We start from the raw sequence: 216,763 nt of genomic DNA on the forward strand, positions 1-216,763 counted from the left end.
AGGTTCACACACAGAACGCGAACGTGAACCTCACGTTCACACCATCCCTAGTCAATACACATTAGTAAGCGTGACGCTTGATTTGGAATATTTCCCAGTGCGTCTGCATCGTTCAAGTATCAAACTTGTACAAAAAAATCTATAGGTGTGATGATGGAATACGAGTTCATCGAGTAGAAACATGGACTGGCATCTATACCGTCTGGCAAATTGGAACATTATATCTGTACATTGACTTGTCGAGAACATTCGTGGTCGCAATTCTTCATGCCCCCATTCAGGTCTATGTAATTTTGCGAAAATGGAAGTCCGATACAGTACAGTTTAAATTTACTCGGGACTTCAATTTATTGACATAAAAAGAATTATCTATGCGGGATATTTCCCACTTCTAAATACATTTCAGGGACGACAAAGGACAGGACAAGGAAGGAATTTCCGATCTCAGTGGGATTCCTGAAATCACCTAAAACCTATTCGGGGAATTTCTCGAATACCCTAGTGCGCGCCATCACTCTCGGTTATTATACTTCGGTGATATCAGATTTCGGTTGACAGACTTATCGATGTTGAGGGGTTTGGCTAAGCAGATCTTATCTGAACGAGATGCACGATCATAGTCACGATATATAAGAGGGGAATAAAATTCGCACCCTGGATAGGCAATGGCCTCTCGGCACATAGGCTACATATATATATACCGTACTCAAATCCAGCAAAATTTTTGCGAACAGGATACTCTATGCCTACCTATATCCGTATCCGATCACAACGTTGTCCTGACTATATACTATAATGTTTATATGCTCACCGGCCAGGCATCAATTATACTAAACAGTAAAAACACACAAGACTGTAACGAAACACAAGAATGTCAGTGCTGGCTAGTCATAGCAACATGTGTCTATTTACGACCACTAACAACAGAATTGGTCAGTAACGAAGTACTCATGTAGTTTTTCATTACTTGCAGTACTTAGTCAAGTAAATCTGACACTGAGACGGAGAAAGTTAGGAATTTTCACAAAAATTCAGTAAAGTCCAAGATTTTCGTCATTCTTCGCGCGAAATGGGTATGAAATAAAAATATATTTTCACGATAGTATTGGTCAATATAGTTTAGATAGCGGAGTGCATTGTTCCTTACAGGCGACATGGTCTCCCATATGACATGTTTCACCACCGCAAATATGGGTCAGCAAGTCGTTCGGAACTATCCTATCGTATTCTAACATCCAACTATCTCATCTTAATCTACTAACACATATAGGGTGTCCTAGTGCGGAAAAATTCGTCCTTGACTTTTGAGCGTTAGTCCCTATTTTATGAAGAACTCCGTTGAATTTTTGCAAAAGACATGGGATTTTCGGCCTTTTATAAAATGTATTTACTTCTATATACACGGTATCATTACTTTGAGTGCTTTTAACACTTTTGTTTGGAGCACATACATTGTGAGATTGAAAACTATAAGTAAAGCATTGCCTCTCTTTTTCGGAAATTAAATTATATGTGAATGATATTGTTACGATATATACCGTATATTAGTTAACGCATACTAATTTTGCTAAGTATTGGTCAATATAGTTTAGGTAGCGGATTGCGTTGTTCATTTCGGATAGCATTATCGCCCATATGCCTTGTTTCATCTCGGACCAGATTGCTCGACGTCTCAACTGGGACCTACGTGCCTTATAATGCAGGGCGCCATTCCATGACATTTTCTCAAGCGGGGCGCTGGGGTCAAGAAAGGTTCAGTACCACTGTTTCATAGCAGAACTATCATTTGCATCCCTTGACGCGGCTACATTCTAATGCTGCAGAACCTTCATATCTCATGAGATGCAGGAGCAACAACTCAGATTTCTGTACGTGTCGCATAGTTCAGATTCCAGTTCTTGATGAGAGTCAGCGAGAGCGTACTTACGACTGTTTTTTTTTCGCAACTAGTTACTTACATGAGTAGATTTAGGCGCCGCGCAAGTTTTCTTGTTCGACCACGGGATCGTGCATATGATTTTCCTCGAATGCCCAATGCTAAATAGCCGTCGCCACTTCCCAGCAACGATATCCTCCAATAAATCCGTCTTCACTAACAACACCGAAGGCGGAATGGTGTTGGACATACTCATGACGTTGCAAATACGCTAACAGCATTTTGGTACGCAACCTATGATCAACGTTCCAGTGTATACATGTAAGATCATGCCAATTTCGAGTCACCGCAAATTTTGGGTCGTGTCGCGTCAAGTCATTTTAGTTCGCATATTGACTCAATAATTTTCAAACTAACAGGATATGAATCATCGTAGGATATTTATACAAGTGTCTTTTTCATGGGGTTGCTTACGGCTCCAACCAATGCTAAAGAATACGGGAGATTACAATTGACGTTTATTGAATGAAATGATGCATGACAGTTATGGACACTGGGCAGTGCCGAAATCGTTTGTGCGAAGGAGAAATAATGTCGGTGTCTGATTTGTTTCTGGTAAATTTTGTCGAAATAAGCCGGGAAAGGACCAGCTTCAGTTCTCAGTAAAACACAACTGACTTTGAATGTCTGCGTCGTTGACTGACATCCGAAGCGACCCGTGAAGTTCATTGTTATTGAAAAACTGTCGCCGGTCGGTACGCGCAAATCCTATTCTTTTTGTATCCATACATCCTGAGATGGTTCATTCATCGTGTGACAAACAGCGATGTTCTTGCCGCTAACTCTGATGTGCATCCGGCTTCTGAAACTATACGCGACCCATCACTGGTGAGATGCATATCGCAACAACTCTTGAATTCTAACACAACGGAGCGACTCAGTCACACAGTATAACTCTTTACTGCACGTAAACTTGAAATATACAGAATATAGAAAATCTATTCAAAGGTAAATATTGCTCATCAATTAAAACGCGCCAACGCAATAAATGTTAACGGTGTTAAAATACTGAGTTACTCCAGTAGAGCACACGTAAGTGTCAAGGTTTCCGGAAAGATATTGGTATATACCGAATAAATATGCGGTTAATTTGAAATAAAACCTCAAGCTCACTATCATCAGTTCATGTACTTGAGTTAAGCCTTAGCAACGCCTCACCAGGATGACCCCAATGACCGTAGCCAAAACGAGAATTTCTTTTCAGAAGGGTATTACACTATCAACATTCAGCAATCAGTGACACGCGGGCGTAGTGGCCCATACCGACAATGACATCAGACTTCGGAATAAAGCCAGTGGAGGAATACCTGAGAAAATATTATTGTCAAATGTTAATGTACAGTAAGTTACCATCACGGTGACATCATTTTGGAAGCCATTGCAAAGCACAAACCGCTTGTAAAATATACCCTTGTCCTTATCATTATATGGTCGCTGTGGAATCAAAGTAGCTTTATGTCCGTATTCAAATTTTGAGGAGATCAAGTTTCTGTAAACTTTAAAGTTTTCATCGAATGGGTATGTTTGTCACATTGCGCAGAAGTTAACCATGGCCCAGATATTGCCGTAAGAAAATGGAATTTTACGCAAACTCAACTCTCTCAAAACGTGTAGACTGGGACTAGGTTTCACTGATTCCACGGCTTCGATGTCTTGGATTTACGTTAGTCTATGCAATGAAAGCTTTTTGTGCACGCACAAGAGTAGACACCGATATTAACGTTGACAACTAGCGTATACTGGTGTTACAATGCCAAACATAAAGTTGATTGTATCAAGTTCGCCCTCCATCCATCCATACCGACCATACCAATGATTTCTGAATTTTAGTGCTGGGCTTAATTCACTGGTACGTTTTGAACAGATCGAGCCGAATGCACGACAGTCATCAGCTGTCAAAATTTCGTAATTATGCGATGCATATCGCGATGAGAATAGCATGAATGCAACTGATTTGACAACTTCATTATCCAAAAATCGGTAGCTGTCGAAATTCGAATGAACACGCGACAGATGCACTAATGTAAAAGCAAGGTCCCAATCAGAATGATGGAAACAGCGCGATATAATCATTGGCACACAGCTAACTCCGAAATGCGGGGAAACGAACCGCGTAACTTGCGCAATACCAAACGAAGCACACGGCCCCAAGGTGCGTGTCGTACCGTGATAATGAATTTTTGTGTCATTGCATTTAAAGAAAACCTCTCTTTGCTCGCAGCAGAATGGTGACTATAGTGGGCATTTTGCGATAAGACAATTCCACGTGGGCATGGGCACCCTCGGCAATAGAACTGGACAACTAGCGAATTTTCATATTTTCCAAACTATACATTAAAATTTGAATGATAGCTGCACATTTTTTTTCTAAATTTGACTGGAATTAGAATTGCAGCCACTCAGTTTTTTTAAATCAGAGTTAATTGTCCCTTCTCACAAGCACGCGAAGGCATATCTCTGTACAATCTAGAAATGTGCAGAGGTGATCAAAGTAGTCACCGTCGCTACTCAAGTAGAAGTAGAAGTAACGCCGGAATTTCTACTCAAGTAGAAGTAGAAGTGGCGATTCACAAGTAAGTAAGTAAGTAGGTATTCTACGCGTATTTTCGCCTAAAAAACTGAAAACTGTCAAGTAGAAGTAGTCTAAAATCATAACTACTTGAGAAGTAGTGCTAGTAGGCAAAATCTACTTCAGGTACTACAAAAAGTAGAAGTACTTCGTTACTGACCACCTCTGGAAATGTGCAATCGGTAATAGCCGAAGTGACTCTCGTGACCATACGCTATCCATGTGGTGAAATTGTGACGTTATTAAGTAACATCGATGTCACGTCTGGGCTGAAAGCCTTTGACACAATTTTAATTTCCAAGTCGCCCCCTGTTAACCGTCGATATGTATTGTTGGCCGGAATTTCGGTAGCAATGTACAGTTTCAGTGAAGATAGGGTAGGATATACTGAGACGGCGCACAGCACCAAGAAATCGCGAGAGCATAAAAATTTCAGCGCTCATACAGGAATTGGAGAATCTCTGATGCGACACTTTTATGTTGCACTAGTTTTACGTAATGAGCTGCTTCGCCGTCTCTGAGCGCAGTCAGCGGGTTCCTACAGCTGCCGGTGTATCTCAATGCTTTGATGCCAAGCCGTAAATTGATAGTCCGTTCACTACATAAATCATTGATAACTCTGCATTCCTACGAAGCGAAGCGGTTCACGATTCGGTCCGGAACAGAAAATCATCCGTTGCGCTGCATTTTTCATGACGCGCCGCGGCCGATTTTCGTCATGACAAAATCAATTAAACGGGTCTCAACAGTCTGTTTGATGTACGCGCGTCACACTTCAGTTTCGTTTGATTCCTCCTGAATCGAGTTTTCCCGGCCTAGCCCGCTGCTAATCTCGGGCTGGTCGTTATGATTGATGACGTCGGAACGCCTGGCGCACGTGCGGCTCTGGTCTGGCTGTCGGCATAAAACGGGCGGAGACGAGAAGTACTCGTAGTATATTCCGGAGGTAGTGTCTTGCACGGCGAGGTGTTGGCATTCCGGCGGTCCCCTGGCTCCTATATCGCCTTTGGGATCTCTGCCTTGCGGTTGGAAATGCTCGTATATATCGTCACTGCTACTTTCGCCCGAAATTCTCTTCTCCGTGCTGTTTTTATCGGTCTTGCGAGCTGGCAAAGATTTCAGAAACGGTGTCTTAGTGTCCAGTTCCTTAGTTCTTTTCGGACTCAACGGGCTCATCGTGTCTCGTTTCGGCAATGTCATTTTATAGGTGCCAACCTCCGTGCACCGATTCATATTCGATCCGCACACTTCCTTCACGTTCTTTTTGAAATTGGTGGCCGTAAACGCGTAAATAAACGGGTTGATACAGCTATTAGCGTAGGCCAGACACACAAACGCAGGGTGGAGCTTCCAGTACCAATTTTCATCGAAAGGGAACATGCGCCACCATCCCGCCAGGGCCGAGTACAGCGTCACCAGCTGCAAGGGCACCCAGCACACGAAAAACGCAGTGATGATGATCCCTGCTAGTATAGCTACTCGCTCTTTTTTCACCCGCTTGCTGATCAGCTTTTTGCGGACGGTGCGTACGATGCATAGGTAGCATGCGCATATGATGATCATCGGTATCGCGAATCCGAACGCGGCTTGCATAAACTCAGACAGGCCCATTAGCATCCTCTTGTTAGGCGGTGGCAACATATACCCGCACCTATAAACTATTCTTTCGGGCGGCGGCGGCGATGACATGTTGTAACTAACAGTGGTAGTACTGTTCGTGTCGGACTTTTCTGGGCGAGCGTCAGTGAAGAGCAACCTCGGAATAGACACCAAAAAAGCAAGCATCCACACCACCACGCACATAGTTCTAGCGACAACCGAGCTCCTGGTTGTATTGATGGTGGTGGCGTGAACAACTGCGATCCATCTATCAACGCTCATAGCGGTCAGAAAGAATATGCTCGCGTACATGTTCAACGACGTGACAGTGCCTACAAATTTGCAGAGGAAAACACCAAAGTTCCATTCCATCCGGCTTAGGTAAGTCTGCGCCCACAGCGGAAGCGTGCATACGAAAATAGCGTCCGCCACGGACAAGTTAAAGAGGTACGTGGTTGTTATATTCCATGACCTTCTCTTACGGAATAAGATATAGATCACCACGGAGTTTCCGATAAGTCCGACGATGAATATTCCGATGAAGGTGACCGCGATAGCTTTTTCGTTCAAAGCATCGGACCACTTTGCCGCCGTTATGCCTGTCGCGGTAGTGTTATCCATGTTCAGTGTTCACTGTTCACGTCATTGGCGCTAATCAACGCAGCCGAATATCGCAGACTAAAGGCCTAATACATGAGTACCCGAGACATATCTGTATTAGATTAGAAAAAGGTAATCCTTTAAAATACGCCACAAAAGACACTTGTTTGAAGGATATGCTTCAAGAAATACAAATTTATACTTTAACTATAGACCTGCCATATGTCCTCTATTAGGAGGATTTGTTCTATTTTCTCAGGAAAAAGTAAATGGTCCTCCGAGGATGTCCAGCTACCCTATTTTTTCACATTTCGAATTAGTTGTTGTACGTCCAACACGACTTACAGGCAAGTAAGTATTTCTTTCCCATTAATTACTGTAGCCAACAGATTAGTTGGAAGAATTTCGAGAATCTTGGCGCTTGTATATGATTTCAATGATATTTTGTTAAGATAATTTCATGATCTCGTTATAAATGACCATTACTTACTGGCAAAAGTTGAGGGAATCGTAGATTAATCTTGATCTGAATCTATAAAATATATAAATTAGATTTGTTGTCCTTGTCTGTTTTCCTAACGTTTGCTTGACATCGATTTTGTAGCTTTTGCCTCCACCAAGAAGATGAACCAAGCATATGGAAAAAATCATCAAACTCAAACGTAACAATTTTACTTTCGCTTTACTTACCGGCTAAGAATGCCATCTTTTCTGGTTCTGAAAATATGGTAGGCCTAAATTTGACGAACCGATTTCGGCGCTTCTTCGATATACCACCGAAATCAAAAATATCAAAATTTATAAACGGAAAAATAAATTCTTTTTTCGTGTTGGGTATGGAATATTAGGGTTGTGGGTGAGAGATATTAGGGTTAGGGGATGACAGATATTAGGGTTGTGTGAATGACATATATAAGGGTTAGGGGTGATAAAATCCTCGAACTAGCCCCAACCCCAACCCTAATATATTTTATCCCCCAACCCTAACATCCGTCCTCTAACCCTAATATCCCCCACTCACAACCCTAATATCCCTCCGCCACAACATATTGGGATACCCTAACCATAACCCTAACCCTAACCCACTTCCAACCCCAATGTCCAGCACCCACAACTCCAATTGCATTCCATCCCAATCCTAACGGGGAAAAGAATTTATTTTTCCGTTTATAAATTTTGATCTCGAGGGTATATCGAAGAAGCGGCCTGATTTCTTAGTCTGAACAGTGGGGCATTCAATACAGATTCACACGCAAAGAACTAACAATAAACTGGGGATTAAGATTTTGCCATAATTTTCGAAAACTTGGCTGTACGATCTTCTGATATTTCGCCTATTGTACGGTCAAATTATGTTTCGCGTCAAGGGCGATTTCGAACTGCGTGATCAAGTGCCTATATTACAACCTCTTCATATGAAAGATGCATGAAATCGGGCGTGCAGAACCAGACAGCATGAGCAAGCTGCAATGTTTTGGGATGCTAACCAATAGTATCGTAGAACACAAGAAACAACGAATCTGTTGCGAAATACGCATACTGGGCAAGACATTCTGCGTTAAAAAAACACAACCACGGGCCAGAATCAACAATATTTCGCTACTTGTTGAACAAAATAATCAGAGTGATCTCGATTATATAACAACTGGCCAACATGCTCCGAATATTCCGTTTAAACAAGATAAGTCGTAGCCCGTAAATCGATTTCGAATTTTGCCTCGGAATAGAGATTTCCAAGTTACATTTCTGTCTCTTCAGCCCTCCAAGAATGTGATCAAACCCAAAGATAACAACTTTCGATGGAATTCACGTCACCTCCGGATAGGGACTTGGATACGGACTTGAATCCGGCCACAATATCACAACATAAAAGGTCTTAGTATTTGTGCTATTTTTACTACTTTGTATTTGTTACTGTATATTGAATTAGCGCATCTCCAACTGATACAATATGGCCTATATGCTACTGTGGTTTACAACTCTAAACCCTGGAACGAGTGATGGCCGCACACGATCGATATTTTGCCGCCCGCAAACACTGCTTATTGCGACATCCAAAATTAATCAACCTTCATTAAATGTCTACCCGGTACTCGCGAAATCAAGTTCATTCCATTTCAATTGCACGATTTAGTGTATTATTTCCATTTCCAGCGGTCGCGAATAGAGATGTTACTAGAATAAAGCCGTAATGATCCGTATACTTAGGCAGTCTTGTAACTACAAACCAACAATCCATAGCTGGCGATCAACTAGCTACTGTTTTTTAGTAGTTATAGTTATAGCTATCACTGCGAATTAACAAAAGTGAGCAATTCTAGTTCTGCATTTTAAAATAATTTAGTTGTAGAAAACACGCTTTTTAGTTTGGCGCGATGCGAAAAACCGGTGTTGTGTTGTGTGATGTCCTTGCGTCCATTGCTATAGCTCGGAGTCATCGCCACGAACAATACCGTGGCTAGGGGCGGGATTTAGGAGACCAGACCTTTTCATTTCCAACTCAAAACCACATACTTCTTCACTAGTTTGCAATTCGAATATTCGTATCGCGAGTTTCGAAAAATGAGTATACTTTGTACATGTCGGTGTATTAGGCTTAATAATGAAGCATCTTACCGATCAAACAAATGTATTGATTTGAGGATAAAATGTCCGCTTGACTTAACTGGTCCGGCTCGCAAACGCCCAAATGGTCCGAGTCCGACTCGCGACCCAAATTGAGTTTGATATGCTTAGTAGATAAACTGAAATGGGGCTCTTGAACAGTCCATGCTGGCATACAATCATGTCTGGAGACTTCCAACACAAATATATTTTGTGAACTACAGCCAAATGATATCGACGAGGGAGGTGTTAGAAGTATAACTGACGTTGTCACGTGTTTTCGTTCGGAATGACGTGAACGCGCCCATGACATGAAATCCTATAACAAAGGATTTGCGGAGGATTTACATAACCGCGCTGTAAGAATCGGCTTGGGAACATCTCGTAATAACAATCTTGCACAATCGACCGAGGATTTTCGAGTCATAGCAATCGATACGTGACCTCGACTGCCCTTACTGCATCTCTACTCAATATTTCAGCTGTGTCTAATACTATGTAGGCCAAACAGCAGATATACAACATTACCTTCGCATGGATTACGTCCATAACACTCTTGGTAACGAAAGTGTAAGCAAGTGAGATTCAAAAGTGCGGTGAACGAGGGATTTGTCTTTCAGCTGCGCGTTTGTTGTTCTGGTAAAAGCTGTAGTCTCGTTGAATAAGGGAACGAGAGATATATTGCATTATATATCGGATGCAAAAACTAAAATGTCATTTCAATCCATTCGTCAAATCCATACAAAACTTTCACCGTGTGCAATTGCACGCTTCGACTATTTGTTGAATTCTGCGCAGTTCCTCGTATGGTCATATGCACCAACAGAGTTCAGATGAATGTGCTTTATGCATTGCGACTGTGGTATACAGAATTCATAAAACCAAATCCTTTTTCTACGATGTACGATATTGAGAGTTGTCTGCATATGAATTATGAAATGCACCACCCATATATAGCAAATCGTCATAACAAGTAACATTAGGATACTAGAAACTTCTGCATTTTGCATGTCATCTGCAACCATATAAATACGACGGACTGCGTCGCTACAATATCACATCTAATCACATCTAATCACCACCGCCCTCGGCACCATCCTGCGCTCATGTGAGGCCTGTTCCTATCCGACACGCGCGACGCATTTCGCCGATTCCAGCAGCCGTAAGTGAGTCGCAACACAACAGCATCTGAATCGTCATTAGATTATCGGTTTACGCCGAGTGTGGTAATTGCAGTGGATTTACGACCTATGCATCGCGAAGAGCACGCTCTAAGCACACTAATTGCGACCTCGTAATAAAAGAGGATTAGGAGAAGGGCGATGTATTTAGGTCTCGTAGACATTTCTCTGAAGTATTATTCTCGCATCCGAGAAATGAGAACGAATTGGACTAAATTCACTCGACATAAAAACGAGGCGCTGGAACTAAGCGTTGAAGTTTGAAGCGTTCACATGTGATTACAATTCACCCGTCTTCAGCAAATTGAGTGTATTGATGGGTGCATTAAGTTCAGCTAGCTTTTTGGTGTCCGTGAGATTTGGATAGGGATGGAAAAAATGAGATCAGAGCCGATTCGAATCGATCTTCACCAAAATCGAATCAATATTTCTTTCAAATATACTTTCGGAATATCTGAAATAAACCCCCCGTAATGCTTCGAAATACGGATGTATCGAATGAGTACGCACAGAGGGCATGTAATTGTATTCGCTTGGAATCGACTGATACTATATTTTAAATACATGATTTGATTCGATTCGTATAATACATACATGTATCATCGAAATGAGCTGAATCGATTTGGAACTATTGATTCGTTCGTATTGCCCATCCCTGTAGTAATATCCACTAATGAGATGGTTGTTCGTTAATGGTTGATGCCGGCGTGAAAAAGTAGCAATTCGCATTCTGTTTTATCAACTTTATCAGCCTTCCTTCGGATGAAAAGATGATGATATTGGATATTTTTGTCGTTCTTATGTAGACATCCCTTGACATGCTGAACCCACATTTGATCGCCCCCTAGAATCGGCTTAGTTTCAACAGATTTCAATGATTCATAATATATGTACAAATGTAAAGCAAATGTGAGACAAAAGAACAATTAGTAAGCATTTTTGCCAAATCTTTAGTTCAGGGGTACGCGACCACGTGATCAGCGCTGCTGGAGTGCCTGCGTGCCCCTGACATTGACAGACTTTCTAAGTGCGTCAATTGGTCTTCATATCTGGTTGCGTGTTGCAATTGGGATTCGAATAATTGATAAAATATTTTGAAATTACCCTGTGACTTAAAGGGGCGTATAGCGAATCATTGCTTTCGGCCGTTACGGCGTTCATAACATCTCCTTCTCCATAACATGTTATGATTTGTGTACGCTACGAACCTCGCAGAACAGATACTTGGAAAGACCCCTGCGAATAATGCCGTATGCAATAATATCTAATTTGCGATTTTCACTCAAAGTCGTATATGGATTGAATCGATATGTCTGTATTAGTCATAGAGTTGGCTCCGTAGATCCTTCTCTGATTACAATCTATGCCACGGCCATCATCGATTGTTTGGTGATGGAATTCACGACCAGGAAGTCTTACCCAACCACGCATTCATATCGATTATATTATTGGCTATCAACGCACTGTCAGTTGCCATCATTAGAATAGTGGAAGCTGCTATCGTTATCCTATGACTGGCACGAAACTTGACACTGTCCGGCACCTGTCTGCGGACCGGCATTCGCGAACCTGTGTATTAGACTAGTATTGTATGTTGCTGTCAGCGTCAAGTGCTGCAATACGCCTATGTAACAGTAACACCTAAGTACCAGTTAGGGATAGTGCGAACCCTTGAAAGGTTATGGTTCGTGTGAACGTGAACCGTTTCGAACGCAAACCTATGACGTCATGTGACATCATATTTCTAATTCCAACCCAACATTTTTGTAAAAATATATATTAATGTATAGGGCTACCATACGTACGCTTTTAAGAGGATTCGTCCTCTTTGTTGACTTTTTTTTAAGTGTTCTCGGAGGACGCCCAAATGTCGTCTTTTTTTAGAATTTGTCCTCTCTTTTGAAACTTTTGGTTAAATATAGGGTAAAATTCGACTGATATTTAGGAAATTATCACTGAAGTAACGTTCCGGCGGGCATTTCGGGAGTTGAGCCGGGAAGTTAACATTTATTTTTCAACGGAAAATTCAACAACAGTGTATATTTTTGGAGTCGAATCGGAAAAATGAACCTTTTTTCAAGTCAACCAACCATCAAATCGGGACAAATTTACCGTTAAGTCTGAAAATTTTGAAAAAATGTCCTCTTTTCAGATTTCCAAAATATGGTAACCCTATTAATGTGCATTGTGCAATTTGTGCATGTACAATTGTACATGATAGCAACGACTCAGGCCATATCATGCTACAATGATGAAGTGCATGCTGACTTTTTAACGTCACCTAATGCTATCAATTGGAACAATCATATGCTATATTAATTCCACAGAATCGCTTTGCCAACAATTTCAAAGAAGACTCGACGAGACGGGACAAATTTGTTCTTAAGAGTGAAACACTGGTTTGTTTACTACCGCCAGGTCGGCCCTATTATCTCCAAAACAAGCTATACAGTAGCCAACATCCCAATCGGGTGGATTTGGATTTTATGATACAATAACGATATCAAATCAATAAAGATACCACATGCCTGATAGATATTTTACATTTGAAATCGATGCATTCTTTATATTAATTTCGCTGGTGTAGATAACAGATTGGTTGGCTAAGCACAGTTCACGGACTTTCTACGCGCAGTGCGTTTCGCTCTTGCTATTGTGTGATTGCGGGCAGAGCTCACAGCAGAAAGTCACCGAAGACTAACAAACCGTAAGCTAAAGATTCCGAGCAAACTTTGAAGCAAAAATCTTTTGAAATTGGCAAGGTGCATGCTCGTAGTGCTAAATTTCTTTTCAAGCTGCCAGCGCCATACGGAGAGTGGTCCGAAGTTGAAATACAAGGAATTTCAACCAAAGGCGTTGTAACGACGTGAAAATTTGTATTACATGGAAAAAGTTCACGTTACAGAACCTATACCAACATAATGTCCTATAGGACACTATGCTACCACGGTTCGTTTGTGGTGACGATAAGTGCTTACAAATCTGACGGACCCGATTCGATTCTCGTCGGAGGTTTATCTGGGCTCCTTTTCCCCGTCGTTGCCGTTCTTACGGCGACAAAAAAGCCCAGAAAAAGACCCGGCGAAAGAAAGCACTCACAAGGAATGGAAAGAACTAGTGGAAAGGGCCGCGGTTTCGAAAAGATCAACATCGAAAAGAACTGTGACATCGGGCACTCTAGGCCGAGGTGAATGTTAGATTAAAAGGATCGCTACTGATGCGTGTCGTTCGACATCCTCCTATCTGTTCATGACATTGCATTGTGTCTTATCGCATTGTTCATTGTGTGTGACTTGTTCAGATGAAAAATATAACTGAACGATTATTAAAAAGCGAACCTCAAAATTCCAGAGGTTCACTCACAAAACGCAAACACGAACTTCACGTTCACACTATCCCTGGTACCAGCCACTTATGTATACACTACACATCTATGATAGCTACATCTCATATTGCTGCCGCCTCAAAATTTCGACAGGCTTACACAACCCCAAAACGAAGATTTAAAATGACAACTTTACCAAAAGCACATATACACAAAAAAGAGTAGCTTGCTAACCACTCAATCGATGCTATGCGACCAGCAACGCGACTGAAGTCCTGCAAATAACCTATTGTGATAATAATCATAACCCGCTATCAGCACCTACCCACATAGCCTAGCGATAAATATTGGAGCAAGTCCAACCGGTCCATATTATTTACAGCGTTCTAACTTCTCAACAGATGTTATCCATAAATTCTCAATCTCATCTTTTCCGGGTTGCTGTCTCAGTCACACTCGCAATTACGAACGCAGTGGGAAACCTTCAAATCTCAAGGCATACACGGATTAAATCTTTCTTCGGGCTTGCCGCAGTATTTATTTTGACTTTGCAAAGTACGAGAGCATAATTCCCGAGGCCGATGAATCCATTATATTGACAACAATGACGGAACACTGTCACCGTCAGCTTTGCTACTCATTAGGAGTTAATTAACGTCTTGATAGAATCGATACCGGTTCATTATTGAATGATCTATTGAACTTGATTGACCTTGCAACAATTTCATTGATTAAATTACTACCTAGTGTTACCGGCTTTGGTTCTTCTAAAATCACGGCAACATAGAAGCTTGACACGTACAGAAGTATTCAACGAGGTCCATCTGCTTATTCAGTCGTATTACTTACTCTCAAAACTTATCGAATCCTATCTAGTAAAAAGTATTTATCTGATAATCGCTTTCCAAGTGAAATATACTTCGTAGTATATCAGATTTGTGGCTACGCTACGATGAAAATTAGCTCAGATATATAGTTCATTGCATAATTAATGAATATCAATTTTATAACCCGGAACTTGCCGGATGTCAGCTCGTTTTCTTAGATAGTTTTCACTGCTATATATTTATACTTTTGGAAATTGCTTCTCCTAGTTGGAATAGTGGGTAGCATCACTGTCAGTGTCAGTACTTCGAACACTTCTGGACTTACCAACGTCAAAGCTCAGCCTGCGCAACTCACAATACCGCAAGCCTTATTGTGGGTCATCAATAGATTCCTACAACAATCAGCAGCTCCCCACATAACCGAACCTTCTCCGACATTATCTCGGAGAATTTGCTACGCCGTTGCAGCTATGAGTGTGAATCAGCCTGACAAAGCCGCCACCATACCGCCACCTAACTTTTCAAGTGCAACTAATCCTACGCATCCTGACATCGCTAATTCCACGCATCTCCTATCAGTGAGCAGTTCGTCACCCAGTACATACAACATACTATATAATACAATACAATTGATGGCTATTATTTTCATCTACTTAAGACGCACAATGTAGGCTACAATGCGATACACATACTCAAGACACAATGCCATATAATGAACAGATAGTATATCCAAACTACCATAAGTATGGTCTGTCAATCTAAGATTCACCTCGGCCTATATTGGTATTACTAGCAGGACCGTAAGTGTCGCACCCGAAATCCCCCATTGGGGGGGGGGGGGCGAGCACGAAGGGGCACGAAATTATTTCGTGAATTGTCATAAATTATGGACTATTCTTTTGAAAATTTCTGCAACTTATCAAAAATTTTCGCGCCGTCCACAATTTATTGTGGACTATAGTGTTTTCGTTATTGGGTGCCCTTCCCCCAAGAGGAAATACGCATGATATATAGAAATAGGCATTTCAACGTCGGCCACCGTGCCACGACGCACCAAGATTTATGAAGTTTTAGCCATATAACATGCGACTCCGAGAAGTGTGCCAGGCAATCGGCAGCAAGAAAACCTTGGCCGAAACGGACTGCCCCTATGCTGACCGAAAACTCGATACATATTCATATATGTTTAATTGTCGAACTTTTTTCGACACGCCCCCCTTTATGATAGTGAAGAATTTCGCACCTCCCATATCGTCATATCACAAAATGCATCCAGAATGCTCGCAATCTCAAAGGATAGTTTGATGGCATGCAAGGAGGTTATGAGTGTTGATGAGAGAACTCTCAAATATGAAATCAGGACTATACACCGAGCAACAAGAATGAATTGGAGGTAAATCGTGCGAAGCGCGAAAAATTTATTCAGTCGACCGCAGTTTCGCGCCCCTAGAGATCCACTGTCGTAAACAGTGCAATAAATCTCGCTGATAAGTAGCGGGAAAATGTATAGCGTGATGGGGGGTCTGGGAAGTGTGGTTTATCACCCTGAGACCCAAGACCAACGTTTTTGGAGGGCCTGACGAAGTGCTGTTTCCGTCCTGATTACGAGTATTAATGCCTGACTGTGATCGGTCTTCATCAGTCGGCTGTATTATCTATTTTCCCTTCATCATCGTTCTCATATACATTGTTCATCAGGTCTTACTGTAAGATTGTTTTTTCTTTATGGAAGCCCCAAGTACAACGACGCAGTGGAGGAGAAGCCAAGACAAACCTTCGATAATTCGAAACATGCTAGAGGATATACATTCATTCCGCAAACTCTTTCGCCGTTCGAAGTTAGATTAACCTGCTAACTCCACGCTGAAATTGGTAGGTTCGCTGTAGTTCAGCTAATTCTAAAAGACAAACGGGATCATGTCCAATAACTCAGTAGTTCCCAGCAGTTTTATGGTCGCAACTAGGGATGGTGCGAACCCTTGAAAGGTTCAGGTTCGTGTGAACGCGAACCTTTTTGAAAGGTTCTATGTGAACGCGAACGTGAACCTATGACGCCACGTGACGTTATCTTGCCAATTCCAACCTTTCATTTCAGTGAAGTGATACATTAATGTACTTGTACACCAGTGGTTTCCAAAGTGGGCACCAGCGCGATGAGAATGAATATGGGGGCGGTGTGTCGGTTTAGAAGGCAACTGCTGCGTGCGTTGACACGTTTGATGAGTAAAGGAGCCAAATACGAAGTACATAAATGCAAAATCGATTCAATCCAGACAATTTAGGGTCTATTCAATCAGCTGTACCGGAAAAGTCCATTGTTACTTGATTTTAGTGATGACCCTGCTCTGATCTGGCCCTGATCAATGGACACTGGACAGCATTCGGCAGAATTTCTAAAAAGTGTGGTTCGTTGTGTGCTGTGAGAACTATACGAAGTATTTGAGCAATTATTGCTTCACTGCGAGGTACGATGGCTTTGTGTTTACTCTCTGTTTCAAATGATCGTGGATTTTCCCGGTGCTGCGACCATTGTCTCGGACATGGCGTTCTGATTGCTAGAATAGATATCGCTTATACCTGACGAACATGTTTTCCAAAGTTTATTAGTCGAATGTATCCATTCTTGGTAACGATGAAACCAGTAGTTAAAACTGAAAATGGCACTGTCCGGATTCAGTGATGAACCCGTGATATATCGCCGAAATTTAGCGAGACGTGAACGTTCTCAGTCGTCAAGCCGGCCTGAGCTGTATACCGATCCTGTTCGCATATCCGATTTTTGTAGAAGCAAACACCACAGTCTTAGCGAAAAGATTGTGTATTCACATCAGGGTTGTGATGACTCGAGTCATGACTCGACTCGAGTCCGACTCGAGTCATGATTTTCTGATGACTCGACTTGACTCGAGTCATTTTCTCAAATTACGGAAATGGCTCGACTCGACACGAGTCAGTCTGTGTATTGACTAGACTTGGACTCGAGTCATGCGCGAACCAAGTCATATGACTCGAGACTCAGATGACCGAGACCGACATTTCATTGTATTTTCGAAGAATAGTAAAGTAACTACACTATTGGGATTTCGTCTATTGGTACTGGTACTTGAAAATGCGACCAGAAACTGCTAAAAGTGAGGAAAATTAGTATATTATAAATGCTAACCATTCGATACCACCAAATAGAGCTATAAAAAGTGGGTTTAACAAGACTTAAACTGGAAACTTAGCAGTTAAAACAATGACTTGGACTCGGACTCGAGTCATAATACCATGACTCGGACTCGACACTCTGCTCAATGACTTGAACTCGGACTTGACTCGGCAGTGAATTGAAAATGACTCGACTTGACTCGAGTCAAAATTATAAAAGTGAGATTGACTTGTGACTCGGAGCCTTGTGACTTGGTTACAACCCTGATTCACACCAAAAGGGCAGAAACGGATGGTAGACGAAAGCAGAACCTAACTCAGAATTATACCTCGGTTATAAATCCTACGATACGTCAGTGGCGGCTCGTCCTATAGGGCAACTGGGGCATTGCCCCACCTAAAATTCTGTTCAATAACAATTCTTCACCATTTATAGACGCACACCTATCTATATAAACCGAAATCACAGCGAATATCGTATACTTCTTGTCCTTTCGCTTGTAAATGCCCATATATAGCGAAGTCTCTGCGAAAATCGAATTCTCTTCTGTGTTTTCGCTTTGCGAATGCCTAGCCGGGGCTTGCCCCGGTAGCGCTCATAACAAGCTTTCACTGTCTATTCTCTCAAAGCCGCGCACAATAAAGAAACGGTGATTTACTCTCTCCTATTCATAAAATTACCGAGCAACCGGGGCACGATAGCTCTGTGCCCTTAAGGTGTGATGTAACAATCGTATCTATAGCTGAACTCTGTTACCGTCATCTGCGTTTAGTCGACCTTTGCTGGTATAGGTCGATTTTAATGGGGTTTCACACCATGAAAACTCTTGAAACTTGTTATGTCATGTCGTGATGGTGGTATTTAACACTGCCCCAAGTTTCAGGGTTTCTACTTAAAGTTTAGGGTAGTAATTCCGTTTCCGAAGTTGAGTGTGTGCTGATCCGTCATGTATCGCAAACAGATTTTACTCAAAAGCCGGTATTGGTATCCATTGGTTTTGACGATGTTCAATACCGAGATCGGTTATGACATTAGGCACGGTAAGTCTTAATGTTAGTATCGAACGCTGTACCAAGTTTTAAGTTTGTCACTGAACTGTGTTAGTGGTAATTTGGTTTCCTAATTCGAGTGAGAGCTGACTAGTCATTTATCGCTAACAGATTATACGCAAAGCCGGTATTGGTCTCTATTGATTTTAACGATGCTCCTTGCCTAGATCCGTCATAAGCTTTTGCACGGTATGTCTTGATTTTAGTATCGAACGCTGTGCCAAGTCTCAAGGTTGACACTCAATGATTAGGGCAGTAATTTCGTTATCAAGGTCGAGTGTGGTAAAGATGTGCTTCGATCTGACACTTTAGCCTACAACACATTGCGGATTTCACGCAAAAGCCGACGAGCATGTCCACATTCAAGTCGAAATACAAGCAATTACTACTAAATAAATACAGTCCATCCTCAAGATTACCGGACCACGACTGACCTATCGATCTCGCTTCCCATGACATGCCGCCCTATTTCTTGTCGCTTTCTTTTTCTATACTGTATTCTTTACTTTCATTCAGTGTGCATGCCTCCTCTTTACTACGCCTAGGCCAAGGTGGGTGTCCGATTCCATTGACAAATCCAAGTCGCTTCGACATCTTCCTGTCTATTCATTGTATCGCATTTTTTGTGGTGTATTGAACTGATAAAATTGCTAATAAACCAATGATGATGATGATCTGCGGTAACGTTAACTGAGATGATGATATCATTCTCAGTTTGCATTCAAATATTTACTTTGATATTATATTCTCCAATGTCAATTTCACCTTGAAATTGTGGCCTTCAAGCCATTTGCTTACAACCCCCTGTCAAGCGCGATAGTTATTTCGTTTTCGATGGCGGCTAACAGCTGATCACTTGATCAGCCTATTCCTCAGTAAATTTTACGCAAAATTCGGTGTTGGTCTGTTCGCATTAATTTTGACAGTGTACCATACCGAAAAGGGCCATGAGGCCACTTCTCGATAATGTCATGTAACAGTGTACCAAGTTTAAGGCTTTCATCCACGTATTTATTCGGTAATATATTTTCCAAAGGCGATTTCGCAGCAGACCTATAAGACAGTAATAAAAACGTATGTGTCGTGTTACAGTCTCCAGTTTCAAGACCAAAATCTCTTATGCTGTACCGACTACCGAGACCAAATTTCCGAGGCTGCTATTCTTAGTTCTTTAGAATGATGTTTTGGATTCAATAGGACAGGCCCAATCTATGAGATAGCAATTGCGTATCTGTCCGAATTCGTTGACCTTTCCAATTAGGCTTACGCTATCTCTCGAGTTATAGTCATTTCCATTTCTGCAGATAATTAGTCAGGTCTAATGCGAACATGAACCGTGTTGAATCTTTGTTACGTACGCCGTTTACGCAGTTACCACACTTCAAGTCACAGCTCACCAGCAGACCTCTCGTGGCACATACGTTAAAATCACTGTTGCCGGGAAATTCATGTTACCGTACCATCATTAAGTTACTTGTTTACGTTGGAAAACGCCATTGTGACGTCATCTTGATAAAAGTCGCTTGCAGCCCTTGCCCCACCACCCGATTTGGTCACGAGCCGCCACTGCGATACGTGCATACCTTTCAACGTTCCTGCATGCTTGCATAATTTTGATTAAAATATTGTACTCGATTTATACCACGGTATAAGTCTTAGGGAGGTTCCGGATTCATGGGTCATGGGTACATACTGCATATGCATATCCACACCCGCATATCAGACCTGGTACATGCGTGGAAATATACAATCTATTCGCTAAGAGTGCACGAAAAACTGCACAAGGATATGATAATTTAATTTTAGACTAATCCAATCATTTCAATTAGAAATTCCTTACCGGCCAATCAATCTATTCTTTATGGTTTCCGAGCATGAAATGATTCGTGTGCCGATTAAGTTTTAGAACAATTTTGAATTCAGTCGTTATGGGCACACAATTAAAGCAAACAGAAATACCCGCACTGGAGTCGGGTTGAATCTTTCACCGTTGCCTTTCCCCGCTCAAATTTGATAGAACGTGCTTTCAGTGCCTTGACAAAATTTCTGACTCAGAGCTAACACCGACTTGACATTACGGCACGTGGAGATTTTAGATGAGGTTGTTCTTATCAACTTAAATCAATATAATGAGGATGATGACAATCCTTTTTCGGGAAATTAAAAGTGTTCTCCGTTTTTGCCAATTCGCCCTCCTTTATAGGCTTTACAGCTAGGCTAATAGACAGAGTCAACTGAAAATCGGCATAAATGACACGGAATAGATAATGCGGACGTTCGGGCGGGTCATTCGTAAGAAGATTCATAGTGATCTGATGACCCTTTTTAGTCAACACAGCAAAATTTCCAGTATTTTTTTAAATCAGCAGTTTTTCAATTTCGGAAACGAACTTTTAGGATTTTGCAAAAGTGTCCCCTTTCTGGTTTCCTACATATGGTAACCCTACATTAAGCCACGATCCTGAAGTACATGCTGACCTTGTAAACGTCACCAAATGTATCAACTGTAGCATGCAAATTCTATAATAATCTCATAAAACCATTATCTTCCGTCTCTTTGCCAACAATTTCGACGAGGATTTGCAACGGAATTATAAGCTTACGTCTTAACGGTCTCATTTTTGACCGGAGTCGGGTCGGAGCTGGATCAGTACTTCTTACTAAGAAGAACAGCCTCTACCGCCCTCGAATTAATAGGTAACGTGAAACGTTCATGGAATAAACCACAATGGTAAGTCCAAGTCGGCACATTCACTTCAGATATGGGTTGGGTTTGATCTTTGAGTTTTTAAATTCCTGTTTGCATTGTTTCAATCAATATTACTGTGCTGCGTTTGAAAATTAATTTTCAAATGTCAAAGATGTTTTAATGGATTTTGGATTGATTTTTGCACTGAACTCAAAAATGCAACCAGTTTTTTCCAATCGGGTCAAGTTTTTTTGCCATGACATATTCAATTATGCTAGCTTTCCGTCATTATTGTACACAAATAAACTAATTTTTGTGGTAGCTTAATTCGTCATGCATGTTGTCAATTCTTGCAAGATGGTATTTTTATTTGAATTCAAGGTTTTTGCGATGATATACGTTTAAATACTACTAAAATATAATAACACGGTGGAAATAAAGCACTTACAACTAACCAAGAAATCATAATTTTGCTCAATGGCGCTCAACCTACCTGATGAACGTAGAAGTTAATATGTTACACTACATATACGTAACAATATAAGATACAAATGATTTATGCTGACAATAAATGTCGCTTGAAAGATTCTCTTCCATATTTGAAGTTTTGTGCGGATCTCTCTCTAAGCACCTAACGGCAATCTGCAACATGTTTACGTCCGTGCATCCTTGACACATTTATTCCATCTGGTGAAGGTCTTGGTGGAATCTCTCTCCATTTTCTTCGCTTTTATCACTCCAGTTGACTGGAAAGTAATCCTGATGAGAACTCTGAAAGTGCATTTTCACAGACATCAGGGCTCCAATGGATTGAAAGCTTTCAAGCAGTTCTTTGACCTATGTGCTTCGCAATCAGGGCTTCCACGAAAGTTTAAATTACTACTCGTAAAGCTGTCCAGTGTCCATGGTATTTTTTCTACTGCATGTGTGCAGTGAAACCTTCGTCTTTGATCAGTTCACAGATCTGTTGGTCTATCAAAGACTCCTCTAATCGTAGCTTCACTTCAGAGATACGGGGAAATATATTTTGTAAGGACTTGAAGTTGGTCCATCTTTATCAATCGCCCAGATAAAGTTTGTTTTATGAGACCAAGTTTAATGCCGAGAAGTGTGAAAGAATATTTTGTGGATCAACTAAGTAAGCATGCAGATTTGTTCTGTGTTACCAGCTAATTGTGTGTCGTGGTGATCATCAGCCCTCGAGTTCCACAGACACAAAAATGGATGTTTGGTGCAGCCGGCCTGTGACCCTGTGAAGAAGTATATCGAAATCATTTTTAAGTCACCCAATATTTTCCATTTGTGCTGGCTGTTCTGAAGAGGTTTCGATTGGAATTTCATGTCTTCATAGCATTCAGTGAGCTTCACTGAATGTCGAATTGTCCAACAGCAACAGCAATTATGTAGTAATACTGCCTTATTCAAACTCTTTAGAGGTGAGTCCAAAAACAATCGCCTTTCTGCCGATCTGTAGACTATATGTCCAAAGCTGATATTGATCCTGAAACATCTTTACGGTATACTATAGGGAATGTTCTTCGTCACAATTGAAATATTTTCTAAACTTTTCATCAAAACTTCATTGAGAAATCTGTTTTATGACGTCACAAATCGTAATCGCATTAACGCTGAAATCTGCCGTTTTCGAAATTTCAAATGCAATTTGCCAAAAAACTAGACCTGATTAAAGAAAACGGATAACAGTTTTGGATTCAGCATCAAAAAGTACACTGCGAACCGTCAATACTTTAGTACCTCAAAATTAGCGCGGCACAGTGTAGCCTCTTCAATACCATCCTCTGAGTAGATAATTATTATCCGAGTTTTTCGGACTGGATCACGATCATCTCTAGAATCCGGCCTAGAAGTCGGGCCACAGTCGGACCAGAGCTTTAAAACATAGGATTGAAGTAGGAACTGAGCATTTGTCGATCCGCTCCGCACTAACGCCTATGCTATAGATTTGTTACATTAGACAACGATGTATTCTTTGTATCAATTTCATCGATTGGTTCGTTCTATCTTGTGGTACATTGGCCTACTTGTAAATCAGTTCTTGCCCACATTTTGGTATACCGACCGCACGCTCTAGTCTGTGACGAACCTGGCCTCACAGGCGAAAAGCGTCACTCACCTTTTCATCAACAATAATAAGAATAATAATATTTTGCTGATTGCCCACATGTAATGTATATTTCGTTCTTGATTTTGCGCGATTTGCGGGTCAAGCTCACAGCATAGAGTCACGAAATATTTACAAACGGAACGCTGACTATTTCGAGCAGACTTTTGTAACAAAGCAAGTGAATATTTTGAGATTGGCGAGGTGCATGTTCGTTTAGTGTTGACTTTTGTTATGCTATGCCAGCGCCATGCACAGAGTGGTCCGAAGTTGAAATGAAAGAATTTCAATCTAGCATGTTATCATGATGTGAAAAATTTTGATATGTTAAGGTTCACAGTGCAGAACATACCAAGGTTCGTTTGTGAACGTGAACCTTTTGAGGTTCACACATTGAACGCGAACACGAACCTCCCGTTCACACCATCACCAGTCGCCACTCAACCCTCTAAATTTGGTAAGATTGATTACTAAAAAATAAATAGTGATCAGGAACTTCGCCCGGACCTACTAGCAGCCAATTTGAGAAATTGATTTATTCGTTTACTTATATAGGAACGAGCCGATACAAATTGCATGGTGAACTTGACTCATCACAACTCCCGCTCTGCCCTACAAATAAGAAAAAATTGCTATAAGAGGCATGAGTGTGAAATATCCCACTGAACTATCAAACTAAAGACAGACGATGAAGAGGCACGTCACAGCACTGGGTACAGGCGAAGTCGGCGTATCAAAATCAGACAGGCAATCTCAATACGTATACAATATAGTATTTAACAAGTAGAAACTGCTTGCATTTGAACTTGAAGGTGGTCAGACTCGATGGCGCTCTGATGTCCGTCGACATTCGGGTCCATGCGCTGGGGCTCTTCACCTTGATTGTATGTTCTGTTTATCACACGGGTTTCAAACATACGGCCCGCGGGCCGCACCCGGCCCGTCAGACCGTTTCATCCGGCCCGCAAAGCCATTCTAAGTAATTTCAAAATATAATGTATTATCCAGCGCATTTCTAACAGAAATTAAGATTTTTTGATAACAAATACTTTGACGTAAATAATCCCTCAAGACAGCAAATGTCGAACATCATCATAGCCTAGGCCACATTATAACCATCTGTAAGCAGTGTTGAGTTCTCACTCAAGCAACCTATCGGGAAAAGTCGGTGACCTTGACACTACATTCTGAAAGGCCAAAAAGTATGCACTCAGCAGTTCATATAGTTTTCTGGAAAAATGGACCAAATAGCCTAACAGTTATTCACAGAGACGACAACCTGAAACCGTTGTATGTAAAATGCTTGGAGAATATAATAGCTACACGAAGAATATAATTCAAATTTATCTGGTTCCAAAAGATACCGGCCCCGGCCTACAGAGAAACTAGAACGTTGAATCAATGAACGAAATTTCCACGCCAAGTTTTCAATCTCTTGTAACCCTCACCACGTATACGCTGGGCGAACGACGCATCACGACTAAAACAAGGGTGGCATAGAAGTATTCCTATTTATATTGTCGTCGAAGGCACTGTTTAAGTAGTTTATAACTGTGTTCAATCGACCAATCATCGTATTTTTGCCAATTTCATCGTGTGCAAAAAACGGTGTTGCTTTTACAGAGCATACACGATCCGTGATATAATGTAGTGGTGACGATAAGCGCCTACCAAGCAGGCGGATCCGGTCCGATTCCCGTCGGAGGTTCATTCGGGCTCCTCTTCCCCCGCCGTCGCCGTTCTTACGGCGACAAAAAAAACAAGAAAAAAGACCCGAAGAAAGAAAGCACTCACAAGGAATGGAAAGAACTAGTAGAAAGAGCCGCGGCTTCAAAAAGATCAACATCGAAAAAGAACTGTGACATCGGGCACTCTAGAGTCTAGACTCTAGGCCGAGGTGGATGTTTGAGTAAAGGATCGCTTCTGACGCGTGTCGTTCGACATCCTCCTATATCTGTTCGTTACATTGCATTGTGTCTTATCGCATTGTACATTGTATGTGTAGCTTGTTCAGATGAAAATTATAACCCAATGTATTGTATTGTAATACTATTTTGCACGGCGTTTGATAATAAAGCATTCCAGTGAAGATTAAAGGTATGGATTTGTAACATATTGGAATCATTTGACTGATCCGGCCCGCGAGCGATCAAAGCTTTGGGTTCCGGCCCGCGACCTAAGTTGAGTTTGACACCCCTGGTTTAGTGTAGGCTAATTCGCGCCAGTTCAGTGGTATTGTTGTACTACACGTCTATAATAGCCTACTTATGCTCGACCTATAAATGCACAAGTCGTCAAATGCAGCAGCTCCAACAACAACAGTCAGCCAATTGAATATGCTACCCTTTTAGGTTTATTTCATTTGTAAATCCGACTCGGATTCAGTTCGGATATCAATAATTGTCACTATCCGGATAACGGATATATTCGGATATATAGAATTTATCTAACCGGTTAACCGGATTATAACTGCTAAGTGTGACTATAGATTACTAACCTCCGTAGGTTAGTAATCTATAGTGTGACAATCGATTTCACGAGGTCTGCATGAAAAATGGATCGCAAAATCATTTCACAGTGTTATTGTAGAGTAAACCTATACGTACACGCGCAGTACGAGCGAATACGAGAAAAAACACGGAAATTTAATGTTCACTGCTTCTGCAACGCCCTCCTTACAAAGCACAACGCATCAATTGTGGCATCCTGTAGCCGGGACCGGAATCTTGTAACAAAGAGTCCACGTGCATCGAATTATCTTTCAGCTTCCACAGAAGTGGGCTGAATAGTGAGCAGCGCTTCGTAGAGAGTCTAAAGGTTGGCAGGTCGTTTCCCGAAAATTCAACGACTTTACATTTCATCTGACCATTCTTCTGTTTAGGTTTGGAGTACTAGAAGGACGAGTAGCTGATACTGGAATTGATGCCGACATGATACATCGCTCCAATTCCTCCGTGAGTCAGCCGAAAATTAAGAGGGGTGTTTGAAATAAAATGAGGGGGTTTCGATTTTTTCGAATTACGTATCAGCGGGAATCAATTACGCTTGCACGCACGCACATGTTTGCGAACATTCGATGTCATTCAGTTTCGCGATGTCACTATCACACTCGCTAATCAGAATACACTTAACGGCATATCGTCGCCAAGCCATCGAGAGATAGGAGCCAACGCATGCTAGGCCCGAGACGCGATGGTTAGGCCAGCGATGATATCTTTCGTAGGCCTATTGCAGATGCGATTGTGTAGGTCAGCGATAATATCGTGAGCAATGTTCCCTCTAAGCTGCGCACGTGCGCAAATGCGCAGTACTGACACGGTCTCTGCGCACAGAAAATCTAAGTGTTGCGCACAAAAAAATCCGCAGTGATGACCTTTTTTTCAGTCGTTACGTCCTGTTGTCCAAGGGTCTGCGCAGTAAGTTGTTGAGTGTGCGCAAAATCGTCAAAAATTAGAGGGAACATTGATCGTGAGCACCAAGCCAATGCAGATGCGATTGCGCAGGCCAGCGATGGCGTGCACAGTGCACACTGCACAGTAGGGCTCTTCAAAAATGACTTTTTTTCTCGAATCGTACTGGCTACTTGATAAAATTGTTAGGTTACCAAATTTAAGCCTACACACAGAATTTGGTTCAATTCCAGCCAGTAACCGCTTTGCTACAGGAGAAGAAAGTTTCTATTTATTATATAAAAATAAATAATAAAAAATTTGAAAATTTTCTGTTCACCGCATGAAAGTGTTGGGCTGTCTATAGAAACGATGCTCACCAAATTTGGTTCAATTCCAACCAGTGGAAGCGGAGTTATTGCCGCCGAAAATTTTGGATTTGAATAAAATAGTATTTACGGTGACCGATTCTTTGTTTATTTATTAAACTTGTGCTCACCGTAAATACTATTTTATTCAAATCCCAATTTTTCGACGACAATAACTCCGCTTCCACTGGTTGGAATTGAACCAAATTTTGTGTGTAGGCTTAAATTAGGTAACCTAACAATTTTTTCAAGTAGCCAGTACGATTTGACAAAAAAAAGTCATTTTTGAAGAGCCCTACTGCACAGTGCACAAGGCCTATTGCAGATGCGATTCTTGTATCCAGCGGAACTAGAGGTTGGTAGACGACGCGATAAACCAGGCTAGAGACGATGGCCGAGCCCGCGGCAATCAATGACCTAATTTAACGATCTTCTCAGCGGGAGATCGCGCCGCGTTACATTGTGCACAGACGCATATCCCTTATTGGCAACACGCTTCTCGCTAATCGGCCGCGCACAAAACTGCATACGACTTATTGAAGCTTACTAAAAAGTGTAAAACGCATTAGCAACGATACTCTTTTATCCGGTTAACCGGCAGAATTATATCCGGATATCAGATATTGAAAATACCTGCGGATAACCGGTTAACCGTTATCCGGATAATCCAACCCTAGTCGCTGCTTCACCAACCACGAACCCCACTGCAGAGATGAGCATGGATTAGGATTTGAAAAAACGGGATTTGGGAAATATTTTCGGATTTGGATTGGATTAGGATAAGAGATTTTTTTCTGAACGGATTAGGATTGGATTTGATTTACCGATTTTCTGGGAGATTGATATGTCGTGTGGCGAATGGTGACAAACTTTATTTAGATCATTTAATGATGTACTTATGGTGCACTAGACTATGGTATACTCGTTGCCAATTAGCATGAGAGGTACATGCCTATGCCAAGTTATAAATCAAGAGGATTGTTGGTTGTGGGAGAATAATTTCCTTACATAAATTAGCATTTTTTCTGAATTTCAAGTTGGAATCGGATTAGGATTTGAAGCTTCGGATTTGGATTGGATTAGGACATAGAAATTCCAAATCCGCTCATCTCTGCCCCACTGCACGACAATGGCGACCACTACCGAGAACTTGTTAATGGAGTCGTATTGCAGTAATTATACCCGATCCAATGTAATGAGTGTTAACTTCCAACCACATAAAAACTAGGCATGTGGTCCTTCTGCTGTACCATCCCTGAAGTATATTTACCGTGTCAGTCTCAAACATATTCTCATTTCTCTACCTTTTCAAACTCTCCCTAGCAACTACCGATGTCAGGAACAGTCCAGTAACAAGATTTTTTTCAACAGGTTGTATACGTACATGCAAAATACAGGAGAAAAATCAAAGCATTCCAGTAAAGCGAAGTTTTACTAATTCCGCGTACGATTGAAAAAATAAATGATACATAGCACGCAACCCCGTCTGTCCAACCTTTACAAGGTCTTCTTCTTTATATTGCAATATATCTCAAATAACAATTCTCATTTCGGAATAAATAGATTGCTCAAATCGTGATAAATGGTGAGCGCAGTATACATAAAGACAAGGATGTACATTTACCGAAAAACATCATATTCATAGCACAGAGTGTCAGCATGATAACAGATATTGGTCATTTTACAACGCCAAAAGTAGCAGCATAGCATACCAGTCAACGTCATGTGTACCAGGTTCAATGTGTGTGCACCGTTCACACTTTGGCCGCCTGTCTTTCTTACTGCGTGGCATAGCGAAAGTCAGATTATCAACAGGAGAGACAAAATGATGATCAACTAGTTCAGTGCTTCTCAAACTTTCTCCCATTTGTATTTTACCACACGGCGTACCACTAACTATTTTGTCACGACATGGTGTACCAACTGAATTACTTATATTACCTGACTGTACCGATGTTTATTGGTTATTCCTGTTAGTACTATAACGCAACATCAATGGATAGCAAGATAACACCATTTAATGAGATAATTGCACTCTTTCTTATGCAGAAGCTCGCCAATCTGAGGTATGACATTACTCACAGCACTCTTTGCGTGCCACCTAAAAAGCTCTCGCATATCACAGTTTGAGAACCACCGAACTAGTCGATACAAGGGTACAAGGCAATGAATGGTACGGTAATTAGAATAAGCAGTTTGGTGGCCCTTTTGTGTGTTCACAAAACAAGATATTCGCGTTTGGTGACTGGGCCCTGACTCTAGATCACAAACCCAGGGATTTCAAACCGTGTAGCCCAATGCTGAAGCCTAAGACATTGAGTCAAACCGCGACATGGCAAGAATAGCGATCCTATTTCTATTTGATTGTTATGGTAAGTTAGATTCTCACATGAAATCATTGTCGAGACTTCAGTCAATTGAATCGATCACTAACACGAATGAAAGTGCTTAGTATCATCTCGGTCATATATATGCCCATTGCCCGTGTACACACAGTCGTACCGGTTATCAAAATTTAGAATGAGCAGTGAAAGACTTTGGCGAGAGAGTTTCTCAATACATCTATCTTTAGGTGGCTTTGTCGCTACTCGCCAGGCCTCGGAAGAAAAACTAATCCGCGGCTGCACTATTTTGTACACTATTCGACAACGTCAAACGTAAACTATGTACTGATCAGCAAGTGCTACGCACACGACAGCGTAAATAAGTCTCGTACAGCACAAAAATGGAAGCAGCATATGCTGCGTTTAGAAGCTCACGCCTCCTCTCTCTCTCGAAAAACCGAGACGGCTTTGATTGTGGATGTAGGAGAAGACGCCGGCATAGCTTTCGATGACGATCGGCTGGTCTTCGACGACGGTCGCCCCGGGGAAATTGCCGAGCGCTTGTTTCAGTGACGGCGCGAACGATTCGACCTTCAAAAAAGTTCGGAAATGCTAAAGATCGATTTGCTAATAGGGTGGGGCGGATGATTCGAGTACTTGAATCAGAATAGAGTTTTAATTCCAACTAGGGTGGCTAAAGGGGACGTATAATTTCAGCACCGGAACCCGAACAAATCATCTTTGCCTAACTGACTCGAATCACTTGAACTAATACTCGATTCAGAAGCGAGTACTGTGACCGTGGTGGCCAGCCCTAATAGTAACAAATCGAGTAGAGTAGAGTACAGCAAGAGACAATATTTTTAGTATCAAAATAATATGCCCCTTTGCCGCTATGAGCTATTTTTTTCAACGATATATAATTACAGTTTCGATATTTTCGCAGTGGAACCCTTGAAACCCTCCTGCCCTCCAAACCATGCAACACAAAGTCATGCAACATGGATGTTGATTGTGCATTTCTGTGAAATAGTGATTGACCTGCAGTACTTAACATTCCCCAGCCTGGGTTATATTGTCCTTCAGCAATATGATGTGGGTGATAGGTCATGATGTGTGACAACCCAGCACTCTGAAGCCGAAAGGCGCCATCTCTTAGCAGCGAGGAAATATTCAAAATTAGTAATTTTGACCTTTCCATTGGCGTATGTGGGTAGTGCACAGCTATCACCCCATGAATTTTCCTATTCGAAATACCTATGGCACTTGGAAAAAATACCAGCCTGACATCAATGAGTCAGAATCACATGGAAACCAGAGCAATCATTCACGGGTGAATCACCGCCATGATTCCATTGTCGCCCCGTGACTCGCTTCAATTAGGCCTACTTGCAGAAAAGTGAGGAACGGAAATTTGCCGATGGAAATTTTCAAACCAGCAAACGAGCTACCGTACCAAAACCTCAATTGGATAATAGTCAGCGGGAGCGGTGATTCCTCATGACAGTCCAATTCACAAATTCTATTTCCAGCATCATTAGGCTGCAGAATAATCGATAATTATATCTAAAATAATTAGTATAGTGAAACTGATCAAGTTTTTCAGATAAATCTTCAACAGTGGCTCTCACACACGTACTATACTTTTGAAATATCGTTACCCCGGAGGATAACATGGACGTATTGCAATCAGCTTTTCATGAGGTACCGTATGCAAAATGATGTCCTTACAACGTATAATTGCTTGGAAGGCTTATACTCATATCATATCATATCATATCATATCATATCAGAGTTCATTATCATAAGCAAGCTTGGCTCGTTTCGCACTATACAGTTCTCATGTAATATTTTCAAGAAAACCAGAAATTAGATTAGAATTAAAATTTGGGCATTGAAACATTTCACAAATTAGATTAAAATTATAACTTAGAAACATTATTCAAAGTAGATTATCATCAGACTACCGGCATTTCCGTAAAATCAGTCTAATTATACTCGAATTATTTAGTTGTCCAAGCCCGCTAGGAGCATCGATACACGAGCGAGCTCTGCACGTCATACAAAGGTTACGTTAACTCACGTTATATCTCTCTGTAGGTTCCATGCCGGTCATGCCGTATACAGGGTGCGACGTAAACGTTGCCATCGGGATTTCCGTGTTCAACGGGTTCCATTTTTGATACCAAGGCTGCTCTTCGATGACGCCCCACGTCAGACGGACACCACGGTACAGACGCGCCCTGGAGCGACAAACAGCCGTGAAATAAATCGACATTCACAACTGTTGGCTCCATTGATTTTTTTCATTAATATTTCATAAGACCGCATAGATTTCGATTATAATTGTATGCCCTTCCTACATCGTCACGATGCCACAGTGAAGAAATGCAGAGTGAAAACCTCGCCTGTGCACAGCACTATGATGACAATATGTTCACTCACTGTCATTGCGCGTGGTAGGTCTTTGTTTCATCTAAAAGTGCTGGAGTCTACTATTATTCAGTTGAACAAACTTATTTTATGTAGACAAAATTATTTCCTCTATAACCTACAAATTTCTCATTAGTGCATGTGTTTCGTGCGTGTAACTGTTTATTTACGAATTGTATTGCTACTATAGTACCGTATGTCCGTATACTTCATAGTTTGTTATTGTTGCCATTGGTACAATGCGAATTTCATGGTTTGTGATTTTGATTGTTGCGTCATACTTTGCCTTTTTGGTTTTGCTTTTAAATCTGTTTAAATCCCTTTAGTGTGCCGTTAACTCTTGAAAAGAGGCACCCGAAAAGTCTTTGAGTTAATAAATATTATTATACAATGGATGTTGTATTGAAAGCTATATTCAAGTTCTGTACCACGAACCAGCTATTTAACCCTTTGCGACCGGCGGTCTAGTATACTAGACCGCGACTGTTTAACGCAGAGGAGTCTATATTTAATCCAAGATAGCTAGAGCTGTATTGGTCATAAACGATTGCAATCGGTTGGTATGTATAGCTCTTATAAATACGCATACATCAGACCATGTATAACCTAATGTTGCAATGTATATCATGCTTGAAATGCAGATTGAACATGCATAAAGGTTTCCCGCAAAATTGAATTTGTAATGATGTTTGCGTGAGTGACCGCCTGAAATATAAACCATTTTATCTTCCGTTCTAGACTTCATATAACCGATTACAGTTATCTTCTATGACTTGTTGTTGGTCATACTATTCTATGAAAGTCCTTATATCGAAGATTAGCACGTAGAAGATGTTTCAAATTGACGTGAAAGAAGCATACCTTATTACGTGAAAATCATGGCTGCGTAAGATGACCTGACTCGTTGCGGTTTCAAACAGATGTACAATTGCTTCAGGCAATAGCAAAATATATATATAGTTAGCCATTATCCTGGCATATCCATCAATATCCATATCATGGAGCTTAGTTTTGTATAAGAAAGCCGACACCAGCCCTAACACCGCACAAATAAGCGTGCGAGTTAGGCTATTTTTGTACCCGAGCCTGTGATAACAACATCATAAAGAGGCAGTTATATATCTGTTTTAGATGGCACACGAAGTTACTGTTGGCTTGTATGACTACTGTTGATCATACATGGAGCATTAGCCGTGTAGAATACAGTTCAAATTGATGCGAAATAAAGCAATGTATCACGTGAAATGACTTCCCGAGCGTATATGGGCACTGGGCACTGTGGGCAGTATCGAATAAGGCAATATGTGTATACTTACGGATTCCTTGCAGCTGCAAGTTACATATAACAAGCAATTGGGGTTTATAACACTTCAATAGCATGGAGATGTAGGCCTATACTAACGGCAGCATTGCCAAGGCAGTTCCTATGTTCTGCACAACTGGACGCGCGTTGCCTTCAACGAGAATACGAGATTACGTAATCGATTACTCATCGGCGGCGGCCGCGTGATTGTGCTCATCATCACTACCTTTCCAAGATCGTAGCGCTGGGCTATGAAGCGCTATGGTAGCATGTAATGTCTCGTTGGAACGTAGAGATTCATGCGGAAGGCAATCAGGTGGTCATATACTGAGAGGGGGCCTAAGTATGACGTCAGGAGATATAGAAGAACAAAATTGTAATTTATTTTCAAGAAATCACGAACATTTTCTCGCATAACGCTATTCCGTCTGGCGTCTAAGCGGTGAGAGTATCTCAGACCGCTAGGCGGCTACTTCAGGTTGACGGCAATATATTGGGCGTCGATTTGAGCCATATGGATGACATTTTATCGTTTTCTATGTGGATGCAGTAAAATTTTGGTCAGTAGGCCGGCCGGTTACAAAGGGTTAAGAGATGGAATGGTACAACTCATAAAAATCAGGTGGCTGCATTACGAATACGGTGGCTTTTTGAGAAAAACGGCTGCTGCCAAACGTTTTTTCAATATCTTTCACTGTAATTTAAGACGGCATCGTTTTTAGAGCACAACACCCCTTTACCACTGTTTACGAGAATAATCTCAACAAATAATTAGTCTAAAAATTAAATCCTCTAAGTCTTGGAATCAGTAGCCGTTAATAAATAAACAAACACTAAATTGATTACAAACCATTCATGAAACTTACGCTACGACAGAGTTATCCGGCAGAGTGAACTGACCCTCTTGCATTTGCTTGACCGTCTTCAAGTAAATTCGTTCGACCGACGCAATTTTCATCGCCACAAAGTCATACTTGCAGCTCACAACCGTATTCTCGCATAGCACGACAATCCTCTCTTTGTCACGATTCCAGTATGAGATTCTGAAAAATATGAACACCGTGCAATAAGCCAAGCTAGTTATGATTTTCGTAGGTACAAGTCAAGCTGAGTATACCATGCACTCTGTGCATACGTATATCGTAGCTGTGGAATCTGAGCTCATGGCTATTTTACAAATTTTCAGAAAATTGTCTTCATGTAAAATTTTAATTTCCTTTCGGCGATATCTTGGCAACGATTGACGTTGTTAACAATGCGACAAACAAACATGGCCCAGATAGTGCCGGAAAATACGAAAATTTTACAACAACTCGATTTTCTATCAATTTGAAAAATGGATCTCAAAATTTGAAGAAATGGACAGAAACTATTTTGATTCCACCGTGACGATATGGGCTACAGAAAATGCCTTGCAGGACCAAATATGTACGATATACTGGAAATGAAGTAGTACATTTTGATACAACACTGGTTCACAACCTTTTCCTGGTAGCCTAAAGAGCCATGGACCTGTATCAATGGTACTTTATCAAGCATACAGACCCATAAATTTGCAAGACTTACCCCAACCCTCGGGTGCTTGCAGTTTTGCAGCATGCCGCCAACTTATAAAATACCCGCCACCTGGGACGGAAAGACCTACCCTTGCTTGTCTATTGACAAAAAAAGGAAATTACTATCGTCTTGACAGTGCTTCTCAAAATTCTAAATCAAAAAATGTAAAGTACCGTATGCCACCACTTTCTTGCAAGTATATCGCGCTAGAGAGGGACAATTTGAGGGTTTTGATCGTAATTAATTATGTTCAAGATGGCATCCATGTGATTTTACGGTAGACAGGTCTGTTGAGTCGAGGTAAAATTGCCTTGCCCACAGCAACGTGCTACCGCCGAGAGTCGTTCACGGTCTTTTGTGCCGAAGGCCGTGAATTTAACTGACCACGCTAACTCGAATAATATTCTTCTCTTCGACAGCATCGAGAGAAGAAGCATTTCGGAGACACTAGTGCTATCTTGCTCATTGCCCACTACCACCAGACGAAGGCTACTAAGGCTACTACGAATACAATGCGCCGTACGAAAACACCTGACAACAGCTATACCTGACAAGTGACCATCCACAAAATTGGGGCCGAAAAATCACTTCGTCAGCCCACCCCCCAAACACGTTGGTCGCCAGACATTTCGGCGCCTATGGGCAATCAGACTTATGTATATCGGAGTTATCGGTAAACAAAGGGCAATCCTTTTCGGCCAAGGTTTTTTCGCTGCCTAATTTTTGGCACACTTTTCGGAGTCCCATGTTAGCCTAAACTTCATTATGTGTTGGTGCGTCGTGGCGCCGTAATGGCTGACGCCGAGATGCCTATTTCTTTAAATCATGGGTATTTCTTGGGGGAAGGGCATCCAATAACCAAGGCATTTAGTGACACTAAATCACGCAAAGTGCGAAAAAAATTTGAAAAAAGTCGGATCAAGTTTCAAAAAATACTCCATAATTTTATTCACTCAAGAAATAATTTTGGGCCCCGCCAAGCTCGGCCTACTCCAATTGGGGGTTAGGGGTGCTGCACAAAATGAATGAATCGAATGATCGCGCAGACTGCGCGGTTTAACGATTCAGCTTTTACTTGTCGCAAGCATGTTGTCAAATGACACGACTTAAACTTCAAGTCTAATCGAACATGTTACCTCACGAAGTTCTGAATCAGTTTCAATTTTGATGTTTTGTTTATTTTATCAATGGACAAGCCTTCAACATATTGCATCTTGAAATTAAGGTATAAAATTGTAATATATATATCAGGCGGTTGAGAACCACTGGTCTACGCTACATAATCATCAGAGCAACTGAAGGGTCGCTACATTCAATACCAAACTACAATATCCTGCCAACATGAAATTAATTTCCTTGTATTATTCAATTCTCTCAATTTCCGGTGCAGTCATGAGACTGTTCCAGGACTTTTGGGAGTCATCGCTATGCAACAGCAACTTTATATGAAAAATATTGCTACAACTATTTATGCAAGGGAAAAAACACCCATTATCGCTGAATAGCTGGCAACATCTTCCGGTAACGTTGCGATATTTCACCATCACATCGAAGTGACCTTTATTGAATTTTGTTATTGGTGATTTAACCGGTTTGGTTAAGAAATGAATTAATGAGAATTAGCCTATGGGCCATCCTGAAGGAAAAGATGTAGAATATTTTTGTCCTTGATGATTTTGCGGCATACCGACTCATGATATACATACACACGATCTGCGCATATTGCACATGCATACCATGAGAGCATGATGTGCATATGCCGCTGGACAAGGACGATGCAGATATAGCCTTTACAGCTTTTTAAGTCTTGCACCACCCCTCCATGCTATCCCAGTAGTGCATGAGCGCCAAGCAGGGAAGTCATGGATACCAGTGTTACTAATCAGGTCTTTGGTCTGACCCGGCCGGGGATCGAACCCTCGACCTGCCGATCAAGAAGCCGGACGCTCCACCATTACGCTATCTTGTCGGTTGTTATCTTGCTTGTTCAAGTTTATCTGGGTAACTTATCAAAAATGAAGTTGATATTCAAAATGGATCGTTGCAAGCACATATTGAAAGTAGCCTCTTCGGCAAATAGCCTACATAGAGAATATGAATAAATGTCAAGATATCACATCGGAGTACCCACTGTGTCAGTAACCAACAACCAACGAACGGCCCATCAATCTCCACCTTCAGCTGATGCGCTTTGACATCTTCAACTGCCTTTTCGAAATTATCCCCCTGAAATTACGAACAAGCATGACGCGCCACAATATCTTGTGTGAATTTTGTGGGTAGCCTAAATAACAATATTATTATCACATAACGAAGAAACAAATACTTTTGAGCTAGGATAGCTGTCAATCCTACACAAGTATATGGACACAAGTAGAATTTATGCTGGTTTTGCATCATCATGAATATCCATTGCATTGAATTATATTATTGATTGCAGTATTGATTTTGCTTCAGCATCCGAGCAAGTAGTTGTCGCAGTTTCAAGGCGAGCAGCGGCTCAAACTGCATATGCTGGTAGACATAAAATTCACCCCAAAGCTATTTCCAACTCTCATCAAGGTATGGTAACTAATTCGAATTAGAATTGCAACAATATCTTACACAGGGAACATCTGAAATATATTATATCATGTGTTTAATATTGTTTGTAAGAGATATTTCGTACACTGCTCCTGAGTTGAAATAATTTAGATTTAGAATGACGAATTATAATATTTTCAGAGCGGCTAACAATTTACAGTCTCACAGAAAATGTCGCCTTTTATAGCTTTAATGCTACACACGATAAGATCAATAACAAAAAATTCAACAAGAGACACATAACTTCCGGTGTCAAAATGCATTTTCAGCCCAGCGATACACAAAGATATCGTCCGTGGATGCATGCATGAATGAAGGTTTTCTGAGCGTCCCACTTACACACGAAGTCTAGCAACACGAAAAAATAGCAGGAAGCTCTTCTGAAAATGGATCAATAAGCAATATACTGCTTCAGTGGTAGACAGCACATCGATCAGTAAAATTATTAGGCTGAAATAATACAAATTGGTATCTTACTCGAAGGGCAAAAAACTTGGCTGCCACTTCTTGATTCATAACACCACCTCCGGGCACTTTTTCGCCATTTGGCATCACCGTAGTGAGAACGGAATCATTCCCTGCATCTGGATTCTCCTTCTCCATAACGATAAAGGTGCAAGTACTCAAAGTTAAATAATACCTTTAAATCAATACCACATTCATGAGATATCGACAAGACTGAATCTCTAGTAACACAGGAGCCTAAAATATCAAGACAATTATATTCATTCACACAACATTGACATACTTTTGCGCAACACTAAAACATACAACAAGCAAATTGGTTATTGGCATGTCGCTGGTATAGGCTATATTGCACCTTGAGGGTAAATGTACCATTTTCACAAACATATACAAGCTTAACGTTGCTATAGCATAGGCCTAATCATTGTACATTGTACAAGCAAGAAGTTTTGTATCACTGACTCTCGATAAAATAACGGATGCACTCATAGAAAACAATTGATGACATGATGAGTCAACTACTCAAATATGTGCGACTTAAACTCGAATTTACCTTTGAAGATTTCACAGGAAAAAGAAATTTAAATGCGTATTCCGTCAATCGGTAGAAATCAGCCCCAAAATCCATATGAGAATTTGATAATATAGTTGTAACATTACTAAGCAGTAGGTCTGAATACTTCACACAATTTAGGCAAGTCAATTACTGCCTATAGACATCAAATACAATAACGCATTTGGTGCAATCAAGATGATCCCAAGCAGAAAATCAACAACATATACAAGACAACGTAGGCCACTCAAGTCTCAAACCATAACACAGACAGAACTATCATAGAACTTTTCATAACACCAAATGAAAGATGCAAGCTGGACTTCATGCTTGCCTGTCTAGGCCTCATTTTTGATATTGTATGAGTTGCAACCAAATTCTTCAATTCCAGCCTCAGCCGCACTATAGAAACATAACTGGTGCTTGAGTAATATCAGGACAACAGAACTTTTAGCTAAACTTTCAAATATCTGCACAAAGTGCACAATAGGGTGGAGTGAAAAATGAAAATTTTTGAATTTCAAAAAAGGGTCTTGATATGTGGTGCCAAATAGTAAACAAATAAATTCGATCATAATTTTGGGTCCGTACACCCTCTAGTGGTCGTGCAATTTCACCGAACGAGCCAAAAACAGCTAATTTCGCCATATCTTGATCATCACTTACACTAGAAAGACAGTTTTGGGTTTAAAAGATGCAGAAACAACATGTTTCTATCTCACTTCAATAGAACTTACTCTTAAAAATGAACAGAAAAAAATTTACAAGCAAATTTCTCATTTTATACGTAAAATTAAGCACTGAAGCAGTGGGTAGGATGTCAAAATCGTATAGTGATCTTATGACTGAGCATTGAGCAACATACCCAATCAATTAGAACTACTTTTCAAAACTTGCTCAAACAAATGAAACCCCCTACAAGCATGAATAGAGCTCGGGCATCGAATAGAGACTGCTAAAACTGTATTTAAAACAGCATCCATTGGTAGTGCAGCGTCACGATATCGGTAAGTTTATAACAACGGCCCTCATAAGATTTCTTACCAAAATGCTGTTGTGGGGTTTGTATCATATTTGTCACAAAGCTCCTGAATCAAAGCACAAAAATTGAAAATACACATTCAAAACACAAACATCAATTCTATACTGGAAACAGAAAATTTTTGTAGCAGTATCACATGAGTATCAGTGTGCACGAACATTAAAATCATGTTTAGTATTGAAAGATTTCATCTGTTTTCAAGACTTCAGTTTTTGTCGGATGAGGCTATCTCTACGTTCAAATCCTGAAACATGGGTAGATGCTTCAGTAACCACGTTTTAATGTCTTTCCAGTGCCTGGTTGTGGCAAGGATGACTGAGCCTTAATGGTGATGATCTTAGGTTTTCCACCCCGACATCTGACAAGGTCTTGATTGCATGCGTCTGTTCAATATCTTTGTGGTTTAAGTTGACAATTTGGTGGAAAGATTAAGCCTTGATGGTGATAACTGGAATTTGGAAGAAACTGATGCTCAATGTCGCTGTTTTTAGGTTTGGTGTCATTTATATATCTTCCTTCAAATTCATAATTGGAATTTGGTACGGTGTGGTTGTTCTGCGCATAGCTGTAATCTTGTTAACTGTAAATCTTCGGACGTTTCCCTCCTCGTCACAAAAGCATTCCCAGCAAAACATTTTCTGGATGTTCAAAAGGAGCATTTCTTCGTAGCAAAGATAGTGAATTCGGGTATCAGTCAGCTTTGTGACACGGGAAACTATATTGTGGAAATTTGTGGAAATTTTTAGCACCTTCAACAATGGAATTGTGCATTTTTATTTCAAACCATGACGGAAAATGGACCTCCATGCAGAATTGAGCAAGACAGTTCAGATTTCTCGATGGACGACTTTGTCCCACATAGTACTTTGAAATTTGAGACGCGAGAGTCAACCATATTGAATATTGCAGATCTGGTTCCAATTGACGACTTTGAAGGAGGATATATAAATGAAACCAAACACTAAAGCAGAAACATTGACACCAGCATCAGATTCTTCCAAATTCAAGTTATCAACAACAAGGCTTAATCTTTCCACCAAATTGTCAACTTAAACCTCAAAAATATTGAACAGCCACCTGCATCGCAATCAAGACCTTGTCTGATCACGGGCTGGGAAACCTATGATCATCACCATTAAGGCTCAGTTATCCTTGCCACAACCAGGCAGTGGATAGACATGTGACAGTGGTGACATAAGCATCTGCTCAATGTTTCAGGATTTAAACGTGGAGATGGCCTCATCCGATAAAAACTGCAGTCTTGAAAGCAGATGAAATCTTTAATTACTACTAAACATGACTTTATTGTTTGTGCACATTGATACTCATGTGATACTGCTACAAAAAATCTGTTTCCAGTATAGAATTGATGTTTGTGTTTTGAATGTGTATTTTCAATTTTCGTGCTTTCATTCAGGAGCTTTGTGACAAATATGATACAAACCCTACCACAGCATTTTGGTAAGAAATCTCATGAGGGCCGTTGTTATAAACTTACCGATATCGTGACGCTGCACTACCAATGGCCGCTGTTTTAAATACAGTTTTAGCAGTCTCTATTCGATGCCCGGGCCCGTTTATGCTTGTAAGGAGTTTCATTTGTTTAAGCAAGTTTTGAAACGTAGTTCAAATTGATAGGGTATGTTGCTCAGTCATAAGATCAATCTCTACACACTTTTGACATCCTACCCACTGCTTCAGTGCTCGGTCCGTCTACCAATGGCCGCTGTTTTAAATACAGTTTTAGCAGTCTCTATTCGATGCCCGGGCCCTGTTTATGCTTGTAAGGGGTTTCATTTGTTTGAGCAAGTTTTGAAAAGTAGTTCAAATTGATAGGGTATGTTGCTCAGTCATAAGATCAATCTCTACACGCTTTTGACATCCTACCCACTACTTCAGTGCTTAATTTTACCTATAAAATGAGAAATTTGCTTGTAACTTTTTTTCTGTTCATTTTTAAGAGCAATTTCTATGGAAGTGAGATAGAAACATGTTGCTTCTGCATCTTTTAAGCCCAAAACTGACTTTCTAGTGTAAGTGATGATCCAGATATGGCGAAATTAGCTGTTTTTGGCTCGTTCGGTGAAATTGCACGACCACTAGAGGGTGTACGAACCCAAAATTATGATAGAATTTATTTGTTTACTATTTGGCACCACATATCAAGACCCTTTTTTGAAATTCAAAAATTTTCATTTTTCACTCCACCCTAGTGCACAATGAAACAGATGCAACGATACAGCTGCAGCATAGCCTAACATCATCCAACCATATAAAATAGGCAAATCATCATCAGTGAGACCTCAACATAAGAGTTGAAATATAACTAATGTTTCATTGCTGAAATTCAATAACACCCTGGTGTGTCTGCCGACCATTAGAACCTTCTGTAAGTGCGTATCCGTTGTAATGAAGATTACATCATTCACTATGAGATCATGTGACACTGAGATCAGATAAGATAACAACACGTCACAAAATTTTGAACAAGTGAGAGTTAATTCCTAGCTATAGATCTTATATTGCACCAACCTATCCTCATCTAAAAGCAATGATGCATACAAGATGAATAGGACATAGCTCTAACTATGTAGAACACTAACAAAACATTCACTGAACATACAGAGGCATGCCACATTTGCAGTTATCAGATAATCAAGAACAACGATGTTTTGATTACTTGCAGCCCTTCAACGAAAGCATCAACCCAAATGCAAATACGTTTCTTTCTCAAATCTCAAGTATATTCAGTATTCACATACTCATTGCAACTACATGGGTTATTTTTGTTCTATCTGTTTATTCCCACTCACACTCAATATTCCCTCTAATTTTTGACGAGTCTGCGCACACTCACCAACTCACTGCGCGGTCCCTTGCATAACAGTGAGTAACGACTGAAAAAAAAGTTTATATATATATGACATATATCAGGACTAGGGCCGGGCTAAACGATTCAAGTACTCAAATCAGGATCGGGTATGAATTCAGATAATTGGGGTCGAGTAGTTCTAAGGAGTCAATTTTCTCGAGTATCCTACTGAAATTATAGGCCTAAGCCCCTTGCAATGATTATTTATTATTAATTTTTGATTCTTTATTCCCACAACAAGGCTACGCACGTTCACGTTTCTGCAAAATAGTGATCGACCTACAGCATCGACTCAGAGCGCTCATGAAAATGAGACAGAGATTATTTATGTTGTGGTCATGCAGAATGTAAATTTGTATGTATCTGGACTTGACAGTCGTTCTCATTGTTATGCCATCAAAATGAGAGATCATAATAATGACTTGAGGGGTAGCTTTAAAGAGCACTGCTTTCTAAATATAATGTGATCTCAAATTAAAGATAAAATTGAGAAAGAAGACTCCATGAATGCCAAGTAAGTTTGCTAGTAAGATGACAAATGCGATATCTCTACAACTTCTCCTTAAGCGATACGGCACCACAAACACACAATAATAAAATACTTTCAAGTAAACAGAAGCCAGATCATCATAAAACCTGCGATTCCAAGAAAAACCCTTGACAAAACGACGTCTTGATGATGGTGAGCAGTCCCAGGCTGCGGCGCAGGCGGCCTGCCATCGTTCAAGTTGAAAAACGTCCCAAAAAATCCGAAAGGGAAAGCGCCAATTCCAAACGACATCTGGAATCCGCCGTCTCCAAAATTAAATCCATTACCGCCTCGGTTCTCAGGCGTGGGCCTTTGCGCTTGCGGTCTTTTTGGGGTCTTATTACGAGGGTCATCTTTGCTTGTACTTCCGCGGCCGTACAGTGGTATGACTTTGTCTCGGTCTATGCCGGCCTTACATACTGGGCATTCCTGGCGGTTAGGCCTTGTTTCTAACCATTGCAGTATGCATGGCCAACAAAATAAATGCCCGCACAGACTGACCACTGCATCCTTTGCCTCGTCTAGGCAAATATTACACTCAAACTGTGCACTGTTTTTTTGGGAGTCTTTAGTACTTTCTTCCTCCTTGGGGCCATTTTCTAATGGAGAAGCCTCTGCCATTTAGTAGACTCGACTGTCAGAAGTTATTTTAGTATTAAAGTATCTCTGTTTAGAATAAGCATGATCAGTAATTCAACGATTTCTCTATTTTAGACACTTTTTCGATGCATGCTTTGATGCACAAAGTGCTATGAAATCCAGTCATGGGATAAATAGGGTATGTCTAGAGCAGTATTTCACAGACTTTTTCCGCTTGTGGCACACTAGATAATTACCTGATTGGAATCTCCGTCCTTTTTTTGTAATATATCCTGCGTGATAGAAGCTTTTTTCGCGTGACAGGGTCAACTTAGCGGCGTGACAAGCAAGGTTACTGACTTGAAATGACTGTGTTAAGCCGGTGAGAGGAGATCAGATGCTAATGGTTAGCAACTGGTAAGGTGCAAGTACTTTACCAACAGACAGTAATCAACAGATCCTGGATAGAGGATTAGGTCAAAACATCATATACCACATACTAACTGGAATATAGCATTTGGGGTGGCTGAGAACATTGACTTTTTTTCAATTTTTTTTTTTAATTTCATTTTTTTAATGAAATCAACGACCCGTGACGGCGTGATCGCGTGCAACTGGCGACCAAGTCGGCGTGATCCTGCGTGCCTTGGACACCGATTCCATACTGGGATAATTATAAAACGCTTGTGTAACAACATAGACCAGGGGTCACCAGCCCGGTGCCCGTGGGCCCCAGGTAGCCCGCGAAGACCAGATGAGTAGCCCGCGAGCCCATTCTACAAATAGCATTCACCAATATTCGTCAGATTATTACCAGCGAGCTTTTAAATATACAGATTGATTGATTCCGCAATTCTTGTGTAAAACACACTAACATGTAACCTACAAGTGGCAATAATATATCATATAGATATAAACACTTGAAAAATATCTTCAATTACAATAGTAATATATAGATATATGTGATAGAATCACCAGAAATTGAAGATACGGCGCACTGCCTATTCAAGCGACATGACGGAATGCCATTTTCTTCTTGAAATGGCGGGAGGGGGGTCCGTTATGATAGCTCGACATCCAGGACAATGTCAAGGTAGTAAACAATGTTACTATTTGGAGTCAAATAGCTGTGAAATACTAGCAGATTTTCAATATCTGTATGCCCATTACGTATTGCATATTTTGACACAGCTTGTTCCTCTTACACTCAACGCAGTTTAATACCATGTTTCTAACGTTCTGTAATCGTTGCTGCTGTACTGTATAATGAAATCTTGTCATTTCTGGATGCTGAACAGTCAGAGATTGAAATTGTAACACTGCGAAATGACCTCCAACTCAAACCAATCGAACCAACCCTGTAGCCAGACTGCAGCAAACGTTTGGTGCCTTGTTGATACGGAAAAGTACAGTGGTGTATGCGCAGCTGCTGTCAAGGTTGCAAGAGTGTATGGTTCAACTTATCGTTGTGAATCAGCCTTTTCGGACATGAAATTCATCAAAAACAAACCCAGAACACGCTTGACTAATGAATATCTGGAACGCTCACTCAGAGTTGCAGTGTCAAGTTACATACCAGAGTACAGCGCACTAGTTGATATCATACAATGCCAGGCTTCCCACTGATTGCTATAGAAACAGATAACATGATGTCCATTGTCCACTGTCCAGTCTAAAGTGGAACATGATATATTTTGAAATTTGAGTTGTATAATTTATACAAAAATTGTGCGAAGTAATTCATGATTTCGTAAAAAATATTAGTGGATAGCTAATTGAAATGAGATATATTGATTTAAAAGACTCTATTATAAGTCTTACCACAATGTGATTCCTGCCCAGTGCTATGAATATCAAAGTGGAAATTCAGTGTGGTGCGGGTAAAGGACGGGAGTAAATGGTAGCCCGCCGCTTCAATCAGTACGCTTAAGTAGCCCTCGGTTGCAAAAAGGTTGGTGACCCCTGACATAGACAATCACCATTCACGATTTCACATACTCTAGTCCAGGCCAGCTACACGCCACCGGGCACTAAGGCATCCATCCCACAGACAGACAGACCCCCTCACAAGTTTTAGTTGAAATTCAGCTCTTAAAATTAAAGTGTAATCGTCATTCATCGGTGTTGTACAAATATCAACTGTAGGATATAGAGTAAACTGCAAAAAATTGCGCTTTTCTTGAGAATAACACATTACAATGTGGAGAACCAGAAGAGGATATATCAAATGCTATATAATTGTGTTACCGTATGGCGTATGTTATACTAATTTCGCATATTTCAGCCAACCGAATCTGAACTCATTTCACGACATGTTTGGCTGCGCAGCAACACCTCTTGAATGGGGTAAAAGCGACTAATTCGGGAGTCAAGTCAGAAAGATGAACTTTTTTATTTTGACAACACAATTAGTCAAAAAAAATTCAAAATCACTCAGTTCTCTGTTCTGGTGCTATAGAGCTTTCAGAATTTTTGAAAAGTACCGGTATCCTCTCTTTCGGATCTCAAAGCCCTAGTGTGGACTGCATCGTCAGTACATTTCTTTGGCGCAGACGAACATACACTGAATTCTTTCTGCTGATCAACCATTGAAGTATGTATTGAAAATTGAACAACCACAATTAGTCTCTACAGGGTTGGTTTATAGAATGTACCACCGTACAGCGCGTTGGTAAGTTACCGCCACCATCAATCCCGCGTAACGTCTTTGTTGAACTTTTACAAGCGGCAACTTGCTGCGTGGAATTTAGCTTTAACGAGGTCATGTTTCGCCAAATAGACGGCTTAGCCATGGGAAGTCCCCTGGGACCTATTTTGGCCAACATTTTCGTAGGGTATTACGAGGGCGAGCTTCTGTCCCAGCGTGAGTCCGCCAAACCACTATTGTACCGCCGATACGTAGATGATACATTTGTCATTTTCAGGAATGAATCGGAGTGTGACCAATTTCTCATTCGCTTAAACTCGCTTCACCCGGCCTTGCAATTCACAATAGAAAAAGAACGCAATAACTCATTATCATTTCTGGACGTATTAGTTGAAAAGCGCGATACCAACAAATTTGAAACGTCTGTTTTCAGAAAACCGACATTCACAGGCCAATACCTTCGCTGGAATTCATTTAGTCCTCGGCGCAGAAAAATTAACCTCATAGGCACACTCGTGCATAGAGCGTTGATGATATGTTCGGGTAACAAACTGAGTTTAGAACTTGACTACATCCGAAAAATCTTACTTGATAACGGTTACCCTGAACACGTCATCAGCCGCGGCATGGAGAGGAAATTAACGCAATTCAACGCAGAAAAACGAACAGAGCCCACCGCACGAACAATAAAAGATGTTTATATCCATCTACCTTGGATTGGCCCCATTTCCACCCGCTTTGAAAAACAATTGATTTCTGCTGTCGGTAAATGTTACGATACAGTCAAAACCAATGTGATTTTTACAACAACACAACTGCTCCCTTCAACACGCAAAGACGTGCTTCCTGCACTTCAACAAAGTAATGTAGTGTACGAATATAGGTGCCACTGTGATTGTGGCTACGTGGGAAGAACGTCAAGACGTCTGCAGGACCGCATAAACCAACATGTCCCCAGATTTATCAGAACACGTGCGTCACGCGATGTGAAAAGCTCACCCTTAACTCATCCACTTAAGATTGATGCTGATCGATCAAAGGCAATTAATTCTGCCATCGGCAAACATCTGTTGGATAATCCGATTTGTGCGAATAATTATCGAGACGACCGATTTCGAATCGTAGGATCGAGGCCGTTCACAATTCCATTTGTGTGCCTTGGAATCAACTTTTATCAAAATACACCAACCAAAACTCTGTCAACAAAAGGAGTTCGTGTATCACCTAAAAATAGTACATTGAACGCTCTCTTATTCGAAATTTCATGCTGGTGACGTCATATTTTGTGATACGATTGTTGATATACAATGTTCTTTCTAATTCTCTACTAGTTGCTGACGATTACCCCTGACGAGTGTCAGCCGAAAATATTCGGGTTCATTTCAATATGAATATACTATTTAATTGTATATTGAAGTTCTGTACCTCGAAGAAGCTCTTCAAATACCATTTATAAAAAGCAGAAAATATATTGCATGTCTTTTGTCCATAAAGCTGCAAAGGTGAGCTGCTAAAACAGGTGTAACCTTCAAAAAAGCCGGATTTTCCAAATTAGCAGGACACGTCATGGGCTGACAGATTGCGAAAAGGTAGTTTCAAACGTTATGGTGGGCCATACCGTCATGAAATATTTGATATGGACGACAATGCGGTGTGAGCGGAACCAAGCAATCCGGTATCTAAATTATATTCACTGATACTCTCGTGAAAACATATTTGTCACTCCATAACTACTGTGCGGAAATTCCTCAGGCTATCTTTCGTATTGGGGGATTAAACTACTTCTACTTGACAAACTGAAAACAGCGAAAAGTAATTAAGTAGATCACAAAATAATGCGAAGTAGCAGTAGAAGTAGAGAAAATCAGATCTACTTGAGAAATCACCAGAAGTATAGGAAAACTACTTGAGTACTTCCGAAAAGTACAAGTACTTCGTTATTGACTACCTCTAGAAATCAGTGAGCTGCTTAGTAATACTAGTTACTGTCAATGATTGTTTGTGTATGAACCGGCTGAAAAATGTGACTATTGTGTTGAGGCCCGGCTGACAAAAAATACAATCCGACCGCTGCCTATACAACACGATTAGTATTTGACTTATGGCCGTAACAGAATTTAGTCGAAGGCTATTTCAGGTAGATGTGGAGTTGGGAGGACGCAAGAGCATTGTTCCCTCTAAGCTGCGCGCGTGCGCAATTGCGCAATTTTGACACGGTCTCTGGGCACAGAAAATCTAAGCTCGCACAAGAAAGCCGAAGTGATGACCAGTCATAACGCGCTGTTGTCCAAGGGACCGAGCAGTGAGTTGGTGAGTGTGCGCAGACTCGTGAAAAATTAGAGGAAACATTGCTCGAGAGGTAGGGGAGATGTGGTACCGATGGATCAAAAATCGGAAAATGATCTCTGGCCCCAAATTCTTCCGCCTGTAACAGCAGATCTTTTGCTGGCTCAACACTTTGATACAAGCTCTATACTATACCTATCACGCATATAGATACATGAATTTCCGCCTTTTTAAGAATATATTTATGAACGTTCAAAATTTGTTGCTTTCATTGGTCCCCAGCCGGTGGGTCCAATGGCACACGACCCGGAGACCAATGAGACATTGGCATGTTCCACAACTATTCTTGCCGTGCAGCATAATCTTAAGCTACAGCAGGCCAAAGAATAATGTTTGATCGAAGTATAGAATAAATATTAACTCAAATGTTGCCATAAAATCACGTTTCGATTTAGACTCGAACTTACAAACCTGAGGGTGCACGCATATTGCCCGTAAATCGACATTTTGACTTCTAATTAGCTCGTTATAGCGATAAATCATCACGAGGATTTACATAAAGAGTCTCTGTTTGTAGGCATGTTTCAGTTGTTGCATGATTAGTTAGTGCAACTATATTTTGGTTGATTTGGCTAAAATATCATCGATCTCCACCCTATCCAGAATTCCTACCGAAGTGTCAGAGGTTTATCTAGGCTCCTCGCCATTTCATCCTCGTAAGCGACGCCTAGAAGTGGGCCGTACTACAAGTCGGCAGCTACGGAATAGAAATGACGAAAATTTGGCCTGGTGTAATAAATGACCATAGTAGGGGAGATGTGGTACCGATGGATCAAAAATTGGAAAATGATCGCTGGGCCCAAAATGTTCAGCCGAAAACAGCAGATCTTTTGCTGGCTCAGCACTTTGATACAAGCTCTACCTATCGCGCACATATACATGAATATCCGTCTTTTCAAAAAATATTTATGGAAGTTTAAAATTTGCTGCTCGAGCGTGTCATCGGTCCCCACCCGGTGGGTCCAATGGCACACGACCCGGGGACCTATGACACATATACCCTAAAAAACTCAGATGTGACAACTTTTCTTGCTCAGTATTATAATCTAAGCTACAGCAAGCCAAAGAGGAATTTTCGGTCGCAACCGTCAAAAAATAGATTAAATATTAACTCAAATGTTGACGTAAAATCACGTTTGATTTAGGCTCGGACTTATAAATTTGAGGGTATATACATATTACCCGAAAATCGACAGTGTGACTTCCAAATACCTCGTTATAGCAATAAAACATCATATGCAATTATTACGTAAAGATTTTCTGTACGTAGTCATGTTTCATTTGTTTCATGATTAGTATGCTTGATTATATTGCTTGATTGGGCTATTGTATCGTCGGTCCCCACCCTTCTAATTTTGTAAATGAATCGAAAAAAGTTCCACTCAAGGAAAGTACTGAAAAAAATAATAGGTGCTATTATATAGCCTGATACAAGCCCTACACTTCACAATAAAAATGATTGCTGGTTTGTTCGTGTTGAAGGCTACAAAGAAAAACGTATATGTCGATCTAAATTTAGTTTACACCCCCCAAAACAAAAAACATCTGTGAGAGACCCCATAGCTCGCGCACGTCGAATTTTTTTGTATGTGAGGAAGGATGTTGCCAGCCTGCAATTGTAGACAAGTTCACGGAGTGCAATCATGGAATTATCATAGAGAATTTTCAAAGTATTTTCGGTCCCAGTGATCCATCGGTACCACATCTCCCCTACTCGACGAAAACGATGATTAGCTTATTACCACAAAACAACAACAACCCTATAAATTTTATAAATAAATCGAAAAAGTACAATCGAAGAAAGAGGTATTGAAAAAATGTCACATTATATTGCCTGGTACAAGCCCAACAATTCACATTAAAAATGATTGCTGGTTTTGTCGTGTTGAAGGTTACAAAGAAAAGGTATGTGTCGATCGAAATTTATTTTGTACCCCCAAAAAAGAAAACATCTGTCAGAGACTCGATAACTCGCGCGCGTTGAAGTTTTTTGTATATTCGGAAAGAGAGAGAGAGAGAGAGAGAGAGGGATGACATTCTTTCTCGCCTGCACCATCGAGATGCTTTGGCGACGGAGTTGCGATACGGCCCCATGAGGTCATCTAGTCTGCGCCCCCGTTTTTTTTCTCCTCCATGCTATCCGTGATTGCTGAGCGCCTAGCAGGATAGCTGCGGATACCATTTTTCGAGTCTTTGGTATGACCCGGCCGGGGATCCAACCCACGACCTACCGCTCGAGAAGCCGGACGCATAACCATTACACTACCTCGCTCGGTGGTATATTAGGAAAGATTTTGCCCGCATGCAATTGTATACAAATTCACGGAGTGTAATCATGGGAATATCATAGAGAATTTCTCAAGTATTCGGTTCCAGTGTCTCATCGGTACCACATTTCCCCTACTCACTTAAATAGGCCTATATCGTTTGAAATAGTAGCAGATGGATTTTTGTTTGACAATCGTTGGTGTTGATTTCTACGATTGTTGATATACAATGTTCTTTCCAATTCTCTACTAGTTGCTGACGATTACCCCTGACGAGTGTCAGCCGAAAATATTCGGGTTCATTTCAATATGAGTATACTATTTAATTGTATATTGAAGTTCTGTACCTCCAAGAAGCTCTTCAAATATTTCTAACAGTGCAAGACGCGTCTTCGCGACGAACGCAAAATGACTTATGTCGAGGAAAATCATGGAGCTGTATTCAAAATCAAACCAACCTTATAGTATAGGATAGCTACTGTTTGCTAGTCGTGGCTCAGTAGATGTCGCGAGCTTACTCGACGTCGACAATCGACATTCATCTCGAGTCAAAAGATTCGCACAGCAGCGAGAATTGTGTACTGGAGCGTGCAGCGTACAATATTTACTCACATGCTCGGTATTCCACCGGCTCTGTCTACGCTTACGATAGCGATATTCCATCGTTTGAGTCTGATGCAGTGCAAAGTACATAGGTTAACTGCAGACAATGGTCGTTGAAGTGAGCACTAGATCATTCGGTATCACCGAAAAGGGAGATGAAGTAACTGAATATGTACTAAAATCACAAGCGTTGGAAATTGCTGTTATTGACTATGGGGCTATAATTACTTCGATTAAAACTAGAGATAAATTTGGCGGGGTTGATGATATAGTGACTGGTTTTACAGACATAAAAGGTAAGTATGCGTTTGGTGGTATATAAAAGTTGGAGTTGTATTTCATTTTTCTTCAAGGTTACGAGCAATATCCCAAATACTTTGGTGCTACGGTTGGACGCTGTTGCAATCGAATAAAGAATGGAAAATTTGTATTAAATGGGGCTACCTACCAGTTGCCGATCAACAATGGTCCGAACAGCTTGCATGGTGGAATTATTGGTTTTGATAAGGTTTGCTCTTCTGTTTACTCATTCTGTTAATGAGCTGTATAGGCTACTTTTCAGTTGACGAGTGTGGTAATTGACTGAGCACTGTGTCTGGGAAAGAAGCATGATTGACTATTACTGTGAATATACGTTACAATACTGATTGTAATTCAGGGAATATTGAGAGTATATTGCATCGATTACGCCGAAAAATTACTCCCACGAAAATGCAACGTTGCCAATGCTACAATACTAACTGACATAGCTAAATACGTTTTGAATATAGGGTTACCATATTTTGGAATCCGGAAAGGGTGACATGACACTTATTAAAAATCCTAAAAGTTAGTTTACCGAAATTGAAAACAACTGATTTTGGCATATTTACAAGAAATTCTGTTGTGTTGACTAAAAAAAGGTCATCACTATGATTCGACTTCCGAATGACCCTCTCGAATGTCCGCATTACCTATTTCGCGTCATTTGTGCCGATTTTCCGTTGACCCCGTCGATTAGCCGAACTGTAAAAATTGTAAAGGAGGACTAATTGCCACAAACGAGGACATTTAAGCGTCCTCGGAGGACATTTCCAATTTCCTGAAAATTGAGGACAAATCCTAAAGTGGGACGTAAGGTAACCCTAATTTTGAACGCTCCTCTGACTAATGACGTTGTGGCCCAAAATTTGACTGCTCTTGTTGTATTTATACATTGTTTTCATAGGGTTACCATACGTCCTCCTTTAGGGGGATGTGTCCTCCTTTTTCAGGAAATCGAAAATGTTCACCGAAGACGCCCAAATGTACTCTTTTTTGGCTTTTCGTCGTCCTTTATAGCTTGGACTGCCAGGCGATTGTACTGGCATAACTAAGAAACGCCTTAAATTAGGCGAGGTATTGGAATCTGGACGCTCGAGCTGGTTTTCCATGCGACATTCTTTATTTTTGATTCGGTCATATGCCGACTTATACCACGGCCCACTTCTACGATTTTATAAGACACCACACTTCCGGATCAGATGGCGAGGAGGAGCCTATATAAACCTCCAACACTTGGGTAGGAATTCTTGAGTCGACCTCGGTCGGACTCGAACCAACAACCCATTGGTGTTGCAACAGTGGATCATACCCCTATGCTTTCTCGCCACGGGTTCACCGGAAGTAGAGTTTCAAAAATGCCTTTTTTTAGTCAACACGAGTACTCGGCAGTATTTACCGTAAAAATTTTAAGATTACCAGGTTTCTCGTACGATGATATAGAATATTGTGATTTGTAAAAAATATGGTAGATCTAGTTTTCATCAATATTGTCCCGGTGATGCGAGTATTGTTTTACTTTGCAGAAAATGTGGACTGTGGACATCGAAGGAAGGGATGTGGTCATGCGGTGAGTACTGTAGTATCTTGAGTTATCAGCAAATCAACATGTGTGTATTGAATAATAAATGTGTGGATAATTGGATTCTTTTATAATCGCGGCGAAGCGCGTATGAAAATTTTGGAGGGCAATTTCAAATTAATTATAGAGGGGTAAAGTTTTTGAACAATGACGTGACATAACATGTGTCACAGTGGTGTCAAGTTGTCGATAACATTGAGAATCAGATTTAATTGTTTCCGGGCATTAAGATATATCACACCCAAGTCCTGCATGTTGATCTTCGTTTACGACCAGCCCTGAAAGGTCGAATAAACAAGTTGACTTCGCTTGTTAAACTCCGTGGAAAATGTGATCTATTGGTTTTATGACACCCACATTACCGTCTCCGGTGGCGGAAGAATCCGTACGAAAGTTTGGGAAAATAAAATTTAGGTAAAGGGTTCAAACAGTATTTTTGATATCCCCACCGACGCAACTGACTGACGAACTGTAAAAGCAGCGTCTTTACTTATTTCTTCGTTTACTTTAGCGAGCAATTTCAGTTTTTAGGCTAAACTTTTTGTATCAATCTGTTCTATAGGATGCAATCAATTGTATCCAATTAAAAGCCACTACGAAGCTGGCGCGGCCTTTTACGAGTTCGCTGTCGATTGTCACTACGTGGATCATCATTGTTTCACTTCAATCACTCATATTGTGTTAAAACGAACGAAGTACTGTTTTTTGTACCATAAACTAGCGATAGGAATAGCGAGCCTGTGTCCTAACTAAGCGGAGAATTGCCCGAATTACCCGTTTTTTGTTGTTGTTGTTGTTGTTGTTGTTGTTGTTGTATTTTTACGTGTAATCTTACATTTTGACCAAACAAAGCGGCTGTCAGAAATGTCAGAAATGCTTTACTCTCGGTGACACCGATCGAGTCTATTGACTTGATACATAAAAAAAAATTCCGTTGATAATTCTCGGATTGCGGACGGAACTATAATAGTAACCCGGGGTATCACAAAAAAGTATCAACCACTCATTTCATTTACTGACATATGTCTTTCAGGCTCACTAGCCCGCACGATGATCAAGGATATCCTGGAACATTACAAGCTACTGCAAGATTTGCCCTAAATGAAGACGAAATGTTGATTCAATACTCCGCGACTGCTGATCAAGACACCATCGTGAACATGACCAATCATTCGTACTTCAACCTCGGTGGACATGTAAGTTTGGTTCTATATTTTAAGTCTATAGGCTATGTTCTATAAAAGACTGTGAATTGAATATAGAATAACTGGACCACTTTACAAGATCACCAGATCATGATCAACGCTGATAACGTTACGCCTGTCGATAGCACGCTGATTCCAACAGGTAATTCATATAGTAGGCAGACTATATACTGATGAAAGCATGAGGTGTTGCATCGTTAGGGGAAATACTTGCTGTGGACGGAACGATATTTGATTTACGGGAACCTCAACTGCTTACGAAGCAACGTCTCGATACCGTGCCTGGTGGCTATGATCACAATTTTTGCTTGAGTTCCGATGGAGTCAGACGCATAGCAGCCAAGTAACGGAATATATGTTTGTATGTTGCGTGGGTCCTGACACTGCGACATATCTCATCGGTAAATATAGAGTCGCACATTTGCCAACTGGACGGACGTTAACAGTGGAGACTGACCAACCAGGGATGCAGTTCTATACTGGAAATTTCGTTAATGGAATACCCTCAAAAAATGGCTCAACCTACGAAAAGCAGACGTGCTTTTGTCTGGAGACGCAGAATTGGCCTGACGCGATAAACCATGTAAGGGAGTATATAGTATATGGTAGCCTATTTAAACGTAAAATACTGACCATTGCCATCAATGTTTTAGAGCTCATTTCCGAATGCCATTCTTCGCTCCGGTGAAATCTACGACCGCAAAACGTGGTTCACGTTTTCTGTAGCCAAGTGAAGTGACGGTGTCTTCTGCTGCCTAGATTTCTCTTAAATATGAATAATTCGAATGCATTTTGTGCGTAATAATATCGCGATTTTCATCTGGTGTAATCGGTCAATTGAACATTGTACACTGTGCGTCTTCAATGTAGCCCACATCACGAAGTTAGCGGTAATATGTTGAAAAATTGGTTCACGGTCATGAATTCCCGTGCTGGTTGTAAAATCTGTTGATGCGAGGGGGGATGAGAAACCGAAGTGTAACTGAAGTCAGATTCATGTCGTGAGCTATAGCTTGTGGGCTCTCCTTGTTGGGCAGTTGATCCCCAAAGGTTATGCGTGTTAGACTAGGGTTACTAATACGTCCTCCTCTAGGAGGATTTGTCCTTTTCCAGGTTACCGATAAAGGACTTTCTTCTGGCAACACCTTTGTTCGCAAACAACGAAATTGGCAAGATTACGACAAATTGGCTGGTTGGATTAGTTCAGTATTTCGACAATTTCATCAGATTAATACACCACAAGATTGTGAGACAATGAAAAGATAGGAAGGTTTCGAAACGGCTTGAAGAAGTCTTTGATAGCAGACACCCAACTGGGCGATGTAAATAAGAGGCATGCACTGCACACTGAATGAAAAGTAAAAGAAGACGACATAAATGACGAGTGACAAAATGAGGTGGCATGTGACGGAAGAGGAGATGAATATGTCATATTGAGGTCCCGTAATCTTGCGGGCTGACTAGTATTCATACAGTAGAAGCTGCTTGTATTTCGACTTGAATGTGGACCTGCTCGAAGACTGTCGGTAAGTGGCGTCAGCCCTGCGTATGCATTGTGAGGTAATACAAGAGATTACACTGTAAACTCAAACGTTGGAATAAGATCGCTAATATTATAGCAATGATTATAATTATATCCTCATTTGCAATTCTCTGGAGGTCGCGGATCTTTTGAGTCAGAAGTGATACAGCAGTGAGACCGCAGATAGTTGAATTATATTATTTGCGTAACTATTATATTCTCCATGCAACCTGGATGTAACTACGCAGTGGTTCCCAATCTTCTTCAGCTTCCGGCGTACCAGAAATATTACAAATTAAAACTAGCGGCACACTTACACCACAAACAAGTTGCTATGGAAGAAATAATTTTCTCGTGTTAAGGCGATGAATATGCTTGCTTATATGTATACTCGAATAATCAAACTGATACTATTCTGAGACGAGGTTGTAATATTTAAATGCATATATCCGTATTTCGTCTCAAAGTCAAACGAATTTCTCTCGTTCACGGCTTTTATAGTTTGCCAAAACCGGAAGGGCGTATTCAAATATAGCCATGAGCATGCAAGCAGCATTATAATTTTGATTGCTTTTGCACCGATCATGGAATAAGATTTGGAAGCAGACAGCCAAAACTCATTTGTGGATGGAAAAGTAATTCATGGAGAAACATATTAGCATTCTTACCTTACGATCGGACTAGAAGCAAGGCAAAGGAAAATGAGTGACGAACAATGATCATTGTGCAGAGGTGGTCAAAGTAGCTGTCTCTAGTGGGCCTACTTAGGTAGAAGTAGAATTAACGTCCTAAATTTCTTCTCAAGTACAGTCAGAAGTAGCGATGTCGAAGCAAGTGCAAAGTAGGTATTCTAGGCCCAGTTTTACCGAATAAACTAAACTGCACTTTATGGTCCTTCTGTTCATTTGTAGACAATGACGATGGTATTGTATAGTTTTATATGGCTTGTAAGCAATGTTCCCTCAAATTTAGGACGTCACTTCGGCTTTCTTCTGGCAGCTTAGATTTTCTGTGCGCAGAAACCGTGTCAGCACTGCGTAATTGCGCACGCGCGCAGTTTAGGGGGGACATTGCTTGTAAGATTCCGGCAGAGTGTTATACCGTGCATCACAAATATATAAGATCGAAAATGGTCCGCGGCCCGAAAAGATCCCTTCGTGGGCAGTAGTTGCACCCCCAGTGTTCGATATAACCATATATGGTAAGACTTTCAGCACTCAATTGTGGAAATAGTTCACATAACAGTATAGTAGCTATCAAATACCAACCAAACCCACAGATATTTGGCTGTAGCCCGCATGAAGACATGCAGTGTAATAATTTAGTTGCGAAATGCGAATAACAAATCACAGGAATAAAATATTCATAGGTAGGCACAGCATAGCTCATATTGTCTGTAAAATTTTTACTATGAACCAGTCAGATTAGCCCACCAGATAATAAAATCATGGTATCAGGAAAACAGAATAATTTTTCTTGAACTATACGCTGATTGATCACGATGCGCAATATCCGGCTTATTATTCACTCTCATATCCGTATATTCGTATGTCATCTCGTAGCCTATAATTTGCTTGTGACTCATCGATGCATGTTGAAAGATCATATCCTAGCTAAGTGCAGATTTGAAGGTCTCTACAACAGGGGTTCTTAAACCTGGGGTCTGTGAGCCCCTTGGGGTCCGTGGGATAGTTTCAAGAAGGCCGTGAACGGCTAATTAAAGCAGGGTTAATAAAGCCAGGATTTACGGTAGATCCGTTGATTAATCAGTCAGATATCCTAAGCTGTGGTACACCGGTACTTGAATAATGACTGGTTTCGAAAAATGGCTCACTTGGCATCAACGGCCGTCATAATATGAATGGGTATAGCCGACGTTTGTTCATACTAGTCATCATGAATTTTCTGCTCGGGGGCGTCCGCGAACGCTCAGAAGAACTTAATAAATTCATAGATTTAACAACCTGAAATATTAATGTCATTATATTGCTTGCTTTCAATATGGGTACGCCCTACCGAAAAATGCATATAGAATTGAGTTGGCAATTCACGCAATCGCTATATGCGCAATTGTGAGAGAACGGTATACTTACTATTATCCCCGGAGGCCGTAGGGATGCTTCATTCTACAATTGTGCAGCCTGCCGGTGCGGGGCTATGGGGTGCAAGCAAGACCGTAACAGCACTTCGTCAGCCCCCTCCCTCAAACATTGGTTTAGGGCCTTCATAGGGTAATAAACCGAACTTCTATGGGTATCGCCCCCCAGACCCCCCCCATCAGGCTATACGCTTTTTGCGGCTGCTTATCATCTACATTTCGTGTCCGTATACAATGGGTGAGCTCGCGTATCGCCTAAACGGGCGTAGCGCGAAAATTTCTCTAATTCATGATTGAATCGGGCAATATTATCGAGAATTGCATATTGCTATCAATTTTTATCCTCTCTCGGCTCACGCAATCGGATCTACCGGAAGAGCTGAGTGAGGTGTGTTGGAGAAGTACGCAGGACCCTTAAATAATAATTAAACATTTCCAGGCGTACCCGTTGGTATAATGACTTCGTTACCGTCTATCTGTTATGCCGAAAGATTTTGAAATCGCCCAAACGTACTAAACTAAAAGACTTACACGATTTCGAATTGGTATTTATTTACTGGCAAATAATGTTCCCTGCGGGATTGCATTTGTCTTGTGGAGCTCAGATGGCCAGTTCGGCGCCAGCCATTTAGCCGGCACCTATGGACAATTAAACACATATGTATATCGAGGTTTTCGGTTAGCACAAGGGCAGTCCTTTTCGGCCAAGGTCTTCTCGCTGCTGATCGTTCTGGCACACTTCTCGGAGTCGCATGTTCCATGGCCTATAACTTCATACGTCTTGGTGCGTATCGTGCGTATTTTCTGTTGAAGAAAAGGTACCCAATAATCAAGATATCAAATGTCTTTGGAGAAGTTGCATCAACACATATTGTTTGTCTGTGGTATTTACGGTGTTTGTCGACTACTATGGCCATTTAGCATCATAACATCAGACCAATTTCTTCATATATATTCGGTAGCTGCCGACTTGTAGCACGGCCCACTTCTAGGCTTTTTATAAGACACCGCTTACACGGATGAGATGGCGAGGAGGAGCCTAGATAAACCCCAAACACTTTGGTAGGAATTCTGGAGTCGACCTCGGTCGGACTCGAACCCGCAACCCATTGGTGTTGCAGCTATAACCTCTACGAGATCTCGCCAACACCTACTCATATAAAATATATGGTCAACACGCGACTCCGCGAAGTGCTTTCCCAGAATGATTGATGACGATAAAATCTCGACCCAGTCCAAAGTTACAGTTGCATGCGTAATGCGCATTGCGCCTATGTTGGCCGAAATCTTCGATATTTCAAGTGCCAGTATTATTGACCAAACTCATCCACAAACTTTGAATACTTTTGGCTGTCTTTGGTGCGTAGTAAGCCGATAGATATAAAAAGATAGGTATATGTCGCATAAGTGTAGCAGTTCCCTTGAATTCTTCAAATATTTGGGTCCACATTTTTCCCAGGCTGCGCCTTTCTTATAGTACGAACTGGGAAGGTCACCACTTTCCCCCACTGCCCAGTCCTAACCGTGACCTCATTGACATGGTACCAAGATGATGACTGATATGGTCCGCGCAATCGTTCGGAAACCATATGTGGTCCTTTGACCAAAGAGGCTGGACGCCTTGCTCTACAATAAACCAAAGTCGTGACCAGCTGATATTGACTGTCCATGTCCATCAAGACGACGCAGTATCGATTCGTTAGCATCTAATTTAGGCAATCTCGAAAAACGACGCGACAAAGCAATTATCAAGATCGGAATCATATATTTTGATCGCATCCTTCCTTATACCGTGATTGTCAAGGGCCTCGGTCTACTGTCTGTTCAACGAGATTTTATCCACAGCGACACAGAGTCTACAGGAATTGGAATTAACCCGTAGACTCGAGAGTTGTGCTGGTGAAACTTTAATAGGCTAAATTTAGGTGTACATCGCGCGTAGGCTGTCTTGATCGTTGTAGAACAGAAAGTCAAAACACGATTAGCCGCGCGGAACCGTTACACTGACTTCCTCTATCAGGATTTCACGAAAGGGTTCCCGTTTGCATTTCTCGCTTTATACCGCGTCACATCCAGTGTTGTATTGGTTCTCTGAGCATTTGACACCATGTGCTTCGAGAGTTTGCAGGCAATACATGTACCCATGAGTCTTGTGGTTAGAATTGTCCAGAAATTTCACGTCCATCAGGTCGCGGAACGAAATGGTCGTGGACCTGGATCTGTTAGTTATGCTTGAATTGCGAATTTCCATTTCGATATGCCTTTTTCAAGTATTTGTATACCTAGCATTGTTCAAGTGGATGATGTTAAGTCTTCTCGAATATGAAGTCAGTTGAGTGCCCTTGATACCACAGGAAACTTATTTAGAGCAGATATATTCAGCTTCAGGTCATTTACGCTTCAATTGAGTTCAAAGTTATTTTTACTTGGCTGCTCGTCTGTTGTTGATGTGGTCATGGTCATCACAAGTTATGGATGGACTTTCTAAATCTGGTGCGCCGTTTACTGTATCTTACTACAAGTATTGATTTAATATGTAGGCAAATAGACCGCCTATAATAGACGAATAGTTGACTCGTAGTAGTCTCTAGGTAGCGATTCCAGTCGTTTCGTCAATGGTAGCCGCTCCCGCCTGGCGCCTACCTGCGCTACATCAAATAAAGTGCTTTCGTTGCTGAGGCAACAGCATGCACTATGCAGTAATAACGTTGTGGGGCAATCGGAAGACAGCATGAAATGTCCGATGCGTATGCTATAACCTTCGTTAGCTGCTTTCGTAGAATGAAAATGGTTTCCCTCAGGCTATCTGCGATTAAATTGATGCGGGACCAGAGCGTTCAGTTTTGTTTTCATTTCTGTACGCCGATCGGTAAATTTCTAAAATAAATAAGCCAGCTATTGAGTAGGTCTTTGCTAAACGCACAGTAGTTTATTTTCTTTCGTTAGCTCCGTCTATTTCAAATGCGTCTGTGACGACATATAGTCGTCGTCACACCTATACTTAGCCGAGGTCTTGCGCGTTCATTTGATTTCTATTTCTATACTGCGAAGGACGCATTGTTTACCCGAATTTTCTCAATGACAGTTGGATTGGCTTTGTTTGCGGTAGAGTATATGAGACATGAGTGTTACTCACGGCCAAACCTTTATACAGCCTTGATATCCCATTCATCATATGGAGTCGAAGCTGCTGACTGGCTGTTGTAAATTCTTGTTATTTTGACGGTTCTCTTTAATGCTACGGACTATGACTTACCTGTACGAGTGTGCTATACTGTACTCTGAACATTTTACTTGTATACTCTTGTGACGGCAGTGATATTGTCTGAACAGCCGACTCGTTATTTTGTGTGAAGTGCTGCTTTCACGATAACACAAAGTCAGCGATATCAGAAAGTGTTTATGTTTACCCATTGCAGTCGGTGGTGTATCACGGTGTTGAAATTCTATACGAGGCACATGCTGCTGAGTAACTAAGCACGATTCCTTCGTGTTCACGGCGGAAATTCGCTGTAGCTTACGTAATGCATACATACATGTAAGTTGGGCGTGCGTTCACGAGAATGAGTTATGTAAATATTTGCTATCGCTCAAAGACCCAGTCTGTCGGTTTGATGTAGTAATACATAATGTCAGGCATCGATATAGGCCGTTATACTTCGAAGTGTCTCAAAACGGTTTCATGTCAGATGGATTATTATGCTCCATGGTCACCGAAGCGTTGCAATATGCTCGTACGTTGTTAGAGCAGTAGCGTATGGCACTCTCAATACAGATTACAGATAGTCTGGCGTAGGTAGGCAGTCTACGAAGCAGCCAATTTTCGCGAACTAAACATCTGGCGTTGCGTCGCGACTGACTGAATATCTGAATAAGGTCGCGATAGTTTTTGCGAGTTCGGTGACTTGGCTACCTCATTCATCTGGTTTATAGCTGGGCAAACAGCGGCTCGGGAGTAACCACGTTTGAATAGATGGGTGCGTATCACCGTGCCTTCAATATTATTCTGAGGTACTGTTGGATTATTCTTTAATGTCACATATTGATCAAATATTGATAGTTCGGGCCGTTCTCATTTAACTATGCTTTCCCATACGCAGCTATTTCTGGGTTACTTTGCTAAATTGTTTTTCGGTGATGCCTTCGATGCAGCGCTGTAAACCTTTCGGAACGACTTCGGACGGTCGCAAGGCGACCCTTTATACACTTGTGTCGCCTTCAGTCGAGGTGGAAATAACAGATTATGGTGCTACCATAGTCGCGATACGATGCTTGGACAAGTATGGAAGGATGGACGATATTATCGCGGGATTTCCTAGCGTCGAAGGTAATATCTTCCGAAATACTGGTAGTTCGAACATAACGCAATAAACCGAGCTAGATTGCCTGCATGTATCTCTGCGCAAGTGCGCATACTATGTAGCTTTAAACGGGTGTCTGTATTTCTGTATTGGACGATAATTACTTTGATGTCAACTCTCACCCAATAAGGTTGTTGTTACTGGAAACGGCGTACAGATTCGTCCACGATGCGATGTTGAGATTTTTGAAAGGTTATCATATTTCGCTATTAGCTAGTTTACAGTAGCTTTGTATACGATATTAAGCCGCCGATCAGATCGTCATACTAATTGCATCTCTCAGCGGATGCCCATTACTTTGCGATGTGCAATTTTGCGTGGAGTCCGGTTTAAGACTGAATTTCTGGTGGTTAATTGACGGGAATCCTCACTTGTGGGAGGTGATAGTAATTTTGTTGGCAATTTGACAATTTAGTTGGATTTTAGAGGCGGTGAGTGTGATGGTATCGGATGTAGCGTAGGTTTTAACGTGATTGCTTTCCGTTTTCATGCATTACAGGTCACAGGTCTGTGAGGCAACGGCAAGGCTCGATGAATACGCGCTTGCTCTGAACCTCCCCACTTTTACCATTCATGACGACGAGGTAGTCTGCACAAGACTCATGTTTTCTCACTTGAACCATTTTCCGGTAGCGTAGCCATGGTAGCGTCGTTTCGGTGTGAACCCTTCTGCAAAGTCCAACGCCGAGTATATAACATACCTTGGTCGCTTGGTATTTAACACCCATTGTGTGTAGCTCGTAGAATAGCACTGAAAGGGCTTATTACTGCGTTCATACAAAATCCACAAAACTCCACGTCAGTCATGCGAATAATTGAATGTCGAAATATCCCAAGTCCAACAAAAAGGTGAACTAACTGACTATAGCACCATCATTGTACTGGGATCATCGCTTTCACTTATCAAGGATGCGACTCAATACCCGAAACTTCAGTCGATGTTATGTTTTTTCATCGGGTTCTTATACGTGCATTTCACAGGGTACGAATTGAACGCTACGCATCCTCTACGAAACCACTGCCATTCCACTGATGGAAGCACTTCAAAGCCGTGTTATTTTGACAAGGTGCTTTTCGTACTGAAATTTTCCGTAGTACGTCTGTATATTGGTAGTCGCTTAGTGCAGTCGGATGTACGTTTTGCTACCACCGTATATACCGCGTTGAACATGTATAGGTAAACATTTAGTTACCGCGATACGTTGTTAGTAATTTCCGTACTGGCGTGCGTGAAAAGCGTTTAGTTCCTGGCATTGTATAGGCGTATTGTACTAATGAAATCTGCCGCGGAATTGTATCGACGTTGGGAGTGTTTTAGATAAACATTTGCATTTGGTCGTGTTCAAAGAACTGAATATTTTCTCCGTATGTGCTCACTGCTCAGTGGCTTTAAATTATACGCATACCGCGATTCGACGTTGCGAAATAGCGCCCAGACTGCCAGCGTTTGAACGACTACGTAATGCGAGCGATGATTACCTTGTTTAGTTGACGCAGCCAGTTCACGACTGCCTCAGCGGTATCAAAACAAGACTAGAGAATTTTGCGGTGTGTTTGACTTGTCTGCACGAATGCCGCGAGCGTTTGCATGATACAAGAAACCACATGCAGACCGCGGAAATACCCGCCCGCCTGTCACGCCCACCTATCAATACCTATTAAATAACTCCTAGTTCACAGCATGTAGCCTTTGCACCAGTTATAATTTGATAAGCCTTTATTTACGGCGTGTACGCGGTAGACACGGATGTACATTGTACATTAGGGCTCTTCAAAAATGACTTTTTTTGTCAAATCGTACTGGCTACTTGATAAAATTGTTAGGTTACCTAATTTAAGCCTACACACAAAATTTCGTTCAATTCCATCCAGTAACTGCTTTGCTACAGGAGAAGAAAGTTTCTATTTATTATATAAAAATAAATAATAAAAAAATTGAAAATTTTCTGTTCACCCCATGGAAGTGTTGTGCTATCTATAGAAACGATGCTCACCAAATTTGGTTCAATTCCAACCAGTGGAAGCGGAGTTATTGCCGTCGAAAAATTTGGATTTGAGTAAAATAGTATTTACGGTGACCGATTCTTTGTTTATTTATTATAGTTGTGCTCACCGTAAATACTATTTTATTCAAATCCAAATTTTTCGATGGCAATAACTCCGCTTCCACTGGTTGGAATTGAACCAAATTTGGTGAGGATCGTTTGTATAGACAGCCCAACACTTTCATGAGGTGAACGGAAAATTTTCAAATTTATTATTATTTATTTTTATATAATAAATACAAACTTTCTTCTCCTGTAGCAAAGCGGTTACTGGCTGGAATTGAACCAAATTTTGTGTGTAGGCTTAAATTAGGTAACCTAACAATTTTATCAAGTAGCCAGTACGATTTGAGAAAAAAGTCATTTTTGAAGAGCCCTATTGTACATCTTACTCGTAGGATTTTTGACCATACGTGCGGTGCGTTTGGTAGCTTACGGCGATCGTGACTAGTGGCAACACGCGCTAATGAGTTGATAACTGATAACTGAATCTGCCCTCGTTTTGCATTTCGTGAGTTCACGATTTTTCGTCTCGAGTAGTGCGGGGAAAGGGTTTTGATCACCCGAAAATTAGACTAGAATTAAAATTAGGGCATAAAGACGTTTCGCACAATTGATTCTAATTGGATTGCTGGCATTTCTCTCAAATTAGTCTTATTAGGCATCTAGAATTATCTAGTTGTCCGGGTCTGGTATGTCGTAGTGTTTGTGTTTGGTCGGGCGGGTTCTGCTGTCGGCATTCATTCCGTGACTGCTTCACGTCGGCGGGTGGTCTGACCTTATTGCGGAGCAGCGGCCGGCAAAAATAGGCCGATTTCTGATATGTAAGTCTCGTCTGCGATATATACTGGAAACCGACCCGGTCGCGTGAAACGACGAACAATTTACTACATTCCCTATCCACCGACTATGGGCGAACTGCCGAAACACGCGGATCGCCCGAAGTGCTTGAAAACTGCGCGTTTCCCCGACCTAATTGTACGCTACCAGGAGATAATGTCTTCTCAATTGCTTCTGATAACCAGATCTTGTTATTTTCCAGGTGATGTTCACCGCGGAACCGAATGGCAATAAAAGCATAAAGTTCGAGTGAGTTCATAAAGTTTTCTCGGATATGACGCGCGATCTCGTTACACTGATTTAGCGACACACCACTAATGGAGTTGGGCGCTATCAATCAAACTATGGCGTGCCACGATATTAGCGTATGGACATGTATCGTTTTCTTATGTTATAAAAGCATCACACTTCACTGCTGACTCATCAATCATGGGCTGAACCGTTTTTGTGTCCAGGATCGCGTATTGACGATGTCATATCTTCTTCCCGGGTAGGGTGTGAAAAGTAATTAAAACGACAAGGCACTAAGAATACTTTGACAACTTATTGTAGTACTCTGTGTGGTTTGTTTTTGCAGTGATATTTTAACTGTGCGTCCGACGATTTTAGAGCTACTCTAGTCAGCCCCCCCCAAGATTACCAGACCTCGATCTGAGATATCAACCTCGCCTATCGACACATGCATCATTCATATTACTCACTACTCTTTTTATGTTATCCCATATTATTTTGCATCAAGTGCGCAATGTGCATGCCTCTTCTTTACAGCGCGTAGGCATAGGTGACCTGGCGGGTGTCTGATTTCTAAGTCTTCTCCAAGTCGTTTCGACACCTTCCTATCTTTTCATTGTATCGCAGTCTTGTACTGTTTTAAAAGAATGGAAATTAATAATAAACTGATATTGATACCGTACTGATGCTGCGTTCTATTTCTATGTTGGTATCTTACGAATACTGCGTGACCTCAGTATCCCAACCTCCCCTATTCTGGTGTAATACAGCAGGATGGCTTAGGTTTGGGCATTCGCGGCTGTTGCGCGGCCGCGGGGGCCTACATTTTTACACCGATCGCAGATATATTCAGTGTGCTTTTCACAATAATCGATAGTTTCCTACGAAAAAATAACGCCACTCATCGATGAAACGTCCCCAACGCAACTGGCGTTGCGTAAAGCCAAGGGCCTGGCCCGTGTAAATATTGACGACCTCTCCTTAGCCCAACCCGAATATGCTGTTACACAATACCGTGACGTGAAACTAGCAAACAAACTGAGGCAAAAGTCAAATACTTGAGAGTAGTGCGCATTCATCATACAGCCGATTGGACGAGCCGTTCTGTTCCAAATTGGAGAAAGATTATTTTCGCATTGGTTGTACTGTTACGTGCGTTGTGGTTCTACCGCTACAAAGACGTACTATATATCGCGATTCCAGAGGTGTAGTACTCAATTTTTTTCATAATAAATTCAAAATTTTCAAAGTCCTGTAGCTTCGCATCTACTAGTTGGAATCGAGCTGAATTTGGTGTGCAGCGTTTTTTTTTAACCAAATTGACAATTTTATCAATTGACCTCAAAATTTAAAAAAAAATTGAACAACCCTAATACGCAGTCACATAGTGTATAATATACGGTATGTGCATTTTAATTGCGAGATGGATATTCCGAAGTAGAAGTGCTTTGTTACTGACCAGCTTTTGTTATTTTCGCCATGATTCTACTGCCACAAACGCATACTGTGCATAATTTTCAGCCTGATATTTCTCGTGACTGCGAGTTTCGTAGCGCAATGACAAACTTATTACCGCGCCATGAACAAATCACGCGACTTTCAGCCGCGGTTTCTATGGCGTCTTCGTTTCGAGACTCAAACTTGCTTTCCTTCACAGCGCCGCGGTCACGAGGGGCGACGAAAACCCGGGCAAGGTCTGCGTGGTCGTGAAGTACGACCTCCGCGGCTCGGAACTGCACGTCAAGTACGTGACCACGTCACAAAACGAATCCACAGTCCACGTTAACAACAGAGCCTGCTTCAATTTGTCCGGCAAAGTGAGATACGCATGCGTTTTTGATAGGCCATGGAAACTTTGTACGTTTACGGATTGCCAATGCGGCATTGAGATAACAGTATGGATTTCATTTATATATCTTTCTATCTGCAGAACGACCGGAGGGACTTACGAAATCATATCCTCACTCTACACTCCGACATGTATTTGAAAGACGCCGGTAAGTCGCCGTGTGGCCGGCTCTTCTGTAATTCGCGGGCTTTGCAAACTTGTACTAGATAATTTAAGTCTAATAAGAGCGAAATGCCGATAATATAATTCTAATCTAAATTGCGAAATTCCTGTATACTCTAATTCTAATCTAATTTCTGGTTTTCCTGTTGACGCCGCAGGAGAACAGTAGAGTGCGAAACGAGCCAAGCTTGCCGTACAGACATTTGCTATTCTCAAGGTCATAACATGATTTGACATTGACGAAACTTGATGCAATTTCAAAGTTTTTTCGAATTCAGTAACTCTAATCCAATCTAATTTGGAAGCAACTGAGTAGCTATAATTCTAATCTAATTTGGCAATGTTTCTATGCAAAAATTTTAATTCTAATATAATTTCTGATTTCCTGCAAATGCTACAAAAGAACTGTCGAGTGCGAAACGATCCAGGCTTGCTGTACAGATATTTGCTATTTTCATGCTCATGACATGATTTGACATTGTGGAACTTCATTCCATGTCCAAGTTCTCGCGAATTATATAATTCTAATTCCAATCTAATTTGGAAAGAACTGTGTAGCGATAATTCTAGTTTTAATCCAGTTTGAAAAAATGTAGTTATAATTATTCTCGTTGTCCAGATCTCGGTTATAACGGCCGCGATTCTGTTTCAGACGAGGGCCCGAAACCGGTCAAGAACACCCCGTACGACGTGCGCAAGCCGACTTTACTCACCAGCGGAGTGGCGTCCTCCTTGCGCGACGTGTTCGACGGCGGCACCTGGTATTGCTACGCGAAAGGCAAAGCGCGAAAGCCGGTCGCGAAGTACGTTTTTAGGGCGGCGTTTTCTGATGATACGCGCTGGTTATGATTAGGTGTTAGGTGAAATGAACTCTAACAGTTTGGACAGACACTGCCGGTGATGTCATATTTCGCAGACCGGTTAACTTTTAAAAATCGAGATCGACACGGAATGTAACTACGACAAATGTATGCCACGTCTCGAAACTAACAATCGGGGAATTTATCATATATCTGCCTTCATTTTGATATTACACTGGTAATACGTGGTTGGATTGACGTTTATTCCAGGCAGCATCTTGTTAGAACCACCTTCTCGATTATGACTTCGCGTTCGCAAGATGCTATTGTGCTGACGAATTTCGTCGAAGTTTGTTTAAAAAATCTTCTCAGCCGAGTTATAGGCTTCTTTTTAGCAGTTTTGGTACGTCACTTACAGCGTTGTGACGTAAATAAGTCGAAAGTAGACCATGAATTCTGTATCACGTCAGAAAGCGTTATAATTTCTGAATTATTTTAAATTTGGTGTCTTATTTATCGACTCGAAGGACAAGCCTGCGTATATTTTGCGGATTGATAACAAGATTGATAAATAAATATATATTTGTCGAATGGAGGTTGAGAATCATTTGGGGTATCCTATCCTGTCTCTCTGTCAGCTTTTGAGTATCGGCTAGAGATTGCCGATCTTGCGTCTCGTTTGCGTTCTCGGAAAGTGCACGGTCGGGATTTTCGTCTATAACGGATTTATTACGCGGTCGATATGTCGCGGCCCACACCATGGCAATCGATTATTATGGACTCGCGACGACGGGAAAACTTCTGTAATCAAACCCGTTCAAATCCACGTTTTTTTTATCGAGTTTGTCGTCGGAAATGAATCGGTGAAGTAATCCGAGAGGTTTCCTTCCGGTGAATTGGATCGATTGAAAACTGATTTCGGCTTTCGCGTGTCAGCCATGGAGTTATTGTTTGACTGGCAGTGAAACCAGTTTCATAAGTAATACGGCCGTTGTCGTTGATTGCCTCTGAAGACAGTTTCATGCACCTGGTAATCGTGGGAAGAGCAGAGTCATTTCGCGACACTCCCAGCATCAGAGCTTCAGTACAACTTTCAGGTCATCTTAGTTTTGTATAAATTATGGCTTTAGACTTGGATCAATATCTCAAATCATGCGTGGGATTCGGATTTCAAAATAGCAAAATAGCAAAGTCTATGGTCCTCCCGTAAAATGATTAGCTACTTCAATTATTCCGTGTTGTCGAGAAGCCGCGCTGACACGGCACGTTTGTTTCCCGCGTCTTGTTTACGGGATATCGCTTTACCAACAAAAACCCGGGCGGGCCGGTGTTTCGCATACCGCGAAAGCGAACACAGTCTAATCGCGACGGTGGTCTTGTCTGACGGAAGACCTCAAGCTTGGAAGGGCGGTGTTTTTTCGGGGTCGCGTTAGGTTCATTCTTTTCTGCGTCACCTACGCGAGAATTGAGAAATAGGTAACAAATATCTGAGCTCGTGTCGAATTTTTGTGGCGTGCGCTGAAAGTGTGGAAAATAATTTTGTACTCGACTATATCTTAGTGCTTTGGGTTGATCTCTAGCTCACAAAAATGTGGATTCCGCGAACACGCGTCACTCTGCGCAACATTTATTTTGATGTCACGGCTCCCATGTCTGGAAGAAAGTATATAAATTATATTTTCCGTTAATAACGTAACTCTGACGGTTGAGATCATAAAGTTAGCTTCACCTGGAGAATGCCAATCGTGGCAGCCTGCTTCGCTGCATTGAAAGTTTCACAAAACGGCTCATCCAACTTTAAGCGCTACGATTTTTATCAGGCGATTAGCGGTCTCACGGATAAGCTAACTTTATGATCTCCGCCCTTAGTGTAATTTCTTAAAAGCAGCTACTCTCACTGCAATTAATGCTCGACTAATTATTTGTGGGTGAAGGTCGCTGTCGACGCGCGATATCCTTTTGCTGTCTTACAGTAACGTGCGTCGGCCATTTCAGAATCGAACAAGTGGAAAACGGCCGTATAATGACCATCGAAAGCAGCGAACCCTTCGCGAACGTGAACACCCTCGACAGATGCGATAAGAAACCCGGACAGAACACAGCCAACAACCCGGGCGTCTTCTTCAGTCTCGTGCCAACCTCTCAGACTCGCTTTTCTCCAAAGGTGAGCTGGCAGGGAGATTTTTGTTAAGGGTGAAGGGTTACCAGTGGGCCTACAGTCCTGTTTTAAGAGGATTTGTCCTCGTATCTTGAAATTGAATGGTCATCCGAGGATGCTCAAAAATGCTTTGATGTCCTCTTTATTCGGATTTCGAGATAGCTGCTTATACCTTCCTCAATACTTAGGCGAGACACCCCGTTAGTTGTATCAGTTTCTAACATCCTGAAAGTTGTATATAATTTCGCATGATATTTCATGGAAACAATTTCACGATCTTGTTAAAAATGACCATTCCTTAGTGGCCAAGGTTAGGGGACCGCAAAGTGTTCGTGGACTGAACCTGGAAAATTAATTTGATTTGCTGTTTTTCCGTCTGTTTCTGTAAAGTTTGCCTGCAACTACCATCATCAAACTCAAACGTAACACTCCTAATTTCGCTTAACGAGCCGGCAAAAACTCCTTTTTTGAGTGCTTATTATATGGTATGTTTTTTTTTTTTTTGGGGGGGGGTATTCATGGTGTTTGTCGACTACTATGGTCATTTACACCAGGCCGATATTCTTCTTATTTTCCGTAACTGCCGACTTATAGCACGGCCCACCTCTAGGCTTTTGTAAGACACCGCTGACGCGGATGAGGTGGCGAGGAGGAGCCTAGGTAAACCTCCAACACTTAGGTATCGGAATTCGGAAGTCGACCTCGGTCGGACTCGAACCCGCACCCATTGGTGTGGCAGCCGCGGATTATACCACTGCGCTATCTCGCCACCCATATGGTAGGGTTATTTACCAGTAAATTTGAGGCTTGGTATTAGAAATGTAACAACTTTTATTGTTGTGAAAGCGATTCATCAATATTGTATTATTCAATTCGAAAAGGAATGTTCACTGAATATGAGCGTGAATTTTCATATGCGGCTCTTGGTGAATTCGGCATATTGAACTCGGCACGTTGCGAATTACGTTTTGTAATACCGAATGCTGGGTGAAATAATTAGGCTAACTACAGCGAAATGCCGGTAATGTGATTCTAATCTAATTGGTGAAATATTTTTATGCTCTGATTTTAATTTCAATCTACTTTCCTGTTTTCCTGAAAATACTTCAAGAACACTGAATAGTGCGACACGAGCGTGAAACGCGCCAATCTTGCCGTTCTCGTGCTTATGAGTGAATTATAATTTGATATGGACGGAACATGATCTTTGTTGAATTTCTATCCAGTTCGGAATTAAATTCAATTTCGAGGATTTTGCGAGTTCGGTAATTCTGATCCTGATCTAATGTGAAAGAACAGTGTAGCTATAATTCTAATTATAATCTAGTATTAGTTTGAAAAAGCTGACAATTTTCTAGTTGTCAAACTCAGTTTCTACTTGTGAGTATGATAAATCGGGTGGTAAACACCTATCCGGTGTACTTTTTGCGCAATTACTGCGCGTGAATTCACATTCACATTGCACAGATTGCGCCACAATCGCTACCAAGGCCGTTGGTTAGTTACAGTATTGCAATGATTTATGGTCCAGTGATATTTGTTGTTTTCATTCAGACCCTCGACTATCCCGCCTTTTGCCTGGACAAAGACGACGCTCAGAGCTGCTCGGTCTGGTACTCGTTCACTCACGCGTTGTAATCTGAACCTGTGGAATCGTGTATTTTCCTACACATTTTTGATGTATATTGAAAATATATATTGGATAAAGAAGCGCGTCTCGATGTTGACTTTGGTGGGATGTTTACCGAATGACGCAACGTGAAAGTTTGGTTTCGAAACGTAGGGGGGGGGTGCTCGAGGTCGAGTTCTCAAATGTGATACTCTTGTATCGATATTGCGGTGGCTAGTGTACCCAGTCCGCTGAGGATGATATACGGACGTTAGATTTGCATCAATATTCTTCATGGAACTCTGTAGTTTGAATGTTCTCGTTAGTGTGAGAACCACAGGTGAGCGTTAACATAGATTTGTATGGATGTATGTCTCAAATATGGAGCTGGGTTTGAAAATGTCTGAAGATGAGAGTAAAAATTGGACGCTAACGAACGAAACTTCGAATGTGTTAGGACAAGGGTCTGGAACCAATGGCTCTTATAATATGATTTCACACCTGATTCACATCTTACCTTGCTACAACTTCGTAAAGTTTCATAACGATGAGAAATATTATTCTTGTGGCAGCGGATACAAGTCTATGTGACGTCAGGACAGTGGCGTATCCAAGTCCGCTGTTACGGAAGCGGGACCGCTCCTTGAAAACAGGGTTGTAATTAGGGATGGTGTGAACGTGAGGTTCACGGTCGCGTCCTGTGTGTGAACCTCGGAAATTTAAAGGTTCACGTTCACAAACGAACCTTGGTAGTTTCTGCACTGTGAACCTTTTTCATATATTACCATTTTCACTTTATTATAACATCATTCGTTGAAATTTATTGCTTTTCAACTGCGGGCTACTCTATCAATGGCGCACTAAACGAGCATGCACCTTGACAATCTCAAAAATTTTACTTGGTTTGTGACAAAAGTACGCTCGAAATATCCAGTTTACCGTTTGTGAATATTTAGTTAGTCTCTGCTACGATCTTGACCGGCAATCTCACAACATCAAGAGTGAAATACACTACATGTAGATAGTCAGAGAATGCTGATGCTTATTCCACCAATCAATGAAATTGACATAGTTGTCTGATGTAACAAAATCTAGCAGGCGTACAGAGTCAATCTTAATTTCGTGTGTTTATTGTATCATAAAAACCAAATCCGTGCGATTGGGGTGTTAATGGGGTAATATCGGTAGCAAGTATAGACATCCGCTTTACACTCTGCTCAGTATCAACGTAGCAATACACAGACGCCAAATACATTGTCTGTCTGGCCTAGACCGTTAAGTCGTGAGCTCTGAGCTTATATTCCCTTGCAAGCGACGGAATATATTAGATTTGTGGGCTTATCATATCACTTGGTTGTCCCAGATGATACATCTGACGACGTTTAAATCGTCAATAAGTATTCCAGCATTGTGGCATTATGTGGCCGGAGTGGTCACTAGGTATCGCGTACATTAATATAGGCCAGTGGTTCCCAACGTGGGCGATATCGCCCCCCCAGGGGGCGATTTGGCGGTCCAGGGGGGCGAAAATTGTGAAGGGGGTGATAGGGGGGCGAAAACGGACGAAGAGGGCGATGGCGCGGTAAAATGGCTATATTGGAGTCCAGGACCGTAACTGCCTCACCCCAAACCCCCAATTGGGATGGGGGTTCGAGCTCGAAGGGGGCCCAAAATATTTTCGTGAATTAACATGAAGTATAGAGTATTATTTTGGAAATTTATGCAACTTTTTCAAAAAATTTTCGCGCTGGGCGCGATTTATAGGTGTCGTTATTCTTACTTATTGGATACCCTTAATAATGAGCATGAGTTATAAATATGGGCATCTCGGCGTCAGCCATTATCACGCCATAACGAAGCAAGACATATGAAATTTCAGGCCATGTAACATGCGACTCCGAGAAGTGTGCCAGAACGAGAAAACCTTGGCGAAAAAGGACTGCCTTTCTGCTGACCGACTTCAATATATATACGATATACTTATACATACATGTTTAATTGTCCATAGGCGCCTAAATGGCTGGCGCCAATTTTTCCTGTCCTGGCAATCAGAACCCCACAAGACAATTGTCATCCCGCAGAGAAAAATTAATTGCCAGTGCAGAAATACCAATATGAAATCGTGTGCGTCTTTTAGTTTAGTACGTATGGGCGATTTGAATATCTTTTGACATAGCAGACATGCCACGAAATGCCATCCCGTAACGAAGTCATTATACCCACGGGTCCGCCCGAATATGTTTAGTTATTATTTAACGACCCTACATTTTCCAAGACGCCTCACTCAACTCTATCGGTAAATCTAAATACATGAGCAAAGAGAGGATAAAAAATTGACAGCAATATATATGCAATTCGATCATGAATGATAGAAATTTGTCGCGCATCGCGCACATTAAGCCGACTAACTAAAGAGTCCAACATTTTTTGCTGAGAAGTAACGGTAAAGAGGTATCGGGGGAGGAAGTCTGAGGGGCGAAGCCCCTACCCCCCAGAAATTTGTTTTATCACCATATGCGGGGCCCACGACCAACGTTTTTGGGGGCTGACGAAGTGCTGTTACGGTCCTTTTAGAGTCAAGTCGGAGAAATGACCTTTTTGTTAGTCAAATCGACGGTGATCACAGTTTGTATGCCCATTGTTTGGTTCCCAATATTTGGGGGGCGATGATCGGTGTGAAGCTTGAAAAGGGGGCGATGAGTCGAAAAGGTTGGGAACCACTGATAGAGGCTATCACTTCACTGAAATGTAGGGTTAGAATTGGTAATATGACGTCACGTGACGTCACGAGGCTCACATCATCCCTAGTCTGAGCTATACACCGTTGTAGTGTCTGTTTCTAGGAAAAATTTTGCTACTCGCGGTTAGTAGGCCAATTTCGTGTTACGCGACCCTACTTTCTTCTCCAGCTAGCCCTCCTGAACCGATCGGTAATCATATGATCATCTAGGACAGTGGTTCGTAACCTTGCCCCCAGCGCCCCCCTAGGGGGCGCTGGCGGTTTTGAAGGGGGCGGAAACGCTCAGGGGGCGATATGGGGGGCGCTGGGCTCAGGGGGGCGGTATGGGGGCGCTGGAGAAAAATGGCTTCGCAGTAGATGATGTGGTGATAGGACATATCCTTAATGAGTATTCAGAGCAACACCGAAAACTTCGTTACAAATAGCCTTCAAATACATATAGGTTTAATTGTCCATGGGCGCCTAAATGACTGACACCGAATGTTCCTGTCTTGGCAATCTGAACTCCAGAAGACGTATTCCATCTGGCAGGGAAAAATTATATGTCAGTGAAGAAATACCAATGTGAAATCGTGTGCGTCTTTTAGTTTAGTACGATTGGGCGACAGGGATATTCCTGTTGGGCGATATCCCCGTTGAGCGATTCTATATTTTTTGATATTGCAGACAGGGGGTCACGAAATAACATCATGCAACGAAGTCATACCAACTGGTTCGCCCGCCCGAATATGTTTAAGTATTAGTAACGGGCCCTACAGTTTCCAAGAAACCTCACAATGTTCGCTTTAAGTTTTGATGAGTCTGCGCACACTCAACATCTCACTGCGCTGACCCTCGGACAACAGCGCGTATCGACTAAAAAAAGGTAATAGCTTCGGATTTGTCGTGCGCAACGTAGATTTTCTGTGCGCAGAGACCGTGTCAGCACTGCGCACGTGGGCAGCTTAGAGGGAACATTGCACCTCACTCAGCTCTACCGATAAATGTGTTTACGTGAGCAGAGAGTGGATAAAAATTAATCTCAATTTGCATGCAATTCCCGATGATATTGACCACTTCAATCATTAATTAGTGAAATCTATCGCGCTTCGCGCGACTAGGCGAAAATAGCTGCCTCAGTAAATGGACACCCAATGTAGATACCTAACAGGCTTTCAGCAAATAGAGGACAGCCTAATGGGGGTCTGGGAGTGAAGTCCCCCGGAAGCTTGGTTTATCACCCGATGGGGGCCCAGGGCCAACGATTTTTGTTTGGGGGGGGGGGGGGGCTGACGAAGTGCTGTTACGGCCCTGGTAACGAATAATTGTACCTGCGGGCACGCCCGAATATGTTTAATTAATAATTACGTGCCCTTTATCTTCCTATACAACAGCTCACTCAGTTTATCGCGATTTATATATGTAATTACCACCTATTCATCCATGCATTATAGAAAATTTTGGTACCTAGGGCGACCAGGCCACACAAACTTTGCTGACCATCGAAATCACGATAGGGGGTTCGTGGGGGCGAAGCCCTCAGAAGTTCGGTTTATCACGCTATGGGTACGCAAGGCAATCGTTTTTAGGGGGTTGACGAAGTGCTGTTACGGCCCTCCCTCTTACTCATTGTCTTTATTACATTCCTTACATTATGAAGTTTGGGGGGGCGCTGGAGCACGATAATTTTTGAAAGGGGGCGATGGAGGAAAAAAGGTTAAGAACCACTGATCTAGGACATTTTGCAATGTCGATGTTATTCATGTATAGTGATAAACACTTGAATTGGGGCGGGAATTGATGGCAGCCAGACAAGAAATTAATCTGCAACGTATCGTAGGCTTTCTCAATATGCCCCGCTTTTAGATATGTGAAAACTTTGCATTGCTATGTCTCGTTGCTGCAATCCTATACCAGCTATGTACTGGTAAGTGGTAAGAGGACCATAAAAACGCAAGATAATTATTATCGCACATTTCAGAAAGGTACGGACAGTGGAATTTGCAATTGGAGGCCGCAGTCAAATACCATAGACGACGTCCTAACCCAATATGGTGTATAGCAGACCTGGGCAAAGTGCGGCCCGCGAAGCCATTCTGTGCGGCCCGCGAAAGGTTGCTTGGAATTCTTAACATAAAACCTACTTTTTGAACGTTTACTCGTGGACTAAAACCATAGGCTGTATCAACTAAACAGGAAATTCGTCGACTTTAAATCCTGTTTATTGATATGCCACGATTACGCCGCCAACGTACCTCGCATGCGTAATCCAAATTCAAAATAAAGTCAATGCGGCAAAGTATATGAGTAGCAATAAAAGACACAAGAAATCACTCTTTCCATATAGTTTAGGTCAAACCTTCATTGTTGCCATTGTCGCCTTACACATTATACGGTATTGTTACGTGAGGGGTTTTCAAATCTCTGAAACAAGTCAATTGGTGCTCGCGATTATTATATGACTCATCATATATATCACTCATAAAGGCAGATCGGGCATTTCAAAAAATAAGCCGAAAGCTAAAATTCAAAGAAGGTTAGAGCACTAAATATTTGTATACTGGAGTTAGAGTTAAACTCCTGCTTTCAGTTGTGCCGAGGATGTCGCCGAGATTAAGGATTTTAATTATGACAAAGACACGAAACATTAGGTCAAGGGAGGGCGAATTCCAGAAAAACTGCAAGCTTCGCTCAACACCAAGGCTATTACAGCTGCACACTGCTCGGAAAGCAGCGACCAATACAATAAACATTTTACTATGCCATATACATTTCAGTGCAGTGGTTCTCGAACTGCGTCTGAAGAGGCACGCGAAGCCGATGTTGAAAGATAAAAAATTTCGCGCTTCGCGCGATTTACCCCGATATGATGGTATTATACTTATGGCTCTGTGTATTGTCCGACTTTGATATTACAGAATTCTCTCATCATCAGCCATAAACTTCCATGCCAACAAACCATCCGTTGGGATTGCTAAGAATGTCGTTGCTCTTTTTTAAGATTTTGTGATATCATCATAGGGGGGTCGAAAGTTTTCACTATCACAAAAGGAAGCGTGCCTAAAATAGTTTGAGAACCACTGTCTTGGTGTAATAATAGAAGAACGTGGAGAGACGTTTAAATAGAGGTAAAAATTTATCATGTTCAACAAACCGATGATTTTTTACTTAACCATCACTTTCTCATTTCCCAACATTAACATATTCACTGAGCAGCATTAATAACAATATAATTTAGAAATAAAATTAACATACGCTGGAGAATATAGCTAAAATTTTTCACTCGGCCCGCCAACGTATTTTCTACTGCTCATTTGGCCCGCGGAGTAAAATAATTGCCCACCCCTGGTGTATAGGCTACTGATAGCCATTTCATTTTGTTCTGGCGATTCTAAGCGCACTTGGTGCATATGCTTCCGTCGTGCGTGCTCACCACAATATTTATTTTGTTGTATTGAATGGGGTGCCACTAAATTTTCGAATAACTCATACTTACCTGACGAGGCAGTAAACCACGATCAAAGAGGTGGTTCTGCCCGGGCGAGGCCTAGCCATTGCACTTCGGCTCGGCTGACCTCGGCGATTACCCCAAATGTGGGTAACTCGGTCGTGTAATTTCTGGTAGTGGGGTCTGCGTTCGCGCTAACCCCTTCCATCCGCACCCGTACTACTTATTAGATCCATCACACTATACGGAAAAGAATTCACTTATAATGACACTCTCGTGACGACATTTACTAATGTATCCTCGTATAGCCGCCGATTTTAAATACACCAATTATTTAGTGTATTGATTTATGTTACTCCTCGAAATGAGCGTGGTCATACGACAACTTTTGAGGTGGCCTGTACCACGATTTGTTCTCATATACCTGTGATATAAGATTGGTGTCTGAACTAGGGACGGTGTCAACGTGAGGTTCACATTCGCGTTCTGCTGTGTGTGAACCTCAGAAATTTAAAGGTTCACGTTCACAAACGAACCTGAGTAGGTTCTGCACTGTGAACCTTTTTCATATATTACCATTTTCACTTTATTTTAACATCATTGGTTGAAATTTATTGCATTTCAACTGCGGGCTACTCTATCAATGGCGCACTAAACGAGCATGCACCTTGATAATCTCAAAATTTTTACTTGGTTTGTTACAAAAGTACGCTCGAAATATCCAGTTTACCGTTTGTGAATATTTAGTGAGTCTCTGCTGCGAGCTTGACCGGCAATCACACAACATCAAGAGTGAAATACACCACATGTAGGTAGTCAGAGAATGCTGATGCTTATTCAACCAATCATGAAATTGATATAGTTGTCTGATGTAGCAAAATCTAGCAGGTGTACGGATTCAATCTTAATTTCGTTTGTTTATTGTATCATAAATAGCAAATCAGTGCGATTGGGGTATTAATGGGGTAATATCGGTAGCAAGTATAGAAACCCGTTTTACACTCTGCTCAATATCAACGTAGCAATACACAGACGCCAAATACATTGTCTGTCTGGCCTGAAACGTTAAGGAGTAAGCTTAAATTCCCTTGCAAGCGACGGAAGATATTAGTTTTGTGGGATTATCATATCATGTGGTAGTCCCAGTTGATACATTTGGCGACGTTTATAACGTCAATGAGCACTCCAGCATTGTGGCATTATGTGACCAGAGTCGTCACTGGGTATCGTGTACATTAATATAGGCTATCACTTCACTGAAATATAGGATTGGAATTAGCAATATGACGGCACGTGACGTCACGAGGTTCAGGTTCGTGTGAACACGAACATGAATCTTTCAGAGGTTCACACCATCCCTAGTCTGAACTATACACCGTTGTAGTGTCTGTTTCTGGGAAAAGTTTTGCTACTCACGGTTAGTAAGCCTAATCCGTATATCGCTACCCTACTTTCTTCTCCAGCTAGCCCTCCTGAACCGATAGGTGATCATGATCATCCAGCTAGGACATTTTGCAATATCGATGTTCTTCATGTATTTTGATAAACGCGGGAATTGATGACAGCCAGACAAGAAATTAATCTACAACGTATCGTAGGCTTTCTCTGTAGGCCCCGCTTTTATATATGGAAAACTTTGCATTGCTATGTCTCGCTTCTGTAATCCTATACCAGCTCTTTATTGGCAAACTGGCAGGAGGACCATAAAAACGCAAGATATTGATTATCGCACATTTCAGCAAGGTACGGACAGTGGAATTTGCAATTGGAGGCCGTAATCAAATACCATCGACGACATCTTAATCCCATATGGTGTATACTGAGAGCCATTTCATTTTGTTTTGGCGATTCAAAGCGCACAGGGTGAATACTTCCGTTCTGCGTGCTCACCGCAATATTTATTTTGTTGTATTGAATCGGGTGCCACTAAATTTTCGAATATCTCATACTTACCTGACGAGGCAGTAAACCACGATCAAAAAGGTGGTTCTGCCCGGGCGAGGCCTAGCCATTGCACTTCGGCTCGGCTGACCTCGGCGATTACCCCAAATGTGGGTAACTCGGTCGTGTAATTTCTGGTAGTGGGGTCTGCGTTCGCGCTAACCCCTTTCATCCGCACCCGTACTACTTATTAGATCCATAACACTATACGGAAAAGAATTCACTTATAATGACACTCTCGTGACGACATTTACTAATGTATCCTCGTATAGCCGCCGATTTTAAATACACCAATTATTTAGTGTATTGATTTATGTTACTCCTCGAAATGAGCGTGATCATACGACAACTTTTGAGGTGGCCTGTACCACGATTTGTTCTCATATACCTGTGATATAAGATTGGTGTCTGAACTAGGGACGGTGTCAACGTGAGGTTCACGTTCGCGTTCTGCTGTGTGTGAACCTCAGAAATTTAAAGGTTCACGTTCACAAACGAACCTGAGTAGGTTCTGCACTGTGAACCTTTTTCATATATTACCATTTTCACTTTATTTTAACATCATTGGTTGAAATTTATTGCATTTCAACTGCGGGCTACTCTATCAATGGCGCACTAAACGAGCATGCACCTTGATAATCTCAAAATTTTTACTTGGTTTGTTACAAAAGTACGCTCGAAATATCCAGTTTACCGTTTGTGAATATTTAGTGAGTCTCTGCTGCGAGCTTGACCGGCAATCACACAACATCAAGAGTGAAATACACCACATGTAGGTAGTCAGAGAATGCTGATGCTTATTCAACCAATCATGAAATTGATATAGTTGTCTGATGTAGCAAAATCTAGCAGGTGTACGGATTCAATCTTAATTTCGTTTGTTTATTGTATCATAAATAGCAAATCAGTGCGATTGGGGTATTAATGGGGTAATATCGGTAGCAAGTATAGAAACCCGTTTTACACTCTGCTCAATATCAACGTAGCAATACACAGACGCCAAATACATTGTCTGTCTGGCCTGAAACGTTAAGGAGTAAGCTTAAATTCCCTTGCAAGCGACGGAAGATATTAGTTTTGTGGGATTATCATATCATGTGGTAGTCCCAGTTGATACATTTGGCGACGTTTATAACGTCAATGAGCACTCCAGCATTGTGGCATTATGTGACCAGAGTCGTCACTGGGTATCGTGTACATTAATATAGGCTATCACTTCACTGAAATATAGGATTGGAATTAGCAATATGACGGCACGTGACGTCACGAGGTTCAGGTTCGTGTGAACGCGAACATGAATCTTTCAGAGGTTCACACCATCCCTAGTCTGAACTATACACCGTTGTAGTGTCTGTTTCTGGGAAAAGTTTTGCTACTCACGGTTAGTAAGCCTAATCCGTATATCGCTACCCTACTTTCTTCTCCAGCTAGCCCTCCTGAACCGATAGGTGATCATGATCATCCAGCTAGTACATTTTGCAATATCGATGTTCTTCATGTATTTTGATAAACGCGGGAATTGATGACAGCCAGACAAGAAATTAATCTACAACGTATCGTAGGCTTTCTCTGTAGGCCCCGCTTTTATATATGGAAAACTTTGCATTGCTATGTCTCGCTTCTGTAATCCTATACCAGCTCTCTATTGGCAAACTGGCAGGAGGACCATAAAAACGCAAGATATTGATTATCGCACATTTCAGCAAGGTACGGACAGTGGAATTTGCAATTGGAGGCCGTAATCAAATACCATCGACGACATCTTAATCCCATATGGTGTATACTGAGAGCCATTTCATTTTGTTTTGGCGATTCAAAGCGCACAGGGTGAATACTTCCGTTCTGCGTGCTCACCGCAATATTTATTTTGTTGTATTGAATCGGGTGCCACTAAATTTTCGAATATCTCATACTTACCTGACGAGGCAGTAAACCACGATCAAAAAGGTGGTTCTGCCCGGGCGAGGCCTAGCCATTGCACTTCGGCTCGGCTGACCTCGGCGATTACCCCAAATGTGGGTAACTCGGTCGTGTAATTTCTGGTAGTGGGGTCTGCGTTCGCGCTAACCCCTTTCATCCGCACCCGTACTACTTATTAGATCCATCACACTATACGGAAAAGAATTCACTTATAATGACACTCTCGTGACGACATTTACTAATGTATCCTCGTATAGCCGCCGATTTTAAATACACCAATTATTTAGTGTATTGATTTATGTTACTCCTCGAAATGAGCGTGGTCATACGACAACTTTTGAGGTGGCCTGTACCACGATTTGTTCTCATATACCTGTGATATAAGATTGGTGTCTGAACTAGGGACGGTGTCAACGTGAGGTTCACGTTCGCGTTCTGCTGTGTGTGAACCTCAGAAATTTAAAGGTTCACGTTCACAAACGAACCTGAGTAGGCTCTGCACTGTGAACCTTTTTCATATATTACCATTTTCACTTTATTTTAACATCATTGGTTGAAATTTATTGCATTTCAACTGCGGGCTACTCTATCAATGGCGCACTAAACGAGCATGCACCTTGATAATCTCAAAATTTTTACTTGGTTTGTTACAAAAGTACGCTCGAAATATCCAGTTTACCGTTTGTGAATATTTAGTGAGTCTCTGCTGCGAGCTTGACCGGCAATCACACAACATCAAGAGTGAAATACACCACATGTAGGTAGTCAGAGAATGCTGATGCTTATTCAACCAATCATGAAATTGATATAGTTGTCTGATGTAGCAAAATCTAGCAGGTGTACGGATTCAATCTTAATTTCGTTTGTTTATTGTATCATAAATACCAAATCAGTGCGATTGGGGTATTAATGGGGTAATATCGGTAGCAAGTATAGAAACCCGTTTTACACTCTGCTCAATATCAACGTAGCAATACACAGACGCCAAATACATTGTCTGTCTGGCCTGAAACGTTAAGGAGTAAGCTTAAATTCCCTTGCAAGCGACGGAAGATATTAGTTTTGTGGGATTATCATATCATGTGGTAGTCCCAGTTGATACATTTGGCGACGTTTATAACGTCAATGAGCACTCCAGCATTGTGGCATTATGTGACCAGAGTCGTCACTGGGTATCGTGTACATTAATATAGGCTATCACTTCACTGAAATATAGGATTGGAATTAGCAATATGACGGCACGTGACGTCACGAGGTTCAGGTTCGTGTGAACGCGAACATGAATCTTTCAGAGGTTCACACCATCCCTAGTCTGAACTATACACCGTTGTAGTGTCTGTTTCTGGGAAAAGTTTTGCTACTCACGGTTAGTAAGCCTAATCCGTATATCGCTACGCTACTTTCTTCTCCAGCTAGCCCTCCTGAACCGATAGGTGATCATGATCATCCAGCTAGTACATTTTGCAATATCGATGTTCTTCATGTATTTTGATAAACGCGGGAATTGATGACAGCCAGACAAGAAATTAATCTACAACGTATCGTAGGCTTTCTCTGTAGGCCCCGCTTTTATATATGGAAAACTTTGCATTGCTATGTCTCGCTTCTGTAATCCTATACCAGCTCTCTATTGGCAAACTGGCAGGAGGACCATAAAAACGCAAGATATTGATTATCGCACATTTCAGCAAGGTACGGACAGTGGAATTTGCAATTGGAGGCCGTAATCAAATACCATCGACGACATCTTAATCCCATATGGTGTATACTGAGAGCCATTTCATTTTGTTTTGGCGATTCAAAGCGCACAGGGTGAATACTTCCGTGCTGCGTGCTCACCGCAATATTTATTTTGTTGTATTGAATCGGGTGCCACTAAATTTTCGAATATCTCATACTTACCTGACGAGGCAGTAAACCACGATCAAAGAGGTGGTTCTGCCCGGGCGAGGCCTAGCCATTGCACTTCGGCTCGGCTGACCTCGGCGATTACCCCAAATGTGGGTAACTCGGTCGTGTAATTTCTGGTAGTGGGGTCTGCGTTCGCGCTAACCCCTTTCATCCGCACCCGTACTACTTATTAGATCCATCACACTATACGGAAAAGAATTCACTTATAATGACACTCTCGTGACGACATTTACTAATGTATCCTCGTATAGCCGCCGATTTTAAATACACCAATTATTTAGTGTATTGATTTATGTTACTCCTCGAAATGAGCGTGGTCATACGACAACTTTTGAGGTGGCCTGTACCACGATTTGTTCTCATATACCTGTGATATAAGATTGGTGTCTGAACTAGGGACGGTGTCAACGTGAGGTTCACATTCGCGTTCTGCTGTGTGTGAACCTCAGAAATTTAAAGGTTCACGTTCACAAACGAACCTGAGTAGGTTCTGCACTGTGAACCTTTTTCATATATTACCATTTTCACTTTATTTTAACATCATTGGTTGAAATTTATTGCATTTCAACTGCGGGCTACTCTATCAATGGCGCACTAAACGAGCATGCACCTTGATAATCTCAAAATTTTTACTTGGTTTGTTACAAAAGTACGCTCGAAATATCCAGTTTACCGTTTGTGAATATTTAGTGAGTCTCTGCTGCGAGCTTGACCGGCAATCACACAACATCAAGAGTGAAATACACCACATGTAGGTAGTCAGAGAATGCTGATGCTTATTCAACCAATCATGAAATTGATATAGTTGTCTGATGTAGCAAAATCTAGCAGGTGTACGGATTCAATCTTAATTTCGTTTGTTTATTGTATCATAAATAGCAAATCAGTGCGATTGGGGTATTAATGGGGTAATATCGGTAGCAAGTATAGAAACCCGTTTTACACTCTGCTCAATATCAACGTAGCAATACACAGACGCCAAATACATTGTCTGTCTGGCCTGAAACGTTAAGGAGTAAGCTTAAATTCCCTTGCAAGCGACGGAAGATATTAGTTTTGTGGGATTATCATATCATGTGGTTGTCCCAGTTGATACATTTGGCGACGTTTATAACGTCAATGAGCACTCCAGCATTGTGGCATTATGTGACCAGAGTCGTCACTGGGTATCGTGTACATTAATATAGGCTATCACTTCACTGAAATATAGGATTGGAATTAGCAATATGACGGCACGTGACGTCACGAGGTTCAGGTTCGTGTGAACGCGAACATGAATCTTTCAGAGGTTCACACCATCCCTAGTCTGAACTATACACCGTTGTAGTGTCTGTTTCTGGGAAAAGTTTTGCTACTCACGGTTAGTAAGCCTAATCCGTATATCGCTACCCTACTTTCTTCTCCAGCTAGCCCTCCTGAACCGATAGGTGATCATGATCATCCAGCTAGTACATTTTGCAATATCGATGTTCTTCATGTATTTTGATAAACGCGGGAATTGATGACAGCCAGACAAGAAATTAATCTACAACGTATCGTAGGCTTTCTCTGTAGGCCCCGCTTTTATATATGGAAAACTTTGCATTGCTATGTCTCGCTTCTGTAATCCTATACCAGCTCTCTATTGGCAAACTGGCAGGAGGACCATAAAAACGCAAGATATTGATTATCGCACATTTCAGCAAGGTACGGACAGTGGAATTTGCAATTGGAGGCCGTAATCAAATACCATCGACGACATCTTAATCCCATATGGTGTATACTGAGAGCCATTTCATTTTGTTTTGGCGATTCAAAGCGCACAGGGTGAATACTTCCGTGCTGCGTGCTCACCGCAATATTTATTTTGTTGTATTGAATCGGGTGCCACTAAATTTTCGAATATCTCATACTTACCTGACGAGGCAGTAAACCACGATCAAAGAGGTGGTTCTGCCCGGGCGAGGCCTAGCCATTGCACTTCGGCTCGGCTGACCTCGGCGATTACCCCAAATGTGGGTAACTCGGTCGTGTAATTTCTGGTAGTGGGGTCTGCGTTCGCGCTAACCCCTTTCATCCGCACCCGTACTACTTATTAGATCCATCACACTATACGGAAAAGAATTCACTTATAATGACACTCTCGTGACGACATTTACTAATGTATCCTCGTATAGCCGCCGATTTTAAATACACCAATTATTTAGTGTATTGATTTATGTTACTCCTCGAAATGAGCGTGGTCATACGACAACTTTTGAGGTGGCATGTACCACGATTTGTTCTCATATACCTGTGATATAAGATTGGTGTCTGAACTAGGGACGGTGTCAACGTGAGGTTCACATTCGCGTTCTGCTGTGTGTGAACCTCAGAAATTTAAAGGTTCACGTTCACAAACGAACCTGAGTAGGTTCTGCACTGTGAACCTTTTTCATATATTACCATTTTCACTTTATTTTAACATCATTGGTTGAAATTTATTGCATTTCAACTGCGGGCTACTCTATCAATGGCGCACTAAACGAGCATGCACCTTGATAATCTCAAAATTTTTACTTGGTTTGTTACAAAAGTACGCTCGAAATATCCAGTTTACCGTTTGTGAATATTTAGTGAGTCTCTGCTGCGAGCTTGACCGGCAATCACACAACATCAAGAGTGAAATACACCACATGTAGGTAGTCAGAGAATGCTGATGCTTATTCAACCAATCATGAAATTGATATAGTTGTCTGATGTAGCAAAATCTAGCAGGTGTACGGATTCAATCTTAATTTCGTTTGTTTATTGTATCATAAATAGCAAATCAGTGCGATTGGGGTATTAATGGGGTAATATCGGTAGCAAGTATAGAAACCCGTTTTACACTCTGCTCAATATCAACGTAGCAATACACAGACGCCAAATACATTGTCTGTCTGGCCTGAAACGTTAAGGAGTAAGCTTAAATTCCCTTGCAAGCGACGGAAGATATTAGTTTTGTGGGATTATCATATCATGTGGTAGTCCCAGTTGATACATTTGGCGACGTTTATAACGTCAATGAGCACTCCAGCATTGTGGCATTATGTGACCAGAGTCGTCACTGGGTATCGTGTACATTAATATAGGCTATCACTTCACTGAAATATAGGATTGGAATTAGCAATATGACGGCACGTGACGTCACGAGGTTCAGGTTCGTGTGAACGCGAACATGAATCTTTCAGAGGTTCACACCATCCCTAGTCTGAACTATACACCGTTGTAGTGTCTGTTTCTGGGAAAAGTTTTGCTACTCACGGTTAGTAAGCCTAATCCGTATATCGCTACCCTACTTTCTTCTCCAGCTAGCCCTCCTGAACCGATAGGTGATCATGATCATCCAGCTAGTACATTTTGCAATATCGATGTTCTTCATGTATTTTGATAAACGCGGGAATTGATGACAGCCAGACAAGAAATTAATCTACAACGTATCGTAGGCTTTCTCTGTAGGCCCCGCTTTTATATATGGAAAACTTTGCATTGCTATGTCTCGCTTCTGTAATCCTATACCAGCTCTCTATTGGCAAACTGGCAGGAGGACCATAAAAACGCAAGATATTGATTATCGCACATTTCAGCAAGGTACGGACAGTGGAATTTGCAATTGGAGGCCGTAATCAAATACCATCGACGACATCTTAATCCCATATGGTGTATACTGAGAGCCATTTCATTTTGTTTTGGCGATTCAAAGCGCACAGGGTGAATACTTCCGTGCTGCGTGCTCACCGCAATATTTATTTTGTTGTATTGAATCGGGTGCCACTAAATTTTCGAATATCTCATACTTACCTGACGAGGCAGTAAACCACGATCAAAGAGGTGGTTCTGCCCGGGCGAGGCCTAGCCATTGCACTTCGGCTCGGCTGACCTCGGCGATTACCCCAAATGTGGGTAACTCGGTCGTGTAATTTCTGGTAGTGGGGTCTGCGTTCGCGCTAACCCCTTTCATCCGCACCCGTACTACTTATTAGATCCATCACACTATACGGAAAAGAATTCACTTATAATGACACTCTCGTGACGACATTTACTAATGTATCCTCGTATAGCCGCCGATTTTAAATACACCAATTATTTAGTGTATTGATTTATGTTACTCCTCGAAATGAGCGTGGTCATACGACAACTTTTGAGGTGGCATGTACCACGATTTGTTCTCATATACCTGTGATATAAGATTGGTGTCTGAACTAGGGACGGTGTCAACGTGAGGTTCACATTCGCGTTCTGCTGTGTGTGAACCTCAGAAATTTAAAGGTTCACGTTCACAAACGAACCTGAGTAGGTTCTGCACTGTGAACCTTTTTCATATATTACCATTTTCACTTTATTTTAACATCATTGGTTGAAATTTATTGCATTTCAACTGCGGGCTACTCTATCAATGGCGCACTAAACGAGCATGCACCTTGATAATCTCAAAATTTTTACTTGGTTTGTTACAAAAGTACGCTCGAAATATCCAGTTTACCGTTTGTGAATATTTAGTGAGTCTCTGCTGCGAGCTTGACCGGCAATCACACAACATCAAGAGTGAAATACACCACATGTAGGTAGTCAGAGAATGCTGATGCTTATTCAACCAATCATGAAATTGATATAGTTGTCTGATGTAGCAAAATCTAGCAGGTGTACGGATTCAATCTTAATTTCGTTTGTTTATTGTATCATAAATAGCAAATCAGTGCGATTGGGGTATTAATGGGGTAATATCGGTAGCAAGTATAGAAACCCGTTTTACACTCTGCTCAATATCAACGTAGCAATACACAGACGCCAAATACATTGTCTGTCTGGCCTGAAACGTTAAGGAGTAAGCTTAAATTCCCTTGCAAGCGACGGAAGATATTAGTTTTGTGGGATTATCATATCATGTGGTAGTCCCAGTTGATACATTTGGCGACGTTTATAACGTCAATGAGCACTCCAGCATTGTGGCATTATGTGACCAGAGTCGTCACTGGGTATCGTGTACATTAATATAGGCTATCACTTCACTGAAATATAGGATTGGAATTAGCAATATGACGGCACGTGACGTCACGAGGTTCAGGTTCGTGTGAACGCGAACATGAATCTTTCAGAGGTTCACACCATCCCTAGTCTGAACTATACACCGTTGTAGTGTCTGTTTCTGGGAAAAGTTTTGCTACTCACGGTTAGTAAGCCTAATCCGTATATCGCTACCCTACTTTCTTCTCCAGCTAGCCCTCCTGAACCGATAGGTGATCATGATCATCCAGCTAGTACATTTTGCAATATCGATGTTCTTCATGTATTTTGATAAACGCGGGAATTGATGACAGCCAGACAAGAAATTAATCTACAACGTATCGTAGGCTTTCTCTGTAGGCCCCGCTTTTATATATGGAAAACTTTGCATTGCTATGTCTCGCTTCTGTAATCCTATACCAGCTCTCTATTGGCAAACTGGCAGGAGGACCATAAAAACGCAAGATATTGATTATCGCACATTTCAGCAAGGTACGGACAGTGGAATTTGCAATTGGAGGCCGTAATCAAATACCATCGACGACATCTTAATCCCATATGGTGTATACTGAGAGCCATTTCATTTTGTTTTGGCGATTCAAAGCGCACAGGGTGAATACTTCCGTGCTGCGTGCTCACCGCAATATTTATTTTGTTGTATTGAATCGGGTGCCACTAAATTTTCGAATATCTCATACTTACCTGACGAGGCAGTAAACCACGATCAAAGAGGTGGTTCTGCCCGGGCGAGGCCTAGCCATTGCACTTCGGCTCGGCTGACCTCGGCGATTACCCCAAATGTGGGTAACTCGGTCGTGTAATTTCTGGTAGTGGGGTCTGCGTTCGCGCTAACCCCTTTCATCCGCACCCGTACTACTTATTAGATCCATCACACTATACGGAAAAGAATTCACTTATAATGACACTCTCGTGACGACATTTACTAATGTATCCTCGTATAGCCGCCGATTTTAAATACACCAATTATTTAGTGTATTGATTTATGTTACTCCTCGAAATGAGCGTGGTCATACGACAACTTTTGAGGTGGCATGTACCACGATTTGTTCTCATATACCTGTGATATAAGATTGGTGTCTGAACTAGGGACGGTGTCAACGTGAGGTTCACATTCGCGTTCTGCTGTGTGTGAACCTCAGAAATTTAAAGGTTCACGTTCACAAACGAACCTGAGTAGGTTCTGCACTGTGAACCTTTTTCATATATTACCATTTTCACTTTATTTTAACATCATTGGTTGAAATTTATTGCATTTCAACTGCGGGCTACTCTATCAATGGCGCACTAAACGAGCATGCACCTTGATAATCTCAAAATTTTTACTTGGTTTGTTACAAAAGTACGCTCGAAATATCCAGTTTACCGTTTGTGAATATTTAGTGAGTCTCTGCTGCGAGCTTGACCGGCAATCACACAACATCAAGAGTGAAATACACCACATGTAGGTAGTCAGAGAATGCTGATGCTTATTCAACCAATCATGAAATTGATATAGTTGTCTGATGTAGCAAAATCTAGCAGGTGTACGGATTCAATCTTAATTTCGTTTGTTTATTGTATCATAAATAGCAAATCAGTGCGATTGGGGTATTAATGGGGTAATATCGGTAGCAAGTATAGAAACCCGTTTTACACTCTGCTCAATATCAACGTAGCAATACACAGACGCCAAATACATTGTCTGTCTGGCCTGAAACGTTAAGGAGTAAGCTTAAATTCCCTTGCAAGCGACGGAAGATATTAGTTTTGTGGGATTATCATATCATGTGGTAGTCCCAGTTGATACATTTGGCGACGTTTATAACGTCAATGAGCACTCCAGCATTGTGGCATTATGTGACCAGAGTCGTCACTGGGTATCGTGTACATTAATATAGGCTATCACTTCACTGAAATATAGGATTGGAATTAGCAATATGACGGCACGTGACGTCACGAGGTTCAGGTTCGTGTGAACGCGAACATGAATCTTTCAGAGGTTCACACCATCCCTAGTCTGAACTATACACCGTTGTAGTGTCTGTTTCTGGGAAAAGTTTTGCTACTCACGGTTAGTAAGCCTAATCCGTATATCGCTACCCTACTTTCTTCTCCAGCTAGCCCTCCTGAACCGATAGGTGATCATGATCATCCAGCTAGTACATTTTGCAATATCGATGTTCTTCATGTATTTTGATAAACGCGGGAATTGATGACAGCCAGACAAGAAATTAATCTACAACGTATCGTAGGCTTTCTCTGTAGGCCCCGCTTTTATATATGGAAAACTTTGCATTGCTATGTCTCGCTTCTGTAATCCTATACCAGCTCTCTATTGGCAAACTGGCAGGAGGACCATAAAAACGCAAGATATTGATTATCGCACATTTCAGCAAGGTACGGACAGTGGAATTTGCAATTGGAGGCCGTAATCAAATACCATCGACGACATCTTAATCCCATATGGTGTATACTGAGAGCCATTTCATTTTGTTTTGGCGATTCAAAGCGCACAGGGTGAATACTTCCGTGCTGCGTGCTCACCGCAATATTTATTTTGTTGTATTGAATCGGGTGCCACTAAATTTTCGAATATCTCATACTTACCTGACGAGGCAGTAAACCACGATCAAAGAGGTGGTTCTGCCCGGGCGAGGCCTAGCCATTGCACTTCGGCTCGGCTGACCTCGGCGATTACCCCAAATGTGGGTAACTCGGTCGTGTAATTTCTGGTAGTGGGGTCTGCGTTCGCGCTAACCCCTTTCATCCGCACCCGTACTACTTATTAGATCCATCACACTATACGGAAAAGAATTCACTTATAATGACACTCTCGTGACGACATTTACTAATGTATCCTCGTATAGCCGCCGATTTTAAATACACCAATTATTTAGTGTATTGATTTATGTTACTCCTCGAAATGAGCGTGGTCATACGACAACTTTTGAGGTGGCATGTACCACGATTTGTTCTCATATACCTGTGATATAAGATTGGTGTCTGAACTAGGGACGGTGTCAACGTGAGGTTCACATTCGCGTTCTGCTGTGTGTGAACCTCAGAAATTTAAAGGTTCACGTTCACAAACGAACCTGAGTAGGTTCTGCACTGTGAACCTTTTTCATATATTACCATTTTCACTTTATTTTAACATCATTGGTTGAAATTTATTGCATTTCAACTGCGGGCTACTCTATCAATGGCGCACTAAACGAGCATGCACCTTGATAATCTCAAAATTTTTACTTGGTTTGTTACAAAAGTACGCTCGAAATATCCAGTTTACCGTTTGTGAATATTTAGTGAGTCTCTGCTGCGAGCTTGACCGGCAATCACACAACATCAAGAGTGAAATACACCACATGTAGGTAGTCAGAGAATGCTGATGCTTATTCAACCAATCATGAAATTGATATAGTTGTCTGATGTAGCAAAATCTAGCAGGTGTACGGATTCAATCTTAATTTCGTTTGTTTATTGTATCATAAATAGCAAATCAGTGCGATTGGGGTATTAATGGGGTAATATCGGTAGCAAGTATAGAAACCCGTTTTACACTCTGCTCAATATCAACGTAGCAATACACAGACGCCAAATACATTGTCTGTCTGGCCTGAAACGTTAAGGAGTAAGCTTAAATTCCCTTGCAAGCGACGGAAGATATTAGTTTTGTGGGATTATCATATCATGTGGTAGTCCCAGTTGATACATTTGGCGACGTTTATAACGTCAATGAGCACTCCAGCATTGTGGCATTATGTGACCAGAGTCGTCACTGGGTATCGTGTACATTAATATAGGCTATCACTTCACTGAAATATAGGATTGGAATTAGCAATATGACGGCACGTGACGTCACGAGGTTCAGGTTCGTGTGAACGCGAACATGAATCTTTCAGAGGTTCACACCATCCCTAGTCTGAACTATACACCGTTGTAGTGTCTGTTTCTGGGAAAAGTTTTGCTACTCACGGTTAGTAAGCCTAATCCGTATATCGCTACCCTACTTTCTTCTCCAGCTAGCCCTCCTGAACCGATAGGTGATCATGATCATCCAGCTAGTACATTTTGCAATATCGATGTTCTTCATGTATTTTGATAAACGCGGGAATTGATGACAGCCAGACAAGAAATTAATCTACAACGTATCGTAGGCTTTCTCTGTAGGCCCCGCTTTTATATATGGAAAACTTTGCATTGCTATGTCTCGCTTCTGTAATCCTATACCAGCTCTCTATTGGCAAACTGGCAGGAGGACCATAAAAACGCAAGATATTGATTATCGCACATTTCAGCAAGGTACGGACAGTGGAATTTGCAATTGGAGGCCGTAATCAAATACCATCGACGACATCTTAATCCCATATGGTGTATACTGAGAGCCATTTCATTTTGTTTTGGCGATTCAAAGCGCACAGGGTGAATACTTCCGTGCTGCGTGCTCACCGCAATATTTATTTTGTTGTATTGAATCGGGTGCCACTAAATTTTCGAATATCTCATACTTACCTGACGAGGCAGTAAACCACGATCAAAGAGGTGGTTCTGCCCGGGCGAGGCCTAGCCATTGCACTTCGGCTCGGCTGACCTCGGCGATTACCCCAAATGTGGGTAACTCGGTCGTGTAATTTCTGGTAGTGGGGTCTGCGTTCGCGCTAACCCCTTTCATCCGCACCCGTACTACTTATTAGATCCATCACACTATACGGAAAAGAATTCACTTATAATGACACTCTCGTGACGACATTTACTAATGTATCCTCGTATAGCCGCCGATTTTAAATACACCAATTATTTAGTGTATTGATTTATGTTACTCCTCGAAATGAGCGTGGTCATACAACAACTTTTGAGGTGGCCTGTACCACGATTTGTTCTCATATACCTGTGATATAAGATTGGTGTCTGAACTAGGGACGGTGTCAACGTGAGGTTCACGTTCGCGTTCTGCTGTGTGTGAACCTCAGAAATTTAAAGGTTCACGTTCACAAACGAACCTGAGTAGGTTCTGCACTGTGAACCTTTTTCATATATTACCATTTTCACTTTATTTTAACATCATTGGTTGAAATTTATTGCATTTCAACTGCGGGCTACTCTATCAATGGCGCACTAAACGAGCATGCTCCTTGATAATCTCAAAATTTTTACTTGGTTTGTTACAAAAGTACGCTCGAAATATCCAGTTTACCGTTTGTGAATATTTAGTGAGTCTCTGCTGCGAGCTTGACCGGCAATCACACAACATCAAGAGTGAAATACACCACATGTAGGTAGTCAGAGAATGCTGATGCTTATTCAACCAATCATGAAATTGATATAGTTGTCTGATGTAGCAAAATCTAGCAGGTGTACGGATTCAATCTTAATTTCGTTTGTTTATTGTATCATAAATACCAAATCAGTGCGATTGGGGTATTAATGGGGTAATATCGGTAGCAAGTATAGAAACCCGTTTTACACTCTGCTCAATATCAACGTAGCAATACACAGACGCCAAATACATTGTCTGTCTGGCCTGAAACGTTAAGGAGTAAGCTTAAATTCCCTTGCAAGCGACGGAAGATATTAGTTTTGTGGGATTATCATATCATGTGGTAGTCCCAGTTGATACATTTGGCGACGTTTATAACGTCAATGAGCACTCCAGCATTGTGGCATTATGTGACCAGAGTCGTCACTGGGTATCGTGTACATTAATATAGGCTATCACTTCACTGAAATATAGGATTGGAATTAGCAATATGACGGCACGTGACGTCACGAGGTTCAGGTTCGTGTGAACGCGAACATGAATCTTTCAGAGGTTCACACCATCCCTAGTCTGAACTATACACCGTTGTAGTGTCTGTTTCTGGGAAGAGTTTTGCTACTCACGGTTAGTAAGCCAAATCCGTATATCGCTACCCTACTTTCTTCTCCAGCTAGCCCTCCTGAACCGATAGGTGATCATGATCATCCAGCTAGGACATTTTGCAATATCGATGTTCTTCATGTATTTTGATAAACGCGGGAATTGATGACAGCCAGACAAGAAATTAATCTACAACGTATCGTAGGCTTTCTCTGTAGGCCCCGCTTTTATATATGGAAAACTTTGCATTGCTATGTCTCGCTTCTGTAATCCTATACCAGCTCTCTATTGGCAAACTGGCAGGAGGACCATAAAAACGCAAGATATTGATTATCGCACATTTCAGCAAGGTACGGACAGTGGAATTTGCAATTGGAGGCCGTAATCAAATACCATCGACGACATCTTAATCCCATATGGTGTATACTGAGAGCCATTTCATTTTGTTTTGGCGATTCAAAGCGCACAGGGTGAATACTTCCGTGCTGCGTGCTCACCGCAATATTTATTTTGTTGTATTGAATCGGGTGCCACTAAATTTTCGAATATCTCATACTTACCTGACGAGGCAGTAAACCACGATCAAAGAGGTGGTTCTGCCCGGGCGAGGCCTAGCCATTGCACTTCGGCTCGGCTGACCTCGGCGATTACCCCAAATGTGGGTAACTCGGTCGTGTAATTTCTGGTAGTGGGGTCTGCGTTCGCGCTAACCCCTTTCATCCGCACCCGTACTACTTATTAGATCCATCACACTATACGGAAAAGAATTCACTTATAATGACACTCTCGTGACGACATTTACTAATGTATCCTCGTATAGCCGCCGATTTTAAATACACCAATTATTTAGTGTATTGATTTATGTTACTCCTCGAAATGAGCGTGGTCATACGACAACTTTTGAGGTGACCTGTACCACGATTTGTTCTCATATACCTGTGATATAAGATTGGTGTCTGAACTAGGGACGGTGTCAACGTGAGGTTCACATTCGCGTTCTGCTGTGTGTGAACCTCAGAAATTTAAAGGTTCACGTTCACAAACGAACCTGAGTAGGTTCTGCACTGTGAACCTTTTTCATATATTACCATTTTCACTTTATTTTAACATCATTGGTTGAAATTTATTGCATTTCAACTGCGGGCTACTCTATCAATGGCGCACTAAACGAGCATGCACCTTGATAATCTCAAAATTTTTACTTGGTTTGTTACAAAAGTACGCTCGAAATATCCAGTTTACCGTTTGTGAATATTTAGTGAGTCTCTGCTGCGAGCTTGACCGGCAATCACACAACATCAAGAGTGAAATACACCACATGTAGGTAGTCAGAGAATGCTGATGCTTATTCAACCAATCATGAAATTGATATAGTTGTCTGATGTAGCAAAATCTAGCAGGTGTACGGATTCAATCTTAATTTCGTTTGTTTATTGTATCATAAATAGCAAATCAGTGCGATTGGGGTATTAATGGGGTAATATCGGTAGCAAGTATAGAAACCCGTTTTACACTCTGCTCAATATCAACGTAGCAATACACAGACGCCAAATACATTGTCTGTCTGGCCTGAAACGTTAAGGAGTAAGCTTAAATTCCCTTGCAAGCGACGGAAGATATTAGTTTTGTGGGATTATCATATCATGTGGTAGTCCCAGTTGATACATTTGGCGACGTTTATAACGTCAATGAGCACTCCAGCATTGTGGCATTATGTGACCAGAGTCGCCACTGGGTATCGTGTACATTAATATAGGCTATCACTTCACTGAAATATAGGATTGGAATTAGCAATATGACGGCACGTGACGTCACGAGGTTCAGGTTCGTGTGAACGCGAACATGAATCTTTCAGAGGTTCACACCATCCCTAGTCTGAACTATACACCGTTGTAGTGTCTGTTTCTGGGAAAAGTTTTGCTACTCACGGTTAGTAAGCCTAATCCGTATATCGCTACCCTACTTTCTTCTCCAGCTAGCCCTCCTGAACCGATAGGTGATCATGATCATCCAGCTAGTACATTTTGCAATATCGATGTTCTTCATGTATTTTGATAAACGCGGGAATTGATGACAGCCAGACAAGAAATTAATCTACAACGTATCGTAGGCTTTCTCTGTAGGCCCCGCTTTTATATATGGAAAACTTTGCATTGCTATGTCTCGCTTCTGTAATCCTATACCAGCTCTCTATTGGCAAACTGGCAGGAGGACCATAAAAACGCAAGATATTGATTATCGCACATTTCAGCAAGGTAAGGACAGTGGAATTTGCAATTGGAGGCCGTAATCAAATACCATCGACGACATCTTAATCCCATATGGTGTATACTGAGAGCCATTTCATTTTGTTTTGGCGATTCAAAGCGCACAGGGTGAATACTTCCGTGCTGCGTGCTCACCGCAATATTTATTTTGTTGTATTGAATCGGGTGCCACTAAATTTTCGAATATCTCATACTTACCTGACGAGGCAGTAAACCACGATCAAAGAGGTGGTTCTGCCCGGGCGAGGCCTAGCCATTGCACTTCGGCTCGGCTGACCTCGGCGATTACCCCAAATGTGGGTAACTCGGTCGTGTAATTTCTGGTAGTGGGGTCTGCGTTCGCGCTAACCCCTTTCATCCGCACCCGTACTACTTATTAGATCCATCGCACTATACGGAAAAGAATTCACTTATAATGACACTCTCGTGACGACATTTACTAATGTATCCTCGTATAGCCGCCGATTTTAAATACACCAATTATTTAGTGTATTGATTTATGTTACTCCTCGAAATGAGCGTGGTCATACGACAACTTTTGAGGTGGCCTGTACCACGATTTGTTCTCATATACCTGTGATATAAGATTGGTGTCTGAACTAGGGACGGTGTCAACGTGAGGTTCACATTCGCGTTCTGCTGTGTGTGAACCTCAGAAATTTAAAGGTTCACGTTCACAAACGAACCTGAGTAGGTTCTGCACTGTGAACCTTTTTCATATATTACCATTTTCACTTTATTTTAACATCATTGGTTGAAATTTATTGCATTTCAAGTGCGGGCTACTCTATCAATGGCGCACTAAACGAGCATGCACCTTGATAATCTCAAAATTTTTACTTGGTTTGTTACAAAAGTACGCTCGAAATATCCAGTTTACCGTTTGTGAATATTTAGTGAGTCTCTGCTGCGAGCTTGACCGGCAATCACACAACATCAAGAGTGAAATACACCACATGTAGGTAGTCAGAGAATGCTGATGCTTATTCAACCAATCATGAAATTGATATAGTTGTCTGATGTAGCAAAATCTAGCAGGTGTACGGATTCAATCTTAATTTCGTTTGTTTATTGTATCATAAATAGCAAATCAGTGCGATTGGGGTATTAATGGGGTAATATCGGTAGCAAGTATAGAAACCCGTTTTACACTCTGCTCAATATCAACGTAGCAATACACAGACGCCAAATACATTGTCTGTCTGGCCTGAAACGTTAAGGAGTAAGCTTAAATTCCCTTGCAAGCGACGGAAGATATTAGTTTTGTGGGATTATCATATCATGTGGTAGTCCCAGTTGATACATTTGGCGACGTTTATAACGTCAATGAGCACTCCAGCATTGTGGCATTATGTGACCAGAGTCGTCACTGGGTATCGTGTACATTAATATAGGCTATCACTTCACTGAAATATAGGATTGGAATTAGCAATATGACGGCACGTGACGTCACGAGGTTCAGATTCGTGTGAACGCGAACATGAATCTTTCAGAGGTTCACACCATCCCTAGTCTGAACTATACACCGTTGTAGTGTCTGTTTCTGGGAAAAGTTTTGCTACTCACGGTTAGTAAGCCTAATCCGTATATCGCTACCCTACTTTCTTCTCCAGCTAGCCCTCCTGAACCGATAGGTGATCATGATCATCCAGCTAGGACATTTTGCAATATCGATGTTCTTCATGTATTTTGATAAACGCGGGAATTGATGACAGCCAGACAAGAAATTAATCTACAACGTATCGTAGGCTTTCTCTGTAGGCCCCGCTTTTATATATGGAAAACTTTGCATTGCTATGTCTCGCTTCTGTAATCCTATACCAGCTCTCTATTGGCAAACTGGCAGGAGGACCATAAAAACGCAAGATATTGATTATCGCACATTTCAGCAAGGTACGGACAGTGGAATTTGCAATTGGACGCCGTAATCAAATACCATCGACGACATCTTAATCCCATATGGTGTATACTGAGAGCCATTTCATTTTGTTTTGGCGATTCAAAGCGCATAGGGTGAATACTTCCGTGCTGCGTGCTCACCGCAATATTTATTTTGTTGTATTGAATCGGGTGCCACTAAATTTTCGAATATCTCATACTTACCTGACGAGGCAGTAAACCACGATCAAAAAGGTGGTTCTGCCCGGGCGAGGCCTAGCCATTGCACTTCGGCTCGGCTGACCTCGGCGATTACCCCAAATGTGGGTAACTCGGTTGTGTAATTTCTGGTAGTGGGGTCTGCGTTCGCGCTAACCCCTTTCATCCGCACCCGTACTACTTATTAGATCCATCACACAATACGGAAAAGAATTCACTTATAATGACACTCTCGTGACGACATTTACTAATGTATCCTCGTATAGCCGCCGATTTTAAATACACCAATTATTTAGTGTATTGATTTATGTTACTCCTCGAAATGAGCGTGGTCATACAACAACTTTTGAGGTGGCCTGTACCACGATTTGTTCTCATATACCTGTGATATAAGATTGGTGTCTGAACTAGGGACGGTGTCAACGTGAGGTTCACGTTCGCGTTCTGCTGTGTGTGAACCTCAGAAATTTAAAGGTTCACGTTCACAAACGAACCTGAGTAGGTTCTGCACTGTGAACCTTTTTCATATATTACCATTTTCACTTTATTTTAACATCATTGGTTGAAATTTATTGCATTTCAACTGCGGGCTACTCTATCAATGGCGCACTAAACGAGCATGCTCCTTGATAATCTCAAAATTTTTACTTGGTTTGTTACAAAAGTACGCTCGAAATATCCAGTTTACCGTTTGTGAATATTTAGTGAGTCTCTGCTGCGAGCTTGACCGGCAATCACACAACATCAAGAGTGAAATACACCACATGTAGGTAGTCAGAGAATGCTGATGCTTATTCAACCAATCATGAAATTGATATAGTTGTCTGATGTAGCAAAATCTAGCAGGTGTACGGATTCAATCTTAATTTCGTTTGTTTATTGTATCATAAATACCAAATCAGTGCGATTGGGGTATTAATGGGGTAATATCGGTAGCAAGTATAGAAACCCGTTTTACACTCTGCTCAATATCAACGTAGCAATACACAGACGCCAAATACATTGTCTGTCTGGCCTGAAACGTTAAGGAGTAAGCTTAAATTCCCTTGCAAGCGACGGAAGATATTAGTTTTGTGGGATTATCATATCATGTGGTAGTCCCAGTTGATACATTTGGCGACGTTTATAACGTCAATGAGCACTCCAGCATTGTGGCATTATGTGACCAGAGTCGTCACTGGGTATCGTGTACATTAATATAGGCTATCACTTCACTGAAATATAGGATTGGAATTAGCAATATGACGGCACGTGACGTCACGAGGTTCAGGTTCGTGTGAACGCGAACATGAATCTTTCAGAGGTTCACACCATCCCTAGTCTGAACTATACACCGTTGTAGTGTCTGTTTCTGGGAAGAGTTTTGCTACTCACGGTTAGTAAGCCAAATCCGTATATCGCTACCCTACTTTCTTCTCCAGCTAGCCCTCCTGAACCGATAGGTGATCATGATCATCCAGCTAGGACATTTTGCAATATCGATGTTCTTCATGTATTTTGATAAACGCGGGAATTGATGACAGCCAGACAAGAAATTAATCTACAACGTATCGTAGGCTTTCTCTGTAGGCCCCGCTTTTATATATGGAAAACTTTGCATTGCTATGTCTCGCTTCTGTAATCCTATACCAGCTCTCTATTGGCAAACTGGCAGGAGGACCATAAAAACGCAAGATATTGATTATCGCACATTTCAGCAAGGTACGGACAGTGGAATTTGCAATTGGAGGCCGTAATCAAATACCATCGACGACATCTTAATCCCATATGGTGTATACTGAAAGCCATTTCATTTTGTTTTGGCGATTCAAAGCGCACAGGGTGAATACTTCCGACCAGCTCTCTATTGGCAAACTGGCAGGAGGACCATAAAAACGCAAGATATTGATTATCGCACATTTCAGCAAGGTACGGACAGTGGAATTTGCAATTGGAGGCCGTAATCAAATACCATCGACGACATCCTAATCCCATATGGTGTATACTGAGAGCCATTTCATTTTATTTTGGCGATTCAAAGCGCACAGGGTGTATACTTCCGTACTGCGTGCTCACCGCAATATTTATTTTGTTGTATTGAATCGGGTGCCACTAAATTTTCGAATAACTCATACTTACCTGACAAGGCAGTAAACCACGATCAGAAAGGTGGTTCTGCCCGGGCGAGGCCTAGCCATTGCACTTCGGCTCGGCTGACCTCGGCGATTACCCCAAATGTGGGTAACTCGGTCGTGTAATTTCTGGTAGTGGGGTCTGCGTTCGCGCTAACCCCTTTCATCCGCACCCATACTACTTATTAGATCCATCACACTATACGGAAAAGAATTCACTTATAATGAGACTCTCGTGACGACATTTACTAATGTATCCTCGTATAGCCGCCGATTTTAAATACACCAATTATTTAGTGTATTGATTTATGTTACTCCTCGAAATGAGCGTGGTCATACGACAACTTTTGAGGTGGCCTGTACCACGATTTGTTCTCATATACCTGTGATATAAGATTGGTGTCTGAACTAGGGACGGTGTCAACGTGAGGTTCACGTTCGCGTTCTGCTGTGTGTGAACCTCAGAAATTTAAAGGTTCACGTTCACAAACGAACCTGAGTAGGTTCTGCACTGTGAACCTTTTTCATATATCACCTTTTTCACTTTATTTTAACATCATTGGTTGAAATTTATTGCATTTCAACTGCGGGCTACTCTATCAATGGCGCACTAAACGAGCATGCACCTTGATAATCTCAAAATTTTTACTTGGTTTGTTACAAAAGTACGCTCGAAATATCCAGTTTACCGTTTGTGAATATTTAGTGAGTCTCTGCTGCGAGCTTGACCGGCAATCACACAACATCAAGAGTGAAATACACCACATGTAGGTAGTCAGAGAATGCTGATGCTTATTCAACCAATCATGAAATTGATATAGTTGTCTGATGTAGCAAAATCTAGCAGGCGTACGGATTCAATCTTAATTTCGTTTGTTTATTGTATCATAAATAGCAAATCAGTGCGATTGGGGTATTAATGGGGTAATATCGGTAGCAAGTATAGAAACCCGTTTTACACTCTGCTCAATATCACCGTAGCAATACACAGACACCAAATACATTGTCTGTCTGGCCTGAAACGTTAAAAAGTAAGCTTATATTCCCTTGCAAGCGACGGAAGATATTAGTTTTGTGGGATTATCATATCATGTGGTTGTCCCAGTTGATACATTTGGCGACATTTATAACGTCAATGAGTACTCCAGCATTGTGGCATTATGTGACCAGAGTAGTCACTGACTATCGTGTACATTAATATAGGCTATCACTTCACTGAAATATGGGGGTTGGAATTAGCAATATGACGTCACGTGACGTCACGAGGTTCAGGTTCGTGTGAACGCGAACCTGAATCTTTCAGAGGTTCACACCATCCCTAGTCTGAACTATACACCGTTGTAGTGTCTGTTTCTGGGAAAAGTTTTGCTACTCACGGTTAGTAGGCCTAATCCGTATATCGCTACCCTACTTTCTTCTCCAGCTAGCCCTCCTGAACCGATAGGTGATCATCTAGCTAGGACATTTTGCAATATCGATGTTCTTCATGTCTTTTGATAAACGCGGGAATTGATGACAGCCAGACAAGAAATTAATCCACAACGTTTCGTAGGTTTTCTCTGTAGGCCCCGCTTTTATATATGTGAAAACTTTGCATTGCTATGTCTCGCTTCTGTAATCCTATACCAGCTCTCTATTGGCAAACTGGCAGGAGGACCATAAAAACGCAAGATATTGATTATCGCACATTTCAGCAAGGTACGGACAGTGGAATTTGCAATTGGAGGCCGTAATCAAATACCATCGACGACATCTTAATCCCATATGGTGTATACTGAGAGCCATTTCATTTTGTTTTGGCGATTCAAAGCGCACAGGGTGAATACTTCCGTGCTGCGTGCTCACCGCAATATTTATTTTGTTGTATTGAATCGGGTGCCACTAAATTTTCGAATATCTCATACTTACCTGACGAGGCAGTAAACCACGATCAAAGAGGTGGTTCTGCCCGGGCGAGGCCTAGCCATTGCACTTCGGCTCGGCTGACCTCGGCGATTACCCCAAATGTGGGTAACTCGGTCGTGTAATTTCTGGTAGTGGGGTCTGCGTTCGCGCTAACCCCTTTCATCCGCACCCGTACTACTTATTAGATCCATCACACTATACGGAAAAGAATTCACTTATAATGACACTCTCGTGACGACATTTACTAATGTATCCTCGTATAGCCGCCGATTTTAAATACACCAATTATTTAGTGTATTGATTTATGTTACTCCTCGAAATGAGCGTGGTCATACGACAACTTTTGAGGTGGCCTGTACCACGATTTGTTCTCATATACCTGTGATATAAGATTGGTGTCTGAACTAGGGACGGTGTCAACGTGAGGTTCACATTCGCGTTCTGCTGTGTGTGAACCTCAGAAATTTAAAGGTTCACGTTCACAAACGAACCTGAGTAGGTTCTGCACTGTGAACCTTTTTCATATATTACCATTTTCACTTTATTTTAACATCATTGGTTGAAATTTATTGCATTTCAACTGCGGGCTACTCTATCAATGGCGCACTAAACGAGCATGCACCTTGATAATCTCAAAATTTTTACTTGGTTTGTTACAAAAGTACGCTCGAAATATCCAGTTTACCGTTTGTGAATATTTAGTGAGTCTCTGCTGCGAGCTTGACCGGCAATCACACAACATCAAGAGTGAAATACACCACATGTAGGTAGTCAGAGAATGCTGATGCTTATTCAACCAATCATGAAATTGATATAGTTGTCTGATGTAGCAAAATCTAGCAGGTGTACGGATTCAATCTTAATTTCGTTTGTTTATTGTATCATAAATAGCAAATCAGTGCGATTGGGGTATTAATGGGGTAATATCGGTAGCAAGTATAGAAACCCGTTTTACACTCTGCTCAATATCAACGTAGCAATACACAGACGCCAAATACATTGTCTGTCTGGCCTGAAACGTTAAGGAGTAAGCTTAAATTCCCTTGCAAGCGACGGAAGATATTAGTTTTGTGGGATTATCATATCATGTGGTAGTCCCAGTTGATACATTTGGCGACGTTTATAACGTCAATGAGCACTCCAGCATTGTGGCATTATGTGACCAGAGTCGTCACTGGGTATCGTGTACATTAATATAGGCTATCACTTCACTGAAATATAGGATTGGAATTAGCAATATGACGGCACGTGACGTCACGAGGTTCAGGTTCGTGTGAACGCGAACATGAATCTTTCAGAGGTTCACACCATCCCTAGTCTGAACTATACACCGTTGTAGTGTCTGTTTCTGGGAAAAGTTTTGCTACTCACGGTTAGTAAGCCTAATCCGTATATCGCTACCCTACTTTCTTCTCCAGCTAGCCCTCCTGAACCGATAGGTGATCATGATCATCCAGCTAGGACATTTTGCAATATCGATGTTCTTCATGTATTTTGATAAACGCGGGAATTGATGACAGCCAGACAAGAAATTAATCTACAACGTATCGTAGGCTTTCTCTGTAGGCCCCGCTTTTATATATGGAAAACTTTGCATTGCTATGTCTCGCTTCTGTAATCCTATACCAGCTCTCTATTGGCAAACTGGCAGGAGGACCATAAAAACGCAAGATATTGATTATCGCACATTTCAGCAAGGTACGGACAGTGGAATTTGCAATTGGACGCCGTAATCAAATACCATCGACGACATCTTAATCCCATATGGTGTATACTGAGAGCCATTTCATTTTGTTTTGGCGATTCAAAGCGCACAGGGTGAATACTTCCGACCAGCTCTCTATTGGCAAACTGGCAGGAGGACCACAAAAACGCAAGATATTGATTATCGCACATTTCAGCAAGGTACGGACAGTGGAATTTGCAATTGGAGGCCGTAATCAAATACCATCGACGACATCCTAATCCCATATGGTGTATACTGAGAGCCATTTCATTTTATTTTGGCGATTCAAAGCGCACAGGGTGTATACTTCCGTACTGCGTGCTCACCGCAATATTTATTTTGTTGTATTGAATCGGGTGCCACTAAATTTTCGAATAACTCATACTTACCTGACGAGGCAGTAAACCACGATCAGAAAGGTGGTTCTGCCCGGGCGAGGCCTAGCCATTGCACTTCGGCTCGGCTGACCTCGGCGATTACCCCAAATGTGGGTAACTCGGTCGTGTAATTTCTGGTAGTGGGGTCTGCGTTCGCGCTAACCCCTTTCATCCGCACCCATACTACTTATTAGATCCATCACACTATACGGAAAAGAATTCACTTATAATGAGACTCTCGTGACGACATTTACTAATGTATCCTCGTATAGCCGCCGATTTTAAATACACCAATTATTTAGTGTATTGATTTATGTTACTCCTCGAAATGAGCGTGGTCATACGACAACTTTTGAGGTGGCCTGTACCACGATTTGTTCTCATATACCTGTGATATAAGATTGGTGTCTGAACTAGGGACGGTGTCAACGTGAGGTTCACGTTCGCGTTCTGCTGTGTGTGAACCTCAGAAATTTAAAGGTTCACGTTCACAAACGAACCTGAGTAGGTTCTGCACTGTGAACCTTTTTCATATATCACCTTTTTCACTTTATTTTAACATCATTGGTTGAAATTTATTGCATTTCAACTGCGGGCTACTCTATCAATGGCGCACTAAACGAGCATGCACCTTGATAATCTCAAAATTTTTACTTGGTTTGTTACAAAAGTACGCTCGAAATATCCAGTTTACCGTTTGTGAATATTTAGTGAGTCTCTGCTGCGAGCTTGACCGGCAATCACACAACATCAAGAGTGAAATACACCACATGTAGGTAGTCAGAGAATGCTGATGCTTATTCAACCAATCATGAAATTGATATAGTTGTCTGATGTAGCAAAATCTAGCAGGCGTACGGATTCAATCTTAATTTCGTTTGTTTATTGTATCATAAATACCAAATCAGTGCGATTGGGGTATTAATGGGGTAATATCGGTAGCAAGTATAGAAACCCGTTTTACACTCTGCTCAATATCAACGTAGCAATACACAGACACCAAATACATTGTCTGTCTGGCCTGAAACGTTAAAAAGTAAGCTTATATTCCCTTGCAAGCGACGGAAGATATTAGTTTTGTGGGATTATCATATCATGTGGTTGTCCCAGTTGATACATTTGGCGACATTTATAACGTCAATGAGTACTCCAGCATTGTGGCATTATGTGACCAGAGTAGTCACTGACTATCGTGTACATTAATATAGGCTATCACTTCACTGAAATATGGGGGTTGGAATTAGCAATATGACGTCACGTGACGTCACGAGGTTCAGGTTCGTGTGAACGCGAACCTGAATCTTTCAGAGGTTCACACCATCCCTAGTCTGAACTATACACCGTTGTAGTGTCTGTTTCTGGGAAAAGTTTTGCTACTCACGGTTAGTAGGCCTAATCCGTATATCGCTACCCTACTTTCTTCTCCAGCTAGCCCTCCTGAACCGATAGGTGATCATCTAGCTAGGACATTTTGCAATATCGATGTTCTTCATGTCTTTTGATAAACGCGGGAATTGATGACAGCCAGACAAGAAATTAATCCACAACGTATCGTAGGTTTTCTCTGTAGGCCCCGCTTTTATATATGTGAAAACTTTGCATTGCTATGTCTCGCTTCTGTAATCCTATACCAGCTCTCTATTGGCAAACTGGCAGGAGGACCATAAAAACGCAAGATATTGATTATCGCACATTTCAGCAAGGTACGGACAGTGGAATTTGCAATTGGAGGCCGTAATCAAATACCATCGACGACATCTTAATCCCATATGGTGTATACTGAGAGCCATTTCATTTTGTTTTGGCGATTCAAAGCGCACAGGGTGAATACTTCCGTACTGCGTGCTCACCGCAATATTTATTTTGTTGTATTGAATCGGGTGCCACTAAATTTTCGAATAACTCATACTTACCTGACGAGGCAGTAAACCACGATCAAAAAGGTGGTTCTGCCCAGGCGAGGCCTAGCCATTGCACTTCGGCTCGGCTGACCTCGGCGATTACCCCAAATGTGGGTAACTCGGTCGTGTAATTTCTGGTAGTGGGGTCTGCGTTCGCGCTAACCCCTTTCATCCGCACCCATACTACTTATTAGATCCATCACAGTATACGGAAAAGAATTCACTTATAATGACACTCTCGTGACGACATTTACTAATGTATCCTCGTATAGCCGCCGATTTTAAATAAACCAATTATTTAGTGTATTGATTTATGATACTCCTCGAAATGAGCGTGGTCATACGACAACTTTTGAGGTGGCCTGTACCACGATTTGTTCTCATATACCTGTGATATAAGATTGGTGTCTGAACTAGGGACGGTGTCAACGTGAGGTTCACGTTCGCGTTCTGCTGTGTGTGAACCTCAGACATTTAAAGGTTCACGTTCACAAACGAACCTGAGTAGGTTCTGCACTGTGAACCTTTTTCATATATTACCATTTTCACTTTATTTTAACATCATTGGTTGAAATTTATTGCATTTCAACTGCGGGCTACTCTATCAATGGCGCAATAAACGAGCATGCACCTTGATAATCTAAAAATTTTTACTTGGTTTGTTACAAAAGTACGCTCGAAATATCCAGTTTACCGTTTGTGAATATTTAGTGAGTCTCTGCTGCGAGCTTGACCGGCAGTCACACAACATCAAGAGTGAAATACACCACATGTAGGTAGTCAGAGAATGCTGATGCTTATTCAACCAATCATGAAATTGATATAGTTGTCTGATGTAGCAAAATCTAGCAGGTGTACGGATTCAATCTTAATTTCGTTTGTTTATTGTATCATAAATACCAAATCAGTGCGATTGGGGTATTAATGGGGTAATATCGGTAGCAAGTATAGAAACCCGTTTTACACTCTGCTCAATATCAACGTAGCAATACACAGACGCCAAATACATTGTCTGTCTGGCCTGAAACGTTAAGGAGTAAGCTTAAATTCCCTTGCAAGCGACGGAAGATATTAGTTTTGTGGGATTATCATATCATGTGGTAGTCCCAGTTGATACATTTGGCGACGTTTATAACGTCAATGAGCACTCCAGCATTGTGGCATTATGTGACCAGAGTCGTCACTGGGTATCGTGTACATTAATATAGGCTATCACTTCACTGAAATATAGGATTGGAATTAGCAATATGACGGCACGTGACGTCACGAGGTTCAGGTTCGTGTGAACGCGAACATGAATCTTTCAGAGGTTCACACCATCCCTAGTCTGAACTATACACCGTTGTAGTGTCTGTTTCTGGGAAAAGTTTTGCTACTCACGGTTAGTAAGCCAAATCCGTATATCGCTACCCTACTTTCTTCTCCAGCTAGCCCTCCTGAACCGATAGGTGATCATGATCATCCAGCTAGGACATTTTGCAATATCGATGTTCTTCATGTATTTTGATAAACGCGGGAATTGATGACAGCCAGACAAGAAATTAATCTACAACGTATCGTAGGCTTTCTCTGTAGGCCCCGCTTTTATATATGGAAAACTTTGCATTGCTATGTCTCGCTTCTGTAATCCTATACCAGCTCTCTATTGGCAAACTGGCAGGAGGACCATAAAAACGCAAGATATTGATTATCGCACATTTCAGCAAGGTACGGACAGTGGAATTTGCAATTGGAGGCCGTAATCAAATACCATCGACGACATCCTAATCTCATATGGTGTATACTGAGAGCCATTTCATTTTATTTTGGCGATTCAAAGCGCACAGGGTGAATACTTCCGTACTGCGTGCTCACCGCAATATTTATTTTGTTGTATTGAATCGGGTGCCACTAAATTTTCGAATAACTCATACTTACCTGACGAGGCAGTACACCACGATCAGAAAGGTGGTTCTGCCCGGGCGAGGCCTAGCCATTGCACTTCGGCTCGGCTGACCTCGGCGGTTACCCCAAATGTGGGTAACTCGGTCGTGTAATTTCTGGTAGTGGGGTCTGCGTTCGCGCTAACCCCTTTCATCCGCACCCATACTACTTATTAGATCCATCACACTATACGGAAAAGAATTCACTTATAATGAGACTCTCGTGACGACATTTACTAATGTATCCTCGTATAGCCGCCGATTTTAAATACACCAATTATTTAGTGTATTGATTTATGTTACTCCTCGAAATGAGCGTGGTCATACGACAACTTTTGAGGTGGCCTGTACCACGATTTGTTCTCATATACCTGTGATATAAGATTGGTGTCTGAACTAGGGACGGTGTCAACGTGAGGTTCACGTTCGCGTTCTGCTGTGTGTGAACCTCAGAAATTTAAAGGTTCACGTTCACAAACGAACCTGAGTAGGTTCTGCACTGTGAACCTTTTTCATATATCACCTTTTTCACTTTATTTTAACATCATTGGTTGAAATTTATTGCATTTCAACTGCGGGCTACTCTATCAATGGCGCACTAAACGAGCATGCACCTTGATAATCTCAAAATTTTTACTTGGTTTGTTACAAAAGTACGCTCGAAATATCCAGTTTACCGTTTGTGAATATTTAGTGAGTCTCTGCTGCGAGCTTGACCGGCAGTCACACAACATCAAGAGTGAAATACACCACATGTAGGTAGTCAGAGAATGCTGATGCTTATTCAACCAATCATGAAATTGATATAGTTGTCTGATGTAGCAAAATCTAGCAGGCGTACGGATTCAATCTTAATTTCGTTTGTTTATTGTATCATAAATACCAAATCAGTGCGATTGGGGTATTAATGGGGTAATATCGGTAGCAAGTATAGAAACCCGTTTTACACTCTGCTCAATATCAACGTAGCAATACACAGACACCAAATACATTGTCTGTCTGGCCTGAAACGTTAAAAAGTAAGCTTATATTCCCTTGCAAGCGACGGAAGATATTAGTTTTGTGGGATTATCATATCATGTGGTTGTCCCAGTTGATACATTTGGCGACATTTATAACGTCAATGAGTACTCCAGCATTGTGGCATTATGTGACCAGAGTAGTCACTGACTATCGTGTACATTAATATAGGCTATCACTTCACTGAAATATGGGGGTTGGAATTAGCAATATGACGTCACGTGACGTCACGAGGTTCAGGTTCGTGTGAACGCGAACCTGTATCTTTCAGAGGTTCACACCATCCCTAGTCTGAACTATACACCGTTGTAGTGTCTGTTTCTGGGAAAAGTTTTGCTACTCACGGTTAGTAGGCCTAATCCGTATATCGCTACCCTACTTTCTTCTCCAGCTAGCCCTCCTGAACCGATAGGTGATCATCTAGCTAGGACATTTTGCAATATCGATGTTCTTCATGTCTTTTGATAAACGCGGGAATTGATGACAGCCAGACAAGAAATTAATCCACAACGTATCGTAGGTTTTCTCTGTAGGCCCCGCTTTTATATATGTGAAAACTTTGCATTGCTATGTCTCGCTTCTGTAATCCTATACCAGCTCTCTATTGGCAAACTGGCAGGAGGACCATAAAAACGCAAGATATTGATTGTCGCACATTTCAGCAAGGTACGGACAGTGGAATTTGCAATTGGAGGCCGTAATCAAATACCATCGACGACATCTTAATCCCATATGGTGTATACTGAGAGCCATTTCATTTTGTTTTGGCGATTCAAAGCGCACAGGGTGAATACTTCCGTACTGCGTGCTCACCGCAATATTTATTTTGTTGTATTGAATCGGGTGCCACTAAATTTTCGAATAACTCATACTTACCTGACGAGGCAGTAAACCACGATCAAAAAGGTGGTTCTGCCCAGGCGAGGCCTAGCCATTGCACTTCGGCTCGGCTGACCTCGGCGATTACCCCAAATGTGGGTAACTCGGTCGTGTAATTTCTGGTAGTGGGGTCTGCGTTCGCGCTAACCCCTTTCATCCGCACCCATACTACTTATTAGATCCATCACAGTATACGGAAAAGAATTCACTTATAATGACACTCTCGTGACGACATTTACTAATGTATCCTCGTATAGCCGCCGATTTTAAATAAACCAATTATTTAGTGTATTGATTTATGATACTCCTCGAAATGAGCGTGGTCATACGACAACTTTTGAGGTGGCCTGTACCACGATTTGTTCTCATATACCTGTGATATAAGATTGGTGTCTGAACTAGGGACGGTGTCAACGTGAGGTTCACGTTCGCGTTCTGCTGTGTGTAAACCTCAGACATTTAAAGGTTCACGTTCACAAACGAACCTGAGTAGGTTCTGCACTGTGAACCTTTTTCATATATCACCATTTTCACTTTATTTTAACATCATTGGTTGAAATTTATTGCATTTCAACTGCGGGCTACTCTATCAATGGCGCAATAAACGAGCATGCACCTTGATAATCTCAAAATTTTTACTTGGTTTGTTACAAAAGTACGCTCGAAATATCCAGTTTACCGTTTGTGAATATTTAGTGAGTCTCTGCTGCGAGCTTGACCGGCAATCACACAACATCAAGAGTGAAATACACCACATGTAGGTAGTCAGAGAATGCTGATGCTTATTCAACCAATCATGAAATTGATATAGTTGTCTGATGTAGCAAAATCTAGCAGGCGTACGGATTCAATCTTAATTTCGTTTGTTTATTGTATCATAAATACCAAATCAGTGCGATTGGGGTATTAATGGGGTAATATCGGTAGCAAGTATAGAAACCCGTTTTACACTCTGCTCAATATCAACGTAGCAATACACAGACACCAAATACATTGTCTGTCTGGCCTGAAACGTTAAAAAGTAAGCTTATATTCCCTTGCAAGCGACGGAAGATATTAGTTTTGTGGGATTATCATATCATGCGGTTGTCCCAGTTGATACATTTGGCGACATTTATAACGTCAATGAGTACTCCAGCATTGTGGCATTATGTGACCAGAGTAGTCACTGACTATCGTGTACATTAATATAGGCTATCACTTCACTGAAATATGGGGGTTGGAATTAGCAATATGACGTCACGTGACGTCACGAGGTTCAGGTTCGTGTGAATGCGAACCTGAATCTTTCAGAGGTTCACACCATCCCTAGTCTGAACTATACACCGTTGTAGTGTCTGTTTCTGGGAAAAGTTTTGCTACTCACGGTTAGTAGGCCTAATCCGTATATCGCTACCCTACTTTCTTCTCCAGCTAGCCCTCCTGAACCGATAGGTGATCATCTAGCTAGGACATTTTGCAATATCGATGTTCTTCATGTCTTTTGATAAACGCGGGAATTGATGACAGCCAGACAAGAAATTAATCCACAACGTATCGTAGGTTTTCTCTGTAGGCCCCGCTTTTATATATGTGAAAACTTTGCATTGCTATGTCTCGCTTCTGTAATCCTATACCAGCTCTCTATTGGCAAACTGGCAGGAGGACCATAAAAACGCAAGATATTGATTATCGCACATTTCAGCAAGGTACGGACAGTGGAATTTGCAATTGGAGGCCGTAATCAAATACCATCGACGACATCTTAATCCCATATGGTGTATACTGAGAGCCATTTCATTTTGTTTTGGCGATTCAAAGCGCACAGGGTGAATACTTCCGTACTGCGTGCTCACCGCAATATTTATTTTGTTGTATTGAATCGGGTGCCACTAAATTTTCGAATAACTCATACTTACCTGACGAGGCAGTAAACCACGATCAAAAAGGTGGTTCTGCCCAGGCGAGGCCTAGCCATTGCACTTCGGCTCGGCTGACCTCGGCGATTACCCCAAATGTGGGTAACTCGGTCGTGTAATTTCTGGTAGTGGGGTCTGCGTTCGCGCTAACCCCTTGCATCCGCACCCATACTACTTATTAGATCCATCACAGTATACGGAAAAGAATTCACTTATAATGACACTCTCGTGACGACATTTACTAATGTATCCTCGTATAGCCGCCGATTTTAAATAAACCAATTATTTAGTGTATTGATTTATGATACTCCTCGAAATGAGCGTGGTCATACGACAACTTTTGAGGTGGCCTGTACCACGATTTGTTCTCATATACCTGTGATATAAGATTGGTGTCTGAACTAGGGACGGTGTCAACGTGAGGTTCACGTTCGCGTTCTGCTGTGTGTGAACCTCAGACATTTAAAGGTTCACGTTCACAAACGAACCTGAGTAGGTTCTGCACTGTGAACCTTTTTCATATATTACCATTTTCACTTTATTTTAACATCATTGGTTGAAATTTATTGCATTTCAACTGCGGGCTACTCTATCAATGGCGCAATAAACGAGCATGCACCTTGATAATCTCAAAATTTTTACTTGGTTTGTTACAAAAGTACGCTCGAAATATCCAGTTTACCGTTTGTGAATATTTAGTGAGTCTCTGCTGCGAGCTTGACCGGCAGTCACACAACATCAAGAGTGAAATACACCACATGTAGGTAGTCAGAGAATGCTGATGCTTATTCAACCAATCTTGAAATTGATATAGTTGTCTGATGTAGCAAAATCTAGCAGGTGTACGGATTCAATCCTAATTTCGTTTGTTTATTGTATCATAAATACCAAATCAGTGCGATTGGGGTATTAATGGGGTAATATCGGTAGCAAGTATAGAAACCCGTTTTACACTCTGCTCAATATCAACGTAGCAATACACAGACGCCAAATACATTGTCTGTCTGGCCTGAAACGTTAAAAAGTAAGCTTATATTCCCTTGCAAGCGACGGAAGATATTAGTTTTGTGGGATTATCATATCATGCGGTTGTCCCAGTTGATACATTTGGCGACGTTTATAACGTCAATGAGTACTCCAGCATTGTGGCATTATGTGACCAGAGTAGTCACTGGGTATCGTGTACATCAATATAGGCTATCACTTCACTGAAATATGGGGGTTGGAATTAGCAATATGACGTCACGTGACGTCACGAGGTTCAGGTTCGTGTGAACGCGAACCTGAATCTTTCAGAGGTTCACACCATCCCTAGTCTGAACTGTACACCGTTGTAGTGTCTGTTTCTGGGAAAAGTTTTGCTACTCACGGTTAGTAGGCCTAATCCGTATATCGCTACCCTACTTTCTTCTCCAGCTAGCCCTCCTGAACCGATAGGTGATCATTTAGCTAGGACATTTTGCAATATCGATGTTTTTCATGTATTTTGATAAACGCGGGAATTGATGACAGCCAGACAAGAAATTAATCCACAACGTATCGTAGGTTTTCTCTGTAGGCCCCGCTTTTATATATGGAAAACTTTGCATTGCTATGTCTCGCTTCTGTAATCCTATACCAGCTCTCTATTGGCAAACTGGCAGGAGGACCATACAAACGCAAGATATTGATTATCGCACATTTCAGCAAGGTACGGACAGCAGAATTTGCAATTGGAGGCCGTAATCAAATACCATCGGCGACATCTTAATCCCATATGGTGTATACTGAGAGCCATTTCTATTTGTTTTGACGATTCAAAGCGCACTTGGCAAATACTTCCGTTCTGCGTGCAATGACAAATATAAGCAATAACAAATATAAGAACTCAATGACTTACAAGATCACCATACCGATCCGGTTGGCGCCTAACTCTAATTGAACGCCTAAGCTCGGCATCCTGATTTCCACTTGAATCATCTGGTGCAGTGGCTCCCAACCTTTTTCGAGTCATCGCTCCCTTATCAAGCTCTAGACATTTTCATCGCCCCCTATAAAAAGGCGAACTAAATCTGAGTTTTATTGTCATCTCGTGACCACTGTTCCCTCCCTGCGTGCGCAATTGCGCAGTTCTGACACGGTCCCTGCGCACAGAAAATCTAAGCTGTGCACAAAAAAGCCGAATTGATAACCTTTTCTTAGTCAGCACCACAAAATGAACGAGAGAAGTGGGTAATTCGGCAGTCCAATCAAATTGATGACCTTTTTTTAGTGGTTACGCACTGATGTCCAGCGGACCGCGCAGTGAGTTGGTGAGCGCGCATGCGCACAGACAGAGTTATGCCTGAATCCTAAACGTTTGACGATAAGTTAGATGGCTATTACTGTACTATTCGGTATCATAACAACTTACTGTCCTCCACAAATCTAACCGCACAGGGTTATCAACGTTTTGGCAATCATTGGAGTTACTATAGGCTATAAAAATATGGCTGCTTCAAGAAGAAATGCTATTGTGTTACGTCTAAAAAGTAAAACACTTACAACTATATCGCTGATTGAAAATCCACTGTTTATCGTTCGCTTCAGATGCCATGCATAGGGTTGCCAACTGCGGGAAGGCTCTGGGAGGCAAATATTTCATAACATAATGCCAAACTGACTAAAATATAACCAAATTATCTTCATCGTTCGAGATGTCTTTAAATGTTAATAGAAATCAGTTTCAATGGCTCAATTACGCCTAAATTACGCTGCAAAATTACGCTACAAGAAAGTAGGCTACACTTTGGTGGAATTCATTTCTTTGCGCATGAGGTCGTCAAGTTACATTTACAGACGTCAACAATTCTACAACCAAATCGGCACGAAAACGAACCAGCAAATTTTCCAATATATCAGCTTGCTTAGTTATACATCACGAATTATATATACGTCTTCAAGATCTGGACTCGGGGAGGGTTCATAAATCCCAGCTAACGAATGTCTGGTAGCTTAAATGATAACTTGCATAACAAATCGGCTTATGCAGTGGGTAGCAGATAAAGTGACTCAGGACCTATAATATCGATGTAATATAGGACAACGATTTATAGGACGTAATACCCCAGTATGCAGGTCTAAATTATGTAAAACAACCTCAATATTTCCTTGGGTGCGCGAGTAAGTAGAAGTACCACTTGCTATACTTATCTAAAATGCTGAAAGCAAATTTTCACAGTTATAGTCGAAGAAAATCGAACGAGCGAAAATAGTGCCAACGTTCCAAACTCGAAATTCAGGTGCCAATTAACGTGAAAATTTGCCAATATTCCAAAATTTGGCCCCAATATGTGCCAATTGGCAACACTGGATACTTCGCATTTCGCAACGACACTCTAACTAGCAGTTTTAACAGAAAGTGTTCGTGCTTGCTGGCTCACGCAGAAATAGCTGATATTTGATTATGATGTAGCAACTGCGGTATATCCATTGAGAATAAACGTGCGCCAACAACCCGATGGTACGAAGTTGAGAGTGAAATAGGTGTAATGAGGAAAATTTACGTGACTTGAAACGCTTTTCATTCAGGTATCGCAGGCTGGAATGGGTCAAGTATTGAGCCACTTTTTTATCAACATCGATCTCATAAATTGAACTGAGCAATAAACCAAGCACATAATGAATCATATTTGACTGAAATTTCCAACGTTTTCGCCCCCCTACCATCGCTCCTTTGTTATTTTCACCCCCCTAGATCGCCAAATCGCGATCTCGCCCACGTTGGAAACCACTGATCTGGTGCATCATCTGAATGGTTGGATTCAAGGCTCTGTTCGTCGGATGACTTCAGTTTACCATTGGAACATTCGCGACTTTGCTCGTGGCGATCGACTGGACAAGGTTCAGCTTGTTGCTTTTCCGGAATATTCGAAGGTGCTTATTCAACAGGAAAACGGGACAAGTCGTTGAGCGAGACGTTTGACTCGCGGCCGTTAGGAAAACGGACACGTGCGAAAGTCGGGTTGGCTGCAAGAAGTTCGACTTCAGAACATAGTTCGACCTCCTTGTTTCTGACGAATTTGCGTAAAAAAACGGGTCCTGGTGTCAATAGCCAGGATGGCACGCTATTTCCCACGATACTTTTTCTTGGAAAGGAAAAAAATCGATCATGCTGTGTTGAATTAGTTGCCTGCAAAGTAGCGATCGAATTGAATGCAGTGCATGAGGAAGAGTTTCATCCCAGCACGATTCTGAGACTCCGGTTGATTTCAGAATAAGTTTTACAGTTCGCCATCAAGTTTGATTAAGACGTACGCACTGCAAATTTCCTGTAGGGTGGTAAGGCGTAGTGAAGCTAATAGCTACCCCGCGAGAGTGTAAATAGTCTTTGGCTTCTTTGGAGACGAAAGCGGTGCCTCAGTCACTATGAACATGAATGTACCCCAGAAGTCCAAAAATAGCGAATAGTGTCGGTAAACACGACACTACGGTTAGCGCGGAAGTGTTGCCACATGAAAAGGCGAACGGAAAACGACTATATTCGTCTATGTGGATCACTTCCTCCTCGTATGCCCAAAATACGATTGGCACCGAGCATACTTGATTGATTTCTGCTTGAACTTGAAAGTTGAGTTCACTACATATAACCTTCTCGTACGACCAGAACTTCTCTCGCCTCTCGTCGAGTTCGTCCTGGCCAGCAATGTTTTGATTTGAACAAATTTTCTTCAAGGTACACGATTTGCGACAGGTAATACGACATTTCTGTCGTGGCGCACCAGACCGATAAGGTGACAAGCGCCACAATGTCCCTTTTTCAAAATTAATAATAATAATATTCGTCTATGACAACGAACATGAACGGGGATTTGCTAGATTTCAAAGGCCCCTTAAAATTTTTTATTATGGGTACCCTTAGCGCCCCGAGAAAAAAATGACATATCATATATAAAAATAAATTGGCATTTCAGCGATGGTAATTACCGAGACCAATACCCGGACTTCTGAAGTTTATCCTTCATAGTAGCGCCCTTTGCAATCTGAGCCCCACAGTACAAACGCGAACAGCAGATAGAAAGGATGTGCCCCATGTAGAATTATTAATTTAGAATAGTGTGCTTCTCACGAAGGAAATTTTGTTTCTGCTACGTTTAGGCCAGTGATTCCCAACCTCGGCTCTCAGAGCCACATGCGGCTTCAAGGTAGCCTTCTTGCGGCTCTGATTGACCCCTAAATATGCGACAAAAATATAATATACGACAGCTGTTGTTTGTTTCTATGAATTGCTATTGGCAATTTCTGTATATGAATGCTAAGATGAGGGATATTAGTTAATCCGTTCAAGGCCTCTTCTGAAACCAGGGAAGGAAAAATCTTGCAGACTGGTGTCAAACGCATGGATGAATACCGGTCAGATAAAGATGTATCTTGAGTCCTGCTGGTCATAGACCTTTAAATATCGTCTCCGTGAAGAGTAAATTTCGACACAATTTTAGTAACATCAAAATAATGACTCATAGACAACATTGGTCAGCGTATTATTCCCCGCAAACTTGTGCATAAAGTGCAGGAATGTATGAAGAGCTGTCACATCACGACATAATAGTACTCGCCAATTTGCTTGTATAAATGCTATAATAACCGATATAAAATCTAAATAAGGCCATGTGCAATATGTGCATGCTTTTGAATTAGCATGGATGGTGAGAGCATTGTTAGGCTAGCTACTAGGGATGGTGTGAACGTGAGGTTCACGTTCGCGTTCTGTGTGTGAACCTCGGAAATTTGGAGGTTCGCTTTCACAACAGAACCTTGGTAGGTTCTGCACTGTGAACCTTTTCAATAAATTGTAATTTGCACTTCATTATAAAATCTTTGGTTCATATTTATTGCATTTCAACTGCGGGTCACTCTATGCATGGCGCTGGCAGCATAAAAAAATTAACGCTAAACGAGCATGCACCATGACAACCTTAAAAGTTTTACTTGCTTTTTTGTTGCAAAGAATTTCTCGAAATATCCAGCTTTCCGTTTGTGAATATTTAGTGACTCTCTGATGTGCGCTTGACCCGCAATCACACAACATCACGAGCGATATACGTAGTCAGCGAATGATGCTTATTCAATCAATCAATGACATTGATATCGTTTTCTGATGTAAAAAATCGAGCGAGCGTACGGGGTCAATCTTGACTTCATATCTTTACTCTATCATTAAAACCAAATCCGTGCGATTAAGGTGCTGGCTACTGCTATATAACTTGTGTTTATGGTATCAGTAGCGAGTATAGAAACCTGTTTTACACTCTGCTCAATATAAATGTCGCAATACTCAGACTCCGAACACATTGTCCGGTCTGGCTAAGACCGTAAAGGCGTAAGCTTATATTCCCTGGTAAGTCCTCGTCGAAATTGTTGGCAAAGCGACGGAATGTATTGATTTTATGAGATGATTATGTCCTTTGATAACCGCGGTTGATACATTTAGCGACGTTTAAAACGCCAATATGTACTTCAGCAATGTGACATTATGTGGCCCGAGTCTTCGCTAGGTATCGTGTACATTAATATAGGCTATCACTTCATTGAAAGATAGGGTTGGAATTAGCAATATGACGTCACGAGGTTCACGTTCGTGTTCACAAAGAACCTTTCAAAAAGGTTCGCGTTCACACGAACCCGAACCTTTCATAGGTTCAGACCATCCCTACTAGCTACCTTTAAATTTTCGTTATAAGTAGCCTATACCCGAGTGTTTTGATGCAGCTCCATTCGTACTCTGAAGTTTGAAATGCGGTCCGACATCCGAAAAGGTTGGGACCCTCTGGTTCAGGCGATTCCAATATATTTCCGCTAAGCCTACCGACAATCCTGATGGAAGGTCAAGAAATGATAGCATGCTACAAAGTGACCAATAACAATTGGTCCACCCGAAAATGCATCATCATGTGCAAGTTGCCCTAAATTTCCGAAGACACTACCGCCATCAACTTCACCAGTGAATATGATCACATGTGCTGTAAAGGATAAAGATTTGATTGCAATATGTGAATATATTAATAATAATGACGTAATTCATTTATGAATCTGAAAAAAATTTGGCGCCTAGCGCGACCATAACGTTTTCCAGTATTCTTTATTCTAAGCATTGCCACTCGCGATTTCTGTGTGTATAGAAAGCCGATATGAGAAAATAGATTATTACGGAGTTAAACGGAAATGGACATATTAACATGGGTATTTGACGCCCAGTTAGTTGATTACGGCTTATGCACAGGAATGCGACCGTAGGCTACATAAGTAAACGAAATGCGGCCGTGAATAGCAAAAAGGTTGCCCACCCCTGACTACACCAATCTGAGTTTCAATTTACTCGAGATACTCGAGACTCCTTACTTTTGTTCAATAGAATTGAATAACTCTGCAATACAAGACCCCTTGAAAACCATGCACCTAACATTGGCGTGAAGGAAAGTATTCATTTTGTATTCTTCAAGTGACGAAATTGCGGTCGACGACGATGAAGTGGCTAAACATGATCATGAGCAGTGAGCACGAATGTAGTTGACGATCTTCACGCAACAGCGATTCCTTTCATGAATTGTAACAGGTGAGGTTTGGCATAGAGCAGGGGCGGGGAGCTTCTCCGATCGGCCTGCCTGACACGGGAAAATGAAGTGCTTGGCGGGCCGGATTACAGAATCGATGCAACAATGGCGTTTTTTCACCTATACTAGAAATAAAACGTATTTAATGTAAACTTTAAGTCTGAAGCATAGAGACCAAAAACAGTTACTACAGTTAACTATACTACTTAGTCTGTCTTCCAACAGCATGTAATAATTCAAAATTTTTATGATAAAACAGAAATCTGTAACGAGAAATATTATTTCATAAGAATTATTCATGCAATGAAGCTACATTTAATTTGCTTTGAACCTGGAAAGAGCCGCAGTGAGCTGCGAGACGCGGACCTCTACATAGTTGGCTTGGCGATACCTTGGATTACACTAAGACAGGGTGCGCTGTAGCGCTCTTCGGTAAAGTTCGCCTTGACTCATTTTTGTAGTTACTTCTCATCGCCAACTCAACGGCTCAAGGAATATTCGGGAGAATTCGTCTAGCTTATGGACGCTGCAGTCAGTATGCAACTAAATCAGATGCCCTCGGGGGTGTCAAAACACAAAGACGGTGGTATACATCAACTTATCGTCACTCTCAGATTTCAAGCACTATATTTTTCTGTAAAAAGGGAACAATGTTACGATTCAAATGTTCCTTTGCGACATAAATGCAGTAACATGTTATGAGCGTTACAGCATTGGGATGGACGTCAGGATTACAGGGACACAGGGACAGCTACAGTGCCGGGTTCATGAAAATTAAGCGAGAAACCTTTCATACCATTACTCATCCAACGATCAGCGTCGCAAAGTTAAAGACCAGAGATGTTTTTTTGTGGTATTCCTTTTTTCCACTGCAATTGTGATTTTACACTAGGCCGATGTTTTATTTTTATGCTCAATCTCCCAGCGTGTAGCACGGCCCCCTTCGTGGCATTTTTAGACACCGCTTACGATCAGAAGGTGAGGAGGAGCCTATATAAACTTCCGGGGCAAGAGTAATTCATAAAGACTGTGAGTTGCTCTTACCGCCAGACGTGATGACGAACCAGTCAGACCAGATATCTGCGGTCGAGAACTAGAAATGGAACGCCTCAAAAAACCGGAGATGAGAGAACCTCGGTTTGTATCGAAGGGGAGGGGAATGGGCGCGGTTACGATGAAAATTTGAAATGCGCCAACAATCTCTCGTTTTCCGTCATCGATAAACAAGCGAGCATTTGCAGCAGAAACCAACCATATTCAATTCTCCACCGAGTCAATTCCGAGTCCAAGTCAGTAATTTTCTTCACCCGTAACAGTTTCTGCCCCTATTTTTCATACCAGTACTTATAGAGTATATAGACGAAATACCAATAATGTGGTAACTTTACTATTCTCAAAGTTACAACGAAGTGCATGTCTCCGCCGTCCAAATCTATAGTCATATGACTTGGCCGAGTCATGCACGATGACCCGAGTCCAAGTCGAGTCAACACAAAAATTCACTCAAGGCAAATCGAGTCATTTTCCATGTTTTTAGAAATTCGCTTATCCGACTCCGATCCGGTTTCTTCAAAATGGAATCCGGTTCCGATCCAACTCCGGTCGCCTAAAATAGCTATCAACGCGGCTACGGCTACGACCCGAAATAGAGAAATGTTGTCAATATTCTACCCGGGTCTGGCTAAATCCTGCACACCTCTTTTTAGTGCTAGCAACCCTAGCAGTTTTTGCTGTGAAGGGCATTTAAGATCACGCATAATCGTATTTTGATCACTATGTCTTGCACCTCACCGGGAAATGAATTGCCTATTCCTTTAGCGTTAAGAAACCGTAGCTTGTAGATTTGGCGTGACTATGAAGATTTCAATTCTGTTCCTCGCACTTTTTGCTTACTTCGTTAACGCCTCAGAAGGTGAGTATTCTCCGCGATGTCCAATGGCATTGTCCTATCTGATCTGAGTCTAATTTTAACAGAAAGCGGTAGAGATGAGAAGCCGTCTACGAAGCACGTGAGTTGTTCCACTGTCGTTTTGTGTATATGCGATTCGCTATATAGCAACTTAAAGTTGAACCATCATGTCAGAGCATCGAGCTCCGATCGAGCTCAAGCTCATGACTCACTTGTACAAACTACCAATCAAGTTACGTCACGGTCAACTGACTACTATTTTTCTAGTTGGTCTAGTTGTGGATTTTGAAGCCTGAGTAGTTCTTGTTTTAGTTGTGCATTTCATTCAACATTTAGTAGCCGAACTACTTTCGAAAACACGTGTCGTATTTTGGTGTGAATCGGGATTGCGGTGTTCTATTGTGGGATGTTCTATAACAGCTATCCGGTGATAGTTGTGTTTTAGTTAATTACGGATTTTTAAAGGGCTTTAATTCTAGTTTTATTTGCTAGTTCTGAAAAGCGAGTAGTTCTAGTTCTAGTTCTATAGTTGGACATTTCGAAATTCCAGTAGAATCAGTTTATTAACAGTTTCATCATTTCAAAACACCACAAGACTGCGATACAACGAAAAGATAGGAAGTTGTCGAAACGACTTGGAATAGTGTTTGGAATCATACAGTAGACTATACAAGCCTGGTGCATGGAGTCGTTTCCTTATTTGCAGGGGGTTCATACAGTTGGTAACATAGCGCCCTACCAAACGGGATACATACCGGTATACCAACCTGGATACGCACTCGGCTACCAACCCGACTACCAACCGCTTCGGAGACGCGTGGGTCAAGGCAGCCGCGATCGGCTAATTCTCGCCATCTTTATCAGTAAAACTACTTCAGCTTGTTAGAAGTCAACGAATGTTATGATATCTTTGTTTCAGAGCGAATGATAGACTCGTATAACGCGGCCAATACTGACCTGGCCACGGACGCACCGGCCACAGACGCACCTGAAACCACCATGGTGAGATTACCTTCTTAATGATGTTATTACATAGGTCGGCGCGTGAAGCGAGTGGCGCAGTTGGTTTAACACTGCAGTCCCGACACCAATGGCTGCTGGTTCGAGTCTCGGCTCGGCCATATTTTTAAGTGTCTGGGCTCCTCATCGCCGATCCCGCTCTAACTACAGCGCCTTGAAAGAGCCCAGATGAAGGGAGAGCAGAACTCTAGAAAGATGGCAGCAAAAAGACCAGAAAAAGGACGCGAGAAAAGTGGAAAGACATTACGAAAATTTACTGTGCGGGCGCAAGTGACCCAAGTTGTTATAAGCGTCAATTGTGTCAATATAACAAGCACACTGAGACCCGTAGCCCTCCCTACGTGCGCTGTAAATGTACATGATTGGCAAAGGTGTATCGACCGGCTCTCCACCGTCGCGCAGGGTGTACTGTAAACCAATGCACTTTCCGGTACAAATTCTTGCTTTGACACCCATTCCGATGGAAGGACGCGAGTTAAATATACATTCGTCCTTGTGGTGATATATCCCATTGGTGTAGTGGGTCCTGCTTACATGTGCCATCTGTTTTCGCCTTCTCAAGGTGGTACACACAAAAACGATGCACTTCACCAGTGAAATTAACCTCCCTTCGAACACACGTCTTCATCCATTGGAATGCGTGTGAAAGCAAAATTATGTAGGGCCTACCATAAAGTGTCCCAGTGTCAATTACCTATTTACGCTATGGTGGAAATCAGCGAGAGACACGATTTTCATTTACTGTGCGGGAAGTTTATCAAAAGCTAATGAGGTTCAAACTGCACAGTAGATATATCACATGAGAACTGTGGACTTTTCCCGGCTTTGAGGGGGTAAGTGTTTGCCCCGTATAAATCACCGTAAATTTATCGATTTTATGTTAGGGGTTAGTAAATTGCGGACTACTTCGACCACCTACCCTCCTTCAAAGCCAGTAAATATATATTTTATATGGAAAAGGTGTACTCCCACCCAAAAGCCTCAAATTTATCAGCGTAATATTGACTTTATTACGGAAAAACTCAATTTTAAGTTATCTTTGAATATTAGCTTCATCTGCAAAGTATAACTACAACGATATAGTTGTTGCTAATAAAATAGTTATCAAACTGGTAATTCGAGTGTTGAACGCGAGCCGTAATCCGAATGCATAACAGATTACTTCGCATTTATAAATCGATCGCTGGATAAATGGCGAAGCGGAGTGAGTCACAAATGTCGAATATATATATATCCCATACACCAGGGGTCACCAACCCGTGGCCCACGGGTCGCATGTAGCCGGCCTGGACACATACAGGCCGAAAACAGGTTGTGGAATAGGCATATTGAGTAACGCGGCAGTGTCGTAGAACCTTTGCCTTTCGATATTGCTATGTTTTGGCCGGCGGCGCCTACCAACTTGGAAAGTTGTCCCTCTTGGGAAATCGCGCTATTTTGAGTTGGTGACCCCTGCCCCACACACTTTATCGGAGTGTTCAAGAGGATTTAGCCTACTTTCACATAATACTTACTACTTACCGGAGTGGTTATGTTTTCTTTACAATTTTGCGACCGAAATTGTTGCAACAATTGGGTGAAATAGCTTCTTCATGAGACTGCATCACGGTAACCGAATTAACCGAATCTTGAATACATTTCAGGCCTTTCATTTTTTAGTTATTCAGGAAGTGTCTGGTTTAGCTATGTCTCAGTAACCGCTATTTCTAATTATAATGGAGTAGAAATTTACGACATCAGTTTTATTGCTATCAAGGCAGCAGTATTGACTAATTTAAAAAACTCTTAATCAATCGGCAGATTATATTTTCTTCTGATCAAAGACGCACACAATGCACAACGCGATAAGACACAATGCGATGTAATGAATAGATAGGAGGATGCCGAACGACCAGTTGCGGTCTCGTAAACTAGCATCCACATCGGCCTAGTGCCCGATGTCAATGTTTATCTCTATTCCGCGGCTTTTTCTTGCTCTTTCCATTCCTTGAGTGCGTTCTTTCATACGGTCTTTTTCTGGGCTTTTTTTTGTTGCCGTAAGAACAGCGACGGGGGCTTAGATAAACCTTCGAAGCGGAGTCGAACCCGGACCGCCCGCATATAGTAGATGCACATCGTCACCACTCTTAGTAAGAAAACTCTCTCATCAGGACCCGTTAACCGGCTGGACGAGGATAGGAACTTGCTACTATCTGTTGACCTCGACGGCAGAAACCTGGAACGATGCAGACAGCGCGTGTAAAGCAGCGATATCCGGAGGCAGACTGGCCGTCGTCGGTTTCAATCAGGCGTCGGCCGCAAGAAGGTGAGATCGTTTATCGAGTTTTCTCAAACTTGGTTCAAAGGATCTCGGCCTTTTTTCTGACACAGCTCCCTGCCAGTTCAATTTATTAACAAGTTGTCAGCTCAATGCACCACAAGCATTGCGATACAGTGAAAAGATAGGAATGTGTCGGAACGAATTGGAGAGTATAGACTTAGACAACAAGATAATTCTATCTATTAGAATAATTATGTCGGTAATCCAATTCTATTCTAATTTGTGAAGTATTTCTATGCTTCCATTTTTATTCTAATCTAATTTCTGATTTTCCTGCAAATGCTACGGGAGAACTGCACATTACGAAACGAGCCAAGATTGCTGTATAGACATTTTCCGTCCTCATAATCATTAGCATAAATTCTGATTTGATATGAACTGAACTTGATTTAATTTCCAAGGTTTTGCCAATTCCGTAATTCTAATCTAATTTGCAAAATCGATGTGGATATAATTCTATTTCTAATCTAATTTGGGGAAACTGTCGAGATATTACTCTAATTTACGTCTACCTAACAATACATATTACCCACCTTAGAGTGAAATGATGGTAATCTAGTTCGAATCTAATTTGTGAAACGCTTCTATGCTCTAGTTTTAATCCTGATGCAATTTGTGGTTTTCCTGAAAATGCTGCATGAGAAGTGTATAGTGCGAAACGGGCTAAGCTTGGTGAACAGACATTCACCATTGTCGCGCTTATGAGAATGGACAATGAAGAATGATTTGATATGAACTGAGCTTTTGTTGTCTGATGCAGAATTTAATTCAAGTTTCCAGTAATTCTAATCTAATATTATTTGATAAAATGGAGCAGTCATTCTAACTCTAGTATGATTTGAAAAAGTTGGACATTTTCTAGTCGACCAATTCTGCCCAGAAAGCTGAAACAAATATGTTGCAGCGCCCTGATTAATGCGGCGGGAGCGGCATCCACGACTTTCTGGATCGGCGCGACGGGCGAGGTGGATGATTCAGCCGGTATCGATAATCCTACGTTTATCACCCCGTTGTTCGGCGCCGACCCGACCGGCGGATCCGCCGACTTCGTTGCGGAGCTGGCCGACAGTTCCGCCGAAGACTCCGATGTATGCGGGCGCGTTAGCGCGACGGACACGGACAAGTTGCGATTCGAAGACTGTGCAACCAGAGAATTCCGGTCCATGTGCGAATATTGCGGTTGAATAACTTCACTTCGACATCACAAAATACGACAAACATATAAGAACATATAAATAAAGAGGCACGCTGAATGCAAAGTAACAGAAGGATAACATAAAAAGAACAAGCAATGAAAAGGAAGTTGTATGAGTCAGATGGTGGTCCGTGTATATTTGATTGGGAATTCGGTTATTTCAAGTTTGCCTAGTCGAGAAGCTTGCGAACTCGCCTCAAATATACCTTGTAATCATTTCCTACCTACCAAGGCCCAGTGTTGGGATGACTCGAGTCAACTTTTTCGTGTGACTTGACTTGACTCGAGTCACTTTCCAAAATGACTTGACTTGAATTGACTCGACCCTTCAAAAATGTGAAATTGACTCGTGACTCGGAGCAAAATTTACGAGTCAATTTCCAGTCATCAAGAACACAGTATCGATTAAATCACCGTATTGTTATGTATGTTAGGATTTTTCGCGATACGCCGGTGTCACTAGTGAGAGCATCCGGCCATTCACTGATTGTACGTCTCAATCGACCTCCCTTGTTGCATCACAAATAAATTGACAGCAAACGATATGACCACAGCTTACGTTGTCGTAGTAGTAGTAGATTAATCTAATAGCAACGTATCTCTGTTTCCTAGATGGCTCGGTGCTTACATTACACAGTGCCTGCTCCCCTTTACCAACCCTCCTGTATAGCTTGAATCGAACAAATGTAACTTATGCGTTTATATTCTCATGGATGTGTAGATGGGCAATGTATTGTACCATATCAATTTGTATTAACTTCTCGAGGCTTCTTCTGCGATCCTCTAGTTTGGTTGATAATACCAGACTGTGACATGCAGCTATACAGTTACTCGAAGGGATTTTATTAGCAGTTCTAGTTGTGCATGAGCGATACAACGCATTTTTGCATGTATATTCTACTTTAGATTCGTTGTTTCATTAAAGATTAATCGCCAATTAATCTGTCTTTCACTCAAATAGCAAAATTTATTGACTTTGAATTAGCGTTGGGACCCCAGGAAATCCCGATCCCGGGATCCCGGGATTTGAAGCAATCCCGATCCCGGGTTAGGTCCCTATGAAATCCCGGGATTTGTGAACAGCATCTACCAAGGCTTACGTAGCGCCATATCTCTTATTTTGGTAATAAAGCAGTGTCACAAACTCGGCTGATTGTCTAGAACAGTGGCTTCAAACACGCGGCCCGCCAGAACTGTTTTTGCGGCCCACGTCGGCGTTTTGACTTTTCAAGCATTCGACAATATTAAACTCGGAAATTTCAGATTTCGGATTTGAGAACTTGAAATTTCATTCTGAAACCACTCCAAAAACCTGAATCGCTATCACACATCAAACGTCCACTAGCTGATAAATTATAATGCGACAGCTTTTACGGTGACACGATGCATTTGTCGTCTCGCATGGTTTCTAACTGTCTATATAACTCCTTATTTCGCCAAATTATGCCAAGCACAACAATATTTTTAACAAATATTGAAAAATATGACTTTTTTCGTGGCAACCGTGAATATTACAATAGTGTATTACATTTTCACAATGTGTATGGAATGCCAATCTGCAACGTCCGACAAAAAAAGCGTACTGGGAAATACATATTATACCCCTATTTGATGCTGCTGCCCGTCGCGTCATTAAAAACTACGAAATTGGCCCGCGAGCAAATTGGAGTTTGGGACCCCTCATCTAAACGATGATGCTCTTGATGCTCTCACGTTTTGCGTCAATTCAATATCACAAGGACTAAATGTTATTTGTGTAACTTGTATGAGTATTTTACTACTTTTCTAATCGCGGGGAATCCCGGGATTGAGGAGCGAAAATCCCGGGAAATCCCGATCCCGGGATTTCAAATTTGATCCCGAAGTCCCAACCCTACTTTGAATCATCCCTCATTCTTCGAAAATTCAATTTAACTTGAATTGTACCTTGACTCTGGACTTGAGTTGACTTGACTTGACTCGAATCACCTCCAAAAAACGACTGACTTGATTTGACTTGACTCCAGTCATTTTCGAAAGTCGAGTGACTTGACTTGACTCGAATCATAATATGTATTGACTCGAGATGACTCGTGACTCGAAGGCAGTCACTTGATCCCAACACTGCCAAGGACTACCCTTGTGTTGTGACCCTGTCAATATAAACCACTGATTTACAGATAATAAAGTAATTTAATGGCTAACTAATGTTCACGCCTATTCAAAGGTAGCCGTAGCAACAGCTTAACAACAGTCAACTCCTCAGACCAGTGGTTCCCAGCCTGGGGTTCACGGACCCCTCGGGGATCCGTGAGAAAGCATGGGGGTCCATGATTACCTTGATGAGTTTTGGGGAAAGACGAAAAGCAAAGCAAACCGCAGAATAGAGATTATTAGGACTTATTGCATCGGGGGTGGGTTAGAAAGCATTTGGGATCCGTGATTACCTTGGTGAATTTTGAAGAAAAAAAACGAAAAGCGATTATTGTACTCTTGTTTCTCTCTTATGGACATAGGTAAAGCTCAAGCCCGCATCCATTAAAATAAACCTATGTTGCTGTCTACAGTGTGTACTTTGACCTTACACCTCAACACTAAATCGAGATCGCCTGGACATTGAAGATGACATGATGCGTGTTGCATTGTCAAAAACTATAGCGCAGCTTAGTGATTTAGTTCAGGAAAGGCCACAACACAACAGCCCTCTCATTACATTTACTTACGTTGAAAAAGTTTCGTCATGGCACTTCAGGTCACATTTTAAAAAATGTACATCCCCGACAAAAACCGCTTGGTGAAGGACGGCCAAGTACTAATAATGCGAGGCGCAACTCCCGCTAAAAACCTCTGGCCATCTTCCTCTGCCGTGCAGATGTAGCGAGTTGGACGTCAGCCTATCTTGTATTTTTTTTTAATATATTTACCCCACTTTTTAGACCTTCTTTATTTTAATATTATGTCAATTGTTTATTCAAGTTTTATGGCAATGGTGTATTCTACTTTTATTCTTTCGTTCATTCACTAATTATGTTGTTGTTCTTTCTTTCTTCAAAAACAATTTGACACTGTAGGTCTGCAGTAGTGGAGTATCATAATTATTGTAATACTCAATAGTACGTTGAATGAGTTCCAGGCAAAAGTTAGGAAGGGGTCCGCAGAATTAATAATTTGCCTAAAGGGGTCCATGACAACAATAAGGTTAGGAACCCTTAGGGCCTAGGCTGTACGAAACACTCGGTTGAAGAGCTCTGCTATATGTTCACCACCCTTTAGCAATATCACTTGATATGCAGATATATTGATGCATACGGACATACATATATATACAAGGTTGGAGACTCAATAGATATTCATGGTCTTTCATCACATTATAGCGCAATAGAGCTCTATCAGTGCGAATGGCCGTCTGCAACTGCAGCAGAGAAGCGGTGTGATAAGAAGTAAAAGTATGGCAGTTATCGAAGTCTTACGACGTGATTCCGAAAATACGATGGGCATCATCTCATTACTCATTCACCCATATAACTGTGACTAGGGTTGTATTTAAAACAAACGCTGTTTTAAAACCCTGCGTTTAAAACATGTTTTATCCAGTGTTTTAAACAAATGCCTTTTTTTAAACAAAATTGTTTTGTTTTTCAAACGTTGTAGAATCATGCCATAATTGTTTGAATACATTTGAAAAACATATAGAAGGAGCCTATGGACAATTTGCACTCAATTTCGTCGACCTATATTCTTTGGAGTGGCTAAAACCCTCGAAATTGTTGTTGGTCTAACTATAGTGTCCTATATGGTGTCGACACAGGCAAATCTCACGCCTCAGTGAAATTGTATCACGTCACAATTTCCATTTGGCTACAGGCAATTTGACGGTCACTTTTGACCGGCTTGCCGAGCATTAAATTTGGTAAAACGGGTATCAATCGAAAGCTGACTCTGCACTGATTACGAAAATACAAATTTCATTCCGCTCGTAGCCCTGGAACTCCCACAATCAGCCTCGAATTTTTCATTGTTATGGAGATTGACATTGGGACGCAACAATGCTGAACAATGCTGTCTGGCTCTTTTTCTCTTGAGCTACTCTCTCGTTTCGCCAGACAGCATTGTTGCGTCCCAATGCCACCTCGCAAACTCCTTATTCAAAGATTGGATGTCGGAGAAATTGTCGGCAATACGTTCCCTGGATCTTATATCATATTTTATGCCAATTAAGCCACTTAACCGCGGGTGCCATGTTTATATCGTGAGTATCTTTTGATGTCAATTTCGAGTGATTACAGATTAAGGGGGCATGAAGTGAACGTATAAGCTAGTACAGTGGTTCCCAACCTTTTTCGTCTCGTGCCCCCCTTGGCCGATATTTGAGCTGAAATTCCCCCCCTATGAAAAAGTTGCCTGTGACTAAAAAATGTGCTTTTTAACGCGCAACCACTTGTTGACTGAAAAGGAAAGGACGTATAGTTTATTTCTATTTAGTTTTGTTTAGTTTTTTGCGGCATATACACCGACTCATGATACACATAAACACGATCTGTGCATATGCATACCATGACGTTCATGAGCGTATGGTGTGCATATGCCGCAGGACAAGGAAGTGCAGATATAGCCTTTACGGCTTTTTAAGTCGTACACCACCCCTCCATGCTCGATACCAGTGTTACTATAATCAGGTATTTGGTCTGACCCGGCCGGGGATCGAAGCCACAACCTACCGATCAAGAAGCCGGACTCTTCACCATTACGCTATCTTGTTCACCATTACGCTATCTTGAGCAACTAATGGCCAAACATATTCAGATATGTCCGAAGTATGGCGAATGCGGACCGCACTAAACTTTGGTAGGTAAAGTACAGTCAAATTTGACCTGTTTTTCACCGGTTGGCTAGCGGCTGACGAAAAATAAATCACCAAGTCCGCTCGCTATGGACTTGAGTTGAATCGATGAATTGGTACTGTATGTTTTTCACGTTAGCTCATATGTCGGCTTAAAAAGTTAAACAATTTCACTAGCGGCCTTGTGCTGAAGTCGGCTTGACCTTTTCCTGCTTAGTAGCAATTTGGTCGAGAGGCTGCCGCGGACCCAACGAAATCGTCTCGTGAGTCTCATTTTATCAGGGGGTGTAATATATACGGAAGGCATTCGAACATACACCTAGCTTGAAATACGCCAAAGAAACATACAATTGTTAAGAACTAATTTCTACTTAACAGTTCTATAATAGTTCTACAGCCTACAATAAAAATCTAAAAACCTTGTGAACCCAGTGTATCTTCCGATACAATGCCAAAGCCAGATTTCCCCTAACAAAATTAAGCCAGATTCCCCCCTAATAATATCAAAATTCCCCCCAAGGGGGGAATTCCCCCCCGGTTGGAAACCACTGAGATAGTAGGTTCACCATAATTATATTCGTGGCTCAAAGTCCGGAGAGTCTTTAGCGCCTGCTAGCGGGTGTTAAATTGAGGTATGAACACATTGTCTGTCAAAATGACGTAGCACTAGCAATGCTTTGCCTATCGATTGTGGAGGAAAAAAGTTTACGCTCAAGCCTTTAGAATTCCGGACATTTCAGCATATTTTGACGCCCCTCCCCTCGGACGCAGTTTGAGCACTGGAATTCCGGACATCGGACATATCCGAAATAATCCGCCATATGGCAACGCTAGTATAATCACCGTAGGTTATGAACGAATAGGCCAAACATTTCGGACCTTCGCAATTTCGGACAAGAAATTGTTTATACCCCTTCATCAGGACAAGCGGGAACTATATGAGGTCGTACGAGCCGACATAAATGCAATGATATTTCCGATGTCTGTCTAGGCGGCGCTATCAGTGCTTGTACTTGATCTGACGTTGCACAGCGGAACCGCCTCCTATAGACCTTGGAGCTCTAGAAACGATTGGTTTTGATCGGCTGAGTCTCGAGACTGATAACACTTACTCCTCGGCGCCTATGACAGTTTTGAGGAGCGTGAGGTGCCGCAACAAAGATTACATTAGAAAGCGTATGTCCTACATCAAGAGCGGACAATTTGTCCAGTCGACGGGCCTGATATGGCAAAATGAAGTAGGCCTACTTCGCGGGCCGAATTCCTGAATCGATACATTAATCGCGTACACAAGGAATAAATCGTATTTAATATAAACTTTAAGTTTGAAGCATAGAGATCAAAAACAGTATTTAATAAATTTATCGACGTAATGTACTTCAATAGTCAATCAAACATCTGTGGTCGATCAAAGTTGTCAACAAGTTCTTCGAACTCTGGCTGCATCTCGGGTGTAGAAACTCTTAAAATTAAAGACTACACGTGAAAACCAGTAAGATTGGAACGCCGCTTTGTCTTGGTAATGTTCATGGTTGAAAGTGTTTGCTCGCAAATATATGTAGACCCGAACAGAACAAGTAGTTTCTCGGGTTGGAAACTGTCCGCGGACCGCTTAAAATCCCGTCGTGGCCCGTATGTTGCCCGCCCCTGCCCTACATGAAAACATTTCGGATTGGAAATTGTGACGTCCGAAATGGCTAATGTCTCAGTTGTCTATTTTTACCATGAATAACTAAAATATTTCTTTATGAAAATAATTTTCAGGAGCTAAAGCCTTTTGACTTTGTGCGGCAGTCTGACGATTCTCGCGGGCTTCCGCAATCATCCAAGACTTGCATCACCTTCCTTCACCCTATATTTATTGCGTTTCTTTGCAGTCTCTGTGTCTATTTATGTTATTCTACCTTTCCTGTCATCCACAAATTCTATACGCTATGCAATGTCACCCACCTGAATACTTAATGTGGAATGGTTCTGTCAGGTCGTGGTGGAAAGGACTAACTAACGAATAAAAGAGTGGCGTCACTTTTAATAGATCTATTGTCCGTGTTATCAACACAAAGACTTTTTTCGTCGATTCCGGCCATCAACGGATAGGCCATGTAGATACCACCAAACGTCATTTATCTTATGTGTATAAGTCACCAGATAGTCGTTAATCTTCGACCAATGCCTTTAATTACGGAGTGTCATTAATATCTTGAAGCTTCTGATGCCGCCACAATTTGTAATGAGCTACCATCAATGTTCCCTCTAATTTTTCACGAGTCTGCGCGGTCTCACCAACTCACTGCGCGGTCCTTTGGACAAGAGTGCGAAGCCACGACTGGACTTCGGATTTACTCGAAATTTTTCCGGTAATGGGACTAAAGAAACTTCGTCACTTTGACTCGACTCGAGTGGACCTGATCTCCCCGAAATTTGCGAAACCCTGACGTTCGCTGCGACGGAATCGAGGTTTTTTCATCGCATTTTCTACAAAAAGAGATACTTTCGCTTCGTCTGATAATTTTTTTCGAACCACAACTGGATTTTCTTTTGTGCGCGCGCACCTTAGAGGAAACATTGAGTCCTTAAGCATTCTCTAACTTTAACTATACTTAATGTGCGCCTTCGAAAATAATTTCATAAGCACAATTTTCTGTCTTCATTCTTCTTCTGATTTAATAACTCTATCACTGATGACATACTGGTAATTTCCCGATTGCAGCGAATGTAATGTACCAGCCACTGTAAAACATTTTTTCGTGATCAGGCCCAACATATGAATTGTATCGGTGGTTGCTTTGCTGTTCTTATATTAAAGTATACTGTTTTACTATTGAATGTCTATTAATTCTGAGGTAAGTCGTGGAGTTGTTCATTGGCCGCGATCGTTGCATTTCCATTTTGTGATTCATCAGCAGTGATACATTAATGCTGCGGTGCTCAAGAACCACCGGTGAGATGCACCAGAGTATGTGCAATCCATGATGGATGTCACCACTATGCTCAGATTGCCCATTCCCTGCTAAGCCTATTCCGTCCCTATTTTCCTCAACGCAACAACAGCAAGAAACACACCGAATTTTTCAAGCGATGAAAATATGTAATGAGTGGCAAGTGAAGTTATTGATGACGAGCATAACATCGTCGTTGACAGTAAACAAACACGAGTACAAAAATATAATAGCCGAAAAGTCAAAAAACACACAAGTTGGCTCTGCAGACGACACCCAGCTCGCAACTTTCATTTCAGTAACAAAGTGTACGGGTGATGAACAGCCTGCGCAATTGGGCGGGTCAGCTATATCACCGCTTCGCATCTCCGAAACCCGCCGGTCGACATCCGTGCAAAGTGTTAACGCCGTGTGCATTAACTACCGCAAAAGCGTTTGACAATTGCTGTCTATAGACAGGCTAATTACGGATGGACATTGGACACGACTCGAAATATCATCAAATCCCGACCTTCGGGGCCTATAAATACATATCGCCATCGCAAAGAGATCGATACACGTTAAGCTTGTCGACGCAGTGCACTTCGGAGTTACGCATGACGTAAATTCGCGGAATTTTACGTGCTACGCGAAACGACACGTAGGCCTATACTACGCAAATGGCATTTCGCGACGCAAAAAACTTAAAATGCCAACGGCCGGATTTGAGTACAGTAATTCGATTTGCGCTTATCTCGCGGCGCAAAAACACACAATTTACTAGAATCCACCAGTCAGAACGACCTTATCTAACGAATTACTCCATAAAACAGTAAAAGACACGCGGTACAAGCCGCCGAATTCGATTATATACTATGTAACCCGAGTGCACACGTCGACCTACGCTATATACGGAACTTAAAACCGGGATTGAATCAGCGCGCCGATATCGTATCGACCGCCGACCTAATCCAGCAGATCCAAAAAGGCATTCGGAGCAAACGACAAACCGGAACCGTGCGAGAAGAAAAAACGATCAAAAACAGTAAGCATAAGAAACACTTGTCGTAGCGATACAAAACACATACAAAGGTACATACGTAGATAAGACACGTTAAGTAACACACATTGAGAGACACATATGTAACACGCTATTCGAGGACGGTTCGTTGATCATCTCAACTAAAAGTGCTGTACGTGATTAAGTCCCGGTAGGGAAGACTTGGACAACTACAAAATTTCGAGCCTTTTCAAATTAGATTATAATTATAACTGTGGGTACACATTTTTCTAAATTAGATTCGAATTACGGAAGTTGCAAAAATTAATTGAATTCTCAAATAAAAAGTTATACAACAAAAATTAACTTCGGCACATATCAAAGGAGCGTTCATCCTCACAAGCACTAGAATGGCAACTGTCTGTACGCCAAGCAAGGGCCGTTTCGTACTATACAGTACTCCTGTAGCATTTTCAGGAAAACCAGAACTTACATTATAACATTTCACAGATTGGATCACCGGCATTTCGCTCCAAACATTCTAATTAAACAGCTAGAAATATTCAGTCGTCCAAGTCTGCGGTCAAGTCGACCTCAACATCAGCTGGCTTGTCAGGTATAGTGCAGAGAGAGAGTCATAGCGAAAGCGTACACGATTCGAAACGGATGAAAGATAACACGAGTTGAACGCGGGTTGCGACAGTCAAGATCAAGTGCAAAGCCTCATCCGCACCTGCGGCAGTCGAAACGGAGGCAACCCGAAATTAGGGGATTGCAATAATCGGAGTCTCTCCGAGATTTTAAAATAATTATGTAATCATTATGGAATCGTAATCGCATTGATGTCGCGCGTTCTCACGAGGAGCCGAGTTGGAGCGTAAGTACAGTAACAATTCAAAGTGCGAAGATTTACAATCAGATAAGTCTCGACGCGCGATGATTCATAAGTATAGGGGCCGGACAAAATCGAATGCCTCTGTGATCCGATTCCCATTATAACGCAAAAACAACATGGGTGACGTGGAAAATTTAAATACGCACCGATTACGCGACTATTGAGACACATTGACACTTCTACAATACACTATATAAACACAATTTGGTGTTTGAAGATAGCTTTCAATACAACATCCAGAGCACTGCATTGTATTGAAAGGTATCTCCGAGTTCTGTACCGCGGACCAGCTATTTGATTTGGAGTCATTGCGCCTTGTGACTATGTGGATTGATCACGAAATCGCAGAAAATCCATTTCCACTGACGCGCGTAGCTTTGCGGTATATGTTTTGGGTGCTGTGACACGACCAATCAAGATTTCAAGGCTTCCACAGTGGAAAAAAAGTATCATAACTAGAATTCACGTATAGCGGAAAAGGGCGTGTATCATGATGCTCAGCCCTAATGATATGTGAACACCATTCTGTTCGCTGTAGCGCGTCGCCACAAAAACAGCGCGAGGCTAAACGGTAAAACGGAACGCTTAAAAAACGACAGTATTCTCGGTTCAAATGGAAGACAGGGGTAGACACGTGGGGCTTTCCAGAAACCCAAATTCAGTAACGAGACAGCGTCTCGATTCAACACTGGTCGTAAAACTCAAAAATTTTATTGAAGAACGCGCCATCGCGCAATGTCCGCTCGCCGTCGTGTTTCTGGCGTACGCCGGATTCCAGGTAGATCATCACCCCGGCGGTAAGCCTCATAAGTTGCTCACGCTAGCGGTGCGGTGTTGAAGCGTACGTGAAGGCTGGGGCTTTCTGAGATTGCCACGACTGTCGCCCAGTTTTCTCCAGACAACCTGAAATAACACAACGAAAAAGAACTAATTACACGCTCAATGCGGTCTGAGAACATCCAACCATGCCCAAGCATCGGGGAGATTCAAAACGCAATACATTCACATACATGCATGAAACCAAGTCGAATTAGGGTCCGATGTAATCTCGTAATCTGATCAGCATAAGCGGTATCTTAAAAAGCCTACACAAGGGCCTTATTGCTAGAAGTCGTCAGACATGAAGTCATAATTTAGAATAGTGACCTGGTGCCAATGACCATTGTAGTTGAAAAACACCGCCGAGTATCACAAACAACAACGATAACGCACCAATTCAACATCAAATACCAGGGCAGTGGGCAGTGTCTTGAAGTGATTCCATCCCGAATTGAGTGTCCGAGAATCAATTACAATGGGTAGTATGGATGATGTGTGGAAAATCAAATATGAACCTTTTATGCGACCACAATGTAGATATTAAAATAATCATAGTTGTAATGTACACCGCTATAATGATATTTATGAATTTTCCTTCGACCATGTACCCAATTCGTTGCACCTTGCGACAATGCTGTGGGGACCTGAGGAATAGAACAACTTGTATTTTTGTCCTCGGTGTTTTGCGGCATCTACACCGATTCATGACACCCATACACATTCCATACGTATACGTACATGGGCGTGACGCCGCAAGGCATCGGAACGGTGACGCTAATTCGACACCGATCGATAGCCGCGTAGGTGCTCGACGTTTTAATGGGATTGTGGGTGGCTAACTGGCTATAGCACACATATTTTTAGGCGGTTTGGAAAAGACGACTCCGGAAAATCGCGAGAAATGGCGGACAAGCGACACCTATCAGAGTATACCAATCCTGTTGGGCTAGAATCGGAACAGCACCGAGGGGATCAAGAGACGGACGTAGACGTACTTTAATTAATTTCCTGTCGAAATGAAATCCTATATATCGACTGGTGCTTTGATTTCTATGCGCGCGCCGATCGGCTTCAAATCGAAATATCAAGGCATGGATTCGGAATGAATAGATATGTGCCGGTTTCGATTTGGGATTTGTACTGCACTGAGCTTAAAGATGGAACATGTCAGAAACAGATGTATGTATATTCATTGGTCTTTATGACGAATTCGAGATGATGAATCTGCGAGCCAAAGCTTGGCGTACAGATATTTCCCGTTGTCATGCTTATGAAATGAGCTCTGATGTAACGCGAACTGAGTGAGCTGAAAATTTTTCAGTTGTCCAACTTGGTAGGTCCACGAATAGCCCCGACAACGGGGTCACTGACCACGAAAACCGCACGGGCCGCAATCCAATGAATCCGTAAAGGCAGATATCAATAGTACGAAAACACAAGTCCCTCATGCGCAACCGAATTCCCCGCGGGCAAGGGGTTGTTGTGACAAGGATGAACCGCGGCCGGATGGATTCCGATTGATAAGCGCCCAGGCGTGCCCGGGCTCCGTTAGAAGACGAGAAACACGAAACGCATCACATCCGTTTCTCAAATCCCATGCAAACAATGACAGCGCGGCCCGATGATTACATTACAAACTCCAACCCGCGACACAACACAAAATGACGACAAGCATTCCGAAGACAACACGCAATATATGTGTCAGAGCTAGGATGATACGGACAAGGGCGACCAAGCGCGAGGCGTGTGTATACACTGTCGGAGTAGCGCCCAGCGTGCTGTGATCATTACCGACTTCGATTAAACTCCGTTTTAAAGGGCGTCTAGCTGTCAACGCAGTGAAGCAGCACATTGATTCTACTTTTTGGGGCGATAAAGTAGATAACATGTCTCCTCTGTGATCACATAAGTGTTTTTGGTACTCCACTGCTAGTTCACCTGTTTCCGAAGCCAACGCAGAAATTTTATGCCTTTTTAGCGTCCCAAGCTGTCCGCGCATGGACGCAGCGGAGTGATTCTACTTTCAGAAGCAACAAATTAATGTGTGTCCTCGCAGAGATCACACAAGTGTTTTTGGTACTTCTATTCCTAGTTTAACTGTTTTTGGGTCCTAAGCAGTCATTTTATGCTATTTTGAAAAAGATGTCGTTATTGTGGAAGCAACGTATCTCAGAATGTCCATTTTATACATTTTGTGAAAATTAACTTTTCGTTAAGTTTTCATTTTCTTTCGGTCATATCGCTCGTTCAAAGACGGAATACGTACAGATTAGACTAGTTATAGACATATCAATCGTGAAATCTAGTTCCAGCGTTGCCAATCTACGGCGACATCGGTTATTTTGCGTTAGTCGCTGAGACGCGACTTCCATGCAAATCAGTAAGTTTTCACTGGCGACTAACCGATAATGTCTCAATCTAATATTCGGAACTATTTAAACATGGTGACACTTCACAGTCTCCGTTTTCCCCCTAGCAACTAGTTCTGGCAATCTTGTGCAATGTAACCTTTACTTCGACTTCAGCGGCATCTATAACTGCTTTCGCCACCTTGGAATCAAGTCACAAACGCCAGGATTTCACGCGTATGATATGCAGTGTAGAAATTCCCTATGCGGTGGCACTAGCGTGTACTACATTGCATTTTACACATAGTTCCGATAACTCTATCTTAAACCGACGGCGCGGTATCAAACCGGCATAGCGCGGTTTCGCCAGTTCCATGCAACAATATCGGCAAATTATACGCCAAAAGTGAAGCATGTTCCCAAGGATCTTAACCGAACTGAGATGGCCGCGCCCGCACCAGCCGCTCGAAACGGAGCGCAACAACACAACCGCACAGAACATGCGCCGGGTACGATGACAATGTAAACAGGCCCGCTCCTGGCAACACGCTACTTACGGAGGTGCAGTATATCCGTCACACCATCGTGTCGCATTTCTGTTACGAAAAATGTTTTCCAGGTAATTACGCGTTACGCCACAGAACCAGAAGGTATCGCGTTGCAAAATAAAGCGATAAAACTACTCCTAACGAGCCACGATCGGCGATTGTGGCATTAACAATAAAGTGGGGCGTGTTTGGTGGAAATGTCCCCCACGGAAGCCTGAACAAATAGGAAAATTGGTCACATTAATATACATGTTATATCGTATCATTAACTATATATAACATACGCATCTTTGTACTATGCGTGTTTCGTAAGCTGCGAGGCGTCCCAGGGATATCTAAAACTCACTAATTAGTCACAAGACTTCGAATCACCAACCCGGCGACGCATTGAAGCGCTAATACCCGCGTAACGGTCATCAGACGGAATTAGTTTACACGCACAAAACTAGCCTTATAACGGTAAGTCCAAGACAAGAAGAATCGATTAATTAGATCGCACAGCTTGTATGACTATATGGGCTAAAGCGGATGAGATATTTGTTCTAGCGTAATCAAAGTCTTTTCTCCCGTTACCATACCTATAGATTAAACGAGCGCTTACAATATGGAGCTATTGGTTAATCACGGTCGACAGAAAGTAATTATCGGAAATGAGTCAAAATCAGCATCGATCTTACGCTAGGCGGAAGCTACAAACGCCAATACTTTTTGGAATGTCTGTTACAATGCAGAGAAGATATGGGATCGTGCACATAACTACCGGATATACGCTTCTACCAGGACCAATCAATCTCCGATTGCCGCAAGCCCGGAACCCAGATCGATAAAGGTCAAAAAAATGGAACATTTTATTGATCCACGACTCGAAATTTCAACATGATCCCTCAACATTGTTCCAACGCTTCCAGCACAACGTAAAAGCGCACTTGACCGACCGTGCCAAGTGATTCTTCACGTGTCGCAAAAGCGAGGCATCTCGAGTGCGGGCCGTCGAGCGTCGTCAAAACAAAACCAACACGCTAAAAGCGAGACAATGCCCTTGAGCTTGCGCTATTTTTAGCCACAGCGATTACATTTCCTGTTGCCGAGTGGGTAAGTAATCGACATGATTGCTTCCCCGCTTTGTAATCGAAAACCACTGTCGTCTGTGATGTAACAACAACGCAAAAGCGACTTACATTGCACATTTCTCTGATGACTTCCTTGTGATGCTCCTCCAGGTGGTTACCGTCGTTGGGCGCGCCCGGGTACATGGAATTGGGGAGGGAGCTGTCCATCTGGTCCTGCAGCTCCAACACCTGAACGCGGGGACACGATAGTAAGTGCGTCACATGACGATAAGTCTCTAATGAAAAGCTGCGTGGCAGCCGGGCCGGAACGCCGTGTACGGAAAAAGCGTATTCGATCGATTCGACGCGGCATTTTTTCGACCCGGTGGCAGACTTGCACAAACTAATGGAGTTTAAAAATGCGCCAACTAGAACTAGAACTACTCAATAATTAAATCTCGCAACTAGAACTAGAACTACCCAATTTTCAAACTCTGCAACTAGAACTAAAACTAGAACCAGTCACTTTCCAAAATCCGCAACTAGAACTACTCACTTTTCGATATCCGCTAGAACTAGAACTACCCAATTTTAAAATTCTGCAACTAAAACTAGAATTAGTCACTTATCAAAATCCGCAACTAGAAGTAGAACTACTCAATTTTCAAAATCCTCAACTAGAACTAGAATTACTCAAAAAACCGTTAGTTAGTTTGTACAAGTCTGCCCGACGTGGTTCCAAACAGAGCACAGAATCGGACTTGAAACCCGAATTCGAAATGGGGCTCGGATCCAGGCAATGATTTTACAGCAGTACGCGATGCCAGATGCTTACGATGGACTTCGAGTTGAAGCTAAGATCTGGAGCAGGAAACAAATTTTAAAATGCCGATACGACCATTTCCGATGACATACCAAATTCATTACCCCACGATGTAACACATATTGACAAAAGCGACTCCATACAACTACACCACTCATAATAGTCGTGACCCCTACAAATTTACATGACGCCGACTGCTTTAAGGACTTTAGTCACCGTACGCCATAAAACACTTTATCACCGCAAGACACATTAATCACATCGCGATGACTACGCTGATAAGAGCTTTCACGACGCCAAGCCCGTCACTTCCAAACACCTGCGCAGGCGCCGACATTCACTCTCCCGTAACCCACCACGTAATATCGTGCCGGGCGTCGTAAAACGGCACAAATTCCTCACACCCCGCGACAGGCAATTAGCGATTTCACATCCGAAAATCACAGCGAAGATACGTGATCACTGAGGAAAAGGGGGGAAAGTGACTTGAATTTAGTGGCTTCCCGTTGCGATGCCATATTCGATTACTACGTTACATCGTGCATTCGACATTTCGATGTTGGATAATGGATATGTTTTGCCACCGACTTTTCATGCAAACTTCTGAGTTACTACCTTACTAGTGAATTCTGCACTTGAAATCCCCTTATCCTTATCCTAATCCTAGCTCACCCCTACCCCGAACTCACCCATACAATAATACATACATACAAATTGCAGAATTCATCAATTGTCGTACATCAATATTCACGCCCATATTCAGTCAGTGAAATAGTCGTCTTGGAATATATTAATAGAATATCGATATATAATTTTCGTAATAATATTTGTTATTACATTTCAAATGCAAAATTCACAGGTAACGAGCCCCAATTTTTTCCTCTCAACATATAGAATCAAATTGGACTATCGTACGGGCATGATTTCGACGTCACAGTGAACCCCCGATGCCGCTACACTATACGAAGTAACAACCAACATGGCAACCGTACCAGTGAAGTCGATAGTTTTGTGTTGATTGCGCTGGCATTCCGAAGTTACATCGAAACGATCGTGCATTCATCATTGCATTAATCAACACGGCCGCGATCTCATTGCGGTTCGCGAATGCGATTAAAGTCAATTGACGCAACAGCCGCAGCTTACCATACGGTAAACGAACTTGCTTTAATTCGGCTTTTAATCAAAAGTTACCGACTCAGTGATTCCGTTTCTGAGCAATCGATATAATACCGCTACCGGACGCACCATATTTTAATCCTAAACGAACCAAAGGTGGGTACCTTCATAGCGTACGCTATCGTGTCTTGTTTGCTCGACGGTCCGGGCGGCGGTGCCACGTTCATGTGATTGTCTCCGCCCGGGATCCTTGGGCTGGGAACCTGAATTACGAATATCATGCGTTAACGCATGGGATTTTACCTTCTGTAAAAGACTACCGCGAAACGGGTAATCGCCTCTGAAGTTAGCTTGTTGCGTACAGGAGTCGCCACAAACCAAAGATACACGCGTGGCATGAACGACATCATGCTACCGAAAAGGATTACTGTGTACTACTTGAATATAAATAGCTTCTTGAAATTACAGAACTTGAGCATTACAATTAAACATCTGAAGAGCTTCTTGGGTACAGAATCGTATCAACAACAACCGTATCACCAATTAAGACGTCATCGGCGTGAAAATAGAAAAATCGGGGCGTAGAGAGGGTTAGGGCTCATGTACTGTTTTTAGATGACGATTACCCCTGACGAGTGTAAGCCGGATAATTTAGGGTTCATTTCAATATGAATATACTATTCAATCGTGCATTGACGTTCTGTGCCTCCAAGAAGCTCTTTAAGTAGCAGGGAATTGTAAAGAACATTTTATATCAACAATCGTATCACAATTCGGTTTGCTGCCAGATCATTCATCCGCCATTGCCTTATGTACATTACGGCTCTTCAAAAATGACTTTATTTCTCAAATCGTACTGGCTACTTGATAAAATTGTTAGGTTACCTAATTTAATCCTACACACCAAATTTGGTTCAATTCCAGCCTGTAACCGCTTTGCTACAGGAGAAGAAAGTTTCTATTTATTATATAAAATTAAATGATAAAAAATTTGAAAATTTTCTGTTCACCCCATGAAAGTGTTAGGCTGTCTACAGAAACGATGCTCACCAAATTTCGTTCAATTCCAACCAGTGGAAGCGGAGTTATTGCCGTCGAAAAATTTGGATTTGGATTTGAATAAAATAGTATTTACGGTGACCGATTCTTTGTTTATTTATTGTAGTTGTGCTCACCGTAAAGACTATTTTACTCAAATCCAAATTTTTCGACGGCAATAACTCCGCTTCCACTGGTTGGAATTGAACCAAATTTGGCGAGCATCGTTTCTATAGACAGCCTAACACTTTCATGGGGTGAACAGAAAATTTTCAAATTTTTTATTATTTATTTTTATATAATAAATAGAAACTTTCTTCTCCTGTAGCAAAGCGGTTACTGGCTGGAATCGAACCAAATTTTGTGTGTAGGCTTAAATTAGGTAACCTAACAATTTTATCAAGTAGCCAGTACGATTTGAGAAATAAAGTCATTTTTGAAGAGCCCTAATGTACATGGAAATATAGCGATACCGAAGCCATCAGCGGGCTTTGACCTCGAAGATTGTATCGTGATACCAGAACAGAAAGTCAAATACGAAATCTGAACATCACTCCAGATCGTTTACGACGGCGTGTACCGTTTCGCTACCGAGAAAACAAAATATTCCATTCACAACGGCACACATTCCATTCCAACCGCGTAGGCAGTGAAAGCGAACGTGTAGCGGTAATTTGATACATCGTAAACCGAGTCGCCTCGCGTATCTTTGTACCTTTCCAATCTTGGCCGGTCGTGTAAACGATCAATATGTCATCGGATACGATTATCGTCATCATTAATAGAAAGCGTACACCGCGCCAAAGGAGGTCGGGTTATATTAGCAATGCACCCCGCCGCCACACAAGTAGATCGTTTGCATGGAAATTATAGAACTACAGCACGCTTAATATCGGATGCCAATACTCCGTTCCGGGATTATTAAAATGTCGCTACCCCGAGCGATGATCAGTTGATCACTCATACCCACGTTTTACCCGGTGCAAAACCCCAGTTCCCGGTAATATTGGCAGCAAAACGGTCTGTGGACAATGGACATACAATATGCATCACTTGTGCATGTGGGGTAAATTTACGGTTAGGATTGGGTTGTAGTAAGATTTAGGGATAGGTTTGGGTGAGGGTTAATTTCGGGGTTAGGGTTGGGTTTGATCGGGGGGTTGTGCATGCTCATTGCTAGAATGTTGAGCAACCAGTGAATTTTTACAAAATCAACACCCAGTCATTACACAGCCCGTGTTAATATACCGCCCCAACTGGGGCGATTTTCAAAGCGACGCGAGCTCCATTAAAAATAAACGCCCTTTTCCACGAGCATAAGGTATTTTAAAGCTACTGGAGGCGTGTTTTCGCGAGGTTTAGCGGCAGAATAGGAATAATCTCCAGTCTCTATTGACAATTATTATTATTTATACCATTCTGGACATTTTCGAAATGTAAATCGCTCATACTCCCAGCGTGGGGCTACAGCGAAAACCAGTCAAGTCGACATACACCGCGAACAACTTCGAAGCGTACGGCGACAATAATCCGGTCGCACACCGCTGTATCGATTAAACTCTATCAAAGCAACGCACCGCCATCGACCTGCGGGAATTTGTAACCGCATTACAAAACTTGGTGGACGACAGTCAACGGAACAGCGAGGTGGCATCGCTGTGAGTGTGAGGCAGTGTTTCCAGGTTATTTTACAAAAACAAGCAAAAAAAAATCTGAAAAACAAGCCCACAACAAGCAAATTAAAAAACAAACAAGCCCAAAAACAAGCAACCCGCGACTCCTGAAAATAAACCGCGAATCGCGAGAACGACAAGCCCAAATTCGCGGGAAAACCGCGAGGTTGGCAACACTGGTGTGAGGGTTGTGTGAAAGCTAACCTAACCACGCGAATGAAGTAACAATACCTTCTCAGCGGCCTACTAGGCAAAACAAACCGTGCATTGTGTACAAACCCGCGAAATTTATATCAGACAACAGCGTTCGCATATACGCTAACAAATAGATCCCGCAGACAGTGATTAGTTGATCCAATTCACAACTATCGGAAATGTGCGGAGAATTCGCGCCATCCTGGAAAACCCCAAGACTTTGGCGACCTTTTCAACATGACAAAACAGGGTTAGCATACGCTAACCAATTAACCTCGCGGATAGCGATTAGTTGATGCAATTCACAACCCAGCACCGCGCGACACGCAATCAGACTTGGATAGCTAGATAATTCTTGGATAAGTAGATAAATGTAGTTGCCTAATTACACTAATTCTAATTCTAATCTAATTTGTGAAATATTTCTATACTCTAATTTTCGTTATAATAGATATTCTGGATTTTCGAAAAATGCTACAGGAGAGCTGTATAGTGTGAAACGAGGCAAAGCTTCCCGTACAGACATTTACCATTCTCGTGCAGTCATGCTTATGAAAATGAGCACTTATTTGACATGAATTAAATTTGACTCAATTTCCCAAGTTCGAGAATTCTAATTCTAATCTAATTTGAAAAAAAAGTCTATCTAGACTTCTAAGTCTAGTCTAATTTGTAAAAAACATGCACCCATGATTCTAATTCTAGTCAAATTTGGACTTAACTGTGTAGCTATAATTCTAATTCACATCCGATTGGAAAAAATGTGTAGCTACTAGCTATAATTCTCATTCTAGTATATTTTGTAACTTGTGTATTTTGCACCTGTAATTCTAATTCTAGTCAAATTTGGAATGAACTGTGTAGCTATAATTCTAATTCCAATCTTATTTGCAAAAAGCTGTGAATTTTCAAGTTCTCAATTGAATAGGCACCATTCTAGAAAAACCCCAATGCTTTGGCGCTCTTTCAAACAAAAACGCACATAAACAAACAAGACACCGGATGCGCCTAATAACGTAGCGGCACCCCGGCGTCCAAGAATCTTTGGTGACTTTAGAAAGCTACCGGCGAAGATGAACTTTGTCACCGCCGCGCTAGCAATTACAAAGCCCGCCCTGAGTAAACGCGAGCCTTGTTTATTATTGTAATAACTTCAAAGGTATTCCGAATATATACGGGACGATTCGCAAGCGCATCGACATTAGTGCATGGCAAAACGGAGTTCCTGAGTGATTCGATTCGAGTCGCGTATTCAAGTATCAACGTCATAGCAGTATGGAGATGATGTTTTTCAATAATCGCAAAAATCATTACGCCTAGCTCTGATCAATACCCGTGTACGAATCCAGGTTTTTGTATTCAATCCAATTCCTGTTCCCATCTCTCAATTCAACACCCAGACCCGGAAACAATCCCATTCAAGTTTGCGCTTCAGCGGGCCGTGTCCCGTAAATTTCCTACTCAACGCCTCGGCGGGGTATTAAAATTCGCTCTATTAAATACGCCGCGAAGGTGTGCCGCGCATCGCGGAATCGCAACGAGATTATGTCACACTGAAACCTTCAAAGTAGGGCTAACGAAAGATTACTTTCAGAAATTGGATTCATATTTGGATCGCTTGGGGGAAACGCGATTTCGGATTTGTTACTGTCTCCGGAAAACCTGCAGATTCCTACACGGCTACGCCGTTCAAATTGCATTTCAATTCGAATCCGCACGGCACCGTCTAATTTGGACCAAGCAACATAAATAATACCCCATTACAATGATGTATCGACGTTTGTTTACTATATTCCGGGAACGGTTTCTCCGCAATGGCCTGCATTGGAAGCCCTCGAATTTAAGGACGCTTGCGGGGGTTGTAAAACGAAATGAAAGGCAATTATCGAAATACGAATGAAGCAACAATTACACAAGGGTCATGGCGGTGTGAAGAAATTTGCCAACGAAAATACTTTGAGTTTAATATACAATTATATTCATATTGAAATGAAACCTAATGTTGTCGGCTGACTCTCGTCAGGGGTAATCGTCATCAACTATAGTAGAGAATTAAAGAGCTTCTTGTGGGTACAGAACTTATATGCAATTTCAATACAATCCAAATTTTCGTGCCGGTGACGTCATTTATTTTGGGATACGATTGTCGATATACTATGTTCTTTTCAATTCTCCACTAGTTGCTGACGATTACCCCTGAGCAGTGTCAGCCGATTATATTCGGGTTCATTTCAATATGAATATACTTTTCAACAGCAGTATCGTAGTATCGATAAGTATCGTAGGCCCTGGTGAGAGAATGGGAAAGAACATTGCATATTAACATTCAATTCTCTACCCGTTGTTGACAAGTAGGGCTGGGCAAAATCGAGTATCTGAGTGATTCGATTCTGAATCACGCAATATGCTTCGAGTCGAGTCGAGTAATCGAGTAGTATCACTCATTATGACGTCACAACAGAATGTAATACGTCAAAGTTCAAATATTACCGTTTATGCCACCACAAAGAATATAATGCCTGCTATCCATCTCATAAATGATACTTTGGTATTTTTCGACCATACCGATTTCATTCCACTTGGTGACAATGTTGTGTGATAATCGTGACTTCGGAAATGTGCTACGTCCACGTCGTCCAGTAACTTTCGTAGCTTTGTACTATATGTTTCGTATGCTGCAATATCGCCAAGCAAGGTTTCAAGTCTTCAGCAGTGAAAATCAGTATAGAAACTGTAATTTTCGTTGATAAATTAACTTTCAGTGGTGAGGAGCGTATAATTTCAGTACTCGAAAAAATCGTCTTTTACTACTCGACTCGAATCATTGAAATTAATACTCGATTCAGATTCGAGTACTCGAATCATTGCGCCCAGCCCTATTGACGAGTGCCAGCCGAAAATATTCAGGTTTATTTCAATATGAATATGTAATCCAATTGAAGGTTGAAGCTCTGCACCTACGAGAGACTATTATTTTACAAATGGTTGAAATTTTAATTTGTAATAGATTCGCTCCAACAGGTTGGAATCGCGCAAATTTTCGTGTGCAGTGTTTCTTTAGACAACCCAACAATACCTTGAGGTATTCAGTGAAACTTGGAAACAAAAGTTATTAATTTTAACAGCCTACTAACACAATCGAGTTCGCAGCGCTGCAAAACAACACAATGCAGCAACGGAGTCATTGACTGCACGCAACCCTTCACCCATTCACGCTAGAGTGCCCGCGCTTGACAGCACTTCAACTGCTTCACAACACGGGACCCAATATCTCCAGTCAGTCGATAAAGGAAACTTATGTTTTGGTCCGTGCCACAAAGACAGCGCATCTTTTATCCGTCCGCGAACGTTAGATCGCTCCGAGACGGTCGAGTTACTGCACGTTTTGGGCGTAGCGCGCGGCCGAACAAGACGGATTGTCTGTTGCGGTATCTTGCAAAGGACCTGTAGAAAACCCGGTACGGTAGCCGGTTTGCGATGCTTGATTGCAGGATTAGCTTACTCGCGCGGGATAAAATACGTATGCGAGCGACCGCAGCTGAATCCGCGTATTATAGCGTCATAATTAGGACTTTACACGAGCAGAAGCCAGAACCCGAGTGATTCGATTGCCGATTATTTTGCCAACTGAGTATCACTAATTATGACGTCATGATTGTATGAATCGCGCGTTAAGCTCAAATTATATCTTTCATGAGACAACAAGGAATAATGCCAGTTAAACACCACATAAAAATAATACAGTGTTCTTTCTCGACCATACCGATTGCATTGTAATTTATTACAATGCCTTGGGTTGATCACAAAATGTCATTTCAGCTAACGTGTGCGTGGCTTTGTACAGCTGATTTTGGATGCTGAGATACCAAAAATTGAGGTTTGAACTTGAAGGCTACAATTCTGGTTGATAATAGAACTTATAGTAGATACGTAACCGTACATTTGACTAGACCGGAACCTCGAATAACCGAGTTTTTAGTCGAGCCTTGCAACACTTCCACATATTGTATATTCTCTCACATGCAGCAAGAGCTTAATTTGTTGTGGCGTATCCGATCCGATTTCGGCAATGTAACTCGGAAATTCCCACACTGATTATGATCTAAAAGGGTAATCGACCCTAGTTAGCCATCCCGAATACCCGCGGTTTCAAATGGTTTTAACCGGGAGACAGCGATATCGCATTCCAAGCGCCAGATATTGTGTTGTTCGATACTGGGTACTACAAAACGCGGTACAAAAGCGAGTTTAACATCGCCGCAAAACTAGGAATTCGCGTTACTGCAAAAATTGCGCGGGAGTAAACTACTCAGCTTGAACGTAGTAGACCGCGTAGCTTTTTCGCGGTTAACCGCCGAAATTCGTCAGCGGTTTGGCTAGAGTCCCACTGACTAAAACCCATCACGGTGTTCAAACTGAGAGATACACGAATCGGGCAGTTACGAGCTTGCATTAAACCGGGTACTTGGATTCAGTCCTTCGTTACTGAACGCCTCTGGTGATGGATAAATCGGGACTTTGCGAAATTCTACAGGTAAACTGGGTAACGAATAGCATTTCGGTTAAGCTTGGATTAAATTGGAAAAGCACCGCTTTTTGAGAGCTTCGGCTTCGGTCGGTGACCTTGAGAGCGAAATTCGCAGTTAGAAGTGACAACGTATTGTTTTTCGTAAATTTGTCTCCTAACGGGGCCTACGACGTAGGCCCCGCTCCTAATTTTAAACAAACCGAGCCGCGAAACCGGAAAAACGATCATCAAAACAACAGTTCGATTTCCAACAATTTGCATCGCCCAGCTGCGTCTCGCGGACCTGATTTTCGACAATTCCCGCACCGCTGTGGCCAATTGCGTTTCGTTTCAGCGAACCCATCGACTCAGTTCACTTCTCGTGGGTTCTACCGAACGCAAATTCCGCGACTTTTGAGTAGGCGGGGTAGAGCAACGCCGAATCGGCTTTTTAAAAACACTCCACCGAAGCGAGAAGATAATTGTAATCGCGAACAACGGCTCAAATGGCTGCACTTGAACGGACGCGCGGCTTTAAAGAGTTTAAACCAGTTTAAAGTGTTGTTCGCCCACGCGAAGGCTGCAAACCAGCCCGCTTCGTGTTTTGCAACAATCTATCGAATTGCCAGAGCTATTGGTCAACCAACCGGGTGCGTGATATCAGCCCACGCCATTTTATTTTTTAAACAGTCGCTGATTAAGCGTTTGAGTCAACCCACCGCGTCGTCAAACTGATACCGCGCATCTGCATTCGCGATACCGCCCGTTTGGCATTTATTGGAAAATTAAACTGCAGCCTGTCGCGTTATCCTTGGAAATGGTCGAGTAATCCGATAACCGAGTAACTAATGTCGAATTTCAAACACAAAACAAAGAAGCTGTCGCGGCCAGACGCGTCATCTAGTTAGGCCGTAAAACCCAAATCATATTAGGCGGCGTTTGCGCGAAGCTAGCAGACATCGAGAAAAGTTGAAATGCCGGTGACGTCATATTTGCTGATACGATTGTTGATATACAAAGTTCTTTCCAATTCTCTACTAGTTGCTGACCCCCTGACGATTGTCACCCGAAAATATTCTGGTTCATTTCAATATATAACGTATTATTCAATCGTATATCGAAGTTCTGTACCAACAAGAAGCTCTAAAATAGAAATCTAGAATTTCATTTCACAGAATAGTTATAAGACGGCCACATCTGTTAAAACAGTGTACGGGCGTCTGCCTGACGTCATTGATATGCAAACCTAGATTCTCTTGTCCCCCAAGGATCAAAGGCGCGCTACACGCAGTATTGGCTATATTTAGCCTACAACACGCAATAGCGTCACGTCAGATTTAGACAAGCCAACCCAAGCTTACTGTACGAACATTAGCCATTCTCATTGTCATGATAATGAACTCATATTTGATACTAACTGAACCTTGTCAATTTTCAAGTTTTCGCAAATTCAGTAACTATATTTCTAATCAAATTTAAAAAAATAAAGTGAACCTGTATATAATTCTAATTCTAATCTAATTTGAAACTGTGTAGCTACAATTCCAGTGCAATTTGAAAAAGACAGTATCCATAATTCTAATTCTAAAACAAATTTGGAAAAACATGTGTAGCTACAATACTAATTCTAATCTAATTTAGAAGAACAACTGTGTAGCTATGATTCTAATTCTAGTTTAATTTGGAAATAACAGTATCTATAATTCTAATCTAATTTAGAAGAACAAGTGTGTCAGTATAATTCTAATTTTAATCGAATTCGGAAAAGTACTGTATCTATAATTATAATCTAAACTAATTTGAAAAGATTGTGTAGCTACAATTCTAATTCTAATCTAATTTAGAAGAACAACTGTGTAGCTGCGATCCTAATTCTAGTTCTACTTGGAAAATACTCTATCTATAATTCTAATCTAAACTAATTTGAAAAGAATGTGTAGCTACAATTCTAATTCTAATCCAATTTAGAAGAACAACGACTGTGTAGCTATATTTCTTATTCTAGTTCAATTTGGAAAAGACTATATCTAATTCTAATATAAACTAATTAGAATAGAATGTGTAGCTACAATTCTAATCTAATTTAGACGAACAACTGTGCTGCTACAATTCTAATTCTCAACTAATTTGGAAAAGACTGTGTAGCTATAATCCTAATTATAAAATCGAATTCAGAAGAACAACAACTGTGTAGCTGTAATTCTTCTTCTAGTTCAATTTGGAAAAGACTATATCTAAGTCTTATCTAAACTAATTTGAAAAGAATGTGTAGCTACAATTCTAATTCTAATCTAATTTAGACGAACAGCTGTGCTGCTACAATTCTAATTCTCAGCTAATTTGGAAAAGACTGTGTAGCTATAATTCTAATTCTAGTTCAATTTGGAAAAGACTGTATCTATTATTCTAATCTCATTTGAAAAAGCAAAAAATGTTCTAATTTGCCACACTCTAATCGCAATGTACAAGTCCAAAATTTCAGAACGTCAAAGACTCAGAGTCATCTGTGCCTTGACTCCAATCGAACCATCAATGCGATTCTACATAACCGACCAGGCCAAATTCACTCACATGTAACGGGTTCCCCATCGCCCCGTTGACGGCGTAAGGCTCGTTGGTTAAAGTATGCGAATTGGAAGACGAAAGTGATGAGTTTGAAGAGTGACGGGTTGCTTGAGTTAACATTCGGCGGTCCGACTTGGCCGGGGACATGTTGAAGGTCCCATGAGTAGAGGGCACAGTGGATGAGACCTGCCACAAAAATGGAGAAGTCAAACACGAGAATCTCCAAGGGCAGAGTGATTTACGTTGAAAAAGCATGGTAGGCTAGATCTCGGTAACTAGGCACACTTTCAAGACTTGGACAACTAGATACGTTGTTTAATGGGACTAATTAGATAAATGCCGGTACCGTAATCTAATTATAGTCCAATTTCTGAAATTTTTCTATGCCTTAATTTTAATTCTAATCTAATTTCTGGTTTTTCTGAAAATGCTGCAGGAGAACTGTAGGCTATAGTGAGAAGCGAGCCAAGCTTGGTGCACGGACATTTGCCGTTATCATGCTTTCCAAGTTGTTACGGATGCGGTGATCCTAATTCTTAACTGTGTATCTATAATTCTAATTCTAATCAAATTTACAATTATCTTAAAATGTTCAAGTTGTTTAACTTTACAGGCCTACAGTTGACACTTCGAGCCAGCCTTGATTCCGAAGTGACCAGAGGTGAAAACGAGTTTGACACTACGCACCTGCTTAACTGTGATTAGATTAACAGCATCAAGACAACCTTAACTGATATTACACAGACCTGCAATACAGGATTCTTATCATTGAATATGAATAGGAAACCAAGACATCTCCCCAGCAGAAATGGATTAAATAACAACTGCTTTTGAGTAAAGGATAGCTATGAGGATAACAGACGTAAACAAATAATGCAATTCGGAGTCACACTGCACCAAAAACTTCACTGGGCACTTCAATATTCTTGAGAGTAAAAATGAAATTGTTCAGCACTATGTTACCTTGATATTGGTACATAAATATTGTTAAGGTGCTGGCATCTACACATTGACACAGGGCAAAATGGGGGAATTATCATTTTCTCGTCATGAAAAACACCAGCTAAGATACAAGCACAGATTTGATAATTGGACTTGAGAGCTTTAATACAAAGTCATGCAATAACACTTTCTAATGGGATTAGGAAGTACTTGGGATCTAGTATTTCCTACATTCGCTGAAGCATTAAAAACAAATAGAAATAGCCCAATCGTTGTTAACATAATAATGACGGTGAGTAGAAAGCGTCATACCTTTTTCGCACGACCTTTGGCATCTTCCAATTGGCGAAGTTGGTTTTCGAGATATTTTATATAATTTTCTCTGCTTTCTGCAAAGGGAATTTTAGTAAGTAGGTTAGGGCTTTCCTAGTGCAAGCATTCAGTCCAATAAATGCACCGTGCTTTCCCATTTACTTCAACTAAGGTAATGCCAAAAGATAACGATTTTGATTAAACCATGACTCATTCATACGATATTGAACTACAATATCATTACAGGTCAAACCTTTGATATATTATTATTGATCCAAGTGACATCATCCAATATTACCCAATTGAAAACCTGCCCAGATCAAATTACAAAGTACAAAACCTCATGCCTCGTAGTTCAAGTGCGGGTTCATTCACACTGTTCTTAGAATTTGAACATTTTTACGATCATTTACTGCACTGCACTACAACAGTTTCGGTAATTTGACGATATTACTCCATTGATTGTTTCGATTTTCTAGTAGGCCAACCATCAAATATGTGAAGGTGAGAAAAGTTCAATATAAACTATTCAATTAGAGCTGTTTATAACAACATGGTACATGGCTGAATTGACAAGCACCATAGCGGCACACGCCGTGTTGCAAAAACTTCATAAGCCAAGTTTTCGCTGTAATATTTTGCCAAGATTTGGAATGCTGTCATGAATCGCAAGTCACTAACATAAAAGACAGGATTTTGAAACTAGTTGATCACAAATGCATGGATCAGGCCCATCTGAAAAGTTGGCATATTGTCTAAATTGCGATAGAAAAATGAATGTCATTCGTACCTGCGAGGTTTTCTTTATTAGGTGGTGCAGATGACTTGAATGACTTGTGGTCTGGACTGTAATTACTGGCAGTCGAACCACTGCTACTACCATCCCCAGAGTCCCTGGTACCGGCAACATCCAACAGCCCCGGTATAGCGCCGTGGAAACTTCCCTGGCTGTCTAAAGAAGTCCTACTGCCCGCACGTTCGAAATCGAACGCCATGCGGAGCTCTTTGAGTTTGAGGGACTTGTTTTCGGCCGAGAGTATTTTTTGCTTATTCTCTAATTCCCGGATTTTATCGTGGCACAGTGACAGCTCTTTTGACATCTGTGCGGCCGCATAGCGTCCGAAAACTTGCCATTCGTGGGCCAATTTTTTGGCTTTTTCACGGTCGTCGTCCAAAAAACAACACATCCCACCCAGTTCTTCCTTCTCGCTGGCCAAGCACTCATTCTCTTTCACTAGTTTCTTGTTGATTTCCTTCAAGCCTTTCATCTCGACGAGATGATTTTGTAGCTGTTGATTCACGTCTTTCATGATTCTACTGCGCTCTACAAGTAATGATTTTTTATATTCGGATTCGCACAACCGAAGTCTTTGAATCAGCTTTTCAACTCCTTCATATCTGAGTTCATCGTCACTCGGTAATTTAAATCCGGCCATAGATCTAGTGTAAGGCGGTAATCCGTCATTGCGCAGTGTGGATGATGGAGAGGAAGTGCTTGACGAAGACGAAAGCGTGCTACCATCCATTTCTATAACCTGGGAATTTATCAAACCATTACACAGTGTCTAGCACACCACAGAATCTGGTCAAGACAAGAACTTCAAGAATATCATAGGCTAGTGCTTCAATGGTAATATAGTCTGCCGCCTTATGAACCAGCAACAGAATGTGTACTGATACAAACATATCAACACTGTACAGTGTACTCTGTGCAGTGCACTTCTTAACTATATGATGGGCTTATCTCGTCTCCTTGGTCTAATTCGTGATCATGAACCTCACACACATTGTGTGGTTATATGAGGCATATTGTATTACTACACCATAGACCCTAGTAATATTTGCCGCTTTGTAGGAACGGTGGATGCCTGGACGGTAGGCCTATACTTAATGATATTGACATATATATTACACTTCCTGGCCCTGCTTACAAGTGACACCTCGATGAGCGAACTACACATAAAAGATTTTTCGGACGAAAATCATTCTATTTGAGGCTTCACTTGTATACAAGATAAAAAGTTACTACAGGGCAACAGTCAACTTGGGTAGATTTAGGTCTCATTTTCGCTATCCGCGACGCGAAACTCTTGTGCCTTTAGAAACGGTATACAGTAAACCACAGATTCTCGCGAATTCAATTATGATGAAAGCTACCGATACTCCTCGCTCCTAAATTGATAAAATGCGCTTTCTATACGTGAATGCATGCAGAGCGTTACTAGTTCACAACGGGTGGTCGGAAGCATCATCGCAAGTCTGCGACAAAAGCTTCTTCTCCCAGACTACTCTAGCGAAGATGAAAGCCCAAACAAAATATCGTTAGAAACGTTGCCATCTAATGGAATGTAGTAATTACACAAATACGACACCGCGTGGATATGAATTGGAAGAACGTCTGGTTGACGGTATGCCCTCTACATTTTGGTTCAGTTGTTATTAAAAAATCATCTAGTCACTACACCACAAGATTGCGATACAATAACTACATAGGAATTGGGGGCACGTAATTCAAAATTATAACAACTGATATGTTGTTATAATTGTTATATTGTATGTTGTTAATTCGGGACCGTCCGTCTGTTGTATAATCAAAATATATTGTAGTCACCCAAATGTAGCAGGCTAAACTTTCGTGAGACGCATACGCAAATATTCATGTCTTCATTCCTCTGTGGGTGCCCCATGAGGCATTTGTATTGTGGGGCTCAGATTGAAAGGTCAGAACTATTCGTTTCGCCCATCCAGCGCGGCTATTGGCAATGGTCACATACTCAAAGCTTCGGCCTAGGTCAGTGGTTCTCAACCTTTTTGTCTTCACGGACCACTTTTGGACCGTCACGAACCCCCGAGGACACCCACGAAATTTTTTATCAAATTTTGCTCAATTATCGTGCAATCGTCATCTGTTTGGTGCAAGTGATAACTGCAGGCTTAGTGATAAACAGCAACAAAATGACTTTTCTTGAAAATAGGATCATACTATTCCTGTAGAATTGGGTTGACATCCATTATTTCAAAGCGAATTCTGCAACTGTTGATATGAGCTAAACATTTTTGGTAATTTTGAAGAGAAACTACCTCGTGATTTTCCGAAGTTGAAAAAGTACAAATAAGGTTAGCAACTATTTTGAGGCTTCGCGGGCCCCCTGAAAACGCTTCACGAACCCCCCCTCCCCCGCTGAGAACCACTGGCCTAGTTCTTTTTTTGGTAGCACACTTCGTAGAGTCGTATGTTGACCAAAATTGCATGTCTTTTTGTGTGGAGCCGATATGCCTATTCCTATAAATTAGGAATTTTTTTCATGAGGAAGAGACGTTTGCATTGCAAACATATGCATGCAAGGAATTTAGAGACAAAAAATTGCAAAGCTCGACAAAAATCTTCGTCCCCTATAAAGTTGTGTTCATTATGACGTAACAGGAGGGGCTGACGAAGTGCTGTTACGGCCCTCCCTCTGACCCATTGTCATTATTACAGTCCTTACAATATGAGGTGGGAGGCGCTGGACACGATAATTTTTGAAAGGGGGCGCTGGAGGAAAAAAGGTTAAGAACCACTGATCTATAAGGAAAGTTGTTATATCAATACGACTTTTCATCGCAACCATTATATTGTCTATCAATATATCTTCCAAGATTAGTTCTAAGAAGCAAAATAAATGTAATTGTGAGTAATCGTGATTACTTTTGCAATGTAATCGTAATCGTAATCGAGTACTTCCTGATTTTGCTGTAATCGTAATCGTAAGCGCGTGATTCAGAAGTAATCGTAATCGCAATCGATTACATTCCGAAGTAATCACCCCATGTCTGTTCATTACATCCTACTGTGTCTTATCGCATTGTAAATTGTGTGTGTCTTGTTCAGATGAAAATACAATGGGCGATTATTATAGTTAAAAGAACTTGTTGACAACTTTGATCGACCGCCGCAGATGTCTAATTGACTTCAATAGCTATTGAAGTACATTACGTTATTAAACTCATTAAATACCATTTTGGTCTATGCTTTAAACCGAAAGTTTATAGTAAATACGATTTATTCCTTGTATAGGTGGGTAAATACGCGATTAATGTATCGATTCAGGAATCCGGCCCGCCGACTAAAGAAGTAACCCGCCCCTGATCTAGGCGATGTAAAGAAGAGGTATACACGCCGAATGAAATATATAACTATCGAATGTAAACATGGAATGGCAACGACCGATTTTCCAGCTTCGTTCGGCTTCGCTGAAGCTTTCTTCAGACTTATTTTGCGGCAGCGACTATAGGATTTCTGTCAATCCCAAAGTTATCTTCCAGAGCGCAGAATTTACTGAATCTGGTCTTGATCGAAAACTACTGTCGCACTGACTCCGAAAATATAATTGAAAATATGATGCAGAAGGCCTATCCTGTCCTGTCTGATGACTCAATATAGTGGCAGACAGCAGTTCCGCGTGAGTCCTTGATCTGGTAGCTCAACAATGCACGACGACAGTGCCTCATCTATTTTATAAGATTGCTTATTATGGAAACTCAGAGAATGGCTCCTCATATAATTACTGCCAGCCTGATGTGCATTTGTACATAAAAGGTAATCAAGTATTAGAAGAAGCTGTGCCACGTCTCTTCTTCAAATAGATTGGTCCATCGCGACTCCTCGACTGTATTTCAAGTCGATCGTAATCCAAAACAGAAGTTGACCATTCCTTATATACTATAGGGTTACCATATGTTGGAAATCTGAAAAGAGGACCCTTTTTCAAAATTTTCCGACTTACAATATTGGAGTAAAATCTGGAAAAATGGTCAATTTTCCCGATTTTGTGGTTGGTTGACTAAAAGGAAGAGCTCAACTTTCCGGCCGATAGCCGACGGAGCGTTACTTCAGTCATGATTTACTGTATCTCAGTCGAATTTTACCCTCCTAACCAATATTCTCAAAAAATGAACATTTGGGCGTCCTTTCAGTGTTGTATACTTTCCGCAACCTGGGTTTCATTATATCTCAGCCAAACTATCTTCTCCACTACACCTTTGCCACAGCAAATCAACCCCCTGCAAAATATTTAGTCTGATTTAGTCTTCCCGGACACGTTTTGATCTCTGTTTTGCAGTATTTCCAGTTGAGTTTGAACCTTGCCGATTGGTTTACTATTCAATCAAAATCTTGAAGCGGTTTGACGCAAACTACTCGATAACCTTCAAGCCCCAGCACGTTGAAATCGGAATGAATAAAACTGGGCTGTTATATCAAGTACTAATCAGGAGTCATGACTGTCGCGGACCACGACTTATGACTTCAAATCAAGCGAAGTAAAAGAAGCGTAGAAATAAGTCGATGTATCTCTCAACTGATGAAGTTTAAAATCAATTATCATAGTCTTATATTCGCGCTTCGGTTTATGGGGCATATACTTCTCGATCGTTGCTAAGTTTAAGCTAATAAGTCTAGGTCGCCCAGTTCTTCGATTTCGCATCACCGAAAGCATCATTGATCACTAGGGCGATTTTTTTACCTAACAAACGGAAGATTGCGACCTAACAAATCTAAATTTTGACTTTTTTTTACCTAAAAACAACTGAATTTTGACCAAATTTTGACCACACGTATGCAAATTAGGTGTTTTCGCGCATAATGTTCAAGTTGTACTACTTATCATCATTTCTGGTCGAAACTGTCTGTCCTTACGAAGTAGTTTGGCCTCAAAAAACGTTTTTGGCTCCAAAACTGACAAATTTTCACATGACAATAATAGTATTTTAACGAAATCTGAACCTATGAAAAATTCCAGAAGTTGCATCACGTATTATGGTAGAAATAATTAAAAAGAAAGAGAGATACTTTCCTACATTCTCGAGTAGAAAGTGTCTGTCCTTACTAACTAGCTGGCCATGAATAAAGAAAAAACGTTCAACAGCTGCAGTTGTTGGCTGAAAATACTGAAGCTGTGCGTACACTGCTGGTGACACACCGTGTTGCTTCATTCTGACGGTGTTATCTACATCACAATTTTCAGCTTGCGCTTCTTGATATAAAAACCTTGCAATGTCCAAGCAGTCTTGCTTCGGTTAGGATATGGCGGTACGTTGACCATAAAATCATGTCAACTTATTTGTTTCATTTGACCGTTTATGATTCACAATGAGCAGACGACGGGCCGTTTACAACGGCAGGCCTATAAAGTATCAAATGATAAGTTCACAGACAGTGCAAAATCTACGATACAAACGAAATGCAAAGGTCAAAAATTTTTAGACTTTGTAAAACAATTTTGACAAATTTTGACATGTCAAAAAAATCGCCTTATTGATCACAGATCAGTTCGGTTGATTTTACAGAGCAGTGCAGTGCAAATTGAAGTAAATAGCTTAGTTTTCATGTGAACATAGATTCGGCTGTCAACTTTTCTTGCACGGACTAGCAGGCATATGCGGAATACCGAACTAACATGTCATTGACCAACATGTCAATGACCGGCGGGCATTCATAAATTACTTCTATAAACCCTCAAATATTCCATTAAAACTTCTTTGGAAGAGGGTCTTTTCGATGGATCAATATTTTTGCATCTGCTATGAATATCAAGCAGCTCATCCTTGAAGAAATAGTTCATGTCTGAGTCCATGTGCGCCTCGAAGTAGCGTTTTCCCGAAACTTTGATCATAATGTTGGCGAATATATCCGGGTATTTCCAGACGTCCGACGATTGGTCTACCGGATTCAAGGGCCGACCCTTTTTGAAATCTTTGTCCGTGTAACGAGCTTCCGGCGCTAAAAAATTTGGCTGCTCCATTTTCCCGAAAGGTTCCCTCCTAAATGAAAAACACACCTCGAAATCTCTGGCGGAGTGTTGGATATTTAGGCTCCTATCTCCATATGCGACCCGCAAAAGCGGTGTCTTACGAATGCTATAAGTAGCCTATATATACGTCGGCACTCGGCAGGTCAGGAATCACAAATAAGATTTTCGGTATGGTTTAAAATGGAATGACCATTGACTATCCACCACAGATGTCGACACATCATCATTGCAAAAATACACACAACGCTTTTAACAACCAAAACCTCAAAAACCCATCTGACTCACCGCCGTACGATGCCGGCATTAATTTATAGCCGTATGTCATTCACGGCTGGGCAAAATCGAGTACCTCAGTGATTCGATTCTGAATCACGTATTTTGCTTCGAGTATTCGAGTATTACTCATTATGACGTCGTAAGAGAATGTAATACGTCGAAGTTCAAATATGTACCTTTCATGCCACCACAAAGAATATAATGCCTCTTATCCATCACATTAAAGATACTTTAATATTTTTTCGACCATACCGATCTCATTGTACTTTGTGACAATGTTGTGGGATGATCATGACTTCGGAAATATGTTAGTTCCAGTAACCTTCTTAACTTAGTACTATGTTTCGTATGCTGCAATACGGCCAATCAAGGTTTCAAGACTTCCTTAGTGGAAAATAGTATCGAAACTATTATTCTCGATAATAAAGTAACTTTCAGGGCTCAGAAGCGCATAATTTTAGCACACGAAAAAATCGTCTTTTACTACTCGACTCGAATCATTAAAATTAATACTCGATTCAAACTCGAGCATTCGAATCATTGTGCCCAGGCATCATGTCATTTGATAAAATGAATAGGCCTACGTATTTAGAATTAATATCTTCACGCACACTTCTCCTCAAATCAAGGTATAGCCTGACCTAAATTGTGGAAAGGAGCATTGACAATTATCAAAGAGACCTAGAACCGGTTATTTGTATATTTTCGTATGATCGCAATCTTTTGATAAATTCAAGTTTCTGTACTGGTGTTCATCAAGCTGCAATTGATACAGGGAGCTTTCGAGTCTTGGGCATCGACGGGGCTACACTAATTATACGATCTCATAAATGAACCATTTCGGTGCTTACTCGCATTGTGCAAAGACTCCGTTTTTCCTGTCAACGAACGGAAGTTCATCGAGGTCACTGAGAAATACCCGCTTGTCTTCGCTGACCACCCATTGTCCAAAAGCCTGAAATGATTTCAAATTCATTCGGAAACGGACTCACTTTAGAAAAACATTTCAATGGGAAATTCTTCCCAAGTTCGAAGCAAGAAGATTTTGCATAGCGGATACGTCCCGATGGTTCATTATCACTTCACTACAACTTTGAATCATTGAAAATTAGGACACTATACCAACAGCAACAAGGGCTTCAACGGGGATTCAAAGAGGATTCATATACGTGTGGTTATATAATACAACTGTATGCTTCAAACCATGCCACAGCGGCAGGATTGCAATTGAGGGAACTATACTATGATGGATTTTGAGATGAAATTGTGTATTGTACTGCGGTATACTGCGGCCTCAGATTTTATCAGATATAATATCAATTCACTCATAACACAAGAATTGCCATACAATGAAAATGGATGAAGTCGAAACGACTCACTCGCGCCAATTAATCAGTCTCACACAACAGCAACAAAAATAGAAGAGCAAGTTATAACGAAGCGTGCAGATAGAGTACTAAAAAATATATGCCGTACAGAAATATCAAAAGAAAAATGGCAAAGCGATTAAGACTGAAGAGCCAGGTTTCAGTACAGGACGCAGTCGCAATGTCAAAATCCGATTATTACTCTTGAAACGCATGGTATGGCCTCCGACGAGGGATTCCATTGATTAAAGTGGCTAAAAACTATACGGAGGTCGACGGGGCCATTACTGATCACCCGCTTTCTAGAGTAACTTATAATATAATGAAAATATGTCCTCTCCATATTTATTTCTATTATAGAATATATAGTTGCTGGTCACATTTACAAAGACTGACCTGCGAGACTGTATGTAAATCACAGTGTACTCGTGGATACTCGAAGCCTCGGTGAAGGTAGTCAAAGCTCGCTACGATCTGGATGGCGATTTTTAATTTCTCCAATGTGCTAAGACGCCGGAAGACCGGGGACGCGTAGAAACTCCGGAAATTTCCGAATTTGCAGTTTTCCAAAATCAGAACAGTGTTGTTCCCGCGGTTACAAGTCCCGACTACCTAAATGCAGCATATCAATATCGATGGTTATTATCTGCTCAATATCCGAAGTTTGAAGCATCGTGTTATAGGGTTCAAATGAAGATACTGGATGCTATGGATGCCAGTTACAGGAATTACACAGTCATGAGAATTGCCAGGCAGCTCGTCCTGTAGGCAACTGGGGCATTGCCCCACCTATGCTCTATATAACAACATTACCAACAATTTATTATTCATTTAGACGCAGAGCAATGAAAATAGCGACATTGTGGCGAAAGTCGCGGAATTTTCTGAATATTTTTCACTTGCAAATGCTTAGACGCGGCATATATTTACAGACAGAATTTATCACCGTATATTATTTTCTCAACAACCCTTATATTTAAATATCTGGCCATGTTGAACGGAAGGCAAAATACAACAATACTAAAGAAACTGTTTCATGCGGTATCGGCGTGTCTCGATATGGGAGATCTAGAACTAAATACCGCAGGTTTCGATGAACACAATGCTTGGATTCTTGGCCGGAAGAACGACATGTATTTATATACTTTTATACATGTAGCACATCTTCAACGGATAATATGCTTTACTATGTTCTACATTTACGACTGTGACCGCTTTGCATTCCCATCGCGTGTTTTTATACTATAATTATCTCGCGCGTAACACATGACGGGCGTGTCAGAAACACTTTCGAAAGGTTGTGAATAACATAGAGCAGTGCTTTTCAACCTGTGTGACTGTTCGCAGTGGTGCGAATGACGAAGGTGGAGCGAATAGTGCGAATGAAAAATCCGAATGAGTGCGAATGAAAATCTTCAATAATTGTTCATTGTTCTGACGCAGAATAATTCGAAGAAAGCTAATAGGAAATTCAAGGGCAGCTTGACTGTTCTAGTTAAGACGCAATTGTAAAGAAATGTTTACCTTGACGCACCACTAATCGTAGCTCTCACAAGCTGTAGTGAATTAATGTTTTCGCACCATAATTATTACGTAATCAAAAGCCAGGTTTGGAAGTTGGTGTAGTTACAAACATACAGTGTATCAGCCCGTCTGAGCCAGCGACAGGCTGGAAAAATGACGTCAAATTGATTTTCTGCTTTCTTTCGCTAAACAACCCACATTTTCGTAATAACTGTTAGATTAACGCGAGGCCCGAGGATAGTAGTAAATACCATCATTACAGACTCTCATTTGCAAGTTAATGTAACGCAAGTTTTACCCCGTCAAGGGTTATTAAAGTATGGGCAGCATGGGTATAATTTTGGGTCGACGCTGTGCAAAAGCTATATCTGTTTATATGTATGTAAAATGTGTTGAATTTAAATTCATGGTAAGATTTGTCCGAATGTTTTTTCTTGAAAATATGGACGAAGACCGTTGGGATGAACTAGTGTAGGGGTTTGCATCGAGTGAGTCCAGGCCTATGAGACTCATTCATTTCGAGACCAACTCCTTCTGCGTTTTGACTAACATACCGCTGATAAAATGCGGTGCCGTTGACAAAATACGGGGCCAAAAACATCAGCGGCGACAAAACCTAGGGTAAAATTGACTGACGCTGGATGACAAACCTTTCAATATAAAAATGCTATGTTGTCGACGCGGAATAGTCTCGTTCTTGCAATCTGAGTATACAGTAGTACAAATGCCACATGCATAGGAATTTACTTCACCCAAACTTGAAATCGCGTGTGTCAGACATATTTTATAGAGCTCCGTTGGATAGAATTGTGGTGTGCGCGTTCTGTATGCCATATGTCCGTAAAATTATAGCATACTACTGTAATACTAAAAAAATAATTCCTTTTCATAGGTGAGGCTAGTGAAATAGTTGAAATCAAAACGAGGGAAAAGAGTTGCCTTTTTAATGAGATACTTCATGGCCTGAAAACTATAGTAGCCAATTTGTTGCACATCTGAACAGAATATTCTTATGTATCTTCATCTTCTTTTTGTACAGCAATTTTCAGTTGGCTTGTGCGAATGAAATTTATTTTCAAACGAAGCTCAAAAAAGTTGAAAAGCACTGACATAGGGCACTCGATTTGCCGCGTTTTCAAAACACGCATCCGCCCGTGTTCAAATTAGGTCGAAAGCGCTGCATCGCCTTACAGAATCACAATTGAAAGGTCACAAAGTGTCACTTGCTTCAAACAATGTTAATTTTACTCGGCGTGCGAAATTTCTCCGCCACGAAATCGGTATTACTTGATTATAGCAAGAGGTATGAATGTGTCGAGATGATTGATTCCTGGCACAGTTTTCCTACTTCAAATCAGACTCTTAACTGATGAACTTCCCGCATGATACCTACTTTTAGAACGATTGTTATACTACCGCAAATCGTGTAACATTATCATCTGACACATGTCTTTAGTATTTTAAGTACCGTCGCGATACACCCGTTAACCTCTCGCAGGACTTCGGCTGAAAAGCACTAATGTAGAGAGCTCGTATTACCACTGCGAAGTCACATTTTCATGTCGGAATATACACCACTGTCCCTCCATTTTGACCAAACCAATTTCGCGCGCCCTCGGAAAATTTCATCTTCACCCCTCTACTCAGAGGTCGAAAAGGCGCCCATAACGCAAATTGAACATCGCGCAAACTGCCTATATGACAGGAATCGTTTTATTTGATGACGCAGTGAGCATAAGGCATACTGTGTTATTTCTTTGTTGTCTGTCGCATTGTCTCTCTTATGGAATAAACAGATACTGGTATAATTCATCCATTCATATACGGGACACCCAGGATCCCAATTGAAATCGCATAACTGGATTTGCGATGGAAATAGTAGATGTAAGGTTGCCATACCGCATACCTTCATCATCTGTAAGATTTAAACTTATTTGAAAAGGAACTGTTTCCAATATTTCGCGGTTAGGTTCTTATTGAACGTTAATGAGTCGATGCCATGATTTTACTAAATTAGTGGACCACGTTGTAAACCCTTTCATAGACACCACGGGGTAGTTTTCTGTAAATGGTATCACCGTGCCGTGTAGCGTATCGCCTTTGAGAACTGAGCAGTGATGACTGACGGGGCTAGTAAATAGCCTACAACAATATTCTGCAACATTTCGGTTAAATTATCGCACCGAGAGTGAGACGAACACGTTGCCGCGACAATTGCGCTGACGCCGCATATCCTCGTTAAAATGACCGGGACGAACACATGGTTATTACTAGGGCAAGTTTTGTTGCAGTCAAATCCTAGGAAAGTTGCACCTATTTTTCACAATAGTTGAGGTAAAATAGTTGCATTAGTTTTTCACAAAAGTAGCACTAAAAAGTTGCATTCATGGACAAGTTCCTTGAAATTATTATGGTCTGAGATGCTCGAGTCCATCGGTATCCAAGGCATTGCAGCTAAACTCAGTGTTGGCGACTGCGACAAATGAATAGCCTGAACAAATTGACCCAGCAGTGATAATAAAATTTTCGGCGGTCTGGCCTGAATGTACGTCAGATCAATGGACCTCTAATTTAAACGGCAGTGAAATAATCACTGAGCGACCTATTTACGCAGAGTGCCAAATATTTCCAATAAAAAGTCAATTGCATGAAAAATCGAAAACAAAAGTTTCATGAGAAATCGAAAAAGTTGCAAAAAGTTACATGAAAAAAATGGTGAAAATTTGCAAAAAAATGCAACATAAGATTCCTCCAAACAGCTTAAAGCACCGTATCACATAACTTCTGAGTATCTAGGAAGCTGCCGGAAGCTGTGAAAAAAAGTTGCAAAAGTTGCAAAAACTTGGTCTAGTACTAGTTGTTACCGTTGAGATTCATGAAATGCCCATGCTTACAATTGGCAAGCTATTGCTTTAGCTCCTTAATGCACTGTTGCAAGTATCTGATCGGTCGTGTCGTTAACTACTATCGCCAACAATAATATGGCTGCTAACATTGGACAGTTACCCACCTGCGCAACATAGGGGCTCGGCTGCGATAGGAGCATGTTTTGAACCCCGGATTTGACCCTTTCAACAAACATTCGATATTTCACGCGATCGCGACGTAAGCTCACTATCACAACATCCTTGCCGTTCCATTTGGACTCCTCAACCTATAACATGCAAACAGCTTTAGAAGTATAAGAATGCATATGATTCTATATACATACTCTTCGGTAGTTATTACCGGGCAAGCATGAAAGAATGAATAATGCTGGTTTAAATTCACCAAAATTACATGCGGCATATATATAAGCTAGACTACGATAGCAAAGTGATCGAAGGCGAAGTGTAGACCTACATCATTATTTCTACTTATATGCTCTAACTTCGACTATACCGTCTCAATTCAACCGGCTTTGACTACATTGACATTCAGTGTGCAACTGTACATGCTTCTCATTGACATATGTTATTGAAAGATTATTCTATTGCAATGAGTCGTTTCGACTCCTTCCAATCTTCCCATTGTATCGCAATGATGAAATGATGAAAATATTGATAAACTTAACTGAACTGAACGGAAGTGTTTCAAGCTAAAGACGTAGATGTAGATATCTTTCCATCTATTTTTTCTCCTTTTCACAGACAAATGGTTTGTCAATGGATTCGTATAGTTTTAGCAGTGAAGCTGCCATCCTTATTCGGGGCTATCAAGCTAGAGTAGGGGCGGGCAACTTCTCAAGCCGGCGGGCTGGATATACGAAAATTAAATACTTGGCCGGCCAGATTGCTGAATCTATACATTATTGGCCCATTTATCCACATGCACAATGAATAAATCGTATTTAATGAATGTATTTCGATGACAGCAATGTCACTTCAAATCCATTTCTCGCTAATGTGGATTTGAGAACAGCATTGTCGTACAATGCGCCGCCATGTCTGCTTCATTCTGATCGATCAACACATGGTGCAATCAAAGTGTCCTATATCAGTGGTTCTCAACCGCCGGTTCGCGACGACTTTCAGGCCGGTCCGCCAGACATATTGCAATTTTATACCTTCATTTCGAGATGCAATATGTTGAAGACTTGTCCATAGACAAAATAAATGAAAAATCAAATTTCAAACTGATTCAGAACTTCGTGAGGTAACATTAGGTCTGGAAACACATTCGATTTGATTGAAATTCAAGACTTGTCATTTGTCTACATGAGAGCGCACGGTTGTAATGACTCGAGTCACGATTTTCTGATGACTCGACTTGACTCGAGTCATTTTCTCAAAATAAGGAAATGACTCGACTCGACTCGAGTCATTCTGTGTATTGACTCGACTTGGACTCGAATCATTGCGCATGACTCGAACCAAGTCATATGACTCGAAACTCAGACGGCCAAGACCGACATTTCATCGTAATTTCGAAGAATATAGTAAGCCTATAGTAACCACACTATCGGGATTTCGTCTATTGGTACTGGTACTTGAAAATGCAACAAGAAACTGCTAAAAGTGAGGAAAATAATTATATTATAAATGGGAACCATTCGAATTCACCAAACAGAGTTATGAAAAGGAAGCCATAAAAGAAAAATAGGCAGTGGTCAGGCAACACAATGACTTGGAATTGGACTCGAGTCATAATACTATGACTCGGACTTGGCCCTCTGCTCACTGACTTGGACTAGGACTTGACTCGGTGGCGAATTGAAAATGACCCGACTTGACTCGAGTTAAAACTATAAAAGTAAGATCGACTTGTGACTGGGAACCATGTGACTTGGTTAACCCTGTGCGAGCGACAAGTACGAGCTGACTCGCTAAACCACGCGGTTTGCGCGATCATTCGTTTTCGATTAATTCATTTTGTGCAGGACCGTAACTGCGGCACCCCAAACCTCTCATTTGGAAAGGGTCTAGGCCTGAAGTGGGCTCCAAATTTTTTCGCAAATGAACTTAAATTATGAAGTGTTTTTTTCAAACTTTATCAAACACTTTTTTTTTTATCTATTGCGCTTTTCCAAATGGTTAGCACCGAATCTCGCTGTCCTGGCAATCCCCACTGCCACTGGACGAATGCAATCCCACAGAATAAAATTATTTGCCAGTGAAGAAATACCAATTTGGAATCGTGTGCGTCTTTTAGTTTAATCGCTTGAGCGATTTTAATAGCTATTCACTACGTACTAACATTCGTTCAGTAATCGTCGGATGATATTTTCATCTGCCCAAGACGCACACAATGTATAATACAATATACAAGACATAAATGCGATATAATGAGCAGATAGGGAGATGCCGAAAGGACGAGTTGAGGTCTCTTAACCATGCATCCACCTCGGTCTAGCGCTCGATGCCTCCGTCTTCTTCGATGTTAATCTTATTTTATCGGGTCTTTTACGGGGCTTTTTTTGTCGCCGTATTAACGGGGTAGGAGGAGTCAAGAATAACCTTCGACGGCGGGACGTGAATCCAGCCACCTGCGTAGGTGGCGCCGACGCCCACCGCTACTCTATCTCCCATGATATAACAGACATTATGTCACGAAATAATGACACGAAATGAAGTAATTATTCTCACAGGCTCGCCGGAATATGCTCAATTATTAACTACGTGCCCCAAATTTTCAAAGACAATACCTCACTCATCTCCGCGAGAAAATCTGATAATTCTGAGACGGTAAAAAAAATTATAGCAATATATATGCAATTACCAATATTATTGACCGATTCAGTCATGAATTATAGAACATCAGGCTACATTAAACTCTCTGCCTACACTGAGTAGAATTTTGTGCTCACAACTACCGGCGAAAACATCCATCCAACCGTGGTGTCTGGGGGGAAGTTTGGCTTATCACCATGTGGGACTCAAGACCGACGTTTTTGCGTGTGGGCTGTTGAAGTGCTTTTTCGGCACTGATTATGTGGTTGACGGTATAGGTGTTTTTGAGTGTTTTCGTACGGAGCATTGTATTCGTAGTAGCCATATTAGCCTACGCCTGGTGGTAGTGGGGAATGAGTGTTCATGTGCAATGGTTCGAGTTGGCGTGGTCGGTTAAATCCACGGCCGTCGGCGAGAAAGAGTGTAAACCAGTGGTTCTCAACCGCCGGTCCGCGACGACATTCTTACCGGTCCGCCAGGTATGTTATAATTTTATATCGTAATTTCAAGATGTAATGTTGAAAGCTTGTCCGTTGATAAAATAAATAAACATGAAATTTTCAAATACTTCAGAAGTTCGTGAGGTAACGTTAAGACTGGAAACATTATCGATTTGACTTAAAGTCCAAGACGTGTCATTTGACGACATTCGAGCGACAAGTACAGAACAAATACGAGGTGACTCATCGCTAAACAGCGCAGTTTGCGCGATCATTCGTTTTCGATTCATTCATTTTGTACAGGACTGCAACGAGGGCATCCCAAACCACCCAATTGGAGAGGGACCGAGATTTAATAGAGCCCAAAATGATTTTTCAAATGGACATAAATAATAGCGTATTTTTCAAAAACTTTTCCCGCCATTTTACTCACACCATGTAATTTGATGTAAATGACCATTGTAGTCGCCAAACACCATGATTACCACAAACAGCATTAGGGTTGAGTAGCCTATATCGTAAATTCCTATAATGCAAGTCTCCTCGCTTCGACGAACTTACGCTTAATCTCCACTCTTGTACTCTGCGCACACATGTATATAATAACATACAGTCACTGAAATTTGACGTAGTTAGCAAGTAGTGGGGGATCTAGGCAGAATGGGCCGCTATGGCCACATTATCATGTAAGACGGGAAACTGTCCGCGGGCCGGACAAAACACCGTCGCGGGCCGTATGTTGCTCGCCCCTGAGCTAGAACAATATACACCTCGCGCGTGGCAGATTCAATAAATATATAAGTTAGGAATTCGAAACGTTTCGATATCGAGGGTCCGGCGGTAAGATGTGAAGTTTGAATCTATAGTCCGCCGTATGTCGTACAGGGATAGCTGGATATGCCTGATATCGCGTACTAATTGGAAACCAATTTTACGACTGCTAAAACTATAATAATCAGTAATCACTTGAGAGTAGCTCTGTCAAATCGCTAATTCCTACCATTTTACTCGCAGCAGAGTTGTTATATATAAATAATTTCAATCTTCATTTGAACATAATTTAAAAGACGGCTTTTCCCGTCATAACTGAGACTATCTGAAACTGAAATGATGTAAAACATGACACTATCACAGACAGAGTTCTGCAAATCGGTTTGAAATACAGAAACGAATATCCTCTTATATTGCGATAGGAATCATCTGACTCATCAGTCTCGTTGAAGGGTTATGAAATTTTAAATGATAAAAAACTCCGCTATGCTTTTGAATAAGCTGCTTGCCTGTTTCATTTCCGAAGAAAAAGACCACTTTACAATAGCATATTAAAACTTACTCACGATTTTACCCACGCCGTATCCTGCAATGCTCCCTGTATTCAAGGATTTCAAATCCGAGCATCCCAGCCATTTTTTACACGTCTCCATTCCTTTCAAGCGAAAGTATCCTTCGTCACATCTCTGCGCGTTATGATTTAGCCGCGAATTATTATCCAGCCATTCGAAATCTCTTGTTAAGATATTTTGCAAACTTTTAGCAAGAGGATATGGCAGACCGGATGTAAAGTTTGTTAACCATAATTTTTCGTTTGCTGTTGATGGTTTATTCATCATGTTTCTGGGTTTGACGGCTTTCGGAGTTTTTGAGACTGTGCGTATGGTTGTCGGATGTTCCCGTCCTGGTCTAAAACTTGTAGTCTTCCCGACCTCCGTGAGCAATACTTCGGTGATGATGTTCCTTGTGAGTATATTCTCTGCTATATGTCCGGTAACGCTATGATCGAAAGTCAAGATACTTTGAATATCATTCTCTAGTCGTTCATGCCCGTAGATCACTTTCCCGGTCCATTGTTCTTTCATGAAATAGTGCATGAATACGAAGCACAGACTGATAACCGAGACTATGCATGCATTGCGAAATCTTCGGTAAATAAATCCAGTGCAGGTATTGAATCCACGAACCGCATTTTTCATAATGAGAAGGGCAAAGCCTATCGGTATCCACATACATCGAAGGGCTCCATCATAAATAATTTTACTATATTTATTACGTAAAAAAGACATAAACTAAAGATCTACACAGATGATGCGATTAACGATAGACCTGTTTTAATAATTTCCATAATATTGAAGACCTCGAAATTATACCATGACTGCGGCGTTCAGGCGACGAATAAACCTATGGCGTTTAATCAGCCGATTTAACGTCGTTGGTGTATATCGGTGCCTCAGGCAATTTATCTAGTTGGGTATAAATTTTGATGACGGAGATCGTTTTGCTATATATAAAGCATAATATTACCTTAAATATTGCAGTAACACGTAGTCTCAAGCAGACATGGGGTAATCGCGATTAGTAATCGTAATCGATTACGACGATTACAGCATTCTGAAGTAATCGTAATCGCAATCGATTAAATTCGAAAAAATTCCGAAGTAATCGTAATCGTAATCGACTACTTCCCATATCTAATCGATTTCTTTGTGAAAGAACGATTACTTTTTATTTGTACAAGGACTATGACATAAACAGAACATTCGTGAAAAAGGAAGAGATCGTATACCAGGTTAGTGATAGCTAGGGCCATTTTTATATGACCTTAAAAAATCAATTATATGACTTTATTTTTGGGAAAATATGACTTTATATGACTTTATGCGAAAATCGTGTATTTTTACATGTAACCAACGTCACTCATGGAACTGACGAGTAAAACATGAACAACATAACAGTAATACGCATCCATTTTTATTTTAAACCACTTTTGTAGTAGTTTCCTATAGTGTGGAATGTTGGAGTCTTTAAAGTTACGATTGGACGTAAAAATGACTTTAGTAAGGAAAATGAGCGCTCCACAGACGCTGATGTGTGTTGACACTTTGTGCATTTTTGCATACAGCGCTGGTGAAATGTCTTGTCTTTGTAGCTCCATAATTTGTTTCAGATCGTTTTTGTCCAATCGCTTCTTAATGTAATTTTTGAGCACAAGCGGATCTTTTCCGAATTCGAGGGCATGATCAGCATGAGCCTCTTTGATAGTGTACGTTACATTTTCAGTATCAAGTTTGAAATATTGTTGTAGTGGAGGCATATTTCTGTTAACTCGTCAACTTTGGATCGTTCACTGAATCTTTGACGCTCTTTACAAAAACTCCTTCAGCTTCCCACGCGTTGACTATTTCTTTCACTTGTGGAAGTCTCTGAACTTCAAATGACGTCCCACTTCAGTACACAGAAGTAAAACAGATTGTGTAGCAACACAATGCAATGTGTGACCTCATAATGCAATGTGTAACCTCGTAGGTCTGCGACTGTAATGTTATGTAGGCTAACCTTACAGTTTGCCTTCGTTCTATCGGAAATTGCCTTACTTTCTTAGTTCGTAATTGCTTCAATTGGCACTTTTTATTTAAAGTATACAACAATATGACTTTATAACTCAAATATGACCTAACCAGGAAAATATGACTTTATATGACTTTATAACTTTCTTAATATACCCCATATGGATGCGGTTTTTGCGTTAAAATTGATTTCACGACCGACTGATGCATAGAAAAAAATATGACTTTAATGACTTTAAATGGCCCTAGTGATAGCACAAACGTCTGATTTTCTAACGCCACTTCTCATTATTACGTCAGAAGTAATAGCTTTGCTCGGCATCTCTACACATGGTAAATTGATATTCGATGTACAACGTACATTGTGCCATGTGGTGTGATTGTAAGAAAACCCACCGCGGTGAACATCAGGTTATCGATACAGTTCAGACGCCACTACCTCGCAGCAGGGTAACAATCACCACTCAGCCTCGTTTCAAATAGTGGCTTACGTATTGATGTTGGTTTGTGCTTAGTTAAACGCAGTTGACCGATGCTGCTTCGCGAGCAGTACGACAAAGATTTTACATTTTGTACTCGTCAAATAAAACATTACGGCTTCCACAACGAAGAATTCAAAATCAACAGCTGCTGATATATATCATAACCTAGGCTTACCATATTTTGGAAATCTAAAAAGAGGACACTTTTTCATAAATTTCCAACTTTCAAAATCGGAGTAGAATTCTCAAAAACCGGTTAATTTTTCCCACTTTGTGACTGGTTAACTAAAAAAAAAAGTCATCTCTTCCGCTCAGAACTCACAATACCGTTTTTCTCCCCACATTGCCAGGTGGATGACTAAAAAAAAAAAAAAAAATATCATCTTTTCCGCTCAGATCTCAAAATAACGTTTTTTAGTCCACATCGCCAGATGGATGACTAAAAAAAAAAAAAAAAAAAAGGTCATTTTTTCGCTCAGAGCTAAAATCACCGTTTTTCACCCGTCGGAGCTTCACGTCTGTGCTAATATGTGGCATATCACTCGCAATTTGCTCTAAATCTGCTCTAAATCCTAAAAAAGAGGACAAAATCTCAAAAAAGAGGACAAAAGGGCGTCCTCCGAGGACACTTTCAAAAAAGTCAAAAAAGAGGACAAATCCTCTTAAAAGAGGACGTATGGTAAGCCTATCATAACAGAGCCATTCTTTGCCGTTTCTCGCAACGGCAGCTTGCAGTATATATATATATCAGTATTAAGTTGACGGCAGAATTTTATGTTCGCTTTATCTTATTCTCATATGTCTCTTCTTGAAACCGGCTCCAATCGTTATTTCACAATTCTTTACTCAACATTTGGACCTGCCGACATAGCAATTCGCTTATACAACATGTTTGTGTGGGTTGTAGCTAGAATCAGAACCCAAACATAATTTCGTCCCCCACTCCAAACGTTGGCCTTGCGCCTCCATAAGGTGGTCAATTTTCAAGTTGAAGACTGAATTTCGTCAATAATAATGGTAATTGCCTTATATTAATATTCATTTCTAATACTCTCTCATCCCGCGATGGTCAGATTTACCTGTTGAGCCGGGGCACGTAATTTAAAATTATAACATCTGGTATGTTATTATAATTACTTCATTGTATGTTGTTAATTCGTGTCCTCTGGTCTGTTATATAATTAATCAAAAGATATTGTAGTCATCCAAACGTAGCAGACTAAAGAAAAACTTTCGTGAGACGCACGCACAAACGGTCATGCTTTTATTCGTCAAGTGTACCCGTCAAGTGTACCATTTGTTAAGTGTACCTGTTTGATGCTGGTGTGATCAGACTAGATCAGTGGTTCTTAACCTGGGGGTAATTATCCCCAAAGGGGTAATTTACCAATTTTCGGGGGGTAATTCAAATTATCATTTCTTATTAACTTATAACGCTGCTCTGAAATATTTTCAAACGTAAATATGAATGTAGGCTAACATATATATTTTCGAGCTTGTAGGCTATATATTTAGTTTCACTTACACACCATGCCTGCATTGATATCATAGTAACCATAATCAATAGTGAGTATGAGGGGTAATTCCATCCCGTCATTTTTTTCTTGGGGGTAACGGTATGAAAAAGGTTAAGAACCACTGGACTAGATGACCTTCACGGTCTTATCGATCATTCCTATCTAATACCGAATACTGTGCATGCATATTTTCTGTGCCACCATCACTGCCGTTTGTTATGTATTTTGGTTGGATGAAAATAAAGACTCTCTCTCTCTCTCTCTCGTCTGTGAGTGCCTCCGGGTGGGATTTGCAGTGGGTGCTCAGATTGGAAAGACAGGACCGGCAGGAATATTCCTATTATTCACGCCCACCCAGCGCAATGGATAAATACCCTAAGTTTCGGCCAAGGTTTTTTCTTTAGTGACACATTCCGTGGAGTCACATGTTGGCTGTTGACTGTATCAGTGTATATGTATTGTATTCTGGTGTGTCGTGGCGCGGTAATGGCCGGCAACGAAATGCCTATTCCCATAGATTGTGCATTTTTTTTTTCTTGAATTGGAGAGCGAAAAGTATGCATTTCAAAATCAAGCTATCTAGTGACATTTAAATTGCGAAGCTCGAAGATAATCTTCAAGTTAGTCGTGATTTTCTATGTATTTTCCTAAAATCGGGGGGGGGGGGGTGCGTATTATGTATGGGTACAAGAAGTCTTGAAAAAATCTCCTTCGAAAAAATACCTAAAATCACACCTCTTTTCATGTTTGTTTTCAATCGTGCATCACAATCAGCCATCATGCCCACTAATTCGTATTGTCAGTGTTGCGCGCTGCCAATTAGCGAGAAGCGTGTTGCCACGTCCGCGCTGCACACAGCGCGCGATCTCCTGCTAAGTTGGTTTGCCATTTGTAAGCGAGCGAAATTAGTCATTGATTGCTGTACGCGCGCGCGACAATCCGCGCTAATTTATCGTGTCACCGCAGGCCTAAAGGAACATTCGCATATCTACAACAGGCCATGTGCGCAAGATATAATCCCTGGCCTATGCAGTCGCATCTCCAACAGGCCTGGTGCGCACGATATAATCGTTGGTCTGAGCAATCGTATTTGTAATTTCCCTCGTGCGCAAGATATCCTCGCTGGCCCGAATTATCGCGCCGCGGCCCTCGCAGGCTTTGGCTGATATCCACAATCGTTTGGAGACAATGCCGTTAACGTTAAATGTATAATGATTAGCGATGGTTATGTCATGATTGTTCAACAGTGACATCGCAAAATAGAATGGCATCGAATACTAAAACATAACCATCGCCAGTAACTTATCATACGCGCAAGTTTGTCAACACGAGAAGCCTGTATTAGTGTAATCGGCATTTACGCATGCACTATTCAATATTCATGTACTGCGAATGTAGGATGAGTACTGCGTACTATACACCGGTACAGGTACAGGCTTTTCTCCAGAATCTATACGCCATTTTCAGGGTGCGTATAATACATGGGGGCGTACAATACATGGAAAATTACGGTAATTAAATCTCTCGAAAATACACTATAGCCTAATTATGTTGGTTCACGAAATACTTTTGAGTTCCCTTCGAGCTCGCTCCACACCCTATTGGGGAGTTTGGGGTGCGACAGTTACGGACCTGGCAAGAATGCAAATCGTTGGGTGCGATAAATCGTCCTCTATAGAATTGGGCAATTGTTACATTATGACGTAACAAGCAAATGACGCGTCATTTATAACGAACCCTGTTATCTCAATAGGCCTTTTATCGCAATCCTTATATTGTCCTCCAATATATCTTCTAAGACTAGTTCGAGGAAGCAAAATAGATGTAATCGTGAGTAGGCTAATCGTGATTACTTTTCCAGTGTAATCGTAATCGTAATCGACTACTTCATGATTTTGCTGTAATCGTAATCGTAATCGTAATTGCGTGATTCAGAAGTAATCGTAATCGCAATCGATTACATTCATGAAGTAATCACCCCATGTCTGGTCTCAAGTAGCCTACTACGAGGCGCATGACACCATACTAAAACTGTAATGCACTAAAACATGGTACAATGTCACATTTGGACTCGATATCTAAACCATTACAAAATTTGCATTCCAATTCAGCCCATCAGCCTATAATTTAGTATGAATGTCAAACCTTATTCTTACGTGGCACACATTTGAATACAATATTCGACAACGCTTATTTTGGAAACAATGCTTGAAAGGCCTTAAAGCATGCTTAACATTCCATTCAAAATCACCAATCGCATATCGGGTTATCGCAATCCAATAAGTAGGCTAGGCTATGTCACATTGTCACAATAGTGCGAGCTTTTTAAGATAACTTGGATATTGCAGAATGCCAGTAAAAGCTGGGATTTCCTTTACTTGTAGCACCGCTACTCATGTAAATCAGATTTCCCACGACTTCTAGTTCTACTTCACCATATTTTGTGAGTTATGACTAGGGCAAGTTTTTCTTGCAGTGAAAGCAATGGAAAGTTGCATTTATTTTTTACAAAAGTTGCAGTAAAAAGTTGCATTTGTGGACAAGTTCTTTGAGATACTCGATCCGTATCCAAGGCACTGTAGCAAAACTCAGTGTTGGCGATTTCAAAAAAGTCAACAGGCTAGAAAAATTGACACAGAGAAAATATAATTTTCGACGGTCCAGCCTGAATGTACGTCAAATCATAAAGGACCTCAAATTTTAACGACAGTGAAATAATAATCAAGCGATCTATTAACATATAGTGCCAAATATTTCCAGTACAAAGTTAGTTGCATGAAAAATCGAAAAAGTTGCAAAAAGTTGCATGAAAAAAATTGAGAAAAGTTGCTAAAAGTTGCAATATAAGTATTCTCCAAACAACCTAAAACCCCATGCTACATATCTTCTGAGTAATTATGATGCTGCCGGAAGCTGTGAAAAAGTTGAAAAAGTGGCAAAAACTTGCCCTAGTTTAGGGTTACCATATTTTTGTAACTTAAATTCCGGACACTCTAGCGCAGTGGTTCCCAACCTGTGGTACACTGCGCTAGAGTGTCCGGAGTTTAAGTCGAAGGTCTTCCAGGTGGCACGCGAGTAGATTCTGTTTTTTTTTTCGACCGAAGAGAGTTATTAGTTCAGGAGGATGGATTTTGAGTTTTTTTGAAGGCGTCGTCGTTGTCGTAGGTAGGGGCGATCCCACCAATGACGGCCTACGGGGAAGAGATCTAGTCGTAAAGCATTGGAATTCTTACCTAACAAAATTCCGTTTTAATATATTTGACCACAAGAATTCGAAATGGGTCCACTACAGAAATCATATACTGCGCCGTAAAATGGGCAGTTCATTTACTGTTTCGCTGCCTCCGGCAGCTCAATACGGTGAAAACGTTTTTGACTGCCTTCGGCGGGCGTCACTAATGTCGCTGGTACGCGAGCAGTGTGGCAAACCTCGAAATGGTAGTTGGTACGTGGGTGGAAAAAAGTTGGGAACCACTACTCTAGCGGGTTTTGCAATGAGATATGAACACATTATCAGCCAATATAACGTCACACTTGCAAAAGTTCGCCTATCGACCGTATCGTATCGATCGAGTGAAGTGGAACATAGGTTCTGAATTGCACATCTCGAATGTGAGCTCTGGTGATCGCTTGGGTCTGCAACAGATTTCTTCACAGGCCCGGTGAATTCGTCTGGTGGACCTTGTTTGGGTCTTTGACAGTACTGCTATGCTGTTAGGTTGGGGCGGTTATCTGGCTGTGTGTTGTAACCAGGTCGATAACAACATTTTTCAGCCCCCTTCCGCACAAAAATGCACTGATCTTGGGCCCAACCCAGGGTAATCGATACAATTCTTGGGGATTACTATATGCATCTGGCTGATAAAGTTGGTTTAGAACAGTGGTTCTCAAACTTTTTTAGACACGCCCCCCTTTATGATAGTGAGAAATTTCGCGCTCCCGCTTGTCGTCATATAACAAAATGCAAACAGAAAGCTATCAATCCCAACGGATAGTTTGATGGCATAGAATATTATGACTGTTGATGAGAGAATTCTCAAATCTTAAATTCGGACTATACACAGAGCAACAACTATGAATTGGAGATAAATCGCGAAGAGCGCGAAATTTTTTTCAGTTGATCGCAGCTGCGTGCCCCCCTACAGATGCTTTCACGCCACCTCAGTTTGAGAACCACTGGTTTAGAACAACTGTCATTGACTCAAGTATCCAAACGGCCTTAACCAACTCTAGGAATATACCGTTATGTTATATTCGCGATTACAGTTAGAGTTATTTCAGTAAATTATGTTTATTTTTATTTATTTTTGATAGCATTTTTTTTATTTGTGAGGGTGATGCATGGTCCCGATATTAATATAAATATAAGCATGACTAAATCACGCGCAGCGCGAAAAAAATTCAAATAGCATAAATCTGCTCAAAATAGTATTGTTTATGTTGATTTACGAGAAAAGTTTGAGCCTACTTCAAGTCTTCAAAATTCTGGGTATTTAGGCAAATTTTATAATTTCCTCCCGGACGGAGTTTTTATAGTGAAATTCCGGACGCGTGTCAACCCTACCCCAGTTATGACTTTTTCGTTAGATTTTCAGTATGTTAGGCAGAAGCGTATTTAAACGATATGCTCATGTTCGTTACGTCGATATCATCCGATTCGATCGTCGTGACAAGTCATATTAGTTCTGATCTCGTTGGAATTGAAATTCGGAATATTGGCATGCTGTCATTGTTCAGTTTGATCAGACTTTGCATGTGTGCTTCGGTTTCTTTCATGCATGATTTGAAAATAATATTGAAGGCTTCCCTCATATGGAATGTTTGGCAACTCATGCAGCCCGTAGTATAATTACAAAGGTTCCCACTCATATACCACGTTCGTTAAAATTCACATCGAGCCTAAAATCTGGACAAATTGAATACACAAAATTTGGATTCAAGAGAATTCTTTGAGAAGATACTGCGGATATAGGCTTTTTGCGACTTGCAAAAAGTGTCCTACTGTCCGGATCGCAAAATATGATAACCCTGTTCGCGATTTAGAGATCAGGGGTTAATAGAACTGGCATTTCGGCATCAGCCATTACCGCGCCACGGCGCACCAAGATATCTATGCAGTTTAGGCCCATACAGGATTCCGAGAAGGCACCGCAATTTAAACTGCTGATGAAATTAACTAAGGGAAGGGTAAAAAGCTCGACAGCGCGAAAACCTTGACCGAAAAGGACTGCCATTATGTTGATCGAAAACCACGTTGTCCAATTGTCCACAGGCGATATTTGCCAGTGAAGAAATACCATTCAGGAATCGTGTGCATCGTCTAGTTTAGTACGCTTTGGCGATTTCAATATCTTTCGACATAGCAGACGGGAAGTCACAAAATAACAACATGTAACGAAGTAAGTATAGCCTACACCAACGGGCCCTCCTGCATATTTTCAAGACAGCACCTCACTCAGCTCTAGTAGCGGTAAAACTGATTGCGTGGGCTGGAAAAGGTTAAGAAATATATAGCAATATATATGCAATTACCAATATTATTGACCGATAGAATCATCGATCATGAAAAAATTGCGCCCTTCGCGCGATTAGGGCACAAAACGTTGCTAATTAGTGCATACAAAAATCTCGCTCAGATGTAATGTTAAAAACGTGCATCCCAATGGGGTCTGGCCTGGGGTTTATAACTTTATGAAGGGTAAGACCAACGTTTCGGGAGGGGGTGAAGACGGGCTGTTTCGGGCAACGCAAATAGGCCAACATTTGAATGTATTCATAGACAAACGCGGGTATATGGGTTTAAAGAGAGTTCAAAATGTATCATGCTTAGCATTGTCTCGAAATATGATGGCAAATATATATTTTTTGGGTAATTTACGGTCACTTTCTCATTTTCCAATATCAACACATCCACTGAGCGCCATTTAGTATAATTCACTGCTTTCAATTTTAAATTGAAATCAATACGCTGACGAAAACAGCAAAAATTTCTGACTCGGCCCGCCAACATATTTTCTGCTTCTCATTTGGTCAGCGGAGAAAAATAATTGCCCACCCGTGTTGTAGGGTTACAATATTTTGGAATCGGGAAAGGAGGACACTTGTATCAAATTATAAAAGCTAGTTTACCGAAATTGAAAACAGCTCATTTTGTTATAATATTTACTGGAAATCTTGTTGTGTTGAATAAAAAAAGGTCATCGCTTTGGCTCGAATCGCGAATTACCATCTTTTACGTCCCTCTGTGATGTTGACTAAAAATAAAAAGGGTCATTTTTCAGATTTTAGTCCCGCGTGAACCGTCGTCCATCTTGACAAATTGTCAACAAGGTGGACATTTGGGCGAAGGGAGGGCATTTTTTTAAAAAGTAGGACAAATCCCCCTAAAGGAGGACGTGTGGATGGTGGCCTCAAGGTTAAGCACCCATGCCCTAATCATAGATGTTAAGTTCGTTTGGTTCAGCGAATTGCTCATGCCTGTCACCTATCGATTAATAATAATATGATCACGAGGTGCAAGGGGACGCTGCAGATGTAAACAAATATATGCCATTGAGGAAAATGAAAACCATGTGTCGCCGTAGTACTCGCAGTTCGGAGCCACAAGTGCGCGCTGTCCGTGTCGGGTGTAACCGGTGTATGTTTATAACCGGGTGTTTGGCTAATTTACATGCCTATTATAGCTTTATGATTTACTAGAAATCTAACGCGAAAAGTTCTGTGATATTAGATTAAATAACTTAGGCTTACCATATTTTGGAAATGTAACTAAAAAGAGGACACTTTTTCAGAAATTTCAGACATGAAAACTGGAGAAGAATTCTCAAAAACCTATTTTCTTTATGGTTAGACGGATCAATAAATATTTCTCTCTCTCTTATTTGCGGTGGTTTGAACTTTGAATTGATAAGAATAAATACACAAGTGAATGAACAATATATTCCTTTATTATATTCACAGAACTTATATTTTCTTAGAATGGAGATGTCAATTATAGATTGCCATCGCAAAATTGCGGAAGAACTAGCTCTTATATCTCGGTTGATATACAAATACTCCAGCGCGCACCGCTCTTCCAAATATTTCCAAGCTCTGAAGAAAGTCAATCGCCACATGTACGAATTTTCAAGACTGAAAGTCCTTGACAAGATGGATTCAACAAGGTAATTAAAATGGGGAGAAACTCGACGCGTTATGTTTCTGCAAGCTGAACAAAGCGATAAATTTTTCAGCGACGCGTCGGAAGATATCAAACGCAGAGCAATTAAGCTCCTGGAGGAAGTCGAAGGCAATTGTATAGAAGTGATACAGTAAGAAAGTTATTTTATATGTCTGCCAAAAATTCAAGTTGCATGTATGTCAGGTATTTTGATTCCTCGCGGGTGTAATTTAATTTAATTTAATTTTCACTTTTCTACTCCTATCTGCAGTATGGCATTATTGTATGGGGTACTGCATGCACCTCTCATTGCTCTAAAATTCGAACCCTGCAAAACCGAGCCATGCGTTTGATGGCCGGCCTGCCCCTTCGAACCAGACTGTCCCAATTCTACCGCAAACTCAGGGTCTTGAAATTTGGTGATATATTTGTATTTGAAGTTGCAAAATTAATGCATCGATATTTTTCGAATGACTTGCCTCCCGTCTTCAATCATTTACTCGTGCTTGCTCGAAGTGTACACTCCCACAGTACCAGACATTCTTCCAAGGACAACATCCATATACGCCCTCCCACCAGTAACCTCACAAAGAAATCAATCGAATATGCCGGTCCTGATATTTGGAACACTATACCTACATCTATAAGAGACCTTCCTTATCACTTATTCAAAAAGGAATTATTTAGACACCTTATCTCCTATTACTAACACCACTTGTCTCACCCATTTTTTCATGTTATTGTTATTATTTATGTTATGCTATGCTGAATTAGATAATCCCAACCAACTGTAACCAAATTTCATCGTCAATGTTATTTTCGTTTCGGTTGGACGAATCAATAAATATTTCTCTCTAATACAATCATACATGACAATGAGCCTTTTCCAGTTTTATCCATAACCCTGTATGGAATCGGTGTCCTGTGCTCACACTATGTTTTTTTTATTATTGTTTAATAAATTACTTCAACTTTGAAAATCGTGGAAAGTCATCGCTGCTCACATACTATATTAGTAAAACGTAGCGAGATTCCAGTAGGGTCCATGACACAGCCAGAATTAGACTAACTAGATAACTCTAGTTGTATAATTACACTAATTAGAGAAAAATGCCGGTATTCTAATTGTAATCCAATTTGTGAATTGTTTCTAATCTCATTTCTGATTTTCCAGAAAATTTTGCAGGAGAACTGTATGGTGCGAAACGAGCCAAGCTTGCTGCTAACTTGGAAAAAACTTGCTCTTCAGTAATTCTAATTTCGTAAACCAGGGTGACTTTGGACACCAAGCAGTAAAACATTTGGATTGGTGATTGATGGAAAGGGGTTGCCGCTGGATGTCCAATCCTTTTTCATGAGGCAACCGTGTCACAAGCAGTCTCAATATAAGGTGGAATCATTTCACTACCAGATAAACTTGACCCAACATTGATAAATTAATGGCGGCGGTCGATTTCAGCAAAATTGATGGTTGTTAAAATTCTTACAACCAAACCTAGACAGCATCGGAGTCATAGATTTAAAACTTGGCAGCAGAGACCTCTAAGTGGTCTTAATTCATGGCAAAAATTTCAGCGGGCTCACCCTTAGATCAATATAAGAAAATGTGATGTCCAAAGTTACCCCGTCAAATTTTATCAGAATGGGGTACCTTTGGACAGTGGAAAATGTGATATTTAGAGCTCTGGAAAACTGCTGCTTCATCTGTGTCAAAGTGTGTCGTCAGCTATATTCATTATTAGGGCTGGGCAATATCGAGTGCCTGAGTGATTGGATTCTGAATCACGTATTATGCTCCGAGTCGAGTCGAGTATTCGAGTATCACACATTATGACGTCATAACAGAAGGTAATATATCAAATTTCAAATATGTACCTTTTATGCCACCACAAAGAATATAATGCCTTTTATCCATTTCATTAAAAATACTTGAATGTTTTTCGACCATACCGATGTCATTGTACTTTGTGACCAACTGACCATGTTGTGGGATGAGAATGACTTCAGATTTCCAGTAACATTCGTTGCTTTGTGCCATGTTTTGTATGCTGCGATACGGCTAATCAAGGTTTCAAGGCTTCCACAGTGGAAGAGAGTATCAAAACTATAATTCTCGTTGATAAGTTAACTTTTAGTGCTGAGGAGCGTATAATTTCAGTACTCGAAAAACAATATTTTACTACTCGACTCGAATCATTAAAATTAATACTCGATTCAGATTCGAGTACTCGAATCATTGTGCCCAGCCCTATTCATTATGACCTGCCTGATGGCATGCCTGATAGCATTTTATAGTGGAATGAGAAGGTTGATAAATTATGAGTTTGCCAAAATATGAAAAGTGGGTAGGCAATAAGCCGAGAGATTGTAAGCGGGTGGAAGCTACTATAATAAACTTATCGCATGCACTTGAGGATGTGCCAGCTGAATATGGCATAAATTACGTCATAATAGATCCATCAGGGAATTTAGGAAAGTGCATATTTTAAAGAACAGTGAAATATTTGAAATCAGCAATAAATCACGGTAACAAGCTTAATGTTTGTTGACACCACCACTCCGCCAGTGGGATAACTTTATCACCATGTCTTATTTATAAGTCTCAATTGGGTAAGACATTATGGGAAATTGCGATAAGGGGGCATTAGCCTTCATAAACGACCTAACTTTCATTTGACCTATTTCTTAGGGGAATAAGGTACAAACCTAGCAATAGACCACACATATACTATTTTCTTTCATTTTTAGCCACTGCTCTCATCCACTCTTACCAAATAAGCCTCATTTCAGAGGTTTCATAAACAATAGAGTGTAAAGATATTCGAAAAACTACATTGTCCAAAGTTACCCAACATGCCGGGGTAAATTTGGACAAGGGTAATTTGCAAAAAGACAGTACTTATTTATGAACATGAAGATTTTGGATTAGATAATTCTAATCTTCGGTCCATAACCCCAGAAAAACACAAAACTTGCCTCCCCTGCACTCTAGCAATTCCAAGATATAAAGCGAAATTGTGAAAAATTGTCCAAAGTCCAACTATCTAAAGTTCGTTCTCTGCGTGACTGCCTAATCGTGTCGAGCCAGTGCGACGCTGAAGACATCGTGCCATGTAACAGGTTAAGGAATGACGCGCAGCCGTGATAGCTGGAGCGTGAAGGTCCTGTGAAAATTTCAATAAATTACAGCTCCATTAAAGTGGTGTTCGGAGAAAAATGGCTGCGGCCAATTTTTTTTTCTCGTTTTGTCCTTCAATTTGAGACCACATCATTTTTAGGGTGCAGTGCCCCTTTAATAACCCTTCTTGCATGTAGGCGCACAGCTATTCTTCACATATGTTTCATTCTATTCAAAGACACTCGCTACCAAGACTGGCACTTCAACGTTTCGTCCGGTTCCACTCTCTTGTAATTGCGACCGTCAGTAATCTCTGGACCCAATTAAAGCTGCTGAGAACCGCATTGGAAAACAGGTAGTGTATACCAGGGTTGTCACCAAGTCACAAAGGTTCCGAGTCACAAGTCAATCTCACGTTTATAAAATTGACTCGGAGTCACTTCGAGTCATTTTCAATTCACCACCGAGTCAAGTCCGAGTCCTAGTCAGTGAGTAGAGGGTCGAGTCCAAGACATTGTGTTCACTGTAACAGTTCTGAGTTCAATTCCTTTCAACCCACTTTTGTCAACTCTGCTCGAGTGATATAGAATGGCTGCTCGCATTGACAATATTGTAATTTTTCTTAGTCCGAACCTAACAGTTTCTGGCCCTATTTTCCAAGTATCAGGACTGATAGACGAAATACCAATATGTGGTGACATTACTATTTTTCGAAGTTACAATGAAATGTCTGTCTTGGCCACCCTAATATTGAGTCACCAAACTCGCGTCATGACCGAGTCATTACTGAAATGTCTGTCTTGCTCGGAAGATATGTAGAATGCTGTTTTAAGCTGTTTGAAGGAATCTTATAGTGCAACTTTTTGCAACTTTTGTCCATTTTTTTTCATGCAACATTTTGCAACGTTTTCGATTTTTCATGAAAGTATTTTCGATTTTGGTGAAACACACGGCCAAGTTCGACTGAAATACCGTGAAACAGCACTGAAGTAACTCTCTTACGGGTATTTCGGGTTCTGAGCCGGAAAGTTGACCTTTTTTTTTAGTCAATCAATAGAGAATGCGGACGGAAAACTGTATTTCGGAAGTGGAGCTGGGAAGTTGACACCGTTTTTTTTTTTAGTTAACCGAGCAAAATGTGGTCTTTGCCCAACTTTTGTGAAAAAATAAATGCAACTTTTTACTGCAACTTTTGTCAAAAATAAATGCAACTTTCCACGGATTTAACTGCAACAAAAACTTGCCCTACTGATAACTATAGGCCTGTCTATATATGTCTCCTTAGTAATATTGGTATTGCCCAACTCTGGTCGATATATATCGACCTGTCCAATGAGGCCTTTACTCCTACAAGGGTTCCAAGTGAGAGGGTCTTCAGTGCTGTTGGATTACACTACGAGGAAAATCGTGTTTCCTCAACGTCTGACTGGATGTACTATGGGTTCTTACTCGGCTTGAATTGTCTTGCAAATAAAGGGGATATATTTTTAAGCTTACTCCCACCAATTACTAGGTCCCATTGAAATATACCACATCTGTAAACCAGCAGAAATATCGACATTGTCATGATCATCAGTTTGTTAATTATGTCATCCTTTCAAAACATCACAAGAATGTGATACCGTACAATGAAAAGATAGGAAGGTGTAGTATTTTATATTGGACTTTTATATGTAAAAGTATGGTGTACCACTGTACCAGTATAAGCTCAAAATTCTGGTATTGGCAGCGCTCTAGTAATTTCACACCGTGTATAATACCTACAAATTTTGAATTGTATGGAACAAAACAGCCAGTTTAACTAGTTATATAGTCACTGTCGCACGAGGCACAAGTAACTACTGTTTGTCGATCGCTGACCTCCATTTTGCCATGTCTGAAAATCGTTCTGGAATTCAAAGCTTTTTTGTTAGTCAATCGCCGGTTACAGGACTTTTATGAGGTTTTAAGATGCATCTTGGTGAACTATCAATAATACAAAATCATTAGTAGCGCAATTTTAGAAATTATTATCTGTTTACTCGTACAGGGTCTGGATCACCTGGTTATATTAAATATTACTTTCTACTTGTTAAAATCTTGAACGCAAGAAGTAAATGGTTTGTCCTCGATAGATTTTGAAGTGGAATTGAAAGTAGAATAAAACATGACCAGTAAGTAGTGCCATGGATGGTGAAAGTATTCATTGCTACTCGAGTACAAATGGTAGTAAGCCGTTACTTCTACTCTGTTGCAAGTACAACTGTCGATTTCCAGAACCGCTTCAAGTAGGAGTATAAAATGCAAGTTCTGAAAGTACTCAAGTATTTGAAAAAAGCAGATTTCTCCATCATTTACTTTCAGTTCAGTAAATCAGGGGTGGGCACGTGGGCTGCTTTTCAAATTGTGATATAAATCTTAGCAACTTACACGTTACCATCGTTGAGTTGCGATTTTGCCCGTTTGTTGGAAGAATTTCACTGGTTAAATAGACGCAAACCTGTCTAAATACCACTGCCGACTTTACAAACTTTGAAGCATTGGTTCTCAAACTGGGGGGCGTGAAAGCATCTGAAGGGGGCGCGAAACCGCAGTTTACTGAAATCTTTTTGCTTTTTAAAGTGTTAAAGTAAGTAGATTTGCTGCAAGACCTGTCAAGTAGAAGTAGCCTTTAAATATAGTTACTTCACTAAGTAGTGGTAGTATTCAAAATCTACTCCAGCCGCAATAAGTTTCGAAAGACAAAGGAGCACGTCAAAAGAGTAGAATTTCTTCACTGCGTGCGACATGACGTTTGTTCAGAATAGTCACATATGTGATCAGCATTTTGGATTTACAGAAGAAGAATAGAATTCGTAATTTATCCGCTCATTCCGATGTGTTACAGATTGCAACCTGCGGACTCACTCAAACTGGCACACGGTGCGGTTCCATTATCAGACAACGAAGGTGATTCTGTGGATATCGGAAGACCCATTCTCAGAAGCGAAATTGTTAGGCTGTTAGCAAAATCCGCAAAGAAACCCATTGAAATAGAGAACAGCACTGATACTTCACCTGTCAAACAAATTGCACAAGACTCCGCCGTTACTGGCGGTACATTAATCTCCAAAGATATGTGCAAGGTACCCATCGCACATAAATATAAACCACTGCCAACATCATGTGATTCTGCGACAAACTGCTCAAGTGTACTAACGTCGTCGCTTAGTCATATCGACGCTACTCAAACGCAAGCGGTTGAGGGTGAAACAGTCGACAAGAGTATGAATGCACCACAAACATTTTCGCCTCGATATCATCCATTTAGGGCTTATCGGAATGTTCCGTTGCGTACAAAGAGCTATCATGTTCGTTTTTTAAAATATTGTCGTCAAAATCGTAATGAAAGAATGCAATTATATACCGGTGTTTTCCAGTGCTAAAGGGTGGGGTTGAGGCTGTTTCATGTTAAATTTCTCATATGATGGGGTGTTTTGCTTACCTGACGAAGTCGATATATTTGACTTTGTAACGAGGGGACGGGGCAGCTTCTCTAAATCGTATATTGGGTAGGGATGCCATATTTTGGAGTCGGGAAAAGAGGACACTATCAATATTTTCAGACTTACAATACCGGAGTAAAATCTGGAAAAATGGTATATTTACCACGAAAATGTGGCTGGTTGACCAAAAAAAAGGTCGTCACATACGTTCGAACCACGAATTTCCTGTTTAGCGTCATTTATGCCCATTTTCACTCGAATATATCCATCATCTTAGCTCTAAAGGGGGACGCATGGTAACCCTAATATTGGGTGCACTAGTGGATAGGCGATATATTCGACGAGGTCCTAATTCTATCTTACTGCCTGCACCGTCCGGAGTAGATAAGTGGTGTCACCTCATTGCCTGTGTGACCAGCTAGACCAGTGGTTCCCAACGCGGGCGATATCGCCCCCCAGGGGGCGTTTTGGCGGCCTAGGGGGGGCGAAAATTGACAAAGAGAGCGACAGGGGGCGAAAATAGTGAAGGTGGCGATGAAGCGTTAAAACGGCTATATTGGAGTCAAGTCGTCGGAATGACCTTTTTTTTTCTTTTAGTCAACCCACGGAAATTTAGTTGCAAAAATTCGACAACGAGTCGAAAAGTTGACCTTTTTTTTTAGTTAACTCGCCGATGATTACAGTTTGTATACCGATTTTTCGGTTCGCAAAATCTGGGGGCGATGATCGGCGTTGAGCTTGAAAAGGGGGCGATGAGTCGAAAAAGGTTGGGAACCACTGAGCTAGACATTTCCAGCCGCACTATGTTTTGAAAGGCAAGGAATATCGGGCAGTGGTTAATAGAATTCGGGAAAAATTGAGCTCTGTAAATCCATGACGCAATTGAAACTCTCAGACCAGTTTTATAACAATGTAAAATCAATTTCAAGCATTTTATGTCTTATGATTCTTACCTTGACACAAATTCCAGTAATGCTGGAGCTGTTGTCACTCGTGAAGCTAATGAGTTCGTCATGTGTTCCGATTACCGCATATAGCCAGAGTGAATGATAGTGTGTGAACGACTAATCCCTGGCTTGACAGGCGGACAGTGTCGAAACACTTCTACGTTTTCTAGTAGGCCTACTCGAGTAGGATTTCTAGACTTGCAAATCTCACTTTCAAGTTGAACAGAATTCGCTTAGTAACACTTGTCCGCGAAAGAGTGCATGTATATATGAATCATATCTATCGTCTAACAACCTGGCAAGCATAAGCGCAGCAACATAGTCGCAGAATGCAATTTATGCGTTATTGCTTGGCATGTAAGCATTAGTCACAGATGCCTCTTGCAATCTTTGATGTTCCCCGCAGGGGAATCTGTGCCCACTGTCGTAACTTACTTGTAATCCTTGCCAAGTTCTCCATCTTGTTGTTTTAGTATTCCTCCTTCCTCGTGTTTTGACTTTGACTAAATTATACATTATACTCCAGGACCTTGTGACTCTATCCTGCAAGACATTGGTGTCGCATCTGTGGAATTTACCGATACGCCGTCAAACACGCTTTTCCATGTTGTATTTAAAGACGTTTTGAGCGGTTTCATAATTGAGTAGGAACCGGCACGAGTGATTAGACCAGTAGACCACCCATTATACTGCAATGACATCATCAACTTGACCTGCGCTCACATTGGCTGGAACCAAGTTCGAGGACGTTTACCGCAACAACAGCGGCGATGACATGTGTACGACGTACGTACACCGGATTAGGTACCTTAGTACAGACGATTTGTCTACAATTTAGCGGTCCACACGTATCATGGTAACTAAATATATAGAAAATTCGCGTCTATTTGTAGCGTCCGTCACGAATATAGGCCGTACAGTGCAAGTTTGAAAGCAGCCACTTGATCTCTGAGTTACGGCTAACAGCATGCGTCTCTAATAGGCTTCTTGAAACAACTCGTCAGACCACTGATTTTCAACTTTCCCTCCTTCTTAACTCTCAGATTAGGCAAATTTATGCCTTGAATACTTTCAAATTACTTGTACAGTTCTTTTTCGACTTGTACTTCTGCAGAAAATTTAAAGAGATAACTCTACCTCTTCTAGAGTAGCAACGTTGACTACTTTTTCCCCCTCTGCAGACACCACAACACTCGTAACGGTTACTGCCATATTTATATATGTGTGTGTGAGAGATAGAGAGATGTACAACATTACAAAATGCGAATAGGTACAAGAAACATATCAAAATGACACTTGATGACACACTGAAAAACCTTAGCACGCTCGTGTAAAAATGACATTCGGCAATAGGCACGCAAGAGCAATATTATGTAAAGGCGAAAAGAAATTCAACCGCGATTGCACGTTGAGGATGCGTCAGAACGCACCGGTGTTCTGGTGTATTTTTCACTGATGTACTTCTTGATTTTTCGACTCCGCCGTCATCTGTAGAGCCTGGAATAGGAAGATAACTGGACATTAGGGCTCCTCAAAAATGACTTTTTTTCTCAACTAGCACTGGCTACTTGATAAAATTGTTAGGTTACCTAATTTAAGCCTACACACAAAATTTGGTTCAATTCCAGCCAGTAACCGCTCTGCTACAGGAGAAGAAAGTTTCTATTTATCGTATAAAAATAAATAATAAAAAATTTGAAAATTTTCTGTTCACCCCATGAAAGTGTTAGGCTGTCTATAGAAACGATGCTCACCAAATATGGTTTAATTCCAACCAGTGGAAGCGGAGTTATTGCCGTCGAAAAATTTTGATTTGAATAAAATAGTATTTACGATGAGCACAACTATAATAAATAAACAAAGAATCGGTCACCGTAAATACTATTTTATTCAAATCAAAATTTTTCGATGGCAATAACTCCGCTTCCACTGGTTGGAATTGAACCAAATTTGGTGAGCATCGTTTCTATAGACAGCCTAACACTTTCACGGGGTGAACAGAAAATTTTCAAATTTTTTGTTATTCATTTTTATATAATAGAAACTTTCTTCTATAGCAAAGCAGTGACTGGCTGGAATTGAACCAAATGCTGTGTGTAGGCTTAAATTAGGTAACCTAACAATTTCATCAAGTAACCAGTACGATTTGAGAAAAAAAGTCATTTTTGAAGAGCCCTACTGGACATGCAGTACTGTAATACTACCCGCCATATGTTAACGAGTTTCCTGCTGGTAATGACAGGTTGCGGAACAACTTTCGTGCAAAACGTGAGCATTATTATAGCCTACAGTAAGGTAAGAGTATATACAAACCGTGCCCATTAAAGTCAAGTGGTCGTCAAATTATTGAGCTACATACTCGTGAATTTAAAGTTTACACATACGCGTTGGTTACTATCTGCCAGAGTAGTCAAAGCAGCCATCTTTGGTACTCCAGTAGAAGTGGAGTAACATCAATTTCTACTCGAGTACACGTAGAGCAAGCATTTTCAAAGTCAAAAATTTAGTATTCTAGATTTGTCAAAACTGAAAACTGTGAATTAAAAGTAGTCTATAATCATAACCTCTTGAGTACGTAGTGCAAGTACTCAAAACCCACTTGAGTACTCCAAAAAGTAAGAGTACTTCGTTACTGACCACCACTGTTAACTGCGACCATGTTTTGAGTCAGCCCTGTATCAGCGGTTGCTCAAAACAAGTGATCTGGTTTCCTAGCAAGGAAGATGTGTCACATTGAATCATATCTTATAGCGCGTCAGCCAACTGAAAGTATCACGCTGCAGATTTCAAGGAAAACAACGCATCATCACATCACTAAAAGCTTGCTAGTTGCCATCTCCCGTTGAATTACTACATTGTGCAATTTGCCAGAGCTGGTCAGGTCATATGTTCTGGAAATCTTTTCATGGCAATGCATCTACCGACGGTATGTTAATGTCTGATGACTCGAGTCATGACTCAACTCAAATGTAGGGTTACGATATTTTGGAATCGGGAAAGGATCAGATTACAAAAGTTGGGATTGAAAACAGCCGATTTTAAATTTTTTACTCAAAACCTGATTGCGTTGTCTAAAAAAGAGCAGAAATTAATCAATCCGACCCGACTCCCGAATTACCCACTTTGTAACGATATTGCTCTGGTGTTCACATCATTTATGACGTGTTTTAGTTGACTCTGACCATTATCTCAGCTGTCAAAGCTGTAAAGGAGGACGAATTGCCAAAAAGGAGGACATATGGCAACCCTACTCAAATCGGACTCGAGTCATAATTTTTCGTCGACTCAACTTGACTGGAGTCATCTTCTTAAAAATTGAAAATGACTCGACTTGTACTAGAGTCATTGCTCACGACTCGAGCGAGTCATAGGATTCGAGACATTCTATGTTACTTGATTCAAATCTCATTTATCAGGGCAGATATTTGAAAATTCAGCGCAGAAACTGAATTTTTCCTATTCGAATAAACATGTTTAAGAGCGAGAAAAAGGCGTGTATTATGAATGCGAGGCATTCGATATCACCCAAGAGTTCAACAGATATAAGTTCAACCTGACCTTGAACTCAATAATGAACGGTGAACCGTATGACTTGGACGCGGACTTGAGTCTCAACACTATGACTCGGACTCGACCCGTTGGTGAATTCAAAATGACTCATCTTGAATCGAGTCAAAACTACAAAAGTGAAATTGACTCGCGACTCGGAACCATTCGCCTTGGTTACAACCCTGATGTCCCATTACCCCTCACCTTATAAGCCCATCTGACCCAGGGCTGAGATCTTTCATCGGCCGGGTCGAGCTGAATGCAGTGGACGACTGTCACGTTCACGTCGTCTTTGTAGTAAATCTTCAATCCGTTCAGCCCTGCAAAGGCACACAGGATTGAGCCAATTGGCTAGGCGGAAGTATCAGAATATTACGTACAGCAGAGGTCGTCAAAAGAGTCAGTGTTGAGAACCAACGTAACTTTCTACTCAATTCCAAGCCGAAGTAGCGATTTCGAGACTTGCAGAAACTATTCCAATAGGAAGACGCAAATGATAGTATCAAAAGTACTCACGTAAGTACTTTTAAAATGTAGATATGGTCGAGTGGTCACTTCAAGCACAAACGAAATATCAATGCGATATGACTGGATGAATGTATGCATTTATAAAACCCGGTCAGGTCAGCCCAACATTTTGCATAGTTTCTGATCGATTGTCATGTACAAATATGAACAAGTTACATTCGGTTGCCCGACATATGAGCATGCGACTCAATGAAAAGCGACAGATCAGCATGAGATACTTTAGAATGTGTCGATTCGGCAGGTAGTTCAACAACCCCCAAACTTACCCTAACCCCAACCCAATCCTCAATCCAACTATTCCATACCCGGCGTGACCCTAAAATTTCGCCCACATGCCCAAGCGCAGCATGCACATTGCACAATTGTCGCTTGCTATTATGACAACATCGCACTCCACAATGCTACAAGTATGCCTTGTTCCTCTTACACAAGAAACAGATGTCTCTTCAAAAACAAGGAACACAGCAAGAATTGCATCGCTGGCCAAACTGCATTGAATTTGTAAATTTCACTAATTTCTAGTGGATGTACATCACACTGAATAGAGTATATTCATATTGAAATGAACCCGAATATTTTCGGCTGACTTTCATCAGGGGTAAACTTCCTCAGCTAGAATACGACAAGTGTCATCCGAAAATAATCAAGTCCATTTTAATATGCATATACTATTCAATTGCATATTGAAGTTCTGTACCTCCAAAAAGCTCTTCAAGTGTCACACTGAATTGCGAATTGGTAAATGACGAATGCATGTTATTTTACAATGCATCTGAAACACTCAAAAACAAGGAAATTTTTCCCGTCCCAAAAGCAAGCAGCTAAGATTCGTCAAAGACAAGAAAGCTGGCTTGATTGTGCTAATGCATCGTTACCTGCCAAAGGCTCCTTAGTCCTTTCCTTCAAAACCACGTCGATAACGTGAGTGACCTGTACGAGAGATGGAGGCAACGCGTCTCGCGGCAGAGGTTTGCTCGGCGTGAAAGTGATCATTCTGAAATGCGACATGGAAATGCTACAGCACGAAACGCGCAATACTCGGCTACCTGTGATCTGGCGACAGGCGACACAGATACATCCCCAAAGGCTTTGGGATTTCTCCGTCCCAGCTTCTGTCTTGGATGTTAAATTGTCTGCCTGTAGGATGAAGATAAACAGTGACTGTCGATTCCAATTTTTGATATTTGATTTGGGTCGTGAAGTAAATTTGCTGACTGTTGCATATGCATAGTGCACCAGCAACTTTAGCTACACCATTTTTACTGAAACCAGACGAGAATTCGGAAATGAATTCTCAAACAGCACCAGAAACCAGAGATTTTCGACCTTTTTGACCTCGCAGACCAGTGGACAATCAAAAATAAAAATTACCCCAAAATTTATTAACAAATGCATGGAACTATGCCAACTGCCCAACTATATTGCAAACTTCATTTAATGCTGCCTCTGGAAGTTCTTTTGAAGTTTCTGCAAGGTGAAACCTTAAAGACCAATAACTTGATAGTAATCGTTTGGTTTTCTTAGAAAGATCTGCGACTTTGCTGTTTGATATAGCTTCTTCCCAGTGTCACGTAATTGCACTGGCGGAATTTGAATGTTTAAAAGTATCGATATCTTTCACAAATAACTTGCCTGAAAATAGTTGTAGCCGAGACTACTTCTAAAGAGTTTCGTACAGCACTTGCACCATTGCAACGTACGCCCAAGGAACACCATGAACTCTTAGTTACGACGACATGCATTTTATCGTTTTATCATTTTAAAACTTGCTGTTATATATATCTCTAACTCATAAACAAGCGTCCAACTTCTTGCATTTAGAAATTGAGAGATAAAATTATAATGAATTCGGCGGACGACAGGAAACCCATGGTCGTCAACTGCCTATAGTATATTTCATCATCAAAACAAATAGCATCACAATTGCCGATAACACTGGCTGCAACATTACAGAACCTAAACACGGTTTTCATTATATTTATAAAGCGGTTTTACTATTAATAGAATATGAATGCTCCACGGAAACCCCCAACAAAAGTTACATACGAGCGAACGGTAGTAATTCCATTGTGTGAAACTAGTCAGCGACGAAGCGCAGGTTTCAGGTAACGAGTATAACCACAAGGCGCGCTGTAAAGTACCCGTTGAAAATAGCTAGAAAGTCCCGCAAGAAATTGGACACAAGAACAATGTCTGCATCCTTGAAAGTGTATTATATTGCAATTAAAAAAAAGGCTAGTAGTGACACAGTGGAGTTGTTTCATAAATCAAACAAATATTTAGGTTCAATTTCCAACGCATTAAACACATAATGATACATACGGTCAGCATACTGAGAGTGCTATTTGCTGACAATTCTTTCATCAGAAGAACCGCAGTATTGTTCTATCATTGGCCATTTCACAAAGTACTGACTTGATGTAGGCCTCCTCATGAAAAGTTTCAAGTGCTGACATGCACCTTTCATTGTACCGGTATCATAAAAGAAAGAATTCGCGAAGTTATGCTGAGTGCAGCTTCCCTTTCCCTGACCACGATAGTTTTCAACGTTTCATCCTAACTCATCTAAATCGATTTCATAAGACAAGGCAATCTCAATGACATGGCCATACCCCAAGCAATCTCAGTCGTGAAATATGGTTATCTCAAAAAAACACTATCTATAATTGCGCAAAATAGGAATTCGACGTTCACCATCAAATTCCATCAACGTTTCATGAATACTTTTATCGACGTATATTTAACAGTACCTACATAAATTTTATTTCCATGAATTACTTCCAGTTTGTGCTACGATTTAGATGCTGTGGATGCGGGTGTGATTAATATATGAAATTGTAATATATTTGGCGGACAGCCAGGAAAATTGACACAGACCAGACATTGAGAACCACCGATTTACATCTCCAAATAATGAAAAAATACAAAGTAATAAGCGCCATGCAAACTTACCATTCATTAAAACAGTCAGGCCATCGGAATAGAAGTCCTCTTCTGCTTTCGAGAGGACAGCACATTCGTAGCACTGCTTCACCGGATCAATGAAGTACATTCTATCCAGACGTAAGTTATGGCTGCAGCAATTGCTACAGTAGCATCTGCCGCACCGACGGCAGTGGTGCTGAAAAACAGGAGATGCGGTAACACTCAGACTTATCAAACGGAGCTTGACAGCGACTTACTCTCCTGTTGAAAAAGTCGAAGTTCTTCTGGCATCCCAGACAAAGCGTCACCTACAAAAGCAAGTAATCATAATTTAATTATCGAAGCGGACCGAGTCGCAATATCTTAAACTCAAATAGAGTGTCAGGCTTTGAGACAAGTTAAGCATTCGAGTAGCCTACCACTCATTATGACATCAACTCAGGAAGCAGCAATTGAATTGTTCAAATATATGTACCTTTTTGCAACTAAATTCACAGCGATAAACATACCAGCACGTATCTTTGCGCTGCAAGTTTTTGATGTTGTAATAACGTGGTGGGCCTACTGCCAACTAAGGTTTCAAGGCTCCTTTAGTTAGGTTGGTCGCGGGAAAAAGGTATCGATACGATAATTTATGTTGAGAAAATGACTTCTGGGTTACCATACGACCTCCTTTAGGAGAATTTGTTCTCCTTTTTCAAGGAATCGAAAATGTCCTCCTAGGACACCCAAAATGTTTGGCAATTCGACCTCCTTTATAGCTTGTAGAGGCAGGTGATTGTAGAGTATAGACGGACAACAAAAAGTGTCTTAAATGACACGAAATCTGGATTTTGAAGGCAGTGACGGCAAGACAACCAAACAATATTTCTCATAAAAATTTTTGAATCATCTGTTTACTCGCCCGTTTAATATCTTTCTTAAGTTGCAAAAATTACCCTCTTTTTCGGATTTCAAATATGGTAACCTGAAGCATATCGTATCGATAGGCCTACTAGAAATGTCTATCACTGCTCGATATGAATCATTACAATTGATACTCTATCCCCATTCCAACAGTCAAATTGCAGCGCCCATCCCTACTACTGAACAATGTTCCTTACACAAGTCTCATGCTTAAGCGTCAGCACTAGAGGGTGAAGATTAGAGAGTATTATGCATCTTTTGGGCACTTGCGATTCAGATTCCAAGTCTTGGCTTACAAATATTTGGAGACGAGATGAGAGTCAACATCAGTACGAATTAGAGACATCGATTTATTAGTTGCTATAGAGCGGGAAGAAAAGTGACGCAGAAAAATACTTTCAACCCTGCCCGAGTGCTCGGTAATAGCAACTGCCAACTGGAGAAAAAAACAATATATAGTTTCATACATTTTGAAGTGTATTTAGAAACTTTAATTTCTTGCAATGTAGCCTGCGTGTGGGACTTTGTTTGAGTTAAGCTTTTATTTCAATATTTCTGCGCAGAACCGTGCTTACAACCTAATAGACTAAATGTAATCTTCCCACCGAATCTGTATTTTGTCATGTTGGGAATCAGATAGAGTATTGTATGGACTATGTAGATGGACTTTTTTTGAAGAAGTTCTGATTTCTGACCTGTCTAACTAAATGGGTTATGAAGCTTCGAATTCGAATTACGACGGAAGTCATACCATGCACCGTTACAGCGTACGTGAAATTTGCAGACTTATATCATATGATTGTATTGTATATTGATTGTATCTGACTAACTGTGAACCACGGCAATGGTTTTCAAACCTGCTGATCTGGAATCCAAGCTGGTTCTTCTAAAGCGAATGGGCTGGAAGATAGCTCATTTGTTGGTATCATTCTCAGGCCACTCGTAGATTTGGACAGCGTTTTCCCATTTCTTTCCATGCTCGAGGGCGATGTTTGTAGAGCCAGCAACCTTGTTCTGCAGCTTTCTCGAGATTTGTTGTTGACTATCTATTGATAAACAAAATCCGAAATGCAAAGTGAATAGATATGGTAGTGGTGTACGCGAATCGACTTGCGAGTTATGGCGGCAGAACACTCAGCTATAGAAATTAAACATGGAACGGCAACGACCGATTTTGCAGCTTCGTTCCGCTTCGCCGAGGCTGGAGTGGAGAATTGTTTTGCGTAAGGGACTGTAGGATTTCAGGCAATCCAAAAGCTACCTTCCCGGGCGCAGAAATTACTGAATCTGGTCTTGATCGAAAGCTACTGTTGCACCGATTCCGAAAATATAAATTAAAATGATGATCAGGCCCTGATCCACCTAGAATCCGTCCTCCAATCTGAAATATCGGCATTGTTCGAACAATCGGAGAGTCGCAACGGGTCATTGTTATGGCCATTGTGTTGCGGTTACCCGATTGTTCTGAACAATGCCGATATTTCAGACTTGGAGGGCATATTCTAGGTGGATCAGTGCCTGATCAATATTTTAATTTATATTTTCGGAATCGGTGCAACAGTAGCTTTCAATCAAGGCCAGATTCAGTACTTTCTGCGCCCGGGAAGATAGCTTTTGGATTGCCTGAAATCCTACAGTCGCTTACGCAAAACAATTCTCCACTCCAGCCTCGGCGAAGCGGAACGAAGCTGCAAAATCGGTCGTTGCCGTTCCATGTTTAATTTCTATAACTCAGCTATATAAACAGAACCACAGCCTTCTGAAAGGCTATGGTGGAATATAGATTTGATTAGTAAACTCTGAAACTTTACGAGCATTCGATACATCATGGACAACTATAGAGAAGGTGATTGAAGTTCAATATTAAGTATCTCGTATCCACAGTCCTGGTTGTAATGACTCGATTCGAGATTTTAGTTACTCGACTTGACTTGAGCTATTTTCATAAATAAGAAAAATGACTTGAATTGACCTCGAGACTGAATAGTGAACTTGAGTCCACACTGCGACTGGATCATTTGCACCCGACTTGGACTCGTGGGTTTAAAAAATATTCAACTTAACGATGAATGTGTTATAATTGACTTGGTTACGCCGCAATCCGTGAAGCAGACTATGAGAATTTGTCGATATCAGGCCAGTTAAAACTGAGGAGTTGAAGAGCATGACATGATAGATAACACGACTAAACATTATCCCAATCTACACAATTCCGATATCAAGAGTGGACTTATTTCTCACTGACCGCTGACCTACCTCTCACGTCTCTACCAGTTTAATAATCCAATATAAAGATATAAGACTTCTAAACCTTTCTGCCTGTAGCAAAATCAACCTCCAAAGCCCAATCTGAATTACAATACACTAACGGATATGCTGATTTTGCAGAAGTTCAACCTCGCAAGCAGACAGAACTCAATATCAAAAGTTTTATTTGGCGTGTTAAGAAAGACATTGCAGTAGTCCTCATCTGCATATGCGTGTCAAGTAGTAACTTGCTACATGATCCAGGATCGAGATATTTGAAACATTCCATTTGAATGCAGCACTCTTGCATGATCTTGCAACGTTAAGTCGAGTTCCTGCTTGGAGAAATTCGTTCATGCGTGACAGTATCGCAGCACTGGAACCATTCATGTCTCGTCATATTTGATGAGCCAACTGCTGTATTCGTTGCTGCATTTCTTTAGTAGCCAGCTGGTCCAGAGTCAAGAGTGAAAGACCAAGTTGATCATCCTAAATAAAAAGGTTTGTAGGTTACTTACAAATTGCACTTCACCGGAAGTTATCAAAGTGCGAAAACGATAGCAACACTGCAAACACATTAGCAATGGATAGATAGAAACTGCAGATCTGCAGTATGTACTGTACACTTGTACAGTATATGTCGCAAAAATCAGACAGAAATACAAACGTCTTATTCTTAGAGTCAGAAAGTAGGTTGAAGCAATTTCGAAGACAATTCAAAATGAAAATTTTGTTTACACCAAGAGGCTTTTACACAAGTGGCCACACAGAGTTTCGTGCAGTACTGCCATCACAGTCGTGGATAGCTGAATGAAGATCAAGCGAAGCACAAAGTCAATTCCCATTTGTGGAGAAAATTTCAAGTGAAAATTCATCATACACTTTTTTCAGCCCTTTTAATATACCACTTTAGCATAGCTCAAACTTGATAAGACTACGCTGAATTAGAATCTCCTTCCGCTGTTCATATATCATTCGAAATTTTTCTCTGGTGTGCGAGACAGGAGAGGTAACCGAGTAAATAGTGAAAAATGATGAACAGACAAACAACATTCTGGTTGGAAAAAGTTTGAAAATTACACACACAGCGGTGTACCATGACTTTGAAACTGTGGCAGTAGTCTAGACTCCAAACCACTTAATTGTAAACCACTTTATTGCGAGCAGACTCAAGCTACTTTGAGTACCGGGCCTTAGAATATTACATGCAACACGGAATTACTGATCAAGATAAGCCACCAAATAGACTAAAAACCTAAATCTAAAAGTAGTATCGTCAGATTCCTGGTTACCCTGGTGAACGGCTGTGCCATGACTCTCAAAAATCTTTTCGCGATATGAACGCATTCGTCGGTCGATAAATTGGTGACGTTGTCGCCGAGATGCTCCTGAATCCATCTTGGCAGCTTGCTTCTCTTGTCGCTTCTCGAAAATCTCTGAAATAGGGACATTCGATATAGATTTGGTGAATAGCATTGACTAACAATTCCCACTGTAAAAGAATGGAGTCGAGTTGCTGAAAAACGGGGACGGCGGCTAGCTACACATTTGTTCAAGAGTTACTCCAGCCCTAATTGTTATGTTCAAGTTGATCATTGTTTTTCGGATTTGTGTTTTGATTTTGTCCTATAGCGCTGCATGTTTTCCAAAAGATAACATTCATATACATTTTATGTGAAAGAACAAAGAAAGCTAATGTAGATAAACTTTGAGCTTTTACGTAGGTAAAGAAAGACAACAAGGCTGTGTGCCAGTGTGCGGTCATTTCGACATTCTTTCCATGTTAAAAAATTTATACATTGCATAACATAGCAGGGCATACACACAACAAATAAGCAATAGTTTTATTACTCGATCAATTTCTTGCTAGATGTCTTAAACAAATCGAAAAAGACAACTTGCTCTGCTCTAGTCAAAGCTCTTGGACTAGAGCGATTAGCAAGAAATACAGAATTCATCGATCTCATCAAGAGAATTTGCAATTCGCCAATTACCTTGTCTGCAAATACCATGATGCCGTAGTCGGTTTTACCCCTGATGACGCGTCCGACACATTGCGCGGCGTGCCGTAGGGCGTCGAAGGTCAAAAAGTCCGATTCACGGATTTGAAAATTCTCTCGCAGGTAGTCCAGTCGAGCGCGGAGTATTCTGCTTTGCGTGTAGACGTATGGTATGCCGAACATGATAACAGCTCGGCCGAGATGATGGGCTGCGGGTATAAACATGATTTAGATTTGATATAGCCGTGGATATCAGAGTCGGCAATCTCACTCCTTGGGGGATGGTTTCGCAAAACAAGAAAGAGATTAAGGAGCTGACATTATGAACATCGCCAAAGATATATGGAAAAGTGGACATAAGCTATCATACTTTGATTTCACCGCGACTGTATGCATAAAACTGTTGCAGTAGAATCTGTATGGAAAACAAAATTACTTGAATAGCTTGACTGAATAATACAAAAAAATTAATTATACTTAAGTATCATGGAGACGTAAATATTCTTTGTTATTTATGACCTCTGGCTTTAAGGAAGGCGATAATAACATAAGGGGGCGAGGAGTTTAAAAGTGTTAGAACCACTGATCTAGTCAATCAATCAAACTCCCACCTAGACATAACAAATAAACAGAGAGAAATCTGGAATAATGTGTTCAAAAGAGGCATGCTGCAATTTCGTGAATTGAAACTCATTGAGCGGCAGCTGTTCTTAGCCAAGAAGGCGACGGCGTCATCAAGACAATGGATTTAATAGAAAACTCACTGAAGTCAATCCCTTCCGACACCTTCCCGCGTGCAACAGATAGAAGCACCGCACCTCGTCCATTATTGCAAGCCTAAAGAGAATATAGGATTTGAACGCACGCAATCTGAACACTCTACAACAGGAGGGTGTGGAGCCCTTGGTCCGCAGAGAAAAGTTGTGCGGCCCTCACAGAAGTGTCAATTTCTAACTGTGTGCAGCCCGCAATACAGGTGTCTAATTTAGCTTGAGTTAGCACCGGGGAAGCTCAAGTGTTCAAGTCTTACAGTTCACACAACACAACGATCATTTATAAATGTATAAAGGATAAATCCACCGACCTAGCTTGTGCCAACAACGGTTATTGCATAATCTAAAATGGTAAATTGAGCTTAAGCCTGCTGCTCGACTTGATTATTCAAATTTTCATGCCGGTAACGTCAGATTTAGCGATACGATTAATGATATACAATTTTCATTTCAATTATGTACTAGTTGCTGACGCTTACCCTTGACGAGTGTCAGTCGAAAATATTCAGGTCCAGTTCAATATGAATGTGTCATTCAAAATAAATCATACGAGACACACCGTTTCTGTAGACTTGATGTGAAATGGGGCAAAGAGCGACATCCCAGACTTGTATTTTCACAGTCAAGTCGTTATATCACCAAGACAGGTTACGGTAGTGGCGCGGAAATTCTCAATACAGCAAGCAACGCCATGAATATCACCTCGTGGTATTTGTCGAGAGCCATGCTTGTTTCCGCCGCGTCCTGCGTCTCGATGAAGAGCAGTTTATTCTTTTGAATACTTTCCAAAATACCTTGTTCGTACCACGCGGCCACTATGTTTTCCTATAATGAAAGAGACATCATATGATATCTCTCTCTGGGCAGTGGTAAATACACTCTTACCATGTATACGTAAGAGACAAAAAAGCAGACGATACCGTCCGGTACCACTTTGCACATTGTCACGAGAAGATTCCCGTAATTTCGTATCACCGCTACGTCTTCTCTCGTCTCAAATTTGGAACTTATAGCCACCTGATCGTTACCTCTCGTGACCACCTTAAAATAGTATATTTTCACAAGTTTGTACTGAGAATGCAACTTTTAAGGTTGATGGTTACCATGGGGCACAGGCACTGCCTTGCCAAAGTCATGGTGAACGTGGCCATCGTTACCGGTTGAAAATCCAAGATTCTGGGATACATATCCAGCGGAGACAAGGTCTGTTGAATAAAGTTATGAATCTCCTGAAATCCGTACTATGGCACTGTCAAGATGATAGGCGCTGAACTCTGGTATACCTAGGAAATTTTTTGGGTATGCCGCATACCCAGAATTCGGTTAGGCCTGTAGGTGACTGGCTGGTGAATTGATCGATTTAGAAATATGCAATGTATTTCGTAGTGCTGCTGAGCACGTGAGCAAATCAGCAGCAATACATTCAGGCGCGTAGCAAAACCCCGTCTTTTTGAAATCACCATTCTGACGCAAATATTCAGTTGCAATTCAGTTAGTCGTATTTTATCTGTGTTGCGCACGCCAATTAGCGAGAAGCGTGTTTCCAATTAGCGAGAATCGTTTGAGCACAATGTAACGCAACGCGATCTCCCGCTGAGATTATTGCGAAATTGTCATTGATTGCTGCGCGCTCGGCAATCGTTGCTGGCCTGATTAATCGCGTCTCCAACAAGCCTAGTTCCGCAAGCTTGAAGAATCGCATCTGCAATAGGACCGGTGTGAACTATACCATCGCTGGCCTATACGATTGGGTCTGCAATAGGCCTGGTACGAAATATATCATCGCTGGCCTAACTATCCCGTCTCGGGCCTAGCATGCTTTGGCTCCAATATCTCGATTGCGATTAAAGATTGACATCGTGAAACTGAATGACATCGAATGTCCGCAAATATGCGCGTGTGTGATTTCCGCTAATACTTGAACATAACCATCAGAAGTTGTGTGTCTCGGCTTGGGTTATAAACGATGACAAAGGTTTGAACTCACTGAAATCGAGGCCACGTAATAAGCGTTGATAAGCGCGTATTTAATTGTTCATGTTCACTAGGGCTCTTTAAAAATGACTTTTTTTCTCAAATCGTACTGGCTACTTGATAAAATTATTAGGTTACCGAATTTAAGCCTACACACCAAATTTGGTTCAATTCCAACCAGTAGCCGCATTGCTACAGAAGAAAGTTTCTATATATTATATAAAAATAAATAACAAAAAGTTTGAAAATTTTCTTGTTCACCCCATGAAAGTGTTTGGTGGTCTATAGAAACGATGTTCACCAAATTTGGTTCAATTCCAAACAGTGGAAGCGGAGTTATTGAATATTCGAACACGACCCATTACGGCTATACAAGTGTACAGTAATAATGACTTGAAAGGTTCATATAGTTATAATGACTTGAAAGATTCACATTTATAACTTTTTTTGCGGCCACACGGAAAATGGTATACGAAGGAAGGAGAGGTAGGAGGAGAGGAGGAGATGCGAAATCTTTTTAAAACATACAATGTTCTAAATTCCAATAGATTAACCCTTTGCGACCGGCGGTCTAGTATACTAGACCGCGACTGTTTAACGCAGAGGAGTCGATATTTATTCCAAGATAGCTAGACCTGTATTGGTCATAAACGATTGCAACCGGTTTGTATGTATTGCTCTTATAAATCCGCATACATCCGACCATGTATAACCTAATGTGGCAATGTATATCCTGCTTGAAATGCAGATTGAACACGCAAAAATTTTTCCCGCAAAATTGAATTTGTAATGATGTTCGCGTGAGTGACCGCCTGAAATATAAACCATTGTATCTTCCGTTCTAGACGTCATATAACCGATTACAGTTATCTTCTATGACTTGTTGTTGGTCATACTATTCTATGAAAGTCCTTATATCGAAGATTAGCACGTAGAAGATGTTTCAAATTGACGTGAAAGAAGCATACCTTATTACGTGAAAATCATGGCTGCGTAAGATGACCTGACTCGTTGGGTTTCAAACAGATGTACAATTGCTTCAGGCAATAGCAAATTATACATATGGTTAGCCATTATCCTGGCATATTCATCAATATCCCTATCATGGAGCTTAGTTTTGTATGAGAAAGCCGACACCAGCCCTAACGCCGCACAAATAAGCGTGCGAGTTAGGCTATTTTTGTACCCGAGCCTGTGATAACAACATCATATAGAGGCAGTTATATATCTGTTTTAGATGGCACACGAAGTTACTGTTGGCTTCTATGACTACTGTTGATCATACATGGAACATTAGCGGTGTAGAATACAGTTCAAATTGATGCGAAATAAGGCAATATGTGTATACTTACGGATCCCTTGCAGTTGCAAGTTACATATAACAAGCAACTGGGGTTGATAACACTTCAATAGCATGGAGATGTATGCTAACGGCAAAATTGCCAAGGCAGTTACTATGTTATGTCGAACTGGACGCGTGTTGCCTTCAGCGAGAATACGAGATTACGTAATCGATTACTCATCGGCGGCGGCCGCGTGATTGTGCTTATCATCTGTACCTTTCCAAGATCGTAGCGCTGGGCTATGAAGCGCTATAGTAGCATGTAATGTCTCGTTGGAACGTAGGGATTCATGCGGAAAGCAATCAGGTGGTCATATACTATAAGAGGGCCTAGGTATGACGTCAGGGGATATAGAAGAACAAAATTGTATTTTATTTTCGAGAAATCGAGAACATTTTCTCGCATAACGCTATTCCCTCTGGCGCCTGAGCCGCGAGAGTATCTCAGATCGCTAGGCGGCTACTTCAGGTTTACGGCAATATATTGGGCGTCGATTTAAGCCATATGGATGACATTTTATCGTTTTTTATGTGGATGAGGTAAAATTTTGGTCAGGAGGCCGGCCGGTTACAAAGGGTTAATGGGGGTAAATCTACGTACAAATGGTATGCAACAAGGATCAGATAATCTTGCTCTTGTTACCGTCTCTATACGCATAAACATATGTCAGTTACCAAATATTGAAATATTAGGATAGATTTTATTCAATTCAGTGCCGATATGTGAATAATGACTTACTGACTAATTGGGGGAAGCGAATCATGAACAAATTTCGGCGTGAAGAAACAATATCAACAACATTCGAATGCATTCATAATAAGGGATAAGCTTATTACAATAGGGGTTTTAGAAGGTGGTGAAGTCGAGCTTGGTAAGGAGACACAGGACTCTGTCCACGCCGCTGCCAATGGAGGATATACATTCTTGGAATCATATTTTTCGTTACATTTCGATAAAACATTACTTTTGATATTAGGGCACATATTTGTGTTACTCTAAAAATCGACTTTCAATACTTGAATCGAATCATTTGAATAGACACTTGATACAAATCCAAGTACTCGGCTAGTTTTACCCACCAGCTCCTATTTATGAGACAAATACCGGCAAGAATAATTCTTGTACAGGAAGTACACTGTGAACACGGAGCTACAACACAAATCCACTTACGCCCGACGTAATTATAACAGACTGGAATCGTGCAAAAACAGGCTTTATCGCGATAGAAGCGTCCATGCAGCTGAAAAATGGAAAAGGCGACCTCTCAGTGAATAGCAACTCACAAGCGTCACAGATACCGACACACGTACCTGAAGTGCATTACCGGATTGAAAACAGTGGGGGCTTTGTCGCCGAATGGCTCCACCAAAATAACGAAACCTGCGTAGAAACGAATAGTGTTATCTGCCAACACTGTTTTTTTTTATTTGTTAAATATTCACAGAACAATACAAGTAGTCACTGCGAATTCTACTCAAGTGCAAGTTCACTAACAGGCTGTTGAATTTCTAGAAACACCCGAATTAAAAGTGGAAAAGACAACTATTGGTAGTTTCAAAAAGAGAATTACGACTTCATAAGTCGATCGCCTGTCAATGACCTTCAAAGTTGTCGAATTCCTCGCAATAATAATTAACAACAGCCAAAAGTGCGACTGACGCCACGCTATTTCCGTGACAATAAGACTCGTGGAAATATTGCAGGCCTACACAAATCTACTGTCCACTCCACTTACCAAGACTCCAAAGCGAAAAATCGCAATTTGGTTTTAAAAACTATCACATGACGAGAAGTCCAAAACAAAACCGCTCGAGTCGTAACCATTCGATTCGATACTTCCACCTGAACTAGCTGTGGAGCATCTCGAAATTTGCTACTGCTACTTGCAATTGAGAGGAGCTTCAAGGTCTTTTTTCGTACTCGTAAATAAGCATTAGCAATGAGCTCCATTATACCTGATGATTTCAAAAAACAAACCTTTATTGTAGGTGCTAACCAGCGTGGCAAAATTCGCAAGGAGCACCACCGGCGACAAATCGGCGAGTTGCGGCAGCTCCAAAGTCCGCAGCAGAGACGACATCCGCTCGGAACAGAACCTGCGATACGATCATGTGTTCAAAACGGGTTTTTTTTCGAACCGCACGTAATCATTCAACCTCAAGGGTTTCTTCGAGATGCAGACTTTGTCGAAGATGTCGTGGATGAACGAGACGGGCGACTCGCTGACGACGTGGCGCACGCGCAGCCTGGACTTGAGGTATTCTACAAAGCGTTTCATGAACTTGATAAAATGTTCCGAGTTACGAATGTTTCCTGGTACCGCCTCTAAAAACAAAAAATGAGTTGCATAATAAATAGGGAGATTCTGGCGGCGCGAGAGCTTTTGAATTGAATTCAGGAGTTACTACTTTAAATCTGTCGATTTGAAGGTAGCCAATAGCCATGGGTCCATTTGTCTCGACCTTTATGACAGTTATAGTTTTTGAAGTAAAGTGCTACTGCAGCTGTAGAATTTCATTCCTCTTCTCTAGTTAATAAACTGCCGACCCTTCGGCCGCAAGGCGGAAATTTGCCACCAAACTTGTCATTTTCTACCGACATCAACAGTCTGGTCTAGCAGGCAGAGTAACAGACTATTAGTTACAAATCAATTGGCAACGTTGCGTAAAATTTGCCAGACCACCATAGCCGATTTTCGACACTTCAGAAACACATCCTATATGCATTAAAAACGAATCCAAATTCGATTCATTTACGATCTAGCTAGGCGGGTGCAGAAATAACCTTACCTTGTAGCACCTCATCGGGTAAAATCGGATTTGAAAGTACCATGTCTGACGCTCGGGCCACGTTAGCCTCTCGCAGTCCGTCGACGAGTCTCTGGTACTCGTTTTGCAGTTTCTTGGCGTCTGTGTCTTTGATTCTGGCGCGATAAGTCATACGTTATTATTATAGCCAGGCAAAATCAAGTAGCCGACTATTTCGATTCCGAATCGAATACTCGAGCACCAGTCGCTATGACGTTATACGGAGTAAGAGCAAATTGAAAAGAACTTTCACACATTTACCTTTCTTGTAATAGCAAATATACTAATGTTAGTTACTTTTCAAAAAATAAAAAATTTTCTCATCTGCTACAGGGTTGTAATGACTCGAGTCACGATTTTTTGGTGACAAGACATGACTCGAGTTCTGTTTTCAATTGGTAAAATGACTCGACTAGTGCCAATTGTCAAAACTGAAAAGTGAACGTAATGACTTGGACTCGAGTCAAAACACTATGACTCGGATTCAACCCTCTACTACCGTGGTTCTTAAACTGGGCAGCGCACCCCCCTTGGGGGCGTGAAAGCATCTGAAAGGGGGCGCGAAGTCGCAGTTGACTGAAAAATTTTTCCCGCTCTGCGCGATTTACCTCCAGCTCGTGGTGTTTACTCCGTCTATTGCTCGAATTTCATATTTGAGAATTCTCTCATCAATATCCATAACCTTTAATGCCATCAAATTATCCGTTGGGATGGCAAGCATTCTCATTATCTCTTTAATATTTTGTGATATCACGATAAGAGAGGCTCAAAATTTTTCACTATCAAAAAGAGGGGGTGTTTATAAAAGTTTGAGAACCACTGTTCTACTAGCTGACTTGGACTCGGACTTGACTCGATCGTGAATTAAAAATGACTCAACTTGACTCGAGTCAAAACAACAAGTGAGATTGACTTACTACTCGGAACCTTGTGACTCGGTTGCAACCCAGACTTGCTAATTAAAAGTACGCCTATGAGTGGATCACTACTCCACGTTAGATGCTTCGGACGCTGTCAGGCTCAAACCGATCAGAGCTTCACCGCGTCAATGGTGAAAAGATAGTGTCCAAATATCAATTGCCGTCAATAAAATACTTCTGAGAAGAAATGGGTGTAACATTATTCATTACTGTACTTGACTCAAATCATTTCAATCAGTATTCGACTAAGATTCGTGCATTCAAATAGTTATGCTAGCGTGAAACTGGTATGACGTGCATAATACAAAAAAGTAGTTTTTGATTTTGATGATCTTTGATGATTAAACTGACGGTAAGATGTTACAAGTTTGCCAATAAATTCGCACAATTTCCAGGTCTTGGCACCGGCATTCACTTGACTAGCAATACGATTATGGTAAATGCATGCGTCCACCACAAGAAATCGAATGATTAGATAGGCTTTCATTACCCAGCAACTACCTCACCGTGGTTATTCCAAAGATTCTATCAAAATTATCAGAAACGTTGGCGTATGCCGTAACACAGTCAAATTTCACCTGAATAAATATGAGTGTCTTGGAGGTAAAAAAACTTCAATATACAATTGTATAGTATATTCATAATGAAATCAACCCGAATTTTTTCGACTGACACTTTTCAGTAGCCTAGTAATCGTCAGCAAATAGCAATACCCCTGACAAGTTCATTTCAATATGATTATACGATTCAATTGAATAAATTAATAAAATGTCAGCTCATATAAACTCGACAAGAAACAAGATGGCAAACTTACTTGCCAAGATGGTCTTGAAGCGTATTCAAGTTTGCGGCGGCGCGGTCCAGCGTTCTCCTGCTGATATTTATACTCATCGACTCGATACACACGTTATCTGCGACAAAAATCATTTCGTTCATGCATCCGGCCTATGACAACAGCCGCAAACTAAGCACCGATGTTGTGCGCCTCATCGAAAACCACGACAGAATTCTTTGCAATTTCCTTCGACACCAAATCGGCGATCTTCGGATCTAGCAGATAATGGTAGCTGTACACGACGATGTTGGCGTGCGTGATCTGCGACCAAAAAAGGTTTGCGAATCATTCGGTATAAACAAGAGGCTCGTCGTACACTGTATCTGGCGAGAAAGTACGGACACCATCCTTTCTTCCGGCCGTATTCTTTCAGGTCTTCAAGGTTGTAGATGCCGGCAGGCAGCGGTTCGTCTTTGCCGAACGAGTCAAAGTTCTGTGGAATTCAGGATAGGTTTATTAGCGTGTTCCTGACTTCCTGTCACTAGTTTCGAAAAGTGAGTATTTCTAGTTCTAGTTGCGCATTTCGAAAATCCAGTACTTTGTACAAATCTGATATACGCACATCATTATTTGACACGAATCACGATTGTCAACTTAACTGATCACTAGGGCAAGTTTTTGCAGCTTTCGCAACTTTTTTTACAGCTTCCTAAATACTCAGAGGTAATGTAGAGTGGTGTTTCAAGCTGTTTGGAGGAATCTTATATTGCAACTTTTTGCAACCTTTCTCCATTTATTCATACAACTTTTTTGGTGGATCATGCAACTTTTTTCGATTTTTCATGCAACTTTTTTCGATTTTTCATGCAAATTTATTCGATTTTTCTTGCAACCAACTTTTTACTGGAAAGATTTGGCACTTATATGTAAATAGATCGTTTGATTATTTCCGTGTCGTTTAAATTTGAGGTCCTTTCCGATTTGATGTGGCCTACATTCAGGCTGGACCGACGAAAAGTCTATTTTCACTGTCTCAACCTTTTCAGGCTATTGATTCTGTTGAAGTCGCCAACACCGAGTTTTTCTACAGTGCCCTGAATATGGATCGATATGAGTATCTCATACCATAATAATTTCAAGGAACTTGTCCATAAATGCAACTTTTTAGTGCAATTTTGCGAAAAATAAACGCAGCTTTTTACTGCAACTTTTGTGAAAAATAAATACAACTTTCCACGGATTTGACTGCAACAGAAACTTGCCCTACTAATCACTAGTCATGACTCGACTCGAGCCACGATGTTTTGGTGATTCGACCTGACTCGAGTCATTTACTTGAATATGGAAAATTCTTCGACTCGACTTGAGTCAATTCGTGTATCAACTCGACTTGTACTCGAGTCAATGCTTGCGGACCGCGACTCGGGACCTTTTGACTTGATTACGACCCTGATCAAAAGAGATATACCTCGAAAAAGTTGCATACGGGCACGGATTCGTCTTGTTCATGTCGCGAACGAACGAACGACGCCGTCAACGAATGGCAGTGGCTGTCAACTTCCTTGCCGTAACGGTGTTGCTTCACTTCAGGATGGATGCAGAGATTCTTTCTATTGAAAGACCAGACGTGATCAATGTAGTCAAGTAGAACCAAAAAGAAAGCAGTAAATTTCTTCTCAATTGCAAGTAGAAGTAATGATTTCAAAGACATGTCAAATTACTACAAGCGGAAGCAAAAATCGAACGACTTAAATGGACTCAAGTAGTTTCAAAATTGCAGGGTAGGTAGTTAAATGAGTAATGACACTACAAATAAGTGCAGGGCTGAAAAATATATTCAGCTACCATCACACAGAGGCTATTTCGACCCGTTTCCATGGTAATTCCACTTGATATAGCTGAAGAACATTCACATATGTCCTAAAATAAGTGCAAGTAGATTTGCCTAAGAAATTGTGCAGTAGGAATGGAAATACCGTTTATTAACCAGAAACACTTGAATAAGGCAAGTAACCTGCTTAACCCACTTGAATGCTCCAACAAAGTAGAATTACTTCATTACTGGCGAACTTTTTCGTAAGACAACTTGGAATCTTGGATCATAGGGTGATTTGAATGGGTCAATCAGAGACAGTGATAGGAAAAGCCGATTACCATTAGGGCACAGATGTAATACATGTGGAAGTCCGGTAGGTGTGTTGAAATTACATGTAAATTCCGAAACCATTACTTTGCATTTTGAGTTGTTTTAACCCTACAGACAGATATAAGGGCATGTGGATACCATGCATCTCCATCTCAGTACCATATACATAGTGTCAATATTACGCACATTTGAAAAACTAACAGCCAAAGATGCGTCTTGCAAAATTTTTGCAAATCTGAGTGCCATAAACTTCAATCCCAAACTACCACAATGTTCATCTGTTTTCTGCGAGCAGTTGACTTTTCAAGAACTCTAAATCATCAGCACTACTTCAGCACAGCTGGCGACAACGTTCAGTATCACTGTACAAAATCGTCTACCTGGAGCTCAAAGCGAGCGCAAGTATCTTCGGATCGCTGCCCATTGTCAGCTTGTAATATTCCAGTAAACGCTGCAGCTCTTCCACGACTTTTTCCAATTCCGGCACTGTTCGCGAGCAGTACACCAGTTTCCCGACGCTTTGAGGAAATTCCTTCAAACAAGAGACCTTTAAAAAATTTTGATTGCCGCACCGTGCAAATATATTTACCGACCAAGTGATAGGCAAGGATGAGAGATAAGAGAGTGACTGTTTTTCCTGTTCCGGAAGGCATTTCAAGTACGCCGTGACCTTTGGCATCAAGGGTTTTCTTTAACTCCATCATATACGAGTATTGCTCAGGGTATATGTACTCGTACGGAAAATACACTAGCAGACCGTCGACGTTGAGACTGAAAAATAAAATATAAAAATGCATAAATTTTGATATTGGTGGGCTATTATTAACATATCTTACATCATTCTGCTTCGTTGTAGAACGACGATTCCGTTGTCAGAATGAGTCAATGTCAGTGCTGCACAGGGCCTGTTTCTAGTGGACCATATTGGGAAGAGATTTATGTCTAAAATGCAGTGATTGATTAACGTCAACCACTGTGCTATAAAATAATAAACAATATCGTGAAGACATCCAGCTCAATCAGAATGATATCACACAATTAACACGGAAGGTTAATTTATTCATGGCTTATCAAAGATTTACTGGAGGACTCCATCGAGTCCATGGGTAGGGTTGTGGCAGGGAGGGTATTAGGCATAAAACTCCAAAAAAATCATTGCGAGGATAACTGAACGCTAGACCGCTGTGGAAACTCCCACAGACCTAAGAAGTCAAAGATCTACCAATGTAAAAAGGTGAATTTATGTGGCTGATTCTATAGAGAAATACCGCATTATTTACACGAGCCCAAAAATATGAAATCACCATAGCCATTAACTGTGTCACGGTCAATATTTCAGCATAAACAGTTGCCGAGCGTTACACAGGAATTTCAAAATGAAAGCGAAGAATTCGCAATGGCCAAATCAAAAGTCCACAGAATGTTAATTAGGCTACCATACAAATTTTCCCCTAAATCGCATGCAGCAAAGTTTTGGAACATGATACGGACAGTTAGGTCTACGTCATTCTATGGTGACATCTTTAATCCCGTCAATGTCAGGAATTTCAAGACCCAACATTTCAGGCAACATGGTGGGTTTCAACCACAAAACCAAAGGAGTCGGACCGAATAAATAACACGTCTTGCTGTGATAAAACAAAATACCGTCCGTAGTTTGAGACAAGTCATTTTGTAACATATCTTCCATCTCGGACTTGCTACATTTACAGTTCGGAAGCACTTTGAACTGGTAAGGTCCGCTATTTTTATCGTCCTTGACCTCGTCAATTTTGCTGCGCAACCAAAAGAATCGGAAATCTGTCTCGCAATCGTAAACGGGGTGCTGATTCCAGCACATTACGTCCAAAACGTAGAACGTTTTCTCGACTTCGCAGTAAATGCAGTCAAGCAACGTATATCCAGATGCTTTGCTTTTATTCCCGCCGGGTAAGTTAGACGTAAAAGTGCTGATACGATAACCGCTTTTTGTGTAATTTGAAGTGCGGCCTTGTGAGGCGACAATCAAGTTACGCCGGCCGACAGGGCATATCACCATTCTCCAGTTATCTTCGAAATCTTTAGGCACCTCTACCAGCCATTCCGATAACATCAATTGGTCTTTATACCTCTTTGGAGGCTTTACGCTTTTGATCGCTTCAATTTCCATTTCATCCGCGTTCGCTCCATCTTTCTTATCCTCTTCCTCCTCCTCCTCTTCATCCTCACTCCAGTCGTTTAGAGCGAGTTTTCTTGCGTGCGATTTATAATCGATTCTCTTTTGCTTTTGTAACTCTAAGTACCGTTGACGACGGGTGTCCTGGTCTAGACTGCTCGTGCGTTGCTTGTACAAGCTCTGGCGGGGATGCGGAGCGTAAATGCTGTTCGAATTCTTTGTAACTTGGAATGATGACGCAAGTGCATTTGTAAGGTCATCCATCATGGATTAATGTGACAGCTTCGATGTTATGAAGTTAACAAAATTCAGTAGGCTACTTTTTAGTAAGTTCTGAAATAACAATTCGGCCTACCGATATATTGGTCATTAATACGATTTATACAAAAGCTCTATATTTATCTTAGTAGGTCAGTCATTTATACAATTGCAAAATATATCAATTCAAAAACACCAAACGATTGCGATATGATGAAAAGATTGGAGGATGTCCACAGGCTTTAGAAATAAGGTGTTGGGTCTGTATGCAACTGCAAGCATATTCATAAATCTACATTAATAATATAGATAATTCGGAGAGTCTAACTTTGCTGGGACTATATTGAAATTCGGTGTTTCCTAACCTCAAATTTGCGGGCCTACCGTATATGTAAATTACTGTCCGCTTCAATTAATAATTCCAGAGCTTAGAGGGGGTCAGAACATCTCGTTAATCAGTGGACTACCCTAAATTACGCAATAAATATGTCATAACAAGTTAACTGGTGAGACACATTCGACAGAAAGTCCCGGGACATATTACACGGCATTGCCGCGCACATGTCAAGCTTTAAACGTAAAGCTTACTAGTTACTAGACTACTTGTGACTGTGAGCGAAGTCA

General features: G+C 41.2%; 12 protein-coding genes, 1 long non-coding RNA gene and 19 other non-coding genes across 34 annotated transcripts; 24 read left to right on the forward strand and 8 right to left on the reverse strand.

Annotated features, from left to right (window-relative positions):
- Positions 1-3,260: 3,260 nt before the first annotated feature.
- Positions 3,261-6,843, reverse strand: LOC145440758 (type-1 angiotensin II receptor A-like). Its single transcript, XM_080318504.1, has one exon. The coding sequence runs from the start codon at positions 6,723-6,725 to the stop codon at positions 5,274-5,276; it is 1,452 nt and encodes a 483-aa protein (XP_080174630.1). The 5' UTR covers positions 6,726-6,843; the 3' UTR covers positions 3,261-5,273.
- Positions 6,844-28,754: 21,911 nt separating this feature from the next.
- Positions 28,755-38,222, reverse strand: LOC145440722 (tumor protein p63-regulated gene 1 protein-like). Its single transcript, XM_080318457.1, has 5 exons — positions 38,087-38,222; positions 37,158-37,252; positions 34,336-34,512; positions 31,817-31,976; positions 28,755-30,324 (listed from the first exon to the last, which is right to left on the reverse strand). The coding sequence occupies exons 1-5, from the start codon at positions 38,210-38,212 to the stop codon at positions 30,157-30,159; spliced, it is 726 nt and encodes a 241-aa protein (XP_080174583.1). The 5' UTR covers positions 38,213-38,222; the 3' UTR covers positions 28,755-30,156.
- A 28-nt stretch (positions 38,223-38,250) lies between these two features.
- LOC145440723 (E3 ubiquitin-protein ligase RNF185-like) lies at positions 38,251-43,894 on the reverse strand. Its single transcript, XM_080318458.1, has 2 exons — positions 41,873-43,894; positions 38,251-39,097 (listed from the first exon to the last, which is right to left on the reverse strand). Exon 1 carries the CDS (start codon positions 43,689-43,691, stop codon positions 43,146-43,148), a length of 546 nt encoding a protein of 181 aa, XP_080174584.1. The 5' UTR covers positions 43,692-43,894; the 3' UTR covers positions 38,251-39,097; positions 41,873-43,145.
- Positions 43,895-51,521: 7,627 nt separating this feature from the next.
- LOC145440889 (galactose mutarotase-like) lies at positions 51,522-55,428 on the forward strand. The gene is made up of 8 exons (XM_080318661.1): positions 51,522-51,808; positions 51,866-52,020; positions 53,339-53,382; positions 54,428-54,590; positions 54,657-54,741; positions 54,801-54,942; positions 55,011-55,182; positions 55,253-55,428. Exons 1-8 carry the CDS (start codon positions 51,619-51,621, stop codon positions 55,331-55,333), a joined length of 1,032 nt encoding a protein of 343 aa, XP_080174787.1. The 5' UTR covers positions 51,522-51,618; the 3' UTR covers positions 55,334-55,428.
- Positions 55,429-62,321: 6,893 nt separating this feature from the next.
- Positions 62,322-72,375, forward strand: LOC145440726 (galactose mutarotase-like). The gene is made up of 8 exons (XM_080318463.1): positions 62,322-62,546; positions 63,562-63,647; positions 65,668-65,714; positions 67,354-67,513; positions 67,627-67,693; positions 68,360-68,510; positions 70,503-70,671; positions 72,220-72,375. The coding sequence occupies exons 1-8, from the start codon at positions 62,357-62,359 to the stop codon at positions 72,301-72,303; spliced, it is 954 nt and encodes a 317-aa protein (XP_080174589.1). The 5' UTR covers positions 62,322-62,356; the 3' UTR covers positions 72,304-72,375.
- Positions 72,376-78,481: 6,106 nt separating this feature from the next.
- On the forward strand, positions 78,482-78,645 carry LOC145442114 (U1 spliceosomal RNA). The gene has a single exon (XR_013915965.1). It is a non-coding gene; the product is annotated as a U1 spliceosomal RNA (small nuclear RNA).
- A 1,741-nt stretch (positions 78,646-80,386) lies between these two features.
- LOC145442085 (U1 spliceosomal RNA) lies at positions 80,387-80,550 on the forward strand. Its single transcript, XR_013915938.1, has one exon. It is a non-coding gene; the product is annotated as a U1 spliceosomal RNA (small nuclear RNA).
- A 1,741-nt stretch (positions 80,551-82,291) lies between these two features.
- LOC145442097 (U1 spliceosomal RNA) lies at positions 82,292-82,455 on the forward strand. The gene has a single exon (XR_013915949.1). It is a non-coding gene; the product is annotated as a U1 spliceosomal RNA (small nuclear RNA).
- Positions 82,456-84,196: 1,741 nt separating this feature from the next.
- On the forward strand, positions 84,197-84,360 carry LOC145442086 (U1 spliceosomal RNA). The gene has a single exon (XR_013915939.1). It is a non-coding gene; the product is annotated as a U1 spliceosomal RNA (small nuclear RNA).
- A 1,741-nt stretch (positions 84,361-86,101) lies between these two features.
- On the forward strand, positions 86,102-86,265 carry LOC145442087 (U1 spliceosomal RNA). The gene has a single exon (XR_013915940.1). It is a non-coding gene; the product is annotated as a U1 spliceosomal RNA (small nuclear RNA).
- Positions 86,266-88,006: 1,741 nt separating this feature from the next.
- On the forward strand, positions 88,007-88,170 carry LOC145442088 (U1 spliceosomal RNA). The gene has a single exon (XR_013915941.1). It is a non-coding gene; the product is annotated as a U1 spliceosomal RNA (small nuclear RNA).
- A 1,741-nt stretch (positions 88,171-89,911) lies between these two features.
- LOC145442089 (U1 spliceosomal RNA) lies at positions 89,912-90,075 on the forward strand. The gene has a single exon (XR_013915942.1). It is a non-coding gene; the product is annotated as a U1 spliceosomal RNA (small nuclear RNA).
- Positions 90,076-91,816: 1,741 nt separating this feature from the next.
- LOC145442090 (U1 spliceosomal RNA) lies at positions 91,817-91,980 on the forward strand. Its single transcript, XR_013915943.1, has one exon. It is a non-coding gene; the product is annotated as a U1 spliceosomal RNA (small nuclear RNA).
- A 1,741-nt stretch (positions 91,981-93,721) lies between these two features.
- Positions 93,722-93,885, forward strand: LOC145442091 (U1 spliceosomal RNA). The gene has a single exon (XR_013915944.1). It is a non-coding gene; the product is annotated as a U1 spliceosomal RNA (small nuclear RNA).
- A 1,741-nt stretch (positions 93,886-95,626) lies between these two features.
- LOC145442092 (U1 spliceosomal RNA) lies at positions 95,627-95,790 on the forward strand. The gene has a single exon (XR_013915945.1). It is a non-coding gene; the product is annotated as a U1 spliceosomal RNA (small nuclear RNA).
- Positions 95,791-97,531: 1,741 nt separating this feature from the next.
- Positions 97,532-97,695, forward strand: LOC145442093 (U1 spliceosomal RNA). The gene has a single exon (XR_013915946.1). It is a non-coding gene; the product is annotated as a U1 spliceosomal RNA (small nuclear RNA).
- Positions 97,696-99,436: 1,741 nt separating this feature from the next.
- Positions 99,437-99,600, forward strand: LOC145442113 (U1 spliceosomal RNA). Its single transcript, XR_013915964.1, has one exon. It is a non-coding gene; the product is annotated as a U1 spliceosomal RNA (small nuclear RNA).
- A 1,948-nt stretch (positions 99,601-101,548) lies between these two features.
- LOC145442101 (U1 spliceosomal RNA) lies at positions 101,549-101,712 on the forward strand. Its single transcript, XR_013915953.1, has one exon. It is a non-coding gene; the product is annotated as a U1 spliceosomal RNA (small nuclear RNA).
- Positions 101,713-103,449: 1,737 nt separating this feature from the next.
- Positions 103,450-103,613, forward strand: LOC145442094 (U1 spliceosomal RNA). Its single transcript, XR_013915947.1, has one exon. It is a non-coding gene; the product is annotated as a U1 spliceosomal RNA (small nuclear RNA).
- A 1,948-nt stretch (positions 103,614-105,561) lies between these two features.
- LOC145442108 (U1 spliceosomal RNA) lies at positions 105,562-105,725 on the forward strand. Its single transcript, XR_013915960.1, has one exon. It is a non-coding gene; the product is annotated as a U1 spliceosomal RNA (small nuclear RNA).
- A 1,737-nt stretch (positions 105,726-107,462) lies between these two features.
- Positions 107,463-107,626, forward strand: LOC145442098 (U1 spliceosomal RNA). The gene has a single exon (XR_013915950.1). It is a non-coding gene; the product is annotated as a U1 spliceosomal RNA (small nuclear RNA).
- Positions 107,627-109,367: 1,741 nt separating this feature from the next.
- Positions 109,368-109,531, forward strand: LOC145442096 (U1 spliceosomal RNA). The gene has a single exon (XR_013915948.1). It is a non-coding gene; the product is annotated as a U1 spliceosomal RNA (small nuclear RNA).
- A 1,737-nt stretch (positions 109,532-111,268) lies between these two features.
- LOC145442099 (U1 spliceosomal RNA) lies at positions 111,269-111,432 on the forward strand. The gene has a single exon (XR_013915951.1). It is a non-coding gene; the product is annotated as a U1 spliceosomal RNA (small nuclear RNA).
- Positions 111,433-113,169: 1,737 nt separating this feature from the next.
- LOC145442100 (U1 spliceosomal RNA) lies at positions 113,170-113,333 on the forward strand. The gene has a single exon (XR_013915952.1). It is a non-coding gene; the product is annotated as a U1 spliceosomal RNA (small nuclear RNA).
- Positions 113,334-120,177: 6,844 nt separating this feature from the next.
- On the forward strand, positions 120,178-129,944 carry LOC145440973 (uncharacterized). Its single transcript, XM_080318757.1, has 6 exons — positions 120,178-122,657; positions 122,720-122,754; positions 123,361-123,517; positions 123,574-123,656; positions 125,825-125,979; positions 126,899-129,944. The coding sequence occupies exons 1-6, from the start codon at positions 122,600-122,602 to the stop codon at positions 127,176-127,178; spliced, it is 768 nt and encodes a 255-aa protein (XP_080174883.1). The 5' UTR covers positions 120,178-122,599; the 3' UTR covers positions 127,179-129,944.
- Positions 129,945-135,075: 5,131 nt separating this feature from the next.
- On the reverse strand, positions 135,076-157,044 carry LOC145440733 (coiled-coil domain-containing protein 85C-like). Of its 2 annotated transcripts, XM_080318473.1 has the most exons (7): positions 155,550-157,044; positions 154,760-154,836; positions 153,512-153,691; positions 143,692-143,790; positions 141,715-141,834; positions 140,546-140,584; positions 135,076-137,724 (listed from the first exon to the last, which is right to left on the reverse strand). In XM_080318473.1, exons 1-6 carry the CDS (start codon positions 156,283-156,285, stop codon positions 140,564-140,566), a joined length of 1,233 nt encoding a protein of 410 aa, XP_080174599.1. In that variant the 5' UTR covers positions 156,286-157,044; the 3' UTR covers positions 135,076-137,724; positions 140,546-140,563. The 2 variants fall into 2 exon arrangements, with proteins under 2 accessions (XP_080174599.1, XP_080174598.1); XM_080318472.1 differs by lacking the exon at positions 140,546-140,584 and having other exon boundaries at positions 155,550-157,042.
- On the forward strand, positions 141,731-149,976 carry LOC145440748 (uncharacterized). Its single transcript, XR_013915606.1, has 2 exons — positions 141,731-141,854; positions 149,559-149,976. It is a non-coding gene; the product is annotated as an uncharacterized LOC145440748 (long non-coding RNA).
- A 2,759-nt stretch (positions 157,045-159,803) lies between the features above and the next one.
- On the reverse strand, positions 159,804-172,875 carry LOC145440818 (protein O-mannose kinase-like). The gene is made up of 5 exons (XM_080318571.1): positions 172,143-172,875; positions 167,728-167,871; positions 163,590-163,805; positions 162,678-162,781; positions 159,804-161,560 (listed from the first exon to the last, which is right to left on the reverse strand). The coding sequence occupies exons 1-5, from the start codon at positions 172,863-172,865 to the stop codon at positions 161,233-161,235; spliced, it is 1,515 nt and encodes a 504-aa protein (XP_080174697.1). The 5' UTR covers positions 172,866-172,875; the 3' UTR covers positions 159,804-161,232.
- A 10,084-nt stretch (positions 172,876-182,959) lies between these two features.
- On the forward strand, positions 182,960-190,293 carry LOC145440819 (uncharacterized). Of its 2 annotated transcripts, XR_013915627.1 has the most exons (5): positions 182,960-183,308; positions 183,378-183,455; positions 183,855-184,694; positions 186,661-186,777; positions 189,289-189,804. XR_013915627.1 is itself a non-coding variant. In XM_080318572.1 (4 exons), exons 1-4 carry the CDS (start codon positions 183,124-183,126, stop codon positions 189,824-189,826), a joined length of 918 nt encoding a protein of 305 aa, XP_080174698.1. In that variant the 5' UTR covers positions 182,963-183,123; the 3' UTR covers positions 189,827-190,293. The 2 variants fall into 2 exon arrangements, 1 of the variants encoding a protein (XP_080174698.1); XM_080318572.1 differs by lacking the exon at positions 183,855-184,694 and having other exon boundaries at positions 182,963-183,308; positions 189,289-190,293.
- A 1,736-nt stretch (positions 190,294-192,029) lies between these two features.
- Positions 192,030-199,822, reverse strand: LOC145440777 (zinc finger FYVE domain-containing protein 21-like). Its single transcript, XM_080318523.1, has 7 exons — positions 199,599-199,822; positions 198,093-198,143; positions 197,863-198,031; positions 195,957-196,047; positions 195,786-195,904; positions 194,587-194,702; positions 192,030-192,330 (listed from the first exon to the last, which is right to left on the reverse strand). Exons 1-7 carry the CDS (start codon positions 199,716-199,718, stop codon positions 192,283-192,285), a joined length of 714 nt encoding a protein of 237 aa, XP_080174649.1. The 5' UTR covers positions 199,719-199,822; the 3' UTR covers positions 192,030-192,282.
- A 1,336-nt stretch (positions 199,823-201,158) lies between these two features.
- On the reverse strand, positions 201,159-214,700 carry LOC145440750 (general transcription and DNA repair factor IIH helicase subunit XPD-like). The gene is made up of 19 exons (XM_080318490.1): positions 214,563-214,700; positions 214,320-214,497; positions 214,107-214,258; positions 213,049-213,190; positions 211,957-212,073; positions 211,778-211,901; positions 211,620-211,716; positions 209,868-210,001; positions 209,235-209,403; positions 209,056-209,174; positions 208,389-208,458; positions 208,249-208,318; positions 204,865-204,966; positions 204,647-204,802; positions 204,464-204,586; positions 203,753-203,825; positions 202,983-203,197; positions 202,281-202,424; positions 201,159-201,477 (listed from the first exon to the last, which is right to left on the reverse strand). Exons 1-19 carry the CDS (start codon positions 214,565-214,567, stop codon positions 201,385-201,387), a joined length of 2,283 nt encoding a protein of 760 aa, XP_080174616.1. The 5' UTR covers positions 214,568-214,700; the 3' UTR covers positions 201,159-201,384.
- Positions 214,668-216,526, reverse strand: LOC145440751 (snurportin-1-like). Its single transcript, XM_080318491.1, has one exon. It carries the CDS (start codon positions 216,146-216,148, stop codon positions 215,231-215,233), a length of 918 nt encoding a protein of 305 aa, XP_080174617.1. The 5' UTR covers positions 216,149-216,526; the 3' UTR covers positions 214,668-215,230.
- Between the last annotated feature and the right edge of the window lie 237 nt (positions 216,527-216,763).

Source organism: Botryllus schlosseri, chromosome 6 (genome assembly GCF_051294905.1).
Source record: "Botryllus schlosseri isolate E-star chromosome 6, Bs_hap1, whole genome shotgun sequence".
Classification (NCBI taxonomy): Eukaryota; Metazoa; Chordata; class Ascidiacea; order Stolidobranchia; family Styelidae; genus Botryllus; species Botryllus schlosseri.

Coding starts and splice junctions, on each gene's coding strand:
- LOC145440818 (XM_080318571.1), bottom strand. CDS start 172,865: ATGTCTTTTTTACGTAATAAATATAGTAAAATTATTTATGATGGAGCC. Junction 167,872..172,142: donor GATACGGCGTGGGTAAAATC/GTGAGTAAGTTT, acceptor TGCATGTTATAG/GTTGAGGAGTCCAAATGGAA. Junction 161,561..162,677: donor GGAGTCTTTGCACAATGCGA/GTAAGCACCGAA, acceptor TTTTTCATTTAG/GAGGGAACCTTTCGGGAAAA.
- LOC145440819 (XM_080318572.1), top strand. CDS start 183,124: ATGGAGATGTCAATTATAGATTGCCATCGCAAAATTGCGGAAGAACTA. Junction 183,309..183,377: donor GACAAGATGGATTCAACAAG/GTAATTAAAATG, acceptor TAAATTTTTCAG/CGACGCGTCGGAAGATATCA. Junction 186,778..189,288: donor AGAACCGCATTGGAAAACAG/GTAGTGTATACC, acceptor GATGTGTTACAG/ATTGCAACCTGCGGACTCAC.
- LOC145440733 (XM_080318472.1), bottom strand. CDS start 156,285: ATGGATGGTAGCACGCTTTCGTCTTCGTCAAGCACTTCCTCTCCATCA. Junction 154,837..155,549: donor TAATAAAGAAAACCTCGCAG/GTACGAATGACA, acceptor TTCCCTTTGCAG/AAAGCAGAGAAAATTATATA. Junction 137,725..141,714: donor TCATCAGAGAAATGTGCAAT/GTAAGTCGCTTT, acceptor GTGTTATTTCAG/GTTGTCTGGAGAAAACTGGG.
- LOC145440722 (XM_080318457.1), bottom strand. CDS start 38,212: ATGGAGAAGGAGAATCCAGATGCAGGGAATGATTCCGTTCTCACTACG. Junction 34,513..37,157: donor GGTTGTTGGTTACTGACACA/GTGGGTACTCCG, acceptor CATATTTTTCAG/AATCTCATACTGGAATCGTG. Junction 31,977..34,335: donor CCGGATAACTCTGTCGTAGC/GTAAGTTTCATG, acceptor TTGTCGCTCCAG/GGCGCGTCTGTACCGTGGTG.
- LOC145440889 (XM_080318661.1), top strand. CDS start 51,619: ATGGTCGTTGAAGTGAGCACTAGATCATTCGGTATCACCGAAAAGGGA. Junction 54,742..54,800: donor TAGCACGCTGATTCCAACAG/GTAATTCATATA, acceptor TTGCATCGTTAG/GGGAAATACTTGCTGTGGAC. Junction 55,183..55,252: donor GGCCTGACGCGATAAACCAT/GTAAGGGAGTAT, acceptor TCAATGTTTTAG/AGCTCATTTCCGAATGCCAT.
- LOC145440758 (XM_080318504.1), bottom strand. CDS start 6,725: ATGGATAACACTACCGCGACAGGCATAACGGCGGCAAAGTGGTCCGAT.
- LOC145440726 (XM_080318463.1), top strand. CDS start 62,357: ATGCCTTCGATGCAGCGCTGTAAACCTTTCGGAACGACTTCGGACGGT. Junction 62,547..63,561: donor GGGATTTCCTAGCGTCGAAG/GTAATATCTTCC, acceptor TGCATTTCACAG/GGTACGAATTGAACGCTACG. Junction 63,648..65,667: donor AGCCGTGTTATTTTGACAAG/GTGCTTTTCGTA, acceptor GTTATTTTCCAG/GTGATGTTCACCGCGGAACC.
- LOC145440751 (XM_080318491.1), bottom strand. CDS start 216,148: ATGATGGATGACCTTACAAATGCACTTGCGTCATCATTCCAAGTTACA.
- LOC145440750 (XM_080318490.1), bottom strand. Junction 212,074..213,048: donor CCGTATGCAACTTTTTCGAG/GTATATCTCTTT, acceptor TGAATTCCACAG/AACTTTGACTCGTTCGGCAA. Junction 204,967..208,248: donor CTGTTATAATTACGTCGGGC/GTAAGTGGATTT, acceptor TTTATTCAACAG/ACCTTGTCTCCGCTGGATAT.
- LOC145440777 (XM_080318523.1), bottom strand. CDS start 199,718: ATGGAAAGAAATGGGAAAACGCTGTCCAAATCTACGAGTGGCCTGAGA. Junction 198,144..199,598: donor CTTGGATTCCAGATCAGCAG/GTTTGAAAACCA, acceptor TTGCTTTTGTAG/GTGACGCTTTGTCTGGGATG. Junction 194,703..195,785: donor GACTAAGGAGCCTTTGGCAG/GTAACGATGCAT, acceptor GTGCCTTTGCAG/GGCTGAACGGATTGAAGATT.
- LOC145440973 (XM_080318757.1), top strand. CDS start 122,600: ATGAAGATTTCAATTCTGTTCCTCGCACTTTTTGCTTACTTCGTTAAC. Junction 122,658..122,719: donor CTTCGTTAACGCCTCAGAAG/GTGAGTATTCTC, acceptor TAATTTTAACAG/AAAGCGGTAGAGATGAGAAG. Junction 122,755..123,360: donor AGAAGCCGTCTACGAAGCAC/GTGAGTTGTTCC, acceptor CCTTATTTGCAG/GGGGTTCATACAGTTGGTAA.
- LOC145440723 (XM_080318458.1), bottom strand. CDS start 43,691: ATGGCAGAGGCTTCTCCATTAGAAAATGGCCCCAAGGAGGAAGAAAGT.